This window comes from Camellia sinensis, chromosome 11, assembly GCF_055761805.1.
Source record: "Camellia sinensis isolate YWXY chromosome 11, ASM5576180v1, whole genome shotgun sequence".
Classification (NCBI taxonomy): Eukaryota; Viridiplantae; Streptophyta; class Magnoliopsida; order Ericales; family Theaceae; genus Camellia; species Camellia sinensis.
Genome location: NC_138971.1, coordinates 155,585,470 through 155,873,827, shown reverse-complemented (window position 1 = coordinate 155,873,827; position 288,358 = coordinate 155,585,470). Strand labels below are relative to the sequence as shown.

General features: G+C 36.7%; 13 protein-coding genes, 2 long non-coding RNA genes, 1 other non-coding gene and 1 pseudogene across 25 annotated transcripts; 6 read left to right on the top strand and 11 right to left on the bottom strand.

Annotated features, from left to right (window-relative positions):
* The first annotated feature begins 6,970 nt into the window (after positions 1 to 6,970).
* Positions 6,971 to 10,319, top strand: LOC114322216 (bax inhibitor 1). Its single transcript, XM_028269493.2, has 6 exons — positions 6,971 to 7,615; positions 8,292 to 8,435; positions 8,604 to 8,695; positions 9,448 to 9,634; positions 9,724 to 9,879; positions 9,990 to 10,319. The coding sequence occupies exons 1-6, from the start codon at positions 7,499 to 7,501 to the stop codon at positions 10,035 to 10,037; spliced, it is 744 nt and encodes a 247-aa protein (XP_028125294.1). The 5' UTR covers positions 6,971 to 7,498; the 3' UTR covers positions 10,038 to 10,319.
* Positions 10,320 to 17,668: 7,349 nt separating this feature from the next.
* Positions 17,669 to 23,033, top strand: LOC114322217 (uncharacterized). The gene is made up of 3 exons (XM_028269494.2): positions 17,669 to 18,019; positions 19,649 to 19,759; positions 22,576 to 23,033. The coding sequence occupies exons 1-3, from the start codon at positions 17,903 to 17,905 to the stop codon at positions 22,801 to 22,803; spliced, it is 456 nt and encodes a 151-aa protein (XP_028125295.2). The 5' UTR covers positions 17,669 to 17,902; the 3' UTR covers positions 22,804 to 23,033.
* Positions 23,034 to 25,557: 2,524 nt separating this feature from the next.
* Positions 25,558 to 26,690, bottom strand: LOC145803048 (uncharacterized). The gene is made up of 2 exons (XR_014345126.1): positions 26,457 to 26,690; positions 25,558 to 25,861 (listed from the first exon to the last, which is right to left on the bottom strand). It is a non-coding gene; the product is annotated as an uncharacterized LOC145803048 (long non-coding RNA).
* Positions 26,691 to 67,708: 41,018 nt separating this feature from the next.
* Positions 67,709 to 76,363, top strand: LOC114322218 (GATA transcription factor 26). 2 transcript variants are annotated; one of them, XM_028269495.2, is made up of 9 exons: positions 67,709 to 68,098; positions 68,230 to 68,289; positions 70,602 to 70,970; positions 71,839 to 72,271; positions 73,022 to 73,094; positions 73,588 to 73,691; positions 74,325 to 74,511; positions 74,610 to 74,730; positions 75,699 to 76,363. In XM_028269495.2, exons 2-9 carry the CDS (start codon positions 68,250 to 68,252, stop codon positions 76,013 to 76,015), a joined length of 1,644 nt encoding a protein of 547 aa, XP_028125296.2. In that variant the 5' UTR covers positions 67,709 to 68,098; positions 68,230 to 68,249; the 3' UTR covers positions 76,016 to 76,363. The 2 variants fall into 2 exon arrangements, with proteins under 2 accessions (XP_028125296.2, XP_082752400.1); XM_082896274.1 differs by lacking the exon at positions 67,709 to 68,098 and having other exon boundaries at positions 68,105 to 68,289.
* Positions 76,364 to 83,160: 6,797 nt separating this feature from the next.
* On the top strand, positions 83,161 to 85,846 carry LOC145803047 (uncharacterized protein At5g03900, chloroplastic-like). Its single transcript, XM_082896275.1, has 4 exons — positions 83,161 to 83,402; positions 84,098 to 84,163; positions 84,727 to 84,806; positions 85,669 to 85,846. Exons 1-3 carry the CDS (start codon positions 83,226 to 83,228, stop codon positions 84,775 to 84,777), a joined length of 294 nt encoding a protein of 97 aa, XP_082752401.1. The 5' UTR covers positions 83,161 to 83,225; the 3' UTR covers positions 84,778 to 84,806; positions 85,669 to 85,846.
* Positions 85,847 to 92,659: 6,813 nt separating this feature from the next.
* On the top strand, positions 92,660 to 98,880 carry LOC114322219 (uncharacterized). Of its 5 annotated transcripts, XM_082896272.1 has the most exons (5): positions 92,665 to 92,829; positions 92,961 to 93,078; positions 93,199 to 93,272; positions 94,025 to 97,632; positions 98,366 to 98,880. In XM_082896272.1, the coding sequence occupies exon 4, from the start codon at positions 94,054 to 94,056 to the stop codon at positions 97,603 to 97,605; it is 3,552 nt and encodes a 1,183-aa protein (XP_082752398.1). In that variant the 5' UTR covers positions 92,665 to 92,829; positions 92,961 to 93,078; positions 93,199 to 93,272; positions 94,025 to 94,053; the 3' UTR covers positions 97,606 to 97,632; positions 98,366 to 98,880. The 5 variants fall into 5 exon arrangements, 3 of the variants coding, with proteins under 3 accessions (XP_082752397.1, XP_082752399.1, XP_082752398.1); XR_014345124.1 differs by lacking the exon at positions 93,199 to 93,272 and having other exon boundaries at positions 92,660 to 92,829; positions 94,025 to 97,655; XM_082896271.1 differs by lacking the exon at positions 93,199 to 93,272 and having other exon boundaries at positions 92,660 to 92,829.
* A 354-nt stretch (positions 98,881 to 99,234) lies between these two features.
* LOC114304491 (expansin-like B1) lies at positions 99,235 to 101,253 on the bottom strand. The gene is made up of 4 exons (XM_028249648.2): positions 100,782 to 101,253; positions 100,543 to 100,649; positions 99,898 to 100,209; positions 99,235 to 99,742 (listed from the first exon to the last, which is right to left on the bottom strand). The coding sequence occupies exons 1-4, from the start codon at positions 100,915 to 100,917 to the stop codon at positions 99,545 to 99,547; spliced, it is 753 nt and encodes a 250-aa protein (XP_028105449.2). The 5' UTR covers positions 100,918 to 101,253; the 3' UTR covers positions 99,235 to 99,544.
* Positions 101,254 to 110,435: 9,182 nt separating this feature from the next.
* LOC145803046 (ATP-dependent Clp protease proteolytic subunit-related protein 4, chloroplastic-like) lies at positions 110,436 to 157,231 on the bottom strand (annotated as a pseudogene). The gene is made up of 9 exons (XR_014345123.1): positions 157,155 to 157,231; positions 147,695 to 147,866; positions 146,548 to 146,760; positions 129,614 to 129,669; positions 112,375 to 112,501; positions 112,111 to 112,188; positions 111,641 to 111,754; positions 111,438 to 111,550; positions 110,436 to 110,761 (listed from the first exon to the last, which is right to left on the bottom strand). The product of XR_014345123.1 is annotated as an ATP-dependent Clp protease proteolytic subunit-related protein 4, chloroplastic-like (transcript).
* On the bottom strand, positions 113,900 to 119,342 carry LOC145803266 (putative LRR receptor-like serine/threonine-protein kinase At1g63430). Its single transcript, XM_082896562.1, has 5 exons — positions 119,218 to 119,342; positions 115,668 to 115,751; positions 114,280 to 114,517; positions 114,066 to 114,198; positions 113,900 to 113,980 (listed from the first exon to the last, which is right to left on the bottom strand). The coding sequence occupies exons 1-5, from the start codon at positions 119,340 to 119,342 to the stop codon at positions 113,916 to 113,918; spliced, it is 645 nt and encodes a 214-aa protein (XP_082752688.1). The 3' UTR covers positions 113,900 to 113,915.
* Positions 157,232 to 160,285: 3,054 nt separating the features above from the next.
* Positions 160,286 to 162,934, bottom strand: LOC114302004 (expansin-like B1). Its single transcript, XM_028246966.2, has 4 exons — positions 162,617 to 162,934; positions 162,362 to 162,468; positions 161,715 to 162,026; positions 160,286 to 161,559 (listed from the first exon to the last, which is right to left on the bottom strand). The coding sequence occupies exons 1-4, from the start codon at positions 162,750 to 162,752 to the stop codon at positions 161,362 to 161,364; spliced, it is 753 nt and encodes a 250-aa protein (XP_028102767.2). The 5' UTR covers positions 162,753 to 162,934; the 3' UTR covers positions 160,286 to 161,361.
* A 2,265-nt stretch (positions 162,935 to 165,199) lies between these two features.
* On the bottom strand, positions 165,200 to 171,909 carry LOC114302001 (ATP-dependent Clp protease proteolytic subunit-related protein 4, chloroplastic). Of its 2 annotated transcripts, XM_028246962.2 has the most exons (8): positions 171,477 to 171,909; positions 170,345 to 170,548; positions 169,253 to 169,308; positions 167,227 to 167,353; positions 166,967 to 167,044; positions 166,496 to 166,609; positions 166,294 to 166,405; positions 165,200 to 165,476 (listed from the first exon to the last, which is right to left on the bottom strand). In XM_028246962.2, the coding sequence occupies exons 1-7, from the start codon at positions 171,747 to 171,749 to the stop codon at positions 166,334 to 166,336; spliced, it is 924 nt and encodes a 307-aa protein (XP_028102763.2). In that variant the 5' UTR covers positions 171,750 to 171,909; the 3' UTR covers positions 165,200 to 165,476; positions 166,294 to 166,333. The 2 variants fall into 2 exon arrangements, with proteins under 2 accessions (XP_028102763.2, XP_082752395.1); XM_082896269.1 differs by having other exon boundaries at positions 166,294 to 166,609; positions 171,477 to 171,879.
* Positions 171,910 to 178,737: 6,828 nt separating this feature from the next.
* Positions 178,738 to 181,755, bottom strand: LOC145802791 (uncharacterized). Its single transcript, XM_082895580.1, has 5 exons — positions 181,468 to 181,755; positions 180,759 to 181,029; positions 180,374 to 180,508; positions 179,868 to 180,225; positions 178,738 to 179,398 (listed from the first exon to the last, which is right to left on the bottom strand). Exons 1-5 carry the CDS (start codon positions 181,753 to 181,755, stop codon positions 178,756 to 178,758), a joined length of 1,695 nt encoding a protein of 564 aa, XP_082751706.1. The 3' UTR covers positions 178,738 to 178,755.
* Positions 181,756 to 186,452: 4,697 nt separating this feature from the next.
* Positions 186,453 to 190,848, bottom strand: LOC145803045 (uncharacterized). 2 transcript variants are annotated; one of them, XR_014345122.1, is made up of 5 exons: positions 190,729 to 190,848; positions 190,446 to 190,607; positions 189,633 to 189,808; positions 189,134 to 189,195; positions 186,453 to 187,529 (listed from the first exon to the last, which is right to left on the bottom strand). It is a non-coding gene; the product is annotated as an uncharacterized LOC145803045 (long non-coding RNA). The 2 variants fall into 2 exon arrangements; XR_014345121.1 differs by lacking the exons at positions 186,453 to 187,529; positions 189,134 to 189,195 and having other exon boundaries at positions 189,512 to 189,808.
* Positions 190,849 to 195,365: 4,517 nt separating this feature from the next.
* On the top strand, positions 195,366 to 199,146 carry LOC114302002 (light-harvesting complex-like protein 3 isotype 2, chloroplastic). Its single transcript, XM_028246963.2, has 3 exons — positions 195,366 to 195,886; positions 198,503 to 198,640; positions 198,738 to 199,146. Exons 1-3 carry the CDS (start codon positions 195,499 to 195,501, stop codon positions 198,986 to 198,988), a joined length of 777 nt encoding a protein of 258 aa, XP_028102764.1. The 5' UTR covers positions 195,366 to 195,498; the 3' UTR covers positions 198,989 to 199,146.
* A 16,629-nt stretch (positions 199,147 to 215,775) lies between these two features.
* Positions 215,776 to 217,649, bottom strand: LOC114302005 (uncharacterized). The gene has a single exon (XM_028246967.2). The coding sequence runs from the start codon at positions 217,093 to 217,095 to the stop codon at positions 215,932 to 215,934; it is 1,164 nt and encodes a 387-aa protein (XP_028102768.2). The 5' UTR covers positions 217,096 to 217,649; the 3' UTR covers positions 215,776 to 215,931.
* Positions 217,650 to 230,994: 13,345 nt separating this feature from the next.
* On the bottom strand, positions 230,995 to 231,066 carry TRNAW-CCA (transfer RNA tryptophan (anticodon CCA)). The gene has a single exon. It is a non-coding gene; the product is annotated as a tRNA-Trp (tRNA).
* A 1,703-nt stretch (positions 231,067 to 232,769) lies between these two features.
* On the bottom strand, positions 232,770 to 238,596 carry LOC114302006 (peptidyl-prolyl cis-trans isomerase). Of its 2 annotated transcripts, XM_028246968.2 has the most exons (5): positions 237,885 to 238,596; positions 237,094 to 237,192; positions 235,609 to 235,653; positions 234,452 to 234,589; positions 232,770 to 233,344 (listed from the first exon to the last, which is right to left on the bottom strand). In XM_028246968.2, the coding sequence occupies exons 1-5, from the start codon at positions 238,260 to 238,262 to the stop codon at positions 233,006 to 233,008; spliced, it is 999 nt and encodes a 332-aa protein (XP_028102769.2). In that variant the 5' UTR covers positions 238,263 to 238,596; the 3' UTR covers positions 232,770 to 233,005. The 2 variants fall into 2 exon arrangements, with proteins under 2 accessions (XP_028102769.2, XP_082752393.1); XM_082896267.1 differs by lacking the exon at positions 234,452 to 234,589 and having other exon boundaries at positions 237,885 to 238,511.
* Positions 238,597 to 288,358: the final 49,762 nt, after the last annotated feature.

Genomic DNA, 288,358 nt, shown 5'->3' with positions numbered 1-288,358 from the left:
ATTAGAGTGGGTCCCACATTCCCATTAGAATTATTAGAGCTCTAAAGCATTTTTGTATTTTAAATTATACATTTTTTTATATCTATACTAGTAGTCACCCGTGCGATGCACAGGTTTTTAGAAAGTCAATAATTATTAAAAAAAATTTACTATTTGTTTATATTTCTTAACATTTTTATTTGGTTTGTGTATATAAATCTTACTTCACATCATTAAAAATATTTAATATTTCACATTATTGAAAATTTTAAAAAACTATCATACATTAGTAAATCATCACATATATAATATCTAATTTATCTAAGAATTACTTCAGACAACCAAAAATAGAGTAATAAAGGCATATTATAATTAATCAAAATGACTAATATATTAAATTTAAGTAACACTAATTTTGCTTAATCAATAGTAGATATTACATTAATCATCTCATATAATATAATAAATTAAAATAAAATTAATTTTAATTCCCACTATATTTAGTTAGTAGTTAAAATTTTTTACATGCTATTTGTTTTTTCGTTATATTGATTCATTAAACACAAATAGGTTTGGAATAATTATAAAAAAATTTTAAAAAAAATGTTTGAAAATGCATTATACTTGAATTGACAAACATAAAGAATATAAATATTTAAATTATTCAAAAAAAAATTAACATTTTAAATATGAGATATCTTCCATTTGCTCAAACTCAGAATCTAAATAAATAAATAAATAATTTAAACAAAGAAGAAATTTGTGGTTTAGTTCTCAAAGGAAATGAGTTACTAAAAATAAATTTAATCATGAATTATTTCAATAGGATAATTAACAATAAAAAATCAACTGATAAATACATTTAAAGTATAACCCATATCCAATAAATTTTGACGTATTCTTCATTTTCAATCTAACATCTACACCAAAAAAAAAAAAAATTAAACACAAATAATCAATATGTGGGAGAGTTATAAATTAATAATTGCAATGCTTTTATAAATATAAAAAAAGAATAAAATCTCAATTAAATGACACATTATTAACAAAAAGAAAGAAATAAGGAAAAATACAGATTGTAACCAATTTTTTTTTAAAAAAAAATAATAATATTCATTTATATTAACTCACTTTCTTACAAATGCAAAAACTTGTGCAAGTACACATTTCAAATGTAAAGCAAATATTTAAGATTTTTAGGCACCGAAAAGGGATCAGAAATGGTTCAATGTTGATTGTTTTCCTCCCAATTTTCTATTCATGGTTTCTTTTGCAGGAACTTGTTTTTATATTAAAAAAATTATGCTTAAACAAAAGATATATATGGAATTCTATCATGTTTAAAATTTGTATGGATAAGTAATTGATGATTTTAAAAGATAAAATATTAAGTTCCACTTAAAGATAAACTTTAAAAAGATTAAGTTGGAATATATAAAAATTCTATAATAAACTAACAAAAGATAAATATAAATCGTTAAAAAAATTATCATCTTTTTGGGATATTTATATCCCAATCTTATTCTTTTTTTTATTTAAATATTTTGTTATCTTTTATTTGAATTTTCATTAAATAGTTATATTTTTATTTTTGTATATTTTTTCATCTATATTTATTTGTTATTCATATATACATAATTATCTTTTTATTTTAAAAATCATTTGACTCGTAATATTTTTTATTTAACTTTTTTAATTGTTCATATATAAATAGTTAACTTTTTATTTTTATAATTAATTGACTCGTAATATTTTTTATTTAGTTATTTTTTTTATCTTTTATTTGACTCTTTATATTATTTTGTAGTTGAAATTTGAATAGTTATTTTTTTATTTTTTTTTATTTTATATTTTTATCTCTACCTCTTTGTTGTTCATATTTAAATATTTATCATTTTATTTAAATATATATAATCCTTTTAGCTTTTAAGATTTAGATAATTGACAAATGATTAAAAATTAGGAAAAGTGAGAGGGGAGACTTGAGAAGTGACACGTAGGAGAGAGAATCCATAAGAATTTAGTATTAAGAGTTTGGAGAATTCTCATACTCCACTACATTTGTTTATATATATAGTATAGATGGAGACTCATTGATGGTCATTAGAATGTTTAATGGGGTAGCTTACCTAGACTAGACTTGTTCAAAAGGTGACCTACAATCAAAGGATAAAATATAACGTCAACTAGACATTAGCCGTAGTCGCACGCAATGAAGCTACCTTAGCATATATTTATAACAGTATATGCCCCTCGTAATGTTATTAGGCAAATCTTGACAAGTGATCTTTATTCATCGTTAATATTGAAAAATATATAAAAGTGGCTTAAAAATATATAAAAATATTTAAAATATATATTAATTTCAATAAAAATATATTAAAATTAATAAAAAAATGCATTATATTTTATAAATATTTTGTCTTTTACTTGTGTCTTAAGGATATTTATTATTATTATTAGTAAGACTCATATTATTACTATCTTCTCACATTTTTTTTTGTCTTACATTTTCTGCTTGTTTTTGTAAATTTTTTATTTGTTTTTAAGGATATTTATTATTATTATTAGTAAGACTCATATTATTACTATCTTCTCACATTTTTTTTTGTCTTACATTTTCTGCTTGTTTTTGTAAATTTTTTATTTGTTTTTAGTATTACTGTGGTAAAAAGTTTTGAATGAATTAAAAACACATAAATGCAAAAAATAAAATGAAATAAAATAAAATAAAGGACTGGGCTCTAATCTGTGGGCTGCAAATGTATCGAGCTGTTCATGAACAAGTTCGACTCAGCTCGTTAAGGGCTCGACTCGGCTCATTAAGCTCGAGTTCGAATATTAGGCTCATTTAGTGTAAACGAGACAAACTCGTATAAGTTCGGTTCGTTTATCTTTATTTAAATTATACAATAAATATATTATTTATATATTAAATAATATAAAAATATATATAAATAAAAATATAAATACATTATCTATATAATAAATAATATTTTTTATTTAAATAATATAAATAATATTAAAAAAAATTAATCGAGCCGAGTTCGAGTTCTATTAATGTTAACGAGTTGAGCTTAGCTTGAACCTAATTTCTTATCGAGCCGAGCTCGAACTTAATAAATGAGCTCGATAAGTAAACAAGTTGAGTTCGAGCTCTACAAAACTCGGCTTGGCTTAGCTCGTTTGCAGCCCTGTGAGTATTGTCGGAATATGTGAAATTCATCACGAGTTTTATTTTAATAATTTGAACAATTTATTTTATCGGACTCCTCGTATATCATTTATACAAAAAAATTAAATCGATATGATACCTATTCAATGTATTGTATTTGTTTCTATAAAAATGACAAAAACATGTTTTTAAAAATAATCCATCACTTTCTTTAGTGACAAATATAAATTAAATAAATTATAATTATTTCATTGATTAACTTTTTTAAATTTTTTTATTTTTATAAATAATATATACAAAAAATTCGAAATAAAAGCTATGCGATGACGCACTCTTTGCTTGGATTAGAAATTCTAAGGTAAGTCGTTACGTAGACAGACCACATGGGTGGGCCATTTGAGAATAAATGCATTATGAACAAAAACATAAATAGATAATTCTAAAAATATTCTGTTTTTTCTGATTGAAAATCTAAAATTTAAAATAGCGTTAGTGAATTACATAGAGTCTAACTTATCTCAGGTTGAGATTAATATTGAATTGTCTAGTTCAGCTAATGGATTTATTTTTGGGTCTCGTTTTGATAATCCGAACCGTTCAATATGTAGAATTTATCAAGCACTATATCCATAAAAAAAATCACGATGATCGGATAACGATAGCTATTTGATCAGATCAGAATTTTGTCAATCGTTTATTTTTTTAATACAAATATGATCCGATCAAATAGTTATCGAAATCCGATCAACGTGATTTTTTATAGGGATATAGTACTCGAGTTTTACGGATTGAACGACTCGAATTATCAAAACGAGATCCAAAAATAGATCCATAGATCGGACTAGACGGTTCCAATCTTGATTCAACATGAGACGAGCTAGACCCAATTATAAATGATTAATTATTAGAGACCTCGTCATTTTCAATAAATAGAGATCAAGGATGCCTTTTCCTTTTTTTTTTCTTTCTTATTTTATTGAGGGGTATGAATTTTTTGAGAAAAGATAAATTGATCTTAAAATATTCCTATTAATATGGCAATTTTTTGTGTGACAGTCAATCTTTTTTTTCTATACTAGAAATAATAATATTATGAAAATCACATTTTATTGTCATATTTTATTTATCAACTTATATCGTGTCATATAATGATGTTAGGTGAGGAAAAAATGTATAATTATCATAATATTATTAAATTCAAAAATAATAAATGAATTTTTTCTTAGTAAATTACACTAATTTACCATTAAGTATGAAAAATATAACGAGTTTAAACTTTTCACGTAATTAAATTTACTTTTCTTTTTATAATAAATAAATATTAACAATGTTAATTTGAATGTTAAATTACTTTTTGGTCCTTGCGTTTTTATTTATCAAATGAAAATCAATTAAAAAAATTAATCTTCCTAAAACAATTGTTAAGAATAAATAATTTATTTATTTCATCAGTTAAATCTATCCTTTTTTATAATTTTTTTTAAAACTTATTAGTATAAGAAAAATAAAATAAAATAAAAATAAAATAATGGTACTCTTTGAAAAAAATTAACATCCTTGTAATAAAATGGGGTGAAATGTTGAAATTGTGAAATGCAATTTAATTTCTTCAAGCTTTAGAATTACGCCAGTGCATTTTGTCATTTTTTTTAATGTAAATTACACTGACCTTTTTTTGAATTTTAAAAAAATTCAAGTAATTGTACATTTTAAATATAATTACACTAACTTCTTTAAATATTAATTGACATAATAACTAGATAATTTAAATATTAATTGACATAATAACTAGATAATTTTTCATCAATAATTTATTAATTATGTATCAAAAAATAAATATTGTTATATATTTAAATTATAATTTATTTATTTTAGTGTCTATTTATAATTTGTATTAAATTTAGTGATTTCAATCATATTAAAAAAATTAATTTAATTATGTCAAAAATTATGAGATTAATTATATATTTTTTAAATTGTGTAATTTATTATTATGTTTTTTAATGTGACGTGGCAAGATTTGATTGGTTGTACAACGTGGCGACTACGGGTAAACGCAGCACAGCATTCGTAGGTGACATTTTTGCTTAATATTAGTAATGATAGAGATGCTCATAAAACACCATCTCATAATTTCTAAAATAATTTAAACAACTTATGTTATTATCAAATATAATTTTAAAAAAAATTTAAATACATCAATGATCAATATATCAATAGGAATCGTGGAGGTCCTCTGGAGTTCCAAATATCTTCCGAATAATGCTTAGAAATCTATAATTTTTATCAATTTTTTTATTAAATATCTCACATAATGTAAGGTCTACATAAAATTTATATAATAGGAGTCTCATAAATATATATGAAACATTTAATAAAATTTTTAGAATTTTAAATATATATATTTTTTTTCTTAAGCATGAAGAAGCCAATGAAAAAGTAGTCAATTAAAACATATGTATCTTTTAATTTGATTTCTCTTCGAAGCCCCAGACGTTTCTAGAATCACCACTTGATTTTACATAAATACCCCCGGTATTCCCAGACTCACACCGTGGACGGATCGACCCGTCCAAAGCGGGTTATGCTCCGGCCAAAATTTACCCATCCAAATATTTAAATAGTTCTAAGTATAAATAATATTATAAAAAAATACTAGACACGCCTGAATGAATTATCAAATATTTATATGGGTGTGGAACTCATTTAAATTAATGTAATGTTAATTCTATATTCATGTGAGTATTGAGTAAAATATTTGATAATTTATTTAGAATTTCTAGCATTGCTCAGTATTTAAACAATCAAAATTGTTTGACATTTTGAAAAAAATATTGTTAGTTTCATACTTTTAATATAATTGTAGTAACCACTTTTTAAGTATGACTAAAGCAATTGAATCTAATGCAAATAATGGTAGACAGTCAAATAAATAAGATAAACACACATTTTAATTGAAAATAAATGAATTATTTTCCCATTTATGAGATTCACAAATTATTGCAAAAAAATTACCAAACTATTATGTGAATTAAAATTTAAAGGGTGACTAGTGTAATTGTATCAAAAGTGTGTGACTAATTGATTTTTTTTCTAAATTTCAAAAGAGGTGAATGTAATTTATTCTAAAAATAATTAGCAAATTTAATTATTACACATGAAACTCATTAGGACAAAGTGACAATGATATATAATTATGAGTGATAATTTAAAACGAAATCATCATAAAGGAATTTATTATTTTATAAGAAATTCCCGTCCTAAATTTTGTTTATAATATTATCTTCTTCTTCTTTTTTTTCTTTTTTTTTTTTTTTTTGTGTAAAGGTGGAGAGAGAGGAGAATGAATTAAGTCTTAAGTAATTTGAGAATCTACATAAAGAATGAATTAATCATGTATAGGCTCTTATGATTATGTTTCATTTATAATTAATAAAATCAAAATATTTTAATTCATAAAGGAGTAAATATGAATTTTGTGGAGGTGTTGAATTGATATTTAAATCAACCAAGTTTATATTAAGCAATCCCATATTTAAAAATTAATTAATAATTTAAAATTTTAAGTAAAAGTAAACTTATAAAATTTTGGAGTCACAATCAATGTACACTTTTGAGACAATTAGATAGGTGCTAAGAAATTTAAAAATTTGTGATCACATGATTTTAAATTTGTCAAAACTATGAATATGAAGAAGTTTGGTTTTTATTACAAAATTTTAAGGAAATTTCGTGACATCAACACACTTTCAACTTTTACTTCATATAATAGTGTATATATTAGGCTATTTGGAAAATTAAAAATACGTCACCTCTTTTTTCGATTTATTTTTTATTGTTAGTGATTTTTTTTTTTTTAAATTAGATCAATTTTTTTTCTCAATCCGTCTTATATAGATGAATCTAAACAATAATTTTAAAAAAATAAAAAAATTAATAAGCCAAAAAAATTCACTATTTTGGGTTTATTTTTATTCTTTTTGAAAATTTTAATATTCAATTTGTCTTGTCGGGTAGAATTTAAAAACTTTTTTTTTTTAAATTAAAAAAAAATAACTAAATACAAAAATAAAAAATGTAAACCCCAAAAATCAGGAATAGATACATGTATTTATCGGGTCAAGTCAAGTTTGGGGTGGGTTTTGGGGCTCAAATACTTGAGGATATTTTGGGAATTACAAATATCTGGCAACTTCGCGGAAGCTCACCAGAAACCCCTTCTCTCTCTCTATAATATATATCCCAAGGTCAATAGAATGTAATTCTGTGTTTTCCTGTAATTTATCTCTCATTCTCTCAAGTTTCCCTAGAAAAAGAAAACAAAGAAAGGAATCTCTCGAGAAAATGGATGCGTTCTCGTCGTTCTTCGAATCTCAATCGGCCTCTCGCAACAGCTGGACTTACGATTCTCTCAAGAACTTACGTCAGATCTCTCCGATCGTCCAAACTCATCTCAAACAGGTTTTGTTCTCTCTCTCTCTCTCTCTCCCCGCGTTTGGTTTGTGAGAAAATGAAGGAAAACAGAAGAGAGAACATCATTCTTGTTTAATTTTTGTTGATATGTTTGTGACAACGGAAAAAATTGCGTTGACCGAGTCAAATTTGTTGTGTTCTCGACGATTGAGTGGAACGTTAGGGTTTCGGTTCATGATCTCAGGAATTTTGATGTTTTGAAATATGCTTTCTTTTCGATTCGTGCCATTTTCGAGCAACAAAGCGGGAATCGAGTAATATTAGGGTTTCTGATCGATAATGTTTCGGAAATTTAAATTATGCAATTGAATTGGTTTGTCTATTGTATTGTATCGTATTGTTCCGAGATGATCTTCTTTATTGTGTCAGTTGGATTTATTTTGCCAGAATTTGAATCTGGTTCACTGGAAAACGAAGGAAACAGAGGAGGATGTGAAATTGATGACTCTCACCTTTCTATGTATGCAGTTAATGATTCTGTGAAAATTAAAAAAAAAAAAAAAAAAAAACTTGCCTTTGTTAGCTAAGTGGCTGTGTCCATCTTTTTCACCTAGAGTTTTAAGTCCTGATTGAGAGATAGAATAGATGTGATCATCTTTATTCGTCTAATTTCAATATTCTTTTTATCTATATATTTACTTAAATAAGTTGTTGATTTATGCAGGTTTATCTCTCACTATGTTGTGCTCTGATTGCTTCGGCTGTTGGAGCTTATCTGCATATCCTCTGGAATATTGGAGGCCTCCTCACGACCTTAGGTTGCTTGGGAAGCATTGTTTGGCTACTCTCAACCCCTCCACATGAAGAGGTAGGCATCGCTTTCTTTTGTGTTTTTTTGCACTATTTGTTGTCATTTATTTGTTTTGCAAACGTGATTTTAATTTTTATCTTTTCTTGGTATGCAGCAAAAGAGGTTTTTTGCTGTCATTTATTTGTTTTGCATGCATGATTTTAATTTTTATTTCTTGGTAAGCAGCAAAAGAGGGTTTCACTCTTGATGGCATCTGCACTCTTTGAAGGGGCTTCAATTGGTCCTCTGATCGAATTGGCTATTGAAATTGATCCAAGGTAAATGTTCGTTCTATCTACTCTTTTACTTCTTTAGTGGTAATTGTTTGTAATTGTGTTTCTTTCTTTTGGTTTCGTGGGTTGTGTATTTTTTTAGTATTTCATACTGTTTAGCTGTTGTTTGCATAGTTATAGCTCATGTGTCAATGAGAGTAACTTTTCTGCCTTTGTAGGCCTAAAATCTTATTTTTGTGGGTTTTTGAACTTTTAAAAATTTGTAGTGGGTTTTGTAATTTTCTGAATTTCTGTTTTTGTTATGTTGTACCCAACTTGAGAAAATAAAGAGCCAAATAAATGGGCAAATTTCTAACCAGATTGAAACAAAGGAAGCGTGAATACTAGAATTTACTGTCAAAATTAGTTTTTAAAGTCTCATTCTGGTATTTGTATTAATGAAATTGCCTATTTGTCGTGATTCGTGATCGGCCAATGGAAATATTATTCACATGAAATTTGTTGTTATTTGGTTTATAGTTGTGCAATCTGCTGTCACTAGAATGCTAACTTTTTGTCCATCTCCTTCATGACCTTGTGAGGAGGATACAGCTCTTTTTCATTTATTAGTACAATAACAGCATACCTTAAGTATCCCTTTTTTTGTTGTTTTCGGTTAAGTCAATGGATTTGTTGCATTTACATTCTTTATATTTCTATTTCCCTTGCTTTGAGACTAGTAATTTCCTTTTTTGGTTGCTTGATGGTTGTCATTTTCTGAAACACTACCTTGACACAAATCTTCTACTGTATTGTAGCATTCTGGTCAGTGCTTTTGTGGGGTGTGCTGTGGCTTTCGGTTGTTTCTCAATGGCAGCCATGTTGGCTAGGCGTAGAGAGTACCTTTACCTTGGAGGTCTTCTTTCCTCTGGGCTCTCCATCCTTTTCTGGTTGCACTTTGCCTCCTCTGTCTTTGGGGGAACTGCAGCTCTCTTCAAGTTTGAGGTATGTTTCTAGTTGCCTTGTTGCCTTTGTCCTAATTGTTAGAAATTGGTTAGTAGGGTTCTGATTTTTGCTTAATATGACTGTTGCAGTTGTATTTTGGGCTTTTGGTGTTTGTGGGCTACATCGTAGTGGATACGCAAGATATAATCGAGAAGGCACACTATGGTGATCTAGACTACGTAAAGCATGCCTTGACCCTCTTCACTGACTTTGTTGCTGTTTTTGTACGAATTCTTATAATTATGGTGAGTTAATAGATTTGCATTTGGACAACCAAAATGCTGTTAGCCATTACAAGTTTACGACGCATTTTTTGAACGAATGCAATAGTGACTTGCATATTTTTGTTGTGCAGTTGAAGAACTCCGAGAAGAGTGAGAAGAAGAAGAAGAGAAGAAATTAAATTTGACCAAGAAGCCGGGCAACAAAGGAAAGATTGTCTAACCATGGATCTGATGGATCTTTTTCAGTTGTCTATATGAACTTGGGGCTTTTTCTTAAAACTGAAATGGTGTTAATATTTGGAAGTTAATGGTTGTGTAATGGGCGTTTGTTCTGGGTTGTGCTCAGTACATATAGTTGGATTTCCTGTGGTAAACATGACATGTTTTAAATTCATTTTCATCTCTAATGTGATCTCAATGCGTTGAAGTCTGATGACAAAATAAAATCCATGCTTTGAACATTTTGGATTGTTTTGGAAAGTTAGTTTTTTGGTTTTTTTTTTAATTTTTTTTATTTAAAAGATATTAAAAAAATAAAGGGATGATGAAATTTAAAATAGGTTAAAAATTAAAAATTGGTTTTTGCGTTTGGTTGGAAACATACGTGCTATTGTGGCAAGAAAACTATGATACAAATTAAACGAAGTTCAAGAAATATTGGCTTCTCAGTAGTTAGTTGTTCGGCCTTCAACCTGATGGTTCGTTTGGTCCATTTAGAGTAAATTCCAAATCTAGTTATTACTTGTTATTTTAAAGTTGTAAACATTTTTTTATTAAAATTTGTCATTTAATAAAATTAAGTAAAAAATAATTTTTAAACTTTTTTATACGACAAATAGAATTATAAGATGATAATTGATTTTTCATCCGAATTTTTTTTCTCCGAATCGTCTGACTGCTCAAAACAACACAGAGAGAAGAAGAGGAAGCGAGAGAGAAAGAGAGAGGGAAGAGGGAATGGAGACAGAGAGAGGGGGTCGTCGTCGATCGCCATCGTTGCCCGCCTCTGCCTCCGATTTTTCAGCCAAATTTTTTTTTTTTGATCGATCATTGTGTTTTTTTTCAAATTAACCTTTTTTTTTTCTTCAGATCAATGTGTTGATGATGATGATGGTGATGTTGTTGTTGATGATGAAGATGTTCTGGATCTGAAGATGAATGGTTGATTTTTTTTTATTTTTTTTATTTTTTATCTAAATGGTTGTTAGGTGGTTCTCTCTCTCCCTGTCTGGTTTTCTCTCTCTGATTCTCTCTCTCTGCTACTCTCATCTTCTTCTTCTTCTGCGTTATTGAAAAAATCAAAAAAAAAAAAAAAAATCAAAACTACGAAACGACATCGTTTTGAATTCGGGGGATTTAGGGAAGGAAGGATTCGAGCTACGTAGCATGATTGTTATAAGAATTATTAATTAATTTAAGGGCAAATTACATATACACCCCTCCAGGTTTGGTTAAATTACAGATACCCCCCTGAGGTTTCGGAAATTACATCCCGCCCCCTGAGGTTTGTATTTTCATAACAATTTACCCCCTGAGGTTTATATTTCATAACAAATTACCCCTAATTTCTTATGCAAATATAACATTCAGGGGGAATTCGTAATTTCTCAAACCTCAGGGGTATCTGTAATTTTGTCAAACCTGGAGGGGTGTATATGTAATTTGCCCTTAATTTTTAATGATTGATTAGGCCTTTTGTTATACAGTTAGAAATTTGAAATGAGCAAGGAGTGGACAAATATCAGGCTAATACTATTTAATAAAAAAATTTGTCTGTCCAAATGTCAGGCTAATACTACTTAATAAGAAATTTTATATATGTCCAAATTCTGTCTAGTCCTAACAGTGGATCTTTATATCTGTCCAAGCCCGGATTAAAAAATAGTTATAAATTTTAAACTCACCCATTGAATTATATGTTAATAAAAATTAAAGCATTTTATAATTAAATTCAATTAGACATTATGTTTCTTAAATAAATATATTTACATCATTATAAATTGAAATATTTTGTATATAAATTGAAGAATTTTTTAAATAAATTCAATCATGCATCACCACAAATATGAGTTTTAATAAAATCAACAAAGATAAAGTGTAGATTCCAAATATATATATATATATATATATATATATTAATGTATTATAACTAAATAATTAATTAATTAGCGGGCCAGGCAGGATTGAAAGTATAAATCTCAAGCATAGTCTATTAATATTTCGAGTTAAAAATGTTAGTTCACCCCGATCGTATGGGTTAGAACAACCTTTCCAAATACTAGAAAAATAGGGCTGGGCGGATCAACCGAAAAATATAATTTTTAGAATCATAAAGGACAATTAGAAAATTTCAGGTGGTGTATTTTGTTTGGAAAGTGGGTTAGTTTTTTAGTTTTTTAGGTTTTTTGGTTATTTTAGCCTGGGGCTAAAAAGCTTGGTTTGGGAAGAACTTTAGGTTTTTTTGGCTTTTTGGATTTTTTTGTGAGAGAAAGAATGTAACGATTATGTATTGGATGTGATATTTTGTCTTATTGGATTAAAAAGCCTATTTTATTTTTTGTGGTTAAAATAGCCAAAAAAAACTCCAACTTTTGCCCATTTGGGGTTGATTTGGAAAGTGGCTTTTTAATTTTTAATTTGATTAAAATATGAGGGGGAAAAAATTAACAAAAATGTTAGAGATGTCAAAAGTACTACCAAATGACTCACATGTGTATGAAACCCATATAGAACCCACATGTTATGGATCTCGCATTCATGTGAGACATTTGATTGAAAATTTTAAATCTCTAACATTACTCAAAAATTTAAATGTTATTTTTATAAAAAAAAAATGAAAAAAACATTCGATTTTTCTACATAATTTTTTTAATTATTTTTTAATTAAAATCATAATCGCGGTGCATAACATGAAATGCTGGCAGATTTTCTCATCGTAGGCTTGGACAATCTCCAACAAGATCGAGGTAGGTGACAACAAATCCATCAAACTACGACCCATCTAATGTTGTGGGTGAGGAGGGGACGCTAACGAGGCGGTGGAGGTTTCAAACGGGAAGTGGGGTTAGTGAGGCGGCCGTCATAGGGAAGAAAAGGAGGGATGTTATCATGATTTAACATCTACATTTTAGGACAAACTGCAATATAAGCCATGATGTGTTGCAATTCTTTGGCGTGGATATTTGATCATCCGGCCATATTGGAGAGAATTCATTTTTTTAATGGAATTTTAGTGTTTGGAACAAGATTTACTAAAATAATATGTGATAGACTTGAAAATTTTAAGAAACTCAAGTCATAAATTTAATTTTAAAAATTTGATGTAATATCTTCAAATTTTAAGTTTTTAGAATCATAAGAATGATCACAAATAGGACTTAACCTAATAATACATGATAGAGTTGAATATTATACGGGACTTTAATAATAAATTTAATTTAAAAATTTTGAGGTAATAGTATTTTGTAGGGGGTATAGGGTTATCTGAACCGCATAACTCGTCCAATCCTAACCGATCAGCATATAAATGAGCAGTTTCACAAACACAATGTAGGCGGATACGGTTTGGGTTTGGAATATAATATTATTGCTAGTTACGGGTTTTATCTGCACCTACAAGAACCTACCTACATTTAGACTTTTTTTAAATAATAATAATAAAAAAAACTAGACCGTTAATTTCATTCATCATATCCTATATATTTTTGCCCAATAAACCAAACCTTCATGATGGAGTTTGCAAGTTTGCAAATGTTTTTATTTTATTTAATGGGTTTGAATTGGACGAAATTTAATAACAATTTATTATTATTTTATTATTACATTTTGGATAAATGTAAAAGTTAATAAAGAATTACTTTTAGGTAAGTTTAGGATTTTGAATAATTTTACTTTAATTGTATTATTGGATAGTGAATTATTTTGATGATTTAGTTTAAGATTTTGAAAGATGTGCTTGTGTTAGTTTATGATTTTATTGAAAAATTTAGGATTTTGAATGATTTGCTTGTGTTAGGAATTGATTTTGTTGTGTTTTTAATTTTATAAATTTAATTTATTAATTATTAACGTTGAGCATTTTAAAAAATGGGAGGGAAAGAGTCCAAAATAAATATTTACAAAACGGGACAAAAAATGGTCCCAAAATAAATTTTTAAATAAAAAAGTCCAATCCGCAAATTGCTTGCATATCCGCGAATCCTATCCGCACAAATCGCAACCTGCACTGCAGGCGGTCGTGGGTTATAGCAATCCCGATTTTAACCCGACCTTTGTTGTATTTCGAACTCGAGTTTCGTGGCTTAGTATTGCATCCATGTCTTGTTTTCCTCCTTTAATTCTTTAAATTTGAGTTTTGGGATATGTTGGGCATGTTTGGAACAGGTTGGTTGCTAGTTGGTCTAGATTGTTGCTGCCTAGGATTTGGCTTATTCGCTCGAGCGAGACTTCTTGCACTTGAGCGAGCCTTGTGTAATTTGTTTCTTCGTTCGAGCGAGGTTTCTTGCGCTCAAGCGAGTTTTGAGGGTTCTTAGGTTTCCTTCCCAAACGTAGCATTTCTGGAAAGATGAAGTTCTTCGCTCGAGCGAGGCTTCTTGCACTCGACCAAAGGTGTGCGTCTGTGAAATACCTGAAAGTATGCATTCTACGCTCGAGCGACACTTCTTGCGCTCGAGCGAGGTCATTTGTTGTGTCTGGTTGCTAGAGCGATCACTCCTTCGCTCGAGCGAAGATCGCGTATATCAGTTCGCATCAGAGCATTTTTGTATCTTTTTTCACTCAAAACCCTAATACGACATTCTCTCTCTCGAAAGTTTTCTCTCTCTATCTCTCTACAAATACTTCAAGATCCAAGCACCTCTCAACTCTAGTCCCTTTGTTAAAGAGTTAGAGCATCTTGTGGGCTTTCTCTTAATCCGAACAAAATTGAATTTGGAGCATTTTTTAAGTTCTTCATCATCTCCTTTGAGCTTCTACACTTGAGATAGGGATATTCTACACCTTGTTATGATTTTTAACCTAGGTATTTGTTGTTATATATAAATGGTGGGATTTAGGAAGGTTTTGGTGAAGTTAGGGTTTGGATCCAAAATTGAAAGATGGGTTTTTATATTGGGCTCCATGAACATATATATGGGGTATTGAATGTGAGGTTATATGGGTTGAAATGATGAAATTTGAACTTGAGGTTAATATTTGAAAAATGGAAAAAATTGCCCTAATTTGTGCTCAATAATTATTTTGTATAAATATTGAAATTGATATGGGAAATATGCAATTGGGAGGTTATATGAATGAATGGTGTAGTTGGATTTGATAAATCACTCACCTATGAAAAATTTGATAAATTATCTATTTAGAAATATTTGTTTTGAACTATCGGTGGAGGATAGCTATGATTGTTGTAGAAACTGCATATGGATTAGGTGAATTAAAACCTATCTTTTAATTTACCTCATTGAATATGATGGTATGATCATGACATTGAAAATGTGTCGTGGATAGTTCTTGTATATGATGATACTTTTAATACATTGTATATGTATCTTTCTTTGGGAGGAGATAGGGGATGTACTCCATTGTTTAGGAGGAGATAGGGGATGTACTCTATTTAAAAATTAAGTTGGCCGGAGTGTCTAGGGTGAAAGTCTCGAAATCTTATAATTATGGATGCCAATTCCCTCGAATGTGAATTCCATAAAATGGCATGTTGAAGTGTTTTAAATAATAGATGTTGTTAAAGTGTAAACCAATGGATTGTAATTTCATTTGGTGTGTGTATATGACAATGAACTTGACTCATAAATTGAATTAAAATGGATGGATGGAAATGGATTGAGATGTGAGAATCTACGTTGAATGGTCTTGGAAAGAATATACGTTGGTCATGAACATTGAATAAAATTATACTTGACATTTATATCTTAGTTAAATCTCATATATTGTGTTAATTTATCTCTTCTGGGCTTCGGCTAACCCTACTTGGAAAACTATTTTCTAGTACAGGTGACATGCCTCCTCCAAGGACGTAGCTAGGGAGGACTAGGGACTAAAGGCTTTATTTTTGTTATGATATGTTTAAATGTTTATTCAAGTCGAGGGTTTTACATGTATAAAGCTTAGGACTCTTCCTTTTTGTTGTAACCAAATGATGACTTGGAAAGATGTAAGCCCGCAGGGCATTTATTTTGTTATTGTTAATCTATTATTACATGTTATAGATTCAGGATGAACATTTATGAATGTATAATGCATGTAATACCCCTTTTGTAATATAACTCTGATGAATGATAGTATAAAATTTTCTATTATGTTTATGAATCTCATGGGTTAGATTATCTTCTTTATTTTGAAGGCGTTACAGGTTCAATTTGTCCCAAATCACACATATACAAGCAGATTCAAATCACAAATCGAAGCGTCCAAAACCAAATAACGAGCATTCCTAGTATTTTGAAAGATCATATTACTTTTACTTATTTGTTATCTATCTACTATTGCTTCTATCTGTCTGATATCACCTATATATCAAAGGATATATTTATACATTTACTTGTCCAATATCACTTATTTATCTCTTAATATACCTATATATGCTTGTCACCACTAATAGTAGTCACCGCCAGTTAGGGATGTAAATCTGGCTCGACCCATGTCGGGCCTCGCGGGCTCCAGCCAAAATTCAGGCCGGGCCGAGCCAGCCCATGGGGTAAAAAATTAAGCCCAGGCCCAGGTCCAAGCCTAGAGCCGGCCTAACCATTTTTTTTTGTTTTTAATTTTTTTTTTTACCAAAATTTTATTACTTTCAATTAAAAAATACACTGAGTCTTGGACGGATCGAGCGGGCTAGGCTTGGGGCCGGGCCCTAAGTGGGCCTTAAGCGGGCCGATGGGCTAGGCCAAACGGGCTGGGCCTATGGACTGAACTGGGCTTCAAAACAATGGCCCAGGCCCTACTCCAGGGGTTCCGGCCTAAATGGGCCCAGCCTATCTCGGGTAACGAGCAAGCTTCGGGCCATCCATGGGCCGAGAGCCATTTTTATACGAAAAATGTTTGGGGGCCCTAATTCTGTGGCTCAAATGTGGCTCAAATGGCCAAAACGACGTCGTTTTGGCCATTTTGATGTTGTTTTGTACTCAAAACGACGTCGTTTTGGCCATTTGAGCCACATTTGAGCCACAAAATTTGGGCCCTCTACCATTGCTGTTTTTATACCCCTACCGCCAGTTGTTAATGTTAGCTACCTCCAATGATTTTTTCAACCAATTTTTTTAAGACTTTTCCTTTGCCTGGTAATTAGATATGTGTTCAGATGGGGTGAGTAAAAATAAAAGAAATTAGTATTTAAAATTATAATTTATTTTTTTTATCAAACAATTTTATCTATCATGTCTTTACCATTAAAATTTTAGTTAGTACACAAATTATATTAGGTTATCACCGACTCTTACATAAATCTTTCATCAAATTTAAATTTGATAAAAAAAATCTTTAAAGGTGAGCTCTAACCTTATCATCAAAGTGATATCAAATGCAGGGAAAAACAAATATTTCATCAAATGGAGAGAGGTTTGATCTTTCATCAAATTTAAATCGTTATTATTGAGCCAAACATGCTCCCGAATGTCCAACTTTGATAATTTTTTTTTGTTCATACCTAGATAATTTTAATATTTGGCCGAATGTCCTTTCAAATAATCAAAGATATAAAAAAATCTCATAAAAATTCTAATTGAACGTTATAATAAACAGTATCAAATCAAACATTTTATCAAAATTTTAATCAAATTTAATAATTTTTTTTATTCAACATTGGAGAGGCTCTACTAGTTGGATTTGCAAATTTTTTTAATTTAAAAAGAAAGGAAGAAAGAAAGAGAGAAACAGCGACCCGACCCGGCGTATTAGTCAGTACCCAAGAGTGGATTTGCCGGCGAAAGAGCTTCAAGATTACAGTCGAAGACTCTTCAAATGCGTTGTTGTCTTGTGTTCATCCCCGTCGATTGAGAAATTGATAGATTTTGATTGATTTGGGTACTTTTACACAATGAATAAGCTACTGGAGTTTGGAAGGAAAGCAATGTTCTACGTTAGGGTTCTATCTGGGTACGAGGAGCGCAGAATCCGATCTTACAGATTACAGCTTCAAAAGCGCCTCCAACAGGTCTCTCTCTCTCTCTCTCTCTCTCCCTCTCGGGGTATCTTGAATTGGGTTTTCAATTACAACCCAATTGAAACAAAGGGTCTCTTGGTTTTTTACACTTTTTATGTTTTGGGTTTAAATTTAAAGATTTCAATTGAAATTTGAAGTTATTGAAACATTAATTTAAGGGGCATTGTAAATCAGTGGAAGAAAAGTATAGACCCCCATGTTTTTGCCATTACTTTCATTTCTTACCACTGATTTGCAATTCCCCCATAATTTAATTCTCGACTGTTTGTTAATGTTTTGATTGTTTAGACTTTGACTGCAGTTTATGCCATAGAGTTTTTAGTGTTTGAACAATTTGAGAATTACAGTGTTTATGAAGTTATGTGGGTGAATAGGTAGTAAGTAGTCGCGAAAACGACCTCTAGGCGTTTGGAAATTGGCTATTTTAGTTGAAAAGATGCGGAGAAAAGTAGAGAGTTTATTTTTAGTGGTGACTTTTTATCTTTTTAGGCCACTCCCCAAACAACCTAGTGATTGTTTGAGTTGAGATTGTCAAGGTATCAGTAGTTCACATAAAGATTGTCAAAACCAGATGCCTTATAATCACTTAAACACAGGACCATCATAGTAAAGGAGCAACTACTCTACCAACTGAACTAATTTAGTTATCTATCTATCTTTTTTTTTAATATGTGCGTAGTTTCATGTTAAAAGTTTGAATGAACAATAAATTATTAAAAGACAAAATTCAAAATTTAAGAATGCAACATACTGCACTCACTGAACTTCCATATTCATGTACTTGAAATTTCATGTAAAAAGTTTGAATGAAGTTCAAACCAAACAGCTACTTTTGAATCATTATCTTCCATCTGGTTTCTACACCTGTGGGTTCCTCTTCATGGACTCATGTGAGGTCTGCCTTTCATTTAAAAGTGGAAAAAAACTATTCTTCCATAAAATTCATACAAAATCTTCCACTAGAAGTGGCGTTGACATTTTTGCAGTTACAACAGTCATCCTGGTTGATTCTTTGTTTTGAAGTGATAGACCCACAATTCAGTCACATCATTCTGTGGCAGTTTTTTTTTTTTTTTTTGGTGGTTCTTTCACTTTCTGTTTGTATAGCTGTACACTTTAAAAGCATATCAAAATTTCATTTCACACTCCTGCTTATGCTGCAATACAAATTCCATTCACTGTGGCTTATTTTGTTCTCATTTCTCATGAATACACCCATTTGCAGAATTTCTCTCTCTCCAACTTATGGCTTCCCCTAACCTCTTTTGCAATCTCATGAACTGTGTGTTGTAGATTTTATTGTTAAAATGTCATTTACTTCTTGAACAATATGATGTACTAATATGCAAATGACAGATGCCGTACAAGTTTTTAGATGTGTGTGATGTTGACAATCATCTGATAGGCTGATTGCTTACTGAAGGAATTATCCAATGCACTTGATTTAGTCAAATTTATGTCATTTTGCTCATGTCTGTTTCTTTTCCTGTTTTTTTTTTTTTTTTTTTTTTTTTTTTTGTTCCTCCTGGTTTTGTATTTCAATTCTTTTGGAACTCCTGAGATTTTTATTTTTTCCTTTAGGATTTTTTCTTAATGTGTTCTCTCTCTCTTTCTCTCTAGGCAGAAGAAAGGAAGGCGGCCATAAAAAGGATCCCTGAACAGATTATTTTATCAGAGGTTCGCCGTATGGTTGAGGAGATGCAAGCATTAAATAGGAAGCTGGAAGAAACGGTGAGTTTGCTTTCCGTTTAATTTCTCTACATATTAGTATTCAACCCCTGGTATTGAGAGTGAAGCATATGACTACCTACTTTAACTTGCCTGAGCTTGATATCTGTATTTATTTATTTATTTTTTTGAATTTCTGGGTGAAAAAAAATGGTTGCCTTGCATTTTAATTGTGGATGAAAATGTTGGGGGAGCTTCAATCTGGCTAGAATAGTGGTGGCCTGCATAGTTGTCAAATCGGGATTCGTATCGTGAATCGAAATGATCTCGTACCGAATCGTGAATCGAATCGAATCGTGAATCGTAAAGATTCGGTCACTTTTTCTAAATTATTTAAAAACATATATTTACACATTTAGATGTTAAATATATCTTATGAATATAAAATATTTAGACTTAAATCAATAAAAATATTATTTTGAATGATAATCACGTAGTTTAATAAGTAAGAAGTTAACAAACGTTCCTATGTAAGATCACCATCTTACCTTTTTTTCTTTTTTAGATATTTCTTATCAACCATTCTTAATAAAAATAATAACCAAATAGACAAACTATCAATTTCTAAAATAATAATAATTAACAACGATATTGATATTTAGACAATAAGCATACATACTTTTCTAAGTAACAGTGAGCAAATAATAAGAAAGAATCATTTAGAATCTTTTTTTTTAAAGCCTAAAATATTTTAAAAATATAACTGACCTCATAGATGTAATATTTAATTTAATAAAATAGCAACATATAATTCATAGTGTAATTTTAATTTTAAACATCTTTAGAAGATATATTATGATTTTTTAAAGGAAAAAAAATAATGAGAAAAAAGGTTAAAAATATGTTGGATCTGACTAAATCTAATTGGATCCTATTAAAAACTTCATGATCACTAAAATAACAACAAAGCATGTATATATGCTGGTTATTTTCGTATTAAACGCTATTAGAAGTTGTATTATGTCATTTTTACTAAAAAGATAGAGGAAAAATAGAGTCAAAAATATGTCGGACACAATAATTTTTAAAATTGCATGAATCGTAAAAAGCGAATCGAATCGTGAATCGATTGTGAATCGTGCGATTCACTAGAGATTCACTTCCAAAATAGATTCACCCTTAGATTCGTATCGATTTTGTAAAAATTGTGAATCGAATCGTGAATCGAATCGCGAATCGTAAGATTCTGATAACAGAGGTGGCCTGGCTCAGGGTGAGAAATACGCAGTTGCAATATATGCCACAATACTAAGGGATAGTGGTTGGCTAATCAGTGGTCTATTCCTCAGGGTTGTGGTGAAGATTTGGAACATGATTCTAGAATTTGATGGTGTGTCATGAAGTGACATGAATCTTGTTGGAAATTAGGTACTACTTAGTTATTATTATAAAATCCTCTACTTTTAAGAGTAAAGTTTGTAGAGGATCCACTCATATTCTGTCATATGAAAGAGGTCTGTTTAGGATGCCCATCTTCAATGTTGTGACGCATGGCAAGCTCCCAGACCAAATCCAATTTTCACCCTTCATAAAATTTTGGTTTAATTTGTTCTAATGCTATTATGTTTGTAATTGTCGTTTTCTAGGAATCTGGTGACACATTTTCTTGCTTTTAATAGTTTGTCGGTTTCTAGTATCCAAATTTGAGTCCTTATTAGCAACTTTGCCTGTTAGGATTTTGTTTAGGAGGTTAATTTTTGTTTGGGTAATATGAAGCCCATAGAAGAAACATGAATAATGGCTTTGGACTAATAAATGAGATCAGGGGGAGCATTCTTTTCTTCTTCTTCTTCTTCTTTTTTTTATTTATTTTTATTTATTTATTTATTTTTTATGGAATTGTTGATGACTTAGTGGAGTGTAGGGTTTGATCCAAATTTAAGATGATGGTTTCTTTTTCTCCATTTTTGTTTGTCGAATTACCATTTCAAGGCATTTGGTGTAAATTAATCACTGGTTGTTCGCTTGTCATATCCTTCTTGCTTGATTTTGAATAAAGCTGATGACTTTTTGATTTTAGATTTTGTCAACTGGAAGATTTGGACCTCTCTCCACGGATATCCTAGAATGGTCTTTGACTTGAATGGATATCTTGCTTAACCATTTGTAGTGATTGTTGATGTAAAAAACTTTCTAAGATGGAGAAACTCTTGGACACTACTTTCTTGCAGAGACCAGTTTATGTGTTGCTCTTGTTAGCAATTATGAAAGAGGGCATTGTGCTAGGGATTCATATCACCTAACTACAATCAGTGAAACGTGAAACACAGAAACAAACGAACACACAAGAAAGATAATCACATGTACACATGAAGAATTCAAGATTTCCGTGGTTCATCCCAAACTAGGGCTATATCCATGGTTGCTGCTGTTTTCACTATAATTTGAAAAGTTACATGATACAAAGATAGTTGTCTCCTCCTCAACAATAAATGAATAGAAATAAAGGCAACAGGTCACTAGTGTGGAAATACCAAAATACCAATACTCCAAATATGGGTCGGGAGCACGCCCCCCGAACCACCTCCTTCGGTCGAGTGGTTAACGTCCAATACTTATTAGGATCCATAATACCTCAAGATGTTGCAGAATCTGAACCCTTGACCTCTCTCCATAAGGAGTTAAAATGCTTTGATTGATGCTTGGCTTTGTCAATTCAAACCTGTTATCACAGTTTCAAATTCGAACTCATCTTTATCTTCAAGGGCATGCTTCCAATAGAATATCCGTTGTATTGGTTTTGTTGATATCTTTTGTTTTTCGTTGCGGTAGTTTCTCTTGGTTTTGAATGTTTGAATAAATGGTGTGCTTGTTCCCAGGAGGTGGCTATTGAAGAGTATTTCAAGCCAATTGACAAGGAAGCTGAGATCATAATGAAAACGCAGCTTGAAGGAGAGGAGAAGACAGTGAGGGAGATGATGAAAGCAATGCAAACACAAGCTTTGCTCGAGCAAGCTGAAGCAGAAAGACTTGCAAATGTGAAAAAAACAGAGGCAAACCAACAGGAAAAAGCATCCGCGTCAACTACCCAAGCCGAAGTGAGATGATAACCTGTAAACGTTAATACATGACAGAAAAAGATTCAGAATTTATATGTAATGGTTAGTCCCTCTCTTCTTCTTCTTCTTTTTCTTCCCCCCATATTTTTGTTTTATTTTTGTTTTATGGGTGGATCTTCTTTTGGGATGCTTGTGGAAATTTGATAAGATTTTGGCAATGCCAAGGACAGAGATCCCACCTTGGCTAATTTGAATAACATGGGAAAAATTTAATGTCATATATCATGTTCATCGTAATTACATAATTTTATTGTATTTGTCTTAAAAAAATATTAATAATAAAATAGACGATAAGATCCTGTTGCTTGAATAGTTATTAATAATCTTGACTTGTTATTAATGTTTTTGAAGAACCAATTTTGTTAGTTGGTGTATAAAATAATTCCATTACTTAAAAAATACTTGTTTTTTGAGTACCATAAACTTTTGAGAAAGTCATTTTAATATTAATTATTAGAACAGGAAAATACACTAACAATTATACTTATTATATTCAAATTATTACTACTATTAATTTATTAGTGATAAATTATGGGATTAGGAGCTTCTATATAATGTAAGATTCTTATGATTGATATTCTTTTGTGATAAAAGTTCATTCATTGCCTTGAAACATAGTTGAGCGACCTTTTCATCATCAACTTAATAATTAATAGTTCTATTAATTAATAAATTTAGGGAAAATCGGTTTAAGGTCCCTATCCAACTTTTAGTAATGGATTAGGTCCACAATGTGTTCTTTTGTAGCCTAAGGTCCCTCAATGTTATTTTAGAGTGTAAAATACCTGTCTTACCCTTGTTTATAATATACGTTGTTTTCAATTTGGCAGCTAAAGATCATATTGATATTTTGTGGGAGATTACGTGAGGATGAATTTGACGATTCAGATTTTTGTGGAGATTTTCTAGGGTTTTGTAGGTGTTGAAATCCTGTTCGTTGTTTGTAGGTGTTGAAATCCTGTACGAGTTGAAATCATGTTCGTTGTTTGTAGGTGTTGATTGATCGTGTAGGAGTTGAAATCTGGTTCATTGTGTTTGATTTGATTTCATGTGGAGTTGAAATAGATAAGTTTTCAATTTTTGATTTGATTTGATCGTGTAGGTGTTGAATTAGGTTTTTGTTTTTAGTTTTGATCAATGTGAGAGAGACGAACTCAGTGTTGTTCTTTTTGATTTTTGAAGTTAATTTTTCATTATCTATTATTGATGAATTTTCGATGGAGTTGATTTTGATTTTTGGAGTTGCTTTTTCATTCTCTGTCAACATGGTTATGAGTTCCTTTTTGGTGCTCTGTTTTTCTGCGTTTTGTGCTCTGTTTTTTGTTCACTTTGCATTTTTTGTGTAGTGCAGAGAAAATTGCAGGTTTGTTACTATAATTGAACTCAAATCACAGAGAAAATTGTAAACTTGTAGTGCAGTGAAAATCACAGAGAAAATTGTAAGTAGGCAGAGAAATTTACAGACGTAGCAATAGAGCAGTAAATGTTTTGTTTTTTTTTTAAATTTTTTTTGAATTAAGTGTTTTGTGAACATAACAGATTTTCTCTGTGATTTTTTTATGTGCTTGTGTTTAATATATTTTTGTCTCTTGATGTTAATGTGTTTTTGTTTTTGTTATATTGAAAGTGAATATAAGTTCACAAATTTCTCTGGACTTTTCTTTGTAGTCCAGAGAAAATCATATGATTGTATTACAAATGATAAGTATTACAAATTTCTCTGGACTTATATGTTGTGTTTTTATATGTTTGCACTTTTCAAAGTTTTCTGATATGTTTTCTTTGCACTTTTCATTTTTTTTTTTTTTGCACTATTCATGTTTCTGGACTTTTCTTTGTAGTATAGAGAAAATCATAGGTTTGTTATTATAATCCAATGAAAATGACAGAGAAAATGTTAAGCTTGTAGTTGAGTGAAAATCACCCTTGAAGTTGGTGTCTTGATCTTGATGCTTATTGGTTCTTCAAGGTAGCAACAGAGAAAATTACAGAGAAAATTACCTTGATAGAGAAAATTACCTTGTAATCCCAGAGAAAATTACAAGGTAGTAATGATTACACAACAGAGAAAATTACAAGGTAGCAACATAAACATGACAGAGAAAATTACACGACAGAGAAATTTTGAGGAAATGGTGCATTGAACAAAATAAATATGCCATAGAAAATTAGACACAAGACATAAACATAAGTTCACAAATTTCTCTGGACTTTTCTTTGTAGTCTAGAGAAAATCATATGATTGTATTACAAATGATAAGTATTACAAATTTCTCTGGACTTATATGTTGTGTTTTTATATGTTTGCACTTTTCAAAGTTTTCTGATATGTTTTCTTTGCACTTTTCATTTTTTTTTTTTTTTGCACTATTCATGTTTCTGGACTTTTCTTTGTAGTATAGAGAAAATCATAGGTTTGTTATTATAATCCAATGAAAATGACAGAGAAAATGTTAAGCTTGTAGTTGAGTGAAAATCACCCTTGAAGTTGGTGTCTTGATCTTGATGCTTATTGGTTCTTCAAGGTAGCAACAGAGAAAATTACAGAGAAAATTACCTTGACAGAGAAAATTACCTTGTAATCCCAGAGAAAATTACAAGGTAGCATTGAACAAAATAAATATGCCATAGAAAATTAGACACAAGACATAAACATAATGTGGCCAGAGAAAATTATAAATGCTGCCAAAGAAAATTAGACACACAAGTAAGAAAAGTAATTTGGCCAGAGAAAATTATAAATGCCAGAGAAAATTAGCCACACCAATAGAGTAGTAGCAAGCCAGAGAAATTTACAAAAACAAGAACACAAGAAGCTTCAATAAGAAGCCCCAAATGTACAGAAAGCAGTTCAATTTTGACAGTTGGAAGGAAAGCAACCCATCATCAGTTGGAAGCAAAGAAATTCTGGACTTCCCAGGAATTTCTCTGGATTCAACCCAGAGAAATTTCAAATTTCTCTGGTCCAGAATTTCTCTGGAACGATAAAACTCTGATTTTATCAATTTGTCATTGGTTTTGCTGCTGCTGATTCAATCACAATTTCCTGCACAAACAAATTAATAGTTCTTCTATGAGTTTGTGATAGATTTTCTTTAAACTTAATGGTATGAATTTCTCTGGGTTGAATCCAGAGAAAATTCAAATTTCTCTGGGTTGAATCCAGAGAAAATTCAAATTTCTCTGGATTACTTTAAGCCTTCCTCTACTGCTGCCTCTTCCTCAAGCTTCTTTTTCTAATATTCTTCAAGTAGGGGTCCAAATATTGCTTTTCCAGAAAAAACTCCAATTCTACTAAACCCAAAAAATCAAAAGACGTTATATTCAACACTCAGAGAAATTTTGAACCTGAAGATGTTATATTCAACACTGGATATATATATATATATATATATGTGCTGACATTGTATATATATATGTATGTATCATATATATATATATATGTTTGCAACCATAGATAAGATAACCAAGAGTGACTGTTTGATTATGGTTGCAAATGGTCTTAATTGATTAATTATCATATATATACTAGTCAAGACAGTAAGCAACAAATTGTATATATATATATATATATATATATATGTATCATATATATATACATCTATTAAATTTTTTTGAAAAGAAAAAATAATAATGCATACATGTCGAAGAAGATCTGGAGTCGAGAATCGAAGCTCTGATCAATGACTTGAGACCAATACTCGTAAAGCTCATCTCTGCTGATCTTGTCAACATTCAACTCATTTGAAGATGAACAGACGTAGGGTATTTTGGTCCAAGAAATTGATAAAATGCGTGGGTATTTTGGTTAGGGACCTGAGGCAGTATTACATTTTTTAATGTCCTTTATGCAGAAAATTGTTATTATTAGGGAGCTTAAAAAAAAAACCCCATAAATTTATTCTCCAATAACTAAATAATTTTACTTCCAAAATTATTAAATATTAGCGGGCCTACTATATATTGAACTGGGGCCTTTCAGCCCAGCCCAGCCCAGCCCAGCTTATTCTTTTTATCCATAAGGTCATGGCCTACTCTTTTTCATCCAGCTTATTGAACTAGGTCATGGCCTACTCGAGGCACGGATGAGGTCAACTCTCTCTGTTTGTTTCCGTGGAAATTATTTTTTGTATGAATGAAAAATATTTCTTGTGACCAATGGAAAAAAGGGTTATTTAGGTGAAAAATATTCTTCACTTTCGAATATTTTCAAATTAAAATCTTACCGATGTCACTATATTATTACACCGCCGCCACCACGGCCACCAACATTGTTGCTGCCATCACTTTTTCATGTGGGTGTGGGATTCACAATGTGGGTCCCACATTCATGTGAGACGTTTGGTAAAATTTTTGATAGAATTTTTGAAATCTCTAATATTTTTGTTGATGAATGTGTGGATCACATTTAGAATGATGTGATCCATTTACCTGTCAAGTCACATACAAAAATATTATGAAAACAAATTTATTAACTCAAACATAATCATCGTAACATTGTTAAATCATTTTGGAACATAGTTGTTAGGTCTCCATTACGTCTATCCCACACATTTTTGAAAGGCAAATTCACTAAGCAACTTGTACATGTCCATACAATCTCTCTCTCTCCCTCTCTCTCTCTCTCTCTTAATGTGGAAACGCAAATTCAGCAAGCAAGTTGTACACATGTCTACTACTTGCTTTCTAAATATAACACAAATTCTCCCCAATTGTCAATCCTACAATCTGATCCATTCAAGAGAAACATGTATATATAGCCAACCCTTATCTGTTCCACCTATTTTCTATTCATATCTAAAGGAGGACTCTTCTTGTTGTGATCTGTCATAACTAAAGTTGCTCTTGTCATGCCTGCCTTACTTTCCATTCCTACTTTACCTAAATGATAGAACAATTCCTAACCCACTTTTTTTTTTTTTTTTTTTTTTTTAAGCCAATCAAATTGAAACACTATCGTCCGTTCTACTAGTGTTCGTTTGATAACTTAGTGAGATGTGAGAACTCTTAAACTGTTAAATTCTCATTTTTATCAAATCAAGAATATGCATTTAACTTGATTGCTATCTCAATATATAAGATTCACCAATAATTGGGCAAAAAAACTCAATCTAAGTAGATTTGACATGCAATAATAAAGTTTTGGTATTATAAATGAGGGAGATTAATAAGAACAACTCGAATTGTCACATCTATGTGTAAAAATAATTTGTGAGATTTGTATATAATATCCTTACTCAAAAGTAGAGCGACCCAAGTATTTTATGCTATTATCAATATTTTTCACCTCATTTTCTCATAATGTCCAATAACAACTTGACACACACATGAAGAGTAATTAAGTAAAAATTGTGAAATATAGGGTCAATTTGGTGAAAATTGATAAATAAAAAATAAAAATTGAAAACATTTATCTCCAATAATCAATTTGTTTCGGCTTATTTAAGTTAGGTTTTTTTCCATAAATTATATTATAAATAGAGATTGCACAAAACACTAACATAATTTTTTTAAATAACAATAGATAAAAAAGGTTTAAACATTATAGTCATTTGCATTTATAGTTTTTCTATAGGATGTCCAAAGTATGCGTTGTTATTAGATGAGTAACATGTTAATTTTAAAGCTGAATAGATAGCGGTGATAAAGGAGTGGAACAATTAAGTATAAATTTTTTAATGAGTTTTAAAAATTTGTTTAAGTTTGATTCATTAAATTTTTAAGTCGATCTCAAAAGAGTTTTTGTTAAGCCGTGCTCGAGTAATTATTTGATATTTTTATGTAGTTTTCAACTTTATTGAATTGAACTGAACGAATAATTGACTGTTCAATTTTGGTTTGAAAACTTTAATGAATTCCAATATGTGTTCAAGATTAACTTGTTTATGAATAGAGTTTGAACAAATTTTTAATAAATCGAACACAAGTCAAGTTCAAATTATTTAATGCGTTTATCACCCCCTATACATAGGTTAGTTTTTTTTGTTTTTTTGTTTTTTTTCAATTCAATCCTAGCGTATACTTTGGTTCTACAAAAAAACATGCGTATCATCAATTGCAATCATGATAAGAGCCCACCATCTCTTTCGGCAGTGTTTGGGGGGCATGTAATCTCTTTTTCAATCTCACATGTTTTATTTAACCAAAGACTTTATGGCTTTATGTCACCTGGCTCAGTCAGTCACCCCCCATTTAGGTTAGGCCTAATGGGTTGGTTAGATTACTACTATTGGCTCTTATCAGTTTTAACCTTATTCAGACTTGCAGGCACTATTTAGATTAATTAATTTGATATAATTTAATTTAATTTTTCTATAAAGCTCGTGATTAATTTGATATGACAAACATTTCTTTAATTAATACGATTAATACAATTGAAAACTAAGCATCAAAGTGGAATTGTGTAGTGGAGGAATGAGTGTAAATTTTTTTTGAATGAGTTAGACCATCTCCAACGGTGAACCAAACCCAGCATCAGATTTAAATTTTGATGAAAAACCCACTTTTTCACGCTCCAACGGTTTCACCAAATCGATATCAAGTCCAGAATTCAGCAAAAATGGTACCAAACTGAGTGCAGGCGAAGCATTTCAGCAAATCACTGTTCCTAACCGTTGGGATGAGACGAACAGGTCGACCATCCGGTTGACCAACCGGTTAACCAACCGGTCGCCCCGGAGAAAGTTCAGACCGTTCAAAAAAGGTTCAAACCAGTCCAAAAAAAAAAAAAAAAAAAAAAATTTTGCCTAGGTGGTCGACCACCCGGTCGACCGGCCGGTTGACCACCCGGTCGACCACCAAAAGTTCAAAAAGTTCCAAAAAAAAAGGTTCAAACGGGTAAAAAAAAAAAAAAAAAAAAATTTTTTTTGCCATTACCGGTTGACCGGCCGGTCGACCGGCCGGTCAACCAACCGGTTGCCCAGCGCAAATTTGATGAAACGGATTTGATGTTGAACCGTTGGAGCGAGGAAATGACCCATTTTTTACACAAATTTGGTGAAATATTTGGTACACCGTTGGAGATGCTCTTATGCATTTTACTCTTATATTTTATATCGTTTGCTGAATGTTTACTGTATTGGTGAAAAAAGTGTACAGACACGTGGGCTCCTTTTATCGTATGTATTGCCATACTAAATAAAATAAAATGACTTCAGATGCTTCCTTTTCCACCCATAATCCACGCAAGTGTCAATTGTGTAATTTTCGTTAATCAATTAAACAATAATCAATGAAAGATTCACATTTGACCTAAAATATAAAGAAGGACGAATTGTGCTAATGGTCTCTACAATTTGAGTCTTGTGTCATTTTTGTCCTTAACTTTTTAATTGTGATACATTTGACTCTGAATTTTAAATCTTGCTCTAAATAAAGACAATTGGAGATATTATTGTTTAATTTCAAGGATTAAGTCGTCAATGTGATAAGATATAAATTAATTTGACAAAAATAAATGTCAAAAAAATATTTTTTGAATTTTTAAAAATTATTTCTACCTACTAAAGATAAAATTATGTAAAATTGACGAATCTTTTAGATATTTATTTATTTATTTTACCAAATTAATTTTTACTATATGTTTAGATGATAATCATGTAATGGGTGGTTATTTTTATTTTTATTAAATTAGTTTTTATTTTTTCAAAAATCAAATATAGCGACAAATTTGATATTATTATTAAACCAATCCATTAAATCAAAATATCTAAAACTAAAAATATTTCATATATTAAATATATCGATTACGCATTAAAAGCTTAACAACTACACATTACATGATTATCATCCAAACACATAATAAAAATTAATTTGATAAAAAAAAATAAACGTTTAAAAGATTTATCAATTTTACATAATTTTATCGTTGGTTGGTGGGTAGAAATTATTTTTAAAAATTCAAAAATATTTGTTTGACGTTTATTTTTGTCAAATTAGTTTATATTTTATTAAATTGACGATTTTGTCCTTCAAATTGAGCAATGGTATCTTCAATTGTCCTTATTTAAAATAATATTCAAAATTTAAGATCAAATGTGTTACAATTGAAAAGTCAGGGATCAAAGTGATACAAATCCCAAGCTGTAGGGACTGTTAATGTAATTCGTCCTATAAGGAATTAATTGTCACAATTAAGAAATAATAGACCAATTGAGATTCAATGTGAAATGCAAGGGGTGTAAAGTGTATTCTAGCTAACAAAACTATGGTCTCCTAAGCTACAAGGGTTTTACCAAAAAAAATAGGTTTAAGCTTCAAGTTCAGGACTCTTAGCTCTTACCCCTTAATATATAGGGTAAATTACATATACCTCCCTTGAAGTTTGACTAAATTACAGATATTCCCTGAGATTTCGGAAATTACATCCCGCCCCTTAAAGTTTGTATTTTCATAATAATTTGCCTCTTGAGATTTAAATTTCATAACAAATTACCCCATAATTTGTTATGCAAATATAGCATTCAGGGGGGAATTTGTAATTTCTCAAACCTCAGGGGAGTATTTGTAATTTAGCCAAACCTCGAGAGGTGTATGTAATTTGCCCTAATATATATATATATATATATATTATGTTGTAAACATAAAAAAACTATGGTCTCCTAACATTATCTGTATTTAGCTTTGATCTTGATGGTATGTATATAAATATATACATCTCTACCTGTCTGCCATTACTGTTTTTTATATGTTTTCAATTGCTTTAACCTCAAAGTTTCAAGTGCTTGTGCTCATGGGTGGGTGGGTGAGTGGTTGGACATGGGCATGAACCATGATCCAACAAAGTCAGCTGAGGTGGGTGGCACCTTCTGACTCAAATGCATCTCATCTGATGGTAGAGTGGACCCCACAACATCTATGAAAACCCTCCACATGTCAGTGTCTTATTTGCGGTAGAAAGAGATTTTTGAGTGTGGTATAGGTCAAAGCACTCATGCATGAGCATGACTCCCTTTTATTTTTTTTGGGGGGACCTAAAAGGTTAATCAAGATTTGTGCAACTCATGAGCCTAATTAAATGAAAAGGTTATAAATAGACAAGGACTGGATTGAAGTAATATATAGATGAACTGAATCATGGTAACTTCATTTTTTTTTATCTAATTTGTAAAAAATAGAGGTATACAATTTTTGTTTTTGTTTGTGTTTTTTTGGGTTTCTTTTTATTAGTTTAGAGCATCTTCACATATTGATAATTTATTTAACAAGCACTAAAAGATGAATAGTTTAAATTAATGAGGTGGGTACGAAATAAATCTATAGTCATGCGAATTGGACCCAAATCCAATTGCTAGAAGGGAGGGAAGTCCCATTTTTTTTTTCCTTCTTAGTGAATAATATAGCATACCAGTTCACTATTAAAACTCAATCTACTAGTATCGACGCTATGGATTCGACCCTAAAGGATAGTCACTTTGTATATATTATGTCAATGTTAAGTATATGCCCAATTTACTCTACTTAGACTCCATCAAATTACTCTACTTAGACTCCATCAAATGAGAATTAAACTATTGTATGCATTTTTTTTAAGTAAAGAATATGGTATATATTTGTGAAAAAATGGTAAAATCCTTGAGCAATTTCTTAAGGAGGTTAGTGGTTTGAATCTCTTTTTTAGTATGTGGATATTTTTTTTTTTTAAAAGTATTTGTTTGGTGTTTGTCTATCCTAAGATTTTTTTTATATTAATTATATATTGTATTTATTTTCATTATGATTGTAATTGATTGGACTTAAACGTAATGTCATATATTAATAAATAAAAATAATACTCTATAAAGTGGTTATTTTGGGTGGGTTGTGGGTGTGTGCTTTGATAGGAAACCCCAATGAAGTCTTGATGCAACTTCGTGATGCACCCGTGTCCTTGTTCAGCCAAACTACTCACAGTCAAAGGCTCTGATGAGACGTTCCCTAAGGTTGTCTTGTTTGTGTGCCCTAGGCTATATATGGTGACATGGTGTGTACTGTTGGGCAATTTTTATTGTATTTAAATAGATTAAAACAACAACAAGAATATAAAGAAATAAAAAAAATGAGAGAATTTGTTTGATTACAAAAATTAAACTCAAAATAAAAATAAATAGATAAAAACAGATTTTATTTTGTTACAAAAATAAAATTAAAATCTGATTAATTAAACAAAAAAAAAAAAACAGAATAAAAATTAAACAACTTACTTGGTTAATTTCTTTTGAATAACTATTTGATCAAGTCAAGTGTTTAACACTGTATCCTTAAGGCTGATTCGTCCTCTCCACGGTACTTTCAGAATCTGGACGTCTATCTCCCAGGATAAAATGATCTATCAACGAATAAAAGCAGCACTACAATTTATTCGTTCGTCGAACACACTAAGTGTTTATACTCTCTGTAACAAGAACTTAATGCAAAATGAAGAATAAATTTATAGCAGAAGATGGAGTACGAAAATTGGAGTATATTTCCAAATGGGGGGGCTTAGTCTATTTATAGATGGATTGGTGGCTTTCCATTTTGAATTAAACAGGTACTGTACCTGTTCAATTTGAATTAAACAGATACAAAACTGTTAAGGCACTGTTTGGTTTGAAATTCAAACAGATTTAGAGCTGTTGGGTTCAAAAAACGGAAGGGCCCTGTTTGGATGTACAGAAAAAATTGAACCAGATTATTTCCGGTTAATTTGAATTATGAATTTTATTTTACCAAAAAATAAAAATAAATTCAAATGTTTTTGGCCCAAAAAGATTAGTATTGGGCCGAACAAGCCCAACCCAACTACACACCCGCGCCCAAGCCCAGCCCAGCCCGCCCGACTGACGGACGGACGGCGGCAGCACGCGCGTGTGTGGTGATTTTTGGGTCCAATGGGTTTAGCCTATTTTGCCCATAACCTCTCCCTCTAAAACACTTGGGTACCCCTTGGGGCACACCCCAAGTACCAAACCCATGCCTTATAAACCCTTTCAAAACTTCCCACCAAATCAATGTGGGACAAGCCATTTTACAACCTTAAGGAATTTCTACCAAAACTCCATTTCCATGTAGCACACTTTGGCTTCAATTTTCCATTCACTCGGTAATGGTTTTGAGTAACCAAATATACCACGTGAATCACAACGCGACATAGAACGCGTTACCACTTTGACCAGAGTAAATCGACGCTCGGGGCCCACCTAAAAATTAGACCAAACTTGAGAAAAAATTCTGGTTTTACCCATAATTTTTCTACCATTTCCAACAATCCCTCACATGAATGGAATTTGATGACAACGGAAATGCAACAATATGCAGACTTTAACGAAAGAGTATAAGTCGAAAATATCTTGCATCAGGATAGGTAGTTTTCGGCCTTGAACCTTCCCTAGTGATAACCTATCGGACTTACTGGCTAACCAATGGACGCGATGCCTTGAATTGTTCAGCCGTTTGTGTAAGCCAAGACAATAGATTTCACACAAAATATCTTCTGACATATCGTGGTTCTCACTGTTGTGTTCATTTTGGCCTTGAACGCACTTGGTTTTCATGAGTATTTTTAGAGAATGTAGCATTTTTCATTCTCATAGAACCGGCTCCAGTTCAACACTCATATAGGTGATTCTTATTGTGAGTATCTCCTTATACTCGTCTTGATTTTATGCCTTAATCAAGATATAAGTAATTATTAAAAGTAAAGTTTATCCTTATACCCCTGCAGACAACATATGTTGCAGATATCACTCTCACCATAGGAATGGGTAGGAATTTTAATCCTTTGGTGATTTATGGCGAGCCATACATAACTTAGTTGTCCCTTTGAACTTAGTTCTTGGGATCTCCAGTCATATAAGTAGGGTTACCATTATGACAACTCTTATGTAAGCTTTAATCCCATCCCCTTTGATGAACTATACACTAGCTCTTTTGTCAAACCTTTTGTTAACGGATCCGCAATATTCTCTTTAGATTTTATATAATCTATTGAGATTATTCCGTTTGACAACAATTGCCTTACGGTATTATGTCGACGACGAATATGTCGTGACTTACCGTTATACATATGATTCTGTGCCCTGCCTATTGCAGATTGACTATCACAATGAATGCAAATAGCTAGCACAGGTTTTGGCCACATTGGAATGTCTTCTAAGAAGTGACGAAGCCATTCTGCTTCTTCACCTGCTTTGTCTAAAGCAATGAACTCGGATTCCATTGTGGATCGTGCGATGCAAGTTTGTTTCGTGGACTTCCAAGAAACAGCAGCGCCTCCTAGAGTAAAGACATATCCACTAGTGGATTTTAAATCTTTAGTATCTGATATCCAATTGACATCACAATAACCTTCTAGTACTGCTGGATATCGAGTAAAGTTCAAACCATGATCACGAGTAAATCTTAGATATCTAAGAACCCGAATGATCGCTTTCCAATGGTCTTCTCCAGGGTTACTAGTGTACCTACTCAATTTACTGATAGCATAAGCTATATCAGGACGAGTACAATTCATTAGGTACATTAGGCTTCCAATGATTTGGGAGTATTTTAACTGAGACATTGCATCACCTTTATTTTTTGATAAATAAAGACTGATGTCGACAGGTGTTCTTGTTAAATTCAAATCATCCTTGATAAATTTATCAAGAATTTTCTCAATATAATGAGATTGAGATAATGCATATCCGTCAGATATTTTAGTAATTTTCATTCCTAATATAACATCTGCGACCCCCATAACTTTCATATCAAATCTTTTGTTAAGCATTTGCTTAGTTGATTTGATCATGTTTTGACTGCTTCCAATGATAAGCATGTCATCCACATAAAGACAAACTATGACATATCCTTGGTCAGTGTTTTTAACATAGACGCATTTGTCACATTCGTTTATCTTAAACCCATTAGTAAGCATTGCATGATCAAATTTTTCATGTCATTGCTTAGGTGCTTGTTTTAATCCATAAAGGGATTTTACAAGTCGACAAACTTTCTTTTCTTGCCCTGATACTACAAACCCTTCGGGTTGTTCCATATAGATCTCTTCATTTAGATCACCATTTAAGAAAGTTGTCTTAACATCCATTTGATGTATTTCTAAATTAAACAACGCTGCTATAGCAATAAGCATGCGAATGGATGTTATTCTTGTCACAGGAGAATATGTGTCAAAATAATCCAGACCTTCCTTTTGTCTGTAACCTTTAACTACAAGTCTTGCTTTATACTTGTCAATTGAATCATCTGCTTTCATTTTTCTCTTGAATATCTATTTATATCTGTAGACGCGCCTGCGTGAGGCCCTCGTGCTACAGTTCGGACTCGATTTGTGTCACGGTTCTTAATCTGAACCAAAGAGTCCCAATCCGGCAAATCGTTGTGAGAAACAGATTTTTTTGAAAAGAAGTGCCAAACATGGACTGCTTTGCCAGATACAGAGTCGCTACCTAAATATTTTAAAATGGGAGAATTTAGGAAACCCTGACTCGGTGCCAAAGGCCACGTGTCTGTCATCGCCAGAGTTGCCTTGGCTCGGGAGCTTGGGTACGATCGGGGAAGGTCAGCTATGAGCACCCTCTCTCGCCCGATCCGAAGATCGGCCTCTACTAACCGTGATGTCCAGTTTTGAAAACGTTATGTGTTCTTATTCCATTTATTAGCCTAGAATTACTATGTTATGCGCACAACACACAAGTATAGACTAGATTGCCTAATTTGGAAATAAGCATTGCATATCCGTTTGTCTTTGAAAAAAAAAACACTTTGAAATTTGCTACTCGCAAGTAGGCTAAAACACGGATTTCAACGAGTTTTTCCAACTCAGACAATCCAACCTTCACCCACAGGCATCCAAACAGTTTATCACATAAGCAACTAGCCACATGGTAAATATGCTGTTATGATAGCATTCACACACATGCGATATGCTAAAGCATAAATGCTTACCGAGTACTCCGAGCCAAAACAATAAACTAGTTAGCCAACATGTATGGTCCTAGTTCATGTCAAATTGACTAATGCAACACATACAGGATGCAATTAGAGTAGGCTCGGCTAACCTAAACATGGCATGTGAAATGCGATCAATTGGTGCACGTATTCGATTTGGAATTGAAATACAAATGCAGTTAGAAAGATGCGCCGAGCCCAGTGCATGCAAGGCAAATGTATGAATGCACGCATGCTAAGCATGGGGTATGCTAATTTAAATATGCCCTAGTCTACCGTCATAAGCGGGTAAATAAAAGGGAAGAAAGACGTGGGGTTGGAAGACATACACACACTCACGCACACTTATTACACAATTGCCCTCGCTCGGAGGGTCCAAATAAATATTACAGTCCGAATAATAAACACATTAATTATTACAGAATTTCTAATTACTTAACAGAATGAATGCAAAAAGAAGAAAGGTGGCCACAGCCCCTGCCTCGGGATGCGCGAATGATGCATGCTCGAACCCGTCTTGCTCGGAAAGTCCGTACCATACCACTGCCGCCTCTGTTTGCACTGCCCTGCTTCTCTGAAAATTGCCAAAGTTTTGGGACAGGTCCTCTGAACACTGTGGAACACCATCGGCTGGAGGAAATGTCCACCGGCCATTGAAAATATCCATCGACTTCTGATAAAGCTATCGGCCCAGGAAGGATTGCCGGTCGGCACTGAACACTGCCGGTCGGCAGAAAGTTCCTGCAGAATCTGGTTTTTGACAGCAACAAGGACAGACAGTGTATGGCATGGAATTTTGAGCAAGTGTATGCATGGCTACACTCCCAATCATGTAACGGACTCAAGGGGGTATGGCCCTTGACCCTCGGGCCATCAATCGTGCATTTGATGCATGATAGCCTAAGGAGCCAAGGTTGCAATTCAATGTAAAAATGCATACAACACACAAATGAGGACCAAGATCCTATCATGCCAAAGTCAAGGGCCCCGGTGACCGAGGGTTGAGGTGTGTTTTGTCACTTGAAGTACAAACACCCCTCACCCCTCACACTTGGTTTGACACCCCAAACCAAGCAATGCTATGCATGTTATACAGACATGGCTCAAAATGTAACATGATACTAAGATGCAAAACATGTCAAATGTGATGCAATCTATCATATTAAGTATGCAAAATGCTAATCATATGAGATGCAAATATGATGCAAACATGGACCAATATGCCATAAGGCTAGCATGGGACAACATGTAATGAACCAAATAAGCAACAAGCATATGATAAGCATGCAATGGTGAACTTAAACCACAAATGGCAGACCTCGACCTCGCCATAAACAGTGGCCAAAAAGATGTACAAGAGCACAAATGATGCATGCAAGCATGCACACATCAAGGTCCATCATCTAAGCATGAGAGGGGACAACTCTAAGCATACTTAAAGGCGATATAAAAGGGCATTAAACCAACATGCTAGGCTCTGAAAATGAATAGAGGATGATGCCAAAATCGAACAAATCATGCAAGTAAGGCATGCAACAATGACCACTACTTGAAGCCAATAAAGGGGGTCAAACCAAAGCTATGTCAACCAAACCTTAAAGGACCAAAATGACCTAAAACAGTCCTAAGGGACTCCAAAACAAGACTAAAGCATGCAAAGATCATGGTCAAAAACATGCCAAGGAATGAGTCCAAAACAAGGGCATTTAAAGCCACCAAAAGGGAGCATCACTCAATACTTATCCCAAGCAAATGTGGCATGAATTTTACAACCAAAACAGAATTTTAGCATGCAAAATGAGCTCCAAAATCCACTGGTATGGCAGCCCCAAAGTGACCCAAACACATAGGCATACACAATGCGCATTTCAAGGCATGAAAACACAACACTTCGAGGCATTGAAAGAGACACAAAGGACAATGTAAGGCCACATTATATGGACTGAAATATGATCTCAACTAATGCCAAATGATAATAATAGGCTAAGCTAGGCATGTTAATGATCCATATACTCAAGGTTCATGATCCAAAATGCAAAACAACTATATCAAGCATGCTAAACGAGTCCAAATCAGTGGCCAACAGACCTCATACATGACAAAATATGGCCAAGAACTTCACAAAGTAAAGTCAAAATATGAGAACATATTGATCAAAAGTCATGACGCATTTCTAGGCACAAACAAGGGAATACAAAGCAAGTATGTTAAGCATGCAAAAGACCACAAACCCGACCAAAAATAGAGACATATTATGATCAAGCGACACCTAAAAACCTCTGAAATAGGGCCAAAATCAGTCAAGCATGCATGTTGCCTTTTAAGCCAAAACAAGGATAAAAGAGAGACAAAAGGGGAAAGGGGTGTCCCTCCCCTATGCAAGACCTCAAACCATCTTCTTCACCACTGAAAATCCACTGGATTTCATTGGTGAAAAGAGCAATACACCAAAGGTCAACAAGGCTTAAAGAAAAGGCACCAAAAGAGGCCAAAAGAGGCCTAAGAGGGGGAGTTCGACCCCCAATGCCAAAACGACCTCAATGAGATGTCTTAAGCATGAAAATACAAAGCTTTTTTCAGTTATACACAAAGCCTAAAACAGAAAGCAAAATAGGTCAAAAGCCAATGCAAGATTGGGGAAACTAAAGTAAAGTGATTACCCTTGAAGAACCTTTGAAGAACAGTCGGTCCAGCCACCCTCTATTGACCAAAACCAGTCCAAAACTTCAACAAACACCCCTCAAAGTCCCTCAAAGTCGAAGTAAGGTGTGGTAGTGTGTGTTAGTGCAAAACTAAGGTAAAAATGCACTTTTAGGCCACAAAACACACACAAGGGAGGAGAGAGAGGGAAATATAGAGAGAGAGTGTGTATGTATATGTATAAGCTCTGGTTTTTCTATCAAAATTGCCAACCTAGAAGAAGGAGGAGAGCTCTCCTCTTATAGAAGTCCCCCTTGCAAAGCTTACCAAACAAGCTTGTTTAGAGGGAAATCCCTCCATACACGTGTATGGAGGGGAACAGAGTGGGTGCCAGCTATCACAGCTGGAACAAAATATCTACTAAAAGTAGATGAACAGTGATCGGCCGTTCAAAATTGCCATTTTGACAAAATGGACTACCGACCGGCAACAAAGAATGCCGACCGGCAATATACATTGCCGATGGTAACAAAACACTAGCCGGTGGCTTTAGGCCATGGCCGGTGATGTGTGGGGATGCCTCACAAGGCATTCCCTGCCCCTCCAAGGCAAAACACAAGTGTTTGGTGCAAAACCAGGCACTAAACAGTCGAGTTCGGAGATCTTGAGGCAAAGCGCGTAGCCGAGACCTCCGGGAACTCCAAACGAACACAAACATGGATGATCACCGGGGGTTCAAACGGTGACGTCCAAGTCTTGAGGACGGTCAAAAATGGGGTGTCTACAATATCCAAGAGGTTTAGAACCTGGTGGAAGATCCACCAATTCCCAAGTATGATTTTGCATAATGGATTCAATTTCATTATTAATGGCTTCTTTCCACAAAGGTGCTTCAGGACCTGTCATTGCTGCCTTAAAGTTTTGAGGTTCATTTTCTAACAAGTATGTCAGAAAATCTAGACCAAAAGATTTTGATGTTCTCGTTCTCTTACTTCGTCTTGGTTCATCATCAGTTAAATCCTGTTGGTCGAGACCATTACTAGCCTCTTGTGTTTGATTGTCATTAGTCTCTTGACTTTGTGTACAATCATAAGTTCTTTTCTGTGAACTTAATTCCTGTCCTTTCTTATAAGGAAAGACATGTTCAAAAAATACAGCATTCCTTGACTCTATAATAGTGTTCATATTTATATCAGGTATTTCTGATTTATAAGTGAGAAACCGATATGCACTACTATTCTGAGCATAACCAATAAACACACAATCTACTGTTTTTGGTCCAATCTTAGTTTTTTTAGGAACATATACTTCAACTTTTGCCAAACACCCCTACACTTTTAAGTATTTGTAGGAAGGTGGTCGACCTTTCCACAATTCATAAGGAATGCTTTTGGTTTTCTTGTGGGGTATTCTATTAAGAACATAATTTGCAGACAATATTGCTTCCCCCCACAAGTTCTGTGGTAAGCCTGAACTTAGTAACATGGCATTTATCATTTCTTTTAGGGTTCTATTCTTCCTTTCAGCAATTCCATTTTGCTGTGGAGAATAAGGGGCTGTAGTTTGGTGAATAATGCCATGTTGTACACAAAATTCATTTAATGGTGCATCATATTCACCACCTCTATCACTTCTAACCATTTTAATGGTTTTACCAAGTTGATTTTCAACTTCTGTTTTGTAGAGTTTAAACATTTCTAAGGCTTCATCTTTACTTCTAAGTAAATAAACATAACAATATCTTGTGCAATCATCAATAAATGTTATAAAATATTTTTTTGCCTCCTCTAGTTTGAATAAATTTTAGATCACATACATCAGTATGAATTAATTCTAGAGGTTCGGTTTTCCTTTCAACCGATTTAAATGGAGCCTTAGTTAGTTTCGCTTCTACACAAATTTCACATTTATGATTAGGATTAATTTCAAACTTTGGTATATGATCTAAACCAATTAATCTACGCAAAGCATCAAAATTCACATGTCCTAATCTACCATGCCATAAATTTGACTCAAGAATATAAACAAAAGATGTGTTATTCTTATTCATAGCAACTTTCGGTACAACTGTCATCACATTCAACTTAAAAAGACCATCACTCATGTATTCCTTACCAACATACATATCACTCTTTGTTGATACAAATTTATCAGACTCAGATACAAGTCTAAAACCATTTTTACTTAACAAAGACCCAGAAATTAAATTCTTCCGGATGTCAGGTACATGCAGTACGTTGTTGAGGGTTAGTTCTTTCTCTGATGTCATCTTCAAGATCACTTTCCCTTGTCCAGCCACAGTAGAAGTAGAAGAATTTCCCATAAAAAGTTGTTCACCATTTGTAGCCTCATTGTAGGTAGTAAACATTTTCTTGTCCGCACATATGTGATGAGTTGCTCCAGTGTCAACCCACCACTCTTTGGGATTTCCAACCAAGTTAGCCTCAGACACCACAGCAGAAAGGTTGATGTCATTCACTCCATCAGAGATGTAATCCAATTCTGTTACATTGGCCTGATTGGTGGTCTTCTTACTTGTACTTTCATGATCCTTCTTAGGGCGGTGGCAGTCAGAAGCTCGATGTCCAATTTTGCCACAGTTATAGCATTTTCCTTTGAACTTCTTGCTACTATCGCCTTGTTTAGGACCATCTCCAGTAAACTTCCTCTTTTTGTTATGTGGTTTATGAACTTGTTCAACCACATTAGCCTTGGACTCAATGGGATTTTTCTCATTCCTCTTTTCAGCCTTTCGGTTATCTTCCTCAATTCTTAATCTTACAATCAATTCATCCATAGTCATCTCTTTGCGTTTATGTTTTAAATAATTTTTGAAATCTTTCCAAGCCGGTGGTAACTTTTCCACTAAAGCAGCGACTTGGAATGACTCGCTAAGAGACATACCTTCTGAATGAATATCATGCAAAATTATTTAAAAACTTTGAACTTGAGATATTACCGTTTGGGAGTCTACCATAACAAAATCCAGAAATTTACCGACGACAAATTTCTTCGTGCCGGCATCTTCTGTCTTGTATTTCTTCTCCAAAGAATCCCACAATTCTTTTGCTATTTTCAGAGGACTGTATACATTATACAACATATTGTCAAGGCCATTTAGGATGTAGTTTCTGCACAGGAAATCTGAATGTTTCCAAGCATCTACAGTGGCAACAACTTGCCGATCACTTTCACCCTCTTTAAGTGCTGGAGCGTCTTCATGGAGAAATCGGGCCAAATTAAGAGTCATAAGATAGAACAGCATCTTCTGCTGCCATCTCTTAAACTCGGTACCGTTAAATTTTTCCAGTTTTTCTCCATGATTGATTGGTACATGAACTTGGTTCTGGATAGGGACCGATGTAGGTGTAACAATAGGAGTACCACTGCCAGATGCAGTTTCAGTTGTAGTAGCCATAATCTGTAATTACAAAAATCAGAAAAAATTAAAACACAAATTAATTTTCTAGTTACTAAAACCAGAAAATAAATTATAACAACAAAATAATTTTATTTTCCTTGTTACTAAAACTAGAAAAATAAAATATCACAATAATTTTCTGTAATACCAAATAATATTCTGCAATTGTTAATGACACCAGTATATTACTACTAGTTATCAAAGAAAAGAGACAGTATATTACTACTATCTGTCAAATAGCATAAATCACTATTTGTTTTTCCAACCAGAATATTACTTTGAAAACACAGAAAATTAAATACAATGAAGATACCAAAAAAGAAATCTGTCTTAAGATTGTTGGGAAATCTTCACTGTATTTAAATAGATTAAATTCTGTTGTGTACAAAACAACAACAAGAATATAAAGAAATAAAGAAAAGGAGAGAATTTGTTTGATTACAAAAATCAAACTCGAAATAAAAATAAATAAATAAAAACAGATTTTATTTTGTTACAAAAACAAAATAAAAATCTGATTAATTAAACAAAAAAAATAGAATAAAAATTAAACAACTTACTTGGTTAATTTCTTTTGAATAACTATCTGATCAAGTCCAGTGTTTAACACTGTGTCCTTAAGAAAGATTCGTCCTCTCCACGGTATTTTCAGAATCTGGACGTCTATCTCCTAGGATAAAATGATCTATCAACGAATAAAAGCAGCACTACAATTTATTCGTTCGTCGAACACACTAAGTGTTTATACTCTCTGTAACAAGAACTTAATCCAAAATGAAGAATAAATTTATAATAGAAGATGGAGTACGAAAATTGGAGTATATTTCCAAATGGGGGGGCTTAGTCTATTTATAGATGGATTGGTGGCTTTCTATTTTGAATTAAACAGGTACTGTACCTGTTCAATTTGAATTAAACAGATACAAAACTGCTTAGGCATTGTTTGGTTTGAAATTCAAACAGATTTAGAGCTGTTGGGTTCAAAAAACGGAAGGGCCCTGTTTGGATGTACAGAAAAAATCGAACAAGATTATTTCCGGTTAATTTGAATTATGGATTTTATTTTACAAAAAAATAAAAATAAATTCAAATGTTTTTGGCCCAAAAAGATTAGTATTGGGCCGAACAAGCCCAGGCCAGGCCCAGCCCGCCCGACCGGACGGACGGCGGCAGCGGCGTGCGCGCGCGTGTGGTGATTTTTGGGTCCAATGGGTCTAGCCCATTTTGCCCATAACCTCTCCCTCTAAAACACTTGGGTACCCCTTGGGGCATACCCCAAGTACCAAACCCATGCCTTATAAACCCTTTCAAAACTTCCCACCAAATCAATGTGGGACAAGCCATTTTACAACCTTAAGGAATTTCCACCAAAACTCCATTTCCATGGAGCAAACTTTGGCTTCAATTTCCCATTCACTCGGTAATGGTTTTGAGTAACCAAATATACCACGTGAATCACAACGCGGCATAGAACGCGTTACCACTTTGACTCGAGTAAATCGACGCACGGGACCCACCTAAAAATTAGACCAAACTTGAGAAAAAATTCTGGTTTTACCCAGAATTTTTCTACCATTTCCAACATGTACTTTCTCATGACCATGTGCCCATTCATCCAAACTACATACCCCAACTTGGGATTTCAGGCATTGAATCCTACACTTTTACCCTTGTGGTCCATACCAACCACCTGCTCCCCCCTTTTTGAGTTCCAAGTGTTGGAGTTGAGTAAACGTCTTCTAGAGGACCCAATCAAGGTGTGCTTGGAATAAGGTTTGTCGATCCAAGAAAAGTAGAAAAATAAAAATAAAAAATCCAGAAATTGATCATAGAACTGATTATAATCATCTCACATTTATGTGAAAAGATTGTGCGCGGTTTTGAAATCAAAGGTTTAGTGGTTGTTTTAAATGTTAGGAAGTTGTGTGATCATGAAACAATTATTCAGTATTTTGGAATAGGGAAGTGATTGAGACCCCCTCCAATCACCACCCCTACCACTCTCACACACGTGGGGGTTGGTGATTGGAGGAGAAGAAAAAAAAAAAGAAAGAAAAACTGGCCAATCAGAGAGAGGGGGGTCGTGGTGGTGCCCCTTGTGAGGGTCCAAGTCATTTTCCTTTGGAATATCAATTTAGCATTGTGAGTTATTTTATAACTTTATATTATTTAAGTTATTTTGATTATTTGTTGCTACTTTAATGTTGGAGGTATTGGATAATCATGAATTTATGATGGATGGTTTGGTTTGTGTTTGTTAATTTATTTATTTATTTTTATCTCTTGTATTTTTTTGGGCATTGAAATTTACTTAAACTTTATGGAGACAAAAATATTTAGATTTTATTTCACCCGTAGCATTTGGATTCACCCGTAGTATTTGGATGATGGAATATTGATTGGGATTTAATCCTAATTTAATATTTAATTGTCTAAATTTTAGAATGTGACACATATGGTATTGGTTAAAGACACAATCAAGTAGCTCACAAGTATGTGCGACTAGCCCCTTGACATAGCCCGCACTGGTCTTTGGCATTGCCTTGCCACTGTTAGGGCAAGGGGTTGGGGCTTGCCAACAATCTCTAACAGCCACTCGACACATCTAATGTCTACTTATGACGTTACAATGTCATAGACCAAATACAGATTTACCACGTAACCAATATCACATAATTATTAGGAGGTTACATTATAATTTTTCATATACATGATCTACGCCTAGAAAAATATAATTTATAATACATGTATTCAAGACAATACACATGGCCATGTTTGATTACGGAATTTAAAGAGCATATGGAGAAAAATAACCTAAAATAGGTGTCCCATGTTATGCTCAATCTATTGTTTGGTGTTACAAATCCTATTTCAGGATAAGCTCCTCCAGATTTCTTATTCCCTTATTTATGGAGATTAAATTGAGAATAATAATTAACAGGGTAAATTACATTGACACCTCCTGAGGTTTCTGACAAATACAGGGACCTCTCATGTGTTTTAATAATTACAGAAACCTCCCTTTACTTTAACTGACAATATCAAGATTCTCCCAATCCGTCAATTTTGCACAAACGACATTTCTTGCTTATACAAAATGACCATATTATCTTCTTATTTGAGCACAAAAAGACAAAAATACCCTTTGATATTTTTTTAGTCCTACAAAATATATATTGATCCTTCTTTCCCCGTCGTTTACTAATCTAAACCCTCTGTGAAGAAATGAATTATTTTTTTGTTCTATCACATCCGATCGAAAATGAGAGAAACAGAGAGAGAGAAGCTCCTCTTCGCCAGCACCCTTTCTTTCCACTGCCGCTATCTTTCCTTATCCTCCTTATCTTCTTCTTCCTCCACTCTCTCTTCGCCATCCATCACCCGCTTTTCTTCTCCTCCTCATTTTTTTCTTCTTCTGAAACCCTAAGTCTAGATCTATAGTTTTCAGAGTGGTGGTAGGCAATGATGGCAATTGCGTTAACCGATCTGGGTTTGTGACGACTGATTGCAATCTTGGTCACGATCGGAAGAAGAAAAAGAAGAGGAAGGGGAACGATCGGCGGAAGAAAGAAATAGAGAGGATGACATCAATTGATAAAAATGGAGCATTATCTCTTTTGGTTCATCTTTAGTGTTTGTGAATTGGGTTTCGTTGTATATTTTCTAGTTTTCTAAACTTGGAAATTCTGATTGGTTGTATGGGTGTGTAATTAAATATATTGCAAAACTTTTCATGGGATCTAAAGCCCAAAAAATAGGTTATAAATCTATTGAGCTTTATAATTTTGTACTTTGTTTTTTTTTTTTTTTTGATTTTATTAATTTGCTTTGCAAGTTTGATTCATATTTCTAAGTGCATAAATCACTTTGGTTGGATGAAATCATTTATCTGCATTACTTTTCCATGCTTTTGAGCTTGTGGAAGGATTTCTTACCGTTGACTGGGATGTGGTGGCCGCTGCCATTGTCCTCCGCTGCTTCGACGCCTTCCATTCTTAGACCTCCACCCACAATTTCTCGTCTGGGATTGGGACCAGACTTTTTCCAGATGGTGCGGCCGTCGGAGTTGCTTCAGATTCAACTTTCTTGGTTTCTTCTTCTCCCATTATTGTATGTGTATATATACATATATATCTGTGCTAAAGAGCTTAGAGGCAAAAACAGAGGGGGGAGAGAGAGAAAGAGAGAGAGACCCAAGCACTGTTGGGTTCTTTTAGATTCAAGACACTTAAGGACATTATAAGTATTTCAATATTTATTTTTGATGACATCAGCAACTTCTGTTAGTTGCATGAACAACAGTTAAAAAATGAGAGAATCTTAATATTGTCAGTTAAAGTAAGAGAGATTTCTGTAATTATTGAAACTGTAGGGGAGGTCCCTATATTTATCAAAAACCTCAGGAGAGGTGAGTGCAATTTACCCTAAATAATATTATCTCCATGGGATTGTAAGGGATTAAGTCATTCAAATTATTTTTCTCATTCATCTCACGATCAAAATTAATTTTTTATCTTTATTTTACTCACTCCACCTTAGCCAAACATAGTGCAACTAATTCCATGTATATATATATATTCAGTAGATTAGTCTAGCAAGCAAACTGTGATGGTGCAATTTATTTATATATATATATTTTTAATTTTAAAAATTTATGTTAGACTATTTGGTATAATTCCAGTTTATAATTTATTAATTAGAAATAATTTTAAAAATTAAAGAAAAAATTATCATCAAAAAGTTGGAGGGATGCTTTTAACTTCTTATTATTAATTTTCAATTTACAAAAATTTACACTAAAAACAATTGATCTCATTCATGTAAGAATTTTTTTAAATATGACTTAATGTGATTTATTATTGATTATACTAGATTCATCTCATTAAGCAAGATATATGTACATCAATTAGATGGTGACTAATCATTGATGAATGCACCTACATATACATAATGTATAGAAGACTAATGAAGATAGTGTCAATGCATTGAATGTGATAGATTCATTATGAATGAATATTAGAGATGTATTATGTATCTATTATGAATGCAGAAGATACATTAATCTATCTAATGAGTTCATTAATATAGAAGATGCATTATGTATCATAACTGTAAAAGATACATTAATCTAATTAATGAAATTTATTGAATGAATGGATTCTTTAATGGAAAGAATACTAGTATGAATAGTGTAAGGTCCCAAACCACACTCTTTATCACAAAACTCAAGTTGTCACCACAAGAAGGCTCCCATCGCCTAGAGAGAGAGAAGTGGTTTGAAAATCTTAGACAAATAAAGAACTTGAAGATCAAGGTCTTCTATTCAAGATTTCTCTTTCTCAAAAGAGATTTTCATACTATCATGAATCAAGGTGCGTATACACTTATTTTGTGTAGTTAAAATTCATATAGTTTTCATGTATAGAATTGAATCCTTATCAGTTTTTAGTTTATGTTTCGCAAAGTTTTCTATCAATTCATTCAAACAAGGATCAATCATAATGTAAATACAATTATGCTACAAATCTGAGAGGGTAATTTGTAAACAAATTGGGCCGAGCTAGGAAAAGTCTTATTTGGAAGTCAGGCCGCCCAATGGGCCGAGATAAGAGTTGATGTAGCTTGGTCTTGGGCTAAGAAGACACTAGGTCGGTCAGATATGGGTTGCTAGGGCCTGGACCTAGCTATCTGAAGGTAGTCTTTTATCGGACCGAGATGTTGTCAATGGAGAGGGCCGAGCTATGTGTAGCTCGGCATGGTGCAATTCGGTAAATCGGCTTCCGGTCACACGGCCCGAACGACAAGGGACCGAGATAAGGGAGCTCGGTTAGGAATGTGTATCCGAGCATAAGGGAGTGGCCATCTCACTTGGCTTGCAGTGATGAGGGTGCTTTAAGGATAAACATTATCTTTGGGTATGAGACTCCTAAAAGGACTTTGTTGAGTAGAGTAAAGCCCTACTAGGATTGTGCAAACCATCCCACTTGGTTGGTAGTGAATAGAGTGTTATCAAGATAGACACTCTTCACTGGGAGTGTGATTCTTAGGAGGACTTCTATAAGGAGAGTTGGAATCCTACTAGGATTGTGCCAAACAGAATCTATAAAAGCTCATAGCAGGACCTATGTACATGTATCACAATTCTTACTCTAAAATATACAGAGCTTTTATGTCTATTGTCTATTTGCTGACTTAGGCATTGGAGAGGCTTCCGACACACACTCGCCGGCTAGCTCACGTTTGTGTTTTTAGGTAGTAAAGCAACGACGTTTGGAGGAGTGCAAACTTGATCAACAGGATTATACAAGAAGATTATTTTGTGCTCGTACAATTGGCGCCGTCTATGGGAAACGCACTCACAAAGAACGAACCTCTTGATTAAGTTTTCTTTCAACTGATTTCAATGGCGCACGATGAAGACTTGCTACACTCTGCCATTGATGGGCAAACCCCGGAGGGGGGCGGAAGGCGCGAAGGCTTACCTTTTATCCCGCCCATAGCAGAGTTTTTGATCCCCAACGACGAAACTCGCGGAGGGATACCCGTGAAAGACGGGGCTCCAGTCCTCGTTGCTTCCAAAGCCCTAAAAAGCAGAGGCAAAAGTTGGATCCTCAAGTTCTAGAAGAATAGGTAAGGAAACAAGATGAATTGATACAGCGAATGGCGACAGACATGAAGACAATGAAGCGCCAGATAAAAGGCAAAAGGGTGGCAACAAAAAAGGGACGCAAAGGTAACACACGCTCTTGCCATCCAGAAGATCGGGATAGACAAGTCACACCATCACAAGTTGAAAATAGAAACCTCAGGTCGAGCGATACACAATCAAGGACTTCCAAGACGCGTTACTCAAAGTCTGAGAGAACGAGAATTGAAAGGTCTTACACGGAGGGAAGCAGTTATCGGCCCTCGCATTCGCACCAAACGACATCTAGGCACACGGAGTTTCCTAGGTTGGCGGACCTACGGACAGTGCTTGAGGAAAGGGCTCGAAGAAGAGAAGACACTCAGGCTCGCGACTCCTGCAGAGTCTCCGTACTACAACGATTGGTTCCTAGGACACATAGGAGTGTCGAGGTAGGAATGCCAGAGCCGCGCTTTGCCTATGAACTAGTGGACAAAGTGTTAGCAAGGTTGCAAAGCTCGCCGTTCATTCCGGTAATTGATAACGCACCATTACCCTTAGGCTTCCATTAGTCTAAATTCACAACTTATGAGGGGAAGTCAGACCCCTACATGTACTTGAGCCACTACCGTTAGGTCATGGCGGTGTATCAGCGAAACGAGGCTCTAATGTGTATCTTATTCCCTTCCAGCCTTGGTGAGCTGGGTCTAACATGGTTTGAAAGGTTGCTAGAAAGTAGCATAGCTTCATGGGCGTAACTAGCAGAAGTATTTGTAACCAAATTCAAAACAAACACCAAGACACCAGTGGAGATTGACCAGCTACTCTCCATAGATATGAGCGAGAATGAAGCATTGAAGTCTTACAACAATCGGTATTGGGAGACTTTTAACCAGATTGGAGATTGCCCCATAAACTTAGCTATCTCATAGTACAAACGAGGTTTTTCAGCAGGCAATAAATTAAGAGATTCAATGACAATGACGCCGCCCTTACTATGGAAACCCTGGTGAAGAGAGTGCACCAACACATCCAGGTAGAGGAAGATGGGGCTCGCATCAAGGAAGAGTCTGACACAACAGCGATACCAGACAAAAAGCCTTTGGCGAGAGTTACCACGGTCAACAAGTAGGACCGACTGCGTAAAAGTCTTTGCCCAACTGGGGGCAAAGTAGGTTGGCAGATTTGACTAACTCTTTCTAACAAATCTGTGCCCAACAGGGGGCAATGGGGGTTGGCAGGTTTGACCAACTCTTTTCAAAAAAAAAAATTTAGACTCCTTGCCCAACTGGGGGGCAAAGGCGGTTGGTAGGTTTGACCAACAAAACTTTTTTGCACCCTTTAGCCGAGATCAGGATCTAGGGTAAAGAGGGTTGGCAGGTTTGACCAACAAAAATTTTTAGACTCTTTGCCTAACTAGGGGGGCAAAGACAGTTGGCAGGTTTGACCAACAAAACTTTTTTGCATCCTTCAGCCGAGATCAGGATCTAAGCTAAAGGGAGTTGGCAAGTTTGACCAACAAAAATTTCTAGACTCCTTGCCCAACTGAGGGGCAAAAGCGGTTAGCAGGTTTGACAAACAAAACTTTTTTGCATCTTTCAGCCGAGATCAGGATCTAGGCTAAAGGCGGTTGGCAGGTTTGACCAACAAAATTTTTGTACTCTTTGACCAGGATGACAGTTACCTCGGCCAAAGTAGGTTAAGAGGTTTGACCAACAAGTTTTTTGAATTCTTCAGCCGAGATGCGTATCTCAGCCAAAGAAGGTTGGCAGGATTAGGTAAGGCCAAGCTAATTAGTTTGGCTAGACATGCAATCAGGATGATGCAAAACATTGAAAAAGAAGCACAGTAACCGCACCAAGAGATCGAAAATTTTCATTAATTAGAAGATGATTACAAAAATGTGGGATATATAGCCCAGTTACACAGAGAGAATGCCTTCTCGTACGATTGCAACCTTGAAAGATATATACGTTGAAGGCAAAAATGTGGGATTATTGAAATTTTTGGCACGACGGCTGTAGCAGGAGAACGGGGCTAATGGGGGTACGCCACGTATCTTAGGAATGACGTCGTGTTAGACATGCTAGATTAATGGAAGGACGTGCTGAGCAACTGATAAGACTATTTACTGTTTTGGCTTCCGCCATGCCCCTGTACTCTGTATTATTGTTTGACTGTTAAGCAGGCCTTCGGTAATCACGGATTACTGGCCGGTTACGGTGCTAAACCCATAGGGACGAGTTTGGGTCGTGACAGAGTGGTATCAGAGTGATACTTAAACCACGAGTTATACCGCACACACGTGTCCAAATGAGCTATAGGATGTCCTAGAAAAGTGATTAGGGCATTACATGAGCATGATAAGTGTGTGTGGCTAAGACGTGAATATAACTGTTAATGTGATAATCCGTCTAAGTATGCAACTGCCTATGTTTATAATTGTTATAACTGCCTATAGTGAGATGGACAACGCAAGAAATGTTGATGAAACTGAATCCTCTGAGGCAAGAATGGCGAGGTTTGAGAGAATGGTGGAACTACTAACTGAAAGACTAGAGCAACAAGAGAACCAACAGCCCCCACCTCCTCCAGTACAACCAGAGACACCTGTTAATGATGATATTATAGCTTTGACACAGAAATTTAGTAAGATGAAACCGCCATCCTTTCAGGGAGGCCTCGAACCGCTAAAAGTTGAAGCTTGGGTTCTTGAGACTGAAAAGTTATTTGAAGTTTTTTCATGTTCTGAAGCACACAAAGCGTTGCTAGCTACCTTCACCTTACAAGAAGAAGCTAGAAGGTGGTGGATGTTGATCCGTGATACAAATACTGTCATGACCTGGGCTCAATTTAAGGAGTCCTTCTTCGAAAAGTACTTCCCTCAGTGTGTCAGGGACAAAAAGGTGACTGAATTTGAACAGCTGAAACAAGGTACCATGTCCGTAGGAGAGTATGAAACAAAGTTCACCGAACTTGCTAGATATGCACCACACATGGTGGACACCGACTACAAGAAGGCCAGGAAGTTTGAAGGTGGCCTCAATATAGAAATACTGGATAGGATTAATGTACTGAAACTGCTCAAGTACGTAGATGTTCTTGATCGAGCCATTATGGCCGAAGCAAATATTGAAGCTTTGAAACAGATTGAAACACCCGCAACTGAGTGGCGCGGGAAGAAACGGGGTTTTAAATTCAAGAAAGGCAGAAACAACCCATTGAACAAAAAGCAAAACTCAGGGTTAACCACCAGCTCCAGTCAGGGAAGTGGTTCCATACCATCCTGTTCTGAATGTGGTAAGAAACACAAAGGGGTTTGTTATAAACTTTCAGGTGCTTGTTACAGGTGTGGCAAGGTGGGCCATATGGTCAAAGATTGCCCTTCCACTCCTCAGGACAATAGTAAAGCTGCACCAAGCACCGCAGCATCAACAGTTCCACCAAAACCCAACCCTAAAGCTACTGGGAAAGAGCCTATGAGGCAAGGCCGAGTGTTCGCACTTGTACCGGGAGACGTATAAAATACCGAGACCGTTGTGTCAGGTATCCTCTCTATTTGTACTCAAAATGCTTATGTACTGATTGATTCGGGGTCTACGTATTCATATGTATCGCATGTTTTTTCGCAAAAATTGAATAGACCATTGGAACCCATGAATTACTTGTTAGCTGTATCTTTACCTGTTGGGGGATCTGTGACTTGTGCTTAAATGTACCCTGCATGTGAAATTATTGTTGGGGATATGCATCTGTATATTGATTTACTGCCTCTAAATATTGATCATTTTGACGTGATATTGGGAATGGACTGGTTAAGAAAATATCATGCTACTATAGACTTTGTGACAAAACAAGTTGTTTTCCGTCCACCTGGCCTACCCGAATTTGTGTTTAACGGAGTAGGAGTAGTACCTCTCCCATATTTGATTTCATCTATGAAAGCATACAAATTGATTAGAAAGGGATGTAAAGGGTATCTATGTTTTGTATTGACTGTATCTATTGATGTTAAAATTGATGTGAACAGTATTCCTATAGTCAGAGAATTCCTAGATGTATTTCCAGATGATCTGCCAGGGGATTTGATTGATAGGGAGATTGAGTTCACCGTTGATGTGATTCCGGGTACACAGCCAATATCTAAGACTCCTTACCAAATGGCTCCAACTGAACTAAAAGAATTAAAGGTGCAACTGCAAGAACTGTTAGATAAGAAGTTCATCAGGCCCAGTACTTCGCCATGGGGCGCACTTGCCTTATTTGTGAAAAAGAAAGACGGCTCACTAAGACTTTGTATTGACTACCGTGAACTGAACAAGGTAACTGTGAAAAATAAATATCCATTGCCGCGTATTGATGACTTATTTGATCAGTTACAGGGTGCTCAAGTGTTCTCTAAGATTCAGATCCGGATATCATCAGCTGAAAGTTAAACCAGAGGACATTGACAAAACTGCTTTTCGAACGAGGTATGGACATTACGAATTCCTAGTTATGCCTTTCGGAGTTACCAATGCACCTGCTGCATTTATGGACCTTATGAACAGAATTTTTAAACCATTCCTCGATGACTTTATTGTTGTATTTATAGACGACATTCTGATTTATTCTAAAAGTAGAGAAGAATATGAACATCATCTGAGACTCGCCTTACAAACCCTAAGAGAACAGAAACTGTATGCGAAATTGAGTAAATGTGAATTTTGGCTTGATCATGTTATGTTTTTGGGACACGTTATTAGTAGAGATGGCATTTTAGTTGACCCACAGAAAGTTGAAGCCGTGGTAAATTGGCCTAGGCCAACAAATGTTACAGAAGTCCGAAGCTTTTTGGGGTTAGCCGGGTATTACAGAAGATTTGTCAAAGACTTCTCCAAAATTGCCTTACCACTGACACAGTTGACGCAGAAGGGGATATCATTTGACTGGACTGACCAAAGAGAATCAGCATTCCAAGAATTGAAAACTCGACTTGTGACTGCACCGGTTCTTACCCTACCTTCAGGTACGGATGGTTTTACCATTTTTAGTGATGCTTCTCATAAGGGTTTAGGATGTGTTTTAATGCAGAATGGGAGAGTTATTACCTATGCTTCCTGACAACTGAGACTGCATGAAAAGAACTACCCGACCCATGATCTAGAACTTGCTGCAGTAGTGTTTGCACTTAAAATCTGGCGTCACTACCTTTATGGGGCGACATGTGAGGTGTATACAGACCACAAGAGTTTGAAGTACTTCTTCACACAGAAAGAACTGAATATGAAGCAGCGGAGATGGTTAGAATTGATAAAAGATTATGACCTACAGATTTTGTATCATCCGGGGAAAGTTAACATCGTTGCCGATGCACTGAGTCGGAAATCGATAAGGAAACTTAGCTTGTTTACTCACCGGACAGAAAGAGTTGCTTTGTGACCTTGAAAAATCTGAAATTGAGATTGTTTTGCGAGAACAAGGTGGAATAATAGCTGCTATTTTTGCTCAACCAGCACTAATTGAAGAAATTAAAGAGAAACAGCAACAGGATGACTTCTTGAAGAAGATCGTCGAAGAACGGGAATCCAAACCGAAGCTGGATTTCAAATTTGAAAGTAATGTGTTAAAATTTCAGAGAAGATTGTGTGTACCGAATGATTCTGAATTGAAAAGAAGAATTCTGCAGGAAGGCCACAATTCTAAACTGTCTATTCATCCAGGAAATACAAAAATGTACCAAGATTTGAAACTGAATTTTTGGTGGCCGGGAATGAAGAAAGAAATTGCCGATTTTGTGTCCAAATGTCTTCATTGCCAACAAGTTAAAGCCAAACATCAACGACCCGCAGGCTTACTGCAACCCTTACCGATACCGGAGTGGAAATGAGAACATATTACCATGGATTTTATTGTTGGTTTACCTCGCTCCAGTAAAGGTATGGATTCAATTTGGGTTATTGTTGATAGATTGACTAAATCTGCTCATTTCTTACCTGTCAAAACAATTTATAATGCGGACAAATTGGCTGTACTCTATATTGATGAAATTGTGAGATTGCATGGAGTGCCTGTGTCCATTGTTTCTGATAGGGACTCGAAGTTTACATTGAGATTCTAGCAAAGTCTACAAACTGCATTGGGTACTGAACTGAGACTGAGTAGTGCCTACCATCCTCAGACAGATGGTCAATCAGAAAGAACCATCCAGACTCTGGAGGATTTACTGCGGATGTGTATTCTTGATTTCTAGGGAAATTAGGAAAGTTATCTACTCTTAGCTGAATTTGCCTACAACAACAGCTTCCATTCAAGCATTGGTATGGCGCCTTTCGAGGCATTGTATGGCAGAAAATGTCGATCTCCGATTTGCTGGGCAGAAGTTGGAGATGGGCCTTTACTTGTGCCCGAGATTGTGCAAGAAACGACTGAAAAAGTGAAACTGATACAACAGAGACTGAAAACCGCACAGAGCAGACAGAAAAGTTATGCGGATGTCCGAAGGCGAGACAGAGAATATGAAGTAGGTGATCACGTTTTTGTAAAAGTGACACCGATGAAGGGTTAGACTCGTTTTGGAGTTAAAGGCAAGTTAGCGCCAAGATATGTCGGACCGTATGAGATTATTGAGAAAATCAATCTGGTGGCGTATCAAGTAGCGCTTCCTCCTGAAATGGAGCATATGCATAATGTCTTCCACATTTCTATGTTGAGGGATTACCTCCGGGATCCTTTTCATGTGATTGAGCCTACTTGTGTAGTGCTGAGTGATGACTACACTTACGAGGAACGGCCCATTCAGATTGTGAACAGACGGATCAAGAAGTTGAGAAACAAAGAGATTCTGTTAGTGAAAGTTGACTGGTAAAACCATGGTGGCGTGTATGCCACTTGGGAAAAGGAAGATAACATGGCCAAGTGATATCCTGAATTGTTCCCACTGAATCATGTTTTCTTCCAGAATGAAGGTAATTCGAGTTTGGAGGACCAAACTCTTTATAAAGAGGGGAGACTGTGACAACCCTCACCACTGTTTACTGATAAACCACTGATCACTGTTAAACTGAGATTGATTATGATAATTGACTGAATTAACTGAAAACCACTGAACTGATTGATTAAGTGTATCCGTTTAAGTGCATACCTATCTGTTGGCTGTTAAAATTATCTGTTTATGTTGTATGCTTTAAACTGCAAATTGAAGGCCTTATCGGCGGCCGAATCTGAAATTGATTGATGATTTATGATAATTAGAATTAATGTGATTTTATGGTGTATTTATTTGAAATGTGATTAGGTATGATTAAATTAGATTAAATAATGCTAAATTGCAATAGTTTGACTTATTTACCAAACTACCACCTAGTGGCCACTTTATACAAAACACATTTGAGCCTTCTTGCATTCAAACAAAACATTTCCTCAGCCATTTCTTTAGACTCAACCGACCAAGAGTGAGAGAGAGTGAGAGAATTGAGTTCAACCTGATGGTTTGCTTGGAAATTGGAAGAATTGTTAGAGAATTTGCCAATTGAGCTTCTAGTCTTGTGATTGAGGACCCAAGGTAGGATATTCAACCTCTCATTGATGTATTTAAGTTAGTTCTTGCATGGTTCATTCTAAATTGAAGAGTTGAGCCTAGAATTGGTCCTAAAATGTTGAATTGTAGCATATATCGTGCATGCATGTTGCCATTCTTGAGTTTTGAAGTTATTGTTCATGAGATTGCTTCATGTATGTTCATCTTTTGATCATAGTTCATGATTTTACCATGTTTTAGAAGAAATTGGCTCACTAGAGCATGTAATTGAAGCTTTGAATTAGTTTAAACTCATGCATGTCATGTTTGAGTTATGTTCATGAAAATTAGTTTGAAATTGGATTTAATTGAACTACCTTTGGGCTTTGATTTCTCAAATTGACCTTTGAAACATGTTATACTATGGGTTTTGAAGTGTTTTCCAGAAAATTAGCCCAAAAGGATCGAATTTGGTACATTGAAACTTGTTTTTGAGCTTGAGGTTCAAATTTGAAAATTCCAGATTTTGGACTCACGCTCGAGCGGAGTGACTGGCGCTCGAGCATGAAATTCGTGCATCCAGCACTTTCCACTATTTTACAGTCCACTCGAGCGAGGACTTGTGTCACACACTCAAGCGGGTATCGAGCGTGATTTTCACACATCCAATACTTTTTCAATCCGCTCGAGCGGGAAAGTTTACGCTCGAGCGTACCCTTTTATTTGCATGTCCGCTCGAGCGGGTAAAACACGCTCGAGCGAGACCTCTGTTTTCTGAAAGTTCTGAAAATATTTTTAAACTGCATTTTTGCATCCTCATTCCATTCTAGGCATTCTTAGGCCTAGTTTAAGGCATTTTAATGAGGATATTGAGGTAGAACCACACCGAGTCAAGATAGGGATTAAGTTATTATTTTTCCAACTGTGTAGCTTAGTGTGTGTTCATTCTGCAACTGTGTAGGATTGGCTTTCGGAGACGCGCTCTAGCTTATCTGTAGCCCAGAACTCTATGAGTAACAATGTTGTAAAGATATGTTTGAAAATGAATATTTTCTGAATGATCAACTGAACTGTTTTCTGAACTGTTTACTGTTAATTGAATGAATGTTTGTCCTCTATTCTGAACTGTATTGTGGTATCCTTAGCAACTACTGTTACTGTTACTACTACTGTTACAGAGATCTCTGTCAGTTCCTATTTTGGAACTTCTGTTTACTGTTACGATGGCCATCATTGACTGTTCTGTCTTTCAAGACCTACTGTTTACTGTACTATTCTGCTAATGGATGTACCACATATGACTGTTATGACTGAATGACTGATACACTGAATCAATTGACTATTTTCAATACTGAAGGGACATTTATTCTTAACCTCTTTACGCATTATGTTATTCACTGGGCTTTAGCTCATTGCTCATATATATATATATATATATATATATATGTAGGTGTACAGGTACCGGACCGTTGCTAGAAGCATCAGGGTAAACTCCAGTTTTGTCAAGCCAACCTTTGTGCCTCACTTCGAGGTTCCTGATCTGTTCAAGCTGAGGCTGCTTGGGGAGTTTTAGATTTCCCTTTTTGCTTATAATCTGTATAGACTCAATGTTACTGTACTGTACTGTTCTAATAGGGATTAAGTCCCTGTCTTGAATGATTGTATATATTGTACATACTGTTTTGTTTCTGAATGTAAATCTATATGAAACGTCTTTTTGCATACAGACTGTTACAGCTCATTGAACATTGTCTATTTACTGTTTTGGCTTCCGCCATGCCCCTGTACTCTGTATTATTGTTTGACTGTTAAGCAGGCCTTCGGTAATCACGAATTACTGGCCGGTTACGGTGCTAAACCCATAGGGGCGGGTTTGGGTCGTGACATCACGTTTGTATTTTCAGGTAGTAAAGCGACGATGTTTGGAGGAATGCAAACTTGATCAACAAGATTATACGAGAAGATTATTTCGTACTCATACAAAACCTATAAATTTATGCCCAAAATTTTCAATATATGATTTAGATTATTCTACACATGAACTTCATAATACATCTGTATTTTGGGAAAAAAATGTCATACCCATTTTCTGGATTCCCAAATTAATTCATGTAGATATAAGATTAAATTAATGTAAATGAAAATAAAAAAATTATAAATTGAATGAGGCCAAAATATATTAAAATAGATACATCTAACCACCCAATATTAATGGACTTATTATTGCCATTGTCAAAAAAAACTTTGAGATACCATCAACATGGTCTCTACTGTATGTCCAATTTCGTGACATTATCCAAAAAAAAGAAAAAAAAAAAAAAAAAAAAAAATTGCAACAAAATTGTTTGATCCTTTTCTTAATCATTAATCAACCCCTTGTATTGGGCATATATGTTTTGATCTGAACCGTTAGAACTAAAACGCGTATTTATTTATTTATTTCTGTCAAGTTGTTGGCTAAGATCTTTCTATGGTCAATTTTGTCAAAAACAAGAAAGTCAAACTTAGAAGGCACGTCTACAAAATAGCGGTCCTCTTGGGCGTATAAAATCTAATCGTAGTTAAATTTTATGGAGATATTATATAGAATTATTTACATATAGATCTTTTAAATTATTGAAAAATATTATTTTGATTTCTTTAATTATAAAAATATATAAATAGATCTTTTAAATTATTGAAAAATATTACTTTATCTCTTAAATTATAAAAACATACAAATTGATTTTTTAAACTATTAACATATTTTACTTTGATCTCTTCTATTAAGGGATCCAATTGGTACTTATATATATATATATATATATATATATATATAATTTATGGGGTCTATTTGAACATTTTATGATTTAAGAGATAGAAGTGATACTCTAAATAGTTTGGGAGATCTTCGTGTAAATAATCTTATTATATACACAATTAAAAATATCTTCTTAGACATCGTATTTTTAAATTTTTTTGTTACAATTTTATCTTATCTGAATTTACCAACAAAAAAAAAAAAATACTCAACTTCAAAAATTTGAAAACTCTAATTTTTTTACCCCTACCCTTTCACTACAACCTTCATTAGTCCTCTACCATTGCTACATTTCTGCTATCACCCTCTCGCTTTCCACTGTTCACTCCTAATCCATTTCTCTCACTCTCTCACATATAGACATACAAGTGAGGCTAAGGTGGTGGTCATTAGGAGGGTATTCCACTGTTCACTCCTAATCCATTTCTCTCACTCTCTCACATATAGACATACAAGTGAGGCTAAGGTGGTGGTCATTAGGAGGGTAAGGTGGTAGTCGGAGGTGAAAGGAGTTGCAAGTGTGGTCGTATAATGGGAAGTGTTGTTAGGTGGTGTTCATGGGGTGTGAGGGGGGTAATTGCAGTGATGAAAGGAATTAGGGGTGGTGGTCAAGGGCGGAGTAGAGGTGGTGTCTATAAAGTTAGGGTTTGGAAGGTTTGTAAGGAAGTGACAAAAAAAATTAAGAATACAGAATTTTTGTAATTATGGATAGTATAATGAGGTAAAATAAAAAAAATTAATTTTAGACGAGCCTATGATTAGAAAATGAGTGGAAGGAATTATTTTTGTGGTGTAAATATGAACTTCCAAATCTTGATGGTAAAATATTGATAAATTATGTTTGCACCCTTAAAGTTTACTAATTTTATTTTGGCCTTCAAAATTTAGATTTTCAAATCAATTCCTTAACTAATGATAAATGTCAAATGGTGTCAAGACTTTTCTCATTATGGCTTTTAAAATAGAGGGCTGTTATTAGCATCTACCTCTTTATTTTGGATCTCCCACTCTTTTATTTTTATTTTTTAATTCCAATTTTGTCCAAATATGAAGTTTCATTTTTACCCTCATTCCTAACTTTTTACCCTAACCCTAATCCTCCATCACCTCTGGCCACTGTCGCCGCCCACCCTTGCCACCGGTGAACATGCTTCTCTTATCTCAGACTGGGTCTCTCTCTCTGTTTGTTCTAATGTCTCCAAGAGCCTTGCAGGTTCGTTTCTTACTCAACCCAAAATTGAAGATCATCAAAATCACACTCTTGATTCCATTACGACAGCTGATCAAACATATGGCATGCATGGATACCCTAATCTTGACCTTGGATTTTCAAAATCTAAGCACAGATACGAAGAGAGAAACATATTCAAGATCTAGGGCTTTCAAAACCCAAATCGCGACGTCATCAGTTGTTCGTTGGTAATAATGATTGCAAAAGGGGTGAGAGAATTGTGGTGCGGGTTTACACAGGGTAGGGAGATTGAGGGAAGATGGAAAAGGGTAGGGGAGAGGCGAAGGGATTAGAAGACCCACCGCCGCCGGGGATGAACTGGGTTACGGTTAGGGTTTGTGATAGGGTGAAGCAAAAAAAGTAAAGGCGGAGATAGAGAAGGGGTTTTGGGAGTGGGTGGCGACGAAGATGAGGTAACTAATGCAGAAGCCGGCTTGGAAAAGGATGATCATCGAGTCGACGGCGAGGCAACTGATAGGACCATAGACAGTGAAGCCAAGGTCGCCAAAGGAGATACTTTTATCATCATCTTCTCTATTGTAATTGATATATCTATCTATCTATCTATCTATATATATATATATATATAGAGAGAGAGAGAGAGAGGGGATGATGATGATGGGTTTTAGGGTTTGCAATTGAGGAAGGGTTTGCAATGGGGAGGTTGTCGAAAGGGAGGTCACAGACTGACAGTGAAAGGTTGCCGGAGGTAGGAAAAGGTTATCAGAAGATGAATTGGAGGTTCAAAAGAAGGGATATAGTTAGGATTAAGATGGGGGGTCAAAGAGAAAGTGGATCAATTAAGTGGGTAAGGGTTTAAAGAAGTGGAGGGTCAAAAAAAAATTAGGTAGATGCTAATAGCAGCCCTCTTAAAATATTATATTTTCTCACTTTGACTCTTCAAATATTAATCTTTTTCACTATTTTCTTTCAGTTTGATGTCATATGATTTTTTTATTAATTAATTAAAAATCAACTATTGTTACTTGGATCAAATTAACATAATTTCAAGAATTTAAATGCCAAATTTAAAAAATCTAACATTTAAGAGCATATGTAAAAATTAAGAATAATGCTATATGTATCAATTGGTATATCAATTAATGTACTAACAAATGATATTGCATAATTTTAAAAGTTTTGAGTATTTGTAATGCGTATAATGAGTGATATCAATAATAATATCATAATATATATTGGTATACTAATTGTTATACCCAAAAAATTAATCAACATTTTAAAATACAAAGTGTAATTCGCCCTATAAATTTGGATATCTTATACTATTCCTGATGACAACAACATTGTAGCATTTCCAACGTGGGGTTGTTGAAAGGATTGCATAGGAAAATCAGCACGACTTTGACAAAAGGGTATTTTGGACATTTTGTTATATCCATAAATATAAAAACAAAACAAAAAAAAATGTTCATTGGTTGTACCGGAGATTAGGTCTTTCTACCCCAATAAAGACAGCTTACTGTTTCATTTATTATCCAGATTAATTTAAAAAAAAATGATTGAGAGCTCTAATAAAGGAGTTCTAATGGAAGTTGATCTTATTGTGATGTGACATTTTAATCTTAGTTTTATTTTATTTTATTTTTTTTATTTTTCACTATATCATTAGAACTCAATTAAAAATTCAAAATTAGAAAAACGTATCATTACTCAATTTAAAATACACAGAGGTGGAAATTACTATACTCCAATAGTACACCTTTGCTCTCGGTCATACACGTAGCGTGTAAAAACTTAAAAGGGAAATTGTAGGGGAAATTTTGAAAAATTAATTAATTATAAAAACATGAAGAAGTTTATAAATTTACTTTTTTATATTTATAATATTTTAAAAATATTTTTTCAAATCATTATGGATGTGTAATTTTCTCAAACTTCAAGGGCGGAAGTAATCTTAAATTTTTTTTTTACATATTCATAAATTTTTTTTTTATAATTTTAATTATTAATATTTATAAATTTTTCACTAGTTTGTAATTATTTTTTTAAAATTTCACTAATTTAATATTTCCCGAAACTTAAATTAAATCATATGGTTATTTTGTGGAAGAGTAAAATTAAATCATAAAAATATTGGAAATGTAAACAAAAGTTTGATTGGCTACCAAAAGTATTCAGAGTATATGTTAATAAATTTTAAAAAATCATACATCCTTCGTAAAAATATACATAATTAAAAAAAATTAAAAACTTTTTGAAAAGTGCCTTAAAAGCACACCTTAACAAAATATTTATTGATTTTCTTATTATTTTTTGCTAGATCTAAATCTCATTATACTAACATATGATATATACATTCTTAATATTTTTAAGTGGTTTAATTCTATGCATTTCTATCATTATTTTTAACCATGAATAGCATTTTTCATTGAGAATGGCTTCACTCCCATCTAAGTCTAAACTAGAAAGAACAATCTAAACAATATATTTGAGTTACATTGAAAAAGAAAAATTGTAAATTAAAATTTTAAATTTAACGCAATAAATATTGGATGGGTTTTATTGCTTGGGTTTAATAGTGGATTTGTAAATAAGCGGACAAAATCTATCCCATTAATTTACAAAAAAGCCTACGTGTTTAGCATCTGATACTTGGATTGAAGTTCTAATTTGTCGAATTGGAGACAATCTCATCCCTTCTTATTTTATCAGTAATAATGTTACACTTGTCTCATTTCCATATCATATTATATACTTATCATTTTATTTGTTAACATAATATTGGTATAATATAGTCTATTAATATATATTTTCTTCTTATGTTTCGAATTGGAGACAATCTCACCCCTTCTTATTCTATCAGTAATAATGTTACACTTGTCTCATTTCCATATCATATTATATATTTATCATTTTATTTGTTAACATAATATTGGTATAATATGGTCTATTAATATATATTTTCCTCTTTTGTTTCTTCAATTTTCTGGAAAATAAGCTTGGAAGCTTGTCTTTCCATTTCTCAACCTCCTTGTGAGGTGTTGCTATACCGGAGCTGCCTTTAATCTCATCCTCTGCCTCTCTCTGGCGTCGTCACTGTCATTGCTACTAGATCTACCTTCTCTTAGCCTCCACGGTCCCATCCACTTCAGATCAACCTCCAACCTTTCTTTGCTTCTTTGCTCTATCAAATTTGTCAGGTCGTTGGTGTCGTTGTTGTCTCTCTGCGTGTTTGAGGTCTGAAAGTAGTTTCCTAATTTGTTTTGTTTTTTTGGTGTTTAGTTGCATGATTAAGTTTCTATCAGTGTTTGATTATTGCTTACCCTATGGATATAAGCTATAATTTTATCTTCGACTCGCTCTATCGTCAAATGTTTATGATCGACTCTGCTTTACAGTATGGAATTAGCGTCGTGTTTTCTCATAGCCAATCCTTTGGGCTTTCATTTGATTATTTTTTCATAATTTGTGATAAATTTTTTATTGGATGAATTCCTCTCATTTAATGAAATTTTCTATTGATAAAAGAGAAACTTCAAAGGACCTTGTCCTTGGACCCACTTGTTTTTGTAAATTATTATTGATTAAACTTAGTCTAAGCAATGGGTATGTGGTGATTGTCCACGTGGCATGATCAAACAAATCTAGACCGTTCATATACACAAAATCTAGTTTCCAAATAACTTTTAATTTTATATATTATCATTTATGTGACTAATGTACAACTTTTGTTCTTAATTCATGGAATGTAGGGAATAATTTAAGAAAAAAGGGCACGCTAATCTGAGGGCCAATAATATTTGCGTGGACCCGTTGGAAAGACTTCTTGATGGAATGGACGGTGTAGATGCAGTGATTAAGTTGACAAAAGTAGGGGTAAATCATATTTAACAGTTTGAGATTTAAAAAATATATGTAATAAATTTAAGATAATTATCTTGACTTTTTTTTTTTTTTTTTAAAAAAGAGTTATTTTAGGGATACCAAAAATTTTACCAAATATTTAATTAAATGTCTCATTGTGGGTGGACCCCGTAAGGTCCCACATGAGTGTGGGCTCCACACCCATATTAAAATTTGATCAAATATTTGGTGAAATTTTTAAAACTTCTAACATTTTTGTTTTAGAATTAAATTGACCGAAATTAATTTAAATAGGTATAGACACTTGGATAGTAAATTGTCAAATATATATTTTAATGTAAAAGAAATAAAAAAAATTAATGAAAAAATAACAAAGTGTTATGTGAGTTATTTTTTTAAAAATATAATGTAATTATTTTAAATTGAAAATTATATATATATATATATATATAAACTAAGGTTGGACCTTTATAACAAATAAATCTTGATTTTTTTAATTTTATTCATTTAAATTTTAATCTTTTGATTTGTTTTTAATCTAAACAATTTGCTTATTTCCATTGAGTAAAATCAACAAAAAACATATATTTTAGTCATTATACTCAAAAAAAGAAAAGAAAAGATATTTTATATATACCTACATTGAGTTGAATGATTAAAATATAATTTTTTCGTTAAAAAACTTAACAAAAATAAACAGATTATTTAGATTGAAAGTAAATAAAAATGCTAGGATGTCAATTTATAAAATTATAAATTTAGGGTTTATTTTGTGATAAGATTTTTTTTATTTTAAAATTATAGAATTTGATGTATTTTTTTTTTAGAGAAATATCTCATCTCCCATTTTATTATCTCCAATTGCATCTCTAATAATGCGACAAATATTATCAACTAATCAATTCTCTGCGGACTCTTCTCTCTTCTTTTAAAATTATTTACCACCTCATTAGAGACGTAATTGAGAGTGATGAAACGGAGGAGGCAGCAAAATTAATTTATTTAGAAATTTTGAAGAAAGATGGTATAGTTTAATCCATGAAGAAGTATGTGATGCGCATAAAGCACAAAATAGTTAAAGTACTGTTACTTGCAATGACTTTTTAGCCTATTAACCTGTCAATGCTCACTACTCAAAATAAATAAATAAATAAATAAATAAATAAATAACCCATCAATTAGTGAAACCCAACTAATTGATGATGCTAGTCGTCCATTTTGAAACACTTTCTCCATCATTTATGTTATTCTCTCTCTATCTTTTCCAAAATTTTTAGTTTGTTTTAATTTTGTGAGGAAAATATCATATGAATGAAAACATGAAAAGCATTCACAAATTATTCTCTTTTTAAATTCAAAACAAAAAACTATTTGGCATATTATTGTTGTTTAAAAAAAAGTGCAATTGATTATGAAATTTTCAAAAAAATTGAAAATAAAAAATATGATTTTACTCTTTTTTCTTTTTCCATCACTCAACACTTTTATTGACTACCACAAACCTCTGACACCACTAGTTATTGACGATATCCAACAAGCTCTGACAATCAGTTGGTCATCTAATTTTCGATTATCCATGGATACTCTACCATGTCCATTTACTTTTCATCGTGCCACTATCATATCCGTCTACCCCTCATTGTCATCTATCACCTTTAACAATTCATAAGACATGTTTATTTATTTTTGTTTAAAACAATTTTGTACATTAAATAACTTTTTATTTTCAATTAAAAATAATAATTACTTGTGTTATTTTTTTATAAACATAAAAACAAAAAACTTCAATGAGTGCAAATGGGAAATATGTTATTTTTACGCAATTCTCATTTGCACGACATATGTGTCTCACACTATTAATTTGCAATTATTTTTTTATTTTTCATTTATTAGATATTTATCCACACACACACACAAAAAAACTTGTTCTAAGTCTTTTTTTTAAGTATTTTATGCTGGAAAATTATATCAAAACCTGAAACTAAAATAAAAAAACTGTAAAAGATTATTTATTTATTAGCACCTTTGGTGTTTGCTTTTTAGAGTAATGATCCTTTCATGGCACCTGTTGAACCCAAATTGGTCACAGCCTATCATCATGGTTGAAATTTTACAAATCCAAGGTCAGTGCATTACACATCATTTGGGAACCACACGAAAATTATATTCTTTGAACCATATCGATGGTGAGGATGTGACTGTGACACACAGCTTTGTGACTCTAGATCAGTTAACCTCAGTAGATAAATAAATGTATTTATCCACATCATGTCACCATTTACACTTGAGGATATAAACAATTTTCTTTACTTAGAACAAAAAAAAAATTGTGTTTTTCAAAATCATACTTTTCTTTTTAAATATAATACAAAATAAGAAAAAAAAAATCACTTTCACGAAAAAATGCTTCACTTATATTTTATTAATTTATAATTAATTTTTTTATTTCTCATTTATCTCATATTCTAGCAATGTTTTTGGATAAATATTATGGATTTGTTTGGTTTTGCTTTTCAAAAAATTTAAAAAACAGAAACTAATTTGATAAAAAAATACTGAAATAATAATTTTGAATTTTAAAAAAATATATTTATACCTCCCAAAAAAATAAAACTATATGAAAATGACCAATATTTTTCATTTTTTCATTTTTTTTTATCAAATTATGATTTAGATTTAGAATTTTTTTTTTCAAAAAAAAATTCTAAAAATTAAACCAAACAAAATGTATTTGGCAGAATTATAATTTGCACTGGACACATGGTTACATTTTACTAATTTATAATTGTTTTTTTTAATTTATGTCATACTCTGTTAATTTTCTTGGATAAAATTTATATATCTTTCAGAAAAGTCTATATAGTCAAAAAGAATAGAAAAATTTCTTTACCTTCATTGTAGGTTAACAATATATTAATGTTATAAATAAAAACAAAGAATTGTAGAAATATTTCATTTACATAAAAAAGAAAAAGAACAAGAAAAAGAAAAAGAAAAAGAAGCTATTGAAAGCTGAAACATTCACTTCATATACAAATACAAGAAGAAGAGGTCATACACAGACACAACCCTCTTCCCCATTTCACCTTCCTTTCCCAACCATTTATTATAATATTCCCAAATGGTCTTTTCTTTTTCCCATTGGATTGTACAGATTACCAGCTGAATTCTTCTCAATCCCTTAATTTCTTGTTGATTTTTGCTATTTTCAGTGGTTTTTCTGAGACTTTAAGATACAAAACTCTTCTGGGTCTTCCTGGGTTTTTTTTTTGTTTTTTTTTTCTGCAGTACTTTCTCTGAGTTTCTTGCAGTAAAACTTCTCATACCCATACCCAGTAAGTAGTATATATATATTCCATAAAATTTCCTATTTTTTATTTATTTTTTCCCTGGGTTTAGGCTTTGCTTTTTTTTCTTTCTTCTATTTCCTTTCAATTTTCTCTTTAATTTTCTTGTTGAAACTGAGGAAAAGAGAGAATTAAAGACATGGGCAAACAAGGACCTTGCTATCACTGTGGTGTCACAAGTGAGTTCTTGTTTCTTCAATATTTTTTCCCCCAAAATTTTGAATATTCAAGAAAAATTGGTTCTTTTAGGCTCTTTATTTCGTGTTTTTTTCCTCAAATTTTTTTATATACTTTATATGGTTTTGTGCGCATAGATTAATTTGTTCAATGATGGAAGAGAATACCCATATACTGGTTTATTTCTAAAAGGAGTATATTACCTCTGCCAAAGAAAATAACAATAATAATAATATGTGTTATTATAATTATTATTTTTTGTTTATGTTATTGGGTTGTAACAGAACTACATGTGCCCTTGAATCTGTGAATATCAATACTGGGTTGATTTTGTGTTTGTTTGTATATGGAATTGGGTTTTTTCTTTTTTGTGTTTTTCTCAGATTTTCTGATTCCTGTTTGGCTGTTCTGAATTATCCTTTGCTCAGTCTTTCAAGGACTGAGCAATTTCAGAGTCCATATTTGGTTCTCTTTCCCTTTTCGTTGTCTTGGAGGTGTTTGTGTTGAAAATGAACCCTACCACTGGTTCAAACCATAATTTCTTTTTGTTTCTTAATTCCTAATTCTTGATGAAACTGGAAAAATGTGCTTTCTGAAACACTCTTGTTTCAATTCCTTTCCGTGTCGAATCTAGTTTTTGCTAGTCTTCCGGCAAAACTTACTGCCAAACAAGTCACTTGTGATTGTTCAAATCAAATCTCCATATTTATCAGTGCAGAATATTTGCTCTTATTATTTTCAAAAATTCATTGTGAATTGATCTTGCAACCAACATAAATTGTTCGTTTTCAACCGCATTCCTCAATCTTGGTTACCAAGATTGTTCTACAACCCTTTGCCTTTTAAACCATTCAGTTTAGTTTGTATTAGGGATTGATTTGTGTCTTGGTAGAATCTCAAATTTAGATATTAACTTTCAAGTCTTTATGCCATTGTTTTCTTCACCCCGTGGAATTTGATTTGTTGTCTTATAGCGTAGTGAGTAGTGCAGTGTCTGGAGGTCTGGAACATCTGTACTCCTCTGATCAACAATGCTTTAGATTAAACAATTGTGTTTTGGCCATCGAATTCATTTCTGCTGTAACTTGAAGTGGTTGTTAACTCCAACATTGTCTCTTGCTTGTCGATTAGCTTGTTATGGAAATGGTAGTGCAGAGTGGTCCCGATAAGTAGCCAATGGTTTGTACTTTGTACCTTCTAGTGTGCCACTCAAAAGTTAAAATGACACTACGCTTCAAGAATGCTAAATGATTTTCAAGGACAGCCTAGGCCATTTGTCCAACTTACATACTTTTGAGGACCTTCCCAATTTTGTTTAGCTCAAATGGCGCCTTCCTTCTGTCAATCTTAGGAACCATTGTGCTCATTCAATCAAAGGGCATTGACTACATCTTTGTGATTGTTAACTTCATCTAAAGATTTTGTGTACACCTTCACATTTGTCGTTCTAATTTGTTTGTATCAAAGAAGCCTGTTTCAGTAAACTTATGTTGTGTCAAGTCACTGAAAAGAATGAAATAGTACTAGCAACTAGAATCTATCAAATCCCCTCATTTTGGACTTGGAATTTCCAAACCTGTTATAGGATGTAGTTCGTTTTAGTCGTGTGTACTCAGAAGTGGATTCTGTTTTTGTTGTCACAAATGAGAGTTTTATACTCTTCCATTTCCTTTAGCTATCAAACTGTGCTTGATAAGCACATTCTTTCCGTGCTCAGTTAAACCTTCATTGTTGGTCTGTGCCATTGCTCACGCGCTGTTATGTGTTGGATTAGTTTCAAACGTCTAATTCAGTTAGAGATATATAAAGAGTTTTGCTAGTGAAGTCTCTAGGACACACAAATGCATTCTGATTGGAGAGGTTTGGTCAGTTTATGCCATCAAGTTTCTGCTATCTAGGTTTATTTTTAGATAAAGAAAGCAAAAAAGAAAAAAAAAGGAAGGTATTTACAGGCATTTCTTTCAAGTATGCTCTTTATGTACTGTAAGTTGAGTACATAAAAATTACATATTCAAATGGTTACTACAATTTCCAAAATGGCCAAGATCTTTCTATCACTTATCTGTTAGTAACTTTTTGTATGTGAAGTCTTGTCACAGTCATAATAATGACTTTGTTATGGCATGCATATATGTATTTAGTTTTGTTACTTCTCGGTAATGTTTGTATGTCTTTTTGACTGAATTTGACTAAAGTTTCAGATGAGAAGTTCCTCCTGTTTCTTTCATGTTCATCTGTCTTATTTATCCATTCTTGTCCCTTTATTGATTGATCATTCTGTGTTATTGCTGACAATGAAGTGTTACTACTACAGGCACTCCTCTTTGGCGTAATGGGCCGCCAGAGAAGCCAGTACTGTGCAACGCCTGTGGATCCCGGTGGAGAACAAAAGGAACACTTGTAAACTACACACCTCTACATGCTAGAGCAGAACCCGATGAGTTCGAGGATTACAGGGTTTCAAGAGTGAAGAGCATATCTATTAAGAACAAAGAAGCAAAGGTGCTAAAAAGAAAACAAAATAATGACTACGCAGTAGTTGGAAGGGTTGATCCCGATTATAACCAGTTTTCGCAGAAGGGTCTGGACGAAGATACCAGTAATCGATCAAGTTCTGGCTCTGCCATATCTAATTCTGAGAGCTGTATGCAGTTTGGCAGCGCAGATGCAAGTGACTTGACAGGTTGGTCGGTCACTATATCTGCATGCTTTATGTCAATAGTGTTGATACTCCCAAATGTGAACCTCTTTTTCTTCTCCAATTTGAACTTTAGAGGTCTGAGAGTTACATAACATAGCCATTTTACTGATTGTAATAGAATGGATCACATGCCAGTTCAAATGGGAAATGCCAGTCAAAATACATATGCTATGTTTTGAAAAGTGTATTATGAAAATATATCTTATGCACTCACCTTAAAATCTAGTCTGCAAAACTAGAATAGTGATTGTTCCTTAAAATTTGTATTTATCTTGTCAAAAAAGGTGGCTTGATGCTTATTTCTTCAGTTTTGTGCCACTATTTCATTAATAATCTGTCGTGCCAATGATATAGTTAAAATGACACACCTGGTCCAATGGCATTGCCGAACTTGTACTTTAATGAAATAAATGGAGCAGAAACCTGGATTTTATCTTTGATTTATCTCATTTAAAGCAATTGTTGTTTCACAAATGGGTGGTGCTTTCTTTCTTTACCAGCCCCCTCCCCCTGCTAGTGCAATTATTTTGTTCCCTCAGTGTATAATTTAAATCAAACCAAACCAAACCAAACTAAGTCTTGTATCTCAATCAAGTGGGGTCGGCTACTTAAATCTTCTTTTGCCATTCTGCTCTATGAAGGCTATATGCTCAGTTAAATTAAATAAATTTGTATCTTTTTTCACTACCACATCCCATGTTAGCCTAGTTCTTCCTCTTCCCATAGCATCTCCTTTTATGATGATCATACATATCACTTTTCCTTACTGTTGTCATGATATGCTTTACTAGTATACTTGATATGTCTTACCAGCTCCAGAAGGTTCTTTCCCCATTGATTGTCCTTTCAGGTCCAGCCCAGTCCAATGCGTGGGACACAACGGTGCCTTCAAGGAAGAGGACATGTTTCAATCGTCCAAAGCCATCTTCAGTGGAGAAGCTGGCTAAAGATTTACATACCATCTTACATGAACAACAGTCCTCACACTTCTCTGGATCTTCTGAAGAGGATTTGCTTTATGAGAGCAACACACCTATGGTCTCTGTTGAGATAGGACATGGAAGTGTTCTTATTCGACATCCGAGCTCCATAGGTAGAGAAGAGGATTCTGAAGCTAGCTCTCTTTCAGTGGATAACAAACCACATCCAGCAAGTGAGGCTTATTCCCATTTGACTGCCCTTCCTGTACATATTGATAATAAGGGTGCCAACTTTCCCAGTCTGGAGATTGAAAGAATCAAGAAACCAAATGGACAAGGGGTGCAACAAGAGCAAATTAAAAGGTATTGCCTTTCTTTTATTTTAACCATGAATAAGTCAAAATCTCCTTCAAATATGAAATTGATCGTATTATTTTTAAAGTGGGATGCCTGAATATGAAGGTCTTTCGCACAATGACTTCCACTAAATATGGAAAGTGCTACAAGTCTACAATTAAGAACACAAACTGGTTTTGTTGCCAACCCTAGAAGGTCTTCAATATACCTCCAACAAAAAGAATAGTATGTGCCAGGGACACCCCAAAACCTTTTTTTATTTTTATTTTTATGAGTTCTGGTGATTTGGTTGTTAACTGGATAGACATTGTTATCAGAGCTCTGGTTCCAGTCCTGGGTTCAATCTTCTCACTTGTGCATTTTCTGTCATTGTGTACTTTGTTCTGTCTATCTTCGTGCACCGTATTCACTCAGTCTGTTTATCTCTCCACCTGCAAGACAAGGTCACATGTGAGGGGAAGTGTTAGCTTGATATACATTGTTGAGCTCATTTCTTAATAATTTAAGATTTTGAGATGGTGATCTAGCGCTAGTGTGATATGTCAGTATGCTGGGGGTAGAGTTACCACTTTACTTGGGAAAATAATTGCATAAATAATCATATAAACTTTTGGCTAGGGGCGAAATGTAACTTACATGGGTACACCTGTCTACAGAAACTTCTATTAAGCAATTTGAGAATAAATTGGAAACACTTTGCTTCACAAGTTAAATTTATATCTGTCTATTTATTCTACTTTTTTGTTGGAATTTTAGGGACAATGCTCAGCATGAAAAACTACAGATTTCGGGAAATTATAACTCACTACTCCATTATGTAGATCTAAAAGTAAGTTCCATGTCTATTCATTTTCTCTAATATTATGCTTAGAAGCCAACTCAATCGAATATGCTGTCATCTAATTTTGCAGCGGAAGACTCCATGTGAGCTCATTTGTCAAGGTCATTGTGCCAAAGATCTTGACATTTGTAATATGATCGGCACTTGACTGTGTAAAACTTTCATATTCTTTTATTCACATCAACTTTTCATGATTAATGCAATTGTGTCCCCCAAGTCCCGACTACTTTTATATTCTTGATTTCTAGGCAAATGCTAGGCTCCTAACTCCTCTAAAATATTTTCCCAGCATCCAAGTCTGTTCTTGGATAACTTTCAGGAGAAGAAAATATTTTCTTTCCCCTGCCGTCTGTGATTTGTTTTTTGCCAATTCTTCCTTGTTCATAGTACAATGATCCTAGAATTCAAATTTGTTGCTGCTGGTAAAATATGTTCTTAAACCATTTAGAGTTATCTTGACTACTGTCCATATTTGGTGCAGGATATTTTCAACTTTCAGGAGTTTGCAAGTCACCTGACAAATGAAGAGCAAAAGCAATTGCTCAAGTATCTCCCTTCTATTGATACTGCCAGACTTCCTGATAGGTTTCTACCTTGGTCCTTAATGTTTCATTTTCTACCCGTTGTGTCTAAGCACAAAGAATCATGTCCAATTTATTTAATTACTATGGAATAAATTATAAGATTTTGTTACTAGTGATGCATGGAAATCATTTCCTCTGCGTCTCAATAATCCACTTTTTCAGCTTAGTTACGCTATTTCTACCTCATAAGCTGTAAGTAGAAGCTGCACCAAACACTGGCACAGATTTTCAAAATTAAAATTATTATAAGGAGCTTCATAAGCTGCACCAAACAGCCATTATAATCTGTACTGGAATAAATGAACTTGCCAATTTATAAATACCCAAATCAATCACACAAAATTCTTAAAATCTTGGGTGCTATGTATGCTAATATGAATTCTTTTTCAATTTCAAGTTGTTACTGATTGGGAACAAAACAATAAATTATGGTATTGACTTCCAGTTTTTCTTTTTCTTTTTCTTATTTCATTTTCATTTATCTCCATCTTCAAGGCATTGCCTTACTATCCTCTATTCCTTATGCATGGGCATATCATACTGTAAATCAAGGTTCTGAAGCTAATATGGTCCGACACTGATGATGTTTCTTTTTTCCTCTTCTTTTTTTTTTTTTTTTTGGTGGCATCTGCAGCCTTAAAAGCATGTTTGGTAGCCCTCAATTCAAGGAGAATCTATCCTCCTTTCAGAAGCTCCTTGCAGAAGGGGTTTTTGATCTTTCTTTGTCAGGGGTGAAAACTGAAGACTGTAGGACATTGAAGAAGCTTGCATTATGTAATTTCACAAAATCAAAGTGGGTGGAACAATATAATCTGCTCAAGGTTTGAACTAATTTTGAAGAGAATGAATATTTTGCCATGATTTATATTTGTAAATGACTGTACAACTGTATTAATACTAACATTCTATTCTGTTGTAGGATGTAAAAGGTAAAAGTAGTAATGGAGGGTCAGTAGTTCCGGGAGGACCTAATGCAATTGTATCTGGTAGTTCAACAAGTGTAAAGAGATCACGTGATGGCCAATTTCAAAGTTTTCCAGGTTAGACCATATGTTTCTTTGAGAGTAAATCATTAGATGGTTTAGAGTAAGTTTACACAACTTCCTGTTAAAAAAGAAATGCAGTTAAAGGTTGAACCGCAAAATGAGTTTGAAAGTTGAATAAGTAGACTTAGTTTCTGTTATTTAAATGAGCAAGTAGAACATAAAAGACAAAAGGATTATGCATAAGTTCATAATTTTTTTGTTCCAAACCGTAATCATGAATTTTTTTCGCGCTTTTCCTAAATGACAGACTAATTCAATTGTGTTGGTTGTGTAAAATGATAATTGAACGGAAATCTATCTTGACAATTATTTGCATGATTTTTCTCAGAACATCTTTTGGTACACATTGTATTTAAACTTATTTTTATTCATCTTAACAAAGTGGTTATAAGTGTATTGTTCACACCATCTCCCCCCCCCCACCCCCCCTCCCTCATGGTATGCATCAAGTACTAACAAAAAAACATCACCGCCTCTGCTAGGTTCTTTTAATTTTTAGTGTTCAAAAGCATTCTTTTCTATGGTTCTGGTGGTTTATGATGGGTTATGATGACCAGGCATACACAATCCCGACAATTTTGTATAGGCTGTGTTTGGATTCACATTTCCCTTCTCTTTTCTTTTCCCTCCACAAATCCCTACCCAAATCTAAGATCAAAACACAGCCTTAAAGTTGATTATTGGGATTATCATGACTTTTATAGTTCTCTATTTCTTTTAAACCCTAGAGACATCACATTATAGGCATATGCATTTAGCATAGTAGGAGAAATAGTACACTTTGAGTCTCAACACCGAGTCCTCTCAATGAGTACCAAAACTGTATTTGAGATTTGAGTTTAAATTTAAGAGTAAGAGATTATGTGAATTGCTAAACCCCAGAAGAAGCTATTGGAACATGTATATGTATGAGATGTGTTTTGCTATAATTATTTATATTGAAGAACCGTCCTGTCTTTCAGGATCAAAGACAACAATGAAGAGCCCAAAAAGGGTGATGAAAGGCAGCCACGAACACAAGGAACTCATGGACAACGATGGCTCTTGCTTTAGTCCCGGAAGTCAATTTGTATTGCCTCCTCCTGATAGTAGCTCCCTCATGTTAGACTCTTTCCAGTTCATGGATGAGAGTTCCGATCAAGATCTGCTTCTGGACGTGCCATCCAATAACTCGTTCCCACAGGCAGAACTCCTGCTCCCGGCTTCATCACGTTTTGGTGGTGCCACCCTAGCAAGCACTAGTCGCAGCTCCGCACACCCACAATTTGGCCGACCCTGACAGTGCTTTTTCAAAATGCCTACTTTTAACTAGGCTATTTTAAGGAACCATTTCTGTTAAATTATGTCGGGATACACATATTTTGCATGCCAAACATACACACAAGTCTATGTGAATGAGGTTTGATAGTTGCTTGTTCTTTTTCTTGGCCTGTGTTCAAACTTGGAAGTGCTAAGGGGAGATTGTGGGTGGGCTTTTTTTTGTATAGGGTTGACAGAAGATTGTAATATATAGTTTGAAATGCAGAAGAGGTGGTAAGTTTCTGAGTTTTTGTATGCAGCTTAGCTGTTGACTTGCATAATAAACTTCAGATAACCCTTCTGTTGGCTGCTTATTGTGGTCATGAAATTATACTCGTTTGGCCTCGATGAAAAGATGTTGAAGCTGGTTGGCCCAAATACTTAGGATCAAACTCTTCTTTTGAATATGAAAAAATGTGGGATCTATTCTATGTAGTAGAATCAACAGAATGGAGTTCCTTCTCTATAACTCTATAATAGAGAATTTCCTCCCGGTGTTGTGGTGCCCTTTCGAAATAGGGGCTTAATCATATTAGATTCTTCCCAAATGAAAAGGGTGGTTTGGCCCAACCTAGTAAGGCTTTCCGTTAGTATACTAGTGGTTTGGGTTCCTCCACTGAGAAAGGTTTATTCAGAGTTAAGAAAACAGCCTTTCAAGGCTATGTACAATTTGGCTACTAAATTTAAGGCGTTGATTAGATGTTTAATGAGTTTTCTAATTAAAGCTAATGTAATGCACCAATGTTTGCTTAGGATTAAATTCTAGCTTGTTTTGGCAATCATTATTTTGAGAAGATAGAATCATCATTTGTGCTTTAGTTTTGGTGCTTGGGGGCTCTTGGAGTTGTACTATGAGCCAAGATGGACTCGGTGGACTGGAGAAGAAGTCTTGCTGTAATTTCATAATATGATTTCAACTGGTTGAGAATTAGATTAGATCTGACCCGATTCATAATTCATGAAGGATTCACATGGATTATTTCTTAGACCCACGTACTCAAATAAAGAGATCTTATTTACAATAGGGTGATTGTAAATGCCTATACAACATCTTTTATGTCTAGGAGACTAATCACTATATACAGGTACAGAAAATATGTTGGATATATCAATAACGAAACACTATACAGAAAATACACAGTTGAACTCAATCAATCCTCGTACCCCTCCGGCGGCCACCATCTAGGCCGAGGGAAACTCACACGCCGCCTCTTGGCAGTCTCCAAGAAATCCACATCCTCCTCCTCGGCTCCACCACCACCCACCTCCCCTGCAACCCTTTTCAATGCATCCAAAATATCCTTAAAAATCTGGTTCTTCGCCGCCAAATTCCCCGGCCCCGCCATCTCTCCCGCATTCTTCCCTTGCCTGGTGATGGAAGGCGGCAATTCTCGCCGCCCACCAACACCAACCACCACTTCATCGCCCTTATTGAGGAGGTCTTCTCCTACCTCGGTTTCTCTTAGAGGCAATTCATCAGTAACTTTGTCCGCACCCAATAATACTTCACCAATTCCTTCAACCTCTGAATCAACAACTTCAGTGCTTCCATTTCCATGGCGGTGCCCACCAACACCAGCCACCGCTTCGTCGCCCTTATTGAGGGCTTCTCTAAACTGGGTTTCTCTCAGAGGCAATTCGTCAGTCACTTTGTCCGCACTCAATTCTTCACCAATTTCTTCAACCCGTGAATGAAGAACTTCAATGCTGCCATTTTTATGGCGGTCACGAGCTTTGTGATCGGAGGCAAATCTGGATTCTCTAGCTAAAAGCATAAGTTTCTCCAATTCCTCAAATTCCCTCTCGAAAACGTCACAATTAGCAGCAACACCTCCTCCATCAACGCCCCCACGAGAACTACCAATCACCTGCGTCGATTTCACTCCCGAAAACCCTAGATTATCCGAGTCATTACCCAAATCAACCGCTCCCTCGGCGTCCACAGTCTCGCCGACATCGACGGCTGCAGTGGGAGGTCTCTGCTCTTCGGAGCTGACGTGTAGAGAGTCCTGAAGACGGGTCTGAAAGTCTTCTCCTCTAGAGCTCTCCGGTGGAGAGACCATGATGATTCCTGTGGGTTCTACCGGAATTCCAGAGGACTCCGACGACGGTGACTGGTCGGAGAAGAGCTCTGATTCACGAGCAAACGGGCAGGTTCGAAGAACATCTTCTTGGGACGATGTGGGTTTGCAGGTTTTGATGAGCGAGGCAAAAGGGTCGTCTTCTTCCTCCATTTTCTGAAAGGGTTTTGGTTTGGTTTGAAGCTTTTTTGGGATAGTGATGGTGTGTGACTACAAATTACAATCCTGAGTTTGAAGTTTAATTATAAGAAAAAGGAAAAAATTACTAATAAGTTCTAAACGGAGAAAAGTTAAATTATTTGGTTCTAAGAATTTTTTTGTACATCAATTAGTCTTATTCTTTTGGTTTTTTTTTTTTTTTTTTTTTTTTTTTTTTAATTTTACATGTGTACCCTTGATTTTGTTTTCTTAATTGATTGATTCAGTTCCAGATGAGGATAAAAAAATGTTATCTTCGGGATTTCGTTTTTGAATTGTTTAACATTGTTCTCATTGTTTTGGGGGAAGAGTGTGTTGTTCTTTTTGTTTAGGGGTGAGAGTGTGTTATTCTTTTTGTTTAACATCGTTCTCATTGATTCCTTTTTTTGTTTTCCTAATTGGTTGATTCAAGCGTTCTTACGGTCATTATAGTGTACCAGGTAAGTAATTTAATTGTTGGTGTGTTGGGATTTATTTTTTTTATTTTGTTGAGTGGTGTGTGTGGCTGGGTGTTTTGGGTGCATTTTTTTTTTTTTTTTGAGGGGAGGGGAGGGTTGTGTTGTTTTGTGAGTGATAACTGCTGGTGTGGATGACTGTTTTGTGTGTTTTTTTTGCCGACATTAATATCACTTACGTCATGCCAATTGGTCTTTAACACTGGGGTGCACTACGAGAAAAGTGGGCTTATGAGAAGGAACTTTTTGTGACGGCACATTTGCCGTTGCAAAAAAAGATTTTTTACGACGGCACAACTTGTCGTCTCAAAAAATGTGACTTTTTGAGACGGCACAATTTGTCGTCGCAAAAAAAATAGAGTATTTGCGATGGCAGAGATTGCTGTCGCAAAAAAAAATAGAGTTCTTGCGACGGTACCAGCTGCAGTCGCAAAAAAAAAAAAGAATTTTTTGCGATTGTAATACGTACCGTTGTAAAAAAAATAAATAAATAAATATATATATTGTGGCTTTGAGATGACTTCATATATATAGTCATAAAATAGTTTAAATAAATGCAACAGTATTTTTCTGTTACAAAAAAAAATAAAAAAATAAAAAACGACGTCGTCTTACTCTTTTGAACATTTCTCTTTTCACCCATTTTTTCATCTTTCTATCTCTCTGTCTCTATCTCTGTCTCTCTTCTCTCTCACTCACACTCTTCTTTGTCTGTCTGTCTCTTTCTTTCTCTCCATGTCTCTGTCTCTCTTCTCTTTCTCTTTCTCTTTCTCTTTCTCACTCATCACTCTTCTTTGTCTGTCTGTCTCTTTTTTTCTCTCCATGTCTCTGTCTCTCTTCTCTTTCTCTTTCTCACTCATCACTCTTCTCTGTCTGTCTGTCTCTCTGTCTCTTTCTCTCTGTGTCTCTCGTCCATATTTATTCTCTTTATCTCTCTCATCTCCTTTCTCTCTCTCTTCTGTTTATCTCTTTCGCTCTGTCTCTCTCTCGTTTATCTATTTTCGCTCTTTTTTTTTCTCTCTCTCTATATCTTTTCATCTATTTTTTCATCTTCATCTCTTTCTTCTCTTTCTCTCTCTTACTCATCACTCTTCTCTTTTTGTCTGTCTGTCTATTTGTCTCTTTCTCTCTCTGTGTCTCTCACTCATCTATCTCTTCTCTCATTTCTTTTCTCTCTCTGTCTCTTTTGTTCATCTCTCTTCTCTTTATCTCTCTCACTAATCTCTCTTCTCTCTATCTCTCTCATCCCTCATCTTTCTTTGTCTTTCTCGCTCATCTCTCTTCTCTCTATCTTTCTCTCTGTCTCTCTCGTTCATCTCTTTTCTCTTTATGTCTCTCTCGCTCATCTCTTTTCTCTCTATCTCTCTGTGTCTCTCTCGTCCATCTCTCTTCTCTCTCTTTTCTGTCTCTCACTCTCTTTCTCTTTTTCTTTCTCTCTCTCTCTCTTTCTTTTCCACTATGTTTGCGTTGCTCACTCTCTCCCTCCCGTCTTCTCTATTTACTGAGCTCCCTTTCGATTTATTGATCCATTACAAGAAAATGCACTTTTAGCAACCACTTTGTCTCTCTCTCACTCATCACTTTGTCTCTCTTTCTCTTTCTCTCTCTCTCTCTCTTTTATCTGTCTCTCACTCATCTCTCTCTTTCGCCACCCATCTCCTCCTTTCGCCACCCATCTCCTCCACCACCTTCACCACTACTGTAAATGCCATTCCACTACCACCATTACTTCCACTGTCGCCACTTCACCTCTACGACTACCATGACTACTATCATTGCCACCACTCCACTACCACTACCACTACCACTACCATCACCACTACTACTACTACTATTACCTCTCATCCACCGCCGCCACTCTATCTCCTACACCACTACTACAACTTCATCACTAATCTCCTTCGCCATCACCACCACTACCACCACCTCTTATCCACCACTTTCACACTATTGTCGCTCCCTCTCCTCTACTACAAAAAATTTGTTTGGTTATGATTTTTTAATAGAGAGTTGAATTGAGTTTTGAATTGTATGTGGAATTGAATTTTGAAAGTTTGATATGACATGTGAAATAAAAAAATTTGTTTGGTGATGAGTTTTCAAAACTTAATTAAACCAATAATTGATAATCAAACACACAACTCATAACTCGATATCCGTATTTTTGATCAACAGTCATAACCAAACTATTTTTAAAGCGTTCGGATCCTCGGCCGCGTTTTCCAGCGGCCCGTCCTGCAGCGCCCCAAAACGACGTCGTTTTGGGGTGAGATTTCAATTAAAAAAAAAAAACACAGAATCAGAAATAGAGAAGAGAGAAAAGAAGAAGAAAGAAGCAGTGAGGAAGAGAGAAAGGACTGTTGCCGATCGTTGCCATTTCCCTCCGATCGTCCGTTGCCGATCGTTCGTCGTTCACTGAACTGTTGAGTCAGATCTGTTGATACCGATTGAAAGAGACCGAGATGGGAAGTAAAGATGAATTAATGGAGGCTCTCAAATAGGAAGCTGTTGATTTGGTACTGAATCTGACTCTGTTGTGATTTTTACACCCTCTGTGTTGTTTTTTATTCAGTGAAGGTGTGCTTTGATGGGTTTTGATGTTGTCTTTGTTGTAAGAAAGACAAATTTCTACCTCTTGATTTGTCTTTGTTGTTGTAGAAATTTGAGGTGTTGTGGGGGTTATAATTTTTTTTGATTTTTTGCTTCTTTGCTTGCAGGAGAATAAGATTTTGAAGTTTTTGGGGTTTATGTGGAACCCTCTTTCGTGGTTTATGGAAGCTGCAGCTATTATGGCCATTGCCCTTGCCAACGGAGGAGTAAGTGCTGGTTCTTTGTTGCCTTTTTGTTTGGTTGCTGAGAAAAGTTTAGACAGGTTTTGTATTGTTTTCTAGGAAAAAAAGTAAGAAATTGGTCGGCAAATATTTTTTGGAGAAATTTGAGATGGTGACGCCAGGGTGAAGGGAGCCTTCTTCTTCTCCTCCCTCTGTTGCTCATGTTCTGTCTTTTTTTTTTTTTTTAATTGAAATCTCGCCCCAAAACGACGTCGTTTTGGGGCGCCGCAGGATGGGCCGCTGGAAAACGCGGTCGAAGATCCGAACTCATTTTTAAAATACTCAAATAAAAAATGTTTTTTTTTCAATTAATTGTTTTTAAGTAATTTTTTTGAATATTTTTTTTTTCAAACAACTTCTATGTCAATTATTTTCTGTCAATTAATTTTTTGGGCCTGTATAAACATTAAAAATATTTAGAAAATTAAAATATTAAAAATATTCTGAAAATCAAAATATTAAAAATATTCCGAAAATCTAAACCAAACAAAACCTTTCCCCCCTTTTTTTCTCCGTCTTTCCCCCATTTTGTTTCATTTCCTTTCAGGTTTGTAGAGCCCTAAGTTTCGGAGCCCTAAGTTTCGAAACAACACTGTCTCTTTCTCTCTCTCTCTCTCTCTCTCTCTCTCTCTCTCTCTAATTAGGGTTAGTAGAGGTAGTAGCAAGAATTCGAAGAGGTCGCGCGTGGGCTGAGTAGGTACTCTTGTGCTGTCATTACCTAGCACGAGGAGTCTTCATCAAAACCACGAGGCTTGAAACAGGGTGCTTTGGTTCTTTTCTGGAAAGTGGGTTTTCTTTTCTCTGCTCTGTTCTTGTGACTTCTCTTACTTTTTTTCGTTTTAAAAATACCCAGTTTTAAACAAAAAAAAAAAGCAATTAGCAATCAAGATACTACTAGTCTTGAATTGAATGTGATTGTGGTGGATTAGCAGATCTAACATTTTTCTGTGAATACATCCACCAGGTATTCTTTTATTTACTTTTAATTTTAGATATTGATGATGATTTTGCTTTGATTTGTATTTTCTGATCTTTGTTATGTATGTGTAGATTTAGAAATTTATGTATGATCTACGAGTTTGATCACTAAACTCGTGTTATTTTGAAACAGATTTCCCTAATCCCAAGTTGTTTTGAATGTATTTCACATCCTGGGTTTGAGAAATAAGTTTAGGGTTTAGGGTAATTTGTTCGAAAATGACATGGGTTTAGTTAATAACTCCATGATCTTCAGTGCTTCCGCTACTTTTCAGTCTTTTATTTTTTGAATTAATTTTGTTTTTGAATTTTATATTTTTATGATCTGTTGTTTTATTTTGTCCTTTGGTGCTGATTGCTGATATAGATTAACCAAGGAAAATTCATTTACAGCATATATTTTTGCCTAACTTGATTGTTATAATGGACTATAATATCAAGTTCTATATTTAAATGGTATGCACAACTAGAGATGTATAGTGCATGATCTATCCTGTGATAATGTCGTGTTTGAAATGAGAATGAATGAGCATCACTTTGATCTCAATTATAATGGGTGATGGTCAATCTACTTTGGAACAGTTGCATAGGTATTGTTGCTTTTTTGTCCACATCAGCATGTCGGTTTATTTCGGCTATCCTTTTAAATGTCCTTGGGAGTTGGTTTTTTGTTAGTTTCTAAGTATAGTTCTAGTTGTAAGGTTCGTGTTACAAGCTATGTCTTCGGTAAGGGAACAATTGGAGAACACATAGCATCGAACGGTGGTGTTGTCACAGCTGAAGAACTTGCTCCATATCTTGATTTAGAGACTACGAAGGAAACGGTATTTTTATGCTCGATAATCATTAAAAAAAACTAGTTTGTTGTTTTGCTCTTGCATTTGCAATGCTTGTTTGTGATAATTCTAGCTGGCAATAATGTTTGATGGGATTCTTTAGACAACTGGAAATTATCTTTTTATCGGATTACAATTTAATGGATGAACCTCTGCAAAAGCTTAGATTATTCAATTCTAGAACAAGGAGCTATTTATTGCTGATAAAAACATAAAAAAAGGAGCTATTTATGATTGTTGTTTTAGTTTCTCAGTCCTTTGGTCACTGATATTTTTCTCTTTTCAGAGTCTTTTTTTGTTAACTCCTTTATTATTCAAGGAATGTCTTAACTTCTGAAGTTTGATTTCAAAGCTTTATAGTTATGCCTGCAATAAAGAACTGATCTTTCTTTTATCCGGATTATTTTCATTATGAATGCTTTGATGTTTTTGTGTTGTGTGCATATATTGTGTTTGTCTACTTCCCACCAATTTTCTTTCTTTCTTTTGTCTTCTTCTTCTTCTTCTTCTTCTTCTTCTTCCCATTTATTTATTTATTTTTTGTGGTAATGTAGACATATTTTTCTACATCCTTGAATAACATGCTTTCAAGAAATTAAAAATTTTCTGGCTTGTTATTTACTGTCTCCAGTTAAATTCTTATTGTGCTAACCATCCTTGTCTAAATTTCTGGTTGCTTCCAGGCTGATGACTCATACATATTACCTGTGCTCTTACGGCTTGATGGTCAGCCAGAAGTAGATGAAGAGGTGTGTTAAATTGTTGTATTTGTAAAGAACTTAATTAAGGGTTTGTGTTGTTAGATAGTTTTGTTTTAAATTGTTTCGGGACGCTCTACTCTTGCAATGAGACATACTTAAAAGTTTCAAAGAGTTTGTGAAAAATGCTACAGTAGTTTGCTATTTTTCTTAAGTTGTTTATAAACATGTAGCTCTCATTTAAGGCCCTGTTGTCCCTCCTCCATGCTACTTTCCATAGTCTTATATTCCCTATTCTGTGTTAATTTCTAAGCATTGTTTGACAAGTTTGCATAAATGACCAAAATGTTATTTTTTATGTAGTCCATATGAAGCTAGTTTTAAGGATGATATCTTTCTTATGAAACATCTTGTAGCTCTTCAATTCAATGGACTCTAATTCATAGTTGTAAGTTTAAAATCCTTGAGGGAGAAGAAGCTCAGGCTTTAAGGGCCCTTACATTCTTTCCCAAAATCTCAGTTTTCATTTTCACACCCTTCTTTGCCTTTCACTGATGAAACCACTTTTGTTTTTATATTATTTTTTTTTTACTTTTCACTTGCAATTAATACAGGGAAATATTCTTTATCGATTTCCATCACTACAATGTATAGCTTCTCCTTAGAGGAGTGAAAGGAAGGAATATCTTTTCAGGTATCAAACTCTGAATTTATTGTTCTACATATCAATTTTTCACATATTACCATATGTATATTTATATGTTCTTCATGTTGATCATGTTGAATTATTTTGTAAGCTTGTCTTAAAACCTTACAAACTAGTAGATTTTCAAATCATATTTGAATTTATGGGGTTGGTGAAATCAGATCTTCGGACATTTAACCATTTTACTGTTGCGGTATTGTTGTCCATTGCGAGAGTCTGGAAGTTCAGTGAGTGTTCAATCGGAATTTTGAAGACAACAATAACTACATCATACCGTGATTACAGTTTTTCCAAGTAAGGGTTGAAGGGTATTAAGTTCTATCTCATGTTTAAAGTTAATATAGTACAGTGGTAGTAATGTTGTATCCCAAGTTCAAATGGGTTTTTGTGGTGCTAATATGTTCCACGGAAATTAAAGCTATCCAATTTGTTGAAATATGATTTCAGTGGAATTTAATTTGAAATTCCAGACTTTGTTGAGTTGAGCTGAATCAGGTTTGTGGGATTTTTAATTGAGTTCATCACGGCATGGATGGTAATCAAATGTAGTTATCTTGAATTCCAGGAAGCATGTTTAATTGGGTTAGTTTTGTAGGATTTAATTTCATGTACTAGTGTCCAATTAGTTTGAATTGTTGTGATATCATTGCCATATTAATGTAGTGACTTTTATTTCAGACATTTGATGTTTGTCACCTGTTGCGGGATTGGTATTTAGGTGTATGATTTTGTGACTTGGAGAACTGTCGGTGTGTCTTGATAATTTAGACTAATGATGGTTTCAAGGGATGCACATTTTAATTTTAAATTTTTGTTTTAGTCTAGTTTTAACATAATCCTTATTTTTCAGGGTTTGTAATTGGCTACCGGATGACTTGAAGGAAGAATATCTGCATAGTGTGAAAGTAGTGGAGAAGGCGGTGTTAAGAGCTGTAATTTTCCCTTGTCTTTCCATTCTGTTCATTTGAAATCATCTGTGCCATGGCAGACATAAAGATATGAATAAGATATATGTGTTTATTGCTAAACTTTAGTGAAATGATGCTAGTGATGCCATTTCTTCTGTTAGCTTTATATTACTGCTTAGTTAGTCTTTCTTGTACAATGTATGACAACAAAAAGAAAAAAATGGAAGATCATTTTCATATTTTTAATTATGGATGAATTTTCATATTTTTAATTATGGATGAATTTTTATTTATATACTAGACTTTTTATATTATTATGTAATTATCAATTTTTTTAAAGTTATTTTTCATTTAATACAGGTCATTTTCATAATTTTAATAACTTTATTACATTTTTTTTTTTGGAGACGGCAGCGCACACCGTCTCAAAAAAAAAAAAAATGAACCAGGATTTTTTGCAATGGCACCTTTACTGTCGCAAAAGATAGAGAATTGGTTGAAACGTAACGCCTTTAGCGACGGTTTTATTGCCGTCGCCAATAGTCCTTTAGCAACAACTCAGGTGTTGTCTCAAATAAACCTTTAGCGACGGTATTTTTTTCCATCGCAAAAGACATTTTTAGCGACGGCAACACAGAGTCGTCTCAAAAAAACTCAGATTTCTACGCGTTATTTGTGACGGAATTTTTCCGTCGTAAAAAAGGCATTTTGCCGTCGCATAAAAAAGGCTAAAACCCTTTTGCAACCCCCTTTGTTGCGACCCCCCACTGGCCGTCGCAAAAAGCCACTTACCATCGCAAAAAACCTTTTGAGACGGCGTTTGGAGTATTTGCGACGGCGTTTTGCCGTCACAAAAAAGTAATTTTTTTTTTTGTAGTGGTGGGGCTTATTGGTTCATAAGATTAAAGTTAGGGTTAAATGAAGCAAAAGATTAAAATTTGGGATTTATTGGTGTATTTCCCTAAAAAAAATTGAGCAATTTTCTTAAATTTTAGGGTTATCAGGGCAATAACCTCCTAATTATGTATTTATTTGTCTATTTATCTGTCTATATTATCATTGCCGGTCATTACTGATCTCTAACTAATATTGCAAATGAATCAAATAATTTGTGAGGTCGACTCGAAAAAAATGTAATGAATGGATGATTAAAAGTACTTCAAGCCATCTTCTCGAGGTTTTGGAATCCCCAAATCCAGTTCCAATCTTCCATTTTATAACTTGTTAGACAATCTTTACTGGATTTGAAAAAAATAAATTATGTTTATGCACTTAATAACAAACGGAATACAGAGGAAATAAAGGAAAGAAGAGAGTTTGTTTGATTACAAAAATCAAACCAGAAAAATAAAATCAAATAAAAAAAATAGATTTTTATTTTATTACAAAAACAAAATGAAAATCTAAAACAGAAAAATAATAAAATAGAAAATAAATTAATTACTTACCAAATCAATTTCTTGAACAAATTTTTTGATCTAGTCCAGTGTTTAACACTGTGTCCTTAAGACAGATTTGTCATCTCTACAGTGCTTTCAAAATGTAGATGTCTATCTTCTAGGATAAAATGATCAACAGTAAACAGTAGCAGCACTACTAAATTATTTGTACAACGAACACACTTTGTGTTTACACTCTTTCTCACAAGAAAATAATGCAGCAAAATGTAGAGAGAAATTATAGAATATTTTGGACAAAAATTGAAGTGAAAACATCAAATGAGGGACTACCTATTTATAGATGGAGCGATAGCTGTTTAATTTGAATTAAACAGGTACAGATTTGAATGAATAGGTATGGTACCTGTTCGGTTTGAATAAACAAATACAAATCTGTTGGGTTCAAATTTTGAACAGATAAAACCTGTATTGAACATATTTGAATATGTGCGGGTGGGGAAAAAAAAACTGGAGCCAATTTTTTAAATTAATTTTCAAAATTCAAATTCCAAAAAATTAGAATTTAATTTTAGAAAATAAAATTAAATGTTTTTGGCCCAAAAAGTTAGATATTGGGACGGACAAGCCCAACCCAACCACACACTTGCACCCAAGCCTAACCCAGCTCGCCCGATGCGTGTTTATTTTGGGTCTAATGGGTCTAGCTCACTTTGTCCATAACCTTCCTCTATATAAAACATGGGTGCCCCTTGGGGCCAAACCCAAGTTCCAAACCCAAGTCTTATAAACCCACTCAAAGTTTCCCACCAAATCAATACGGGAGAAGCCTTTATTCAAACATTTAGGAAATTTCACCAAAACCACTATTTCCATGGAGCTCTTTTTGGTTTCAATTTCCCATTCACTCGATTATGGTTTTGAGCAACCAAATATACCACGTGAATTACAATGCGGCATAGAACGCGTTACCACTTAGACCCGCCAGCTTTAGCGCATGGATCCCACCTAAAAATTAGACCAAAATTAAGAAAAAATCTGATTTTTCCAAAACTTCCAAAACCATTTCTAACATAACTTTTAGTCGATTCTAATTAAAATTGTGCATGCATATAAAACGAAATAGATTTGCTCATGCGACTTAAATGGTTTGCACATGCGGATCAAGGCATGGTCAAAACTTGGTTAAAGTGATATGCTCGTGCGGAAGATGTGGCTTGTACGTGCAGATTGAGTTATGTTCACTTTTTTGTACTTTTTCGCCTCCTTTTGTGTCTTTTTTCCCAATTCTAGGGTTGCATTAGCCTAAAGAATACGAAAAACACTTTATTATATCAAGTATCATTTGCTAAAAGACTAAAAACATAAGTTAGAGAGCCAATAATTGCTTATTTTTCTCTTAATATACATATTAATTTAAGTTTTATTTTTTTAGAAGTTCGAGGTCGACTCATTTATGTAATTTAAGTCGACTCAAATTCAAATTTCTCAAATCTTTTAATGTTAGTGTATGAAAGGTAGGCCGAGAACAAGAATTGGGCTCAACATTAATTTGGGCCTAGCTCATAATCAACATGAAACAAGATTTTTTTAAAAAGTACTAAGGGACGACTTGACTAAGAGACTATTATGTGAAACAATATGGCTAGGGAATATACCTTTGACACGGTCACAAGACGACAAAAACCATTAGAATAAGTGATGTCAATAGAATGACACGTGGAGACAAAACAAGATAAGAGAAAATTACGACCACAAAAAACATTTTCACTAGCTATAAATAATTGAAAATGGTGTAGTAAAGGTAAAATGTTATGGGTATTAATCTTACAACTTTGTTATGCCAATGAATCTAATTTGATCGTTAGAGGGCCTTTGGTTAGCACCATGTGGAGACAAAAAAGAGAAGAGAAAAGCGAGACTATAAAGAACGTTCTCACCACCTATAAATACTGGAAAATAGTGCAAGAAATGTGGGAAATGTTATGATTATTAAAGTTATTAGCTCTGTTATGCTAAGAAATTTAATTTGAACATCAGAAGGCCTTTGACAAGCACCAAACTAGTATGCTTAATATTCTTTCCATTTTTTTTTTTTTTTTGGGTGTGTGTATGTGTAGGCATTGAAGCTAAAATCGATTAGGTGAAAGACGTGTTTTCGTTTAACAACCAAACTCAAATTTGATTATTTAAGCTTGGCTTGAACGCAAACCTAATTAATTTTCAACTAGTCAAGTTCACACAAAACTTAACTTGGTTTGTTTATTTGAGAAATTACCAACCATTTTTTATAGAATTTTTAAAAAGGTTACTAAAATCAAAACAATTAAAAGTATACCTAAAATAGCATTTGCAAAACAAGTGATGAATCTATAGTATCTGTGTCACGAACCCCTCAAATTTCGCATAATTTGTACTTCGCTCCTCAACCCTAGTATTAAAACAGGGCTTCAACATCGTCGTATTTAAGAAATCTCTTAACTCTTTGTTTGTTATTTCATGCCACAGTGTGGATGTAATAAACACTCAAAGTCAGTGGTATAGTTGCAAATAAACAAAGTTTATATTATTTTCATGTAAACATTTTATTCTCTCTGTGTTTTTGCATTATCTACATATGGTGCTTTTTATATTTGAAATCAATAACGTCGACGTGGATTCATATCACTCCCTCTAGTAAGGTCCTTCCAAAATCTTGTTGCATAATCATAATATTAAAATGGGACTTTAACATCATCGTATTTGAGAAATCTCCTAACTGCCACAATGGTGGATGTAATAAACCCGCAAATCGAGGATGCAGTTGCAAATAAAAAAAGTTATCTTCTTTCCATATAAACATTTTCTTTACACATACACTCTCTCTCTTTGTTTTTGCACTATCTATGTGTAGTGCTCCCCATATCTGAAATCAATAACGTTGATGTAGAATTTGAAAAACCTCCTAATTGTTTGTTTGTTATTTCGTGACACGGTATTGGATATTGATAAATACCCAAAGTTAAAGGCACAAATAAAAAAAGTTTATTTTCTTCTTATGTAAACATTTTCTTCTCTCTCTCTCTCTCTCTCTCACAGTTTTTGCATTATCTATATATAGTACTTCCCATATCTGAAATCAATAACGTCGAAGTAGAATTTAAGAAATCTCCCAATTGTTTGTTTGTTACTTCACGCCACAATAGTAAATATAATATATACGCAGAGTCAAAGTCACAGTTGCAAATGAAAAAAGTTTCTTTTCTTTTTATGTAAACATTTCTTCTCTCTCTCTTTCTCTCTCTCTCAATTTTTGCATTATCTATACATAGTGCTTCTCATATCTAAAATCAATAGTGTCGACGTAAAATTTGAGAAATCTCCCAACCGTTTGTCTGTTATTTCACACCACGGTTGTGGATATAATAAATACGCAAAGTCAAGAGCATAATTGCCATAAAAAAAAAGTTTATCTTCTTTTCATGTAAACATTTTCTTCACTCTCTCTTAGTTTTCGCACTATCTATATATAGTGCTCCCCATAACTGAAATCAATAACGTCAACATGGATTTGAGAAATTTCCAAACTATTTGGCAGTTGTTTCGCGCCATGGTGGTAGATATTAATAAATACCCAAAGTTGAAGGCACAAATAAAAAAAAATTTATTTTCTTCTTATGCAAACATTCTCTCTCTCTCTCTCTCTCTCTCTCTCTCACACACACACACACAGATATACACAGTTTTGGCACTATCTATATATAGTGCTCCCAATATCTAGAATAAAAAAAGGTCGATGTAAAATTTGAGAAATCTCCCAACTGCATGTCTGTTATTTCGCACCCCGATGGTAGATATAATAATAAATATGCAAATTCAAAGGCACAGCTGTAAATGAAAAAAGTTTATCTTCTTTTTATAGAAACATTTTCTTCACTCTCTCTCTCTCTTAGTTTTCGCACTATCTATATATAGTGCTCTTCATATCTAAAATCAATAACATTGACGTACAATTTGAGAACTCTCCCAACTGTTTGTCTGCTATTTTGCGCCACGACTGTGAATATAATAAATACGCAAAGTCAAAAACATAATTGCAAAAAAAAAAAGATCTTCTTTTTATGTAAACATTTTCTTCACTTTCTCTAAGTTTTCGTACTATCTATATATAGTGTTCCCCATAACTAAAATCAATAACATTGACATGGATTTGATAAATTTCTCAATTATTTGTCTGTTATTTCGTGCCACAGTGGTGGATATAATAAATATGCAAAATCAGAAGCACAGTTGTAAATAAAAAAAGTTTCTCTTATTTACGTGTAAACATTTTCTTCACTCTCTCTATATTTATACTATTTTTTTTTGTTACAGGAAAATCCTCCCTCCCTTTCGGCAGGTCCAAGGTAGCGCCCCTTGCAGAGATCAACAGGGTGTCCTGTTAGCCGTTTCGAGCGAGGAGACTATAACTTGAGAACTTGCCCCGACCTCCCAGACAAGCTCCGCTTAAGTTAGGACTCGCAGAGCGGAAGAGCATTGAACCCACACCAAGTGCTGATTAGACAACTTGAGGTCCAACCTCCTAACCAAGTGTTGATTAGACAACTTGAGGTTCCCCGACCTCCCAAGACAAGCTCCGCGTAAGTCAGGACTCGCACAGCGGGGGAGCATTGAACCCACACCAAGTGCTGATTAGACAACTTGAGGTCCAACCTCCTAACCAACTGTACTTCGCCCAGAAGATTGGCCCAAGGGAAGGAAATTGAACTTGTGACCTTGGGGCTTAAACCCCAAGCCTTAACCACAATGCCACCCACCCTTGGGTTTATATTTATACTATTATTAAATGTAAATACGTCACTTGATATTCATGAATTTTTTTCCTCTTTTTGCCAAATAATCTTCTCTTATTGCACAAGTGTCAATTTCTCCATTTAAGAGAAAAAAAAATAAAAAAATAAAAAATTTAAAGGGTGGTTTGAGATTATCTAAGTAAGTGTACTTTTTAACTTTTTATGAAATATAGGTTGGGTATGAATTGGGTTTGAAGTGATGTGATAGAGAGATGATGTGATTTAAATAAGATAATGTGATAGTGATTTTTTAACTTTTTAACTTTTTTAAATTGTGACAAATAAGGCTTAAATCTAAAATCATTCACTGACTAAAAATAATACTTTAATCACTTAAATAAAATAAAAAATATATTATCAATTTAAAATTAAAATTTAGGGGATGTACCAATAAATCCCAAATTAATAACTTATACACTGTTTAGTCCTAAAAGTTTTCTTATAGACTAAAAGGTCCCATTACAATGTTTCAAACATCAGATTAATGTTTCAAACATTAGATTTCGAACATCAGATTAATGTTTCGAACATTAGATTTCGAACATCAGATTAATGTTTCAAACATTAAATTGATGTGCAAATAGAATTAAATAGAGCATAAGAAAACTTTTATGAATAAATGGTTCAACTTTTCAGAAACTAGTGCTTATGGGTAAGGGTAAATTTTCCTAAAATTTATTTATATCTTAAAGACACCGATCAGGTGGGTCACACCCTAGTGTCGATAATACCTCTCTCTCTCTCTCCCTCTCCCTCTCAGTTTTCGCACAACCGTTGCAGAGGCTGTCTTCCATGAAACCCTAAATTTTCGATTTCACAACTCTGCTCAGAAACCACAAATGAATAGCTATTGAATCGTCTCTACAATCTCCAGGTACGATCGATTCAATACCTATCTGGTTATGTTAAATTCACAGATCATTCGAATCTCTTCACATTTCGCGATTTTTGTTGATGTTTCTACATAAATTTATCGACTCTCATCTTTAATTTTGTTCTCGGCAGCCAAAACGGTGATTGGCGATCTATCGTATAAATCTGTACGATTCAGATTTCGATATCGAATGCATTGAAGGATTGCGTGAATTAGCTTCGGTTGTCCTTGCTATTGATTTTTTTTAACGTAATTCACTTGATTCTCAGCACCATTTTCCTTCTTATTTACTTTCCTGTTATATATTTTCTCGTTTTATGTAGTTTTCCACAGTAACCAAACAGTCAGTTTTTCTTGCTAATTATTTAGATTGATGTTGCTGTCCAATGTCACTCGATCCAATAGTTTTGAAGTCTCCTTTGAAATCATTTTTGTTAGATCTGGTAGGTATCGTTTTATTGTTTGCCAAATTCGAAACTGTAATCGGTTTAATCTTCACATATTCTAACTTTTTATCGACTCAATTTGTATTTCTTTATATTTCTTTCAGCTGGCTTGTCAACCTAAGCAACTAGAATTTCGTTACTAATTCTCATTCATTTTATAAATCCAAGTCCATTTTTTATTTTTTACTTTTATGTTTTCTGTTATTTGAGTATGCTGTAATTGTTGATTGGTGTTCTCTGATTGTTTTGAGTTCTCTTGACAAGAATTTTAGTTTGTGATGATAGGAGGCATTCTAAGTGTTTTGTTTGATACGATTAGATTCTAATTTATTTAATTTCACATATTCGCTTACATTGATGCATAAATACATGCTTTTTTTTTTTTGTCTTTTGTGATTATGGTAGGCATTCTAAGTTTTTTGTTCGATACCATTACATTCTAATTTATTTAATTTCACATATTCACTTACATTGATGCATAAATACGTGGCATACTTTTTTTTGTCTTTTGTGATTATGATAGGCATTTAAAGTTTTTTGTTCGATATGATTAGATTCTAATTTATTTAATTTCACATATTTGCTTATGTTAATGCATAAATACATGACATGCCTTTTTTTGGGCCTCGTTTATCTTTCCTGATTATGTTTTCACATAGTTCATTAGATTCTCAGCTCTGATTGCTATTTGTATTACTTTCCTTTTACACATTCTTCTCTTTGCTGAAGTTTTCTCAACAATGTAACAGTCAGTTTGCTTGCTTAGTTTCTGAGGAGAATGGGGTCCTCATCAAATGGTAGCCTATGTGAAATAAGTTTGAACAAAAGGCCGTTGGAGAATGGTTATTGCACTTCTTCCAATATTATGCTCAAGTACAAGAAGCGGAAGGTTTCTGCTATTCGCGATTTTCCACCTGGGTGTGGACGGAATGCTCCGCGTATCAATCAGTTGCCCCATAATACTGAGGCAGCAGCATCACTTGGCGATGAAGAGAAGTTGGTGGCTGATGAAAAGATGGTGAATGTTGCAAATGGTGATTGTATTAAAACTTCTGAAATTGGGAACAAATCATTGTCTCATCAAGTGGGTGATAAAGAGAAGTTGGTGGCTGATGAGAAGGTTTCTGCTGTTCGCGATTTTCCACCTGGGTGTGGACGGAATGCTCCGCATATCAATCAGTTGCCCCATAATACTGAGGCAGCAGCATCACTTGGTGATAAAGAGAAGTTGGTGGCTGATGAAGAGATGGTGAATGTTGCAAACGGTGATTGTGTTAAAACTTCTGAAATTGGGAACGAATCATTATCTCATCAAGTGGGTGATAAAGAGAAGTTGGTGGCTGATGAAAAGATGGTAAATGTTGCAAACGGTGATTGTACTAAAACTTCTGAAATTGGGAACGAATCATTTTCTCATCAAGTGGTGAATAGTCTGGGGAAGTTGGAAATGGTTGACTCATTGGATGATTTGGTTGGGAGAGTGGTCGCTGCGGCTGGGGTTGTCAAGGTTGAATTGTCCCCTGTTAAGGAGCCTCTTGGAAGTGACTTGCCAAAAGTTTTAGTAATCAATGCACCAGAATTGCCAAAGGAATTGCATGAAGTGGAAGTCCCTGCAGTGGTGAAGAGTGATGCTGCACTGGAAAGCAAATCTGTGTTGGAGATTGGTTCTTTGGCCAATGGGATTGTTCCAGCTGGTGGTGCGAAAGTGTGGTCTCCGCCACAGTGGCCTATTAGTGATGCCAATATTTCAAAGGAGACCGCCCTGAAAAATAACTATCCTAGGAGAAGAGTTTCAGCTACTCGTGACTTCCCTCCTTTTTGTGGAAGGAATGCTCTATGCCCAACAGAGGAAGAGCGCCTGAGAATTGTTTTTGGAAACAAGACTTCACATGATCTAGATAAGGCTCCTGTGCAAGGTGGGCTGGTAAGAGAGACAGTAAGAGGTAACGGGGAATGCAGTCCAGTGACAGAGATAGCAAGGACTTGTGTTGAAGAACTGCGTGGGGCTGTTCACGTTGGAAATTCCCGAAAGAGGGAGTTGAAAGAAAATGTGCCTGAACTAAAGATCAAGTCCCGAAAAGTTTCTGTGCAAGGCGGGCCATTGGTAGAGACACCAGGGGCTGATATGGAAGGCAGTCAAGTGAGAGAGACAACAGGGGCTGTTGTTGAAGAATTGGATAGGGATGTCCCAGATGGAAATACTAAGAAAAGGAAGCTGGAAGGAAGTGTGCCTGAACCAAAGACCAAGTCCCAAAAAGTAATCAAAAAGGATTATGAGGATGTTAATGGTGTGAAAGGGGAAGTGGGGAAGGAGATTGTGGTTTACATTCATGATAAGGGTTCTAAGAGTAGCCGTCCAGATGATGCTGTTGCTTTGGGACATGGTGCAGACAGGGTGATTGTGCAAGGCCTGATGGCTGCACCAAACTGTCCATGGAGGCAGGTAAAAGGAATTGTCAACACTAGCCAGGACATTGTGAGGACTGGAAGTGAGGTGATGAGGCATGACATCAGCTACATCACAGGGCGAAAGAAATCTAAATCTGTCAGCAGGACAAAGAAATATGAAGTGGATTATTCAGGAGGAAAATCTATGAAGAAGAAGAAATTACATCCATATAGAAACGATGCATATGAAAGTAAAGGTCAACTGGTTGTCAAGGATGAGGGAGATTTTTCTATACAAGAGCAAGATGAAGACTCTCTTGTGGCTCCGAGACCCCAAAATTTTGAGGTGGCTTTGCCTCCTTTTGGTCCCAATAGTTCGAGTCATGGTAATGCACGTGTCAAAGTGAGAGAGACATTACGTCTCTTCCAAGCCATTTGTAGAAAGCTGTTGCAAGGAGAAGAGGCAAAGCCAAGGCAACAAGGATGCCCAAGCAAAAGGATTGATCTGCTGGCGTCACAGATTGTCAGAGCTAAAGGAAAAGAAGCAAACACAGGCAAAAATATAATAGGATCAGTGCCTGGAGTTGAAGTTGGTGACGAGTTTCAATATAGGGTGGAGCTTGCTCTTGTTGGCATTCATCGCCTTTATCAAGCAGGTATTGATTACATAAATCAGGGTGGAATGATCATTGCGACAAGTATTGTTGCCTCAGGGGGTTATGCAGATGATTTGGACAACCCGGATGTTTTAATATACTCTGGGCAGGGAGGAACTGCAGTAGGTCGGGATAAACAACACGAGGACCAGAAACTTGAAAGAGGGAACTTGGCTCTGAAAAATAGTATTACGGCGAATAATCCTGTTCGGGTAATCCGTGGATCTAAAGAGACAAAAGCTTCTAACTCGGAAGCAAGAGCCAAGATAGTTCTGACAACATACATTTATGATGGCTTGTATACAGTGAAGAGGTACTGGCATGATGTAGGGCCACATGGTAAGCTTGTGTTTAAGTTTGAGTTGACGAGAATTCCCGGCCAACCAGAGCTTGCTTGGAAAGAAGTGAAGAAATCAAACAAATATAAAATACGGGAGGGTCGTTGTGTCGATGACATATCAGGAGGGAAAGAGTTATTTCCCATTTGTGCTGTGAACACCATAGACAATGAGAAACCACCCACATTCAATTACATGACTCAGATGAAATATCCTGATTGGTTCTCCCCTATTCCTCCTCAGGGTTGTGATTGTATTGGTGGATGCTTGGACTCTCAGAAATGCTCATGTGTACTCAAGAATGGAGGCGAGATACCATACAACTACAACGGTGCTATCGTAGAATCAAAGACTCTGGTCTATGAGTGTGGTCCTTCTTGCAAGTGCCCTCCTTCGTGCTACAATAGAGTCAGCCAGCATGGCATCAAAATTCAGCTTGAAATCTTCAAAACAGAGTCAAGGGGTTGGGGTGTTAGATCCCTAACTTCTATTCCTTCAGGAAGTTTTATATGTGAGTATATTGGGGAGCTTCTCGAGGACGCGGAAGCTGAAAAAAGACACAATGATGAGTATTTGTTTGACATTGGACAAAATTACTGCGATTGTTCTGTTATGGATGAACTTTCTACTCTCAAGCCTGATGCACAATCAACTCCTAATGAGGTTGTGGAGGATGGTTTCACCATTGATGCTGCGGAATGTGCAAATGTGGGCAGGTTTGTTAACCACAGCTGTTCCCCTAATCTTTATGCTCAGAATGTCCTCTATGATCACGAGGACAAGAAAATGCCCCACATAATGTTCTTTGCTGCAGAGAATATTCCACCCTTACAGGAGCTGACTTACCACTATAATTATTCAGTGGATGAGATTCGTGATTCGAATGGCAATATTAAGAAGAAGAACTGCTATTGTGGTTCTGAGGAGTGCACTGGCAGAATGTATTGAGGCCGACAGAAAAATTTGGGTTCTCGGGTAGGGATTCCTTTTCTCTTAATGTAAGTTGTGTTTGACCACTTTCCTTTTTGTCTGTGTTATGGAACTTAGATTTATTATTTACCCTGTGATAGGTCCTAATGAATCTATTTCAGCATGTACTCTTGGGCTGTCTCAACAGAAACACATAGATATGAACGCTCATATACGGGCAAATATCATTTTCATGAAAAGAAACACTCATGAACACATTTCTAAGCTTTTTGACACAATGCGAATATGTATAAACGACGATTATAGGATATTAACAGATTTTAATATATACTTTCTACAGTATCTCCATGTGTCTGTTTGTACATAACGAGCTGGGTTGTACCAAGTTTCCTTTTCAGATTCACTAGGTTAAACTGTTGAGTTGCACCACTTCGCTTCAAGTGCTGCATGAGCCAAATGGTGTAGCGCATCTGGGCTAACCAAATTTCAGAGCATCGAGGCTCCAGATTTTGGAGATGATGCCAGAATTCATATGTAATTATCAATATGAGAATTGCCCAAAATCAAGTTGTCTGGTGGTTTTTTGTTTGTGATCATAGATATAGAAGTTCATCTCTCTTTGGATGAACTGTCAGCTCTCACGAATCACATTTCTTTTCATGTTTAAAGTAATATTGAAATCTGACATTTGTTTCCACATTCATGATCTGATTCATGTATGTAAATACTTCACATCTCATCCCTTAATTTTGAGAATTTTCTTATGATTCTTGTTCAGATGCAAAGCTTGATTTTGATGAAAGCAGACGAGGAGAATGATGGAAAGGTTTGGATCATATTTTGAGGTGCTGGGATCTCCAATATCAGTTTTGACAATGTTTTTCTCAATTTGTTTACTGGACAACACATTTTATGGTTAGATATGGAGTGCCTTGACACAGTGTGGTTAGTCCTGTAGACTTGGCAGTAATTTTTTCCAGACTACGAGGTGGACTACTACTCCCATCCTCTGTAGGTCAGATCACTACACCCACCATGAAATGAATTATCTGCTGTATATGCTGTTTATTGAATTATTTGTATGTTTGTTACTGAATTAGCGATTCCAGAGAAGAAATCCAAAAATGTTAAACTTGGTAACCTTCATATGGTACTGTTCTTGTCCCAAGGGAGAAAAAAATGTAATCTTCTGTGCCTTTCCCTGTAGTTTTTTTGATTTAGCATTTTTTGGAATTTGTACATATGAATCTGGTGACAAATAAGTTATGAAATAGGTGACTGGTTGTTTGTGAAGGTTTCAGATTGCAATCTTTTATGTTTCTTTTGTGGCACATATATTTTGTGTCAACACAAATAATATCATTGCTGTGTAGGACTCAGTGGTGGTGCATTTTTGCTTCGAAAACAAGTTAATGTTTATTATCTTGGCTAGTACTATTCTTTTTAAAAATTAAGTGGAGCTTTGTGTGTCCAAACATGCAGTCTTTCTTTTTCTTCTGAGACTGTTACAATCACTGCAAATATTGTTCTAAGTTCAAGATTCAGTGAGTTCTATGCATACACACACAGACGCATGCATATTCATGTGTATTACTGTTTGCTCAAGTGCTGCAATATCATTTTGCCCTTTTTGTGTCTATCCAACCATAAGGGAAAGGAAAAATATGTCATTCATAGTACACAAATACACTTCTTTATTGAAAATGGTAAAGAGCACTAGCTCCAACTCAAACATAACTTTGATGACTTTATTAAACTCCTAGATATATATATATATATATTTTGGGTGATAAATAAGCAAATATTATTAGAAAAACATTAAGGTTATGCAAAGAAAACGAAAAACAAGGCCCTAAGGGGATTAAACTCCTAGATAATAATTACTTAGCATCTCCTACTCAACATATATTTAGATATATATGTAGCAATAGGGATTGGGATTGGGATTTTATAGGGCTCAAGTAAGCTGAACTGTTGTTTCATAAGCGGCCCCAGCCTTCCATTCACTAGGAAGTACACTACTCAGCTGCACCCAATTCAGCCCTGACCTGCAACTCACTTGGACTCTGAAGTTAAGTGCACCTGTTGGTGGGCTAGACATGTCCCACACTGCACCATAGGCATTTCTCAAGCCCCTCCATTGCTGACAATCCACCTGCACCAAAGAAGGAAATATATATTATTAAAAATGATATGCATAGGCCCTTGGCCCACCATCAGAATGCTAACGGTAAGTCTTTACTGGTGGCCCAACCCGCCCTTTTTTACTTGATAATACCCAGTTCACTCAAATAGTTCAGTGGACTGTACCTGCCACACTTCAACCGCAGTGATGTCATTTTGGCCAGCTTGGTACAAGATGATAATGGCTAGGTAATCAGGAAACCTGCTGTTCTCATGGACCTTGACCATGAGATTGTAACCTGGGTACTGGCAAGAAATTCTCTGGTATTCTATGTCAACCACACCATAAGCAAACAACTCCGAGGCTACGTCAGGACGAGCCAGCCTTGCGTAGGCACGGGTGCTTAGAATGAAGTCTGTCTTGTCCCCTTCACCATAGTCTGTCACCACCACCCTCGCTCCATCCTCGGTGCAAAGTTGTGGTATCTTGCACCTAACCTATCATATTAGTAAAAACAAATAGGAAATAACCATCATTATCGGCTCAAGCAAAGGAGCCACTTTTTTTATTAGTGTTAACATTTTCATTATTTTGCATTTCTTCAATGATTAATAAAGAAGGGCTTGTACTGGATGCCAATTTCTTGCAAGCTCAAAAAGTAGAGTTTCTAATTGTTGCTTTTTACTGTTAAAAAAAAATGTTGCTTTTTATCGTAGTCCAAGACTGAATATCAATATTTGTTCATTCTATTTCGAATATCATTATTCAGATTCTTTCAATATCCTCAAGAAGGGTCAATGACTTTTTAAGTAGCTTTGAAGTTGAATTACCTGGTAGCATCCACCACACCCAGTTCCATTCCTGTACAGCCTAGAGACTCCACTCACAGAACCATCGTTGACGGTTCTTCCATAGTCACCAAACCCGCAAGCTCCAGCTAATTTTTAACCACATTAAATCCGTGTTAATCATTGTAGCTAGATTATTAATATAGAAATGTACACAAATCGATACATGTAAACCACACACACATATAGAAAGAGAGAGAGAGGCTTGGGTGTGTACATACTTGGAGTCCCCAAGCAATCAGGGCTGCCATAATAGGTTGCTCTAGAGGACACAAAAGTGTCCTGGGAGTAACAAAGTGCTGGCAAAAGCACCAGGACATAAAGAAGAGAGCAATAGCTTTTAGGTGCAAAACCCATTTCTTTAGACAAGTTGACAATCTAAGAGAGGTATAGTTTCTGAAGATGATGAATGAGGAGAAAATTTTCAGATGGAAAGTTCACAAATGAAATCCCTTATTTATAGTTGAGATCACGAGGGCAGGGTAAGAGAATTGGCAATTATTTCTTCCACTAGGGAGTCCAATTAGGGGTTAGATTAGAGATATATAAACATAGACACTTTTATTGACCCCTTAAGATTTTCATATGATACACTTGCTTATATTTTGTACATTCAATAAGCAGTGTGGCAAGTGAGCCTTGCCTAACATTTTATTTCACTATTTGCATTTTTGGGATATAGGACATGTGATTCAAGTAGTCTGCTTTCATGGTTGTATTTATGCGCCATGTTTGATTTACCAGACTAATAATAAAGGTATTAATAATCTCATTAAATTAATGTGGTATTCACTATCTAATTAGATTAGTAGGATAAATTATCCCTTTATGTTTGATTTGTATTGGATAAGAAAACATATGAATTAGGATTATAAATATATTTATCTTCTTTTTCAATCTTACCATCCATCAATATTTCTTCACAATCTTTACTTCATCAAAATTTCTTCATAAATGTGATTTTGAAAAAAAAATATAAATAAATAAATAAAAAAGCAAAATAAAAATACAAAACACAAAGGTCATGTTTGGTTTGTTTTTTAATTTTTTTTTAAAATATAAATTAATTTGATAAAATAAATATCAAAAAATATTTTAAAATTTTTAAAAATTATTTTTAGCCTTCTAAAATATAAAATTATATAAAAATAATAAGTGTTTTAATTTTTAGTCAAGGGTAAAAGAATCTTTTTATTTTATTTCCCAACTCAGGAAATATAATCACACCTATATCGCATTACTAATAATCTTATAAATTTATTAGATTAGAGGTTGTTTGGGATGTCCTAAATAAGTGCACTTTTTGGACTAAAAAGTTGAGTAAAAAAATATGATTGTTTAGGTTAGCTTTTTGACTTTTTATGAAAAAATGTGTATTAAAAAATTGTATAAATTAGTGTGTAGGGGAAAATTAGAATTGAGAGTTGTGCAGTTATAATTTTTGACTTTTGGTGAATAGTGATAACTTTTTAACTTTTGATTAACTTTTTGACTTTTTGGTCACATGTTAAACTCGGCCTAATTATCTATTAGATTAATAATCCTGAAATAAAATTTCAAAACAAACACAGGACTTTTGTCAATCAAACATACCCATAGTATACTAGTTTGTTTATGAATAAATTGCACTCATCTCTTTTCAGCTTTTTTAAAAAAAATACATTTATATTAGGAGCCCTCGTCATAATATGATTCTACCTACGTAATCATCTTTGTAGGCGCCCATTAGGAGTCTGCAGATTAATATATGTTCTGGAAATTGTATTGGCAGTGGACAGCTTTTATAACATTGAAATTTTTTGTTTTCTTATTTTCTTTTTGGCGGCCTTTATGTCCAGGTTCTATGTAACCAATGATTAACGTTATACCAAACCAAATCTGTAAGGGTATTTCTCTTTTATTGATATTGGTGTCTATCAACACAAATGAAATTTTAATCTAATCGTGCGGGAAGGTAGTATTCAAATCCATATCTTTAATCAAACATTTTACGTTGAATGTTTTTGGGTTAAAACCAAAAAAACTATGGGCTAATATTAATATTAATCGGGGGGGGGGGGGGGGGGGGGGGGGGGGGGGGGGGGGGGGGATTAACCTACCTAAAGTCGTGTTTGGTTAAAAACGCACCAAGGTGTGTGTCAAGGCCCTGCGAATCCCATGAAGGCAGTCAAAACAAGTAAGCACTAGAGTCCCCTCGATTTCCAAGTCTAGATAACATTATTATTAGGGGGAAAAGCACTCTTGGGGGTGTTTGATTCAAGGGATTAAGGGGAGACTACACTGTTTAGACTTGAATTTATTAGGAGGGATCCAACGTTTTGGTATAATTTTAGTCTGTCGAATATGAAATCTCGCCGGACTCCATATCCCTCATATGAGGGACTAAATAATTCTAAGGAGGGGGTGTCATTATTTTTAGGAGATCGGTATCTCATGGGATTAATGTGTGAAATGTCCATTTTACTCTTATATTACTTAGTAAACAATTGGAAATGGGTAAAATAGTCTTTTGAATATTTATAAATTATAAATTTAATTTAATTAAAAATATAAATTAAAAATTATGGCCTTAAAAATTAAATTTTTTTAGTGTTGTTAAATTAAATGATAAAAAATTTAAAATTTAAAATATTTATAAATTAAATTTTTTTAGTGTTGTTATTACATTTGCCCCTAGTCTTTTGAACATTTATAAATTATAAATTACAAATTACAAATTATATATTAAATAAAAAATAAAAAATATAAATTTAATTTAATCAAAAATAATAAATTAAAAATTATGGCCTTATAAAATTAAAAATTATATATTACAAATTTAAAATTATATATTATAAATTACAAGGATAAAATATTTTTTTGAACATTTATCCAGTTCATCCAATCAAACATTAGATTCAATAAAATAATTCTTTCCAGACATTTAATCTCATGAAAAAACAAACCTAGGATACAAATCCAGTTCAACTAAATAGTCCGGAGATAATGTATGTCATGACTAATAGTCCAGTGAATTATAATCTCTCCTTATTCAGTCCATTTAAACAAACACACCCTTACAATTTTGTTAACGTGGGATATATATCCTTCAAAAACTTAAAAACCACAAATAATTTTTTTTTCATTAACTACAATTTTGTTGACTTTTAGTTTTTATTATACCAAAATCTAGAATATGAGAAAAATGTTTAGAGAAATTACAAAAAAAAAAAAAAAAAACTTAGAGTTTGTCTCTTATAATAAATTAAATTATGATTTTTTAATTTTATCAATTTAAATTTTGAACTTTTGATTTGTTTTCAATCTAGACCATTTGTTTATTTTCGTTAATAAAAATCGACAAAATATCTATACATATATATATTTTAGAAAATTTTACATATACATATATTAAATTTAATGATTAAAATATTTTTTTCTATCAATTTTACTAAATAAAAATAGATAAATAATTTAGATTGAAAATAAATTAAAATATTGATATTTAAATTGACAAAATTAAAAATTAAAAATTTATTTTGAAAAAAAATTCGAACACTGGATTTTTTTTGCGTGATTGTCCCAAAATGTTGGGTGGAAACAAAGTAAGGGCATCTTTGGTAACATTTTCAAAAACAAAAACTTGTATGATATATATATATTTAAATGAAATTGATTCTAGTTTAAACTTTTTAGAAATAAATATATATATTTATTTATTTTCAAAATAAATTTTTACACCACCCACCGATAAGCTCTCACCAACTCTCGTCACCTTCTTATAAGCTTTGACGAGGCGGTCAAACGATCACCGCTCATAACCTCCAATCACATCATGTTCTGATTCTCCAACTCTTAGTTTTAATTCTCCAATCCACCACCTACCAATTTCTTCAATCATTAACTCTAGTGACCACTTTTGACCACCCCTACTGCCAATCACCGCATCCATCAATCTTTCACTTCTAACCACCACCTCCATTAACTTACTAAACATATTTCTTCATTTTTGTTTTCATTTCTTTCCAAAAATTTCATATACGCTTTTGTTTTTGCTTTTTACAAAACAAAACAAAAACTTACTATATATATTGATAAACAGAAAACCAACAATTGACAAGGTTATCAAAATGACACCTAAGCACTAAACTACCTTTTCCAGTTTTCTTCTTTATATGCATACATATATCCATTTTTCTTCTTCTTTATAAACGTACATATATATATATATATATATATATATTTTTTTTTTGATGACTCAGGTATCCCCACAGTCGAAGCATGAGACTAATCCTGAGGGCCCTGAAGTTAACGACCAGGCAAACCTCCAGTGGCCTGCACAGTAACTCGTGGGGAGTGGGATTCGAACTTGAGACCTCCAGGAGGAGCAAACTCCCAGACCCCAGTGGGATGCATACATATATGATATATCATTCACCATAGACAACTGCTACTGATTGTGGGATGTTCAATTCCTGAATTCTGTTTTATAGTATTTTGCTCTGACAAACAATTCTTCTAGTTTTTATGCATGCTTTGAAAACCAAGACATTCAGATATATATATATATATATAAATTTTTTTAAAAAAATAGCTTTGGAAATGGCAAGCTCATGTTAAAGGGGGCTTGAGCTCTTCTTGTATTTGGTTTTTTGACATTGTTGTCTTCATCATCATATATGAAAATAAAATAAAGATATACCCTACTGTTAGTATATTATTGTATATTAATATTGTATATTAGTAGTGTTAGTCATCATTGTAGTCTATCATTATGTTTATGCTTTCATAATTGTTGTTCCCTCTTTCCATTATGCTTTCGGTGCTAAGGCACCCTATGTCTCTTTTCCTCTCTATAAAAGAGAGGTGTACATCTCCTTGTAATTACACAGATATACAACAACTGAACAATTCAGTATTTCTCTCTCTCTCTCTCTATTCTCTATCACTCTCTCAAATTATTGTTTCATGGTATCAGAGCCCAGTGTTGCATTTCTGGCAATTTTCGATTTTGGTGTTTAGTCCCGTACACAGTGGCATACATCAAACCGCTCGGAATTTCCTCACGATTTCAACGGCACCAAGCCCGTCCTCAGAACACCCTCCACGCGCCCTCACGCGCCACCTTTGTCTTCGGCGCGTCACCACCTCCGCCACCACTCTCACACGCGCCCGCACGCGCCATCTGTTGCACCTTGCTTCCGCCACGCGCCTCCACGCGCCCACACAACCGCGGCTGACGTCAGCCCTACCACTCCCGTACGCCTCGCCTGCTACTGTGCGCTTTTCGTGCGCCGCTTCACTAAAGTGCACCCGCGTGCGCCAAAACGGCTACCGTGCGCCGCGCCTGCGCCTGTCCGCTATCGTGCGCTGCCGCTTCCTGCTAACGTGCTCCTTCTTGCAGCCTGCTAACGTGCGCCGCTGACATCATTGCTGACATCATCTCTGTCCAGCATACCTTTCCTGGCTATTTTCGACCTTCCGGACTCACTGGTACACTCTGTTTTACCTAATTTTGCTCCTACAGGTCTATTCCTCTTGCTTTAATCCTACTCAACTCGTATTATGGATCGTCCTGATGCCTCCCATCCCATTTCTGTTATTTTGAATGGTTCCAACTATGTTCTGTGGGCCCAAGCCATGTCTTCCTTCCTCAAAGGCAAGAAGCTCTGGCGAATTGTCACCGGGGATGTGACTAAACCGGTTAAAGACAGTGTCACTACTGAAACTACTGCTCATACTGCTACATATGAAGACCAACTTGAGGAATGGGACAGTAAAAATTACCAAATCATTACCTGGTTTCGTAATACATCTATTACCTCTATCAGTCTTCAGTTTGGTCGCTTTCAGCTTGACTCTGTAAATACTCCTGCAAAGGACATATGGAATTTTTTGAAAGAACGATACCAGACTACTGGTCTTGCCCATCAATATCAACTTCAGAACCAACTTCATCGCATGCGCCAAGAATCCACTCAGTCCATTAATGACTTCCTTTCTCAAATGTACTCTGTTTGGGATCAGCTTGCTCTTTCAGAACCAACTTGGCATAACCACGAAGATGCTGTTTTATTTACTATCTATCGCAACCAGCAAAGATTGGTGCACTTTCTCATGGCTCTTACTTCCTCCTTTGAGCCCGTACGTGCCTCTCTGCTTCATCGCCATCCATTGCCCACTCTTGAACAAGCAATTTCTGAGTTGCTCTCAGAGGAGACTCGTCTTGGTACACTTCAAACTCATCATGTGGACTCTGTTCTTGCCACGCCTCCGTCCCGGCCATCATTTACCCAGCGGCCCACTGCTTGCCTCTATTGTCAGAATCGGGGCCTTTCTTCAACCCATCTCCTGGTCAACTGCCCCGTCAGATCCTGCCGCTACTGCAACAAACTTGGTCCTGGTCATCTACAACAGGATTGTTTTCGCAATCCTTCCCGATCATCCTCCAATAGCCACTCCTCTCGCGGTGGCTCTTCCCGGGGAAACTTTCATCGTTCCGGGAATCAGTCTCATCACACTGCTGCTGCTGCTTCCGGGAATCAGTCTCATCACACTGATGCTTCTGCCTCTGCGGAGTTCTCTGAGTCACCTGCTCCGTCTACCTCTCGCTTTTCTCCGACAGATGTAGAGGCCATGCTCAAACAACTTCTCTCCTCTTCTGGTACACCTCCTCCTACTGCTTTGTCTGTAATCCCAGGTAACTCTTCTTGGTATTTTGACTCTGCCTGTTGTAATCATATGACCTCCAGTTCTACTATCTTTTCTTCCTCCTCCTCATCTCCTCCTTTTCCCTCCATTCATACTGCTGATGGTTCCCTCATGTCTGTCCGTCATGTTGGTACTGTTTCCACCTCTTCTTTATCTCTACCTCAAGTTTATCATATCCCTGCTCTCACTTTAAATCTTATTTCCATTGGTCAATTATGTGAACTTGGTCTAACTGTCACATTTTCTGCTACTGATTGTTTGGTACAGGACCCTCAGACGGGGCAGACTATTGGGATCGGCCGTAAGCGTGGACGTCTCTATGAACTCATTCACCTTCATGTTCCTACCTCTCCTCAGATCGCTGCTCCTACCTCTACTTCCTCATTATCTCCCTTTCATCTTTGGCATTGTCGCTTAGGGCATATTTCTGTTAATCGCTTAAAGTCTTTGGTTTCTAGTGGACAGTTGGGTCATGTAATTCCCGATCATTTCGATTGTATACCCTGTCAACTTGCTAAACAACCTGCTTTATCATTTAATAAAAGTACTTCTGTTTCCCTTGCACCTTTTGATCTTATACATACGGATATTTGGGGACCCTCCCCTACTCCTACTATGGGGGGATCTCGTTATTTTGTTGTCTTTATTGATGATTTTTCCCGATTTACTTGGCTTTTTCTCATGAAACATCGGTCTGAACTTAAACACATTTATTATCGCTTTGCCCAAATGGTCCACACCCAATTCTCTAAAGTCATCAAAATTTTTCGCTCTGACAATGCTATGGAATATCGGGATTCAGATTTCCTTTATTTTCTTCAGCATCATGGTACACTGCCTCATCGTTCTTGTGCTGGCACGTCCCAGCAAAATGGCCGCGCTGAACGGAAACATAGGCATATCCTTGACACTACTCGTGCTCTCCTTCTGTCTTCTTCCTGTCCTGAAAACTTTTGGGGGGAAGCTGCCCTCACTGCTGTTTACACTATCAACTGTGCTCCTACCCCTGTCATCCTTAATCAAACTCCCTTTGAACGTCTGCATGGCACTCCTCCTCCTTACGCCAATCTCCGGGTTTTTGGCTCTGCCTGCTTTGTTCTTCTTCAATCTCATGAACACACCAAACTTGAACCTCGTTCTCGTCTTTGTTGCTTTCTTGGATATGGAATTGAACATAAAGGCTTTCGCTGTTGGGATCCTCTCTCTAAACGTCTTCGTATCTCTCGCCATGTCGTTTTCTGGGAACACCAAATGTTTTCCTCGCTCTCCTCATTTCACCTACCCACACTTTCCACTTCTGTACTGTTTACTAATCCTTCCATCGATCTTTTCTCTGCTGATTTTGATACAGGGTCTTCATTCATCGAGACGCCCTTGCTCACTCCTGATGCTGTCCAGCCTGCTCCCTCTGAAGGTCTACCTCTTATTGCCATACCTCCTTCTCCACCGGTTCTTCCTCCCACCGATCCTCCTACGGGTCGACCACGCCGGGTAACTCAACCTCCTCTCCATCTTCGTGATTATATTGTTGGATCTGCTGCCTTCTCTACTTATGAACCTACCTCCTATCGTGAGGCTTGTACTAATCCTCTTTGGCAGCAAGCTATGACTGATGAACTCCAGGCCTTGGACAAAGCTCATACTTGGGATCTTGTTGATCTTCCTCCTGGCAAGACTGCAATTGGCTGCAAATGGGTTTACAAAATCAAAACACATTCTGATGGCTCTATTGAACGCTACAAAGCTCGTCTTGTTGCCAAGGGTTTCAACCAGGAATATGGTATTGATTATGAGGAGACATTCTCTCCTGTTGCTCGGCTTACCTCTGTTCGCAGTTTACTTGCCGTTGCTGCTGCTCGCCACTGGGGGCTCTTTCAGATGGATGTCAAAAATGCTTTCCTCAATGGTCATCTTCTTGAGGAGGTCTACATGCAACCTCCACCTGGGTCCACTTTTCAACCTCATCAGGTTTGCAAACTACAGCGTGCTCTCTATGGCCTCAAGCAGGCGCCTCGTGCTTGGTTTGCTACGTTCAGTTCCACCATTCATGACTTCGGGTTCACCTCTAGCTCCTATGACTCAGCTCTTTTTATACGGTCTACTTCTCATGGTACCACTCTTCTTCTTCTATATGTGGATGATATGATTATCACTGGTAATGATGAAGCTGGTATTCTCCACCTCAAACAGTTTCTCCACCGACAATTTGAAATGAAGGACCTTGGTACTCTTAACTACTTCTTAGGCCTTGAAGTCTCTCATGACTCTACTGGTTCCTATTTATCCCAGGCCAAATATACATCCGATCTTCTGGCTCGTGCTGGTCTTACTGATTGCAAAACTACCTCTACTCCAGTTGATCCTCAGATTCGTCTCACTCCTCTCGATGGGACTCTTCTCTCTGATGCTACTCTTTATCGCCAGCTCGTCGGCAGTCTTGTCTACCTCACAGTCACTCGTCCTGACATTGCCTATGCTGTTCACATTGTCAGTCAGTACATGTCGGCTCCCCGCACTCCCCACTATACTGCTCTACTCCGCATCCTTCGCTACCTCAAAGGCACTCTGTTCCATGGCCTTCACTTCTCTGCTTCCTCCTCTCTTGAACTGCGTGCCTTTTCCGATGCTGATTGGGCTGGGGATCCTACGGATCGACGCTCTACCACAGGTTTCTGCTTCTTCTTAGGGGATTCTCTTCTTGCTTGGCGTAGCAAAAAACAATCCCTCACTGCCCGCTCTAGCACCGAAGCTGAATACCGAGCTCTTGCTGATACTACTCAGGAACTTCTCTGGCTTCGCTGGCTCCTTACTGATATGGGTGTTTCTTCTTCTGGTCCTACCCCTCTCTATTGTGACAATCAGAGTGCTATTCAGATTGCTCACAATGATGTTTTTCATGATCGCACCAAACATATTGAGATTGATTGTCACTTCATTCGCCAGCATGTTACCTGTGGTACTGTTCATCTTCTCCCTATTGCTTCAGTCGATCAACCCGCTGATATCTTCACTAAAGCTCATCCTCCTGGCCGCTTCCATGATCTTGTTTCCAAACTCAACTTAGTTGATGCTTTCCCTCCTTGAGTTTGCGGGGGGATGTTAGTATATTATTGTATATTAATATTGTATATTAGTAGTGTTAGTTATCATTGTAGTCTATCATTATGTTTATGCTTTCATAATTGTTGTTCCCTCTTTCCATTATGCTTTCGGTGCTAAGGCACCCTATGTCTCGTTTCCTCTCTATAAAAGAGAGGTGTACATCTCCTTGTAATTATACAGATATACAACAACTGAACAATTCAGTATTTCTCTCTCTCTCTCTATTCTCTATCACTCTCTCAAATTATTGTTTCACCTACAATGAGGATACCCATGTGACTAAATAAAAAATAAAAATAAAAAAAACCCATAAAATACATCAAGGAAATTAGGAAACTACAATGCTAAAACACTTGCAAAAGAACCCCTCGCCGCAGGGAGCTGCTAACGTACCTTCTTGGATGCCCATCTACACAGAAGTCAGAACATGTTTTAAGCTAACTGGATCAATCAAGAGAGCAGTAACAGGTGCGATGGTGATTGCAAAGAACTCCTCATCAACTATATCCTTCACAATTAATTAACAAACAAAACGCTTTCATCTGACCAAGACCAAAAACAAAAAAAACAACTTGAGTCCCTCCCTCAAACCCAAACACACCCAGAAAAGGAGCGGGGAAGAAAGGAAAAACACACACACACACGAACACACAAGATGGTTAAGAAAAACCCTTCTCCCAAATAATATGGTCTGGCCTGGCCTAAAATAATAAACTGCACTTGTAACATTGGCATGATTTTGGAACAAATTTATTTCTCTATGGAAAAAACTATGGTACACACCCCTAGAAGGGTGTACTATATGCACCATATAATGAAAAAAGAAAATGACATAACTCCATACTTTCTAAATTATTATTAAAATAAAAAATAAAATAAAAAAAAGGTTATAACCAAACACAACATGAAACATAATCAAACATCTCAAAATAATGTCACAATTAAAGAAGAAAATTGTGTAACTAAGGGTGCATATGGTAAAGGGTGTGTATTGTAGAATTTGCCTATCTTTATATATGAAAATGAAAGCAATTAAACATAAAATAATTCCCAAGACAATGACAAACAAGCGATCATGATTTTACCTGGGTATTCCATACATTCATGTCCCAGATTTAGATACAATTAAATAAGGTTGTGCTTTTTTCAGGTCTGCAACAACTGCTCTATCTTCATGGCCCCTCTCATTGTAAAGAACCTGCAGAAAATTATGAGAATAATGTAATTTTACAGGACACCTGAAAGCCAGATATAGAAAACAAAAGAATCCTTTTGATTGGAGACATACCTTATCGATAATACCATATTCAACAGCTTCACTTGGACTGAAGTACTTCCGACGCATAATGTCTGCTTCAATCTCCTCAGGCGATTTTCCTATATGCTTTGAATAGAGTTTAACCTTCAATATGGATAAAGAATAGTTAGCATTTACAGGAGCTTCTTTCCGGATTCCTGACTCAATGCAGTCAATTAAGCATAGAGAATAGCAGCATTTTCAAATATGCAACATCCAAAAGTGTTAACGCTAAGACGGCATTGAGTCTTCACTTTTCATTTGTAATTATGCTCCTTTTGAGATATAAAACAAGACATTATTAAGCAAATCAACTGAAAGTCATTTTTACTATAGAGACATTATCGTTAACATATACCCTATAACATTGAAAAATTTAAGAAAAAACTTCTTCAAATTGGTTGGCATGCATGGACCAAAGAGAGGAGAAAATGCGCAACTTAAGTGGTTGTTAACATTACCAATTCTGCCTTCACATTCTTTACTTCCCTCCTTGCAAGGTCCACGTCTGTAGCTTGGCCTTGAAACCTTGCAATTGGCTGCATACATACCGAAAAGGAATGGATAGTTTTAAGTTATAATCTAATTAATGTCTTAGGTCCAGTAAGGTAGTATAATAACAGCAGTCCAGTAAGCCCTGCCTGCCATGCAAGAGAGTTTAAGCAAGAAAGATCCAAGGATACACAATGGCCAAGGACACCAGAGAGAAAAGACTGAAAACATACCTGCTTTATCATAATAGTTGATGGGGGCAATGCAGAACGATTTCCTTTTGCACCAGCAGCCAAAAGTAAGGCTGCTTCTTTCCAGGCATTGCCCACACAGAGTGTAAAAATAGGTGGTTTAACATACCTGCGGATGAAGAAATTCAATTTCATATAATGACAGGAAAAAAAATACTCTACTGATAAAAAAAAAATGCAGGTAATAGTGTGTATACTTCCCATACATAGCCTCTTCCACTAAGCTAAAGTCAGCATCACAAAACAGGTTACGAAAAATTAAAAAAAAAAAAAAAAAAAAAAAAGGAACAGAGGAAGTATATTACTAACCCAAAAGCAATTCATGAAAATCTGTTAAATACCTATAATGGAAAACTATGTGGGTGTTTGGGAAGTGGCTATTTTAGAGATTTTTTGGCTATTTTAGTTTTTGTGTTTGGGAAGTTGGGTTGAAATTTTTATTTGAGTTGTTGTATTGAAAAATGTGTTTGAAATGATATTTAGAAAAAAAATAACTAAATTATTCCCCAAAAGTCATGCATGACGTGATGAAGCTGTGCCCGACTTGGATTATGATTATGTTGGGATATGAAATGGCTAAAGTGCCCCCGTGGCACTACAAGAATTAACACTTTTGGCAACAAAAAAAATGGTCGCTAAAAGTCTATTTTTGGTCGGCAAAAGTTATCCGCGACCAATTTTTTTGGTCGCTACTTTGGTTGCCAATTGAGGGTCGGCAAAAGTAATTCGCGACCAAAATTTTGGTTGGTCGGCAAAAGTTGGATTTGCCGACTAAATTTTTGGTCGCTAAATATTTAATTACCGCGACTAATTTATTTTGTCGCCAAAACACTTTGGTCGCAAAAAGTGATATTTTTCCGACCAAATTTCTTAGTCGCCAATTGTCGCATTTCGCGACCAAATTTTTTGGTCGTCAATTATCACATTTCGCGACCAAAAAAATTGGTCGCCATTTGTGTCTTTTCGCGACTAAAACTTTTGGTTGGCAAAAGTGAGATTCCACGACCAAGAGCTGTTTTGGTCGGCAATACATGCATTTTTTGCGACCAAAACTCTTGGTCGGCAATTGTTATTTTTTGCGAAAAAAAATTATTTTGAAAGAATCGACTTCCAACTTTCAAAATCAACTAGCTACAGCAAAAAGTGAAGCAAATGTCCTCAATGATTAAAAACTTGTATAGGGTTCAGTACTATATCAGGATTTGAAAGGCAAAACAAAAACAGCTAGAAAGAAAGAAAATGGGTAATGGAAAATAATTACTCAGGAAACAAATGCATTACAATTCAAAAATAAAATAAAGAAATATTAGGGGAAAAAAGGTGAAAAAGAACCAATCTTCTCAATCTCAGCATGACCAGGACATTCTTTTTAAATGCATAAATAAGAGTAAAATGTTAAACACACTGCAATATTCAAGGCTTTGAGATACCTTGGGAGAAAAATCTTCTATAAGATAAACAGCACTAGAATTCAACTCGGATATAGTAAAAGGTGGGTCAAGTTGTGTGTGAAGGTATCTGAGTCACTGAGCAATGCCTATAACAATTTTCATTCGCCGTGTCCAAGATAATTGGCATCCTTCTCCATCTGCAATTATAAAGAAAGCTCAAATTGTAGCTACTGAAACATGTTGGAGTAACCAACTATTAGAAATAACAAGCTTTACTCTTACAATGGAGGTGCTCATACAACGTCCCATCTGATGCATATTCAAAAACCAACATCCTTGTAAATGGTTTACTCTCTGTGCAATAACCCAGTAATTTTCCTGTATTCTCATGATTTAATCTTGCCAAATCAGCTACCTGAATTGTGAAAATAAGTGAGATTTTAAAAGTCGTTTGTCACATATCTAATTACGTTCACCATCAATCTAATTACTTTACCTCTCTCTGGTAATAAAGCTCAAGATAGCCTGTCCAATGCTCTTCTTTAATGCAAAGCGATATTACAGCAATCTCAGGCCCACCTTTCATGGTCCCTTTGTAGACTAGACTGTCTGGAGAGGACCCAATAATGTTGCTGAAATCTTCACATGCTACTTTGAGTTCTTGTCTGCTAAATCTCAATACATCCTTCAACATCTCATAATCTGTATAGACTCCACCAAAGTCAACATGAGATCTATCATATTTAAAGAGCACAACTTTGAATCTTAGATGTAATCTTAGATGAAACCCAATAAAAATGTACAACGTTGAATCATATTTAAACACCTAAACAAGCGATGTGTAAACTTTGTATCACAGAAGTTTAATGGGTTGTTCACAAAGATGCCACACTATGAATTTATAGATTGTGTTGATCAGCTTATCAATATTCTAGCTGATGGAAGAATTATACAAGAATAGGAAGTGCAAGTATATAGTTATACATTTTTATTTTCTTCATTCAAGTTCACATGTTTACTTACCACAAAAAATTAAATTAATATTATTCACATTATTTATACAAGCAACTATTTTTAGTGAAAGCGCATCAAATCGATCCCCAAACAAATAACTACAACATTTAGAGGAATTATAGTGTAATTATATATGAATCTTTTACTTACATCCCATGCATGCTGGATGTAAAATCTGAATTGTTAGTTGCAGGAATCTTTTACTTACACTATAAAATCTGAATTATAGTGTCGGAAAGTCTCCAGAACTCAAAGAGAACCCATCCTTCTTGGAGGTTGCCACTCCCTGCGTACATAATATGTTAGGTCAAGTTGCCAAGAGATAATGCAGCAACCTCAACAGGAGTAACTACTATAAACACAAAAAGGGTTAAAAATGAAAAAAGGCAGCTCCAACTAAGAAATCTAATCATTCATATAAATAAGATTTGAGACAATGTATTGCAGCAATTTTTTTAATAACTAGAAGCAAGACAATAAATATTTTTTTAACTAAAAATTTATAACATGAATATTTAATACTGAACTTAGTTATGCCATCCTACCAATATCTCTGAGACACCAGTTGGACCCCATGCAACTGAATTATCAGATGAGGAAAGATCATAAAAAGGTGTGCATGTCTCCAAGTGCTTGCATATGCACGTGTGTGTGTGTGCGAGAGAGTGAGAGAGAGAGAGAGAGAGAGAGAGAGAGAAGAGAGAGAGTATATATCACCAAGACTGTGTATTACTCACTTGGGAACAATTTCCACACTTGGGTCCAGACCATGATTTTCTAACCTTGAAACAACATTGAACAGAATTTCAGAGAGAGAACCCCCATAATTAACATAGGAAAATGGAAATAATTAAGCAGCAAGCTAGATACCTTTGGCTGGGTAAGTTGAAAGGTTTTGGAACAGCAACTTTTCCCAAAACAGTCATGCCACCTCTTCTGGTGGAGGACGCCCACCTGCAACAATGACCGAACAACGTTAACGCATACAAAGCTGTCCACAAACTATGAAATAGCATAATTTAAAAAATAAAAAACATCATTTTTTACAATACTTGAACAGAATTACATTAGAAGATGGAGGAAACCAACACATGACTCCTCTGATAGACACTAAAATACATATATACACAATAGGTGTACTGAAATCCATCTTGCATACACTTGGAAGGCACAGGTAAAAACTCACAATTCAACAACCACATAATATAAAAAGAATCAGAACGTCATAGCCCTCAATAATATATATGCCAACTACTAGAAATTATTTAAAACAACAAAAAATACATAATTAAAATTGGAACAAGATCATGATTTTCCTTTTAATAAGTAAATTTGAAACAAGATCATGCTATTAGACATTTGCATGTAGAAACATTAACTCCCCAATTAGACATCCACAGAGGGAATGGTTTGTCCATAACCAAATGGAGGCCCAACATAACAAATCTCTTATACAGAACATATCTAGGCAGATCTTGTAGAGGAATTATAGAAAGAAAAGAAGGCAAACACAGTAACAGACACAATCTTTGATGTGCCCTAGAGAACACCACAACTAAAAAGAGTGGAAATATATTGCCACAACAAGGTTAACATGGTTCATGAAAAAGTAACCCATGTTAGAATGAGATGAGAAGATCCACCATCACGATAGATGGACAATGGTAAACTCATTACCCTCACATATGTTGGCAATATGTTGCATAATTATACATATTACCTAAATTAGTATGAAGCAAGAAAAATCAACACAAAAACAAAACTAAGAGGATTCTCGGCAATCTTAAACCACATGTGATGTAGCTAATCCATCAGGCTGCAATTCAGAATTCCTTGTGAAGGAAGACAAGAAAAATAAAATTCTAATATCTTTGATTAGGGTAAAAACAAATAAACAAAAATCATAGAGGTTACAGTAAGAAAAAGTATTGATCCATTGACATGTATACTTAATGTAGGAATTGAAAATATCCTAAGACGTCTAGGCTTCTACAATTCAATACATTCATACATTCATATTAATAATCGAACCCGAATTGAGCGAGTAAAGCTTCTTTCCCTCAGCCAAATTCTAATATTTTTTTGGTCGGCAAAAGTAGTCGCCAAATGTGTAAATTCTTGTCCCATGGGTTGGAATGCTAAGTTAGTGGGTTAGTCAAAAAGTAAAAGGGCAAAATCGTAATTTCAAATATACCCTACGCAGTCATACACTTTTGCCAAATCTGTCCACGTCATTTTTTTATTTTAAAAAATAAATAAATAAATAAAACAAAAAAAAGAACAAACAAACTCAGCTACAGTGCAATTTTTTGGCTATTTGTTTAAAATGAGGCTAAAATAGCCTTTTAGCCTCATTTTAAACAAATAGCCAAAAAATTGCACTGTAGCTGAGTTTGGCATAAACTTTTTGGGCTAAAATAGTCACAAAAAGACAAAATAGGCTAAAAAGCCAATAAGACAAAATGTCACATTTAAACCATAATGATTTTATTTTCTGTCTCACAAATGTCAAAAAAAACCAAAAAACTCATCCCAAACGAAATTTTTAACCCCAGGTTAAAATAGTCAAAAAGCCAACCCACGTCCCAAACGAAAAAGGTAGCCTTCATTTTGACTACTGAAAATACGAGGAAGCAGTGTAAGATTATTGTGATTTGGTGTTGTATCATGCATATACAAGGGATGGAGAAAGTGTCAACTACATTCTCCTTCACTATAGTGTAGCTAGAAGGATACAGAGCCTGATTTTTTTATTTTTTGGTCTTTTGAAATGAGTGACTTTGATTTATTTATTTATTTTTGGTTTTTTGAAAATTGAGTGCTTGACTTTTTATTCTCCGTTGTCTTGGCTTGTTAGGGACTAGGAGTTCCAAAGAGCAGGGAGAAGAATGTAAGAAAAGCCACACCATTATGTGTGATGCGGAATTTTTGGAAGGGGAGAAACCACTTTTGATGGTGTGGAACTTTTCGCTCATTGCTCGAAGGGAAGTCATACTAGAGCCTTTTCCTTTTTCATTCTTGTTTATGGTTTTTTTTAGCAGATTTGTACATTCCTGTTGATATTTAGACACAGGCATTTGTATTAAGGGTTGTGGCTTGCACTTGCTTGAGAAAAAAAATATTCAGAGATAAACTAGTCATGACTATTGATGATACAAAGATGATGGTAGGACGGGTTGGACTGATCCACGTTCCTCAAGCCTAATGTCCGAATGACCAAGCCCACCAGAGAACCTGCACAAGAGTTCAATGGGGAACGGGGAGTCCCCCAGCGAACCCTCCGACGAGCAAGTTAGAAAGAGAAGTAGAGTGTAGAGATGAATGAGAGATAGAAAACTTAACCTTCTTCTTGTCTTCAACGTCTGCTTATATCCTTTGGTAATCATTTCGTTGTCCCTTCCGACCTGTCACCTTGGCCAAAAGTCTATGCTGTAGCTTACCTTGTTCAGGGTGAGGGTGTGCTGTCCCGACGAAGAGGTGTTGCCGTAATAAATGCTGTGAGGGGTTGCATTAATGACGATGTGCAGTGGCAATAACTTTGCAGATCTTTGTCTGCTAATGTGGCTTGCCCTTTACCTGTCACGTGTCTGAATATCATTGGTCCTTCATGTCATGTTGACTTCCAGCCGTGTTGGGCCTTATCAGTTAGGTTATGCATTGGGTCCTAAGTAGTAGGCTTGGGTTGTTCATGGTGGGTTATGGGCTTTATGAGCCTATCCATGTCAGTAGTCCCCCATTCTGAAGTGCAGCTTTAGTCCAACGAAGGAAATAAATAGTGAAAGAAATGGCCAAGCAGAAGTGGCCGAGTGGAGGGACTGGCCGTGAGAAGGGCCGACCATGAAGGGTAGACGAGCGGGGGGACCGACCATGAGGAGGGCCGACTGCGAAGGGAAGCCGAGTGGAGGGACCGACCATGAGGAGGGCCAATCGCGAAGGGTAGCCGAGTGGAGGGATCGACCATAAGGAGGGCCGACCGCGAAGGGTAGTTGAGTGGAGGGACCGACCATGAGGAGGGCCGACTGTGAATGGTAGCCGAGTGGAGGGACCGACCATAAGGAGGGCTGACCGCGAAGGGTAGTCGAGTGGAGGGACCGACCATGAGGAGGGCCGATCGCAAAGGGTAGCCGAGTGGAGGGACCGACCATGAGGAGGACCGACCATGAGAAGGGCCGACCGCGAAAGGTAGGGCGGCGGGGCGCGGGGCTCAAGAGGCGGCGGGTTACGTGATGACTGGAAGTGGGAAGGGGGGGCAGTGAATCGAGGTCGTACACGTGGCAGCATCTGGTGGGGGGAGGTCAGACGTTGGGCCATGAGTGAAACGATAGGTCATTATAGGGTGTTGAAAAGACAGTGTTGGCCGTTTTTTGAAAATTTTTCAAACTAGCGAAATTTAATAGGGACCCTTGGAATACGGGCAAACCTTGGGCCTTTGGGATTACTCACTTTACCTACCTTTTCGTAAAACATCAAAACATTCCCAGCGTAAACTCCTTCGTTGCCAACGATACATCCTGTAACACTTCTGGAATTTTCTTGCACCCGCATCCGAAGCTATTCGAAGACATACAATAGGGATGACACAAGAGGAAGAAACCACCGCAAGGGTTGATCCCCTAGGGGACGATGATGCGGTGGACCTGGCAGAACGATATAGGAGGGAGAGGCAAGTGGAGAAATCAGGGGAGCCGGCGGGTTTAGCTCGTTCGTTGACGATGATAGCGGCTCCGAAACCAATCATCCAGGCTAAGCCAGATCACTGGCATACGAAGGCTGATAAGTCAACCATTACAGCGGAGGAGTTGGAGGGTATACGAAAAAAACACCAGGTGCCTGGAGAAATAGAGTTGATGTTACCGACAGCAACGGAGAGGCCTTCCAACGTCCGGCCGGGGGAGTTTGCCCTATACGAAGAGGCGTTGAAGGGAGGGTTGAGGTTTTCACTTCCACAGGTGGTAGTGGATATCCTTAACCGACTGGAAGTCGCGCCAGGCCAACTAATGCCCAACGCATGAAAGATTGTACTGGCCTGTGCAAGTGCATGGCCGAAGGCGAACGAGGGAGCGGCCATAACAGTGTATGAGTTTTTTACTTACTATAAGGCCTCGGGCCAGCAAGAAACCTGGGTCATTTTGCAGGCGGCGGCAGGAAGGGGTTTGGTGGCGGGGTTACCGTCATCAATTAAAGAATGGAGGCCGCGATGGTTCTACGTATCTGCGAACGGCGGAGTTGGAGTACGCACGGTGTGGAGGGTACCCACCAAGTCTATGGAGCTAAAGCTGGGGGCTACAGTGGAGGAGAAGGTGAAAAAGGTGAAGGCCTGGAGGGAGAAAGAGGGGGTCAGATGGGACGACCTCGTTCAGCCATCAGCTTTGTTTGCCGCAAGATTGGGCCCTCAGCCGACCTGTGGGGATCTGGCACCAGCAGAGCTTGAGGCGAAGAGGAAAGCGCGAGAGGCGGAGGACCGGGCCATTTTTGCCAAAGCCAATAAGTTCAAGGAAGTGCGTTAGGCCCGCCACCAAAACCGGTCGCGAGGGAAAGAATCCGACCGCGCCCCAAGCCGCTGGGGGGAAAAGACTTGGGCAGTTTCGAGCCACGATCGCCCCCCGTTGATCCAGTAAAGGAAAGGGCAAACAAGGAGAGGGAGGTCTTGAAGAAGAAGAAGAATAGAAGGGTTGCCTCTGAGGGGGCCTCAGATGCGCCTGGGTCGAAGAGGGCGAGGGCATTCCGATGGGGGAGGAAACAAGAGAGAAAGGGGTAGAGGCTACTCTAGAAGCGGTCGTCGTCCCAGAGGTGCAGGGGGAGAAGAGCCAAGGGGTCTTAGAAGAAGAAGGGCATGCGAGCGCCCTGGACCCCAAGGTGCAACTAGAAAGTGGGTCAGCTAACCCTAAGGAAGTGATGGAGCAGCAGCCCAAGGGGGGCCCTGCGCCCCAAGGAGAAGGGGCCAGGCTGACAACTGCAATCTAACACGCTCGCGCCGTGTCTGGGCGGCTGGAGGGAGAAGAAGGCCTAGCTAGGGCGGCTGTAGATCGCCTTATGGGGATTGTGGACGAGGCAACCGTGCGCTCGGTTTCCAGGTTCAATGAGGCTGAGCTGCTAAGGGGGTTGTACTTTGCCCAAATGGAGGTAACCACGTTAGCAGGGGCTCTGCTGAGAAAGGCGGCGGCTGCGAAGGTCAAGCCGGAGGAGGCTAAGGCCCAGCTTACAAGTTTCAAGAAGAAGAGTGCAAGTTGGAAGAAGGCTGTGCGAAGCACGTGTGCCAGGGGTTAGCAGGAGGCTGAGAAGGCAAAAAAGATGGAAGTATTGGCAATCGTGCAGGGCAATGTTGCCGACCGTGCCCATGCTGAGCTGCTGGCGGTCAGGTTGGAGCTACAAGGCGAACGTCGCAAGGTAGTGTTGCTCAAGTTCCAGCTGGCTGGCGAGCAGAAGAAGCTGGGGGATGCCCAAAATGCCTGCACGGTCGCCATTGAGCGGTTTGAAGAGGCAATGATCAACAATGAAGAACTGCGCGCCCAGCAGATCAAAGAGAAGGATAAAGCGAACGTAAAGATTATTGGGTTACAGAAGGAGCTGGAGGATGAGTGTGGTAGGGCGATGGAGGAGAAGGTAAGGTTGCAGAAGGAGCTGGAGGATGAAAAAACCAAGGCAGCCTCTGAAAGAGCAGCATACCCTGATCTGTGCGTTGCAGCAGTAGAGCAATTCAAAGGGTCTGCTGAATTTCAGATGGCAGTCGATGCCGCTGTCGCCAGCAACTTGGCAAGGGAGGTGTCTGGGGGGGCAGGCTCGTCGGGAACGACCGCTGGGGGCAGGACTGATGCAGAAGTTATTGAGAGCTTCCAGCGGTCGGACTTCTACAAACACGAAATGGCTGAGTTCTGGGACAGTGGCTGGAAGATGTTCAAGCGGAAGGCAGAAGAACTGTTCCCAGGCTTGGACCTTAGCGGTGTAAGGATTGATGAAGACGAGGTGGCCCAGACCTCCCTAGATGAGGGCATTGAAGAAGAAGACCTTCTTTCAAGTGAGGAAGAGTGGTTGGTGTGAACAGAACCTGTACTTAAAGTTTGTTTGTTTGTTTTTTTTTTTTTGAATGACTGTAAGAAACTTATGTACAAGTTTGTGAATAAATAAAATTTTGAGTTGTTTTCATGCTACTGCTTTTGTTTGCGCATCTGAAGTGAATTAGAAAGGCGACTTGTATAAGGCTTATGTGTAAATCATTGTGAAGTGTAAAATGTAAGGAAAACTCAATGTAAAGTGAAGTTTAATGTGTAAGAAAAATTCGATGTATAGTGAATTTGGGAAAGACTCAATGCGGAGTGAATTTTAACTTGTAAAGATTCAATGCAGAGTGAATTTTATGGATGCCGACCCAGCGAGGAACGAGACGAATTTGGAAAACGTTGGACTGGGATGTGACTAAGTATGACCACTATGCTTATGATCATGAAGGCATAATGGTGGCTTCGGCCTGGCTGGGGCTTGAAGCAACTCACTCTGGCGGGGCTCTGCATGCTCAGTCTGGCTGAGGCTTTAAGTGACTCGGTCTGGCCGAGCTCTTTATGCTCAGTCTAGCTGAGGCTTTTTGTGGTCAGTCTGGCTGAGGCTTTAAGTGATTCGGTCTGGCCAAGCTCTTCATGCTCAGTCTAGCTTAGGCTTTAAGTGACTCGGTCTGGCCGAGCTTTTCATGCTCAGTCTGGCTGAGGCTTTTTGTGCTCAGTTTGGTTGAGACTTTAAGTGACTCGGTCTGGCCTAGCTCTTTATGCTCAGTCTAGCTGAGACTTTTTGTGCTCAGTCTGGCTGAGGCTTTTTGTGACTCGGTCTGGCCGAGCTCTTCATGCTCAGTCTGGCTGAGGCTTTTTGTGCTCTATATGGCTGAGGCTTTTTGTGACTCGGTCTGGCCAAGCTCTTTATGCTCAGTCTGGCTGAGGCTTTTTGTGCTCAGGCTGGCTGAGGCTTTTTGTGACTCGGTCTGACCGAGCTCTTCATGCTCAGTCTGGCTGAGGCTTTTTGTACTCAGGCTGGTTGAGGCTTTTTATGACTCGGTCAGGCCGAGCTTTTCATGCTTAGTCTGGCTGAGGCTTTTTGTGCTCAGGCTGGCTGAGGCTACAATCAAAGCGTTATTGGAATACCACAGATAACTGAAATATAAGCTTGCTGTCATACAAAGTGTAGGCCCATGGGGTTATAAATTTACACCATATGAGGAGAAAATGAGAACATAGATTGTCAAAAAAAACATACAACATTTTGGACGATACAAAAATATAACTTTTATTGAAAATAGCGCTTCAAATGTTCAGCGTTCCAAGGATGGGGGAGGTTTCGACCTTCTATGTCCTAAAGTCGATAAGTGCCCGGACGTGGTCTGGCCTTCACAACGTAAGGTCCCTCCCATTTGGCTGCCAGTTTTTCCTCAGTCGGATTTTTGGTGGCAAGAGTTACTTCTCGCAAAACAAGGTCCCCTACGGCGAACTCCCTCGGTCGGAATCTGCGGTTGTAATGTGTTCTGATTTTCTATTGGTATGAGGCCCGTCTGACTGCAGTTGTTTCTCGGAGCTCTTCAATCAGGTCTAGGTCTGCCCGACGCAACTCTTCATTTAGTTCTGGATTCGGATGTAGAACCCTTGGGGTAGGAAGACCGATCTCCACTGGGATGACCGCCTCTGCGTTGTATGTTAAGCGAAAAGGGGTTTCCCCCATGGGAGTCCGAGCGGTAGTGCGGTAAGCCCAAAGTACATTCGGCAACTCCTCAGCCCAGAGTACCTTAGTAGCTTTCAGCTTAGTTTTGATAATCTTGAGAAGAGAACGGTTGGTGACCTCAACTTGGCCATTGGCTTGGGAATGGCCTAGGAAGGAGAAACATGGCTGGATTTGGAGCTCTGCACAGAATTTCCTGAATTTGGCATTGTCAAATTGTTTGCCGTTGTCAGAGACGACGGCTTGAGGGATGCCAAATCTGCAAACGATTGACTGCCAGATGAATCTGGTTGTGTTCCGCTCGGTAATGGTGGCAAGGGGTTCTGCTTCAACCCATTTGATAAAGTAATCGATGGTGACAATGGCGAATTTGATTTGGCCTCGTCCAGTGGATAGTGGACCAACTAGGTCAATCCCCTATTTGGCGAAGGGGTAGGGACTGCAGAGGGTAATCAATTCTGTGGGTGGGGCGTGGGGGATGTTGACAAAACGTTGGCACTTGTCACATTTGAGCACAAAATCTGTCGCGTCTTGATTGAGAGTAGGCCAGAAATAACCAGTGCGAAGTATTTTGTGGGCTAGGGACTTGCCGCCCGAATGATTGCCACATATACCCTCATGGACCTCTCACATTACGTAGGTCACTTGAGCAGGATAGAGGCATCTCAGGTATGGGCGTGAGAAGCCCCTTTTGTACAAGAGCCCGCTAACAAGAGTGTAATTAGCCGACCAAGCCCTGATTTTGGCGGCCTGCTGTTTGTCGTCTGGAAGTGCCCCTGTTGTTAGATACAGAAAGACGTCTGCGGCCTAAGGGATGGGTTCATTTTGGAGGAACTGGACTTCTTGCTGGTTGGGGCAAATGGCAGGGTGGGCTAGGTAGTTGAGGCGGACACCATGGCTAAGATTGGACTGGTCTGCAGAAGCCAACTGAGCCATCTCGTCCGCCTTAGAGTTTTCCGCTCGAGGGATGTGCTTGATGTTAAAGGTATTGAAGAGGCGAACAAGGGGGAGTGCTATGTCCCTGTAAGCCCGCATTGTGTCCTCCTTGGCATCGAATTCCCTCGTAATTTGTCCGACAATGAGCTGGGAGTCGCTGAATACCCGGATGTGGCTGACACCAATATCCCGGGCTAGGCGGAGACCTGCTATCAATGCGTCATATTCAACCTCATTGTTACTGGCCTCAAACAAGAAACGGAGAGCACATTTGAAATAACCACCCTCAGGGGCGGTGAGGATGAGACCAGCCCCATTGCCTTCCTTGCGGGATGATTTGTCGATGTTGAGAGTCTAAGAGTGAGGGTCTTCTAGGTCGGTAGGAGTTGGTGGGGGTGGAGGGGCCGTGGTTGGGGTAGGATTAGTGAATTCTAGAATGAAATCGGCGATAGCCTGCCCCTTAATCGTTGTTCGAGGTCGGTAGGAGATATCAAATCGGCTGAGTTCCACTGACCATTGCATGAGTCTGCTGAAGAGTTCTGGTTGCTGCATTACTTTCTTCAAGGGTTGGTCAGTGAGGACCACTATGGAATGGGCTTGGAAGTAAGGACGGAATCGTTTGAAGGTGGTGACCAAGGCCAAAGACAATTTTTCTAACAGTGGGTAATTCTGCTCTGCTCCCTTGAGAGCCTGACTGATATAGTAGACTGGCCGTTGGACAGGGCCATCTTCTCTGATAAGAGCGGCACTGACTACGGTGCTTGACACGGCTAAATAGAGAAAGAGGGGTTCGCCCGTGATTGCCTATGAGAGGATGGGGGTTGGCCATGCACTATTTCAACTGCTGAAAAGGCTCTTCGGATTCGGTTGTCCATTCTAAAGTTTGCCGAAGAACTTTGAAGAAGGGGAGGCATTTATCCGTTGCGCGAGAAATGAAGCGGTTGAGGGCGGCCACTCGGCCAGTGAGTCTTTGAACCTCTTTAACCATTCGGGGTGACTACATTTTAACCAAGGCCTTGATCTTTTCAGGGTTGGCTTCAATACCCTGCTGACTGACCATGAAACCCAAAAACTTCCCAGATCCTACGTCGAAGGCGCACTTCTCCAGGTTGAGCTTCATTTGGTACTTTTGCAGGGTGGCGAAGGTCTCTCGCAGGTCGATTAGATGATCAGCGAAGAGTTTGCTCTTGACTAGCATGTCGTCAACATATACTTCCACATTCTGACCTATCTGATGATGGAAGACAGCATTGACCAAACGTTGGTAGGTGGCCCCGGCATTTTTTAGTCTAAACGGCATCACACGATAATAGTAGGTACCACGGTCGGTAATGAAGGAGGTGTGTTCACGATCAGATGGGTGCATCAAAATTTGGTTGTACCCAGAGAAGGCATCCATGAAGCTAAGCATTCCATGACCGGCCGTGGCGTTGACCAGCAGATCTATGCGGGGAAGAGGATAATTGTCTTTGGGGCAAGCTCGGTTGAGGTCTGAGTAGTCGACACAAAGTCGCCATTTACCATTGTTCTTGCGGACCTGGACCACGTTTGACAACCATCTAGGGTAGTCCACGTTCTTAATGAATTGTGCCTCAAGAAGTTTGTCGACCTTTGCGGCGATGAGAGTATTACGCTCCGGATGGAAAATGCGCTGCTTCTGGCGGTAAGGTCAGAAATGGGGTTCAATGCTGAGGCGATGGGTTATGAATGAGGGGTCAATACCCTGCATGTCTGAGTGAGTCCAGGCGAATACATCGTTGTGCTCGATCAGAAGGGCAGTAAGGCCGGCCTTTGCTCAGGGGGACAGTTAGCTGCTGATTTTGGCAATTTTAGTCGGGTTGGTAGGGTCGATGGGAACCTCAACGAGCTCCTCTACAGGTTTCCCTTTGACCAGCTCGTCCTCATCCCGGATGTCAAGTCCTTCAATGATCATGGCTTCCTTCAGCTTGACTTCTTTGAGTGAGGCAACATAGCATTCCCTGGCCACGGTCTGTTCTCCCCTTACAGTCCTGACCCTCAGATCGGTGAGAAACTTAATGGCAAGATAATAAGTTGATGTGATAGCTTGAAAGGCATTTAGGGCAGTGCGGCCAAGGATGATGTTATAGGCAGATGGGCAGTCGACAACAAGAAAGGGGAACAACTTTGTAGTCTGCTGTGGGTACTCGCCGATTGTGATGGGAAGATCGATGGAGCCGATCGAGGTCACTTGGTCGCCAGTGAAACCGACCAAAGGGGTTTGGAGAGGAGACAGACTTTCCTCCCTAATTTTGAGCTGGCGAAAGCAGTTGAGAAAGATGATGTCTGAAGAACTGCCATTGTCGATGAGAACTCGTCTGACCTTGTAGTTGGAAAGGAGGGCAGAAATGACGAGAGGGTCATCATGAGGGTAGTGGATGCCTGTACAGTCGGCATCCGTAAAGGTGATAGGCTTGGTCCACTGCTTTGGCTGTTTGGAGGGTCGATCGACTGTGGTAACTGTTTTGTCTGAGCCCTGCCTTATCTTTCTGAGTTCTACCCTCTGAGCCGAGCGGGATGGTCCCCCACAAGCAAGGCCGCCTGAAATAACTCTGATTTCTCCAACAGGTGGGGTGGGGTTACCCTGTGCCCGAGGTTGCTGTGGGGGGCGATCACAGTCTTGGTTAGGTTGGGCTGGCTGCCGGGGAGGGGTGAGCCGGCGGTTATTTCTGGGGGGCTCATTTCTCTGCCTCTGCTGAGGGCGGGTGTCCATGAACCGGCTAAGATGTCCCTGACGTATGAAGGTCTCGACCTGATCTTTGAGGTTGACACACTCATCGGTGTTATGACCATGGTCTTGGTGGAAACGGTAATATTTGGACTCTTTTCGAACGGAGGGGGTTCGTGATGGTTGGGGCCATTTGAGGGGGTAATCTCGCTGGATCTGGTTGAGAACTTGCTCCATGGGGGAGTTGAGGGGTGTGTACCGCTCGAACCAACCAGGCGGTCAGGCTGGTGCCGACCGGTCAGCTCGGGGGGGTCGGTCTGTATAATGCGGTGTTTGGTTATTGTACTGGGTATTTTTGGCTTCTAGGTCTTTTCGTTTTTCTCGGGAGGTCAGGTTTTTTGTTGTAGGGTCTTGGCGAGCGGCTAGGGAATCTTCTGCGTTCATGTATTTTTGGGCTTTGGAGAGTAGGGTTGCCATGGAGGTGGTGAGGTTTTTAGAGAGGGAGAAGAGGAAATCAGACGACCGTAGTCCGGCCATGAAAGCTGTAAGGATGACCTTATCATCGTTTTTTGCCATCTGCAGGGCTTCAGTGTTGAAGCGGGTAACGAAACTGCATAGGGACTCCCCCTCGGTCTGACGGATGTTGAGGAGTTGGGTCGTCGGACGAAGTTGGCGTTGGGCTCCAATAAAATGGTTGAGGAAGGAGTCACTGAGATGCTGGAAAGTGGAGACAGAGTCTGCTGGTAACTGGCTAAACTAGAGCCGAGCTGACCCCTTCAGTGTCACAGGGAAAGCTCGACACATGATCTCGTCAGAGAATGCATGGAGGATCATGAGGGTTCTGTAGGTCTCTAGATGGTCGATTGGGTCCGTCGTACCGTCAAAAGAGTCGATGGTGAGCATTTTGAACTTGGGGGGTAGAGGTTTGTCCCGGATGGAGACGACAAATGGTAAGTTTGCTGTGGTAGAGGGTTTATGCTGGATGTTCTGCATGATCCCTTGGAGTTGGAGCTTCATGGCTTGAAGTTCTGCATCCCAGAGAGGGATGTTATTGCCACCGGAAGGCAGCGGGGGTTAGACGCTACTAGTTTCCCCCTCAGGAGTTGGTGCCAGGACCGATGGATGCGGGGGTCGGGGGGGTGGATTCATGTTAGGAGGAGGAGGGTGCAAGCCTTCCAAGTTGGGTGGATAGGGCTATGGGATAGTATGGCTCGGGGCTCGTTCTTGGTTGGGAGGAATATCTGGTGGTGGTGGAGGAGGTATAGGAAGGTTTCTTTGGAGTAGAGCATTTATCAGGGCTTGGTTTTGCTCGGCCATGCGGTTGATGCTGTTAGTAAGCTCCATGAAATACTGTGGTGGGTTATTTGGATTAGGGGGGTCGGCTTGGTGGTCAGCGGCATTTTGGTAAGAAGCCATGGATCTAGTTGTGACTATACACTTTGATGGGTATCAAGAAAGGGTTACTGGGACAAGGTCTTCGGCGACAATGAATACAACTGGCGCAAGGAGCAAAGCGTTCCCATAGACGGCGCCAACTGATGATACAAAGATGATGGTAGGACGGGTTGGACTGATCCACGTTCCTCAAGCCTAATGTCCAAATAACCAAGCCCACCAGAGAACTTGCACAAGAGTTCAATGGGGGAACGGGGAGTCCCCCAGCGAACCCTCCGACGAGCAAGTTAGAAAGAGAAGTAGAGTGTAGAGATGAATGAGAGATAGAAAGCTTAACCTTCTTCTTGTCTTCAACGTCTGCTTATATCATTTGGTAATCATTTCGTTATCCCTTCCGACCTGTCACCTTGGCTAAAAGTCTATGCTGTAGCTTACCTTGTTCAGGGTGAGGGTGTGCTGTCCCGACGGAGAGGTGTTGTTGTAATAAATGCTGTGAGGGGTTGCATTAATGGCGATCTGCAGTGGCAATAACTTTGCAGATCTTTGTCTGCTGATGTGGCTTGCCCTTTACCTGCCACGTGTTTGAATATCATTGGTCCTTCATGTTATGTTGACTTCCAGCCGTGCTGGGCCTTATTAGTTGGGTTATGCATTGGGCCCTAAGTGGTAGGCTTGGGTTGTTCATAGTGGGTTATGGGCTTTATGAGCCTATCCACGTCAACTATGTGAAAAGATGATAAAGGTTGAGACTTGTGTTAGGTGTTGGGATAGATTTCATAAAAGCAATCAGCAATGTAAATTATTATATGTTAAATTAAAGGATTGCATTAATTAAGCCAAATAACCAAAAGAAGGGCGCTTTAAATTTAGATTTTTAATTCATTTATCAAAATAGAAGAAGATTCTTAATCTCATTATAACCATTTTATCTTCAACGAGAATATTATCCTCATCTCTGCTGAAAGAGTAACACATAACAATTTCGTCCAGAAAATTATGTTCAATATCACCATTCTATGATTTAATGAATACAAGAATGACCTGTTTGATAAAAATAGGCTAAAACTTTCAGTCACACATTAAAGAAAAGGATAAAGATTTAAACCTCATGACATCATAAATTGCAAATGCCTCTATCTCATAACCTAACTTTTCACCATCCTGGAAAAATTGCAAAATTATATCAAAGTAAGATTCATAATATTTGACAATCTATTGATCTAGTTTACATAAAAGTAAATGAAAAAATTCTCCATGTAATGATATCAAGACATGGAAATGTATTCAAGTTAAAAAAATAAAAAAAATAAAAATCTCAAAGCAAAAGACAAAGATGATACCATGAGATAATTTTATCTTTTCTGCTACCATTGTCCTCTATTATGCAGCACCAATGTATAGTCATTTCTTAACTCAATTTCGCGAATGCAAATCTGGGAACAACAATTGAAACAAAAACCAAACTCTTTTTTGATATGTTTCTTCTTTTTCGTTTTTTTTTCTTAAATAACTTCTGTTTCTAAAGATTTTACAAAACAAGCCTTTAGTTTCTTGTAAATTGAATTCCTAATGATTTTTCCATATTATATGTCACTGTGATTTACAAATAATCCCACGATAAGAAAACCAATGTCACAAGTACTGGAGCAGATTGATGCTTTTATAAATTTTCAAAGCATATTTTTCTACTTCCAGTACACTTCATTAAGTTGATTGCTGTACAATACCTCTTTAATCCCTTAGGACATGTCCTTGTCCTAGGTGACCAAATTTACTCTGAAATGGAAGACTATATACTGCTCCCGATTGGCATTATGGCTACTGAGCTTAGCTGAATTTTGTTTCCTATTTCAAAAGAAAAAATTACCCTCTTAATAGTAGTTTTATAAATGTAGCAAGTTTGCAAACTGCAGGTGGATGTGAACTACTTGAGGCCTGTCCACGAGGTTTGGGAAGAGAGAACAAAACGGGGTGCAGTGGGCTCAGGTGTATTTTAAGTGAAAAAATGGGCTATCTTTCCTTACCTATTCTTGGCTACATATTTTGTACAAACCAATCACTGTTCGGCACGTGGCAAAATAAGGGTAGTACGAGAAGACAATTCAAATCTTCAATCATAATCACACACGTGGCAATCAGCATTGGTTTGTTATAGATCTGCGTAACACTGAATCAGCAAAGAGATGCAAGATGACGTGGCCTTAATGGTTACTCACATATTTAAATTCAAAATCAGGAGGGAAGCCTAACTGCATATGACATAGTGGAGCTAACTGCAAGGAAGCATAATCAGTGATCATGGAGAGATGGTTCGACAGTTAGAAGTCCATTTCGACGGTTGTCATTAAGAAGTATAAATAGCAGAGAAGGCCTAGAAAAGCGCCCAGACTCAGATCCAAAAAACCAGTTTTATTCTACTTTATTTCCTTTCCAGTTTTACATTTCTTGTTCTTTACATTTCTGTACTTCAAATTCCTGCACTGCATTTCGTTCATAAGAGTAGTTTTCAAGTAGCTTGTTACTGTAAACTTCTACGAGGCTGATTTGGATCTTTGTAAGTCTTTCATTTTGCTTAATGAAATACTACAATTGTTCTTCATTTAATCATTGTTTGCTTAATTCTCCTAAACAAAGCCACCAGTAAAAGTCCTCTTCATTGAGGCTGAAAGAACTAAAACATAATCATCTGATAATTGATTGGCAATTAATATTCTGTAAGGACTGATTGATCCTTGTTGGCACGCTCATAATTACAAAAATAACCTTCGAAAGTCAAAAAGCCAACATATAATACTACAATTGTTCTTCATTTAATCATTGTTTGCTTAATTCTCCTAAACAAAGCTACTAGTAAAAGTCCTCTTCATTGAGGCTGAAAGAACTAAAACACAATCGTCTGATAATTGGTTGGTAATTAATATTCTGTAAGGACTGATTGATCCTTGCTGGCATGCTCATAATTACAAAAATAACCTTCAAAAGTCAAAAAGTCAACATATATTTTTGGCACGCTTGGTGGGACTAATTGAAATGGCTAGACGTATGAGACAATGAGAAAATGAACGTTTGGAAGAAGGCGTGGAATGAGAGGTAGAAATGCCTAATCCAGAGGATAATGTGATAACACATCCTGTGGAAACGCCTATTTTATCAGAACCTATGGTCGAACAGACCAGCACTTCGGAACAAGTACCACATGTTCATAATATTGGACGAGGCCAAGGAATTGGACCATCCACTGTTCCATCTACTCAGCCAATGAACCCATGGGGAGGCCTAGTAGATGCTATGGGACAGCAGTTAATGAACACAATGAAAAGATGGGCAACATCCTTTTTGGATCGAATGAACACTCATTAACCAACTAACGCAAGACATATAGAGGAAAATTCAAATGTCCCTCAGCAAAGATTGGCTACAGATAAACAACCTATGCAGAGTAATGGATATACTAATGGTCAAACTAGTAACCAAAACAATGAAAGACCATCACCTCAGTCTTGGTATGAGCCTCTTTCGAGGCCTGTGGCAAATCAAAATGCCTCCTTACTCAACAGTGAAGTCATGCAAATTGGTGGATTTGGTCCAACACAGGAAAATGGCGTAAGTATGTTTCCAAATCCTATGTTTGAAGCCATACCTGGTACGAGGGGGTTCACTAATCCTTTGTTCAAATTTATACACAGGGGGGTTGGAAGGTTTTCTACAATTGGAAGAGACACAACACCTGTTCCGGCACCTTTCGCAGGTCCTTTTGTAGGACAGGCTCAAAGGGGTCATCCATACCCTCAACAACAGCCAGTACCACAGGGACAACCAGTCCCAAACATACCACCTTATGGACCAAGAGGACCCCAGGCACAAGGTTGTCTACCAAATCCTGTGTTTGTTCCTCCAGTAGTGGTTCAACAGGCACAAAATATTGTCCCTAGGGACCAAATTGCTGATATTGTTAGAGAGATGTGTGGACCAATGGCTCGGGGGGTTCAGACTTCTATGTACAGGAAGCCGTACTCAGAATGGGTAGGTAGGGTACATGAATACCCAAGAGGTTTCAGGATACCAGACTTTGCCCTTTTTTATGGGAATAGAAACCAGTCAACGGTTGAACATATTGCTAGGTTCGTGGCTTAGTGCGGTGAATTTACCAATAATGACTATATGAAGTTAAGATTATTCCCAAATTCTCTAACTGGGGGAGCCTTTGTATGGTATATTAACCTTACACCTGGCTCTATCCAAACTTGGCAACAAATGGAGGAGGCATTTCATGCCCAATTCTTCCAAACAGAGCCAGAAGTGTCTATGGCAAACTTGGCAAGATTGAGTCAAAGGCCTGATGAGAAGGCTACTCAGTTTATTTGCCAGATTCAAAAGAGCACGAAACAAATGTAGGATCATCTTACCATAGCCTGAATTTGTGAGGTTGGCTCGAAATGGTCTCGAGTTTAGGCTTCGAAAGAAGTTTGACTCAACCGAGTTTAGAGACTTGGTGGAACTAACCTATAAGGTGTCTAGGTATGAGGCATTACTAGAGGAAGAGCAAGGTCGAAGTAATGCATCATACAAGACGTATTATAGAGATCCTAATTATGAAATTGATGCGGCAGAGATTATGGGAAAAGAACCTGTGATCTGTGAAGCATTAATTCTTAAAGACACAACAATAGACCAGCAGTTCAAAAAGAAAGACTTTCATAGGAAATACCCTTTCGATTTGACAAAGGCAGATGACATTTTTGATCATTTGCTTACAGTAAACTTTTTGAAGTTACCTAAAGGAGTCAAAATTCCATCTTTAGAGGAACTTAAAGGAAAAGTGTATTGTAAATGGCATAATTCTTGGTCTCACTTAACTAAAAACTACATTATTTTTCGAGACAGGATCCCAGAGTAGATTCGAAAAGGGAGTTTAAAATTCCCAGCTAAAGCAGAAAAGGCCATGGGAATTGACACTAATCCATTCCCAGAAATTGGAGAAATGGCAGCCAATGTTATTGTACCAGACTTCTAGAACTTGTCCTTGAAAGAATTGGAAGAGGTCAATGTGCAAGTGCATATTGCCAGCCATACTACTGTCAAAACAAATGCTAGAAGTTTACCAGTTGGGCAAGACTTTGCAGGTCAAAAGGAAGACTCTGATGATGAGACACTGGATGATGATTCTTTAGAGGCGGCTGTCGTGCAAAGAATGTGTCCCAGGTGTAGGTTGAGCTACAAGTGGTTGAAAGGGCTTTCGATTGATGGGAAACAATATTACAAGGATGTGCAGAGGCGTCCTAAACCAACCAGTGTCTATAATAAGAGACCATATCCAACTGGTACTAGACAGCAGTCATTCATGATAGAGCCAGCAGCCACGAGAATGTAGTTCAAGAGCAAGAGACCTCTACACGAATTTAGATCACTCAACTATTACAGAACAGAGGGCAAACACCTTGAGAGGAGACTTGAAGTGGGTTCGAATCATGGGATCAAAGTTAGAGATTGGCCCCCTAGATCGGCCTCATACAAAAACAAAAATGGCCACCTTCATGGAAGGCTTGAACTAGGCCCAAAACAAGGGGTTAGAGCCAATCAGTGGTCCTCATAGCCAGCTTTGAAATTGGCTTCGAAGGAAGAAAGAGGTAGTTCGACAACTGGGTCGATAGGTTCATGGGTTCTTGGAGTTCTAGATTGGTTTGTCATGCAGAACAAACCTAGGGAAATGCCTACCCAAAGAAATGTTGTCCGAGATCAGGGCATGATGGTTAAACCCCCTTTGGTAGCTCCAAATAATTGGGTGCTACTAAAGCATCCAAAAACAAAGGAACCAGATATGGTTCTAGTGATCTCTAAATCCCAAAGGAGGAAGATCAAACGAAGGTATACTCAGTACCAGAAAGATCAGAAAGAAAGTGGAGAAAACTCTTTATTGGTCCAGCCAAAGGGCCAAGCAGAGGAAGGAAAAAGTTTAAAGTTAGATCATAATCCACAATCAACTCTTCAAGACAAGAGGAGTTGCAACAGAGAGCAATTGGCCAAAGTTCATTCTGAACTAAAAGCCAAAGAGAGATCCAGTTTGGCAGGACTGGAAAAGGCTTTAATGGAAAGTGATCGTGAGACAGAGGAAGAAATTGGCCTAAGCCAAAAGAAGAAGATGGTTGAAGAAGAAATGTTTGAAGCCTTCATGGCTGAACAAACATTTTTGGTTAAAAAACCAGCAGAAACAGATCATTCGAAGGAATTTACGAGTACTGAAGTGCCAGAATGCAGCATGGAAGATGCTTCTGAAATAATTGAACAAGTTGGCCAGGAAGAGAAACAGGTACAACCAGTCATCTAATTTGGCTCGTTTCCTCCAGTATCAGTGAATATGGTACATATACTACCACAAGAATTCCAAGCTGAAGATGAGAATCAAGAAAGTCAAGAAATTGACCCAATTCTAGTTTCCAATGAAGACTCACAAGTGAGTATGGTGCAAGATGAATCGGAAGTGGCCACACCTATGGAAACTGGAGATGAGAGTGAGGAAGAGGTGAGCATTAACCTCTTATACCCTTTTGAGTATCCCACAACATCCATGACACATCATGTCAAACCCTTGTATATCAAGGCCTTCTACGATGGGATACAGATAAACTGAGTGTTGGTAGATAATGGGGCAGCAGTAAACCTGCTTCCAAAATCTTCCTTAAAGAAACTAGGAAAGAGGAACCCCAGACTAATCCTAACCAGTACAACCATTACTGGTTTCGCTGGAGACAAACAGATGGCTCAAGGCATTTTGCCCATCAACCTAAGTGTGGGAACCATGGACTATATGACTGCATTCTTTGTTATTGACAGCAATGCTAAATACAATACGTTACTTGGTAGAGATTGGATTCACACCAACAAATGTGTGCCTTCCTTTTTGCATCAGAAAATAATGATGGCCTTGGGCAGTGGAGAGACAGAGGAGATCAATGCAGATCCTTAACCCTTCATAGCTTGTGCAGATTTTGCAGAGGCCAAATTGTATACTGAAGGAGTGGCACCACTCAGTGTACTGAGAAAACCTGATGGATCAGCCAAAGTGACGGCTGATGAGGAATTAGCACACCTGAAACATTTAGTTCAAGAAAGTGCTGATGAGGAGTTTGTCGCCAAAGATGACAATGATGCTTGGTTGTAGGCAAAGAGATGACACACAAGAGGCCAGATCTTTGACTTTAATTAAATTCTCAATATTGGACATAAAATCAATAGTCCAGAAGATACAAGAGCAAAAGGAAGAGGCCATGGCAATTGGCTATAAGCAGGAGCAGCAACAGGTCAAGGTGTTGGCCTTGGGAAAATACTATGCATTGGATATTGAAACAAAAGTCCAGGAGATACAAGAAGAAGAGGCCTTGTGGACAGACTTTGTCTATGAGGAGGAGGGCAAAGATATTGAAACAAAGAAGCTGGGAGCAGGACAGAGCAAGGAGATTGCTTCGAAGATAAAAGAAATCAAAACAGAAACATCAGTGAGTCCTTAGATGCAAGACTCTTTGGAAGAAGTGAACTTAGGGGAAGGTTCTATACAGTAGCCCACCTATATAAGTGCTTGGTTGAATGCTCTCGACAGGGACCAGTTGTTGGTGGTCTTGAAGAAATATAAAGATTGTTTTGCATGGTCTTATAATGAGCTACCAAGATTGGATAGATCATTAGTAGAACATAGGCTCCCTATGAGGCCTAACTTCAAGCCATACAAGCAAAAACCAAGAAGGATAAGTCCTGAAGTGATTCAGAAGGTCAATGAAGAAATCCTTAGGCTCCTCAAGGTAGGCTTTATTAGGACAGCCAGGTATGTTGAATGGCTATCCAATATTGTGCCTGTAGTCAAGAAGAATGGTAAAATGAGGGTATGCATTGATTTCAGAAATCTAAATCTAGCAACTCCGAAAGATGAGTATCCTATGCCCATAGTAGATTTATTGGTAGACAGTTCAGTAGGGCATCAATTTTTATCAATGATGGATGGACACTCTGGTTATAACCAAATCTACACTGCAGAAGAGGATATCCACAAGACAGTATTCAGATGTCCTGGGAACATTGGCACTTTCGAATGGGTTAAAATGCCATTTGGTCTGAAAACTGCTGGGGCTACATATCAAAGAGTTATGAGCACTATCTTTCATGATCTCATTGGAGGATACTTAGAATGCTACATTGATGATATTGTAGTAAAGTCGCAATCCATGGGGGAACATTTGTTTCACTTGGAAGCAGCTTTTGAAAGAATGAGAAAGTTCAAGTTGAAACTTAATCCTCTCAAATGTGCTTTTGGTGTATCAGCTGGAAACTTCTTGGGCTATGTAGAACACAAGAAGGGAATACAGATTGATCAAAACAAAGCCAAAGCTATCATCGAAGCTAGGCCTCCATCAAGTAAGAAAGAAGTACAAAAATTCCTTGGGCAGGTTAATTTTCTTCGAAGATTTATTTTTAATACTGCAGGGATCAAAACAAAGCCAAAGCTATCATCGAAGCTAGGCCTCCATCAAGTAAGAAAGAAGTACAAAAATTCCTTGGGCAGGTTAATTTTCTTCGAAGATTTATTTCTAATACTGCAGGGAAAACTAAAGTATTTTCTTCCTTATTAAGGTTGAAAGATGAAGAGGAGTTTGTGTGGACAGCAGAGCATCAAACTGCTTTCGAAGGTATCAAAGCTTACTTGGCTAAACCTCCAGTGCTGATGTAACGCCCTCAAAATAATAACATTAAACCCATTAATATAGACATGCATTGATATATAAGAGCTCCATATTCTTTTATTCATCAGAGTATTTCAATACAAAAGTATTACTCTCTTTTGTAACCAAATGTTAACTTGGAAAGTTGTAAGCCCATAGGGCATTTGCTTTTGTCGTTAACATGTAATACTTTTGTATTGAAATACTCTGATGAATAGAAGAATATGGAGCTCTTATATATCAGTACATGTCTATATTGATGGGTTTAATGTTATTATTTTGAGGGCGTTACAGCTGATGCCACCAAGGGGTGATAAGCCCTTGAAGTTGTACATAGCTGCAGCAGAAGATTCACTGAGAGTTTTCTTAGCTCAAGACAATGGAGAAAGCAAAGAGCAAACAGTTTATTACCTTAGTAGGTTTCTAAATTCTTGTGAATGTAAATAATCAGCTGTAGAAAAACTGTGCCTTGCATTGTATTTTGCTGCAATGAAATTAAGATACTATCTTTTGCCTACAACTGTCTTGGTAATTGCAACCACAGATTTGGTTAAATATATGTTATCTAGACCCATGTTGAGGGGAAGAATTGACAAATGGGTACTAGCTTTATCAGAATTTCATTTAGAATATGTCCCCCAAAAGGCAGTAAAAGGACAAGTTTTAGCTAATTTTTTGGCAGACCATCCATGTCAAACAGAGAGCCAAGAAATAATGAAACTTGGTATGGTTAGTGTTGAACCATGGCAAATGTGGTTCGATGGGTTAAAATCCAATGGTCTAATTGAAATTGGTGTAGTAATTAAGTCGCCACCAAGAGTAGAAACCACACATGGTTTCAAAGTGGATGAAATTACTTGTTCCAATAATCAAGCTGAATATGAAGCCTTAATAATGAGACTGTAAATACTTATTGGATTACAAGCTCATGCAGTTAACATATTGGAGATTCTCAATTGGTAGTTAACCAAGTGAAAGGGATTTTCAAATGTCAAAGTGTAAGCATGTTGCCATACTATGTTGTTGCATTGCATTTGCTGTCTCAATTTCAGATGGCAAATGTTACTTATGTCCCAAGATTCTTGAATAGTAAAGCTAATGATGTGGCTCAGAAAGTTTCGAATTTCAAGAGAAGAGACAACACTCAAAGGAACATAAGCCAAATAACATATCAGAAGGTAATACTACCTTTGAATAAAAGGAATATGGTCTTAGAAGTCAATCATAATGACTTACAAGAACAAGATTGGAGGCATCCAATAATGCAGTATCTCGCTGGCCCATCTTCGAAAGCTAGTAGAAAAATTAAATTGCAATCTATGTAATACATAATGTATGGTAATGCTCTCTACAAAATGGGGGTAGATGGGTTATTGTTGGAATATTTAGGTCCAAATAAAGCATTAACAGCTATGGCTGAGGTTCATAAAGGCATCTGTAGTGCTCATCAGCCTGGTGTAAAGATGAGATGGCTACTTCGAAGACACTCCTATTATTGGCCAACTATCCTTAAAGACTGCATAAAATATGCTAGAGGTTGCCAGACATGCCAAAAGCATGGCACAATAAGGCACGTGCCCATAACTGACTTGCATGCAGTTGTGAAGCCTTGGCCATTTAGAGGATGGGCCATGGATATGATGGGAAAAATACACTCACCCTCTTCGAAGCATCATTGTTTCATTTTAGTGGCCACAGATTATTTCACTAAGTGGGTTGAAGCTAAGCCATATAAGGCTGTAGACCAGATCGAAGTTATTGGATTCATTAAAGATCTGATCCACAGATTTGGCATCCCACAGACTATAACTGTTGATAATGGGACTGTATTTGATGGGAAAATGGTAAAGTCTTTTGTGGCAGAGTTTGGAATTAGCCTTGTTAATTCTACCCCCTATTATGCACAAGCCAATGATCAAGCTGAATCATCGAATAAGTTCTTGAAAAAAGGAATACAGAAAGTTGTGGAAGATAATCCTAGGGATTGGCAAAACTTGTTGTTGGATGTATTATGGACTTATAGGACTTATCCAAGGTCAAGTACAAGAATCACTCCTTATGCCTTAGTATGTGGGCATGATGCGGTGTTACATGTGGAAATTAATGTTAAGTCATTGAGGGTGAGATGCCAGGATCAATTAGATTTTGAGCAATACCATCAGAGTATGTGCTTAGAATTAGAAAGTATAGATGAAGTTAGAATTCTAACATTAAATAGCATTCTTTTCCAAAAGAAGAAAGCAGCCAAAAACTATGATAAGAAGGTCAAGTACATTAGCATTGATGAAGGTGATTTGGTATGGAAAACAATACTCCCAATAGGGATTAAAAGCCACAAGTTTAGTAAATGGTCACCTAACTGGGAAGGACCATATCAAATTCATAGAGTCTTGCTTTCGGGAGCATATCATTTGAAAAATTTGAATGGATATGTACATCCCAAGAGAATTAATGACAGATATTTGAAACCTTGTTTTCTGACCATATGGGAAACACAAGGAATAGAATAAATGCTAAGTAAAAGAACATGAAAACACTCAAATGATGAATGAGGATTTTATTTCATAATAAGTTAAGTACATGTAGCCATAGATTGGCCCAAAAGTCAGTACAGTATTTCAGTTGTTTTTTTTACAATAGATGCTCTTTTCTTGAGAGATGAGAACAATTGAATGACTGTAGTTATCTCTTGCTTTCGATCCGTCAGCTCTTGATTGGTGATCTGCAGCTTGGTGGCAGTTCGATCCAAAGCCTAATTGACTGTTGATAATTCTTCTTCAAGTTGAGCCTTCTTTTTCAACAGTTGAGCTTGAAATTGAGAGACAGAGGAATGTTGCTCTTTCAGTTCTGACACTTCGGCATGTATTTTAGAAACAAAGCTCTGATCTCTCAACAATTTCTCCTCTACAGCCTCGGCAGTATGACAGATGTTGATGTAAAAATCGATGGTGGCTGCTGCTTGAGATAAATGACTTGAAACAGTCATGCCAGATTACTCAACAATCTTACAGCACTGGAGGAAGTCATTTTTGATTATAGGCCTCTGTAAGGCTTCAAAAGGAATCCTCGCAAAGGATGTCAGCAGCTCCAGGCAGCTGTCCAAGTCTATTGGAGGCAAGGAAGTCTTACCAATGGAGAAAGAGCTCTCAAAAATTTCTAATAAAGAATCAGCTAGAATTAATGGCTCAGTCTCACTACTATCTGTTGGAGAGGAGGAAGGTATGTCAAAGAGACTAGCTATCCTAGCCTCGAAGATGTCCACCTCACCTATAGACATGGAGGGTGCAAAAAGAGCGCTGGTAGAAGGAAGAAATGACTGCATAGGAATATGAGGAGAAGATAGAGTATCCTTAGTAGTCTCTATAGTTTTGGCTACCAGCAGGTCAAGGAAAGAGGGACTGGAGCTAGGCAAAGAAAATGGACCGTGAGTTGGAGAGTTACCAGTACCATTTCTATAGGAATCAACAATCGTTAAAGATGAAGTAACAGCTGGAATTTCCTTAGGAAGGGAAGGAGAAGCAAGGTTTAAATGGAAATCAAATTGAGAAGAATTGAAAGATAAATGAATGAAGTATGGAGTTAAGCCAAAAGAAAGAGAAGCAGGAATACTTGGCCTCAAGAAGGGTATGGAAAATATAGGGCCAGGAAATGGGATAATTATATGAATGGGCTTCACATCTTGAGGTTGTTCAACTTCAACTGAAACTGAAGGAATCCTTATTGGAAGAATAGGCAAAGTAGTTGTTGCTGCAAAAGAAGAAATACAAAACAATGTCAAGCCTCAGTATTGAGAATTTGAGAAAGATAAATAGAAGTACGAAGGAGTTTACTAGTTTCAGAAGTAGTGGCTATGATTGGGAAGCTACGGAGAGTATAGTGTCCAGTAGCTTGTTGTTTTCTTGCAACCTCTTTTTGGAGAGCATCAGCGGCGGCGGCTTCATCCCTGAGCTTTTGCTGTTGCTTCCTCTTCTCAGCCCTTTGGAATACAATAAGCTCTTTGGAATGCTCTGCTTGCACTGCTTTAGCAGATGCTTCGTGGATGGGATCTCCAGTGAAATCAGCAAGAGAGACAGTCATCTTCTTTCTTCTTTTTAAGGGTATTTCTTACTCTTGTTCTGCCTCTTCTCCTTCTTCTTCTTCTTCTGCTACCTGAACCCCAGGTGCCTCATCTTCAGGGTCAAGTAAAAGCTTTCTTTTCTTTTGTTGCTGTTTGTTCCTGAGAAGATTTAAAGCTTGGACCTTATGGGGAGAATCTCCCTGTGAGACACTCGCACCACCTATACCAAAAGAAGAACTAAAAGTAAGGCTAAAAGCATTATAAAGAAGAAGAAGAGAAAAGAAACAAGGGTACATACCTTTCTTCGAGGCGGCTCGAGTAACTCTAGGAGGAGTTGAGGCAGCAGGAATAGGCTTTGTAATGGCAGGTGCAAGAATTGTGGTAGCAGGAGCAGTGGAAGAAGTAACAATTCCAGCCCCTTTCGATTTGGGTTGAGGTACGTCCAGTACCATTAACAGGTCTTGGGGAGGAATGGCCAAGTGTACCTCTATATTGGTCACCCACCAGTTCTGGCACTTTTTCAATATGTTACTTTGAAGAATGAAAGGGAGGTACTCAAAGTCAATATAGTCCTGGATGAATTTAGAAATTGCTTCTTCTAATCTGGATCTTCGAACCTTTAAGTCCCTACTGGTAAGACTTAAATTGGTCTGGCTGTAGAGAGGTATTGGGACCCCTTATGAGAGGCCAAATTGCCTAGCAAATTGAGCAGGACAATAGGGCTCAGTAATGCATTTGTAAGCTCTGGGGTTCATAGACCCAATGAATAATTCTCTAGGGATCAGAATGGAAGCCCATATATTCTTGTGTTGGGGTAAAGAGCAGAACCTATCACTCAGAAAGGTCTTCAACCAGGATGGGCCAATGTTGGTAGGTTCGAAAGGACGGAAGTTGTGGGAAGAAAGGGAGATTGGGAGTTGGTGGAAGAAGGAAAAGTAAAAAGCAAAGGTGGAAGGGTAGAGTGAAACATTGGCTAACCTCATGCCATGGGTAGTAGGGTTTGGTTCTAAAAACTTTAGGCATTTAGATTGAAGCTCAGTAAAATATGCAAAAAGCCAAAGCTAAAGTATCCAAAATAGACCTCCTTGATTGGCGTCCAAGGGTTTCTCACAGAAAAGGGAACAAACTCTATATACATGACCTAAGACATATGGAGCTAAGGCCACCTTTCTTTGCAAGACAAGGGCTTTAGCAAAAGGGACGAATTCAGGCATGATCCTCTGAAAAGAGGTGCAGAAAAAAAATTTGCAAAGCCAATATAATATGAAAGAAAAGAATTCCCTATCAGTCACAGGGCCCTCCTTTTTATTCTTAGCCTTGACAAAGTCACTATAGGATGAGTTAAGAGAGGGGAGGGAAAAAGGGGTTTGTAGGTCAGGATAATCTAGTCCAATGGGGTTCCAGTGGGGGACAATCCTAATAAATGGCAGACATCAAGAACAGTAGGGGCCATCATCCCACATTTGAATTGAAAGAAATTGTAAGCGGAATTCCAAAAGCAAAGGGCAGCAGGTATTAAGAAAAGGTTATCTGAAATAGTGAACCTGAATAATTGGAGGGCGTCAAAAAGGCAGAGCTCTTGAAGGTCCAGAGTCCTATTAGGGACAACCCGATCATACCACTCTTGCCACTCTGGTCTTACCGTGGACCAACAACGATGGGGACGGTTCATCCTCCAACTTTCCCAGTCAAGACCACCTTCGTAAAGGAGACAACGGTCTTCTAGAGGTGGATATAGAGCTAGAAGCTCAGCAGGAATCTCCTTGAAGATGGGCCCAAGCACATACTCTTACTGCTCATGACGACGAGGAATGAAGATGCGTTCGTTAATGGCGCTTTTCTTACCAGCCTTGTACTTCTCACACTCTGCGTCAATAATCATTTTTAGGGTTACAGACGGACTCACACGCTCCACGACCGGTATTTTCAAAGAAGGAGAAGCCATTGATAGAGAGTTTTCTCAGAAGACAAAGTCGGAAAAGAGAGTAGAGGAAAAGGAAGGTCAGTAGAGATGAAGGGTTAAGGCGAATTCAAAGCGCGAAATAAAAGGGTTTTAAAACTTTTGTGTCTAAAAAAATATACCCAGTCGTGTTGCATGAACGGAATTCACAAAGAAGTACTAAAGCTATGGATGCGAAAAGTTTCTTTCTATATTGATAATCATGGAGGGAAACACATCTCAAATACTAGTGTCAGCTTCGAAATAAAATATTTGGCTTCGAAGCCAAATTTTGCCGCCAAAATGAAATGACAAACGGCTTCGAATGTCGAAAGCTTACTTCGAAGCACATTCTATGCCTCATGGTGAAAGAGTGTTTGGATATTTGTTTACTTCAAAAGGATTAAGAACCTGTTTGTTGGTTTCTAAATGAGTAAAATCCTTCGAAGCAAAAATTGAAATACTTTTCAGTTGAAATTGTTTCAAACCAATAGTTGGTTTGATAGTATACAAAAGAGATTACTTTTTCCAAATAAAACGGTGCAGTACTTAGCAGAGGTTTCCATACTTTGGAAAATATAGACTGATTGTTCGAAACAAAATTGATTTGAAAGTCCTTGGTTGTGTTAACCATATGATAGGGAATTGGATATAATCAAATCAAGTTTCGAAGTGCAAAATTGGCGAATTCGGAGCTCTGATTCTAAAAGGAAACCGGAAAAAGTTGTTAATTACACTGCATAAGTTGGAAAAGCTCAAGTTGGTTTCTTCAGTATTGCCGCTGATAATGATCGAATTGAGATTCGAATGATGAAATTGTTGACTTCGAAGCCCTAAGATTGTTTGACTTTGACAAAAAGGGTAAAATCAGACCATGTCAAATAAAAAGGAAACATCTTAGCCTTATTAAAATAAGAGCAATTACATCATAGGCCTTCTTTGGCTACATATTCAAGCTCATAAAAATAGGGAACTGAATAAATAACAAGGTCATGAAATTTGCTCCAACTGTGGTTAATGAACTTCTGTTATTTCTTTGTTCTATGTCCTATTTTCTCTAGGCTGGGTTTCTGAAGTTGATATGCTCTAACTTGATGAAAAAGTTTCTCAGCCTTTATTTCGAATTCTGTTTCCTTCAACCCTTGTTCCATCTCATCCATGTCCAAGTCATCCCAGTATACAGAGTCTTTATTCTTGAAATCATTATATTCATCGATGAGGTTCTCTGCTTCATACTGGGTATGAACTCGACGGGCTGAGATTTGATCCAAGGATCGAATGGTGGCCACAGAAATGTGGTGCCAATGAAGAAGTAATAGGAACTGATCTAAAAACATTTGAAGTTCTGCTTGGGCAATAGGGTTGAGGACATGACCCCGGGTCATAACATCACAAGCCCATCGAAAGTTCTTGAGGGAAACATCGTCCTCAAGAACATTAAAGGGCAAGTGAGAGAAGGCCGCAAATAGAAGTTGGGGTTGTTGTTGCTGATGTTTGGTAGGTGGAGATGGATGATGATAAGAGGGGAGAAACTGGTCCTCAAAGAGAGTAAGTCTCAGTTCCTCCATCCAGTGAGGGTTTTGCCGAAGATGAGGCGCAAGAGCTTCCATCTCAAAAGAAGGAGGAAATTAAGGGTTGTTAACAATGTCAAGCCAGTCAGAAGAGCAAAGTTTAGCTCTTTGAGCTAAGAATGACGGGCTACATCCTTGGGCCTCTTCTGGACGAGGGGTAGCTTGAACTATCTTCGTAGGCATGGAAGACATGTACCATGCTACGAGTAAGTTATCTTCTAAACAGTGTCGGCGGTCAATGGGTACATATGGGTAAACCACTGAACTCCGAGCAAAGGGAGGGAAAGTTAGAGGATCAACGAATTCGACAAAATGATGATTGATTTGTTCCCTTAACTTAGACTCCTCAGGTTCTGGCCAGCTTCTCCAACCAGAAGCCCCAGAAAAAGAAGAAACGACAGCTTCATCCCACGCAGAAGGTTTTGGGTCAGAAGAAGAGCCTCAGATATCCATGTTTGCAAAATTTTGGGTTAAGGAATTGTGAATAATAGGTTCGTAATCCAAAGGTTGATAATTTGCAAAAGCTTCCATGACTTTAATATAAGAAGGTGGGTAAAGGTGGCTAATCGATGCATGAAGATTCTTTCGAGGACGAACAACATTATCAAACAACTCTTCGTATGCTTGATCGAGGTAGGAAAAGGTCTGCTTGGCCATAAGAGTTGAACTAGTCTTTTCGAATACTGAGATAGTGGGAGTGTTCAAGGGTTAGAAGAGAATTTAATGCAAATGTTTCATTAAGGAATGATAGTTGCATATCTGAAAAATGTAGAGCCCATGCACGTTCTAAGACGTGGGTAAAATACCTTGCTCCACTAATATCACCAAGTATTGGGTATATTAGTACGGGGGGTAATGTTGGCTACATATTTTGTACAAGCCAATCACAGTTCGGCACGTGGCAGAATAAGGGCAGTACGGAAAGACAATTCAAATCTTCAATCATAATCACACACGTGGTAGTCAGCATTGGTTTGTTATAGATCTGCGTAACACTGAATCAGCAAAGAGATGCAAGATGACGTGGCCTTAACAGTTACTCACATATTTAAATTCAAAATCAGGAGGGAAGCCTAACTGCCTATGACATAGTGGAGCTAACTGCAAGAAAGCATAATCAGTGATCATAGAGAGACGGTTCGACAGTTAGAAGTCCATTTCGACGGTTGTCATTAAGAAGTATAAATAGCAGAGAAGGCCTAGAAAAGCGCCCAGACTCAGATCCAAAAAACCAGTTTTATTCTACTTTATTTCCTTTCCAGTTTTACATTTCTTGTTCTTTACATTTCTGCACTTCAAATTCCTATTTTGCATTTCGTTCATAGGAGTAGTTTTCAAGTAGCTTATTGCTGTAAACCTCTACGAGGTTGATTTCGATCTTTGTAAGTCTTTCATTTTGCTTAATGAAATACTACAATTGTTCTTCATTTAATCATCGTTTGCTTAATTCTCCTAAACAAAGCCACCAGTAAAAGCCCTCTTCATTGAGGCTGAAAGAACTAAAACACAATCGTCTGATAATTGGTTGGCAATTAATAATCTGTAAGGACTGATTAATCCTTACTGGCACGCTTATAATTACAAAAATAACCTTCGAAAGCCAAAAAGCCAACACCTATGCTAAGGAGGCTGCACCAACATTTGATTTTAAAAGACTGTGCACCATGTTACTTGAGAGATTAAGTGATATCTCGATTTAGGGTTTGTACATTTGAAGAACTATTTATGAAGCAATCTAGATAAATAAATAAAAAAATTGTTTACCTTTGTTGTCCCAATGGAATTTATGTAAAGGTAAATTGGCTTTTCTTCATCCTCATACTGAAGGTAAAGAAATTCTGCTAATATCAACTCGGTGACAGATGGAACTAGAGACATGCCCAAGTAAACAATCCGATTCTTATACAAGTAGGATGATAAATCTGGAGGAGGCTGCTCCCATGCACTGGGAGCACTTCCCCTTGAAAAGGGAATTACCTGTTAACAGATGGCAAACAATACAAAAGAGGGTAGAAGGTAAGCAAAGATACTTCGAGGACAAAAGGTATGCTCTATGAAAGTGAGTGACATACTTATGATAACCAAACTTCATATTCATAAAATAGCAAACAACTTTGAAATGAATGTTTAGTCTTAAAAGTGCACTCTGAATTTCCCATATTCAGAGAAGAGGAAACTACAAATTGGCATCGCCAACCCAATATATGCTACTAGGGATTTTCTTCATATAAAAGGATAGCACCCAGAGAAAAACCTCTAATTAATATTATTGATCAAAGAGTTGAATTTACACCCCTTCTTCACGCATATGTTGCACTATTATAAGTCAAATTTGTAAGCATAGAATCATATCATAACAACCTAATCATCCTCGTATCAAATCTAAATTGACAAATAAAAACCTGAAGTCTACTAAAAATGATCAAACGAAATCCTAAAAATTACAAGAATATAATACAATACATACAACTAATATAATTTATTATTTTTTTTTTTAAAGTACAGATATCAAACCCTCCAGTAAAAAAAAAATTGGCCTAAAGTTTGCTTTTTGAACTTGAAATCAGGAGATATTTCAAATATAACTACTTCAAATAAATCACATTTTGTTCACACACTTGACAAAATACAAGCTTTGATTCATTTACAACAATGGAGCCCCTAATTTTAGGTAGGAACAATACACTTACTTTTTTGATGTGGAGCTCACAGTTTTGGACCAATCAAATTTTGTGTTAAATTAACTCTCCTCATTTCACCATTTTCCCACTAAATTTCCCATCAACATACAAACAGAATATGCACATATATATATATATATATATATATATATATATATATATATCAGAAAATCAAAAAACTCTAGATAACAAAGAAGGTGAAGCAAATTTGTGGGTTTTGGGAACAGTACCATGGTGACGACTCCTCTTTTGGGATGAGAGGAGGTGTAGGGGTTAAAAGAAGCGGGGCGGAGCTTCTAGCCGGAGAAATCGCCGAAGACACTGCTAGCGACGGAGGGAGTGAGGAAATTGGAAAAGAGAGAAGCTCTGGGAAAGGACCAACTTAGGGTTCAGTTGGTGGATGTACAGGGAGGAAATATTTGATGTTGTCCGTACTCCTTGTGTCCAAGCTGCGCCTTCCTTCGATCGACCTGAGAACACAACGAAGGTGAGCTACCCGGTGGTGCGTTACCGGAAAACCCCTCTGACGGTCAAGTCAACACATACTAAGAAAAAGAGAGAGAAGAGAGGGGAGACAATGTGTTTCTTTTTCTCACACCAGAAGATGTTCCATGCCTCAGTATGGGGGCGCAGTCACACTTATATACCTTCTGCTCGTGCCTCTGCGTTCATTTGCCTTATAACGCGTGGACCTGCTCTCCTATCCCACTTTCCCATGTGTCAACGCAAATACAGCTAAACACCACCTAACCAAACCGCCAAACAGCGTTGGCGTGAACGAACAGCCCGGCGCCGCGCAAACAACCAACCAGATTGACCTAGTGGATAAATCAGGAATACAGAAACAAAAACAACAATTGGGCCGGAGAATGCAATTGCATTATAAGGTCGTAATTGAATAGATCGAGCAAGTTCGAATTGACGTAACATGAAACCTATTAGCCCTCTTCCTACGACTGCACTACTTCCGAGACATGCAATGCTCTGAATCGAGCTCTGTTATAATCGAGCTCGGCCGCCCTCCGTTATGACATGCATTACTTCCACTGCGGCTCAGCCGCCCTCTGCTATGACCGAGCTCCTGTTCGATTGGATTAGTCTGCGGAGGATTTGACCCACCTAACTCAGCGAGCAAATAAAGTGAACTGGGCCCGCAATCCGAAATTACCCTGGCCTAATCGGACCAGGGCCTTGACCGTGCGCACTACCACCGGACTAGCCCAACTCAGCTTGGCCCAAACTTACGTAGCCCAATTTGCCCGGCCATTACCATGGCCCAAAGCCAGATTATGAAATCTCCCTCTCAATTGCCCCATAATTCCGTCCGCATTTGCGTGACCGGAATTACATTACAAGGTCGGGCTAGACTTTTTACTTGGTGGTTCACGTTGCTCAGTTAGAAACTTGAAAGTTGGCAGGCAAAGTCAGCTCGGTAACTTGTATCTTGGCGAGCAAAATCAGTTCGACAAGGAACTCAAAGGTCGGCGAGCAAGGTCCGCTTCGCGACTTTCTTCCTGGCAAGCAAGATCAGCTCAGCAAGGGACTCCAAGGTCGGTGAGCAAGGTCAGCTCCGCGACTTTCTTTGTGGTGAGCAAGATTAGCTCGGCAAGGAACTTTGAGGTCAGTGAGCAAGGTCAGCTCGGCAACCTGCTTCTTGGCGAGCAAGATCAACTCGGCAAGGAACTCCAAGGTCGGCGAACAAGGTCAGCTCGGCGACTTGCTTCTTGGCGAGCAAGATCAGCTCAGCAAGGAACTCCAAGGTCGGTGAGCAAGGTCAGCTTGACGACTTGTTTCTTGGCGAGCAAGATTAGCTTGGCAATGAACTCCAAGGTCCACGAGCAAGGTCAACTCGGCGACTTGCTTCTTGGAGAGCAAGATCAACTCGGCAAGGAACTCTAAGGTTAATGAGCAAGGTCCGCTCCGCGACTAGCTTCTTGGCAAGCAAGATCAACTCGGCAAGGAACTCCAAGGTCGGCGAGCAAGGTTGACTCGGCGACTTGCTTCTTAGCGAGCAAGATCAGCTCGACGAGAAACTCCAAGGTTGGCGATCAAGGTCAGCTCGGCGAGTTGTTTCTTGGCGAGCAAGATCAGTTCGGCAAGGAACTCCAAGGTCGGCAATCAAGGTCAGCTCGGTGAGTTGTTTTTTGGCGAGCAAAATCAGCTCGGCAAGGAACTCCAAGGTCGGCGAGCAAGGTCAACTCGGCGACTTGCTTCTTGGCGAGCAAGATCAACTCGACAAGGAACTCCAAGGTCAGCGAGCAAGGTCCGCTCCACGACTAGCTTCTTAGCGAGCAAGATCAGCTCGGCAAAGAACTCTAAGGTCGGCGAGCAAGGTCGGCTTGGCGACTTGTTTCTTGGCAAGCAAGATCAGCTCGGCAAGGAACTCCAAGATCGACGAGCAAGGTCAGCTCGCGACTTATTTCTTAGCGAGCAAGATTAGCTCATCAAGGAACTCCAAGGTCGGCAAGCAAGGTCAGCTCGGCGACTTGTTTCTTGGCGAGCAAGATCAGCTCGGCAAGGAACTCCAAAGTCAGCGAGCAAGGTCCGCTCCGCGACTAGCTTTTTGGCTAGCAAGATCAGCTCGGCAAGGAACTCCAAGGTCGGTGAGCAAGGTCAGCTCAGCGACTTGTTTCTTGGCGAGCAAGATTAGCTCGGCAAGGAACTCCAAGGTCAGCGAGCAAGATCAGCTTGGCAAGGAACTCCAAGGTCTGCAAGCAAGGTCCGCTTCGCGACTTGCTTCTTGGTGAGCAAGATCAGCTCGGTAAAGAACTCCAAGGTCGACGAGTAAGGTGAACTCGGCGACTTGTTTCTTGGCGAGCAAGATCAGCCCAGCAAGGAACTCCAAGGTCAGGGAGCAAGGTCCGCTCCACGACTAGCTTCTTGGCGAGCAAGATCAACTCGGCAAGGAACTCCAAGGTCGGTGAGCAAGGTCAGCTCGCGAGTTGTTTCTTGGCGAGCAAGATCAGCTCAGCAAGGAACTCCAAGGTCAGCGAGCAAGGTCCGCTCCGCGACTAGCTTCTTAGCGAGCAAGATCAGCTCGGCAAAGAACTCCAAGGTCGGCGAACGGCAAGATTAGCTCGGCGACTTGTTTCTTGGCGAGCAAGATTAGCTTGGCAAGGAACTCCAAGGTTGGCAAGCAAGGTCAGCTTGGCGACTTGTTTCTTGGCAAGCAAGATCAGCTCGACAAGGAACTCTAAGGTTGGCGAGCAAGGTCAGTGTGATAACCATGTTCCATATATGCTAATTAATCTTAATTATGATTGTGATTAAGTGTTTAATATGATTTTGGATGTCGTTTATACGATTATATGTGATTTTGAACTTCTATCTGTTCACCGTAGGAAAATCTGTTCAACTTACTGTTATGAACTTGAAATTTAAGGCCTTATCGGCCACAGAAACTGAAATTGACTACGCCATTGCGATTGGCGTAATTTTTAGAGCCTATGGTGAAATTTAATTGAAAATTGATTCGGATTAAAATAATTAGATTTAGAATGATTAAATTAGGCTTAATTACTTAGCCTTAATCAATTTGATTAGGCCAACATATATAAGTGGCTTATTTACATTTATGAGCCTTGTTTTTTAGCTCATTTCTCTTCCTTGGCTGAAATCACACATTAGAGAGAGAGAGGGCCGGTTCTAGAGAGAGAAAGAAGGAGAATTGTGTATCTTGGCCCAAAGTTTGTGAATTTGAAAGCTTAACTCCAAGAATTAGCCAGAAATTGGGAGCTTGGAACTCCAAGGTGAGTGTTTGAGCATTGGTTCATAAGTTGAGGTTGTAATTTTGAGAATTTGATGTTAGATTATAATCAAAAGTGTGAGTTGAGTTGAATATGAAGTTAGAATGCACATGCATGCATAGAATTACTATGAATTGTATAATCTAACATGTAGCTTGTTAATTATGAAAAATTGAGTGTTGGATCATACATGCAAGCATGGTTTTGATGAGTTTCATGTGTTTAAGCATCACTTGAGCCATTTGAAATGGAATTAGAGTAAAAAATTAACATGCATGCTTGATTAATGGAGATATGAAGCTTGTATGAAGTTTGAATGCATGGGTTTTGATCATGCAAAGAAATGTTGATTAATTTGGGAATGAGATTATGATTTTGAACAATTGACTTCATATTGGTTATGTTCTCATAGTATGTAATGTGTTTTATATGTTTTTATGTCCAAAAACTTGAGTTTTGAACCCTTGGACATTGAGTTTGAGCTTTAAGAACAATTCTGGAAATTTCAGAATTTGGCATGTTAGCTCGAGCGGGGAAAGGGCCGCTCAAGCGTGAAATGTTAGTTCCCAAAACTTTTGCAGACTTTGATGTACGCTTGAGCGAGGAGATTCATGCTCGAGCGCCAAGCCACGTAGTTTGACTTTCAGCTCGAGCGCCCGAAGTCACGCTCGAGCGTAAAAGTAAGGCAACCAGTACTTTTGCAGACCAAAGGGGTCTGCTCGAGCGGCAGAAGCCACGCTCGAGCGGGGAGCCCTGTTTCAAAAATTTTGTAGAGATGATTTTATGTTCTGTTTGCATTCTCTTTCACTCCTAAACACTCTTAGGCATACATTGGGCATTATAAATGGACAAAGAAGATAAGAAAGAGACCTAAGAGGAATGCATGAGTTAAGAAAGGATTGAATCATTTGTGATCCATATGTGTTGTGTATTATGTAGGGTCGAGCACAAGGACGAATCCACCGGCAGAACACTGTGAGTAATATCTTAGTCAAGATATTTTGAAGTATGTTATTTGTCCTATTGCTTATTTCTATATAAGTCTTATAAGCTTGTTAATTTGAATTGTGGACAAATATTTGTTACGCCATATGGTGGGGCCAAAGGCCGTCAGATATGAATGATTGGGCCAAAGGCCGTTTGATACGAATGATTGGGCCAAAGGCCGTCGGATATGAATGATTGGACCAAAGGCCGTTTGATAGGATTGATTGAACCAAAGGCCATCGGATACCATTGATTGAGCCAAAGGTCGTCGGACGCGAATGATTGGGCCAGAGGCCGTTTGATATGAATGAAATGGGCCAGAGGCCATCTGATATGCTCGGGTTTAAAGTCGTCTAATGTATTAGATAAAACTAAAGATGGGCCCAAGGCCGTTTGATATATGTATACCTATTTCGAACTTCATTCATGTATTTTCTTTATTTGATATTATTCACTGGGCTTTCGCTCACACTCATTCATGTGTATATAGGTGAGCCAAGAGATGCCCAAAACCAACCTCAGTGAAATATGTGAGAAACAGTCAAGGTTTTGAAGAGTCAACCCAAATATCTCACGCACGAGACTTGTCTTTGCCTCTTTTGTTCTTTTGTTATAATTTTGTTACATTGGCGAAAACGTTAGACCACTTTTGTATACAAACTTTGGGTTTGACTGACTTAGACTTGAATGATCCTGTATGTATAGAACTTTGGGTTAATTTCCTTTTGATGTGAGTTATTAACGAATATATGTGAAATGTTATAATGTGCCATGTTAGCAAAGCTTTATGGACAAAATTTTTAAGTTGCTTCCGTTTGGCCCTTTAATTCTGGTGGAGTATATTTTATTTGGTTTGAGGCAACAGGTAATCTCTTGATTACTAGCCGGTTATGACCTTAATCCATAGGGGCGGGTTCGACTCATGACAGTCAGCTGGGCGACTTGCTTCTTGGCAAGCAAGATCAGCTCAGCAAGGACCTCCAAGGTCGGCGAGCAAGGTCAGCTCGGTGACTTGTTTCTTAGCCAGCAAGATCAGCTCGGCAAGGTACTCCAAGGTTGGCGAGCAAGGTCAGCTTGGTGACTTGCTTCTTGGCGAGCAAGATCAGCTCGGCAAGAAACTCCAAGGTCGGCGAGCAAGGTCGGCTCGGCGACTTGTTTCTTGGCGAGCAAGGTTGGCTCGACGACTTGTTTCTTGGCGAGCAAGATCAGCTCGGCAAGGAACTCCAAGGTTAGCGAGCAAGGTCAACTCGGCGACTTGCTTCTTAATGAGCAAGATCAGCTGGGCAAGGAACTCCAAGGTCCGCTCCGCAACTTGCTTCTTTGCGAGCAAGATCAGCTCGGCAAGGAACTCCAAGGTCGGCGAGCAAAGTTAGCTCGACGACTTGTTTCTTGGCGAGCAAGATGAGCTTGGCAAGGAACTCCAAGGTCAGCGAGCAAGGTCCGTTTCGCGACTTGCTTCTTGGCGAGCAAGATCAGCTCGGCAATGAACTCTAAGGTCGACGGGCAAGGTCAGCTCGGCGACTTGTTTCTTGGCGAGCAAGATTAGCTCGGCAAGGAACTCTAAGGTCGGCGAGCAAAGTCTGCTCGGCGACTTGTTTCTTGGCGAGCAAGATTAGCTTGGCAAGGAACTCCAAGGTCAACGAGCAAGGTTCGCTCCGCGATTAGTTTTTGGCGAGCAAGATCAACTCGGCAAAGAGTTCCAAGGTCGGCGAGCAAGGTCAGTTCGGCGACTTGTTTCTTGGCGAGTAAGATTAGCTCAGCAAGGAACTCCAAGGTCGGCGAGCAAGGTCAACTCGGCGACTTGCTTCTTGGCAAGCAAGATCAGCTCGGCAAGGAACTCCAAGGTCGGCGAGCAAGGTCGGTGCGGTGGCTTATTTCTTGGCAAGCAAGATCAGCTTGGCAAGAAACTCCAAGGTCGGCGAGCAAGATCAGCTCGACGAATTTTTTCTTGGCGAGCAAGATTAGCTCGACAAGGTACTCCAAGGTTGGCGAGCAAGATTAGCTCGGCAAGGAACTCCAAGGTCGGCGAGCAAGGTCTGCTCGACGACTTGCTTCTTGGCGAACAAAATCAGCTCGACAAGGAACTCCAAGGTCGGCGAGCAAGGTTAGCTCAGTGACTTATTTCTTGGCGAGCAAGATAAGCTCAATAAGGAACTCTAAGGTTAGCTCGACGATTTTCTTCTTGGCGAGCAAGATCAGCTTGGCAAGGAATTTCAAGGTTGGCGAGCAAGGTCAGCTCGGCGATTAGCTTTTTTACGAGCAAGATCAGCTCGGTAAGGAACTCCAAGGTCGGCGAGCATGGTCAACTCGGTGACTTGTTTTTTGGCGAGCAAGATCAACTCGGCAAGGAACTCCAAGGTCGTCGAGCAAGGTCCGCTTCGCGACTTTCTTCTTGGCGAGCAAGATCAGCTCGGCAAGGAACTCCAAGGTCAGTAAGCAAGGTCCGCTCCGCGACTTGCTTCTTAAACAAATCAGCTTGGCAAGGAACTCTAAGGTCGGCGAGCAAGGTCCGCTCCGCGACTTTCTTCTTGGCGAGCAAGATCAGCTTAGCAAGGAATTCTAAAGTTGATTAAAACCATCAAGAAATCTCTTGCAGAGTAAAATCCATCTGACAATTAAATAGTCTACTTGTTTCATTGTGCCAGTGGCAAAAAAGGTTACAAAAATTGAACTAAGAACAAAACTTTAGATTGACAGAGTTCGATGTTCTAGAAATGAATCGGCCATTTACATTCTGCGAGTTTTATGCCCCTTTTCCTCGGCCTTCTTACAAACGTTTTCCAAAAATCGAACTCCCTATATCTCTTCCATGGTGGTTTGCATAGCCATCATCTTGTCCGACTGCATGAACCTTTCGTACTACTCTCTTGTTCTCTATTACCGGACTTGCCGTCACGGTAGCTGCGGCTGCATCGTCTTCGACTCGGATGTGCTCATTAATATGTTGCATGAGCATTTCCATGGTCGATAGTTGATTCATTGTGAGCAAGTCTCTCAGTCGATGTCCAATTGGAATAGCGCACTTATACTGAGTGATTGCAAAGTTGGTTGGGCAATCAAGGATCTCATTGAAAGTCTCTCAATACAGCGTTATACGCCTTCAAAGAGTCGTCTGGCTTCATGTTTACTCTCTAGAGATGGTCAATTTCCTTGGGCGTTTCGGCATTTGTCTTAAATCTGGTGACAAATGCCTCTGCCAACTGTCGTCACCCCCGATGCTCTCCTCCGGCAGCCTCTCGAACCATTTTAGGCCCAACTCGCCCAAACTCGATGGAAAAACAAGGCACATGAGCGCATCGTTTCGCCTGTGCCCGGCCATAACCTACCGGAAGTAGCTTACGTGAATATATGGATCAGTCTTTCCGTCATAGAGCCTGAACTTTGGTTGATGGAACCCGGGGGGGAGTGGTGTGTTCTCGATCTCTACGGAAAAAGGGATAGCACTCAGCCTTGCCAACTCTCTGTCTAGTGGCAAGCGTACCGCTAAACGTGGTTGTGGCATGGCAACCTTTTCACTGGCTTGCCCTCTAGGGACCAGCCACTGTAATGCAGGCACCCTCTGCGCCTCCTGCCGGTGAGCGTGCTCCTCCAACACATCCCTCAAGTCTTTCGAAGGTCGGAGCGGGAATATCTTGACGCCGTCGTTGAGTGTAAGGGGTGGTAACTGTTGTCCTGCGTGTGAGATATCGTTGCCGGCGCGACGTAGTCTCCAGCTCTAAAGCTTCTTGTGACGGAGAGTGAAGAGGTGAGACGTCTATTAAGATTGCCGGAATAGCGGGAATGGGCGTGCTCACTGTGGTTTCCCACTCCAGCGACTCTCTTTCCCTTCATTTAGCGTCTTATGGCCTCTATCTCCGTCGCCATTTTCGTGATAATGGTATCTTGGTCTCTCAGCTTGTCTTCTAAGTGTTGAGTGTGTGAATCTCGCCGTCGGCGACGCTCTTTTGAAATGACAAAGCGCCCAAAACTCCTTGCGCGCTTGTCTTGCGCATCCCTGGGAAGTCCTTATGCGAAGGTTTCCAAATCAGCCATCGTTGGAATGGCGAACAGGCCATCTCTGCACCGAACGAACTCTGGCGTGATGTCTTTGATGGCGAACAACGGAATGTCGTCGTGGTTCGCTATAATAGATGACCGGAGAAGCTTGGAGGACAAGGTTTTGTTTGTCGAATTCCCACAGACGGCGCCAATTGTACGGAGAGAAAATATTCGATGTTGTCCGTACTCCTTGTGTCCAAGCTGCGCCTTCCTCCGATCGACCTGAGAACACAACGAATGTGAGCTACCCGGCGGTGTGTTACTGGAAAACCCCTTGGACGGTCAAGTCAGCACACACTAAGAGAAAGAGAGAGAAGAGAGTGGAGACAATGTGTTTGTTTTTCTTTCACTAGAAGATGTTTCATGCATCAGTATGGAGGCACAATCACGCTTATATACCTTCTGCGCGTGCCTTTGCGTTCATTTTCCTTTTGATGCGTGGACCTGCTCTCCTATCTCACTTTCTCATGTGTCAGTGCAAATACAACTAAACACCACCTAACCAAATCGCTAAACGACGTTGGTGCGAATGGACAGCCCGACGCCACCTCCTCTTCTTACGACCGCACTACTTCTGAGACATGCAATGCTCTGAACCGAGCTCTGTTATAACCGAGCTCGGCCGCCCTCCGTTATGACATGCATTACTTCCACTGTGGCTTAGCCGCCCGCCGCTATGACCAAGCACCTGTTTAGTTGGATTGGTCTGCGGAGGATTTGACCCACCTAACTCAGTGAGCAAATAAAATGAACCGGGCCCGCAGTCTGAAATTACCCCGGCCAAATCGGACTTGGGCCTTGACCGTGCGCACTACCACCGGATTAGCCCAACCCAGCTCGGCCCAAACTTGCCTGGCCCAATTTGCCCGACCATTACCACTGCCCAAAGCCAGATTATGAAATCTCCCTCTCAGTGGATGAAGATAGCATGCGAGTCGCAGTAGTGAGGAAGAAGTGCGAGGCCATGGTGGCGACCTCCATTGCTGCTCTCTGTAGAGAGAGAGAGAGAGAGAAAGAGAGAGAGAGAGTGTGTGATGGTGTGAGCGGAAGAAAATGGATTCTCTGCGACTTTGGATTAGAACGGGCTTTGGAATGGGTTTGTTAAAGTTGGTCCGAGCCCCTATGACTCCACTCCAACAAGTTCATAGACTCACACAAAGACCATAACAAATACATCTCCCAAAATTTGATAAAAATACGAATTGCTCCCTGTAATTTTAAAAATTACATTCTACCCCGAAAGTTTTTAACTTCATAACAAGTTGCCCTTTTTAATAATAAATTATCAAGTTAATTAACAGTTTTTAATGATGTTAGAAACATGTTTCAATTAATAATTTAGGTAATTTTATTATTGTATTGGAAAACAATTATGAATTTCATTTTTTTAGTTAATTATGTTTTATAAAAAATACTAACAATGAGGTATTTGTAATTTTCCAAACCACAAGGGGCAACTGTACTTTAAGCAAACCTCAAAGGGTGTATTTGTAATTTACCTAAAACTAACTACATAAAATAATTTAATTTTACATATCCAAATCATCATATAAAAAATGGCAGTATTATATTCACACAATTTATTTTTTTTACAATCTTCTTGATAAGGTGGTAAGACAAAATATATAAGAATTTTGAAAAAATATTTAAATAGAGTAGGGCTACATTTTCAACACATCACACTTTCATTTTGACTTCTAATAAGGTAGAAGAGAGATAGAGAGATAAGAGAGATGAAATGTGTGAGACTCCATTCACATGGCTTATTTCATATCATTGGAAAATGGATTAGGAGTGTTCAATTGGAGCTCCAAAACATTTTTCTTTTTGAATGTAAGTTCACTTTTTAAATTTTACTTATAACATTATTAGGGGATTGTAAAGAGAAAAAAAAATTATGTGAATAAATCATTTTTCTATAAAAAAAATATAATTTCACTCATCTTAGATTCCCACAAAACATAACCTTCAAAATGATCTGAACCATTCATGTCATTGTCAAAGATAGAAAAAAAAAAATTCAAACACATCAATGGTCAATACATCAGTAGGGTCACAGGAGTCCTCCTTTGTGGGGGTCCCAAACATTTTCCTTGTCCAACAGTAATGAAAGAAATCCCTACAAAACACAACCCCCAAAATAATCTTGACCATTCATGTCATTGTCAGAGATAGAAGAAAAAAAATTCAAACACATTAATGGTCAGTACATCAGCGGGGGTCATGGGGGATCCTCCTTTGTGGAGGTTCCAAACATTTTCCTTATCCAATAGTAATGATAGAGATCTTACAAAATACAACCCCTACAACCCCAAAATGATGTAGACCATTCATGTCACTGTCATAGATAGAAGAAAAAAAAAATTAAACACATCAATGATCAATACATCAGTAGGGGTCATGGGGGTCCTCCTTTGTGGGGGTTCCAAATATTTTCCTTGTCCAACAATAATGGTAGAAATCCCCACAAAACACAACATTTAAAATGATCTAGACCATTCATACTACTATCAAAGATAGAAGAAATAAAAATTCAAATACATTAATAGTCAATATATTCGTGGGGATCACGAGAGTCCTCGTTTGTGAGAGCCCCAAATCCTTTCCCTGTCCAGTAATGATAGAGATGCCCGAAAATACAACCCCACAAAGAGTAATTGAATGTGGGTCGTTGTGTTGATGACATCAGGAGGGAACGAGTTATTTCCCATTTGTGCTGTGAACACCATAGACAATGAGAAACCACCCACATTCAATTGCATGGCTTGGATGAAATATCCTGATTGGTTATCCCCTATTCCTCCTCAGGGTTGTGATTGTATTGGTGGATGCTTGGACTCTCAGAAATGCTCATGTGTACTCAAGAATGGAGGAGAGATACCATACAACTACAACGGTGCTATCGTAGAATCAAAGACTCTGGTCTATGAGTGTGGTCCTTCTTGCAAGTGCCCTCCTTCGTGCTACAATAGAGTCAGCCAGCATGGCATCAAGTTGTCTGGTGGTTTTTTGTTTGTGATCATAGATATAGAAGTTCTTCTCTCTTTGGATGAACTGGCAGCTCTCATGAATCACATTTCTTTTCATGTTTAAAGTAATATTGAAATCTGACATTTGTTTCCACATTCATGATCTGATTCATGTATGTAAATACTTCACATCTCATCCCTTAATTTTGAGAATTTGCTTATGATTCTTGTTCATATGCAAAGCTTGATTTTGATGAAAGCAGACGAGAAGAATGATGGAAAGGTTTGGATCATATTTCGAGGTGCTGGGATCTCCAATATCAGTTTTGACAATGTTTTTCTCAATTTGTTTACTGGACAACACATTTTATGGTTAGATATGGAGTGCCTTGACACAGTGTGGTTAGTCCTGTAGACTTGGCAGTAATTTTTTTCCAGACTACATGGTGGACTACTACTCCCATCCTCTGTTGGTCAGATCACTACACCTACCATGAAATGAATTATCTGCTGTATATGTTGTTTACTGAATTATTTGTATGTTTGTTACTGAATTAGTGATTCCAGAGAAGAAATCCGAAAATGTTAAACTTGGTAGCCTTCATATGGTACTGTTCTTGTCCCAAGGAAGAAAAAAATGTAACCTTCTGTGCCTTTCCCAGTAGTTTTTTGATGGGCAAATTACATATACACCCCTCCAGGTTTGGTTAAATTACAGATACCCCCCTGAGGTTTCGGAAATTACATCCCGCCCCCTGAGGTTTGTATTTTCATAACAATTTACCCCCTGAGGTTTATATTTCATAACAAATTACCCCCTAATTTCTTATGCAAATATAACATTCAGGGGGGAATTCGTAATTTCTCAAACCTCAGGGGGGTATCTGTAATTTTGTCAAACCTGGAGGGGTGTATATGTAATTTGCCCTTTTTTGATTTAGCATTTTTTGGAATTTGTACATATGAATCTGGTGACAAATAAGTTATGAAATAGGTGACTGGTTGTTTGTGAAGGTTTCAGATTGCAATCTTTTATGTTTCTTTTGTGGCACATATATTTTGTGTCAACACAAATAATATCATTGCTGTGTAGGACTCACTGGTGGTGCATTTTTTGCTTTGAAAAAAAGTTAATGTTTATTATCTTGGCCAGTACTATTCTTTTTAAAAATTTAGTGGAGCTTTGTGTGTCCAAACATGCAGTCTTTCTTTTGCTTCTGAGATTGTTACAATCACTGTAAATATTGTTCTAAGTTCAAGATTCAGTGAGTTCTGTGCATACACACACAGACGCATGCATATTCATGTACATTACTGTTTGCTCAAGTGCTGCAATATCATTTTGCCCTTTTTGTGTCTATCCAACCATAAGGAAAAGGGAAAATATGTCATTCATAGCACACAAATACACTTCTCTATTGAAAATGGTAAAGAGCACTAGCTCTAACTCAAGCATAACTTTGATGACTTTATTAAACTCCTAGATACTATTTTTTTTTTTGGTGATAAATTTAAGCAAATATTATTGGAAAAGCATTAAGATGATGCAAATAAAACGAAAAACAAGGCCCTAATGGGGTGTTTGTTTTGAGAGATAGGGAGGGGATTAGTAATCCCTAGGTATTAGTAAGGAGGAGGAAGGAGGATTGGTAAGGAGGAGGTAAAGATGGTATTAGAAAAATAGTGAGGGGATTAGAAATTTTTTTATTTTTTATATATTGGGAATTTTTTTTAAAATATAATGTTTAATTTTTTATATTTTTTTATTTGTTTTATTATTTTATATAAAAATAATTTAACAATTCCTCACTATCAATCCCCTCACTAACAATCCCCTCACTATTAATTCCCTCACTATGAATCCCGTCCATTTTATCTCTGAAAACAAACGGGGCCATAGTAACTATTGTTGATTTCTCCCACAATGAGTTGCTTTAATCCTAAAACAAATTGTCAAAACAAACATGGGATAATTGGGCCCACGGATTAATAATTTTAATCTCATACTCTAATCCTTCCAATCAAACATGCCCCTAGCGGGATTAGACTCCTAAGGGAATTAGACTCCTATAGATAGTAATTACTTAGCATCTTCTACTCAACATATACTTAGATATATATGTAGCAATAGGCATTGGGATTGGGATTTTATAGGGCTCAAGTAAGTTGAACTGTTGTTTCATAAGCGGCCCCAGCCTTCCATTCACCAGGAAGTGCACTACGCAGCTCTGCCCACTTCAGCCCTGACCTGCCACTCACTTGGAGTCTGCAGTTTAGTGGACCTTTTGGTGGGCTAGACATGTCCCACACTGCACCATAGGCATTTCTCAATCCCCTCCATTGCTGACGATCCACCTGCACCAAAGAAGGGAATATATATTGTTAAATATGATATGCATAGGCCCTAGGCCCACCACCAGAACGCTAACGGAAAGTCTTTACTGGTGGCCCAACCCGCCCTTTTTTACTTGATAATACCCAGTTCACTCAAATAGTTCAGTGGACTGTACCTGCCACACTTCAACCGCAGTAATATCACTTTGGCCAGCTTGGTACAAGATGATAATGGCTAGGTAATCAGGAAACCTGCTGTTCTCATGGACCTTGACCATGAGGTTGTAACCTGGGTACTGGCAAGAAATTCTCCGGTATTCTATGTCAACCACACCATAAGCAAACAACTTCGAGGCTACGTTGGGACGAGCCAGCCTTGCGTAGGCACGGGTGCTTAGAATGAAGTCAGTCTTGTCCCCTTCACCGTAGTCTGTCACCACCACCCTCACTCCATCCTTGGTGCAAAGTTGCTGTATCTTGCACCTAACCTATCATATTAGTAAAAACAAATCGGAAACAACCATCATTATCGACACGAGCAAAGGAGCCACTTTTTTTATCAGTGTTTACATTTTCATTATTTTGCACTACTTCAATGATTCAAAAAGAAGGGCTTGTCCTGGATGCCAATTTCTTGCAAGCTCAAAAAGTAGTGTTTCCAATTGTTGCTTTTTACTGTTCAAAAAAAAATTGTAGCTTTTTATCATAGTCGAAGACTGAATATCAATATATATTCATTCTATTTCAAATATCATTATTCAGATTCTTCCAATATCTTCAAAAAGGGTCAATGACTTTTTCAGTAGCTTTGAAGTTGAATTACTTGGTAGCATGCACCACAACCAGTTCCATTCCTGTACAGTCTAGAGACTCCACTCACAGAACCATCATTGACGGTTCTTCCATAGTCACCAAACCCGCAAGCTCCAGCTAATTTTTAATCACATTAAATCAGTGTTAATCATTGTAGTTAGATTATTAATGTAGAAATGTACACAAATCATCAATACATGTAAACCACACACACACAACATATATATATATAGAGAGAGAGAGAGAGGATTGGGTGTATACATACTTGCAGTCCCCAAGCCATCAGGGCTGCCATAGTAGGTTGCTCTAGAGGACATAAAAGTGTCCTGGGAGTAACAAAGTGCTGGCAAAAGCACCAGGAGATAAAGAAGAGAGCAATAGCTTTTAGGTGCAAAACCCATTCCTTTAGACAAGATAACAATCTAAGAGAGGTATAGTTTCTGAAGATGATGAATGAGGAGAAGATTTTCAGATGGTAAGTTCACAAATGAAATCCCATATTTATAGTTGGATCATGAAGATTTTTTGTTTTCCTATTTTCTTTTTGGCGGCCTTTGATGTCCAGTCCCGGTTCTATGTAACCACTGATTAACTTTATACCAACCTACAAGGATATTTCTCTTTTATTGATATTGGTGTCTATCAACACAATTAAAATTTTAATCTAATCGTAAGGGAAGGTAGTATTCAAATCCATATCTTTAATCAAACATTTTAAGTTGAATGTTTTTGGGTTAAAACCAAAAAAACTGTGGGCTAATATTAATCGAAGGGGGGGGACTAAGCTACCTAAAGTCGTGTTTGGTTAAAAACACAATAAGGTGTGTGTCGAGGCTCTGTAATCCTATGGAGGCAGTCAAATCAAGTATGCACTAGAGTCCCCTAGATTTCCAAGTCTAAGAGCATCCCTAGCAGTGTTCTTAAACCCACTCCTTATCTTAACGGATTGGAAGTCCAAAATGCACCTCCATCAGCTCCCTTAAACAATTCCCAAATATAAGTATTGCTACAGTCATTTTCTATTTGTGGTGAGTCACTGTGGCTCCCTTATATCTGATTAAAGACATTTAGGGATGTCTTTCTGGGCAGACGTTATATCTGATTAAAGACGTGTAGGGATGTCTTTCCGGACGTCCCGTTGGACGTCCACCCGAATGTCCTGTAATTGCCCTATAGCTGAAGAATAAAAAATACAAAATTAACCTGACTGGTCAACTGTCTGGTCGTTTGGCCGGTCAACCGCTCTGCTTGCTTTGCTTCGCTTCTGTTTGCCTGTGCTGCTACTTTGCTTTGCCTTCATAACAATTTAAAATATTATTTTAATAAAAGTGATTCAATGCTACTGCTTTGCTTTCATAATAATTAAAAATATTATTTTAACAAAATAGCGAGAGAATAAAGAATTTGTTAGGAAAAATAAATAAAAAGGTGATTTCTAGAGAATAAAATTTTTAATAATATTTTAAGATAAAATTTAAGTAAACTGTTGGATACGCTCTAAATAACATTATTATTAGAGGCAAAAGCACTCTTACAATTTTGTTAACAGGGGATATATAACCTTCAAAAACTAAAAAATCACAAATAAATTTTTTTTCATTAATTACAATTTTGTTGACTTTCATTTTTCTACTATACCAAAATCTAGAATATGAGAAAAATGTTTAGAGAAATTACAAAAAAAAAGAAAAAAGTTTGACTTTTATAATAAATTAAATTTTGAGTTTTTAATTTTATTAATTTAAATTTTAAACTCTTGATTTGTTTTCAATCTAAACTATTTGTCTATTTTCGTTAAGTAAAATCAACAATATATATATATATATATTTTACGTATATCTATATTAAGTTTAATGATTAAAATATTTTTCCTGTCAATTTTACTAAATAAAAATAGATAAATAATTTAATTAAAAATAAATCACAACGTTAAAATTTAAATTGATAAAATTAAAAAGTCAAAATTTATTTTGTTAAAAAATTTGAACACGGGATTTTTTTTGCGTAATTGTCCCAAAATGTTGGGTGGAAACAAAGTAAGGACTTCTTTGGTACATTTTCAAAAACAAAAACTTGTACGGTATATATCTTTTTTTTTCTTAAATGAAATTGATTCTAATTTAGATTTTTTTAGAAACAAAATATATATATATATATTCAATTATTTTCAAAATAATTTTTTACTTTTTCCACTCTTGCCACCACCCACCAATAAGTTCCCACCAACTCTGGTCACCTTCCTATAGCCTTCGACAAGGCAATCAAACGATCACCGCTCGTGACCTCCAATCACATCACATTCTCATTCTCCAACTCTCCGTCCACCTATTTCTTCTAACAACAATCATCAACTCCAATGACCACCTTTGACCACCCCTATGACCAATCACCACATCCATCCACCCTTCACTTCTAACCATCACCTCCATCAACTTACTAAACATATTTCTTCATTTTTGTTTTCATTTCTTTCCAAAAATTTTATATACACTTTCGTTTATGCTTTTTACAAAACAAAACAAAAACTTACTATAGATATTGATAAATAGAAAACCAACAATTGACGAGGTCATCAAAATGACACCTAAGCGCTAAACTACCTTGCCCACTTTTTTTCTTTATATGCATGCATATATCCATTTCTCTTCTTCTATATAAACATACACACATGATATATCATTCACCACAGACAACTGCTACTGATTGTGGGATGTTCAATTCCTGAATTCTGTTTTATAGTATTTTGCTCTGACAAACGATTCTTCTAGTTTTTATGCTTGCATGCTTTGAAAGAGTGATTGAATAACCAAGACATTCACACACACACACACACACACACACACATATATAAATTAAAAAATATATATATAGCTTTGGAAATGGCAAGCTCATGTTGAAGAGGGCTTGAGCTCTTCTTGTATTTGGTTTTTTGACATTGTTGTCTTCTTCATCATATATGAAAATAAAAGAAAGACATAACCTACAATGAGGAAACCCATGCGACTAAATAAAAAATAAAATACCCATAAAATACATCAAGGAAATTAGGAAACTACAATGCTAGAACACTTGCAAAAGAACCCCTTGCCACAGAGAGCTGCTAATGTACCCTCTTGGATGCCCATCTACACAGAGACAGAAGCATGAGAAGTCAGAACATGTTTTTAGGTAATATGTTCTAACATTTGAGATAGCTACTGGGTCAATTAAGCGAGTGGTAACAGGTGCAATAGTGATTGCTAAATGGGAAAAAGGAAAATGATTGAGACCTGTGAGAACACAGAAAAAAGAGTACTACATGCAAAAGATTCAGTTCCATTGTGCAAAGAACTCCTCATCAACTATATCCTTCACAATTAATTAACAAACACAACGCTTCTGTCCAACCAAGACCAAAAACAAAAAAACGAGTTGAGTCCCTCCCTCAAACCCAAACACACCCAGAAAAGGAGTGGGGAGGAAAGGAAAAAAGGAGTGGGGAGGAAAGGAAAAACACACGCACACAAATACACAAGATGATAAAGAAAAACTCCTCCCAAATAATATGGTCTGGCCTGGCCTAAAATAATAAACTGCACTTGTAACATTGGCATGATTTTGGAACAAATTTATTTCTTTATGGAAAAGACTATGGTACATACCCCTAGAAGAGTGTACTCTATGCACCTTATAACTAAAGAAGAAAATTGCATAATTCCATACTTTCTAAATCATAACTATAAAAAAAGAAAAGAAAAAAAAAAGTCATAATCAAACACTACATGAAACATAACCAAACATCTCAAAATAATGTCATAACTAAAGAAGAAAATTGTGTAACTAATGGTGCATATGGTAAGGGGTGTGTATTGTAGAATTCTCCTATCTTTATATATGAAAATGAAAGCAATTAAACATAAATTAATTCACAAGACAAAGACAAACAAGCAATCATGATTTTACCTGGGTATTCCATACATTCATGTCCCAGATTTAGATACAATTAAATAAGTTGTGCTTTTTTCAGGTCAGCAACAACTCCTCTATCTTCATGGCCCCTCTCATTGTAAAGAACCTGCAGAAAATTAAGAGAATAATGTAATTTTACACGACACCTGAAAGCAAGATATAGAAAATAAAAAAATCCTTTTGACTGGAGACATACCTTATCGATAATACCATATTCAACAGCTTCACTTGGACTGAAGTACTTCGGACGCATAATGTCTGCTTCAATCTCCTCAGGTGATTTTCCTATATGCTTTGAATAGAGTTTAACCTTCAATATGAATAAAGAATAGTTAGCGTTTACACGAGCTTCTTTTTCGATTCCTGACTCAATGCAGTCGAATAAGCATAGTGAATTGCAGCATTTTCAAATATGCAACATCCAAAAGTGTTAACGCTAGGACAGCATTGAGTCTTCAGTTTTCATTTGTAATTATGTTCCTTTTGAGATATAAAACGAGACATTAATAGGCAAATCAACTGAAAGTCATTTTTTTCTATAGAGACATTATTGTTAACATATACCTTATAACATTGAAAAATTTAAGAAAAAACTTCTTCAAATTGGTTGGCATGCATGGACCAAAGAGAGGAGAAAATGCGCAACTTAAGTGGTTGTTAACATTACCAATTCTGCCTTCACGTTCTTTACTTCCCTCCTTGCAAGGTCCACATCTGTAGCTTGGCCTTGAAACCTTGCAATTGGCTGCATACATAGGGAAAAGGAATGGATAGTTTTAAGTGATAATCTAATCGATGTCTTAGGTCCAGCAAGTTAGTATAATAACAGCAGTCCAGTAAGCCCTGCCATGCAAGAGAGTTTAAGCAAGAAAGAGCCAAGGATACACAATGGCCAAGGACACCAGAGAGAAAAGACTGAAAACATACCTGCTTTATCATAATAGTTGATGAGGGCAATGCAGAACGATTTCCTTTTGCACCAGCAGCCAAAAGTAAGGCTGCTTCTCCCCAGGCATTGCCCACACAGAGTGTAAAAATAGGGGGTTTAACATACCTGCAGATGAAGAAATTCAATTTCATATAATGACAGGAAAAAAAAATACTCTACTGATAAAAAAATGCAGGTAAACAGAGTGTGTATACTTCCCATACATAGCCTCTTCCACTAAGCTAAAGTCAGCATCACAAAACAGATACGAAAAATTCAAAAAAAAAAAAAGAAAAAAAAGAACAGAAAAAGTATATTACTAACCCAAAAGCAATTCATGAAAATCTGTTAAATACGTATAATGGAAAACTATGTTTGGCATAAACTTTTTGAGCTAAAATAGTCATAAAAAGACAAAATAGGACAAAAAGCCAATAAGACAAAATGTCACATCCAAACCATAATCATTTCATTTTTTTCTCTCACAAAAGTCAAAAAAACCAAAAAGCCCACTCCAAACGAGGCTTCTTAGCCCCAAGTTAAAATTGCCAAAAACTCAAAAAGCCAACCCACATCCCAAACGAGGGCTGATGCTCTGTCAAAAAAGGTAGCCTTCATTTTGACTACTGAAAATATCAGGAAGCAGTGTAAGATTATTGTGATTTGGTGTTGTATCATGCATATACAAGGGATGGAGAAAGTGTCAACTACATTCTCCTTCACTATAGTGTAGCTAGAAGGATACAGAGTCTGATTTTTTATTTTTTGGTCTTTTGAAACGAGTGACTTCAATTTTTTTTTTTTTTGAAAATTGAGTGCTTGATGCCAGACTCTGTTGTTGATTTCTTGGCTTGTTGGGTACTAGGAGTTCGAACGAGTAACTATGAAGCACGGATACAGATACGAGTACTAGTACTGGTACAATACGGGTATGTCAATACGATAAAATCTAAAAAAAATATAGTACGAGTACGGCTTGGTACGTTTGTAAAAAAAATATTTTTAATTTAGAATACTGTAAAAATTGATTAAATTGTTTCATTTGTTAAGATCCAACCTACAATTAACATTTAATACCAAAAGTAAAGGTATAAATCAAAATTAAATGTCAATATATTAAATAATTTATAAACTGTGGCTTAATTTTAAAATCATATTAAGCATAAAACTAAAAATAAAAAAGAAGTATAGTTAAATGAATTTTATCTCTGTAGTAGAAGAAAATATTATTTTAAGTGAGGTACGGTACAACTTGGGTATGTACTAGGTATGTCTGGGTATGTTAAAAATTAAAAAGAAAAAATTTGGATACGTGTTTTATATACCTGGTACATATGCAGAAGTACCATACACGGGTAAATACCCGGTACAGGTACAACATGTTTTTTGAAGTACCCATGCTTCATAGACGAGCAGGGAGAAGAATGTAAGAAAAGCCACGCCATTATGTGTGATGCAGAATTTTTGGAAGGGGAGAAACCACTTTTGATGGTGTGGAACTTTTCGCTCATTGCTCAAAGGGAAGTCATACTAGAGTCTTTTCCTTTTTTATTCTCATTTATGGATTTTTTTGGCAGATTTGCACCTGCTTAAGATGCCTCTAATGAAATTCATAGATTAAAAAAATATTCAGAGATAAACTAGTCATGACTAAAAAAATGATAAAGGTTGAGACTTGTGTTAGGTGTCGGGATAGATTTCATAAAAGCAATCAGCAATTATATGTTAACTTAAAGGATTCAATAATTAATTAAGCCAAATAGCCAACAGAAGGGTGCTTTAAATTTAGATTCTTAATTCATTTATCAAAATAGAAGAAGATTCTTAATCTCATTAAAACCATTTTTATCTTCAAAGAGAATATTATCCTCATCTCTGCTGAAAGAGTAACACATAAAAATTTCATCCAGAAAATTATGTACAATATAACCATTCTATGATTTAATGAATACAAGAATGACCTGTTTGATAAAAATAGGCTAAAACTTTCAGTCACACACTAATGAACAGGATACAGATTTAAACCTCATGACATCATAAATTGCAAATGCCTCTGTCTCATAACCTAACTTTTCGCCATCCTGGAAAAAGTGCAAAATTATATCAAAGTAAGATTCATAATATTGACAATCTATTGATCTTGTTTACATAAAAGTAAATGAAAAAACTCTCCATGTAATGATATCAAGACATGGAAATGTATTCAAGTCCAACAAGAAAAGAAAGAAAGAAAGAAAAAGGACCAAAAAAAAAAAAAAAGAGCTCTCAAAGCAAAAGACGAAGATAATACCATGAGATAGTTTTATCTTTTCTACTACCATTGTCCTCTATTATGCAGCACTAATGTATAGCCATTTCTTAACTCAATTTCGTGAATGCAAATCTGGGAACAACAACTGAAACAAAAACCAAACTATTTTTTGATATGTTTCTTCTTTTTCTTTTTTTCTTAAATAACTTCTGTTTCTAAAGATTTTACAAAACAAGCCTTTAGTTTGTTGTAAATTGAATTTGTAATAATTTTTCCATATTATATGTCACTGCGATTTACAAATAATCCCACGATAAAAACCAATGTCACAAGTACTGGAGCAGATTGATGCTTTTATAAATTTCCAAAGCATATTTTTTTATTTCCAGTACACTTCATTAAGTTGATTGCTCTACAAGACCTCCTTAATCCCTTAGGACATGTCCTTGTCCTAAGTGATCAAATTTACTCCGGAAAGGAAGACTATATACTGCTCCGGATTGGCACTATGGCTACTGAGCTTAGCTGAATTTTGTTTCCTATTTCAAGAGAAAAAATTACCCTCTTAACAGTAGTTTTATAAATGCAGCAAGTTTGCAAACCGCAGGTCGATGTGAACTACTCGAGGCCTGTCCAGGAGGTTTGGGAAGAGAGAACAAAACAGGGTGCAGTGGGCTCAGGTGTATTTTAACTGAAAAAATGGGCTATCTTTCCTTACCTATGCTTAGGAGATTGCGCCAACATTTGATTTTAAAACAGCATCCACCATGTTACTTGAGAGATTAGGTGATATCTCGATTTGGGGTTTATATATTTGAAGACCTATTTATGAAGCAATCTAGATAAATAAATAAAAAATTGTTTACCTTTGTTGTCCCAGTGGAATTTATGTAAAGGTAAATTGGCTTCTCTTCATCCTCATACTGAAGATAAAGAAATTCTGCTAATATCAACTCGGTGACAGATGGAACTAGAGACATGCCCAAGTAAACAATCCGATTCTTATACAAGTACGATGCTAAATCTGGAGGAGGCTGCTCCCATGCACTTCCCCTTGAAAAGGGAATTACCTGTTAACAGATGGCAAACAATACAATAGACGGTAGAAGGTAAGCAAAGATACTTCGAGGACAAGAGGTATACTCTATGAAAAGGAGTGACATACTTATGATAACCAAACTCCATATTCACAAAATAGCAAATAACTGTGAAATGAATGTTTAGTCTTAAAAATGCACTCTGAATTTCCCATATTCCGAGAAGATGAAACTACAAATTGGCATCGCTAACCCAATATATGCTACTAGGGATTTTCTTCATATAAAAGGATAGCAACCAGAGAAAACCCTCTAATTAATATTATTGATCAAAGAGTTGAATTTGCACCCCTTCTTCACACATATGTTGCACTACTGTAAGTCAAATTCATAAGCATAGAATCATATCATAACAACCTAATCATACTCATATCAAATCTAAATGGACAAATAAAAACCTGAAGTCTACTAAAAATGATCAAACAAAATCCTAAAAATTACAAGAATATAATACAGTACATACAACTAATATATATATATATATATATATATACATACATATTTGAAGTACAGATATCAAACCCGCCACTTAAAAAAAAAAACTGGCCTAAAGTTTGCTTTTTGAACTTGAAATCAGGAGATATTTCAAATATAACTACTTCAAATTAATCCCATTTTGTTCACACACTTAACAAAATACAAGTTTTGATTCATCTAAAACAATGGAGCCCCTAATTTTAGGTAGGATCAATACACTTACTTTTTGGATGTGGAGCTCACAGTTTTGGACAAATCAAATTTTGTGTTAAATTAACTCTCCTCATCTCACCATTTTCCCACTAAATTTCCCATCAGCATACAAACATAATGAGCATATATATATATATATATATACACATAAATTGAAAAACTCTAGATAACAAAGAAGGTGAAGCAAATTTGTGGGTTCTGGGAACAGTACCATGGTGACGACGCCTCTTTTGGGACGAGAGCCGGAGTGAGAGGAGGAGTAAGGGTTGAGAGAGGCGGGGCGGAGCTTCTGGCCGGAGAAATTGCCGGAGACACTGCCGGCGACGGAGGGAGAGAGGAAATTGGAGGAGAGAGAAGCTCTGGGAGAGGACCAACTTAGGGTTCGGTTGGTGGATGAAGATAGCATGCGAGTCACGGTGGTGGTGGTGGTGGTGGTGGTGGTGGTGGTGGGGAAGAAGTGCGAGGCCATGGTGGCGACCTCCATTGCTGCTCACTGTAGAGAGAGAGTGATGGTGTGTGCGGAAGAAAATGCGACTTTGGATTAGAACGGGCTTTGGGATGGGTTCGTGAAAGTTGGTCCGAGCCCCCGTGAGTCTACTCCAACAAGTTCATAGACTCACACAAGGACCATAAATACATAAAATAATTTAATGGGCCATTTTTTGATAAGTCCTATTTATAACTGTTTTGTTCCATAAAATTCAAACTGTTTCTGAATATTCCATTAGGTCCATTAATTGTTAAAGGACGAAATAACCCTCTCCGCCTCCCCCGCGTGAAATCGATTCTGCAAAAACCCATTCCTATTCGAAATATTCAATCCACAAAATTTCCAAAACAAAAACTCAATCGACGAAACGATACTGATATTGCCTCCAGTAACCCTAGATTCCTCTTCGTCTCACCACTGCGAAGCTTCACATCGGAAGGAGGGTGCTTCGTCGTTCGAAGATTCTTGTCGCCCCATTGAGTTTATTTTATCCACTGAGTGTGATCCATACCCACCAACCATGACGAACAAAAGTAAGGAATACCATTCCTCCTTCTGCTTCTCAATCATAATGTCATCAAACATAGATGTTTTCGGAATTAATTTTGTAAAAATATATGTAAACATTCACATTGGCCTCTAACTGTTGTAGTTTTCGGGATTTGTTTTTGCACACATGAATGATGTGAACATTCACATTACTATTGATTACTAGGTAAATTTAGAGTAGTACACACTGATGTAAACACATTAATGTCAGAACACCCAAACTTCACTCAACACTGTGCTGAAGTATGATTTAAACATTGACATTGTGACATCAATGCCCAAGTTGTTTGTGTTATTGGGTGTAGTTTGGCACTGTTGGTTCCCCCCTTTGATTTTTAGAAAATTATAACATAATGTGACCACCCATGTAAGCATTCACATTGGCCAGTAAATGTTGTCGTGTTCGAAATTTATTTCTCAAACATGGATGATGTGAACATTCACATTACTATTGATTACTGGGTAAATTTAGAGTAGTGCACACTAATGTGAACATTCACATTCACATTAATGTCAGAAACCCCAAACTTCACTCAATACTGTGATGGAGTATGATGTAAACATTCACATTGTGACATCAATGCCCAAGTTGTTTGTGTTATTGCGTGTAGTTTGGCACTGTTGGTTCCCCCCTTTGATTTTTAGAACATTATAACATAATGTGATCACCCATGTAAGCATTCACATTGCCCAGTAACTGTTGTCGTGTTCGAAATTTATTTCTCAAACATGGATGATGTGAACATTCACATTACTATTGAGTATTAGGTAAATTTAGAGTAGTACACATTGATGTGAACATTCACATCATGTGAATGCTCACATTAATGCCAGAACCCCCAAACTTCACTCAATACTGTGATGGCGTATGATGTAAACATTTACATTGTGACATCAATGCCCAAGTTGTTTGTGTTATTGGGTGTAGTTTGGCGTTGTTGGTTCCCCCCTTTGATTTTTAGCAAATTATAACATAATGTGATCACCCATGTAAACATTCACATTGCCCAATAACTGTTGTCGTTTTCCGAATTTATTTTTCCAACATGGATGATGTGAACATTCACATTAGTATTGATTACTGTGTAAACTTACAGTAATAAACACTGATGTGATCATTCACATCACTGTATAATGATGTGAATGTTCCAATTACTGTCAATGCTGGTTGTTGAATGTTGTTTGGTGCTTCGGGTTCCATCCTCTGTGTTTCAACCAATTACATGTGCTCATTTGAACACACATGTCTTCCCCATAAAGTTGATGGCAAGCGAAAGCGAGGGGAATCCCGTTTCAAAACCAAGCCTGATCAAACAGCTGTTCCTGAAGAAGTGAACATGAAAAAAGTGAACTACCAGTCAAATATAACTGGATTGGTCAAACTGTTAAAGGATACGAAATTTACAAGTGGCCAATCGAAGTGCCTTAGAAAAACACCGCTCTGGCCATTATTTGATAGCTTGATCAATAACGAAATCGACCTCAACCACTGCATGAAATATGATGATGTCATTGTGCGCATAGTACAAACATTCAAGCAATCTAGTGGAAGGTTTTACATTGGGGATAAGAACATCCAGATTTTTAGAAGCGACGTATCACTGATTTTTGGGGTGGACTGCGGCACCAAGTCGATGGACCTCTCTTATGGTGCAAAACCAACAACCGGCATCATACACCGAATGTGCAAGGATGTTAGTCGGTTAAGTGCTGCCAAAATACGAGAAATTCTGAGGGAAGCATTGAAGGGCACAAAAAAACATGACAATGAGGAGGTCGCAAGATTAGTTTGCATGTATGCATGCGTCAAGCTATTCTTTTCTACATCCGGAGAAACAATTGGATGGGTTTTCTACTCATACATGGACCCATTACACAAGATGATCGAGTATGATTGGGCTGAGAGCATCCGGGCAACCTTGATGGGTTTATTGGGCCAAAACTGTGAAAAACCAGGACGAGTCACCGGATGTGTGATGTTGTTAATGGTAAATCAAATCTCATACAACTTATTCTATGTTTAATATGAACATATACGGGCTCTGAACACTCTGATGTGAATGTTCACATTTCTCAGCTTTGGTGTGGAAGTTGACAACATTGATGAAAACATTCGCATTATTGTTTCAGTAATGTACAAACACACATTAGTAGATGCTGGTGTAAACATTCACATTAACAGATGTGAACATTCACATCAGTTGTACCACTCACATTACCAGATGTGAATATTCACATCAGTAACATCACTCACCATTAGCAAAATGTGAGCATTCACATAGTAATAACACTGACATGAACAGATGTGAACATTCACATCAGTATCATCCCCCACCATTAGCAAATGTGAACATTCACATCAGTAATAGCACTGACACTAACAGTTGGGAACATTCAGGTCAGTAATATCACTCACATTAACAGTTGTGAACACTCACATCAGTAGTATCACTCAACATTAGGAAATGTGAACATTCACATCAGTAACATTACTCCACATTAGCAGATGTGAACATTCACATCAACGGATGTGAACATTCACATCAGTTTTAAGTGATGTAAACATTCACATTACTGGCCTAGTGGTGCACTATGAACATTCACATTACTGCACCAGTGGTGTAAACATTCACATCAATGTTAATTCATATCCACATTCAAATTACTGATATTTGTTATTTGTTTCAGTATTGGCTGTGTGAGCATACAACAATCTTACAACCCCGCAACCCCAATGCCATTCCACGATGCGTAAAATGGGACCTCACAGCCTTACATAGCAACATGAAGTCCATAACTCTGGCTAAGCTAGGTTTAAATGAGGTAGAAGTACAACCAAATATATTGTGCTTATTCACATAGTGAGACGAGGAACTATCTAACTAACATACTGTCTCGAAATGCAGGTATATGGCGGCGAGCTAATGGCATCACCAACTGAGGCGAAGATGTATCGTCATACAAAATTGAATGTGGAGCCAAAACCTGAGATTTTGTCAAGTGCAGGAGCAAAGAAAGATGAAAGCAATGAGGATCAAAGCAAAGACAGTCAACGCAGTGATGACAGGGATGCATTTTCTGTCGATGCAGTGGACCTGAATGATGTTGGACATTATATCAACCCCAGCTGTAGCACCCCCAATGCTGAGAAAGGAATCATCATAGCACAACCAACTGAGCCCGACATTGTGGAAGTACTCATGAAAGAAAACCAAAAAGCTTGGGCTCTTGTACGGCAATGGGAAGCGAAATACAAACAGTTGGAAGAATCATGGGAGTTGAGGGCAAGGGTGATTGCTGCCCTTGAAGCCAAACTATTTGACCAATCGGGCTCATCCAATGTAGACATGGACATGAAGACTTACATGGAGTGGAAAGATACAGAAATTCAGCGGCTGACAAAGTTGGTCATCAACTTGGAATGTGAAAAAACAATACTTCAAGACCTTTTTGATGATCAGTCCGTACACATCATCACTCAAGTTGAAGCACAAAAGGCTCATGACAGCCTTAATAACAATCCCACTGCAGCATTGGAACACATTATCAGCCCCCCATCAAGGGTAAAGCGCATAAAGCAGAAGGTAAGGAAAGAACACAGGTTAGACGAGTTTGAATACCCCAACTTGCCTGGTCAGAAGAAAGGGAAAGAGGGAGCCCAACAGAAATCACATGCAGTCCAAATTGCACAAGATTTAGACAAGCAACCACCAAAAAAGCAGCCAACAAAGTCCAAGAAGTTATCCTTGAACAACAAACTAAAGGTCTGGGCTAACATGAACAAACTCAACAAGCAAAAAGTCCAAAATTTGCACAAGAACGGCAGTGATAAGTAAGTGATCTTACATATCCCTAACTGTTTTTTTTTCCATCATGTTCAGTTCACATACATACTTAATGAATTAGACCATTTCATAAATGTGCAATGTTGACATTAACATTTTCTGTAATCACAATGCACAGGTTGCTAGTGTGGCGAGGGGACTCAAAGACTAAACATGTGTATTTTGATGACATCATACACCTCATCAAGGAAGAATCAATAACCAACAACGTATGGCAACTGTAAATGTGTACAAAACACACACACACACACACACACACACACATACACATAGAGTAAAGGCACTGTAAATAATGTACTGCCACCCCTCCGGTTCTGCAGGTGATAGATGCTTATGGTGAAATTCTACTTGAACTACAAGGGCTAGTCAACCCAAGTTTAGAAGATTCATCATCCATCTTTACAAGCACATGTTTGGTAACCACTAGACTTTAATTTTGATTATGTTTCAATACATGTGGATGTTATTCTTAGCATTACATGCTTACATTGTTAATTTAAATAATAGGCAGATGTGAATGTTAACAAAAACATAAAATGACCTTTGAGAAGATTCACATTGACAGATGTGAACATTCACATCATTCGCATTGAATATTATATGCTTATTATGTTGATAAACTTAAATGATACACACATGTGAACATTCACATCAGTAATATAACTCATAGTAACAGATGTGAACATTCACATCAGCAGTATTACTCACATTAACAGATGTGAACATTCACATCAACAGTATTTACTCACATTAACAGATGTGAACATTCACATCAGTAACATCACCCACCATTAGCAAATGGGAACATTCACATCAGTAATAGCACTGACATTAACAGATGTGAACATTCACATCAGTAGCATTACTCACACTAACAGACGTGAACATTCACATCAGTAACATCACCCACCATTAGCAAATGGGAACATTCACACCAGTAATATCACTGACATTAACAGATGTGAACATTCACATCAGTAGTTTCACTCACCATTAGGAAATGTGAACATTCACATCAGTAACATAACTCCCCATTAGCAGATGAACATTCAAATCATTAACACCAAACATCGATATAAATACTTGGTACATCATTGTATGCCCTTTGTGTGCAGAAAATCATTGAACAGTACCCCCCCACAAGAGGAATAAACTAATTGATGTACACATCAAGGAGTATCAAGGCCAGAGATTCTTAATCTTCCCAATACACGACAACTTTCACTGGACAATTGTTGTGTACGACGTGAAAGAGAATGTATGGAGGCATTATAACTCACTGCGCCCAAGAGAATGCATACATGACCCACATATTGACAAAGTACAAATACTGGTAAGTGGCTGACAAAAACAATACTTGTCGTGATGTGTAATATTTGAACTTGGACGTATGCCCTATGTTGGTTGGTGCCTAATATGAAATTTCATTGTTGGCAGAGGGACTACATCACAGCTTTGGTGCACAACATTGGACCGTCATCACCATTATGGACCAATTTATCAAGCCAAAATACTTCGAAAACAATCATATCAGTGGACATCTGTCCTCAGCAAGCATCAAATTCGTAAGCCTAAAATCGATTTCTACACATGTTCCACAACCTTTACCCACCTAAATTTCAAAATCTAACAAGAAGTTTGCATTTTCAGGGTGGATTGTGGGCCTGCAGTTTGTTACATCATGAGGGCGCATGTATATCGTGAAGACATTGTTGCCAGCCTAGATCGCTTTGAATGGTGTCAAATAAGAGACTCATTAGTACACCTTTTCCTGAACCATAGAAAGACAGTGCAATGTGAAAACCTATAGGTGGGGGGTGTCCACCTATCACTGTTACCCAAATCTGTTATCCACATTTAAGACAATTTAGTTTCACTAGCTTAATTGTAAATGAAGTCTATATCACTGCTTGTACAGATACTTTTCAGTCAATATATGTATATGCATTTTCAGGCCTATTTTGCGTTGGTCATGCACATTGAGGTTGTATTTTCTTTTTTTTTTTTTTGGATACACATGACATGATGTCAATGTTCACATCACAGAATGATCGTACACTTTCTTCTATTTTAAACCATACTACATGGATGTGAATATTGCTTAAAGTGTTCATGTAACACAATATGACAGGTGTGATTATGATATTTCTTAACACAAGTCAATATTCACATCTAACAATTTGATGATGTGAATATTCACATCATAACTTCTGATTATGCGAATGGCAACAATGATGTCATGAATATTCACATCTTATGAGTTGATGATGCGAATGGTTACATTGATGTAAACATTGTTGTTAACAGTAACAACAATGTGAACATTCCCACCACAGAAATGTTTGAAAGTTGAACAATGTGAACATTCACATAATGTGAATGTTAACAGCATGCATTCATCCAAAACACAACCAACATAAATGTCAGATTGGTACCTTAAAAAAGTAAAAATAAAACACAAATCAAACACTAATGCATTATTATGTTTGCCAACGCAACGCAATCTTATTGCAACCCAATGTTTCCCAACACAACACAATCTTATTTCAAAAATGAATATAAGAATCTAATGTAAAATACAATGTTGAAATGAAAAAAGGTACATCTTATATCGGCTCCGTGCATGATTTTCGATTATGGCTCCCCAACTTATCACATCTCCCGCACCTTATTTGCTTCAGTTTCTCACCCCTTGATGGGATCCTATTCTTCTTCGGCCTTCTGGGTGGTCTTTTCACGGTAGGCGGGTATATAGTAAAGTCCGTGGGATCAAAAGGCGGCTTCTCCACCGATGGTATAGGGAATATGGCTCCCGAATAGGCTGCACGATATGTCTCTACATGAAAGTAATGTTCTACACAATCATTGAGATTGTAGCGGCTCTTCTGAATGGCAATAACAGCATGGTCACACGGGAATCCGTTGATTTGCCATTTGAAGCATGAACATGTACGCCTCGCAACATCAACTGTAACCGATGGTATCGAATGAACTTCAAACACATCCTCGTTGGCTTTGCTAACTTGCCAAGACTTGCTGTCATTGAACGAATCCATAAGCCTTGTTTTAAATGTCGGACAAATAATCTTATTCCATTTGTTTGCTTGGTCACGCCGTGCAGACATTTGCCGCATCAACTGAGTACGAATTTTGTCCACCATTTGAGTGATAGGAAGATTACGTGCTTCTTTAATCCAGTTATTAAATGACTCCGCCGCATTGGATGTCATCTCCCCATAACGCATGCCCCTGCACAGTATATCACAAACATTGTACAATACGGAATTTAACAGGCCTGACCATTAATGTTGACAGATGTGAACGTTCACAGTACTGCCATTAGTATACACTGATGTGAACATTCACATCAGGGTATAATAATGTGAATGTTCACATCTGCTACCAGGTTTTAATAATGTGAATGTTCACATTACATGGTTATTACGTTGTCAACTTAAATGATAGACAGATGTGAATGTTAACAACAACAACAAAATATGACACGTGTCAACATTCAAATCTGTAATACATTGCATGACTATTTGACAAATTAACAGATGTGAACATGACATCAGTCATCATTAGCAGATGTGAACATTCACATCATTTACATTGAAGATGAAACACAATTCGAAGATTGTCACCATTATAAACTGAAAATTCACATCACTACCATTCTAAACTTCAAAAATGGAACACCTTAGGAATCTATTATTACCTGAAGTATGAATTTGCCCAGTGCTCAGGTGCTAAGTCCTTGAAAAAATTATGAGCTCGTTGTTTACCCTCTTCTTTTAATTTTGCAAGCTTTTCATGGAACCCTACCACAGTTGGCTCGTAGGCACAGTCACCCAAACTCCTTACTAGGTGATCCCTGAATCCATTATCAATTCCTTTCATCCGGTCTCTTAAATTGCTCTTCAAGTGTTGTAAGCAATAACCGTGATGAGCCGATGGGAACACCTTTGGCATAGCTTCTAACAGACCAAGATTACGATCCGAAATAAAAGTAATATGGCGCTTCCCATCAACAACCTTCCCAAGTTCATGCAAGAACCACGACCAATTAGCGTGGTCTCCGAATCAACAATTGCAAATGCAACAGGAAACAGACCTACAACACAACACCAATACACAACTGTTCATAATATTCCAAAGTGAATAGAAAAATAGTATAAACGAAACAGGTCATGTGAATGTTCATATGTACATTGCCCTCTTTACTATTGCTGTTTTTGGATTCAGGTTCGTGAACATGAACGATGTGAACATTCACATTAACGACCATTAATAATTCATTGTTGCTTGTTGAGTCACTGAAAATGTTAACATTCACAGTACTATTCATTAATAGATCAACTAACATTAGTATACACTGATGTCAACATTCACATAAGTCTGTAATAAGTCTGATGTGAACATTCACATCAGTCTGATGTTAACATTTCTGGCATTAGCATACAAAGGTGTGAACATTCACATCAGTGCATACTAATGTCACTGATGTGAATGTTCACATTACTTATAATTTAGCAATCACTCTTTCGTTCAGACTATGCTGCTCAGAGCGAATATTGACATGAATAGACAGGTAAAAAAAACTTCTAACCATTGTTCCCGTCTTTCGCCGTTGCCGCAAGTAGCTGACCTTTGTACTTTCCTTTGAGGAATGTTCCATCCAGGAATAATAAAGACCGACAAGCATTGAACCCAGAAATACACGCAGCGAATGACACAAAGAAGCGACAAAACTGTTGACTACTCGCATCATAGTCAATATTGACATAACTCCCCGGATTGTACCGCATCACAGCATCCGAATACCACCGCAACTGGTCAAACGATAACGAGTGATCTCCATGGATATCAGCCTTTGCTTTCTCCACACCCAACCATACGACATGGTAACTCACATCTAGCCCATAATCCCTTTTCAAAATAGTCACCACTTCACACGGCCGAGTCAACGGCTTGTCCCTCACAATTTCAGATATGGTACTCGACACCAAATCCAAACTAACTCGCGGATTCTTCGATGTTCGAACATCCGTACCACAAGTATACACATCACTAAACCTCTTGATGTAGAAAAAATCATTTGCTCGTTGTGCTCTACAATGTATAGCCCACAAACACCCCCTCTCCTCCCGCATCGCACACACAGCAGTAACTCTTGTTGTCTCGTTCTTCACGTATGTGAACTTAAACCCACATTGGATGGCATACTTACATAAAACGTCATGAAATTCTTGTGCACCTCCAACAAACCGTTGTCCTACATGCGTAATACCATTTGCCCAAGGGGCTGACAACAACACATTCTCCTTATGGTGGCAAAATCTCTGTAGTGCATCAATTTCATCCTCAACCCCCACACGCAGCAATCCCAAACTACTTGACTGACCAATATCACCCTTCAACTCAACCACAACTTCTACATGTTGTACCCCCATTGATTTAGCAAGCAGTACCATGTTCTGAAATTCTTCCTCATTGTCCAAATGACACTTATTAATCCCAGGTAGTTTACAGAACAATGAAATAGAACCACCAGACAACTCATCCCATTTCTCACACAAACACTCCACCAAACGAGAATAACACATTGCGCGGGCAACATTTATTACAGTTGTACTACAACCATATGTACACACCAATAGCATAAAGGTATCCATCTCCTGTAAAAACACAAAAACACAACAATGAACAGTAATGAAAATCGATATGAAAATTCACATTGTGCAAAAAATAGATGACTACGTGTACATTTCAACTGCTAAATCCATAATTCACAATATGAAGATGTGAACATTCACATTACTATTAACAAGATGTCAACATTAAGCAAACATCAAAGTCCAATGACAACATCAACAATCTTCACATAATATAATGATGTGAACATTCACATCAGTGTATGATGATGTGAACATTCACATCAGTTTATGATGATGTAAACATTCACATTGATATTAACAAGATGTTAACATTAAGCAAGCATCAAAGTAAAATGAGAACATTAACAATCTTCACATAATTATTAACAATCTTCACAGAGCCTCATTAAGCAAACATCAATTTAAAATGAGAACATCCACATTCTTCACATATTCCACATTCACAAAATGTGCAGATTGACATTGATATATATACTGATAATCAAATCATCCACACAGAGCCTCATTACGCATGCATCGAAGTCAAATGAGAACTACACAATCTTCACATAATACGAATGAACTCCCCTCCACATAACCACGTAAAATGCATATAATTGAAAAAACAGAGCATTCAATCCATATAAATCCAAAAACAGAGCATCTGATCCATTATACGAATGAAACCATAAACTGAACATGTATTCATAACCAAATTGATACTAACCTTGATCATGCAATCCTACAATTGTACAGAAAGTTGAAAAAAACTGATTTGAACTAGTTATAATCCGGCAAATGTAACAACCGAACACCCTCCTCTTCGTCGTCTTCACTCGCAAACCACAGAATCAGACTCCAACAGCAAGGATGAAACCCTGGCACAACCAATCCTTGCAACGAGCATGCAAAACATAAACGTAACTCTCGGAATTGGATTGATGATGAAAAGCGTAAAATAGAAACTGCCAAACTGCATGAACGAAGAAACAGGCACCTATTACGTATTAACACTGTACATATATATATACAGGGGCAAAATAGTCCAAGAAATTATATTAAATTAGAAAAATGGACTTTATGGAATATCCAGAAAAGTTTATGGGACTAATTAGGTTATAATATACTTTAGTGGACCTAATGGGTTATAACAACTCTAGAATGGATTTATCAATAAAAATCTCTAATTTAATTGTACATATAGTATTATATTCACATAATTTATTTTATTTACAATCTTCTTAATAAAGTGGTAAGACAAAATATATGTATAGAGTGTTTTGAAAAAATATTTAAATAGAGTGGTGCTACATTTTTAATACATCACCTTTATTTTCATTTCTAATGAGGTAGAAGATAGAGAGAAAAGAGAGATGAGGAGTGTGAGTCCTCGTTCACATGGTTCATTTCATATCATTAGAAATGAATTGAGGGTGATCAATTCGAGCTCCGAAATATTTTTCTATTTGAATGTAGATAAAGTTTTTAAATTATACTTCCCATGTTATTAGGTGATTGTAAAGAAGAAAAAAATTATATGAATGAATAATTTTATATAAGAAAAATATATACAATTTCATTCACCTTATTTTACCTATATTTTATAGGATCAATTATGTATCTAGACTTGCTAGTCTCTACTTTAATTCTCTCTATTATTTTTATTTCTGTACAAGCAAATTAGACTTACTTTTCCTAAATTTATTTTGCTCTATATTTTGCCTAGTTGTTAATTGTTATTTTTGCTAAGTAAATTACAATAATTTTTCTTAAAATTTGTGTTTAATATAGTTTATATATATATATACTAGTGGATGACCCGTGCCTACGGCACTCTAAGTTTGAAAAAAAAAAAAAAATTCACATTCAAGTTAATACATTTTGACCAATAAAAAATAAAAGTTAAGACAAACTATTGAATAGTTATGATCTATTCAATTCATTAATAATTTTTCATATTCAAGGTTAAACTCCATGTCACAATATATATGAAACTTTCAGTATACACATATAGACAATTACAATCATTTTTAATTCCCTTGTCCTTTTACTTTGTAATTACAATATGAAATCAGGAGAGATTTACTTAATACATATAGTTCATGAATTAATTTGAAACCAAAACATAAATAATCATACATTCTATATGTATAGCCTCAAGTGTAGTCCCACTTTAAACTTGATTCAACATCTCTATATGCATTTTGGATCTGATTATTTCTTATTGCCAATAGCACACCACCATAAATGCTTGATACTTGAAAAAGATCAAAAGATCCATTTGCAAATCCAATTGATCTTTCAAAGGGAATTACAATCTCACAAACAAATATCTTTCAAATGGAACCATTTGATCTATTCACGTTAAATAAACTCATTCTATCCATTACATTATACGCATACATATGTGTATGCATTTATAGTATTTTAAGAAGGAATGACAGTAAAAAGAAAAGACTTTTTATGTTAGATACGTATTGTCTCCCAATTGTGATCCATGTCACCCACTTATATATTTCATCACCTAATAACCTGTAATTCAAGTGATGAAAATGAACAATAGAAGAGGGAAAGGAAAAAAAAAATCAAAGAAAATTTTAAAGAGTGGAGAGTAGTATTTTAAGAAGAGCCATTTGAGGAAGTAGTGCTTACATACCGGCAAAAAGGAAAGACGAAGTGGGTGCAGTGGCTATTGGGCATGTCAACATCGTTGATTCCTCTGTATCAAACTGATAAACATCGACCCAACTTCGATTTCGAGTACATGAGAGAGAGAGAGAACTTAGCCATTCAAAAAGCACCCAAATGGTTGTTACTCCATAATTTTTCTGAAATCTTCTTGTTACTCCATAATGGCACATTAGGAACTACAAATTAAAAACTGAACTGATATTTGAACTGAACATCCTGTGTCATCGCCTAGATGTTAACAAAGAAAATTTTGGAAGAAGAAATGATAAAGTTCACAAATTACAATTTAACAATCAACTTAATGATAAAAACTTAAATTCCACAATTTAGGAAAGAGGGCAAAACTACCAGTTATGCCAAATCCACTTGGGAAAAAATAATAGTTCAAATATGATTCTGTGTTTATTTAAAATTCCAAAAAATATAATTAGCATAATTACGCTTGTATCAAAAACGTGATCTAATCAAAACCCACAAATGAAACCAAATAAGTAGTAGAAAATGCTAGAAAAGTTATGATGAAATTCAGTCAATAGTGGCAAGTACTCCAAAACCAAATTTCAGTTATGACCATAACATCTCACACCTTCAATTCAACTTAAAAAAATACAAAATTTATATTTTAAATTCCACACAAATTGAATTCAAAACCTAACCAGTATAAAAATTAAAAATTAAAAAGCAAATTGAGATTTAGTTGAGAGAGGGAGGAAGTGAATCAATAACTATTAACAACTCTATTGAAACTCTATTCAAAATCACTTAATAACAAAGGTTACATGCAAAAACAAAATTAAATGTCCCAAATGACCAATACTCAACAAAACGGCCCCATCCACAAAACTTTTTAGTTCAAACTTCCCAATTTCATTTGATTATTCAAGTAAAAATGATAAAATTTACAATGAAATCATGAAAATGTCCTATTTAACCCAAAAGACAGTATATATTCATTTTACTATTACCCAATACTATTAATTTAACTAAATTGAATCAATCTGACAAAGATATGAGCTATTGCACTATGTTTTTCTATGCATTTTGTTAGTTTCTTTTGATCAAGAATCAAACCATCTATTTCAAGCAATCAATCAAAACCACACACATATGCAGATGCCAAACTAATAATATAAAATTTAAGCTAAAGATGCACTGTTTTATGTCAATATCAATAACCTACCAATCAATAATACCAAGAACAAATAGAGATTAGATTCCACAATGAACATAGTTAAATCATTACACTATGAAAAAAAATAGAATTTGGAAATCAAATTGAAAGCAGTCTAACAAATAGAAGGTTTCTCTGTTAAACTAACTAATAATGATGAAATTCTAAACAACCAATTAGAGGATTCTATGTAAATAAGAATACTTTTGTTAATGAGATTAATCAAAAATTGAACTGGATGATATTACAAATCTAAATAATTAAGTTATGAAATTCAAAACCAATTAATTGGAAAAAAAAATTCAAATATTAATCATTAACACAACTTCTATAAGTAAATAAAAACTTGAAATTAAGTCATGAATTTGAATTTGAATAAAAACTTGAAATTAATCATTAATCATGAATTTGAAATCTTAGTAAATAAAAATTCCAACTCAACTTTTATAAGTATAAAACAAATTAAGTCATGAATTTACCTTTTATATCTATAACTCATGCCTCAACTTGAAATTGCTTCCATTGGTAAAGTTTCGAATTCCATGGAAATTGAATAGATTTGTACCAATTAAAAAAACCAAAATTGTATTTAGAAATAACTAAGATAGGGGGTGGGAGTGAGTGGGAATCATTCCATTATCTATAAATAAATAAAAACTTGAAATTAAGTCATGAATTTGAATTTGAATTTGAATAAAAACTTGAAATTAATCATTAATCATGAATTTGAAATCTTAGTAAATAAAAATTCCAACTCAACTTCTATAAGTATAAAACAAATTAAGTCATGAATTTACCTTTTATATCTATAACTCATGCCTCAACTTGAAATTGCTTCCATTGGTAAAGTTTCGAATTCCATGGAAATTGAATAGATTTGTACCAATTAAAAAAACCAAAATTGTATTTAGAAATAACTAAGATAGGGGGTGGGAGTGAGTGGGAATCATTCCATTATGAATCTTCAGCCTAAAACAAAATCCAAACACACGTGGGCTCAACTGGTGGTGTATGATGAGATTACAAATGTACATTAACTATTGGGGGGAAAAAATAAAGGTGAGAAAGGTTCAAATGAAAACCTCTTTGTACAATAATGCAATAACAACATACTAAAAACCCTAAAATCCTGTACTAATATGCCAATAAAAGCACGAAATAACAACCTATTCACATGAAAAATATATCTAAAAATCTAAGTTTGGTGCTCACTATGAAAAAGTTATTGAACCCATTAAATATAAATCTTGAGAGAGAGAGAGAGAGAGAGAAAGAGAGAGAGAGAATCACCACAAATCAACTATGTAGAGCATGTGTTGGGCTTCAAAATCAAAGAATCATGGAAAATTATTGAAATCAACTTCCAAACTGCCCATAATAACTATCGACATTGGTGGATAAAAGAAAATAATTAATTATCCAGAAAAATGAAAACCAATATAATGGCTCATAACTCTATATAAGCAAAGGAAACCAGACAAAAGCCAATGGATTTTAAGTGAAAACAAAGCAATGCCACAACAAATTATAAAACAGAAACCTCAATGGATTTTAATTGCCTTGAAAAATTAGACTTTCATTTGGGTTTAAAGTTCTATGTATGGTGGCGAGGATCATCACTTATATTTGAACAAACTTGCATATGCTCAAATCATTAGAATGTTGTTATTGCAACCAAAAATTGGAAGTTATACCTTACCTTTTGAAGAATTTATGGATAGGCACAGAAAGATATTTGAATTGTTTTCTAAGGGATGACCAACAAAAGGAAACGTTAAAATGCTTTAGTAAGAATGCAAATCAGATACTTACCACAATGTTCAGATGCGAAAGGTTCTTCCTCAAGCTCTCTAATGTGAACCTAATAAGCAAATTTAAAGAAATGATTCAAATATATAGGACCACAAACACAATGCTTCATATACAAATTACCATAAATGTAAATAAAGCAATTAATCTGGAAGTGATTTTCAACTTTGAAGCACTCTTACTGCAACTAAAACATTCTTAGATATATACCAAAAAATAACAAAAAATATACATCATCATTCAAAAGAATCGCTATAAACAAAATATATCTTTTAGAAATGAAGGAGCACCAAATCCAAAATCTGGGAGAGCACTTCTCAAAATAATAATAATAATAATAATAAAAAGTATAAGAACATTATCTCAAAACAAAACCACTGCTCACATCTGTTGTGCACCACAATTCATCATCATTCTGAAATCACCACTAAATAATGTTCTAGATAAAGCTTAAGTAAATACAAAAGTATTCAATAAATACCAAAAATAAAAAATAAGTTAACAGTCAGGTTAACCTTAATGTTCACATTAACCCATTTAATGTTAACAATCCTCAACCCATTTGACTAACATGAAATAAAAATGGGTATTAACATGAAACCAATTTCTTCCTTTAACCCCCATTTGATTTGACAGAGAGTGAGAGCTTTGTTGGTGATGGTGGGGATAATGGGATGACAAAAAACAGATTATCCAAATTTGTAGGGAAAAGATAAGTTTATTACTGATTCTATTCACAGATAAATTTAGCACTGACAATTGGAAAAGAAATTTTAAATCACAATAAGGAAAAGGAAAAGAAATTTGTACATACAATTAATTCGTCCAATTGACTTGTAACATTAAATAATAATTAAATCATACTTGAAAAATTATTGAATATTCTTCGAATGCCATAAAAGTATATACAAATGGTACTTCTGATCAATGAGATTGCAAAAATAAAAAATGAATGAAAATGACTTTATCTCTATCAATGAAAATGGTACTTTTGACAATTTTTTTTTATTGTACAAAAAGCTCAAGTTCAGGTTTGATCTGTTTTTGTATAATTTATTTTTTTTAATTCTAACCCATAATTTATTTGTTTAAGGTTTCAATCTTGTTCTTTGAATTTTTTATTTTTTTTAATGCATTCTCTTGGCTAAATATTGATTTCTCATATATTAGGGGAAATTAATAATGTCCACTCTTAAAAGGATGCAAATCATATTAATAAAGTTTGTTTATTTGTCCAAAAAAAAAAAAAAAAGATGCACATCATAAGATAGTTATGAATTTTTATGATGAAAATTACCAATGCGTGTGGTGTGTGGTGTGTTAAAGTCAATTTGTGTGTGTGTAAATTTCATTGAAACATTTTATCAAACACTTAATAAGCAAGGAAGATAGAATAGTTATCAAACATTTTTGTAACAACCAAATAATAGTAATGGCACAACAACCATTCAATAAAATAACTCAAAACAATAGTCCCACTAATTCCTACTAAATCAAAGTAAATGGGTTTCGTGGAACCCAACCAACTCTTCATATATATGTGTGTATATATATATACATAGATAATATATATGAATAAGAAAAATCAACAAAACCCATAAAAGTATACCCAAAATCCTACATGCATCTAGAAAATTAAAGAAAAACAATACTCACAGTTTGATTTTGGAAATCGTTCTTTCTTTATTCCACTAATGATCAATTGATGGTCTCTATGGCTTCAAAGAAAAAAAACAAAAAAAATTTGTAATCAATATACATACACACAATAATCTATTAAGAAAGAGATGAAAGTATTACCTTTACTTTGCAGAACAGAGCATCCAACAAACCCAACAAACCCATAATTTATTTGTTTAAGGTTTCAATCTTGTTCTTTGAATATATATATTTTTAATGCATTCTCTTGGCTAAATATTGATTTATCATGTATTGATTTCTAATATATTAGGGGAAATTAATAATGTCCACTCTTAAAAGGATGCACATCATATTAATAAAGTTTGTTTATTTGTCAAAAAAAAAAGATGCACATCATAAGACAGTTATCAATTTTTATGATGAAAATTACCAATGTGTGTGGTGTGTTAAAGTCAATTTGTGTGTGATGAGTTATTATTAAATTTGTAATGAAAACTCTCTCAACAACACTCACTCTGTGAGGTACCACAAATAGTCTGAGGCATCTCTGGTCACGTTTATTTGCTCCCATAGTCCATCCATTGCAACCGTGTCTGGATCATCGGCAGAGACAGTTTCTTCGATGTATGACTCCCAGAATGCTCCACTAATTACAGGTACCATCTTTATCTATGAACTTTGGGAGCTTATCTGTAAAAAAATTTGATTGGATGTTAAAACCCATTTTTGGGAACTTTTTGAAAGAGATGTTCATTGAACAAAAGCTAAACCTTAATTTTCTCAAAATTAAATCAAACTTGACACACTGAACAAAAGTGAGTTCTGGGAAGGGCAAGATGCATGCAGTTTTACTCCTATTTTCTAATACTTTTTATATTTACAAAATTATGACATAATGAAAGCTTTCTATAAATGAAATTAAAAGGGTGATGCTACGCATACAAAAAAAAAAAAAATCCTACAGAATGAATGATGTGTCTCATTTATATCAATTCATTGGAAATCAAAATGCTTGTCACTTTGGTTCATAATTGCAAGAATGTCATTGCCACATCATTCTTATCTTAAATCTCGCATGAAAATAATGTATGCATATCATTTTCAAAATTAAAAGTATCCAAAGTATCATTCCAAATTATGATGTTAAATATATGACTTGAGAAGACATCAAATAGCACCAAAAAAACTGAATAGACTTCAAATAAATGTGAAAAAGACAAAAAAAATTGAAACAATTAGAGGACACTATTATTTTTCTTTCCTTCTTCTTCTTCTTGATTTTTTTTTTCAAAGAATGTTTTTTAAAGGGAAAACCCTATTTCCTTACCCTTGCGGTGTTGAAAACCGCATTCTTGCAATCGGGGAGAATGCTGACGGACCAAGGAGGGAGGTCATATCACATATTTTGGAAGGTCACTATTGCTGAAGATTTTGTGTCGTAGTTTGTAAGGAATGCAGCACAACCAGACTTTGAGTTAAATACATGAACCTCGAAAATGAAAAATAATGAGAAAAGGAGCTAATATCGATGATTGTCAAAAAGATGCACATGAAGAAAATTGTAGTAGACATGCATAGCTTTCTTGTAGCCTCAGAAGAGTTAATCAAACCTGGAGATTATTGCCTGGCCAAGTCACTGTAGGATATGTAGAAACTAAAGCCGGTTCACATAGCTTGATGGCTTGATGCAAATCTCTCAAATGTCCCAATTTTGGTTCCCTTTGTAATCCTTGCATATGATAAATTACCCATCATAAAAATGCCGAAAATATCATTATTTGCATCAGAAAAGCCCTACCATATAACATACATACAGGCAGAATATCATGGGCAGAGCTAGCAAATGGCAACTGGCAAGTGTGCAAATTTCTCAAATGTCCCAACTGAACTTTTAAAAAATTCTATTTTGACATATATTTGTGAAAAAAGTTTCCAATTTTACCCTTTCAGATTTTATTTTTGCCCATGAATCTTATATTGTCCACTTTGCTTCAATGAAGTCCTTACAATTGCTTGTATGTTATTTTGCTAAGTAAGAACTTTTTCTTGAGATTATTTTTTCTTTTTTATCCTTCCCTCATTTCTCTTTTACTTCTTTGTTTTTCTCTCTATTTCCTCTCTTGTTCCCCAAATATGAGATGCTCTTGCAAAGGTGAACCATTCTTTTCATCCCATCAATGTTCAATCTCTTTCACTCTCTTGCCTGTTTAGTTTAAAAATTATATCTGGGGATTGAACGATTGAATAATACTTCTATGTGATTGGTGTTTATGTGATATTGAATTGTGTATTGTTTTTTTATTATCACTTCAAATTGTTTACTTCTTTTGATTGTCAATTATGAAAAACATCATTTATAGTCCACAAAACAAAAATCTTTATTCTGCTCCCAGGTAGAATAATTGTGCTAATGATCTCATGTGCTACATTATACGGTCCCATTCCTTCCATGCAATGTGTGTTTGCACAAATAGACTACTTGTATGCATTGGCAACAATCTTAAATCTTAATTACTTAAGTAAAGATTGTAATACAAACAAAAACCTCAGCATAATATAATCAAGTTATTTTCATGTGTATGCATACCATATTCGTCAATTGGGGCAACATAATCATAGCTAGTGGCAATGAAGAGACCAACAGTCGTCCGTCCAAAATTTGTTCCTCCATGGTACTAATGAAAGAAAAAAAAAAAGAAATATAAAAAATATACTTTACTTGATATAAGATAAACATACAATTAAGAATTAACTCACCATATAATAATTAATAAAGGAACCATTATTCTGTATAAACCTTGCCACTGAAAATGCCAAGTCTTCAATAGGTCTCTGAGGAATTGGACCACCAAACTTTGTATACCTGAGGATAAAACAGAGGAATCCAAAGACTGAATTAAGAAATTCAGAAAAAATGTAACTGCGTTCCGTTGTTTGAATGATGAAACAATTTATAATTAAAACAACAAAGAAATAGGGGGAAAAAAAAAGTTTTTAAGTTATATGGGTGACATATGTGTGACTTACTAGCCAGTCCAAGCTTCAGTCCACATTTTTGGGTTATGGCTCTTTTTTCGGTCTGAAGGCTTCGCAGTAAAAACCATTGCAAGTGTCTATCTGTAAGATGATCAAGTGAGAGAGAGAATCGATAATTTGCCATTGTACAATTCAAGAAAATGAAAATTCAATGCAAAATATTTTTGGGTAGGTACAATCCAAAATATGACTTTCAAGAAAAAAAACACATTCTCATCTTTTCATTATTTTTCTAAACCACAGATAGATAAAAATCCAAACCCATTACCCCCCTCTCCCAAAAAAAAAAGGAAAAAAAAAAAGTTGATTACATTGATTATCATCTGATGAGACATTAAAATTTGGGCCACCGATTATTCAAAAGATTCACTCAAGAAATGAACTGCCCCAGCTCCACTCAAAATAGTTAAGCAGAAATTAATGGCAGAATCATAATCATGATCATTCCCAAGAATATTTAACATTCAAAACTAATATCTCACATTTAATGTGAATCTCTGAATCTCCCATCTCTTAGTCATATAATTTCGTAACATTCAAAACAACTCTCACTTCGATCCAACAAACGCCCCATATTGGAATCATATACATCCATAATCATATATAAAATCTATATATACATCCATAATCATATATAAAATCTATATATAAAATCTACATATATATACATATACATCCATAATCATCCATAATCATATATAAAATCACATAATCATACATAATACATACAAATGCATATATATACATACATTCGGTCCCATCTCTGAATCTCCCATCTCTGAGTCATATATATAGTTGCTCCATTCGGTCGAAAGAGAGAAGATGACGATTAGGAAGAGAGAATGGAGGAAGAGAGAAGATGAAGAGACTAATAGGGGTTTTGGGTTCGGTTGCCTGCAAGGGTTGATGGGGAGAGAGAGAGAGAGAAGGTGGGTCAGATTTCAAAATTTGAAATCAGAAACAAAGAGATGAGAGTGTGTGTCTGAGAGACGGGCTGTGGGTTGAAAATGATCTTGGATCAAATAGAGTGAGACATTGTGAGCCTTTGGATTGAGTTCAATCCAATGGTTCATATTTTGACAAACAGACAGAAGTCCCATCCAAAAAAAAAAAAAAAGAGTTGTTTTGTTATATAGATATATATCTTGAAAATTAGGTAGACCTTTCATATTGGCAAAAGTATTAAATTATTGCTTTATCCGTTATTCTCTATAACTTTTTATTTTTATTTTTATTTTTATTTTATCTTTCATTACTGATGGTGAAAATTTATGTAAATTATAGTGGAGAAGCAAACCACTTTCTTAAGTAATGTGGTAGGTACTAAATTGTTTATATATATATATATATATATTGAACGACAAACTATTTTTATATTATTGTTTAATAGAAATTTATATCACAAGGCTCACAATATCAACGTTGAAACGAAGCTAGCATCGTCTCCGGAAAATTCTGGCCTTGTTTGGTTTGTGTTTCTCAAAAATTTTTAGAAAAAATTCTCTATAAATAAGTTTTTAAAAGTCATCAAACCAAATAAATTTTTCTAAAAAGAATTTTCAAAACTTGTTTGGTTTACAAGTTTTCCAAACAAATCTCTCTCTCATACACATCAAATCAATCACTTTTTCCAAAACTCTCTCTCAAAATAATTTTTCAAAACATCTTTTGAAAAAAACCAAATCAAACAACTTTTTGTACTTTTTATCTCTAAAACTCATCTCTCAAACTCAAACCAAACATACAGTATATTGTCTCTACGCACATCATTTCTCATTTCATTCACTTAATAATTTAATTTTTAGATATTTATCTTAGTCCACATACTCCATATTCCAAATATATCCATTTAAAAAAAAAAATGTGTACACACTCTTATATTCTTCATCCTCAAACTCTAATCCTAACCAACAACCATCTCATCGACGATGACACAACACCACCATTACCACCTCCGTTTCACTTTTAGTCGCCATCCCCACCTACAAACTCACCCAACGTACACACCAAATTTGAATTTCCATTTAATTGTGTTTCAAATTTTAAAATTCCGATAAACTCTTATTGAAGGACCTCCATGGAAGACCTCCATTTTAAAATTCGTCATTGGTTTTTTTTTTATTATTTCTTGCAAAAAATTAATAAACATACATTTTTCTGTTTCATTCGAAAGTACAGTATCAACCTAATATGTAAGGTTCGAAAATATATTGTCGAACTAATGTGTTCGGATGTTGAAGGTCAAACCAATATGTTTTTGTTCGGATGTTGATGATCGAACGAAATTCATTGGTTCGATAGTTAATTTCTGAATGGAAGTGATTCTTTCGATACTAGTAGTCCGAATGGTAAGAAAATGAGTCTTTTTCCCAAATCTAGGTTCCATGATGCTTGCGATGGTAGAGAAGGTTATGTAAGGGTGGTGTGATGGTGAGGCGGCGACGGAATGAAGATATTACCATATTTAGGGTTAGGGTTTAGAGGTGGTGAGTGGTGACGAACGGTGGTCGATGATGGCCATTAGTAGTAGGTAGTGGCTAGTGTTTTGATTAAAAGAGAAAGGGGTATTTTGGTAGTTTCATTTTAGAACAAAAATGTAACAAAAAAAATTCGATAAGTGTGTTGATAGAGAGTAAATGGTGTATGAAAAATCTCTCATCATCTCCACCTACATTAACAACCACCTTATACTTATTACTATTAAACATTACAACCTTAACACCACAGTCCCTATCTATTGTTAACAAGCCTTTTTTTACTTTTTATTTTTTATTATTACTAATTAGCAACCTAACGTCACAATCATTCTTAATATCTTATATTTTCAATAAGCACATTACTCATTTCTCATCTTCGACAATCACTTTTTACTCTTTATTATTACTCATTGCAATCTTAATGCCACCGTCTCCACCAATCGTTAATAACTTCTTTTAACCTTTTACTTCTCAATATTACCTATTAGCAACCTAACATCACCATCACAATTAATATTTCCTATTTTCAACAAACACATCAATCGATTCTCATCTTCAACAACCACTAAAATGTTAAAAATCATAGCATCACAAGGTCATTTTCGTCTCCCAAAATATGAACCACTACTAATTGGATCATGGTGATAAAATTCAAATAGCTGATGAATTAAATCTTAAAATATGTACTATTTTAAGGGTCAAAAATAAAATAACATTTTAAAGGGACAATGTGCAATTTACCTCTTTTTAAAATTTTAGTCGTCACTACACTAACCTAGACAACAAAGCAAAACCTTCATATTCTATGGTTGAGGATAGTCCATTCTAAGCTTCTTCTGCACTTCCATCTCCAACACAAACAACAAAATGTCCATGGCTCTATTCTCGTCACCTCCAACCCACCTCCCAACTCTACCTCCCTCCTCTTCCCCAAAAACCCAACTCACCAACAAGCCTTATCTTTCTCTCAGACCCAAGAAACACCTCTTCTTGGTCCCCACAAAAGCCACCGACAATGGGTCTGGAAATGTGGCCTCTGCTGCCATTGTAGAGGACCAGAAGGTTTCTGAAGCTCCGGCGGTCGATTCTGAGCTGAAATCGGAGTCTCACGACGGTTCTTTGGGGCCCAATGGTTCTCCGGCCGCCGTGGATGCGGTGGCGAAATTTGCGGATCCCAGATGGGTTGGAGGGACTTGGGATTTGAAACAGTTTCAGAGAGATGGGAAGACCGATTGGGACACTCTGATTGATGCTGGTAAAGCCCTTTTAAGCTCTTGTGCCATTTTTATTTTTTTTTAAATTTGGTTTTTTGGTGCTATAATCAATTTCTATTTTAGATTATCTCTTATGCAAAAGCTTGAATTTTTAATTTATTTCATCTGTTGGTGGTTTAATTTTTTTTTTTTTTCTGTCCTGAAATTTTTGCCAAATTGTTTCCTTTTGACACATTTCAAAGTTGGAGCCCTATCTAATTTTCTAGAAAATATATACATGGAAAAGAAATGGACCTTTGAGTGTTACAATAATTACTTGGCATTGGGATTTTAATTATATTATGTGTTGAACATGTGTGATATAAACTGAGAAACTCAACCACAAATTAATAAATTGATCCAAAATTACATGTGGCTGTGGTTGTTGGCAGATAGGAATGTGAATAATCTTGGCACGTAGTAATTTTTTTTTTTAAGATTTTTTTTTGCTGATGGCATTAAAGATTCTGGGTAATCTGATTTTGAGGATCCTCTTGCTATCATTGAACTGAATGATCACTATACTTTATTGTCAGAAGAGTGTTAATTGTAGTGGGTAGTCATGTTTGAATGAGAGTTTTCTGTGGAATAGGCTTGTTAGTACGCATCAAATAATTTTGTTTGGGCCGTATGGATAAATATCTACATGATTGCCGATGCTGCATGTGCAGTATTAATGTTCAGTGAAACGATTAATGCTTTATTTAGTAACGGTGAATAAGCATCTCCAAAAGAGGCATCCTATCTTTCATATTATGGGGCGGTACCGTAGTTGTGGTGGGTGGTCCCAATTGCTTTGATGAATCTAGAGGGGGGGGTGACCGCACCCCCTCAAATTTGAAAAACCCTCATATTATATTAGGAATTAGTAAGGAAATCCCAAAATTATAAGGTTTCACACCCCCAAAATTATAGAGCTTGCACCCCCAATTCACCATAATCACAAAATTTTAAAAATAATTTTCTAATTGAGTTTTATTAAACATTATTGATCATATAATACCAGCTGTATTGGCCAACATATGCCAGCAAGCCTTCCTCAAAGATGTAGAGTATTGTTGACGTATATGTCAGGTCTCTGTCAATACTTTATTGAGATTTGGAATGTGTAGAATTGCATAGGAATGTACAAGCTTGTCAATTTTATTTGGTTCAGTATATGCTTCCTGGCTCCTCTAATAGTGTGGTGTCCTCATTTTGGTACCTTTTTTAGTGAGAACCTTACTTATCCAAAACATCTTTAAAAAATAAAATAAAAAAATAAAAAATCTTGCCCAAACTACAGTAATTTATGTAAGAATTTATTAGTTTGAAATTCTTGATTTTGTAACAATTTTCTTTATCCCTTTTCATTCCAAACATAAGTTATTACAAATATGTATTTAAGCACCACTTCCTATCTTAGGTACTTTTTGTATGACTACATCCATCTCATACTCTATGTAGTATCTAGTTCCACCACTTAGGCATCGCTGATGTTATCTCTGCTTCTTGTTTTACTTTTTAAATTGATTCGTCATAATCTACATGACTAAGATAGAATAGAACAATGGCAAAAAGCGATGTGAATTGAGGTTTGCAAAGACACCATATGTAAATTATGATTTGTCAGGAATTCTATATGTTGGAATGGGGATTAATAGCCTAAATTTAGCATATCATCCTTTTGTCATTATGGTTTTCAACCATTGACGTATACATTTTGCGTAACATTGATATTGCTTATCAAGTGAAACTCGTGAGAAAATGAGTATATTGCGAACAAAGTAATGTAGCTGCTCCCTGATATTTCATGCCTTACTTAAGATTTTCCAGTTGCTCTGTGATTTTATGAAAATTTGATGTTTAGGCTGTCACCCGTGCTACTGGAATTTTTTCTAGGGATACTGATCAATGAATTGAGAGGGTTTATACTTGAGTTTAGAATTTCTTGGTGACTGTTATATTTGAGCTTTGTCACATGACAGCTAAAATAGCGTAATGTCGGGCTATCAGTCAAGTAATTGGGTAGAAGGAAATGCTGTCATTGTTGGTGCACAAGATATTGTTCGTGTATTCTGTTTTGAGTTGTAAACCATTTATAACATTTATGGAAAAGTCAACCTATCTGGATTCAAAGTTAAAAAAAGTGTGATTTTGTAAATAAGCTGCTTATCTTTTTCTAGATGCAATAATTCTTGCCTTTGCCATACACCAAAGGGCATCAGGAGCGTCATGGAAATGTAGATATTCCTTTTTGTTATTATATCATATTTGGATGGTTCATTTTAAGTGTATGTTTACGATAAGATCATCACAGAATTTCACTGAATCCTTCAAATGCCCTTATTTTTGTGTTGTATCAACTTATCATCATTTTCTAGTCATTTATTTGACTCTCTTTTTTTTGGCTGTTATATTAGTTGATCCCAGTTGCTTGCTTGGTACATATTTTGTGAATATCTGTCGCCCTATGGGATTATGACACTTCAAATATAATTTTTTTTCCCTTATCATATATTCCTTCTGGGAAACAGAGAATTCTATTGTTGTCGTTAACATATCATTTTCCTCGAATAATTCAGGGTTTACGACTTTACATGATTTCTGATGAACTTTCTTGGGTAATCCTTTTTCAGAGGTTAGGAGGAGGAAATGGCTCGAAGACAATCCAGAATCATCTAGTAATGATGACCCCATAGCTTTCGACACATCTATCATTCCCTGGTGGGCATGGATGAAGAGGTTCCATCTTCCTGAGGCTGAACTCCTCAATGGTGTGCTCAGACTTTTCTTTTTTCCCAAAGTCATCCAAAGAAATCCTGTGCTACGTTATACTGATATATGTTATGCTTTCTGGTGATTTATACACAGGCCGTGCTGCGATGATAGGGTTCTTCATGGCTTACCTGGTGGACAGCTTGACAGGGGTAGGTCTTGTGGACCAAATGGGTAACTTTTTCTGTAAAACACTCTTGTTTGTAGCTGTAGTTGGTGTGCTTGTGATTCGAAAGAACGAGGACATAGAAACCATAAAAAAGCTTGTGGAAGAAAGTACTTTTTATGACAAGCAGTGGCAAGCAACTTGGCAGGATGAGTTGCCTAGCGGTTCCAAGAAGGATTAGGCTGCAAATTGGAGGTTTCTGAGTTTCTTGTTTTAATCTATTGCAAATTTACTGAAATTTCTGTCATTGGAGAGTGATGATTCTAGTTTTTTCCTCCGATTTGTAAATTATATTTGCTTTGTTATGCATGGGAAAATCTTGGGCTCTGTTTGGTTCAATTCTGGAATCATGATTCCACCCTTATATTCCAAACCTCTGTTCGATTAAAGTTTTCAAAATATGATTCCAAATCACATTTCAAGACACATTTGAAAATTTATTTGGTAATTAGAGAGAGTTTGAATTTTTGGGTCTATCCGGTCGTTCGCTCAGTTGACCAAAACAGTGTTTTTTTTTTTTTTGTTGTTGTTGCAATTGTCACCTGTTATTTGAAAAAAAAATTATATTTGTTTTTGATATTTTTTAATTATATAAATTATTTTTTTTAGACTAAAATGATAAATTATTTGGTCATTTATTTAAAATTAAAAAAAATGTAAATAAAAATATATTTGTCACATTGATTTTAAAAAAATAAAAAATATATATTTTTAAACAAAACAATTAAAAAAAATTCTAATCGAATATACAATCAAAAGTAATTGTAAAACAATAGTTAAATATTTTTTTTAACAAAAAATAATATATATTTTTAAATATTTTAAATAAAAATATACTTTCAGAATTTTTTGAATTTTTTAAATAAAAAATTTATTTTTATCAATAATTATTTTTTTGAATTAAATTTTAAAAAAAATTTAATTATGAGTTTTGAATAAAATTTTTAATAGAGTTTTTAGTTGTGCATTTGGTTTTGAGTGATAAATTTTTGAATTGAGTTTTGAATTTTCAAAATTCATAACTAAACAATTTTTTTTATTTCAAAATTTATTTTAAAAATTCAAAAATCAATTCAAAATTCTTTTCAAAATTCATAATTAAACAGTTTTTTTTAAAAAATCATGATTTAACAATTCACAAATTAAAAATACAACTTCATTTTTAAATCATGATTTTAAAATTAAACCAAACACTACTTTTGCTTTTGTGTTGATGGAATTTTTTATTTAGAAGGAAGTTGGTTGTTAAGTTAAAATTTGGGGAAAGACTATGATGCATTTTATGGTGTTACTTATAAATTATTGTGTTTTAGTTATGAAATGCACTGGTATTTATGTTGTGGATATTTGAAAGTTACGAATCATTTTGACGAACAAAATTATGAATTATTGTGATTTTGTTTTGAGTTATTTTATGGTAAATACACACTTGCGAACTTCTTTTTACAGTGTGTATGTTCTCACAAGGTGGATGGAAAGAATGAAAGTAAGGTGAGAATTTTCGACATGACATGTAAATAGAAGATGAATTGGATACGAAATTAGAGCATCTTTAATAAGGATAGTTAAAATAACTATTTAAAATTTTACTTTATTATTTTAGTTAGTCATTTTTTTAATATACACTTTAACAAGACTATCTATTTTAGCTATCTTCTATTAAAATATTTTTATACTTTAACTACCTTCTTTCCCTTCTAAAAAAAAAAAAAAAAACTAACTTCCTTCTTTCAAATTATTATTTTTTTCATTCTTTTAAATATAATTATATTTTTATAAAAGTTACATTTTTCTACTGTCGTATTTTTCAAACGGTCATATTTTTGTAACAATTATATTTTTGTAATGGTCATATTTTTTAAACGGTCATATTTTTGCAACGGTCGTATTATTCAAACCGTCATATTTTTCCAACCGTCGTATTTTTTTACTTTTTAATTATAAGTAAGACATTCTCTCTCATTTGATCTTACCCTCAAGCCAATTTTTCTTCTTCATCCAAACTTCCATCTCTTTCTCTATGACTTCCAATTTTCTTTATGATATGCTTATAAATGACTCTGACTTCTCTAAATCTGATGATGATTTGGAGATACTCAACGCTGTTATTATGGATGAAGAACTACTAGATAGTGAGATAAGATCAAGCTCACATCATGGTTCTCTTCGAGGTTGTAAAGTCATTCATCGTGATCATATTCAAAGTCATGAAAAGCTTTTTCCCGACTATTTTGCTGAACCGCATGTATACGAGCTATTTCGAAGGAGGTTTCGGATGAAGTGTTTGTTGGAACAATCTTCTGTGTAAATAAAATAAATCGAAACAACTTCAAACAAAATAAAATAAAACTTACAGAATTTATTTTGTCGAACCAAATAAAATCAAAAGACCAAGTCGAGTGTGTGACACTCTGTCCTTAAGACAGATTCGCCTCGCTATGGTGCTTACGGTTGAATGGTGTCTATCTCCCAGGATACAATGATCTTCACAAAATTGTTGTAGCACACAAAACAAATTTGTACGGCGAACCAAACCTTGTGTTCTAATACTCTCTTTAAAATATCTCTAAAAAAACTAGAATGAGGAATAGAATGCAAAAGAGAAAAAATCTGGACAGCAGTATATAGGATGCAGACTCAATTTTTTCGGATCCTAACACATTGCTAGTATGTTGGTATATATAGGCAACAAGCTCTGACCCGAACAAATGCAATTCCGAAGTGAACAGGTGCAAAGCTATTCACAATTTGAATATAAGATTTGACCGTAGGAAAGAACAAAATTTCAAACAAATTTGAAAAGTTGTCCGTTGGTCAAACAAAGAATTGCTTGGAACTTTATTATTAATAACTATTAGGTATATATATATATATTAAACTATTTGAATAGTATAATAAATAAAGGAAGAGGTACAAATTTTAGGAAATCACTTAGGAATCCAAAATTTGAATTTAGAATTAAGTTAAATTCCCACAATTACAAACTTTAGGAAAGCATTTAGGAACCCAAAATTTGAATTTAAAATTAAATTAAATTCCCACAATAATTTTTTTTTTATTGAAAAAATTCAAATGAATTTTATCTAAAAAATTAATGATAGACCCGAAAATGACGTCAACTTTCCACTCACTCATAAATGGTTTTGACGTTCCTTCTTCACCGTGTGACTTGTCACGCGGCAAGGAACACTTCACCTCTTCGAACCCACCCCAACAGATGTTTTGGGGTCTACTCAATTTTGGGCTCAAAGTTGGCCCAAAATATGCCTATATAAATCAATTTTTCCAATAATCCCCCACATGAATGGAATTTGACGGAGAGAAAATGTGACGCCCCAAAATTTTTTTTTTTGATATCAAGGGAAATTAAATAAACAAAATGACTTAATAAACCAGAAAGTTGACATCTTAATAGGGTAATCCAGCTCTCGTACATAATCGAATGTCCAAATAACAATAGATAAAAACTTAAAATTACCCAAATACAACATCAAATGAAATTATAACGTCCTTAATAGCTATTATATCAAATAATATAATTTATTCGGCTCTACTCGAGGTTTCAGGTCAGCCAAGGCTCTACGTTAGCGTCAACTCCATTTCAGCTTCAATTATTTTCTCGCCAAGACCTGGCATAAAACGCCAGGGCAACAAAAATATATGCCATGAGTTTTGCAACACAGTAAGGAAACATAACCAACCTACCATTCTTTTTAAGAGAAAAATAATGAGATTATAAACACGAGATAATAATATAATTGTAAACATGAATTACAACCATTAAAATAATTTCCATAATTTTAATAAATTAGGCGACACTTGAAATCTCACCAAAGAGATTGAACTCACCAACCACTCAGCATGGCAATGGTTAATTTGAAACCCTCCCTTGGTCAAATATTTAAGTGTTACCAACCGTAACTACCAAGGATGCCCACGTCCGGAGTTATATACCCAAGTAGTAGCATCCGTGGTCTGCCCCAAGGAAACGGTCTGCCAGGGGTACGTAACCTCCCTGTGTGCCACCAGCACATCCACCCTTATTCCAAAACTAAATACCGAAAAGGGTTCAAATAAGTCCCGTGCCATCTTAGAGTTTCGCAACACAATTTACGTGAGAATTCTCAAAACCAGGGCTCACTCTGAACAACCGGTATTAACCGTCAATCCCTTGATTTCATACACTCTTTAAAACCAAGACTCACTCTGAAAACTGGTATTAACCGTCAATTATTAACTTTGTATATGCCTTTAATCCTTTCAGTTAATTTTGATATTAATCACAAATAATTCCAATTTTTTTTTTATCACAAATAATGTTATACCAACTCATAAAAATTCGAACATGAAATATTACACACGTCACACAATAATAAACAATTGTACAAAGTTTAAATAAACAATTCATTTAAAATCATGTTCCAATTGCCTAAATTTAGTTTTAATTCATCTTAGTAACATCAACCCACAATTCTAAAATATAAATTAGACTTCCCAACCTCTTGAAATTCCATGATGTATATAATACAAATAGATCCAATCTTACTATTAATAACAAAATCAACTTAACTCAATTCTTAACCAAATACTTGATTTATAATCATGGGTGTTCTAAAATGTATCTAAATTGAATAAAATTCTTAAATTACATCACATGCATGGATTAAATAAAAATTTAATTATAAATTCAAAACTTTAGGAGTAATTCCAAATTTCCATAAACTTGACTTTCTTAAAACATTTCCTTCATCTCTTCAAAAAGAACTTGAATGACTCAATTTCATATAAGACAAATAAATTCAAACCAAAAAGGGTTATTTTCGAATTAACTTCTATAATTTTGAATCTAATTCAATTCTACACCATTTTTCTAATTCCTTTTAATGTACATGAAATTGAAGTTATATGACCCTTAGGAAAATATTTGCATGCATGACATTAAGATTAAAAACTAATTAATTCTTCTATATTCAATGTTTAATTTTCCATAAACTTGATTTTTCTTATAAAATTTCTTCCTTCTTCTCTTCAAAACATGAAATTGTTTACCTTAAGTTCCTCAAAATCCAAAATGCATGTATAAAACATTTACCAAATCCAACCAATTTTTACATCATCAAGCTCAATTTTATAATTTGACTTCTTAATTTATATCAGAATTTAATCTCAAACTCATAAACTTTAAAATATGAATTAAATTTTAAAATCTTGAAAACTTACCATGCATGTAATGGAAAACTTCGAATATGTGAAGGATGAAGAAAATCAAACTCAAATATTTAATCTCAACATCAATTTCTTAATAATTACCTTCTAATTTATTTTCCATAAACTTGATTTTTACATGCAAACCCAAATCTTAACAATTCATAATATCTACAAAGTTTTATTTTTAATTCCTTCAAAATTCATGATGTATGTATCAATCTAGTCTAAATTCCTTTCCATAGCTTTCAAATTATAAGATTGAACTTCAACATAACTCAATCCTAGAATGCATGTAACATATAATTTCAAAATCCAACAAATTCTTGTATATATGTAAGGAATCACCTTCTTCTTAACATGCTCAAGCAAAATACATGTAACGGCCCATAAATCCAACTCTATACCATAGGATCTTCAAGTTTTGAGAGACAAATCCTTACCTAGAGTCTTCATAGACATTTAATCTTGCATAATTTTGACAAATCCAAGCCATACTTGAGTTTCTCCTTCCTTTTCTTCACCTTTCCCTTGGTTTTCCTTCAAATTTCCAGCAAAGATTTAAGGAGTTGAACTCTCCGGTTCTCTCTCTCTCACCCACGGTTGTCTCTCTCTTTCTCACGGTTTTGCAACAGCAAATTAATTACATTGCATGCAAAAACAATGAAGCTCTCTCCCTCTCTCTCTCTCTTTGGTTCTCTCTTTTCTCTTTTCTATCTATTTGAGTCTAACTTTCCAGCACATGTATTACACACACACAACTTCTTTTGAGGCACCACACTACACATGTGCACTCATCTAAGGCTCCCAACACAACACTCCCAATTATTATTATTATTATTTTTTAAAGCCATTATACTAATTAATTAATTGAGCAATACCTAGTCTTAATGAACCTTGATTGACACAAAATTAGTTAATTATAACTAATCTTAAATCTCACCTAATTTAATTAGTCTAATTGACTTCCATTAGAGTTTGATTAAATATATTATTATTATTATTATTTTTATTTTTTTTATTTTTTTTTTTATAAAAATACGGGGTTTTTTTTTTTTTTTTTAGTTTAAAAATATACAAACTGTTAAATTCAAAATATTGCGAATAATTACTTAAGAAAATTGAATATATATTATTTTTATTATATAAAAATACGGGGTTTCATAGAAAATGCAACAACATGATCTAATAACAAAGAGTACAGAAATTGAAAATATTCTACAAATGATAGGTAGCTTTTGGCTTTGAACCTTTCCTTATGAGACACTATTGGATTTACTAGCTAACCAGTGAATATGATGTCTTGAACTGTTCTACCGTTTGTGTAACTAAGACAATAGAACTCACACAGTATATCTCCAGACACAGTTTAGTTCTCACTATTGTGTTCATTTTGGCCCTAAACAACCTGGTCTTTCATGAGTGCTCTAGAGAATTGTAGCCCTTCACAAATCTCATAGAACCGGCCCAATTCACACTCATATAGGTGATTCTTATGAAGAGTGTCCTGCCATACCCCACTAGGTTTACCTAGATATAAGAATCATTAAAATTTTACTTAACCTAAAACACTGCAGACATCACTATTTTATCTTAGAAATAGGTAGGAGTTAGACTCCCCAGTGATCCTTCTAAGTTAATCACAACTCGGTTGTCCCTTTGAACCTAGATCTTAAGATCTCTAGTCAACTAGGTTGGGTTGCCGTTGTGGTAACTCTTATTTAATAGGCTTAAATCTCATTTCCCTCGATGAATTCTCAACTAACTCTCTTGCTAACCCTTTGGTTAGTGGATCCGCTATGTTGTCTTTAGACTTAACATATTCTATGGAAATAATTCCATTAGAGAGTAGTTGTCTTACGGTTTTATGTCGACGACGAATGTGTCGTGACTTACTGTTATACATATGACTCTGTGCTCTACCAATTACAAATTGACTATCACAATGTATGCATATAGCAGCTACCGGTTTTGGCCACATTGGAATATCTTCAAGGAAGTGGCGAAGCCATTCTGCCTCTTCTCCAATTTTGTCTAATGCTATGAATTCTGATTCCATAGTAGACTTAGCAATGCAAGTCTGTTTGGAAGATTTCCAAAATACAGCCGCTCCACCAAGAGTAAAGACATACTCACTGGTGGATTTTGAATCTTTAGTATCCGATATCTAATTTGCATCATAGTATCCTTCAAGTACTGCTGGATATCTTGTATAATTTAGCCCAATGTTACGAGTAAATCGGAGATATCTTAGAACCCTTATAATTGCTTTCCAGTATTCTACTCTCGGATTACTCGTATACCTACTTAATTTACTTACTGCATAAGCTATATCCGGGCGAGTGCAGTTCATCAAGTACATTAAGTTTCCAATAATTTGGGCATACTCTAATTGGGAAATACTTTCTTGTACATTCTTAAAAAGATATAAATTAACATCTACAGGTGTTCTAGCAAGATGATCATCATCTTTGCTGAATTTGTCAAGTATTTTCTCAATGTAATGAGATTGTGACAAAGCATGTCCTTCTGATGTTTTGGTAATTTTCATACCAAGAATTACATCAGCAATGCCCGTGTCCTTCATGTCAAAATGTTTATTCAACATTTTCTTGATAGTTTTAATCATGCCATTATTACTACCTATGATGAGCATATCATCTTCATAAAGACATACAATGACATAACATTTGTCTGTGTTTTTAATATAAACACATTTGTCACACTCATTAATTTTGAATCCATTTGACATCATTACCTTGTCAAATTTCTCATGCCATTGCTTTGGCACTTGTTTTAAACCATATAATGATTTAACCAATTTACACACTTTCTTTTCTTTTCCTGGAACAAAAAAGCCTTATGGTTGTTCCATGTAAATTTTTTCATTTAATTCACCATTTAAGAAAGCGATTTTTACATCCATTTGATGAATTTCTAGATTTTATAGAGATGCAATGGCAATTAGCATTCTAATAGATGTTATCCTAGTAACCGGTGAGTATATGTCAAAGTAATCAAGACCTTCTTTTTGTCTAAATCCTTTGACCATAAGTCTTGCCTTGTATTTGTCAATTGATCCATCCGCTTTCATTTTCTTTTTGAAAATCCACTTGTACCCAAGAGGTTTACAACCTGGTGGTAAGTCCACTAATTCCCAAGTGTGATTTTGTAAGATGGATTCAACTTCACTGTTGACAGCTTCTTTCAATAAAGGAGCTTTAGGACTGGACATAGCCTCTTTACAAGTAAAGACTCATTTTCTAACAAATATGTTAGAAAATCTAGACCAAAAGATTTTGAGGTTCTAGCATGTTTACTACGCCTAAGTTCTTCTTCGTCATTTTGATCTAACTCTTGTTCTTGATCATGTTCTTGATCCTGACTAGTAATAGCATCATGAAATCGCTTATTGTTACTAGTCTCTTGTCAAGTCTTATTTGGAAATACATGTTCAAAGAAATATGCATTCCGAGATTCAATAATAGTATTTACATGCATTTCAGAATGTTTGGATTTATGAATCAAAAACCGATATGCACTACTATTCTTAGCATAACCAATGAAAATGCAATCAATGGTCTTAGGACCTATCTTAGTCTTTTTAGGACTAGGAATAGCCACTTTAGCCAAACACCCCCCACACTTTTAAGTATTTGTAGGATGATACTCTTCCATGCCACAATTCATAAGGTGTTTGATTCAATTTCTTTCGGGGTATTTTATTTAAAATATAATTAGCAGAAAGTATTGCTTCCCCCCACAAGTTCTGAGGTAATCCAGAACTGATTAACATGACATTCATTATTTCTTTTAAAGTCCTATTTTTCCTTTCAGCAATTCCATTTTGCTGAGGTGAGTAGGGAGCGGTGGTTTGATGAATTATACCATGTTCTTTACAAAATTCACCAAAAGGTGATTCATATTCACCACCTCTATCATTTCTAAGTTTCTTGATTTTCTTACCAAGTTGATTTTCAACTTCATTCTTATATTGAATGAAAGTTTCCAATGCTTCAGCCTTGGTTCGAATTAAATAAACATAACTATATCTAGTACAGTTATCTATAAGAGTGATAAAATATTTTTTCCCACCTCTTGTTTGAATTGATTTAAAATCACAAATATCACTATGAATTAATTCAAGTGGTTCCGTACTTCTTTCAATTGAATGAAAAAGAGTTTTAGATAATTTTGCCTCAACACAAATTTCACATTTATGATTTGAATCAATGTCAAATTTAGGTAAACATTCCATATTAATTAATCTACGCAAAGATCCATAATTAGCATGTCCTAGTCTACCATGCCATAAATTTGAAGACTCAAGCAAGTAAGAAGAAGATGTAGTATTATTAATAACTGAGGGTACAACGGTCATTATATTTAACTTGAAAAGGCCATCAGACATGTAACTTTTTCCTACATACATCTCATTCTTAGTAAATACAAATTTATCACTCTCAAATACTAGCCTAAACCCATTCTTACTCAATAAAGATCCGGAAATAAGATTCTTGCGAATGTCCGGTACATGCAGCACATTGTTGAGAGTGAATTCCTTTCCTGATGTCATCTTGAGTACAATCTTCCCTTGTCCTTCAACTTTGGAAGTTGAGGAGTTGCCCATAAAAAGTTGTTCACCATTATCCACTGAAGAATAAGATGTGAACATCTTTTTGTCGGCACAGATATGGCGAGTAGCACCAGTGTCCACCCACCATTCTTTAGGATTTCCGACAAGATTTGCCTCGGAAACAACTGTAGAAAGATTGATATCATCTATACCATTGGAAATATTGTCCACTTCAGTCATGTGGGCTTGAGCAGGCTTTTTACTTGTTCTTCTTTTGCTTTTACCTTTGCTACGACAATCTTTGGCCCGATGTCCCTCTTTGTCACAAATGTAACATTTGCCATTAAACTTGTACTTTTTATTTTCCCCCCTTTTAGAGCCTTGTGATGAACTTTCTCCAGAAGACTTTCGTTTCTTGATTTTTGAAGCATGTTCCACTACATTTGCCTTAGACTCCACAGGATGCTTACCAGCCCGCTTTTCAGAATTCTGGTTATCCTCCTCAATCCTTAAACGCACAATTAATTCTTCCATAGAAATTTCTTTGCCCTTGTGTTTGAGGTAGTTCTTGAATTCCTTCCAGCCTTTTGGTAATTTTTCAATTAAGGCTGCAACTTGGAAGGATTCACTGAGAGACATGCCTTCTGCGTGAATGTCATGCAGAATGATTTGAAAATCTTAAACTTGGCTAATCACAGTTTTTGAATCAACCATTACAAAATCCAGGAATCTGCCAACCATAAATTTCTCTGAGCCGGCATCTTTCGTTTTGTATTTTTTCTCCAAAGACTCTCAAAGTTCCTTTGCTGTCTTGATAGGACTGTAGACGTTGTATAATGTGTTGTCAAGTCCGTTCAAGATGTAGTTCCGGTAAAGGAAATCAGCATGTTTCCAGGCATCAACCGCAACAACCACTTGCCGGTCGTTTTCATCCTCTTTCAAGATAGGAGCATCTTCACGGAGGAAACGAGTCAGGTTCAAAGTTGTAAGATAGAACAACATTTTCTGTTGCCATCTTTTAAAGTCAGTTCCTGAGAACTTCTCTGGCTTCTCTCTATGATTTATTGGTACTGTCACCACAGGAGAAGGGGTTGGTGCAATTGCAGCCACGATAGTAGTACTTGTTTGGACATTTGTTTCAGTAGGCATCCATTCTAATTTATAAACCAAAATTATAATTAGAATTTACACTACACAGAAAATTAAACCAAATTCACAGAATTAAATTCTGTAAAAATAAAAAAAAAACAGGAATGTAACTTTTATTTTCAATTAATTTGGAAATAAAATAAAATTTTATTCAACCAAATTAATTCCACACAGGAAATTAAATTCTGTAAAATAAAAGAAATAATAAAATAACTTTTATTTTTCAATTAATTTGGAAATAAAATAAAATTTTATTTAACCAAAATAATTCCACACAGAAAAGTAAATTCTGTAAAATAAAAGAAATAAGAATATAACTTTTATTATTCAATTAATTTGGAAATAAAATAAAATAAAATTTTATTTAACCAAATTAATTACACACAAGAAATTAAATTCTGTAAAATAAAAGAAATAAGAATATAATTTTTATTTTTCAATTAATTTGGAAATAAAACAAAATTTTATTTAACAAAATTAATTTCACACAGAAACTTAAATCTCTTGTAACACTCCAATAATTAAAATACTGAAACAAAATTTTAATTAATGAAAACTCAGAAAATAAATTCTAAAAACCAAAATTAATTTTCTGACAAAATTCTATAAAAATATATTCTGAATTGTTAATGACACCAGTATCGTACTACTAGTTGTCAAAGAAAATAGACAGTATATTACTACTATCTGTCAAATAGTATATAATCAATATTTGTTTTTCCAACCAAAATATTATTTTGTAAATCCACAGAAAACAATTTTCTATAAACGAAGAATGGAAAAAGGAAACAAACGAAAAATTCTGTAAACAAAATAATTCGAATCTGTCTTAAGATTGTTGGAACAATCTTCTATGTAAATAAAATAAATCGAAACAACTTCAAACAAAATAAAATAAAACTTACAGAATTTATTTTGTCGAGCTAAATAAAATCAAAAGACCAAATCGAGTGTGTGACACTCTGTCCTTAAGACAGATTCGCCCCGCTACGGTGCTTACGGTTGAGTGGCGTCTATCTCCCAGGATACAATGATCTTCACAAAATTGTTGTAGCACACAAAACAAATTTGTATGGCGAACCAAACCTTGTATTCTAATACTCTCTTTAAAATATCTCTAAAAAAACTAGAATGAGGAATAGAATGCAAAAGAGAAAAAATCTGGACAGCAGTATATAGGATGCAGACTCAATTTTTTCGGATCCTAGCACATTGCTAGTATGTTGGTATATATAGGCAACAAGCTCTGACCCGAACAGATGCAATTCCGAAGTGAACAGGTGCAAAGCTATTCACAATTTGAATATAAGATTTGACCGTAGGAAAGAACAAAATTTCAAACAAATTTGAAAAGTTGTCCGTTGGTCAAACAAAGAACTGCTTGGAACTTTATTATTAATAACTATTAGGAATATATATATATATATATATATATTAAACTATTTGAATAGTATAATAAATAAATGAAAAGGTACAAATTTTAAGAAACCACTTAGGAATCCAAAATTTGAATTTAGAATTAAGTTAAATTCCCACAATTACAAACTTTAGGAAACCACTTAGGAACCCAAAATTTGAATTTAGAATTAAATTAAATTCTCACAATAATTTTTTTTTATTGAAAAAATTTAAATGAATTTTATCTAAAAAATTAATGTTAGACCCGAAAACGACGTCAACTTCCCATTCACTCATAAATGGTTTTGACGTTCCGTCTTCACCGTGTGACTTGTCATGCGGCAAGAAACACTTCACCTCTTCGAACCCACTCCAAAAGATGTTTTGGGGTCCACTCAATTTTGGGCTCAAAGTTGGCCCAAAATATACCTATATAAACCAATTTTTCCAACAGTGTTTACTTTTTCTTCGAATTCAAGCTGCAGTAGAAGTGCACGATCCATACTTTCTCCAAAAAAGAAATTGTGCTAGAAAGCTTGGTTTGTCTTTTCTTCAAAAGATAACTGTTGCACTTAGGATGCTTGCTTATGGAGTAGCCGCTGATTTTATAGACGAATATATGAGAATTGGAGAAAGCACTGCAATAGAAAGCTTAAAATATTTTGTTAAAGCAGTTGTTGATATTTTTTCTAATGAATATTTGAGGTCACCAAACAACAATAACATTGCTAAATTGCTAGCAGTTGGTGAAAGTCGTGGATTTTCTAGAATGCTGGGGGCAATGATTGTATGCATTGAAAATGAAAAAATTGTCCAACTGCATTGAAAGGTATGTATACTGGTCACATTTATGAATCAACAATTATTTTAGAAGCTGTTGCGTCATATGATCTTTGGATTTGGCATGTATTTTTTTGATTACCTGGGTCTCATAATGATATCAACGTGCTAGAAAGGTCTATTGTATTTACCAAACTTGCTCAAGGGCGTGCTCCTCCAGTCAATTATACCATCAATGGTAATGAATATAAAATGGGATACTATCTCGCCGATGGTATATATCCATAATGGCAACATTTGTGAAAACAATTCCTTCTCGTCAAGGAAATAAGAAAAACTTTTACTGCAGCTCAAAAGGCGACAAGAAAGGATATAAAGTGTGCATTTGGAGTGCTTCAAGCATGATTTCCAATTGTGCGTCAACCGGCACGTTTTGGGAATACTAAAATGTTTAAATATATTATGAAGGCGTGCATAATTTTACATAATATGATCATTGAAGATGAGCGAGATGGCAATGGAGTAAAAGGCTTCAATTATGATCAAATCGATGACAATCCCCATGTAATGGTGTTACACGAGAGAACTACTGAACTTATGGAATTGATTCAATGTTATCATAACATTAGAGACAGGCAAAGACATTCTCATCTCCAATCGGACCTTGTCAAACACTTGTGGCAATTACACAGCGAGTCGTAAACGCTTTGAATTTGAAGTTTCATTTCATATAGTATGTTATTAGTTTTGAGTGTAATCACGATATGCTTTTGATTTATGTGTAATTTTATAATTCTATATGTCTTTTATAATTATATGGCTTTCATTTTAATTATATGCCTTTATATATATATATATATATAATTATACGGTCTATATATTTATGTTATAACTAGCAAAACCAAAAGCAATACCATATATCAAGTTTCTAGCCTACTAGACAAAAGCCAAAATATCATAAGGAGCAAAGAGAGAATGAATACTAATTCATTCTTATTTTCTTAATGATTTCCATCTGCCGAGCATAATAAAATTCTTGTTGGATTTTCGGTAAGCTACTGAGATCCATCAAAATAACTCTTTCGTCCTTTTTGAAAGTTCCATTTCATGCTTTTCAAGTTCCACCTCATGCTTTTCTTGCATGATACGAAGTTTCACTTGTTCTTGAACGTATACTTTGTCAATCATTTCAATTTTTTTGTCAATCATTTTCTTTTTCTCTTCTTTGATGTCCTCCAAAGTCTTTATAATACTCGAATGTATGCTTTCTTTGTTCTTTTGTTCATTCAATCGCTCCTTTTCAACCTTCCTACCAATTGGTCTCTCTAAGTCTACAAAAGCATTAGGTGAGACATCGTCTTCCCCTAGATTTATCGAATCTGGAGTACAAGGAAAAAGGGTTGTCCCTATTCTTGATCTTTTTGGTTGCTTTTTCTTCTCAGACTCTACCATCCATTTTGGTTGATCCCTTAACATAATCCAACAGTGTTCGAATTAGAATGTAGATTTCATGAGTTCCTTGTACATAATTTTCACCTTGCAACTCTGAGAATTAAATAAATAAATAATATTAGCAACTTCATAAATAATAATAATTGTAAATGTATAATATTCAATACCTTGTCATCCTCATTTATGCCACTTTGATGCAATGATTCAATTTGGGCATAGCACCCACAAAATTTATTCATGGCAAGCTGAATGGTTGACCATCGATTCATAAGAGAATTCTCATTTCGATTAGACTCAAATTTCTTGTGCTCATGGAAAAAATCCCACACTCTTTTCCAATAGGTAGAGCGTTTTTGCTCATTCCGTGTACCGCATCTAAACTAATATTAAGTCAAGTTGATACAAGGAGTTTATCTTTTTCTATTGTGAAGTTTCCTCCACGTTGAGGTTTCTTTGACAAAGATTCAATTTCAACAGTAAATTGAGACTCCTGGGCAAAGACTTGAGTATTTTGATTCAAATATTGAAATTCCATTAGATAATGTTCATCAATGTTGGGCCTTTCTTGTAAAAGATTGGTAAAGTAAACATCTTGTTGTGAATCCATACCTATGATTCAATAATATGTAAGAATTAAAATTTTAAAAACAGAGCTTATAGCAAGTTGCAACAATTTGAATAGTAATGGAAATCCTACAACAGCTTCTCATTGCTACTGCTGCTACTCGGCATCTTGCTGCTACTACTACTTTTGGAGCATAATTTGAAAAGGTCAATGGAATTCATTCAACGGAGCAAAAATTTAAAGTGTTCTGTCTATATGAAACTCATCTGATGAGATAAAATAATTGCATACAATTTACAATCTCTATTCTAACAGAAATTACAACAAACATATGGTGTGCAATACAAATACATAGTATTTCCTTTTTTACAAGTAGTAAAATCATGACCTATTGATTAAGAACATGGAGCCATAACTTGCTGCAACCATTTGTGAAATGAGATTAAAAATGAGGGAAGCCACAAAGCGAAGGAGTAAATATACATTCATGTGGATTTCCTTCTATAATCACAAATGACAAAACAATGTGTAATATTTTTGCCAAAATCAACAAATAATGAAACAAGAATGCAACAATCTGAACATTTGCTTTCATATTCTCTAATTTCTTATCCACTATTCATGGCATAAACAAACAGAAATGACAAAACTTATTACCTCCCTTGAGCAGAAAGTTTGACAAAAAGATAGAGATGATGAGAGAGTTTGTGAGTTTTAGAATGCCTTCTCTATGTATTTGTTTGTGGAGGTACTGATAGAACTTTTAGCACCAAAATGAGGGAAAAACTTTATCGCCAAAAATAGAACTCAGGAGGCAAAACTAAATAAAAAAAATTGAAAGACCCATGAACAGTACCTCACTTGTCCTGGCAAGGTACTGTAGCTCACAACCATTTTAGTGATACTTGAGTGAGTCTACTAGAGCAGTCTTTCACCCTTCCAAGCTCGCTTCTATGACTGAAAAGAGAAAATGACTATACTACTGGAGATGCTCTTGGTAGGTGGTATGAAAAGAATGAGAGTAAGGTGAGAATTTTCGACATGACACATCAATAAAAGATGCATTGAATAAGAAATTAGCAGGTTAAGGTTAGTGCGCATTGTAAAAAAGTTAGATTTTTTCTAATGAAAATTATGAAGGTTTCTGGCATGTTATGCCACTTTGTGATAAAGACACAAATATTGAATTAATAGTGTGCATTATAAAGTTTGAATGATGAAATTACAATACCTTTTAATTTTTGTTATGATATTTTGTGATATGGATAGTACGCTCTCCTGAAATAAATAGATATCCAGTGTCAAATTTGCATAATTTGGCCTGAATATAATAGGATTAATTACATATTTCATTGTTATTTTTATTAAAGGGTACACCATAACATGTTTGAATTGAGACTCCTAAAAGACCCTTCAAATTGAATAGCACCCATGTCATCCATGGCAGCATCAACCTTGTTCTTGCAGAGATGCTCATTATTCTGCTAAATGTGGTATAGACTGCACTAACATCAGCTTTGTTCTTCCGCTCGAGCACGCACACACACAGAACTAGGAATACAAATATACTGCTTCAGATTGTTCAACTCGTGATCCATTCCAACAAATATTATCATTTTCCATATTAAATCTAATAAAATTAATCAAACATTTCTAGTTTCCATTTCAACAATTTCCTTGCAAGTTTTGAAATTGTCTCTCATCAACACAACAATTAATCTTTGAAAAGGCGGAAACTTTTATGTAGGCACCTGATAAGGTAATCCCCAAAAAACCCCATTCTCTACAATGCCTTAGATTTGATATTTCAAGCTAAACATTGAAAACAATAGTTCATCAAGAATTTCAGAACAGAGAGAAATTCTATTAATTAAATCAAAATTATACATCCTAACCTGAAGTTCAGATCAGAGAGAACAAGAAACAAAAATAATTATTCACTAACATACAAAGATCAAATCTCACTAGTTCATCTCCATATGAAGAAACAGAGAAAAAACTAGGACTCCGGCGAAGGCGTTGTGTTCGCCTTTTTCTTCTTATTTTCCTGTAAAACAGTCACAAATGCATCCACAATCTGTCGCTGCGATTCGAGTATCAACTCGTTTCGCTTCATCTCCATCTCCATTCTCATCTTCTCAATCTCCCCAGCCATCTCCATCTTCATCTTCTCCATCTTCACAAACCCTTCTCCCAACACCTTAATGGCAGAAGCCATCTCTGCAATTTCACCCCTTTCTCTCTTAACTCCTCTACCATCACCACCAGTCTTTTTCCCTAACCCTAACCCTAATCCAAAAGTAGAAGAAAACCCATTCCCATTCACAAACCTAGAATCGAGATTAGGGCAAGAATTCCCATCAGTCTTGCCTGAACTCTTTGATCTAATTCCAGTAGGAATTGAATATCTGTCATTGAATTTCTTTGCCCTAAACCCAGGAGGTACCAAATCTTGATCCATTGGGGTTTTTATATAAAACCCACCATCTGAATCAAAATTAGGTGCAAAATTCCCATGAATCTTCTCGAATTTCTTGCTTCTAATTGGGCCTTGAAAATCAGTATCCTCTCCAACATCTTCATCAGATCCTTCATCCAAATACGATGAATGCCCATTCAAAACCGTAGAACCGCAATTAGGGTTAGAATTCGCATCAATCTTGCTACAATTCTTCGCCCTAAGCCCTAAAATCACCGAATTTCGATCGACACCGACACCGACACCGTCCTCACCTAGACCAAGATTAGAGCTTGAATTTCCATCAATCTTCTTCACTGATTCAACACCAGACTCGATCCGATTGATCACATTTTGATTAGATCCAAGGGGCAAGGACATGGAATCCATGTTATCGAAGAAGAACCAGGAGGAGAAGAATCGGCCGGGGAAGGAGAGAGATCGCTGCTTCTCGGTCCGGTACTTCTGGCGGAGCTTCTCCATTTTGTGGCGGCACTGGGCGGAGGTCTTGGAAGGGGAGGCATCGGGGCAGCGGGTGACGACGGCGGCCGCCACCGCGTCCCAGTCGGCGGTCCGGAGGTAGCCCCGCCGGAGAGCGTACCACCGCTCGCGGTAGACGTCGATCAGAGCTAGGGTTTCCTCTTGGGTCCAACACGGCGGCGGAAACTTCCGAGGAGGCTTCTTCTCCGTCGTCGTCATCGACATGGGGTTGGGGGTGGAGGATAAGGATGGACGCTTAAGGAGCGTAAATTAGCAAAGTAGCGGCGGCGTGAGCGGTGATTGGGGTTGTAATGAAGGAGGGGGGTGGAGGAAATGAAGAATGTGAAAGGGATGGGGCAAGGCGTGAGTGGGTGATGGTCGATAATGCTAGCGTGCGCAGGATGGTGCAGTGGACCACATAACAACTACTCCTCCAGTCTACTACCACCACCATATCACTCCCCCACCACCCACCCATATTGTTTTCTCTCTCTCTCTCTAGCAGGGACTTTTTTCTCTCTCTCTTGAATGTAGGTGATTGTCCCCACACTAGTTGCGGTGGTGATGCTGGTGGTGAGTGTGATGAGTTCGGATCTTCTCCAGCCATTTTCTCCTGCCCTTCGTCCGGGGGACGGATCAGATTTGGCCACGTCACTCCGCAAAAAATCTGGGGCTCAGATTAATTCAAAAACAAAATAAAATAAATCCTCCTGACACCTCTGTTTTAGACGTCCCACCAGTGTTTTCTCTCCTTCTCTCCCTCTTCTAATAAAAAATTAAAAAATCTATTTTAATCTTCTTCATCTTACTTTCATAATATATATAATTTTTAACATAAAAATTTAATTTTATAAAATTAAAATATCATTGAAAATATACTTTTAAAATGAGATTAATATTAAATATATTTAATAAAAATTTAAAATAAATAAAAAGTGATTACTATGTCTAGTTATGTTTTGAAATTATTATTTTTTAAATATAAAAATTAATTTAATAAAATAAACACACAAAAATCATATTTTTGAAATTTTCAAAAACAATCTTCATTTAAAAAAAAAATCATATGAAAATAAAAAAAACATGACTTGGTGCAAATCCAATCTGTGCATAGGTGCAAATCAAATACAGATGAGTTCTAGAAAGATAGTTAAAAGATAGTTTTTTGGTTTTTTTTTTTTTTTACTTTTTTTTGAAAAAAACGTGTAAAAAATGTGAGAGATGATGTGATCATGTTTTTTTTTTTTCATATGATTTTTTTTTGGAATGAAGATTGTTTTTGAGAATTTCAAAAATATATGATTTTTATGTGTTTATTTCATCAAATTAATTTTTATATTTAAAAAATAATAATGGATAAATTACACTAATAGTCCTTATAGTTTGGGAATCGTATCACTTTGGTCTTTGACTTTTCAATTGTGACACATTTGACCCTGAATGTTAATTTTTGTTCCAAATAAGGATAATTGAAGATACCATTGCTTAATTTCAAAGATAAAAGCGCCAATTTGATAAAATATAAACCAATTTGACAAAAATAATTGTCAAAAAATATTTTTTGAATTTTTAAAAATTATTTCTACTCACCAAAGATAAAATTATGTAAAATTAATAAATCTTTTAAATATTTATTTATTTATATATTTACTAAATTAATTTTTATTATGTATTTGGATGATAATCATGTAATGTGTAATCTATATAAATTTAAAAAATTCAAGATAGAAATAATTTTAACTTCAGGAGGAATATTTACATGATTATCATCCAAACACATAATAAATTTAATTTCAGGTGGAGTTTTTACGTGATCATCATTGAAATACATAATAAAAATTATTCTGAATAAATTTAACTCCAGGAAGAGTTTTTACATGATCATCATTTAAATACATAATAAAAATTAATTTGATAAAATAAATAAATAAATGTCTAAAAGATTTATCAATTTTACATAATTTATTTTTAGTAGGTAGAAATAATTATTAAAAATTCAAAAATATTTTTTTGACATTTATTTTTATAAAATTAATTTATATTTTATCAAATTGACAATTTTACCATTGAAATTAAGCAATGTTATCTTTAATTGTCCTTATTTGGAACAAAATTCAAAATTCAGGACCAAATGTGTCACAATTGAAAAGTCAATGACCAAAGTAAAAACCTAAACTATAGGAATCGTTAGTATAATTCACCCAATAATAATTTCAAAACATAACTAAACATAGTAATTACTTTTTATTTATTTTAATTTTTTATTAAATATATTTAATATTAGTCTCATTTTAAAGGTATATTTTCAATGATATTTTAATTTTATAAAATTAAAATTTTATATTAAAAATTATATATATTATGAAAATAAAATGAAAAAATTAAAATAGATTTTTTATTAGAAGAGACAGAGAGAGAGAGATGTCAGGAGGATTTTTTTTTTTTTTGAATTAATCTGAGCCCCAGATTTTTTGTGGGGTGATGTGGCCAAATCTGGCTCGTCCCCCAGAGGAAGGACAGGAGAAAATGGCTGGAGAGGATCCGAACTCGAGTGTGATGGTGTAGGTTAGAACGTGATCGGCTTTGTCCTTTATTCTCATCACAGGATTGGTTTTCTATGTGCCAGCATTTGGCCTGTTTGGTAAGTTGTTTTTTCAGCTTTTTTTTTTTTTAAATTAAAATAATTAATAAAATAAAATAATTATATTTAATTCATAATTTTTTTTTTCTCACAATCATTAAATTAATTACAAAAAAAAAATCAACTTTTTAAAAACAACTATTTTAATCAGGTTAAAATAGTAAAAAAAAAAAAATCAAATAACTAACTAAAATAAGGAAATTTTATTTGCATCCAAAAAATCATTAATGTTTTGTTTGGTTGAGGGATTTGAAAAGGGATTTGGAAAAGAAAATGAAAAATATGTATGAAACTATATGAAATGTAGGTATATTTTATTTACATTTCACATTCCTTTTCTATTTTTCTTTTCAAATCATTTCTCAAATCCTCTAACCAAATACAGCATAAGTATACTCAATTTTTTTATACACTCTATTAAACTATTTACAATTATAATTTACTTTCAATACACTCTATGGTCATGTTTGTTTGGGTGGACATAAGCTTGGGATTGGACTAATAGTCCAATAAAATTATTAATCCGATGTTTGGTTAAACAATTGAAGTACGGACTAATTATTTTAAACTTGACTTTTAGTTAAGATAGGATACATAATCCAACGGATTTGTAATCCCAGGATTATTAGTCATGGGAATGCTAATCCAGTCCGCCCAAACAAACATGGCCTATATTTTTTCTCAAATTACCCTTTGGTATACCTAAATAATAAACAAATTAAAAATCTTAAATTACACCACTTTGCAAAAACCTTTTCAAAAACTCTTAAACAGATTTTTCATTACAACTATCCTTTTGTTGAACAAATATACAGCAGCATTGAGGAACTAATTGAAATTTTCAAAAATCACAAAACTAAATTTTTAATCATTTGTTTATAATTTTGGTAATTTTTCTGTTGAATTGAAATTTTGTTTTGTTGTTCAATTGAAAATCTATTTTTGGCCCTTGGGATCATTTGCTTCTTGATATGCTTGATCTTCTAAAGTTGAAACATTTCAAATCTTTTGATAGGCGTTTATTTATAGGTTTGAAAGTGTAAGAGGGGCTAATTTGAGCCCACTAAATTATTTAGGCCCAATAGCCCAAGATTAGTGGGCCCGAATTTATCGCAAGTCCAAGATTGGTGGGCTTGGATTTATCGCCGTCAAACGGGCTGAATGGCTCTAAGCCTCGAAAGGGTTCGGATCCACGAACCTAGAGACTTACTCGGACCCGGACTCGAAAGGGTATTAAGCAAGCCTAGAGATCCGAGGCACTCGGACTCGAAAGGATTCGGATCCACGAATCTAGAGATCTGAAGTACTTGGCTTCGAACGGATTCAGACGCAATCTAGAAGTCGCTCCGTTAATGAGTCCCAGAACACTTGCGGGCTCGGAGCTTTCCGGGATCTACGCACCAGAACCATGGGCGTAATGGAGTTCGAACAAAGGACCCGATCCCGAGGACGGTGAGTGGAGATAAATTCACTCTTCGGTTAAACTAGCCTATACCCAGGTCGAGGTGGCACGACCCCGGGGGGTCCATGAGACTCGGCAATATTTTGCGGCAGGACGTCCTCTGGGACTACCCCTGACCCTTTGGGATGATTGGGGATCATTGGTTAGGTGTGGCTAAGAAGAAGGGTTCGCCGAGGGATTGATCTCCTCTTCGGGGTTTTCTCATCCTCGGAGAAGTCACCTCCTCGGAGAGGTCACCTCCTCGGAGAAGTCACTTCCTCGGAGAGGTCACCTCCTCGGAGAAGTCACCTCCTCGGAGAGGTCACCCCCTCGGACAAGGTGGTTAGAGAAAATATCCCCCATGTGCCTTGCACATGGGCTCCATCCTACATCATGAGGTGCCTATAAATAGCACCCACCCATAGCTTTACAAGGGATGGATTTTGGAGATTTTTAACTCTTGGGAAAGAACTAATTTCCCTTCTCCATTATCAACCTTGAGAGTGAAAGTGGGAGATCCCTGGGAGAGCCTTGCCATTATTCTATTCTCTAGCCATTTTGCCTTCTTCTTCACCCAATCTCTTATCTCCATCATCTCCGTTGTTGTTGCGTTCCTAAGTTGAGATTATTGAAGAATCTAAGCCTCTCATTATATTCTAGAGAATTCGAAGTTATTCTTCAAGGATCTTCGAAGATCTTCGAATTTTTCAACTCCTTTCTCGAACCCTCTCCTACATTTTGGCGACTCCGCTGGGGAGGCGGATTGGTTAATGGTTTCAACGAGATCTGGAATCCACACAACTCCAACAAGGATGGTGGGAGAAGATGAAGTTCACCAACAAGGATCCTCTAATGGTGGTGACGACAGGACCATGGCTCCAGATCAACCACTTTTACTTGAAGCCATTCAAGGACTTCAAAATACTCAGCAAGAGATTCTTACCACTCTTCAGAATCTCACTCACACCATGTTGGTGATGAGTTCTAACTTTGCACCGGCGCCAAACGGAAATCAAACTGGTGGTGGAGTTATTCCCCCCGGAGCGCAAAATCAAATCCAAGGAGAAGTAGGCCCCAATCAGCCTATGGCTCATGGCAACACGGCCACAGTAACACATGCTCAAACCGCAGTAGGCGGCAGCAGTTTGCCCATGCCCGGGCTCCATGGCGTGCCGAGCCAAGATCCAATGGTGACTAGGGGAGTTTCTGGTGTAATGAACGGCACTCCAACGACTGTTGGTGTCCAGGAAAACATAAGGAGCATGATGGCGCAAAAGGGAGCTATGCCCGTACCTAATCTTGTTACGCCACCAGTGAATGTTATCCAAGCACCAAGCGGGCCTCCTTTGGTGCCAACAACAAATCTGCAAGCACAACCCGGTATAGCGGCGCCGTGCGGTGGACTCTATGGGCCTCAATTCAATATCCCATCACCAACTGGCTTGTCTATAGGTGCTGATGGCCAGTATCGTCAAATGTCCTCACCAATGATGAATTCGCAGCACCAGAATGGCCAAGACGCCCCTAGCTCAGTCTTCGGGTACATAAGCCAAGTCCCGGGAATACCACCATCAAACTCTCTCCCTCAACAGTTTCTCACTCTCGCCGATGTGCAGGCCATGTTCGATCTCGAACGGGGCAAGAGGACCTTACCCTCTTTGCCTGATCCAGACGTCAAGCCGCCTTACCCCATTGAGATGCTGAGTTATCCATACCCTGAGGGGTATACAGTGCCGAAGTTCATCAAGTTCGACGGCAAACAAGGAAATGCCCGAGAACATGTTGTGCGATTCATCGAGACTCTAGGTATTCATGGTTCAAACCACGTCCTCCGACTGAGAGAATTCTCTAAGTCCCTCACCGACCGAGCATATAGTTGGTATGTTAATTTGGCCCCAAACTCTGTCCGAAGTTGGGAGGAAATGGTTAACAAATTCCACTCCAAGTTCTTTCAAGTGGCGGAGAAGGTGACCACACTTACATTGTGTAAAGAGAAGCAACAAGAAAGTGAAGACATCCTTGACTACGTCAAAAGGTTTCAGGACAAGGCCGTAGATTGTCATGAAGCAGTCGAGGAGAGTTATCTGGTTCAAATCTGTCTAGAAGGGGCATTGAGCAGATACAAAATGTTTCTAGTTAATCACAAGCTACCCACCTTCTCGGCATTAATAGAAGCAGCTCGGAACATTAGCATTCCTCATGATCAGGAGTCCGGATTTAAGGCCAGTTACAAGACTAGTTTCAAATCGTCTCGTGGACCTATTGTTGCTGCTGCCTCTGCCCCAGATACCCGAAATTCACAAGGAGGAGGTCATAGAGGCCAGAAGAGAAAGCAATATAATGGTGAAAAGGGGAATGTTTCTTATCCATGTGGAATCGAGGAAGTGAAAGCTCTAGTTAAGGAATGGGTGGCTGACGGAGAGCTAAAATTGCCTTATGTTGAAGAAATGCCATCAAAGAAAGACCGTGAGAGCCCTGAATTCTGTGTCTACCATCGTACATTGAAACATCCGACAGAGAAGTGTTGGACTCTCAGAAAAATCTTCAGAGATAAAGTCGAGGCAGACGAATTGAGGTTCAAAAAGCAAGGGACTCAAGACATCCGAGAACAACCATATCCTCAACACCGAGACAAGGGCAAGAATGTTGCTATGATAGCTTATGAAGGCCCGATGATTGAGGCTATCGCCAACCTCGATGACGATGATTGTTATTTGGACGACATCCTCGAGCCAGAGGGTGAGCAAGTTTACTATAGAAGTGCTCTCGATCCAGAGGGCAGAACATTTATGACTCATGGCGAAGATCCCTTTGATCCAGAAGGAGGAGAAGAGTACTACGGAAGAGGAGGACACCATGTTTATGTGGCATCTTATTTTGAAGAGACCGAGGAGATGGTTAACTACGAGCCTCCAAGAGTGGAAAAAGATCCGGATCACTATGCCAAAACCTTGCAAGACTGTGTAAAGTTCAAGCAGTTCTTTGACCAGCTTGGACTTTCCAAGGAGGCAAGAACAGAAATCACCAAGTCTATCATTAATATAGCCGAGGCACACCATGAGGGATGCATGTCGACTGAGGGATCTATCCCGAGGAAGGCAAAAGAGCAGTCTAGTGCCATTACTTTCTCCGAGGTTGATCGGAAGTATCTTTTTTCTCACAATCGCCCGCTTTATGTGACTGCTTTTATTAACGGGGTTAAGTTCAAAAGGGCCTTTCTAGATAGTGGAGCCTCTATCAACATTATGACTCGCGCTACTCTAGAAAAGGCCGGAATCTCTGAAGAACGCATTGTGAAGCAGCCGATAGTCATCACTGGCTTCGGTGGAGAAAGGAGAGTTACTATCGGATGCGTAACAGTTGATTTAGCCGTTGGAGAGATTCGCTCGGCCACCAAGTTCCATATTATCGATTCTGAGACAAATTATCACATCATTCTAGGGAGGACCTGGATGCATAGATATGGGGCTGTACCATCGAGTTATCATCAGTGTGTTAAGGCAAAATGGGGAAAGAAGACGGTGACAATTCAGGCTACAGAAAGGCCTTTCGAGATCCATGAAGCTCATTATTCTGATGCCATCTACTTCACCGAACTGGCTGTCGAAGAAGTTCCCACCACCTCTAAGCCTCGAGGGGTCAAAATTCCTCGTTGGGAGGATATCAAAGATGACAAGGAGCTGATGGCAGAGTCAAGTAAGCGGGCAATGTCTAGACCAGAAAGTCCGCCTATTCCTCGGAAGGTGATGAAAGTTCGAGAAGGAGGCAAGATGGTGTACTATTTATGATGGTGCATGATGGCCACAACCCGAGCAGCTGGTGAAAGCTTTCCAAATGATCTTGCAACTCTAGGGGCAAATTTCAACATTCCGTAGAAGAAGTCTATCTATGACATTTACAGTTTGCATTTACTACAGTGTCCAAGAAGTTCTATCTTTTTTATGTCATGAAGAAATTTATTTCCTCCATATTATGTATCTCCATTAGAAGTTATTTTCTCTACATTGTATATCTTCATGGTGTTATGTTGCTTGAAACAGTTTTCAATTTTTGTTGCCCCTCAAAGAAGAAAGAGAAATAGTAGACTCAGTTACCAACCTGAAGGGAGTTTTCTTGACATAATAGAAGTATACTTCCACTCGGACTTCCGAGAGATAGACTTGTCTCTGCTCGGACTTCTGAAGGAGAGCCTTCCGAGGGACAACTCTTGCTCTCATTACTGCGGGTCTGAAGGACAGCTCTTGATTTCATCAATACGAGCTCTGAGGATCTTTCTTTTCAAAGTAGAGTGGACTCTTACTCGAACTCCCGAGGGATAGCCTTTGCTTCCATTAGCTACCGAAATAGAAGTGCGCATCCACTCGGACTCCCGAGGGACAGCCTTGTTTCTGCTCGGACTTCCGAGGGACAGCCTTGTTTCTGCTCGGACTTCTGAGAGACAGTCTTTACTTCTGTTGGTAGAAGCTTGGTAGACTCGGTTATCTTCCAGAGGAATCTTTCTTGCCAAAGTAGGGTGTGTGCTACCTTCGGACGCCCGAGGGACAGTCTTGCTTTTGTTCGGACTTCCGAGGAACAGCCCTTACTCTCATTAGTGTGGGTTCCAAGGGCCCCGAGGACGTGGATTTCAATCAAGAATTTATTTGTCTGAAATAGTAAAGCCAACAAATGAGACAAACAATATCAATTTCAGATCATGATTCAGGCATTATCAGAATGGGGCAACATCAACAAATAATAATTATCTATTTAAGTTACAACAATTTTATTACTCTGAGCAAGTTCATGAAAATGCAACTATCAAGTTTTTGTCTCTCCGGGCTGGTTCCTCTCGAGCCAACGTAAAACTACAACGGTCACACAAAAATTTTGGCATCAGCTATGTATTTCCCAAGCATCCACAAGTTAAACAAACAACAATATATCATCTTTATTATTCAACGAGAGGAAGAGGGAGCCGAATTTCATACTCACAAATTTGGGCAGTTAAAGGGGTGAAGTCCGAAGCCGATGTTGGAAATATAAGCTGAAATCAGAGAGGCTTTACAGACTGTAATCAACAAGACTGGGCTAGGCTTGGCAGGACCACACACGTGGCGTTGAGTGGGCGAACGTGCGTGGTCGGCGTCGGACAAGTTGAAGCCGGAAGCAACGCTGGTACCACAGAAGAGTCAGCAACCACACACGTTGCGTTGAGAGGGCGAACGTGTGTGGTGTGCGTTGGAACCGTCGAAGTCAACAATGATTGGGGCTGGAACCAGTAAGTGTAAAGCAAGGCCAAGATCTATATATTCGGAGCTTTGAAAAATGTTGCTAAGCCAGGAGGGCACACCAACGACGAGCTGAACAGCGTTAGGCAAGACCACACACGACGCGTTGAACGGGCGACGTGTGTGGTTTGCATTGGACCGCTGAAGCCGGAGGAAGAGCTTCAGCAAAGAGAGGCCGATGGTAGGTTGGTTCGGTCTTGGCGCAAGGTATCAAGCGTGACATCATTCCTATCACATCTCCACCATTGACATCAATATTTCAATGCAAGCATCAAATATTCTATTTACGTTAGATTTGTCAACATGAATTTCAAGACTACATTTCTTATGCAAATCAAGATTCAATAGAAGCTTCCGTTATCTCAAGTTCAAAATTGGTATACAACAATGCCCACAAATCTCAAAAGCCCAAATCAAATTTCAAGCATACACTCACAAATCCAAAGCAATGAAGAGAATGAACTTTGTTGAATCAAGACCAAAACCCATCAAAATGAGGGGTTCAAAAATGGGTTTTCAACAAGTGCTTAACTCACAGATTTAGGGGCAGCATAGTGAGGAGCCGGGTTATCAATCACAAGCGGTGTAGGCCGAGAATGGCGCACGAAGCAGTAGATGAGGAAGGAAGCTAGGCAAACCGACGCCGCGTTGAGTCGGCGACGTGGTCGGCATTGATTAGTCACGGTTAGAACCAATGGTGGTGGACTTCAGTAGATGTGAAAGTAGGACCGAGATCTGTGTGTTCGGAGCTCTAAAAAAAAAAAAACATGGCTGAAATGGGACATCGACGATGAGTGGAGCTGGCATTGATACGAGCTAGCCATGGTTTGAGTCACTGCATCGGCTGTAATCGGAACTGTTGCAACCAGCGGACAGAGGTACGACGAAGGTCGAAGGTGCAGGACACGGCGGTTGCGCACCCGGAGTTGCGGCAGCCAATGGTGTGCAAGCAAGGATAGCCCGTTGTTGTTGTAGAGGCAAAACGAAACTCTGCTGCAAAAAGAGGAGTGAAGTTTAGATTATTATTTTCTTAATTTTTTTTTTTTAAAAAAAAAAAAAAAAAAATTCGTTAGTGAGGTAAGGAAGATGAAGCACAGAAAAAATAAATAAATAGAAGAGATGTCATGGATGCAAGGAGTTGGTGTCGGCCATTGCAGAAACAGAGCCTTTCTGAAAATGTTGAAATCTGGGTTGGTCTCTCGATCTAAAGAGAGAGGCGCCGCTGTGCAACAAAACAAAAAAAAAATAAAGAAAAGAGAGGCTACATTGATTAGGGTTGCTATTCTTATCTTTGATTAGAATAAAAAAAGGGGGTGTGATACATGGCATATCCCAGTTCACTGTTTTCCAATTAAAAAAAAAAAAAAAAAAAGTGGGTTTCCACTTTTGTAGAGAGAGAGAAAACACATGGGTCATCATGATATAGGACCTGTTTGTTTTCCAATGGAAAAATTATTTTTTGGGTTTGAAGTCTCTGGAGAGAGAATGTCTAAAAAAAGCAATATGTTTATATATTGTAAAAAAAGGGGGGTCAGCTTTCTGATTGGTTTATTCTCGAGAAAAAAAAAAAAAAAAAAAAAATTATTATTATTATTATTATTTTCTTTGACAATTTAGTTGTTGCTGTATGAATTACATGTCCAGGTTGGTTTGGTGGGGCATTAAACAATTCAAGTTTTGATTTTCTTTCCAAAAAAAAAAAAAAAAAAAAGTTCCAAAAAAAAAAATAATAATAATAATATTAGTTGTCAATTTTCTCCGTAATTTACAGTGAGTCCTCAGTTTTTATCCATAGATTTTATCAAGGCCAAATATTCTCGAAGACATGATGTGAAGCATGGCTGATGAGGTGAAATTATGCATGTCCGAGAAAATTACAATTTCTCATACACACAAGGGGCAAATGTAAGAGGGGCTAATTTGAGCCCACTAAATTATTTAGGCCCAATAGCCCAAGATTAGTGGGCCCGAATTTATCGCAAGTCCAAGATTGGTGGGCTTGGATTTATCGCCGTCAAACGGGCTGAATGGCTCTAAGCCTCGAAAGGGTTCGGATCCACGAACCTAGAGACTTACTCGGACCCGGACTCGAAAGGGTATTAAGCAAGCCTAGAGATCCGAGGCACTCGGACTCGAAAGGATTCGGATCCACGAATCTAGAGATCTGAAGTACTTGGCTTCGAACGGATTCAGACGCAATCTAGAAGTCGCTCCGTTAATGAGTCCCAGAACACTTGCGGGCTCGGAGCTTTCCGGGATCTACGCACCAGAACCATGGGCGTAATGGAGTTCGAACAAAGGACCCGATCCCGAGGACGGTGAGTGGAGATAAATTCACTCTTCGGTTAAACTAGCCTATACCCAGGTCGAGGTGGCACGACCCCGGGGGGTCCATGAGACTCGGCAATATTTTGCGGCAGGACGTCCTCTGGGACTACCCCTGACCCTTTGGGATGATTGGGGATCATTGGTTAGGTGTGGCTAAGAAGAAGGGTTCGCCGAGGGATTGATCTCCTCTTCGGGGTTTTCTCATCCTCGGAGAAGTCACCTCCTCGGAGAGGTCACCTCCTCGGAGAAGTCACTTCCTCGGAGAGGTCACCTCCTCGGAGAAGTCACCTCCTCGGAGAGGTCACCCCCTCGGACAAGGTGGTTAGAGAAAATATCCCCCATGTGCCTTGCACATGGGCTCCATCCTACATCATGAGGTGCCTATAAATAGCACCCACCCATAGCTTTACAAGGGATGGATTTTGGAGATTTTTAACTCTTGGGAAAGAACTAATTTCCCTTCTCCATTATCAACCTTGAGAGTGAAAGTGGGAGATCCCTGGGAGAGCCTTGCCATTATTCTATTCTCTAGCCATTTTGCCTTCTTCTTCACCCAATCTCTTATCTCCATCATCTCCGTTGTTGTTGCGTTCCTAAGTTGAGATTATTGAAGAATCTAAGCCTCTCATTATATTCTAGAGAATTCGAAGTTATTCTTCAAGGATCTTCGAAGATCTTCGAATTTTTCAACTCCTTTCTCGAACCCTCTCCTACAGAAAGTTTAAGAAATTTGGTGCTACATGTTATTCTTATAAAATTTGTCCTCGATCCACATAATTAAAAAAAATAAAAAATAAAAAAATTGTATTTATCTACTATTAAAAGAAATTATATTTATCTATAATCAAAATCATATAAGTGTCATCAAAATTATATGTTTATGCATTATTGGTAAAGGTAAGAAACAAAACAGTTGTAGAAGAAAACAGTAATGGGTGATAAATCAAAAGAGATCTTGAAATCGAAGCCATGGCCTGTTAGGTTAGAAATCATTCTAAAGGACCTCATAAAGTATGGTAGCACATAGAAACATTCTAAACCATTGGTGGGATAGATTAGAGTTTTGGAGTAAGAAAGAAGATGAAGAAAAAATAATTAAAATTTAGGGAAAAAGATGAAAAAAAGTTGAATATGAAAAATATGTATAAATGGTTTGGATGTACCATGAGGAAAAAATATATTTTATTTTAGGTTTTAGTGTATATTGTCCTTATTAAAAAATTTATATCAGGGTATAATAGGAACTAAAATTTCAAAATTTTAGTTAGGCGTACTGAATTACTATTTAACTGATAAAATCACTCCTAAAATAACTAATTTCTCAAAGAAGGCCAAAATTGAGTTGGGTTTAGAGTTTGGTAGAAAGGGCTCTTTAAAGTTTGGTAGTCTTTTTTACGCAATGCAGAGTTTAGGCCTAATTTTTTCTATTTTTATTTTTGCAGCTTTGTGTATATATAAAATATTTAAAAAGTGAGTAAAAATTTAATATAACAACTACGATGATACCTCGTCATTATTTTCAATACTTATTAGCATTACTAATATTTTATCCTTTTCCTAAAACAACATGTGGGAGGACTCCCTAAATTAAATGAAACTAATGATTCATTGGCTTTCACAACTACGTAATAGGGGAGCAGGTCCCTGCTGTGACTGTAGTGTTTCGTTTGAAGTGTATTATTGTCTTATTTTTATGATCTAAACCGTTCATATTGTAGGGTTTGTTGAGTACTTCATACCTATCAAAAATCATATTAATTGGATATCAATAACTATATGATCGAATTGCATATTGTTTATGCTATTTTTCAAAAGAAAAACTTATTATTTATTTTTTTGATTATCGATCATATAGTTGTTGATATCCGATTAATATGATTTTTGGTAGGCATGAAGTACTTAACAAACTCTACAAAATAACGGTTTGGATCATAAAAATAACATCATAATACACCTCAAACGGAGGCACCACAGTCACTGCTTTGCTTTGAGCACAGCAGTGACCCCTTTTCCATAATAGGAGTTAACTATGTCCATAGGTAAAAATGGGACATAGATAACAAATGGTTGAATTCACACGTAAATGTCACCTTTCGTCTCTCATTTATCTCTTATTTTGTAAAAAAAATAATCTTATTATAGACAATAACACACAAAAGAACACCCACCTTTTGTTTTGTCTTTTATTCTCCCGAAGTTGCATATGATATGGCAAAATTGATCTTAGACTTGAAAAATAGTTTTTTTTTTTTTTTTTTCCCCTCTTTGGAAAAAGTTGGGAGAATAGTTTCTGACTAGCACGAAATTGAGTATCTTGTCAATTAATATTAGCATAAATTCAGAATTGCAAACAAATATCACCAAAAAAAAAAAAAATTTGTGAAGCAAAAAATAAATGAAGAAAGAAAGAAATAAAATAAAATAAAAAAGGGGAGAGGCATGGGAATTGAACCCGACGTGAATCGAACACGCAACCTTCTGATCTGGAGTCAGACGCGCTACCATTGCGCCACGGATCCTCTCGTTGCAATTGGTTTCATTCTAAAATAATTTATTGTGATAAGTTAAAATGTAGTTAGTTTATGCCACACATTGTACCCAGACCACAATAGGATTTATTCATCATTTTTCAACTAACGTCTCATCAGTTTTCTTGTATTGATCCTCTATTGTCAACGTTTAGTTATCAAACATTATCCGAAGAGGGAGAGAGAGATAGTGACAGTAGTTGCAAAGCATATGTAATCTGAACCGTTCAATGTATAGAACTCGTCGAGTACTATATGTCTATAAAAAATTATATTAATCGGATATCGATAGTTATCTCATCGGATCAGATTTCTGTCAACCGTTTATTTTTTTACCATCTAACTTTTTTTTATATACAAAACTGATTTAATCACGTAGATATCGATATCCGATTAACGTGATTTTTTACAGGCATATAGTACTCGATGAGTTCTATACATTGTATAATTCATATTATCAAAACGAGATCTGTGATAAATCTTGACAAGTTTAATAATATCTTTTAATTCGATCACAGATAAGATGAAAGCCGGTCCATAACTTAATACATATACCGAAAATGAGTGGTTAATTTAATTGGTTAGAACTTTACATCTTATTAGCGCTTGGTTTGGCATAATAAAAAAAAGTCAAAAAGTCACAATTCTATTTAAGTCACATCATCTTATTTAAGTCACATCACTTCAAACCCAATCCATATTCAACCCATATTTTATAAAAAGTCAAAAAGTACACTTATTTAGAACACCTCAAATAACCCTAAGACTTAAAATGGTCAAAGATCCGTATGTGATGTGACGAGACTATCCATTCTCTCAGTTAAAATCTAAAAAGGAAAGAAAATATAGGTACTGTTTAATAGAGTTTTAGTATTGTGATTTAAAAATAGAGTTGTATTTTGAGTTTGTGAGTTTTAGAATTATAATTTGAGTGTGAAAAATTTGTTCAGTTATGAGTTTTGAAAAGAGTTTTGAATTTTTGATGTGGCATATGATATTTGATTTAAAATCTTACAACTCATAACTAAATACACAATCCAAAATTCTATTCAAAACTCATAAAAAATTTAAAAATAATTATTTAAAATATAAAAATTACAAGTGCCAAAAAATAAAAAAATAAAAAATCTGTTCCGGTCAACTAGCCGGACGTCTGGGGAACATTCAGGAGGATGACCGGATAGACATGTTTTCAAAAGTGGGTGTGGAATCAATTTTTAAAAACTCTAACCAAACACAGCGCTCAAACCAACATGTAAAATTACGATTCAAAAACTCCACCAAACACAACCTATTTTCTAGACAAAGATTTTCATCTGATTCGCTCATAAGATGTATGATTCCCGCTCACAATGGAGAGACTATTCAGGGACAATTTAAGAAGATTAGCTTTTTAATTTTTTGATTTTTTTAAGTCATATCACGTCTTTATTTTTTTATATAAAAAAAACTAAAAAAAGTTAAAAAAAACCAAAAAATTAAATTTTACCATTTTTTCAAAACACACCTCAATATCAAATGTAATGAGCCATACAAATGAATGGTGTGTATTCATCGGTCATGATGTCGATGTTACAAGTGGCATTGAATTTTTTTTTTGTTCATAATGAGCTTAGCTTAAATTCTCAATCAGTCATTAAAATTCGTGCCACAAGGGGAAAAAAATTCATTCTACATTTTCTTTTGCTCATGTATGTTGGAAAGAGAAACATAACCATTATGAAAATGAATTACAAAATTTAAGTAAACAGGTGTAATTTAAGTAAACAGGTGTATGAGAAACAACAATAAAATGGAGGCTAGTTGTACACAACCAGTAAACTCATATACAAAAAAGGCAGCATAAAAAGATAATAATAATAATAATAATAATAATAATAATAATAAAACTCAGAGTAAAAGCTGCTCCAACATTGTCATTGATATTCATTCAACTCTCCAGACTCTTCTTAATTCTCCGAATCAGCAACGGAACGGGTTTTTCCAAGACCGACACGTTAATGTTGCTCCAAACGTCTGGTTTTGTGGGAAGCTGAGCGATTTTCTCTGCAATTCCCATGTCTTCTGGAAGAACGGAACCAAAGACGGTGTATGATTTCTTCCACTCTCTGTGGTTCGCTAGGCTTATGAAGAATTCTGGACCAGAGCCAACCCAGGCAACCGAACCTCTTTTGATGGTTGGGCAGACTTCGGTGGGAATGTGCTTGAATGGGGAACCTTTGGCTTCAAGCGTTCCTTGAATCAGCGCAAATGGAGGGCCAAATGAAGCCTACAAAAGTAACAAAAAGAAACTTCAATTTAGAAACATAAAGCATTGAAGCAGCAAAAAATTGGAAACTCACACAAGGAATAGGAAGATTGAAATGATGTTATCTATACCCAAAAAAAAGCAAAAGAATAATTCAAAAAAGAAGGGCAAAAAAGCCCAAAACGGCTGTTTACACCAACTGTATAGACAAAACAAATCATTAATGAGCCTCTCAGGTGGCCCAGTGGTCAGGCCCTTATGCCCAGCTCACCGGAGTTGGGGGTAAAATCCCCAACCCTCACCCAAAGAATATGTTATGTTCCTGATGTTCCTTAAATAATAATAATAATAATGTATAAACCAAATCATCGATCTATTAATTTATGCAAGTCAACTTTGGTGTTTGTGAATGAAGATAGAAATTTGACCCATTATGCTTAAAACAGAAACAAGGAGGGGAAATGTTTTTAACCCAGAACAATCCCAAATGAGGCCCCAGTTTATAGGTGGCTAGAGAAAGACTTTTTCCTTAATTCTACATATGCATATGGTTTTTGCTTCAACTTCATCCTATCACATCCCAAAAAGCACACATATACACAATCAGATAAAGAACCTCTTAGAATGGTAAAATAAATGCTACTAGCACGAATTCGATTACCATATTTTCTGCTGCACTATATCTAGTCTAATATTTAAGCTATATGTTGGCACTTTAAGTAGAAAATGTATGTGCCTGGGAGTTGGTTCAAACACACTTGTCATCATGTGCCTATTGGATCTATAGAATGATGTGGATTTGCAAACAGTTCTACCAATTAGTGATGCTAAGATAATTTATTTGTAGCCTTCAAAAAAGGTCTCCAATGAAACTTTGATGAAATTGCAACAAATCAACAGAAAGTATATGAAAAGGAGATAAATGAAAAAAAATTGTGACTTGGATTGGAAACCAATATCTTAGATCACAAATAAAGGGTTCTAGATCTTTGAGAAAGCTATAGGGATGCCTAGAACAGTAGAAGATACCTAAACATGATTTAAGGATCAGATTCATAATGCACATTCTAATGACAGCTTATCCACATGCAGCACAGTGGGTCACTAAGAAACTTAATAAAGTCTTACATCTTTTATGTGGTTGCCCTTCGAATCCCAAATTTTCCCCCGACTTTCAGCACGATAAAATTGACAACCCGCACAGTGACGCAAACCCAACAACTCAAGAATGTAGACCACTGAATGTGGGGCACAATCAGGCAAAAGCTGCACCAAATCATATACATTGATTGTCACCAAAAGGAAAGGGTAAAATGGCGAAGAAAAAAGAGGACATGTACAGCATTAAAACAAAGATATAGATCAAGCCTATGTTGAAGATGAAATTAATGTGCAAAATTATATGCAGAAAAGAATAAAAAGAAGGAAGAATAATTAAATTGTTGCTATGTGACTTCGTCCTAGAATAGTCCTCGATTAAAAAGGAGGTATCTTTGGTGAAGAGTCTCTTTCATTTTCCAAAGCAAATTACCCTTATGGATCCCAAGTCACAATGTTCACAAAAGATCATACAAGCCATTCTGTGAACCATCAATCCATCATTGATATTTTCCAACATTTGGACTTCGACAAATCACCATAACCCTTAGATCTTAAAACAGATTCCAGTAATGAACTAAAGGAAAGAAAGAGACATGCAAAATTTATGACTAGCAATTTGACTAAAATATAACATCTAATCTCCAACAATTTTTGAGGGTTGTCAAAGGATTGGGTATTCAGAGTTAATAGCAAGAGTTAAAGTACAGAATATATGAGATTAGGGTTGAAGTTGGAGAGAAGAAGGAGAACAGAGAAGACAGGGAAGTAAACAGAAATTAGGGTTGTGTAACGTACACCTCCACCTTAATGCATATTTATAAGAGTGATAAAATAACAAGATGACAATAGTACCATCACTAATTTAATAGGGGCTTTCTAGAGTAATTGTTTACCATGTAGCCTTTAATGGTGCAAATGAAAACATAATTAAGAAATCAGTGCTAATGGCAATCTTAGGATGCTATAAGCATGTCAATAATGATGACAAGGTGCATGTATGCATGTTTATACATGTACATTCTGGAGATAACTGTGCATCGATTAAGATTCTTTCCTTTGGAGTTGGTCTCAAATACACTGAAAAACTATGCCATCGCCCAGTTACTAAAGCATATGAGGACTGCCTGTTATCAACTCCCCATTTCAGAAAGCTTATACATTTTACTAAGGATATGAGCATTTACCTTTATATGAAGCGTACCATATTCCGTTTCCAACCCAACAATGCCCTAGAAGAAAACAACAGTATTAAAGGAAGTTGTTAACTGCATAAAAAGTTCAACATGTAAAAGAAACAAAAACAACAATGCAAATTGGCCAAAGTACAAAGCATAAGAACACTGATCCAATAAATGAAACAGAGTTTGAAAATGAAAATGTCTTGGGGGTGCATTTTGTAAAATAACAAGTCAATTTCATGTTAGATTACCTATACTAGATCAAAATCCTCCACCCTTTGAGAAAAAAACTATTTTATATATGATCTGAAGTAGATGCTAAAGATGTAAACCCCGTCATGCCCAAAGGGAATGCTACAAATCTAACTTATGTTACATGAACTCTTCTAAATTTATGAAGTCCTTGTGTCGGACACTTGACACTTGGTGAGAGTATGGGATGTGTCTAAGATATCTTGTCGGGCACGCATTGCATAAATACTATTTAAACTACTGTTTTCAAAACTCCAAGTGAGCTTGTAAATACTATTTTACCCTAAACAAGTGAAAGATTTATTAATATGAAATTTAGCCATATCCTAGTGCCCCTTGGGTATGAAAATTAGATGAATCTGATATTTAGACAAATATTCACATCAGACACCCATAACAAAGTCCATGTAACATAGGACCTAACCGTTATATGCCCAGATGGAAAAGGTAGATATATCTAAAAAGGGAGAAGGTAAGATGCCCCAAGGAAGTCTACTTTTTAGACAACACAAGTCACATGGCAAAGATCCTGAGTCGTTTTAGCTATCATAAACACATTACCATGGCCTTAAATACTTGGTAACATGAGAAATTCAAATAAACCCACAAAAACAAGTTTATAAATTCTACTCACAAAAGTTAACAGTAGAACACATCCATAGATGCAGATTTTTTCATAAAAGAACAACTCATATAGGATAACTTTATCAATAAGTCAGAGTGACAATAAAATTTTGTTATACTGCATCTTCTAAATTAAGATTTTCCCTTCTCTCTCTCTCTTCCCCTTGGCAAAACATAGGTTAAATACATGGTAAAATGAATGTGTGGTATTTCCAAATATATTAGATATACCTCCAAAATTTCAATCTAGAGACTAGATTGTATCATTTCAACACATTATAATGAAATCCTCTACGCAAATTATTGACATCTCTACTTTTGCTATAGGGAAACCAATAATTGCTCGAGTTTATTTCCTTCTTTTTACTGGTGAATATCTTCTTAAATTAAATGTCCGTGCAACCAGTCCAATCAATTCCCATGCTTGTCAAAGGTATGTAAAGTTTTTTCTGTTCATTCTTTTGAAAAAAAGACACTAGTACCGAATGAGGGGAGCACTACATCAAAAACCAAATGCAATCCATATGTAGTGCAGAATGGAATATATTATCATTTATGTACAAAAAATGAAAAATGGTATGGAAACTGACAAGAAAGCTCCTCAAACTTGTATACCTCTCCTTTTCCAAAGATAAGGCCAGAAGTCCAACTGACTTTGGTTCCTGCTTGTTGCCTTTCAGGGGCTAAGGTATCCTTCTGTTTCTTCAACCAGCACTACATCACGAACATGAAAGAAATGACATTATCAATGTTTTATTAGACAAAAAATTCTGAATACTGCATTTTATGAAATCGTAAACAACTTCTTAAAATGTGCCCCAAAAGCCAATTTCTAATCAAATGAAGGTGGAACTTTACTAAACAGCATTTGGATGACTTTAAAATCCCGGTATAATGTCTGTAAATATTTTACTCCTGACCAAATCGTAACGTTCAGAGTAATACTAAATCGCACACTGTGAAAGCTTTTCAGACAACTAAATCTAGTTGAATGGCATCAAAATCTGACCAGTGCACTGCCAAATTGTATCAATTGACCATCACAAACAATTTTAACAGAATCAAAAGACAAACACAACCACCAAAAAGATAAACCAAATGATCAAATTCCATCAAATCATTAAAAACTCTGTAAAAGCAAACATCAAATTCTAAGTCACATAACCAAATTGCTGCCCACAACTAATACTAAAGCCCAAACTGTGAAATCTTCATACAACTAAATCTAGATAAATTCTCATCGAAGTCTGACTAATGCACTGCCAAATTGTATCAATTCACCATCACAAAAAATTCAGAATAAAAAACCAATTCAAACAGAATAACCACAAGAACACACCAAATGATCAAATTCAATCAAATCATTAAAAAAAATCTGTGAAAGCAAGCATCAAATTGTAACTCACCTCACCAAATTTCTTCCCACAAGCCACCCGATTCCCACAAAACACCCAAGAATCACACAAACAAGGCCCATGATTCCCAGTACACATGGCCTTACAAGCCTTACAACACTCCTCAGAAGAATTGAACTTGAATTCAGAACCCCACTTCACAGCAGCCCCCCACAGCTCCAAATTCTCGATCCCTCTACAACACTCCCCACTCTCTCCCTCCAAATCACCCCCAACAAACGCCAAAGACTCTAAATTCGAAGAAACTATAGTGGGTCTCAAAGCCATTGACGCAAACATGTAAACCACTGTACAAGAGACGAGACCCATCAAGAGGAGGATCAGAGAGGCCCAGCGAGTGGATTCGGAGTCGCTTGGCTTCCGACCCATTTGAGATTGAGACGTGAAGAGACAAACCCAGAAATTGATTTGGGTTCTGTGAATTGATCTGTGAGATTTGGTGATGGAGGCTTTGAGGATCGTTGACCGGCGAAACAGAGAACTCTGTTTTTGAAATTAAAGTCTTTTATAGTTGTTATTTTATATACTAATGATAATTACTGTTAATTGTTATCATAGAAGAGAGATTATTCATCACTCATTGAGGAAGTGAAATGGTGAATATAATAATATATACTCATACAAAGATGTATGGATGTATGTAATCTGTATATTTTGGCTGTTCTTTGGTGGCTGGGAAGGGAGACAAGGAAGGTATCACAATGGACGACGTCGTTTTACAGCATTTATGTGAAAGGGCAATAATCGTGTATATGCCTTATTTATTCATTTATTTTTTTGGTAGATTTTTAAGAGCTGTGATTGAGGCCTCGAAATTGAGGCTCGAAATTGCCTCAAATGTATTTTTTTTTTTTTTTTTTCTGGGCTAATACATTACAAAAAAAAAAATAATAAAAAATAATAATAATAATAACAAGCAAAGCATCAACCCAAAAAAAAAAAAAAAAAAAAAAGGAAAATTCGAGCCAAATTTGAGCCAAAAATTTGAGGCCTCAATCTTTTTCCTTATTTAAAACATAGATGCAGTTTTGAAAATTTTATTATATTCCTCCAAATTTATAATCGCATAATAAATTATCAATTTTATTAATAAATTATTAAATTAATTAATAATTTTTAATGATGTGAAAAATACATTTCAATTACTAACAATTTAGATAATTTTATTATTGTATAATAAAGTAGTTAGAAATTTTATTTTTTTGTTAATTTTATTAAATAAAAAATTCTAACAAGTGGTAATTATAATTTTTCAAATCATAGAAGACAATCTGTATTTTAAATAAATCTCATGAGATATATTTGTAATTTATCCTTTTTTCTTTTTTCTTTTTTCTTTTTTATCTTCGTTTTATTACAATTTTGGTAAGACAATTTATGAATGATCAGACTAAGAGGGATTTTTGGGAGCAAATGGATGAGATCTTACAAGAGATACCCGTATGAGAGAACCTGGTTATAGGTGGAGATTTTAATGGCCATGTGGGCATAGATAAACTAGGTTATGAAAGGGTACATGGTGGATACGATTTTGGTGACAGAAATGAGGCTGGAGAGAGAATCTTAGATTTTGCGTTGGCTTCTGACCTGGTGGTGACCAATACTATGTATAAGAAGAGAGAGGAGCATTTGATAACCTTTAAGAGTGGATTAGTTAAGAGTCAAATAGATTACTTCTTAGTAAGAAAAGTGGACTGCCTAAAATGCAATGATTGTAAGGTGATTCCTGGAGAGAGTCTGGTATCTCAACATAGAATTTTGGTACTAGATTTATGTTTTAGAGGGCAATACCAAGCTAGGAAGGATGGTGGGTGTCGTAGGATGAGATGGTGGGACCTGAAAGGGGATAAATTAGAAATATTTAAGAATCGAATGGATAAGGAAGGTACTTGGGACTTAGAAGGTAATGCTAACACTATGTGGAATTCGATGGCCAATTGTATGAGGAGAATCTCAATGGAAGTGCTTGGAGAGTCGAAAGGAACGGGACCCAGCTTTAAGGAAACTTGGTGGTGGAGGGAAAAGGTTCAAGCAGTAGTTAAGGAAAAAAAAAGAGTGCTTTAAAAAGTAGCAGAAGGATAGAACTGAGGAAAACCTTAAGAGCTATAGATTGGCTAATAAGGAGGTCAAGAAAGTAGTGGGAGAGACTAAGTTGAAAGCTTATGATGACTTATACACTAGACTAGATAATAAGGAGGGAGAGAAGAAGGTATACAAACTTGCTAAGATACGGGAAAGGAAAATAAGAGATTTTAATCAAGTAAAGTGCATCAAGAGTGAGGATTCTAAGGTATTGGTGAAGGATGATGAGATTAAGGAAAGATGGAAGAATTTTGAGAAACTGTTACATGAGGAACATGGAAGTACGACAATAGGGGAAGAAATAGCCAGTAATACGATAAACCAAGACTATAGGTTCTATCGCAGGATTAGAAACTTTGAAGTGGAGATTGCACTTAAGAAGATGAAATCAAATAAGACTTTAGGACCTGATGATATCCCTATTGAAGCTTGGAAGTGTTTGGGTAAAAAGGGAGTTGCTTGGTTAACTAAATTGTTTAGCAAAATTTTGTTGACTAGGAACATGCCAGATGAGTGGAGGAAGAGTATTTTAGTGCCAATCTATAAGAATAAAGGTGATGTCCAGAATTGTAACAACTATAGAGGAATCAAGCTAATGTGTCATATAATGAAAGTGTGGGAGAGGGTGATGGAACGCCGATTGCGAGACATAACAGAGGTGTCAGTGACTCAATTTGGATTTATGCCTGGTAGGTCAACAATGGAAGCGATCTATCTTTTGAGGAGAGTAATAGAAAAGTATAAAGAAAATAAAAGAGACATTCATATGGTGTTTATCGACCTTGAGAAAGCATATGACAGAGTGCCCCGAGATATAATATGGTGGGTGTTAGAGAAGAAATGGGTGACAAAAGGCTACATTGACGTGATTGGAGACATGTATGAAGGGGTGGTGACCACTATTAGATCACCAGCTGGAGAGACAAATGAATTTTCTATCACTGTAGGGTTACATCAAGGTATACCTTAAGTCCTTATCTTTTTGCTTTAGTTATGGACGAGTTGACGATAAATATTCCAGATGACGTGCCATGGTGTATACTTTTTGCAGACGATATTGTGTTAGTGGATGAGACTAGAGAAGGAGTTAACACAAAGTTGGAGATTTGGAGAAAAGCTCTTGAATCTAAAGGATTCCGGATAAGCAGAACTAAGACAGAGTACATGGAGTGCAAATTTAGTAACAGTAACAATGAAAGCAGAGGAGAAGTGAAGATTGAGAACCAAGAACTGCCTAAGAGTGAATATTTTCGTTATTTAGGGTTGATTATCACAACAGCGGGAGAGATTGATGCAGATGTGGTCCATAGGATTAAGGCGGGATGGTGTAAATGGAGAAGTGCGTCTGGGGTATCGTGCGATAAACAAATACCCACTAGACTAAAAGGTAAGTTTTATAGAACGGCTATTAGACCAACTATGTTGTATGGGACGGAGTGCTGGGCAACCAAGAAATAACATGTAAATAAGATGAGTGTGACTGAGATGAGGATGCTAAGGTGGATGTGTGGTAAGACTAGACAAAACAGGATTAGGAATGAGGGTATTCGGGAATGAGTAGGAGTAGCACCGATAGAAGATAAGTTGAGAGAGAATCGTTTGAGATGGTTTGGTCATATTCAACGGAGACCAACAGCGGCAGTAGTGAAGAGATGCGATGCTGTAACGGTAGATGGAAGTGTTAGGGGACGGGGTAGGCCTAGATTAACGTTGACTAGCGTTATAAATAGAGATATGAATCTACTTAATTTGACTAATGAAATGACTTTTGATAGGACCGCGTGGAGAAGAAGGATTCATGTAGCCGACTCCATTTGATGAGACTTAAGGCTTGGCTTGATTTGGTTTGGTATATTATAGGTATTGTCATTATTTTCTGATTTGATTCATAGTTGATATTATTTAGTGGGAAGATTCGAATAGCTAACATTCTATTGAAATATAAATGCAAGATTTCTAGCTAATTAAATTAGCCCTATTAGTTTATATTTATGAATTATAATCTGTCCACTAGCAATACGGCGTTTTAATCCAATGAATTAACCACACATCAAAAATTAAATAAATAGTGGTATATAGTCATCATAATATTATTGTATTTCATAAATATATTTTGTTAATATACACACATGTTAAAGAACTTTTTTAAATATAATATATTTTGCATAAAATTATGTGTGATAAATAATACGTAATTTTTTAAATATGTGACCAGGAGAGACAAGTTAAGTAGAACTTTCGTAAATAATGTTTGGTAAATATGTGACCAGAAGAGACAATTTAAGTAGATCTTACATAAATAATGTTTGGTAAATATGTGACCAGAAAGTAGATCTTTCATAAATAATGTTTGGTAAATATGTGACCAGAAGAGACATGTTAACCCTCACATCACACACACACTCTCTCTCTCTCTCACACAAAAAACACACACACGAATATTATTAAAAGAGCAATGATAGAGACCCTCCATTCACCACCCCACAACCCTCACAGATACGTGGCGGGTGGTGATTGGAGGAGCAGGAAAAAAAGAAAAAAGAAAAAAAAATGTAACCAATAAGAGAGAGAGAGGGGGTCAAAGGGGGTGGGGTCAAAGGGGGCATGAAACATTTTTGTTATTAAAAATAATAACTTTTTTTTTTTTCATGTTTAAGTGACAAATTATAATAGTTTATTTTATTTTTTCTAAGACAGTCACCTCAGCATGTATTTTTTTAATTACATATAATAGAGTTCTATATAAACCCAAACTTAATTTAAATTATACTAATTTTATCTATTTTATATAGACTCCATTTGACAAATTTTTTTTCCCATATATTATTTATGATAAATTGAGATAATTTACAAACCTAATACCAATTTTGCGTTTCATGTTTTTTTTCTTAATTTTTTCAACGGTATTACAATTTTTTTTAATGCTAAATTGTTTTTTTTGTTCCTTCTTATTTTTCTATGCATTATTCTAAATCCAATACCAATTTATATTATTCTACATTATAGATTTGTTGTTGAAATTTTATAGTAATTCTATATATGAAATTATATTTTATTTTCTATATTATTTTATATAATCACAACTCACAGAAATAAAAAGCTGTACAATAATGATACTCTTAGAACCTCTAAAGTTTAAATTTACTGTTTGAGTTACTTTTTTAATTATTGAACAATAAGTTCTTTTATGTTTTGACATTATATTACAGATGATTAATTATTTCACACATTGAAATGTATCTGTCGTTTGGATGTTTTTATTTTTATTTTTTTTTTGGATTTAGATATTGTTATGTGATTCTTTATTTGTTAATCGTTATTAAATTTCTTTTATATAGTTGGTATTTTAATACAATTAAAAGTGTTTATTTTACAATCTTATAATTTAATATCTATATATATATGATAATCTAACTACAACATATTTATATTTAATTTTTTTAATAAATTTTTATTTTCCAAATGAATATAAAAGAAAATTAAATAGTTAAAATTATTCTTAATTTTATGTTACTAATTCTTCTTATATTATTTTTAATATCAAAATGAATATTTATTTTGTTATTTTATAATTTAATATATATCCTACAAAATTATTATGTGATAATTACACTTTTATAATATGATAGAACTAAAATTATCAAAATACATAAATAATTTAACTAAAATTAATATATATAAGTGCAAGTAACAATTTCATAGAACAATAGCGCAAATATTATCGAAATAAATAATTAAAATTATACTTTAATTTTAATTTAAAATTAAAATTATTCTTTTATAACACAAATTATATTATCAATTTAAAAAAAAAATACGTGCACTACATGGGTCAGTTGCTAGTGTACAATTAAAATAATAAAAATTGAGATTTATAACTTAAATTTCATAATTTTATTCGTAATTATATGACAAGTTATGTATCAATTTTGATTTGTATCAAACTCGACATGTAAATCCAAACTCTCATTGTAGATAAATTGTAAATTTTTAGTATTTCTTTTAAAATAACTTGATGAAACTTTTTTTTGGATGAATAACTTGATGAAACTTTCTACCCCCTAATACGGCAAAATTTAAAATTTTAATGCTATAACAACTTTAATTGATTAAATGCTCTTAAAACACTTCTTATTAGATTATTGTAAGAGAAATGTTAGAATTATCAAAAATTTTACTAAAATTTTTATCACATGGGTGTGAGACCCACATATGGGTCCCACACCCAGTGAAACATTTGGTAAAACTTTTGGTAGAATTTTTAGAATCTTTAATATTGTTGTTATTGTAATCTGGCCAAGTTGGGTTATGAAAATGAGATTATTGTAATCTTTATTAGCTGCAAATGAAAGCTAAGTTTGGTTGTCTTTGTTTAGCATTATTTTGGAATGTGGGTTGACTTTTTGGCTATTCTAGAGCTTTGTTTGGGATAGATTTTTTGATTTTTTTAATTTTTGTGAGAGAAAAAATAAAATGATTATAATTTAGATGTGATATTTTATCTTATTAATTTTTAAATTTATTTTATCTTTTTGTGACTAAAATAATCATAAAATAAGAAGCCAATCATATATTTCATGTCAAATTGCAAGAAATTTAAGCGGGAATACTCTTCTTGGTTGCACGAGATTTTTTGTTTTTTAAATGGAAAAGTTTAGAATCTCAGATTTAGTGTAGAGATTTCATTTTGATCGGCTTTAAGACTTGGTCACTTTTTTTGAACATCCCATAATAAAAATTAAAATATGTTATTTTATAAATTTTTCAGCAGAAAAATAAAATTGAAACTTTAATTCTAAACCTCACCAATTTTGGCTAAATTATTTTATATCATTAAAATATTTTTATTTTATTAATTTGTAATATTTTATGATTTAATGTGTTTGTATATATTTTTAGCTGTTTATTAGATATTTTATAAATAAAAAAAAATAAAAAAAAGAAAGGTGGTGGTGATTGTTTGGCGTGTATGGTCAGCATGAGAATAATGTAATGTTTTTGAGGTGGTGGAAAATTACCTGCGAGAGAGGCTAAGAAAAATTTGAGTAGGAACGGTTCTTATAATCTCTCTCTCATATTAGTGAGAGTGGTTACATTCCAGCTGGGGGTGTGCTGGCTTTAGGTGGGAAAATGATTAAAAAACAAAAAATAGAAAACAATCAATGGGACATGGGCCCCCTCTCTCTCTCTCTTCAAAATGCTCGGGGGTGGGTAGGCACGAATTAGGATTCTCTCGTTGCACTTTTTTTTTTTTTTTTTTTTTAAACTTGTAATGGTAGAGATGTATTTTAAAATAATTTAACGGTTCAGATCTAATTATTTTTTTAATTTTTTTTGTATATCTCCAAATCTAGATCGTTGAATTATTTTAGAGTACATGTTTATTTTTGCAAATAGAGAAACAAAGAGAGAATGTAAGTAGAGAATCTGGACTCGGTAGGCGCAAGGGGATGAATATTTTTTTTTTGGGATGGGAGGTGATGGAGAGCAGCTGGTGTCGGGTGGTAAGCAAAATAAAAAAGAGTAAGGATCCTCTAGAGTGAAATTTTTCTAAAGTTTCCTAGAGTGCTACATTGTGTGGTTGAGATTTACTGGCAAGTCACATAAAAAATTGATGTGACTTGCCAGTAAATCTCAACCACACAATGTAGCACTCTAGGAAACTTTAGAAAAATTTCACTCTAGAGGATCCTTGGTGAATAAAAAAAGCTGCAGATACATATACAGAGGGACAAGGGATCAGTGCACTATCTCTTGCTCTCTCAGAGGGATAATAAAAAAAAGGACCCCAAAGAGACTTATCCGGGGAGCCATAATAGTAGTCATCTTCACAATCATCCCTCTCTACTACCCTTTACTGGGTACACTCTCAAGAACATTTCACAACCAACTTCTCCATATGACCCTATTGTTGATGATTCAGATTCAATAAAAACAGTCACAAATGAAAAGTGTGACATCTTCAGTGGTGAATGGGTTTCAAACCCAGATGCACCATACTACACAAACACAACATGTTGGGCAATCCATGAGCACCAAAATTGCATGAAGTATGGGAGACCAGACAATGGGTTCATGAAATGGAAGTGGAAACCAGATGGGTGTGATCTTCCCGTTTTCAACTCATTTCAGTTCTTGGACATTGTTAGAGAGATGACTCTGCAGAGCGCTGCAAAGAGGCCGAGGACGATCACGACTACTGCTGAATCCTCCATGAGGGACGCTTTCGCCAAAAAACGCAGATTGTTTCAATGAACTCGTTGTGATGATCCGATGGCAGAACTACCAGCAGTTGCGCTCAATGCAGTCCACAGCGGCTGAAAATAACTCTCTCCATGCACGACCACGACAACTCTGTCTCGGTGTGCATGGGCAGAGAGCCATTGATCTGAGCTTAACAACATACACCCACAATTCATCAACCTCTCTCTCTATAGCTCTCTTTCGGGTTAGAGCACACAGCAGCACACACACGCAGAGGGAGGATCACACAGGGGGACACAACACACACACTGCCACCTCTCTCTCTCACTGACACACAAAACACACACACACACACACACACACACACTGCCTGTTGGGATCTGGGATCCCGCCCAAGACCTTATAGAAATTATTCCATGCAGAAAAACACACCCACACTCAAGGAGACACAATATTTAACGTGGTTCGGCCTCAATGCCTACGTCCACGGGAGAGTAGCCGGTTATCACTATAACAATGGAGATATTACAGAAAGATTACAATAGAGAAGGAGCTCACACTCTCCTCACTCACCCACTCACCCGCCTCCCTCGCTCACACCGAGGGAGACGGTCTCTCCGCCTCACATATCTCACTCTCTGTGGCTTGCTCTGCTCTCTCAAACCCTCCCCTTAGCCTCCATTTATACTCAATCAGAATGGAGATGGAGAGACTGGCCTTGCATATGGCCAGTTATCTTGTGTGCTGGCTTCACATGGCCAGCTCATGTGTGTTGGCTTCCTAACATGGCCAACCTTGCAACACATGGAGGATCACCCCTCACATGGGGTGATGATATCCCACAAATCACCCCCTCAATCCATGTGAGGTGATCAACAACACACATTGCTGCTAATCTTGTCACGTCCAAATTCAACATAGTTTGCATATCCTCACTGAGACACTGCATCCCTTGAAAGCTAAAGATAATACACCAGAGATATAAGAGGAGGAGGGAATCCTACATCCTCAACTCAACTCACACCACTCTCTGATTTGGAGAGAACCGCTGCTCCTATCTCCTACAGATCTCTTCCACGCTTCCTGTCTCGGATGTCTTCAGCATAGTCTGCATCTCCTCACTGAGATGCTTGCCCCCCTGAAGCTAGAGATAATACACCAGAGACATAAGTGGAGGAGGGAATCCTACATCCTCAACTCAACTCACACCACTCTCTGATTTGGAGAGAGCCTCTGCTCCTATCTCCTACAGATCTCTTCCACGCTTCTGTCTCGGATGTCTATACCTGCTATGCTTGAACTTGCGCAACCAAGATATCCGACACCCCCTGATTGGATGTCCTGCACCCCCTGCTGGGATGCCCTTGACTGTCATGCATTACCGTGCAACTCCTTGCATGATGAACACGGGAGCAACTAGAAAACTTCAGAGTTTGACACATCAACATCCTCAATTTTCCTTGCTCGGAGCTTATTTCTGAACAACCAGCCTTTGCTTTCTGCACTTCAGAATAACTTCCCAGCGATCTCATACGCCCGTTGTCTGTGCTGCAATCCCTGATGTTCGGTTCTGTCTCACTTGTACGTCCGTACTGATGTTTGACAGTTAGCCCTTCTGCTAAGACAACTTCCACTGGTCTGTACAAGTTACCACTATGCAACTCCGTGCATAGTGCTCGCACCCATGGCTTCTAGTCTCCCTGCGTCAAGCTTGCTTGAGAGATCTGCATCAACTCTATCATCTGCTGCCATGGAACTAAAGAAACCACCATAGAGAAATAAGACTTGCCACTCCTTGGCACGCACTCCTGCGTTTTACCTGTCTCAATTTCTCTGTCTGGAAGTTTCTGTGAACTGTCAACAACCCGTTGCTGCACACTTTTCTCGCGCCTCTGTACGACACTCTAGCGTACCCTTGCACTGTTGCACGTCTGCAATCGTACTTCTGCGTTTAGTATGCTCCTCTGCAACTATTGTTCTACATGTCCACATACCATTAATACCTTCTCGTATACAGTAGCTCCAACAGCCACAGTATTTCCCTGAGCCTGTACTGGTTGCCAAATCATCTATCCGTCGATGAATGGTCTTCTCTTTTGATTGAACCAGATCCTCTAACGAACTCCGGAGATAATCATTTCTGCAATCCTCTGATCTCCCCTGACCAATCTTGATCTCCCTCGATCTGCCATTTAATCAAGCCTGATCTCTTCTGGTCTTCAATAATCTATCTCAATCTGTATCTGGTTGTCCAATCTGGTCAGAATCTGTCCATTCTAACCTATTCAGTAAATCCGCAGCGTTCCACAATATCCGGCAACCTTCCTTCGACTATTGAAGATGACAAACTCCCATGTTTTGACAATCTTTCAAAACCGTTCGAAATTTCACTATTCTGACCTCGCGGTTGCGTCCGGAGCGGTCCGTTTAGCTAGAACCAACCTTCGCTGCATTTCCGAGGACCTCACTGAAAACTATCCCCGAAAGCTGGGCCACACCACAATTTTCTGAAAATTCTGGGCCAAATTGCAATTTTCAGAAGTTCAAGGAATATTCCGTGTACCAACGAAATATTCCGTCCACTGCCCCTGACGCCGTCCGCCACTTTAATCTGCCTTCTTTTTACAGAAACTCCGTCTCCAAAATCTGACCGTACAGATGTGTCCGGAATACTCCAAATAGTCGGAAACCACTATTGGATCACCAAAAACAGACTCCAAATGGCTTCGATCTAGCCAAAACATTTTGTACGCCTCAGATCTGCGGCTGTACCTTCGCCGCAAAGCACTGGATCCTTCCTCCTGCGGCTGCACCATTGCCGCGTAGCACTGGATCTTTCTTCAGAGTGATGACGTGGCGAGGACGTGTCTGCCACGCGGCGATGACGTGTCTGCCACGTGGCGATGATTGGACGATGACGTGGCGACCACGTGGCAGCCCCATGGCTGACAACTGTGCCACGTGGTGATGACGTGGCGAGATGACGTGGTGCGCGTGTTGATGGCGCGTGTATGGCACGCGCCGTTCTCTCAGTCGTCGTCTTCCTTGTGCCGCGCGTGGGGCGCGTGGGTGAGACTGGGACCACGCGTCGGTTGTCTGAACGGCGCGTGGTGGCGCGTGGCGAGACTGGGATTCACGCGCAAACTTCTAGTGGCGCGTGAGGGCGCGTCCGGCCTCCGTTGGGTGTCTGCTTTATATTTCTGGACTCCTCTTCTCGAGCCCTTACTCCTGGTGTGCTCAAAACCTGATTTCGAGCAACTTGATTTCTGGGCAGTTTCAAACAACACGCTGTTTTTGTTCCGAAATGCCACCAACGAGGCTCTGATACCAATTGTTGGGATCTGGGATCCCGCCCAAGACCTTATAGAAATTATTCCATGCAGAAAAACACACCCACACTCAAGGAGACACAATATTTAACGTGGTTCGGCCTCAATGCCTACGTCCACGGGAGAGTAGCCGGTTATCATTATAACAATGGAGATATTACAGAAAGATTACAATAGAGAAGGAGCTCACACTCTCCTCACTCACCCACTCACCCGCCTCCCTCGCTCACACCGAGGGAGACGGTCTCTCCGCCTCACATATCTTACTCTCTGTGGCTTGCTTTGCTCTCTCAAACCCTCCCCTTAGCCTCCATTTATACTCAATCAGAATGGAGATGGAGAGGCTGGCCTTGCATATGGCCAACTATCTTGTGTGCTGGCTTCACATGGCCAGCTCATGTGTGTTGGCTTCCTAACATGGCCAATCTTGCAACACATGAAGGATCACCCCTCACATGGGGTGATGATATCCCACACTGCCACCTCTCTCTCTCGGTGCTATCACACACGACACACACACTGATAGCTTCAACACGGACACACACACACACACAGCACACACAACACACACAGCACACACGGCACAGACTGGGACATCAACACACATGCATCTACTGACTCTCTCTCTCTCGGCAGATTTTGGGAGTGAAAAAGATCAACACAGACCTCTCTCTCTCTAGCTGAAAAACACACAAAATATATCTCTCTCTGGTGAGGGATAAAAAAAAAAGGGAGGGGACAGACACATACACAGGAAGGCAGCAGCGGCTCTCTCTCTCTCTCTTGTGATGGCTGTGAGTACAGGGAACTGCAACGCAAGAATCAATGAAGTGCAACATCTCCACCCCACCCCTCTCTATTGGCGTCTGGATCCTCTAGAGTGGTCATGTGAAATGATCCTCTAGAGTGATCTTTCATGGAGCGACACGTGTCTCATTAACGGAATTAATGGCTGAGATGATGCCTAGACAAAACGACGTCGTTTTGATACAAAAAAAAAAAAAAAAATTCAGAATTTACAGATTTGCAGATTAAGAGAGAGGATGAGGAAGAAGAAAGTGGATTTGAGGAAGAAGAAAGTGGATGTTGTAAGTAGAACCCAAGATTGCTTCATATATACCTGCTTTCTTCCATGTATGGTGGTGCAGAGGAAGCAATCGATCCACCCACGTTTTCCATTTTTCAGCTGGGTATCGCTGATCCAGGAACTGGGTTTTCTTGAAATCAGAAATGGTGGGTTTGAAGGATAAAGAAAGAGAAGGAACAGCTCTAATGGAATCTACTGTGGGTTTGAGAAAATGAGCTGTTCTGGAAGTTGGGATTCCACCAATGGGTGAAACCATAAGCTCTTCTCTCTCCTCCTGGATGGTTTCATCTTGTGAGGATCTGGACGCCTCTGTAATGGGTTTGCAACAATTTCATCTATGGAAATCTATATATAACTGTGTTCTTTTTTTCATGCTGTTACTTCCCAAGAAACCTTGAAGACCCCATCAATGGCTTCTTCTTCTTCATCTTCTTTCTCGATCTACAAATCTGCAAATTCTGAATTTTTTTTTTTAATACCAAAACGACGTCGTTTTGTCTAGGCATCATCTCAGCCATTGATTCCGTTAATGAGACACGTGTCGCTACACGTAGGATCACTCTAGAGGATCACTTCACAGGATCACTCTAGAGGATCCGGACGCTCTCTTCTCTATTGGACATTCTTCACTCCATTTCTCTAATCAAAGACATCAATTTTGTTCACTGTCCATGAATGGTTGCTAAGGTGACCTTGGAGCTGCTCCTCCCATTAGAACCACTAAAACTCGCACTTTTCCTGCTGTCTTGACATCTACATTGGCCATGGACCGCATTAACTCTGCCATCTCCGACATGAAATTTCAGCAGGATAATCATAGAGCTGGGACGGTCATATACTACGGCCAGAATCATAAACCAAAGTCGGAAAATAAACCCTTAACAACCGAACCATGTGGGAGAGCTTGAGATCTTTATTTTATTTTATTGTATTTTTATTTTGAGCGTGTGAGGTTTCGTTTTATTTTATTATTCCTTCATCTCTCTCTCATTTGGACTTGTAATATATTAAAGTGGTGTAATAATTTCTCCATCCCGTTTCTTTCTATCTCATTTTTTAATTACTTTCCCTAAATGTACATATGTATATATTTGACATGCCATGCATATTCATGCTTTGCATCTATTATTCATGCCTAGATTTGGTTAAATTTGCGTCTTTGTACTTTAATTGATTCTTATTTGATTTTGTGTGCTATCACAAGTGTTGTAATGTTTCACATGACATGTTTTAGAAGTCGAATCTTTAGAAGCATTTTTGTGTATGAATTGCATTATGATTTATATATAGGATCATGCATATTTTACTTGTTCGCGGGACGTCGGTAAATATGTGAATTTTTATGCTTTAGAATCCCGTTTGTACATAATTTTCTTATTATATTTAACATCCTACCATGAGGTTTATTACTTAAATGATAAACTGTTTGAATGCCTGTAGATGAAGGTTTGTTGCTTGAATTGGAATGATTCAACGAATGTACGTTTTAAGACCACTTTGTAGTAGCAAATTCACAAACTTTAAGCTCACTTGAGGTGGCAAATTCAAACCCCTTTCGAAAAACAAACATTAAATTAAATTGTTCCAATTTGAGCAAATTAGTTTATACTTGTATGCTTCACATAATAAATTTTAAGATTTACTAAATAATCAAAATATGAACATATAAAGAAAATAAAATTTATATCATGATTTAGTAGAGGCCGATCTTTGATCGAGTGAGCAGGGGTGCTCATTATTGACCTTCCCCTCTTATACCTAAGGTTCCGAGCCAAGCATCCTTGGTTACGACGAATAGTGGCCTTGGCACGAATCACGAGTTTCCTAATTTCCCAAAATATTAGGTGGCGACTCTAAAATTTGATGACGCAATCCATTTTTGACAAAATTGCAATACAATGGATTTTCAATAAAAGTTGCCAAATTTGAACTCTCATCTACGTTTCACATTGCACTCGTGAGATTAGTTCAAAGAGATCTCGAGGGTCCGAACTGTTTAACCCGCGCAGGTATTCCCAGGCATGTTACACTTACTTATTTAGAATTTTTTAGGTGGGTAGTTATGTGATAGAAATTAAATTTGTATAATGTAGGGTTTGTGTATAAAATAAATTTGAATCACAAAATGATAATACTGAGTAATTTTTGGATAGTTAAATTTGAGTTTGTAATATTACTGTTTTAAATTTTTCTATTTTCTTGTCTTAGAACAGCCATAGGCTTGTTTTGGAAAGTAAGAAAAAAACTAACTTATTGATTATTTTTTTACTTTTTTGAAAAAATATGTCAAAAAAGATAGAGAAGTAATATGCCAATAATCATTAAATTATATCTCAAAATTTTCGTGTCTCAAGATTCTTATATAATTCAATAATTATAAGTATTTTAAAATTAAAAAACACAATAATTTAGAGATGAAAAATTCTTAAGTTTTTGGGATTAGTTATAAATAACATAATATCAAAAATCAAATTAAAAAAAGCCAATTCCCAAAGCTTATCTTGGAAGTTAGTTTTTTTAATAATTTTTTAATTTTTTATGAGAAGATGTATTTATACAAAATAATAATAATAATAATAATAATAATAATAATAATAATAATAATAATAATAATATTTTTATAGTGACTTTTTATGTAAAATAATAAATTTTCAAAATAAGTCTTCAAGTTAGGAAAATTCTATTTTCACACACTTAATTAACTCAGTGCACATCTTTTTTCAATACGCACATCTATTAATTTATTTATTGATTAATTTTCTCAATCTACACACTAAAAATTACAATTATATTATTCATTCATAACTATTGTATACACACCACTTAACCCTCATTTTTACATACTTTTGATTTACCCAATTTCTACATTTGCAGAGCCATCCATAGTGAAACCAGTAACTCCCATAGTCACAGTTACAGTCACAGACACAGTCACTGCCACTGCTATGGCTCGAGTTCTCCAAGCTTCACGGAGATCACTTCTTTCTTTCTTGCAGAACCGTAATGCCTCAGTTTCTACAACATCAATTTTCTTGCCAACCAAACAAACAAATACCCAATTTTCTCGCCCAATCCCGGACCCAAATGTCATCTGCACCCTTCAAAAATCACCCTTTGAGTCCAACATCATCAGGATACTAACGAGATCCAATGCCAGTCTGAATACGCCCCTCCCTACTTGGTAACCTTCATCTCTTTTGTTTGGTTCCTAAGAAAGTAGAATAAAAAGAGGAGAAATTTTTAGAAGATTTATGATTTTAAGGACCCATTGTTTCTTTTTCTATTTTCTAGTTTTGGGTTTCTAAATGTTCTTATTAATTTGGATTCTTTATCTAGATTTTGTTATTTTGCATAAAAATGAAGGAATTGGAAGATAATACGATGGTTTATAATGAATTGATTTTATATTCCTGGTAAACTGAATTAGCTAAGCCAATTAAATAATAAATTGAATATGTTATCGGTACGTGTTTGATGGGTTAAGAAATGAAAAGAGAAGAAGGAAATTTTGAAAAAAACAAATAGAATTTGATCTTAGATAATGCGAATTTATGTTGTAATTTAAGAATATCTTGGCTCCACTTATTCAAAGTGATGATAACAACAGAAAAATTAGGATTTATTTTTTTAACTCAAAAAGTGTACATTGAGATTTTTTTTGTTCTTAAAAGATGTATACAGAGAATTTTTTCATATAATATTATGGGTGTTGCTGGATATCTATTATGATCATTTTAATTTAGGATATAGTTATCATTAAATTAAAATTTCATTAAATATATGCCCTGAATTAATTTGATGTGTAAAAATAAAATTTCCCTTTGAGTCAAGTCAATTCAAATCTCTCATTGGATAATTGTTCTCCATTTACGTTTTAGTCAAGTCAATTCAAATTTTGAAAAAAATAAATAGAATTTGATCTTAGATAATGCGAATTTATGTTGTAATTTAATGAACATCTGGACTCCACTCATTCAAAGTGATAACAAAAGAAAAATTAGAATTTATTTTTTTTAACTCAAAAAGTGTACATTAACATTTTGTTTGTTCTTAAAAGGTGTATACATAGATTTTTTTTTTATAGAATTTCCCGACAAGTCAAGTCAATTCAAATCTCTCCTTGGGTAATTGTTCTTCATTCACGTTTTATTTTCCGGACAATGTGTTTAGTTTGAGTTTTTTGGATTAAATTTTTTGAAAATTAAATTTTTTATTTTTTGTATTTTTTTTGTTTTTAGTGAATATTTTTAAAATCTTAAGCATTTTTTTTTTACTTTTTTTAGATGCACCTTGCTTAGATGTATCTAAAAAGTAAAACAATTATGAAAAAATATTTTAAAAAACTAATAAATACATAAAAATGTGAAAAATATAATGAATTCTCATTTTTTTTTTGTATTTTTGGTATTTAATGAATTTTTAAAAGATTTTTTTCACAAAAATTATACTTTTTATGTATATTTATGTTAGGTGTGTCTAAAAATTAAAAAAATTGCTTAAAATATTAAAAAAATTCAGTTAAGAAAAAAAATACGAAAAATAAGAAAGTAAAATTTTCTAAAAAGTGTTTTTGAAAAACCAAAAACAAGTGAAGTGTCAAAAATTAATTACTAATTAATGAAAAACTTATGACTTTATATTTTAATTAATGTGAAATTTCTCACTAATTTAATTTTTTTAATATATTTACTATGAACTGATATTTTTCCTTTATTTTTCTTTATTTGAATGAGTGCATCTCCACTATATCCTACCTTTAAAAGCAACACAACTTGATTCTAATACCAATGCATCTAAGACCATCTCTAATGGTTAATCAAACCTATCATCAAATTTGAATTTGATGAAAAATTGTGCATTTTTTTGTTCCAACGGTTTCATCACATATGTATCAAATCTAGGATTTCACTTTTTTTTCATCAAACTGAGAACCAATGTATTTTTCATCAAATCATTGTTTATAACCGTTTGATTTTCACCACCGGATGTCCACCTCAAGGAAAAAATTTGCGAAAAAATTACACTGGCTTGTTGACCCCTCGGTCGTCCGCCCAATCGACTCCCCAAATGACCACCTCAAGGCTAAAATTTGTGAAAATTTTATACTGGCCGGTCAACCAGCCGAACATCTGCCTGGTAGTCCGCCCAGTCAACTAGTATTTTGATGAAAGTTCAAAAACCTCTGTTGGAACACTTGCTATCAAATAGAATTTTTACTCAAATTTGATGCACCGTTGAAGATACTTTAACAAATAGATAATTTTGATATCACCCATGTTGAAGATTGCTGGGCAAGCTACAATGACCCAGGCCTTTCTTCTTGGCTATCACTTGCAAATGGAAAATATATGGCGTTTAACTTGTAGTCTACTTGTGAGATTCAACAATGCATCCAAACAAAGGAAAGTTGCTTACTGTGGAGACATCGGCGAACAAGTGCTCCGTGGGCTCTCGTAGCAAGATGTCCTCGTTTATCCTGGGGATGAGGCCATCGAATCTCAAAATACCACCCGAGAGTGGATCATATGTGCGTGGTCGGTATGTGGCTGCGTCAAATGGCCTATCAACGAGGGGAGGCAATGCGGGAGCGTCCTCGGCCTCCATGGTTGCGCCTAGGGCAGCCCCAATACCAATGGCAGTGTTCGGGATGGGCATTTCGTCACTAGCCATGGAGAAGAGTGAAGGAAATGAAGAGAAAACAAGAAAAATGTAAGAGGCTAAACCCTTGGAGAGAGAAAATGAGATGGGAAAGTGAAAACACGAGAATGAGTACCCAAAAAAACCAAGAAAACCCGTGAGAAACAAGGCAAAAAATGAGAAATCCAAAAACTTGATCGAATCAAAATTCAATCGGTTTAAAATATAGAGAAGGGGAAGGGTTTTGAAGAAAAAATGGTGAGGGTTGTTGGGTATTGTAAGGAAAAGAGGAAATCTAGAGAGAGAGGAAAGCTAGAGAGAGAGAGAGGAAAGGATTTCAGATGGGAAGATGTGAGGAAATAGGGTTTGAGTTTGTTTTAAACAAATAAATTGCGAGGAAAGACCGAAACTGCCCCTGCCGTTATTGAAGCTCGACGGCTGTCGCAATGCCCGGCCATGCTTCACTGAGGCCCGGCCAGCTCTCAGTGTAAACCCAGTCCAGTTTTTGTTTTTCTTTGCTTTATTTTGTTTCTTGTATTTTGTAATTATAAAAAAAAAAACAAAGAGAGAAAAATAGTAAAAAAAAAATAAGAAGAAGAAGCAAACAAAAAAGTAAAGAAAATCATAAAAGAAAGAAGTAGAGAGTTCAAAAAAAAAAAAGAAAAGAAAAGAAAGCAAAAAAACAAGAAAAAAGAAAAGAGAAAAGAAAATATAAAGAGAGTGGAAAAGAAAAGAAAGGATTTTTGTTCATTTTGTTTTTATTGTGTGAATGCATTTGTTTGATTTTTGATTTATTTGTTTAAGCTTGCTTGTGTAAACTCATTTGTTCAAAACTTTTAATTTGTTTAAACTATTCCGAGTAGTTTATAATTTGCTTTGTCTAAGTCATAGTTCATTCTGTTATTATGTTCTGTTGTAACTAGACGGTATTGTATGTACGGTTCATTCAGAGGAGTTCTAGATAAATCATTCGTGTTATAGTAAAATCTTCGTCCATTTTACAACCAAATTGAAACACGGTGCACTGTGTTCATTGTTTTAACACGTAGGTAAATTGGCTTCCACTTTAGTACACCGCTTTGACTGTTTTGATTTTTACTTCTTTCTGTGTAGAATTCATGTTTATTTCTAATTCCTACTTATGTGATTCGTTTGTTCTTTTATCAATCCCTTTTCCTCCTCTTGCGTGTGACGCGTTAGGAGTGTACCTCGGTTAAAAACATCGAGTGCTCCAGTGTTCACACCACCTTTCCTCCTCTCGCGTGTGACACATTAGGATTGTACCCCAGTTAAAAACATCAGGTGCGCCTGTTTGTTCACACCACATTTCCTCTTCTCGCGTGTGATGTGTTAGGATTGTACCATAGGTTAAAAACAATGGGTGCGCCCGTTGTTCACACCACTTTTCCTCCTCTCGCATATGACGCGTTAGGATTGTACCCTCGGTTAAAAATATCAGGTGCGCCTGTTTGTTTACACCACTTTTTCTCCTATCGAGTGAGACGCGTTAGGATCTCGGTTGAGACCTCGGGTGCACTCGATGGTTACGTCGCCCTTCCCCCTTCCTACACGAGGCGTAGTTAGGTTTGCATTTTCTTACATCCTTTCTACGTGAGACGTAGGTTGGTTTGTCCTTTCTTTATCCTTTTCATGCGAGGCGTGCCTGTTTATTCACTTCGTTCTGTATGAAACACGGCGAAGTTTATTTTGCTTTGTTTTGCATTTTCATTCAAACGTTGCATTCTTGTCTAGATCGCAGCGTTGTTTCATTGCTTCATTTACATTATGTTTCATTGCATTGCTTCATTGCATGATCATAAGTTATTCACTGCATTTCATGTTGCATTTTGCCTTCAAGTTCAATCTTTTATGTCTTGATTTCTTGCCCGAGTTTTGCGGCATCATCAAATGGGTCGTCTTTGGCCGTCTTTGGGTTTTGACATTCACTTACGTCACGTTATGACTTCGAGCAATTATGGACACCCCATTTTTGACTGCCCGCAAGGCTCGAGCGCTTTGTCCGGCACACTCGATGATGAAAGTGATTTTGTGTGTGGTTTGAGGTCTCAATGAAGGAGCCTTGTTTAAGCTCCGAAACAATCCCAAATCTTCAATTTTCTCATTGATTATACCCAAGAAATCCTCCTTTACCCCTTGTACCACCCTATGTTGAGGCTGAAACAGAAAAACAGGGAAATACATTAAGGCTTGGCCGTGCCTCAGTAAGGGCCGGCTGGCCGGGCCTTGATAGCGAGAAACACTGTTTTGGGCGGGAGACCGCTAACTGTCCATTTTTGAAGATATTTTTGATATTTCTAGCTCAAATTCTATAAAAATGACCATATATCTCTATTTTGAGGGTTGAAGAATTTGAAGGAAGCCATTATACCACATTGAAAGCTTTTTGTTGTCCTTCTTTTTGTGCAAACAACACTTTAAGTTAACCTACCACCTTGAACCTATATTCATACACCAAACACGCCTTCATACCTTGGTCTAGGAACCTTGGTTGAGCCTTGAACACCACAATTCAAGCTTGAGAGAGTGTTGAAGCTTAGTTTGATCACAAACAAAAAGCTTACTTCCTTGAGAGGTATAAGCTTGTTATCTTCTTTCTTACTTTCATTTTTTTCATTTGCTACATAATTCGTATTGTTTTTTTGTTTTGATCCTATTTTAAGTGTTTAAGTTTAAGGTTTGAAGAGCTACCAAAAGGGTAGAGAAAGTTTGCTCTTTCTACACCTTTACCTATAGCTCAAACCCTTACTTTTACACTCTTTTTCTTTGTTCTCTACACTGATTTTCAAAGTTTAAAATAGGCTAAAAACCGTGCTTTGAGGTTTCAAAAGTGAAGGGGTTAGCTACCTCTCCTTGTTCTTGTTTATTAGCCTTGTTTCCTCTCTTTGTTGTTTAGCTTTTTAGGCTATTTTCGTGCATTTTTAGCCACTATTTTTCATCACTTGAAGGTTGTTTTAGGGCAATTCTAAGTTGTTTAAATAGTTTATGCATTGATTAGCTTGGTTTTTGTCTCATAAGTTTACGTACATAGCTTGTTGTCCATTGTTCTAAGCTTTTCTTCAATTTATTTCCATGTTTAAGAACCTCATTTTAATAATCAACTTACTATTCATCTTTTTCATTTGAGAGTTGTTTCAATCGGTTTATGGTTTTCAAAATGTGAACTAGAGATTTACGCTTAATGGTTCAATCTCTACGGTGGTTCATTACCAACAGTGCAATCTCTCTTTCAAGTTGAGAAACACCTCCCAATTAACATATTTCTCACTTAGTGGACGTAATCCCTAACTGACGTAACAATCTCCTTGGACTTAATGGATTAAAGGATGGCAAAGACTAATGAATTTGGCTTAAAATGAACCAATTCACATAAAGAAAATGAGTTATCTTGCTTGGGGTTTGGCCGGACTTTATGCCGAATCTGTTGTGTTAAGAGTTGTCTAACATTAATTCATGATGTTTTGATGGATCTTGAAGCGTCTCTACCTCCCTCTTTGAGTTCACTCCATGATAGGAGGGAGGGGTGGTTGTTGTTCATTTCATTTATTGATTTTTGTCCAAAATTGTGCATCGAAATCATCAAGCAATCAATTTGCTCATTAATGGTTTTGGAAACAATTCTAACATTCTCTCGAGGCTTTCTCATGATAGAGAAGTGTGAGAGGGACAAATAGAGTCCAAAACACTCTGTCTGCATAGTTTTCACTTCAGAGCACAAAACAGAATTTGGCATGAAATTGAGGCACAACTGGCCTTCTTTAGGCCCGGCCGGGCTTCATTGAGGATCGGCCAGTCCTCAATGTTTGGTCAGCAGTGTATTTTCGCAGAAAACAGAAATCAGTGGCTAAAGGTGAAACAGTATACTCTGGGCAGACAGTGCTATTCTTGGACGCTGCGCATGCGAACATTATGCATCCTTATGCAATTTTGTTTGATGATTAAATTATTAGTTATTATTGTTGTAATTAATTATCATTATCATTATCGTAATTAGTTATTGTTATTATAATTAACCTTGTTTATTTGTAATTGTTGTAGTTAATTAGCTTGAATAGCTAGTTTATTTCTCATTATTACCCTTGTTGTAATAGCATAGTTAGCTAGTTAATGCTTTAATGATTTCATTCGGTTTTGTAATAAGTAGTTTAACTCAAACTTTTGGACTTTGATTTGCACCCTCTTGCACAAGGGTAATGTTGTAATAAGTTGTATGTCTTCCAACCCCACGTCTGTCTCCCTTTTACTTACTTGCTTATGATGGTTAGAATAGGACATTACGTTTCATTAGCATTCTTATGCTTTGCATCCATTGTCTTCCATGCATCTAAGGTTCGGCTCATCACACTAACCCGATATCAAATGTTCAAATTCATTACTTGAATACATGCTTTATCGCATGTCTTGAATGGAATCACATGCCATGCTCAAACCCAAGCCTATAAAAATACATAATGTGTGAGTTGCATTAGTTATATTGCATTTAATTAGGAACATGCATATTTTCCTAATAATTTTTCTTTGTTTTGGCTTGGAGAACTAGGTGAGTAACTTTATGTTTTAGCATCTTGTATCGAATGTTTTTGTTGCCATGTTAAAGCATGAATACCATGAGGCTAATTGCTTACATAATATAATTGTTTGAATGCCTGTGGATGAAGGCTAGTTGCTTGAATTGGGATGGTGTGATTAAATGTCCATTTTAGCCCACTTTTTTTAGTGGCAAATTCACAAAACAATTTCGAAACAAAACATGAAATCAAGTATTCCAAATCTTGCAAACTAGTCTATACCTTGTGTGCGCATCACATAGTAAAAATAGCTAATAAATTGGAACAAGAGCATATAACATAAATAAGAAACACATCATGATTAGTAGAGGCCGATCTTTGATCGGGCGAGCGGGGTGCTCAATTCATGACCTTCCCCTTTCGTACCTAAGTTCCCAAGCTGAGACACTTTGGTGATGACGGACTAATGGCCTTTGGCAAAAGTCTTGGGTTTCCCAGATTTTCAAAAAAATATTTAGATGACGATTCTGAAATCTGGCAAAGCAGTCTATTTTTGACATTTGATTCAAACATCAATTTTCAAAAAAGAATTGCTAGATTTGGACTCTTTTTGTGTTTTCATTATTTCACACTGCACTTGTGAAATTAGATTCAGAACCACAGGTGGAATCCGAACTGTAGGGCTATTCGCCTTCCGAAAGGAGCGCGGAAAGTCAGGCTATAGTTTCTAGCGACTTTGTTAGGGATTTAGAGAATTTGACTTGAAACTCATGATGTGAATTTTTATTTACACTTATATGATCTTGGCATTTGCATTGGTGCGGTTAAATCACTGTGTTTGCCGACTGCTATTCTTAGACGATTTGCTGAAAAGGCTTTCCAAAAGGCTGACCGGTCATGGGCTTTGCCATGTTGGAAACACAACCCTTGGATTTGGATTACTGCTGTACCGCTTGATCCATCTTTTACTCATCAGTATTAGGTGTGAGAGGTATATTAGGTATTCTTGCTGAGGTACTATTTTGACCATTCGACCTAGTTGCATATAGTGAAGTTATAGTGCCTATTCCGACTTAGGACAGGATGCCACCCATTTGCAGGTTATTATGAAAATTCATTGTTTGAAATAGTGTAGCCTAGATCATGCCAAAAATCTAGGACAGGGTAACCCTACCCCCTCATAGGGGTGTTTTGGTTCTTTTTACATGATATGTGCTTTTACAGTGAGACTGTACAGGATGGTTTATCTCAGTGTAAAGTTTGAAAACAGAGTTCAGTGGGGATTACAGTTCAGCTATGTGTTATGACTGTTGAGAATTAGGGCCAAAGTGTTGTTTGATTTTGATTTTGATTTTGTATTTTTTCTTTCTTACTTTTTGCTAGGTAGTTTGCCATCATAGCTTCAGAAAGACCCGACATTCCCCAAGTTGTGTGGACCCGCTTCGGTAGGCTGTGTAAAGCTCAAGACCTTGTTAGTGGTTAGACCGTGTTTGTCTCATTTCCTCCAGTCACTCGACAGAGAAGGAACAGACAGTCAGTAGCATCAGTGCAAAGCACTCCACAAACATCTACTCGTTCTCACTCAATCGGTTCGTCGGCATCTAGTTCACCTACATTAGCAATGGCACAGAATACAACACAAAACGCAGAAGAATTCGCTGTTATGATGACTGTCTTCCAAAGGACTATGGACACTATAAACCAGAGCATGGCTGCACAAGATGAAGTTATTGCCGACCTACGACGTACATCTGGGGCATCAACATCAACCGTACACCCGATCCCTACTGCTCAGCCAAACCCGAATCTATTCCCACCAGTAGAAAATCTACCTGTCCCGGATCCTTAGAACATGTTTCTTCTGGCTCTAGCTTATCGACCTCTGGTTCAACCTCCTGCAGTGATTTTTTCTTTTGATATTAATGAAATTGATCCGGCTTTAGTCAAGATTTCCAGATTGGAGAAAGCATTGAAGAAATCCCAGGGTTTCAACTCCATTCCAAATATTGAAGATGGGTACACTGAGGCTTCGGTCAAATTACCGGAGAAATTTAAGATGCCCCACTTCGACATATTCGATGGGAGTGGGGATCAAATCGTGCATGTCTGGTTGCTTTCAGACATATTGAGGCCCATGGATTTGTCTCGGGCACGGAACCTTTCGTTGTTTGGGAGAACCGTGTCTGATGTGGCGGTCATCTGGTATGCTAAATTGGAGGACTCAACAAAACGAAATTGGGAGGAGCTATATGAGGCATTTGTTAATCAGTATTCATATAACACCCAGATAAAAGTAACCATTAGTGAGCTGGAGGCTACTGTTTAGAACCCCAAAGAATCATTCATTGATTTTGTTGTCCGGTGGAGAGCCATGGCAGCCCGAATGACAAATAGGCCTGCCAAAAGAGAACAAGTCTGACTAGTGGTCCAGAACCTTGAACTGGACATACTGCAGAGGATGATAATGGCGCCGTTGTCCACATTTGCTTCCTTACATGAGCTAGGGATCTAGATCGAGAGTGCATTCAAAAAGGGTATCATCCACAGAACAAGTGAACCCGCAAGAAGGCCATTCTCTCGGAATACCAATGCTAACAGTAACACTATTCCACGGCCTGTAGATATTAGCACTGTTGTTTCGACAGCCAAGATGGCTGATCCCTTTGTTACTGTCACAACTTCACAACCTTCACAAAGTACCGGTCCACCCCGGAATCGAAGAGTTTTTACTCCTTTCCATATGAGCCCAACCTAAACCCTCAAGCTATTAATGCAAAAGGGACATCTCAAGCCTTTCGATCCTCGTCCACTTCCAGACCCATTGCCACCCAAACATGACCTTACCCAGTATTGTATCTTCCACCAACAACATGGCCATCCCACGGACATGTGCTACTGTCTATGTCATGAGATCCAAGGTCTCATTGACAACAAAGTCATCGCCCCACCTTCCAAACCCAACGTAATAACCAATCCACTTTCTGTACAAAACCAAGTCCCTCTACCCAGAAATATTAACCATATCCATACACTACTGCCCACCTTCAACCCTAGCACATACATTACCCCATCCCACCTACCAAAATTGGAGGTGTGTCATGACGCAAACCCGCCCCTATAGGTTTAGCGTCGTAACCGGCCAGTAATCCTTGGATTACCGAGGGCCTCTGAACTGATTAACAAAATTAAAGGGCTAGCGGAAGCAAATACATAAATATAATCATCCAATGAGCTGTGCTGGCTTATATGAAACAGAAATATTAAAACTTCATATACATATCCAAAAGTCATTCTTACATTATACCCACACACACATTAGAGCATCTTAAGTACAGCCAACAAAAACAAACAAGTCTCATATACAGAAACAACCAGATCTTATGACACGTGACACTTTCGGAACCTCCACGTGAGGCACAATGGTTGGCTGACAACAAGACATAGATCCAGACAAAAGTCTTCAGGCCTGATCTCCAAAATGCTCACCTATACATATATATATATACACAGTGAGCTAAAGCCCAGTGACTAACATCAATGTAAAGAGTTTAGTGAACGAATTCTGAATATTTCATAATCATAAAACAGATCATAACATAATCATTCTCATATCCGAACATAATAATGGTACATCCCATATAACACATCAAGTTATCGTCTTCCGACTAGAGTAATCGGTTCCGTATACCGATTAAACACATATCACCACAAAGAAGTGGCTAACGAGATTTCGTAATTACATATATGTCATGGATCCGCATTAACATGCCGTCCCCTATGACTTGGGACTATCTATGGATGCCATAATAGATTTTAAACATAGGACATTCGTTCATGTAAACAAATATCATTTCAAAAATCATAACTTGTTAAATCACATTTGGAACATAATTCATATGAATATATCTTTATAATAACGTTACTCACAGTGGGCTTCCAGAAACGGTTGGTCAGTCTTCGAGTCTTGACCTACAAACATAAATGTACATAGCACAAAACATGTCTCATTATTACTCATTCATGTGGCCATACATGGCTTAGCTTTCTTGCTTTAACTTCCTATTCATTCCATGTCACATAGCTTGTTCATAAAGAACCACATACTCGGATTCGACACATAATTTCTAATTCACTTACGTATGTTGTTTCTTAGTTTATTAATCCTTAATGGCTCATAAATCATGCCTAAGAATGCTCGAAAAGAGATGTGAGTGAAGATATGTACTTAAAACATCTTTTGAAAACATGCTAAAAATAAGCTGGTGGCTAGAGCCAGCTTTTTGTGGCTAGGCTAAAGGCAAAAACTGAGCTCGCTCGAGCCACCACTCCTTCGCTCGAGTTAGCTTTACAAAGTTCAAAATACTAGGAGCTAGTAATGTTGGCTCAAGCCACAACTTTTTCGCTCGAGCCAGCTGTGAATTTCTGGGCACCACGCTTAACAAAAATGGCTTCCAAACAACTTTCAAAACTTGGAGTCTTGCATGATTTGATCAAACACATAAAATAGTTTTAGAAAAATTCAATACAAGACCCTTAAAACATCTTTTATCCAAAAACTCATCAATTCTTAAAAGATTTGAATCAAAACTCCTTCGTGCAAGATTTTTCAACTTTTTTCATGGTTTTTCATAACATGCAAATGGTGATCAACAAACTCATAAATTTATAAAACAATGGATATGATTTAAACTCACATGCATGCAAGGACTTTAAAACTCAAACTCAAAATGATAAAATCAAAGATGATCTACCATGAATACACATGAAAGTAATCTACATGTTCAAAGACCCATTTCTTGCACTCTCATGAAAGTAGCTTAAAGCTTGATAAAATCATGATACATGGAGGAATAGCTACAGAAATAAGACATAGAATCCTTACCTAAGGCTTTAATTTTAGAAATGTGAGATGAATTTTCCTAGTTTCCTTCTCATTCTTCAAACTTTTGAGCTCTCTCTCACTAAAGCCAAACTCTCTCTCTCTCTCTCTCTCTCTCTTTCTCCCTCTCTCTTAAGCTTGAACTCTCTCAACACAAAAAACCAAATAAGCAAAGGAATGATACAAACACTCCCTCACTCAGCTGAATATACACAACACACACTCACTTCTTGAGCACAATACACATGCACACACATGCAAAACTCTAACACACACACACACACACAAGGGTTTTAATCCTCTACACCCAACATTACAAAATGCCTCAACACATAATACACTTAATCACATCTTGGATCATGAATAGGAGTAGATTAGGCATAAATCATGCATCGTCTTAATTAAACATAAGTAACCTTCATTAATCAAGGTTAGCACATGACTCAATTAATCCAAAATAGTTCCAATTAAGGCTCAATTTAATCAGGTGCGATTATACTGAACTGAATCAATTTTTAACAAAACTTCTCATATGGTTCCAAATATTCTAGTTAGTCAATCCATGAACTCAAATTCGGTTTCTGAAAGCATTTAGGCTAACAATTTCAGATTCAAAGTAGAAATCATGACAAATAATTTTCAAATCAGATAGATATGCACAAATTACTACAAAGCACATATCACAATTAATAATAACACATAATTCCATTCTAAACACTTAGTTGGCATTCTCAATTACGAATTAGTAGTTATTTATGAATTGGGGTCGTTACAAGGTGGTCATTCCAGAAGGCACAGACATGTGCATGATGGATCTAACACCACAAACCTAACCCAGGCCTGTGGCAGTAGAAACGGAGAAAGAGAAGAATGCACTGAAGGCAGGGTCGTTTGATACCTATGTTATAGAAAAGGGGGTCTCGCTCGCAGAGGAGTACGATCCCAGTTTATACATTGTGGCCATTGGTTGACCGAAGCCAGTAGTTATGTACTACTAGACTTTCTCAGCATTAATACTATCGGGGAAGACCAAATGGCGCAAAATCAGAATGAGTGGCCCGAGCAAGGCCTGAATGACTTAGCAAATCTAGAGGAGGATCTGCCAGAATTAGAAGAGGATCTGGAGGATCTTTACTTCTTCGAGAAAGAAGATACAAGCTGTGTGCAGATGGGATGATGGGATCTGAGCCAGCCAGAAACAAGCAATGGATGGTTGAGTGAGGAAGAGTCCGATGTAGAGGAACAAACATGAAGGACTGGGATAGAAGAGAAAATTACTGTTAGTGGCAAAGCTAAAGCTGAACCTCTGACTGAGAAAAAATAGACACAAGAACAATTTCAAAGGGAAAAGATAGAGGAGATCCAAGCGAAGATAGCTTTGGAGCAGAAAAGGGGAAAGGAGAAAAAAGAGGCTGAGTCCACAACCAGCGGTGTTCAAAACGCTAAGAAAATCAAGTGGGAACCCAGTGACCGAAAGAGAATGTTAAGGAAACTCAGAAAATACCGGGATATTGAAACCTGAGTTGTAGTGGAAGAAGAATGGTATGATAATGGGGTGCGTGATGTTAATATGCTACGGATAGAACCTGATGCCAGTCCGATCATGACTTTGGGAGAGTGGTGGGAAGATAAAAAAACTCAGAAAATACTGAGATGTTGAAACCCGAGCTGTGGTAGAAGAAGAATGGTATGATGATGGGGTGTGTGATGTTAATATGCTCCAGATAGAACCTGATGCCAGTCCGGTCATGACTTCGGGAGAGTAGTGGGAAGTCAACGTCCTAAGTCATGCATACACTGACGAAGGTTGGAAAGCGGATACCTCGGATGACACTTGGTATGCCGATGAGATCAATCATATGACCCAGAGCGGTTAGTACTTTAAACCTGCAGTGGTAGACTAGCCAGCAACCTCTAGAAAAGAGGTTAAGAAAGCAAAAGAGAAGGATGTTGAGGAAAACATGGTCTTAAAACAACTCAAGAAGATTCAGGCCGACATATCCATCTGGGGACTGATAATGGCGTCTCGGGAGCATAGACAAGACCTGCTCGAAGTAATGAATCGAACCAAATTTCCCATTGACACCACTGCTGACCAATTGGTGTCGTTGGTCACCTTTGGAGACGTTATGCTAGTAATATCCTTCACGGATAAAGAATTGCCTCCCGAAGGTCCTAACCACAACCGTCCCTTGTTTGTAACCCTGGAAAGTTGAAAAAAGTGGATTCCGGTGGTGTTAGTAGATACCGGATCATCGATCAATGCGTGCCCAGTGAGAACTGTCTATGCCATCGGTTTGAGGCTGATTAACTTTACACCCACAACCCAAGCTGTCCGGGCTTATGACAATATGAGCCGAGATGTTATAGGAATGTTCAAATGCAATATCCTAATCGGCCCGTCCGAACATGAGGTGGAATTCCATGTCATGGACGTTCCGGCCACATTCGATCTACTACTGGGAAGGTCCTAGCTACATCAGATGAAGGTTGTATCATCAACAGTCCATTTGTTAGTAAAGTATCCTTTCAAAGGCGGGATTTCCATTGTGTGTGGTAACTCTGCGATCCATCCTTCCCAGGGAACCACCGCACCATTATCGGAAATTATGCATGGGGAAGAAGACGTGTTCTTTTCCGGCTTCTTTCTGGTTGAAGCCCGGATGGTCCAAACCATCATGGCAGAAGATGAAGGGAATTATGTGAGTGCGTAATCCATATATATGATGAACAAACAGGGTCATATGCCCGGGTTAGGACTAGGCCGAAGTGGTAGACATGGAGATACTATTGTTAAGAAAATAAGTCATAATCCCCACACTTTTGGGCTGGGATACAAACCTACCGCTGTAGATTGGCAAATGAAAGGGTAGGAGTTGAGAGAAAGGCTGAAGCAAAGAGGACTAGGAGGCAGTACGAGTTAGTCTAGAAACCAATAAACAGAACCTTGAACGGACATTTTGTCTGCCAAGGGGAAGACTTCCCCTTTTGTGGATTCCCTGAGCCTTGGTATGATTGGGAAACAAAAGCAAGGTATCCAGGGTTCAAGATCTTTTTCAGACACCAGCTACCAGAAGATAAGAATGAACAAGCAGACCTAAGTATTGGTATAGATCAATGCAGGACTGCAAACCTGAACATCAAAGAAGAGGAGCTGTTGGGAAGAGCGCTGGCTAACTCACTAACAAGTTCTACTGCTAGAGCTGAGACCACCAACTTGGGGGATAGTTTTACTATCTCAATGATCGGGGATAACCCAGCAGTGGATTTCTCTAATTTTATCGTGGATGCATCTGAGGCTCCATGCTTGGTTTGAAAGTTTGAGCAACGCGTCATCGACAGTTCTGAATCAGATAATGAGTTCGGATCTAATTCCACTGAGTCTGTGGGGTCGGAGTCAGATTCGAGTTCCTCTGAGTCTGGTACTTCCGAGAGTGGTAACCCCGGATACCAAAGTCTTGTCCAGGTTGTCTTTTAGCTTTTCTTTTGAGTCCACTGTAACCGAAGATCCAGACTTTTTGAATGGGAATACTGTGAATGTTGCCTACTTCTCTGTGCCTTTGGTTTGTTGTATTGGTCTTAATTTTTAAAATTTTGACATAAACAAAGAGGAAGAAATTCCTCAGGTTTTGAAAAATTTGGTTGATCATGAGGAGGATAAGCGTGTTAAGCCTTGTATAGATAAAATTGTATCAATTAACGTGCATACTGAGAAAGATCATTGCTTGGTCTAGATCGGGTCCACGCTGTCTTCGGAGGAACGCGAGCGTTTAATCGCTTTATTTAAAGATTTCAAAGATGTTTTTGCGTGGTCCTATGAAGACATGCCTGGAATCGATCTTGAGATTGTACAGCACTGGATCCCTCTTGACCTTGAGGCCCTGCCAGTTAAGCAGAAGTTGCGCAGAGTTCGCCCAGATTGGGTTTTGAAGATCAAGGAAAAAGTTACCAAACAGATTAAGGCAGAGTTCTTGCTTGTATCTGAGTATCCGACGTGGTTGGCCAATATTGTTCCAGTCCCAAAGAAGGATGGCAGAATCAGAGTCTATGTTGACTTCAGGGATCTGAATAAGGATAGTCCGAAGGATGATTTTCCACTGCCGCATATTGATGAGTTAATAGACTTCACCGTGAGCCATGCATTGCTCTCATTCATGGATGGGTTTTCCGGGTATAACCAGATTCTGATGGCACCCAAGGATAGGGAGAAGACCGCTTTCACTACTTCGTGGGGCACCTATTGCTACCGAGTCATGCCATTTGAGTTGAAGAATGCTGGGGCCACTTAGCAAAGGGCTGAAACGACCATTTTGCATGACATGATCCACAAAGAGGTTGAGGTGCATGTGGACGATATGATTGTCAAGTCCAAAGATGAAGAGAGCCACTACGTTGCCTTGGAGAAATTCTTTTAGCGGATCAGAGAGTATAGGTTGAGGTTGAACCCGTAAAAATACACTTTCGGCGTAGCAACAGGAAAAATTCTTGGATTCTTGGTTACACAGAGAGGAATTGAAGTAGATCCTTCCAAAATCAATTCCATCTTAGAAATGCCACCAGCAAGGACCAAAAAGGAGGTGCGTGACTTTCTGGGTAACGTGCAATTCATAAGGCGGTTTATTTCAAAACTAACCTTGACTTGTAAACCACTATTTAGTCTCCTGAAGAAAGGAAAGAAGTTCCAAGGGGACGATGGCTGTCAGTTTGCTTTTGAACAAGTCAAACAATACCTGCAGAATCTGCATGTGTTATCATCGCTAGAACCGGGAAAACCATTGATTTTGTACCTTTCGGTGACAAACTTAACCATGGAGTGTATGTTAGCTCAAGAGTCGGAGGCCAAGGTGGAGAAAGCCATTTATTACTTAAGCAAGAAAATGTTGGATTACGAGACCCGTTACACTCCCCTTAAGAAATCTTGTCTAGCCTTGGTATGGGTTACTCAGAAGTTAAGGCACTACCTGTTAGCTCACTCTGTAATCCTAGTTTCAAGATTAGATCCCATCAAATATCTCTTTGAGAAACTAGCGCTTACAGGTAGGCTAACCCGTTGGTTGTTTCTTATCTCCGAATTTGATATTACATATGTTACACATAAGTCGGTTAAAGGGAGAGCTGTAGTGGAATTCCTGGCAGATCACCTAGTAGAGGGAGATAAAGCGGTAGGGTACTTGTTCGCAGATGAAGATATTCTACAAATAGAGGAGAAAACGTGGACGATGTAGTTTGATAGAGCAGCCAATCAATACGGTTATGGGATCGGTGTGTTGTTGATATCACCTGATGATTCTTATATACCCTTAACCTTCAAAGTCTGGTTCAAAGTATCTAACAACGAAGCAGAATATGAAGCGTGGATGGCTGGTTTAGAAGCCGCCCTGGAACTAGGGGAAAAAAAGTTGTACGTCATCGGGGATTCGAGCTTGGTTGTGTCTCAAGCCAACGAAGATTGGCAGGTTAAAGAGGAGAAAATGCAGGTTTACCATCAGGTCTTAGATATGCCGATTCTAAGGTTTAAAAAGTTAACGTTTACCCATCTACTAAGAGAGAATAACTGATTCGCTGATGCACTAGCAACTCTATCTTTTATGGTAGATATTCCATTGGGAGTCAGGATGTGTCCGATCATTATTGAACAGAAGTACATGCTGGCCTATGAAACCATTGCCGCAATAGATGATGCTTCAGACAAGAACCCCCAGTACTATGATATTTGGAATTTCCTGGAAAAAGAGGCGTATCCACCAGGAACAAATACTAAGGACAAAAAGGGAATACGACTTCTGGCCATTCAGTTTATCATCTACGGAGGCAAGTTGTACAAAAGAGGCCATCTAGGAATACATAAACTATACGTAGAGGAAGATGAATCAAAGCGCCTTATGGAGGCCATCTACGGAGGAGAGTATGGAGCCCACATGAACGGTGTGATGCTCGCCCAGAAAATCCTTAGGCAAGGCTACTACTGGTCAACCATGGAAGAGGATTGTATTGGTTTTGTTCGGCGATGCCATAAATGCCAGATTCATGCCAATTGTATGAACATCCCACCACCGAAGCTCTACAACATGACTTTACCATGGCCATTTTCTATTTAGGGGATAGATGTTATCGGTGCAGTTACACCAAAAGGGTCAAATAGGCATGAGTTTATTTGGGTAGCAATCGACTACTTCACAAAATGGGTAGAGGCCCAGTACTACTCTGTGCTAAAAGCATCGCATGTGGCTAAGTTCATCATGAACAACATCATATGCCGGTATGGAGTGCCTAATGAGATTATCTCCGATAATGGGACGCCCTTCAAAAAAGAGGTGATAGACTTGCTTGAGAAATATAACGTGGCTTTCCATAAGTCATCGACCTACAGGCCACAGACCAATGGAGCTGTCGAAGTTGCGAACAAAAATATCAAGAGAATTCTGCAGAAGATTGTGGAAACCTACAGGGACTGGCTAGATAAATTTCCATTTGCGCTCTAGGGCTAAAGAACCTCAATCAAAACATCTACATGGGCAACCCTTTATTCTCTTGTCTACGGAATGAAAGATGTTTTGCCGATCGAAATTGAAGTGCCCTCACTACAAGTTATGGCTGAGTGTCAAATATCAAAGACATATTGGCAACAAATTAGGTTTGAAGAGTTGATGTTGTTTGATGAAAGAAGACTAAAAGCATTGTATCATGTGTAGAGCTACCAACGCCGAATTGCCAGGACTTTTAATAAGAAAGTTAAGTCCAGAAATCTTCAAGAAGGGGACATGGTACTGAAAGACAACCGAGCTCTCATCCATGACCCTAGGGGCAAGTTCAAACCCAATTGAACTGGTACTTACATCATCAAGTCAATCTGGTTAGGAGAGGCAGTTATTCTTATGGACTAGGATGGCCTGGAGTTCTCGCAACTGATTAACATGGACAAGTTGAAGAAATACTACCCGTAAGAGGCTCGCTAGGCCAAAAATCCAAAAGGGCAACCTAGGAAAAAGTTAGAGCATAAAAAATTAGAAATAAATAAAAACTGAGCTTACAAGGTTAAAAACCCTAAAAGGCGACTTTGGCAAAAGTTAGAGCGCAAAAGGAGAGAGTTAATACTCGAGTGAACCTGAACTGCACTACGTAAGGCCTGATTCCCATTTTTGGGATACGTAGGCAATTTCATCCTGAAGTTCGTTCGTAACTATCTCTGATTCAACTGTCCTATCCATTTTCTTGATCAGGTCATCCTTGTTCACATTAGTTTGGTTGCGCTCTTTATCTTGGGAAGAAAAGCTTAGTACAGTGCAGAGTAGCAGTGATATGCAATCAGGGGCAGTTATGATTTCTTTTGATTCAAGAGTGCACATCTTGAGGATCGATTATGTGCATGTCAAGTGTTGATCATTTCCGAAAATTGTTTTGAAAAGTTTTAATAAAATTGTGTTCAAAATTTTACCCTTTTACAACTTGGACCATTTTTGGGGCGGAAAGGAAAATTTTCAGTACTCACAATTTTAATTTTATTGATTTTAACACAAGTACATTCTTCAAACTCTTTGATTTAGATCAAAGTTGCTTTTTACATCTTAAAACTTGAAAAGAAAATATCAAAGCAGTAAAACTAGGGGCACAACTAAGTCAGGTGACCCTATGCCAAAGATGGCCCGACCTCTGCCTCCTCTTCAAGCTAAGCCAAACACTCATCAGACAAGGTGTAACTGAAACTAATGGCAGGGGCCAGAATCTCTCTCATCCTCTAGACCGCGAGATACTGGTGCAGGTGTGAGGCGTAAACTGAAAATGAAACAGTGTATTCCACTCCCTCATCTGGTCGTATCTGATCATGCCGAAATTGGCGTCAGAACTGGAGAGGAAAATAGAATACGCAATGTGTGAGGCCTACCAACTCTACACCCGACTATCAAGACATATTGTAGCTCATCTCTACCTAATTAAGCTAGGGGCAACGCTAAGTTATGTCAGCTGTGGACAGGCAGCACATCCAATTACACCATAAACCCTCTTAGGGAAAATCCATTAGCCGTTGACGAAAGAAGTAAGCTCGGGCAGAGTACTCAGGGCAAGAGTCCACTACTTGCAGTTTATCCATCAACCATACTTGGGGAGCAATAAAAAAATAAGAGAGATTAAAAAATAGAAAGGTGTATAATAAGAGAAAAGTAAGGAAAAGGGTTTTAAGAGAAAAACAGAGGATGGGTGTTGAGTGATGTAAGAATCATAATCATAAATTTGAAGGGTGGAAAATAATACCTGGAGAAGTAGCGGACTCCTTACCAGCCAGGTGGTCTCTCCTCGGCAGAAAGTATCTAAACCCATCAAGGTTTCGGCTAGTGCCAAACCCATGTAACTCTTACCCACTTTCAGATGTTGAGCTACTTCGATCAACCGGATGCTAGCTCTGCCGAAACTAGGGGCAATGAGGAATTGCGCGAGAAGGCATAAACAGGAAGCATGTTGCTGGCGGCTTCGCCAAAGAAGGTCACTCCTGTCTCCAATAACGAAAAATCGATGAACTAAATTGGGGATGTCAAGCTCCCCATCATATGCTAAAAACCGAGCCTCGTGTAATGATAACCCACACATTCGTCCCAAGGCTTGGGCATGGCCAAAACGGGGCTGCAGTATGATTTCTTCATCATGCCAGGACTCCATCAAAGCTTGAAATTCCTCGAGTGTCAGACACACCTCTTGTGATCCAAATTAAAAGCTTGTTATTCTACCAGAAAAATAGCATGGGAGCATTATTTATAAAGGATAAAAAAGAGCAGTGCATGATAGCTGGACAGCACTGATTGACCTTACACTGAGGCCCGGCTGGGTCGAAATGATGGCTCAAATCAGTGCAGTTGCAAGAAAAGCTGACCTTTGCCTTGACGTACCACAGTTGTATTTTGAGTCTTATTTTGTTTGTACCAAGTGTTTTTTTAGTATTTTCAAGTTGTTTTTGTTTTGTTTTCCTGTTATCGAGTTGTATTTCACATTTTGTCCAGTTGTGGGTAGTTATTCGATTCAAGAATGAATGCAAGAATAGATATTCGTTGTTTCAAGTCTTATGCGAAGTTACCATGCAAAGGTTATGCCATTCATCACATGCAAATATCATTCATCACATTGTGCAAGGAAATCATATAACAAAAACTTGTCTTTTATAATTAGCGGGTCTAACCCCGATCATTGTTTTACAGAGCAACAAAACAAAAGAAAATCCTTCAAAACAAAACAAAATGGCCTATCTGAAGCTAGTCTTTAACTACAAAGCAAAAACAAAAACAAAATCGTCGCTCTCATCAATAGCCCATCCTTGCCCTCTTCCTCCTCAATTGTGGAGGAGGTGCATTACTATCGTCGCTAGGGCTGCTGGACTATAAGTCAACCTCCTCTCCCTCGTCCTTGGGGGTCGTAGACCCATCAAAAGACTCGTTGGAAGGTGAGCGCTGCCTCATTCGGCCTCTCTCTCGATCGGCTCCTCTCTCGATCGGCTCCTCCTCAGCCCCTCATTTGACCCCGTCTCCGTCTACTCGCTGCAGGAGGTCCTGCAAGCACTGTTGGTGCTGGCTTAAGTTGAAAAGAGTACGGGTATCAATATGAACTAACAGGAATATAAACAGTATAGCAACAACAGTGAACTACAGATAGAATGCACCTCGATCCCATGAGTGACTAAGGCGGTCTGCCTCCTCCGTACCATAAGGAGCAGTCAATCGATCGATTAGAGGACGTCATCGGCATATGCCTGGGGTACTTGCAAAAGGAATACAATTTTAGAAAGGTAGACAGAGATAACAGAAAACAATGAACAGAAATAATAGAAAACAAAACAAGGCAAAGTGTAGTGAGTAGAAGCATAAAGAAATGTGTACCTGCTCGATGCCATGAGCGAACATTAGCTTGCGGTCCCTCTCCTCGATGCGCTCAAGCGGGATCTACTCGATCACTCCATCTGGACGCATGTACATGATCTCAGTGGGAATCACAAGAAATCCAAGAATGGGAGCAACAGTGAGGGCACCTCCAGCAGGCGCATCACCAGTCGTAACAGCAGCAGCAGCAACAACCTCTAGCACAGCACGAACCACACCCGGGTAAGAGGCGCCATCACCCGAGTATATAAGAAGGTAGTGAAGTCGTCAGGCTCATGATGATGATCACCATCCTCACCCAACATCAAGAGTTCGATCTAAGGACCGTCCTGCAGCTCATCAACCCCCTTCATGACTGGAGGAGGAGGATGTGAAACGTCGGGGTCAGCAACGCCCCACGTCTGGTGGATGAACCTCTCCCCCAGGTAATAAGCCCGGTCAAAGGGGCCCTCAAATAGAATCCGCATGGTAGAGGCATGCCATGCTGTAACATAGGTCATCCTCGACACCTGAGGAATGCCCGCCCAGGGATGCCAGTCAACCTGTAGAGGCAGACGCAAGAATTAGTGCAGTGTGAGAAATCAATGCAGTGTCAGAAATCAATGTAGTGTAAGAAATCAGTGTAGTATAAGAATGACAGTGTCGTATAAAAGCAACAGTATGAGAATGGTCGTGTAGTGTGGGAAACAGTGCAGTGTGCTTATGATATGTAATAGTTAAAGGTTGGTATTTCGTTACTTGGTCCGCAGTGATCGTGTCAAATAAGTGGCGAAAGTAGGGGAAATCTCGGTCTACGCGGCGACGGCGTTCAAATCGGGAGTTGTAGTACTATGAGCTGGGTACTGCTAACTTGATCGGCCTCATCGAGACCAGAACCAAAGAGGTGAAGTATATATAAACCTAGAGCTGCAAACAAAAAAAGATGGATGAAATAAATGAACAGAAAATGAAATATAAATGAATAGAAAATGTAGAAGGAACAGAATGCGCAGAAAAGATAACTATGAGGCATACCTCCTAAACCCTTCAGTAGCCGCCTAGTGAATCCGCCTTGCGGCGGGAGACGAAGCTCATGTAGTAATATAAAGTGGCCAAGCCAGCGCCACCTCAATCATACTCTGTCACCTGGGGAAGGTGCACCAGTGCCCCTAGAAGGTATAACCCCATGGTATTTTCCCTGTTCGCAAATAGGGTAGTACTGAGGAGATATATGAGGAAGCTGCGGGTGTATTGGGCGACCTCATCCAGAGTAGTGGGCTGGGACTCAGAGAAATGATCGTAGAACCAGCTGTACCTCACCATCCCGTGACTGGTGATGTCCGGGATCGCCCTAAGAAGCTGACGCTATGCGGCTCTCCACTGCGTCATGTCAGGATCACATGAAATCGGGCTGCCAACTCCAACCTGTAGGCCGGTAAGCATCGAAAAGTCATACGGGATCAGAGTCAGCTCTTTGATTAATGAGAAGTGGAATGAGTCTGTGGTGTCCCACCATCTCTCGACCAGGGCCCCGTATAACAGCGACTCGGCCCTCATTTGTATAAGCCCTGAGTAGAAGGGCCCAAAGCCGGCTACATCAACTAGTGCGCGGACCTCCGCGGGCAGTCTCTCATTCCAGCGCCGGGGCCCAAATATGGATCCGTATCTGCCAATCCTCCTGGCGATCACCTGCAAATGGGAAATATATGGCGTTTAACTAGTAGTCTACTTGTGAGATTCAACAATACATCAAAACGAAGGAAAGTTGCTTACCGTGGAGGCATCGGTGGACAAGTGCTCCGCGGGCTCTCGCAGCAAGATGTCCTTGTCTATCCCAGGGATGAGGCCATTGAATTTCAAAATACCACCCGGGGGTGGAGCATGTGTTCGTGGTCGGCATATGGCCGCGTCAAATGGCCTATCAACGAGGGGAGGCAACGTGGGAGCATCCTCGGCCTCCATGTTTGCGCCTAGGGCAGCCCCAATACCAATGGCGGGGTCCGGGATGGGCATTTCGTCACTAGCCATGGAGAAGAGTGAAGGAAATGAAGAGAAATCAAGAAAAATGTAAGGAGCTAAACCCTAGGAGAGAGAAAATGAGAGGGAAAAATGAAAACATGAGAATGAGTACCCAAAAAAACCAAGAAAACCAGTAAGAAACAAGGCAAAACAATGAGAAATCCAAAAACTTGACTGAATCAAAATCCAATTGGGTCAAAATATTGCAGAGGGGAAGGGTTTTGAAGAAAAAAATGGCGAGGGTTGTTGGGTATTGCAAGGAAAAGAGAAAATCTAAAGAGAGAAAAGCTAGAGAGAGAGAGAGAGGAAGGATTTCGAATGGAAAGATGTGAGGAAATAGGATTTGAGTTTGTTTTAAACCAATAAAACACGAGGAAAGGCCGAAACTGCCCCTGCCGCTATTGAAGCCCGGCCGGCTGTCGTGATGCTCGGCCGTGCTTCATTGAGGCCAGCCAGCTCTCAGTGTAAACCTAATCTAGTTTTTGTTTTTCTTTGCTTTATTTTGTTTCTTGTATTATGGAATTAAAAAAAAAAAAAAGCAAAGAGAGAAAAACAGTAAAAAAAAAAGAAGAAGAAGAAGAAGCAAACAAAAAAGGGGAAGAAAAAGCAAAGAAAAACAGAAAAGAAAGAAGCAGAGAGTTCAAGAGAGAGAGAGAGAGAGAGAGAGAGAGAGAGAGAGAAAAGAAAGCAAAAAAGCAAGTAAAAAGAAAAGAGAAAAGAAAATATAAAGAGAGTGGAAAAGAAAATAAAGGATTTTTGTTCATTTTGTTTTTATTATGTGAACACATTTGTTTGATTTTTGATTTATTTGTTTAAGCGTGCTTGTTTAAACTCATTTGTTCAAGTTTGCTTGTTTAAACTCATTTGTTCAAAACTTTTAATTTGTTTAAACTATTCCGAGTAGTTTATAATTTGCTTTGTTTGAGTCATAGTTCATTTTGTTATTATGTTCTGTTGTAACCAGACGGTATTATATGTACTGTTCATTCAGAGGAGTTCCAAATAAAATTATTCGTGCCATAGTAAAATCATCGTTCATTTTACAGCCAAATTGAAACACGGTGCACTGTGTTCATTGTTTTAACACGTGGGTAAATTGGCTTCCACTTTACTACACCGCTTTGTTTGTTTTGATTTTTACGTCTCTCTGTGTAGAATTCATGTTTATTTCTAATTCCTATTTATGCGATTCGTTTGTTCTTTTATCAATCCTTTTTCCTCCTCTTGCGTGTAACGTGTTAGGATTGTACCTCGGTTAAAAACATCGGGTCCGCCCGTTGTTCACATCACCTTTCCTCTTCTTGTGTGTGACGCATTAGGATTGTGCCCCGGTTAAAAACATCAGGTGCGCCTATTTGTTCACACCACCTTTCCTCCTCTCGCGTGTGACGCGTTAGGATTGTACCCCAGTTAAAAACATCGGGTGCGCCCGGTGTTCACAACACCTTTCTTCCTCTCGCGTGTGATGCGTTAGGATTGTACCCCGGTTAAAAACATCAGGTGCGCCTGTTTGTTCACTCCACCTTTCCTCCTCTCGCGTGTGACGCATTAGGATTGTACCTCGGTTAAAAACATCAGGTGCACCTGCTTGTTCACACCACCTTTCCTCCTCTCGCGTGTGATGCGTTAGGATTGTACCTCGATTAAAAACATCGAGTGCGCCCAATGTTCACACCACCTTTTCTCCTCTTGCATGTGACACGTTAAGATTGTACCTCGATTAAAAGCATTAGGTGCACCTGTTTGTTCACACCACCTTTCCTCCTCTCGCGTGTGATGCATTAGGATTGTATCCTCGGTTAAAAACAGTGGATGTGCCCGTTGTTCACACCACCTTTCCTACTCTCGCGTGTGACGCGTTAGGATTGTACCCTCAGTTAAAAATAACAGGTGCCCGAGAAACGCTGTTCAGGGCGAAAGGCCGCCAGCTGTCAATTTTTTAAGATATTTATGATATTTCTGGCTTAAATTCTATAAAAACGACCATATATCTTTGTTTTAAGGGTTGAAGAATTTGAAGAAAGCCATTATATCACCTTTAGAGCTCCTTGTCCTCCTTCTTCTTGTGCAAACAACACTTTGAGTTAACCTACCACCTTGAACTTATATTCATACACCATAAACACCTTCATACCTTGGTCTAAGAACATTGGTTGAGCCTTGAACACCATAATTCAAGCTTGAGAGTGTGTTGGAGATTAGTTTGGTCACAAACAAAAAGTTTACTCTCTTGAGAGGTATAAGCTTGATATCTTCTCTCTTACTTTCATTTTTTTCATTTGCTACATAATTCTTATTGTTTTGTGTTGTTAGATCCTATTTTAAGTGTTTAAGTTTGAGGTTTGAAGAGCTACCAAAAGGGTAGAGAGAGTTTGCTTTTTTTACACCTTTACCTATAGCTCCCTTTTACTTTTACACTCTTTTTCTTTGTTCTCTACACTGATTTTTAGAGTTTAAAAAAGGCTAAAAACCAAGCTTTGAGGTTTCAAAAGTGGAAAGGGTAGCCACCTCTCCTTGTTCTTGTTTACTAGCCTTGTTTTCTTTCTTTGTTGTTTAGCTTTTCAAGCTCTTTTCATACATTTTTAGCCACTATTTTTCATCACTTGAAGGCTGTTTTAGGGTTGTTCTAAGTTGTTTAAAAAGTTCATGCATTGATTAACTTAGTTGTTGTCTCATAAGTTTGCATACATAGCTTGTTGTCCATTGTTCTAAGTTTTTCTTCAATTCATTTTCAATTCATTTCCATGTTTAAGAACCTCATTTTAATAATCAACTTACTATTCATCCCTTTCATTTGAGAGTTGTTTCAATCGATTGATGGTCATTCAAAACGTGAACTAGAGATTTACGCTGAATGACTTAATCTCTACGAAGGTTCATTGCCAATGGTGTAATCTCTCTTTCACGTTGAGAATTACCTCCCAATTGACATATTTCTCACTTAGTGGACGTAATCCCCAACTGATATAACAATCTCCTTGGACTTAATGGATTAAAGGATGGCAAAGACTAATGAATTTGGCTTAAAATGAACCAACTCACATAAAGAAAATGAGTTATCTTGCTTGGGGTTCGGCTGGACGTTATGCCAAATCCGTTGTATCAAGAGTTATTTAACATCAATTCATGATGTTTTGATGGATCTTGAAACGTCTCTACCTCCCTGTTTGAGTTCACTCCATGATAGGAGGGAGGGGTGGTTGTTCATTTCATTTATTGATTTTTGTCCAAAATTGTGCATCGAAATCATCAAGCAATTAATTTTCTCATTGATGCTTTTGGAAACAATTCTAACTTTCTCTTGAGGCTTTTCCATGATAGAGAAGTGTAAGAGGGACAAACAGAGTCCAAAACACTCTGTCTGCACTGTTTTCACTTCAGATCACAAAACAGAATTTGGCATGAAATTGAGGCACGTCCAACCTTCTTTAGGCCCGGTCGGGCTTCATTGAGGGTCGGCCAGTCCTCAATGTTTGGTCAGCAGTGTATTTTTGCAGAAAACAGAAAGCAGTGGTTGAAGGTGAAATAGAATGCTCTGGGCAGACAGTGCTATTTTTGGAACGTATACGAACATTATGCATCCTTATGTAATTTTGTTTGATGATTAAATTATTAGTTGTTATTGTTGTAATTAATTATCATTATTGTAATTAGTTATTGTTATTATAATTAACCGTATTTATTTGCAATTGTTGTAGTTAATTAGCTTGAATAAGTAGTTTGTTTCTCATTATTACCCTTGTTGTAATGGCATAGTTAGCTAGTTAATGCTTTAATGATTTCATTCGATTTTGTAATAAGTAGTTTAATTCAAACTTTCGGACTTTGATTCGCACCCTCTTGCATGAGGGTAATGTTGTAATAAGTTATATGTCTTCTAACCCCACATCTTTCTCCCATTTACTTACTTGCTTATGATGGTTAGTATAGGATATTACGTTTCATTAGTATTCTTATGCTTTGCATCCATTGTCTTCCATGCATCCAAGGTTCGGCTCATCACACTAAGCTTATATCAAATGTTCAAATTCATTACTTGAATACATGCTTTATCGCATGTCTTGAATGGAATTATGTGCCATGCTCAAAGTCGAGCCTATAAAAATACATAATATATGCGTTGCATTAGTTATATTGCATTTAATTAGGAACATGCATATTTTCCTAATAATTTTGCTTTGTTTTGGCTTAGAGAACTAGGTGAATAATTTTATGTTTTAGTATCTTGCATCGAACATTTGTGTTGCCATGTTAAAGCATGAATACCATAAGGCTAATTGCTTAAATGATATAATTGTTTGAATGCCTGTGGATGAAGGCTAGTTGCATGAATTGAGATGGTTTGATTAAATGTCCATTTTAGCCCACTTTTTCGAGTGGCAAATTCACAAAACAATTTCAAAACAAAACATGAAATCAAGTGTTCCAAATCTTGCAAACTAATATATACCTTGTGTGCGCATCACATAGTAAAAATAGCTAATAAATTGGAACAAGAGCATATAATGTAAATAAGAAACACATCATGATTAGTAGAGGCCGATCTTTGATCGGGCGAGCGGGGTGCTCAATTCATGACCTTGCCCTCTCGTACCTAAGTTCCCGAGCCGAGACACTCTGGTTATGACAGATTAATGGCCTTTGGGACGAGTCATGGGTTTCCTAAATTTTTCAAAAATATTTAGGTGGCGACTCTGAAATCTAGCAAAGCAGTTCATTTTTGGCATTTGATTCAAACATCGATTTTTCAAAAAAAATTGCTGGATTTGGACTCTTTTTGTGTTTTTATTATTTCACACTGCACTTGTGAAATTAGATTCAGAACCACAGGCAGAGTCCGAACTGTAAGGCTATTTGCCTTCCGAAAGGAACGCAGAAAGTCGGGCTACAACTAAGTATTGGGTGGTCTAAGGGAAGTGCTTGCTTCCAAGGTAAAACTACTATTTTTCTTGAAATTATAATGATTTTTTTGTTGGGTTATGTTTGTATATATCTTTAAGGATAGTGCTATTGATATACATGATGAAATTTAAAAATCTAAGTTGGGGGTGTTTGTGCGAGTACCTGGATTTATGACATCCTTTGCTTGAATTTGGATTGTGTTTGTTTGAAGTGGACATTAGTCCACTACTAGGATAGTGTTTGTTTTATATCTACTATTGCACTTTAGAATGAATATGGTACTCAGTTTCCTGAGAAAATACGATTTTCCTTCAAATGTAAATTTGTAATGGATTCACTAAGGTTCTGTTTTGTTTAAGCATGCATAACCTACATTGAACTAACACTTCGGTTTTCCTCTTGTAAGAGGGGTTAACTTGAGCCCACTAAATTAATTGGGCCCATTCAAAACCCAATCAAAAAGCCCAAAAGTTGGTGAGCTTGGAAAAATTATTGCCAAATGGGCCCAAGTGAATTCTATTGAACGGGCCAAAAAAAAGTCAACAAATTGAGTCGAGGAGGTTAATTGTTGATTTCAGAAGAGATGAAACCCTCAGAGGAGATCTATTCTCTGAGGTATTGGCTTAGTCTTGAAAGGGTTCGGAACCACGAACCTAGAGACCTATTTGAGCTTAGACTCGAAAGGGTTCGGATCTATGAACCTAGAGATTTGAAGCGCGTGGCTTCGAACGGATTCAGACACAATCTAGAAGCCGCTCCATTAATGAGTCCCATAACACTTGCGGGCTTGGAGCTTTCCGGGATCTACACACCAGAACCGTGGGCGTAACGGAGTCCGAACAAAGAACCCGATCTTGCGGACGGTGAGTGGAGACAAATTCACTCTTCGGTTAAACTAGCCTATACCCGGGTCGAGGTGGCATGATCTAAAGGGTCCCCGAGACTCAAAAATATTTGTGGTAGGGCATTCTCCTGAACTACCCCTAACCCTTCTGCGGCAGGGCATCCTCTAGGACTACCCCTGACCCTTTGGGATGATTGGGGATCATTGGTTAGGTGTGGCTAAGAAGAAGGATTCTCTGAGATGTTAATCTCCTCTTCAGGGTTTTCTTAATCCTCAGAGAGGTCACATCCTCGGACAAGGTAGTTAGAGGGAATATTCCCCATGTGCCTTGCACATGGGCTCCATCTTACATTATGAAGTGCCTATAAGTAGCACCTACCCATAGCTTTATAAGGGAGGGATTTTGGAGAGACGACTCTTGGGAAAGAACTAATTTTTCTTCTCCATTATCTACCTTGAGAGTAAAAGTGGGAGATCCATAGGAGAGTCTTGCCATTATTCTCTCTCTAATTACTTTGTCTTCTTCTTCACCCAATCTCATATCTTCATCATCTCTTTATTATTGTGTTTCTAGTTGTGACCGTTGAAGAATCTAAGTCTCTCATCATTTCTAGAGAATTAGAGTTTTCTTTGAAGATCTTCGAATTTCTAGACCACATTCTTGAACCCTTTCATACATTTTGGCGACACTATTAGAGAGGTGGATTGGTTAATGGTCTCAACAAGATCCGGAATCTACACAACATCGGTGAAGATGGCGGGAGAAGAAGAAGTTCATCAACAAGGCTCTTCCAATGGTGGTAATGAGAGGACTCAAGTTCAAGACTCACGTCTTATCCTTGAAGCCATTCAAGGACCCCAACACACTCAACAAGAGATTCTCATGACCCTTCAAAATCTCACCCACACCATGTTGGTGATGGGTTCGCATTTCGCACCACCAGTAACAAATGGAGGTCAAGTCGGCACTGACAAACATCAACAACTTTATGATGATGTTGGGAATGGTAAAAATCATCAAGACCCACCCCAAATTCTCCTTGAAGTTGCTCAAAATGGTGTGCAAAATCAAGTGCTAGGAGGAACAAATCATGGCCAACCTGTGTCCTATGGAGCGTAAAATCATGCAATCGGAGGATCGAGTCGTGGTCCATCGGTGGTTGGAGGAGTCTCCGATGCAATGAATGGTGTTCCAGCGGTGGTGGAGGTTCAAAGAAGGCCCACGGAAATTTCTTTACCAAATGGTGCTCCACCCATGTCTAATTTTGTTCCACCAATTATAAATTCTACTCATGTACCGAATGGGTCTTTTTTGGTTCTAACGCTGAGTTTACAAGTCTAATTCGGTATAGCAGAGACGTGTAATAAACTTTATGGGACCCAATTCAATGTCCTATTATCAAATGGCTTGTCTATAACTGACGATGGCCAATATCGTCATGTGCCTTCACCGATGGTGAATTCTCAACACCCAAATGGCCAAGTCGCTCCAAGCTCGGTCTTTGGGTCTACAAGCCAAGTTCCGGGAATACCACCATCAAGTTCTCTCCCTCAACAATTTCTCACTCTCGCCGATGTGCAAGCCATGTTCGTTCTCGAAAGGGGCAAGAGGACTTTACCCTCTTTGTCTGATCCGAATGTCAAGCCACCATACCCTATCGAGATGTGGAGTTATCCATACCTGGAGGGATACCTAGTGTTGAAGTTCATCAAATTTGATGGCAAACAAGGAAATGCTCGAGAACATGTTGTTCTGTTCATCGAGACTTTGGGGATTCATGGTTCAAATCATGTCCTCCGACTAAGAGAATTCTCCAAGTCCCTCACCGACCAAGCATATAGTCGGTATGTTAACTTGAACCCAAACTCTATTCGGAGTTGGGAGGAGATGGTCAACAAATTCCATGTCAAATTCTTTCAAGTGGCTGAGAAGGTAACCACACATACCCTATGTAAGGAAAAGCAACGAGAGGGTGAAGACATTCTCGAATATGTGAAGAGGTTCCAAGACAAAGCCGTGGATTGTCATGAGGCTGTGAAGGATAGCTACTTGGTCCAAATCTGTGTTGAAGGGGCATTGAACGGGTACAAGATGCTTCTTGTTAATCACAAGATACCCACCTTCTCGGTACTAATTGAAGCATCTCAGAACACAACATACCTTAATATCAGGAGATCGGGTTTGAAGCTAGTTATAAAACCAGCTTCAAGTCATCCCGAGGACCTTCTGTCACTACGACTTTCGCATCTTCTACCCAAAAGTCGCAAGGGGAGGAATTCAGAGGTCAGAAGAGGAAAAATTGCGAAGATGACACTCCTTTTCCATGTAGTGTTGAGGAGGTGAAGGCCTTAGTTAAAGAATGGATGGCAAACGAGGAACTGAAGTTGACTCGTGTTGAAGAGCTTTTGCCGAAGAAGGACCGCAAGGGCCCTAATTATTGTGTTTTCCACCAATCACTAGGACATCCTACAGAAAAGTGTTGGACGCTTAAGAAGATCTTTAGAAAGAAAGTCAAAGCAGATGAGCTAGAGTTCAAAGAACAAGGGCCTCAGAATATCTTAGAAGACGTGGCTATGATGGCGTATGACGGCCACAACCCGAGCAGCTAGTAAAAGTTTTTCGAACGACCTTGCAACTCTAGGGGCAAATGTCAATATTCCGTAGAAAAAGTCTATCTATGACATTTACAATTTGTATTTACTGCATTGTCCAAGAGGTTTTATCTTTCTTTCTTATGTTATGAAGAAATTTATTTTCTCCACATTGTATATCTCTATTAGAAGTTTATTTTCTCCATATTGTGTATCTTCATTATGTTATGTTGCTTAAGACTGTTTTCATTTGTCACCCCTCGACGAAAAAAGAGAAGTAGTAGACTCGATTGCCCATCAGAAAGGATCTTTCTTGAAGTAGAGTGCGTGCTTCCACTCGAACTTCCTTGATTGCCCACTAGAAAGGATCTTTCTTGTTGAAGTAGAGTGTGTGCTCCCACTCGGACTTCCGAAGAGCAACTGTGACAACCCTACTCCGTGTTATGTTAATTAATCTTAATTATGCTTATAATTATATGCTTGATATGATTTGGGTGCTAATTATATGATTATATGTGTTTTTGAGTTTTTATCTATTCACTGTAGGAAAATCTGTTTGATTTTCTGTTATAAAATTTAAATTGAAGGTCGTAGAGACGACTGAAAACGAAATTGACTGTCCTATTATGATTAACGTAATTTTTAGAACCTACGGTGAAATTTAATTAAAGATTGATTCGGATCAAAATAATTAGATTAATTTGATTTAATTAAGTCCATTTGATTAGGCCTAAGCCTTGATTAGTCAATATGATTAGTAAGACCTATATATGTGCTAATTAGGGGCTTAGCTCATATTTTTGAGCTCATTTCCCACCTCTTGGCTGAGTTATACACCTTAGAGAGGGAAAACATTTGATTTAGAGAGAAAGGGACCAAATTCTTGGAGAATTGACTTCAAGGTTGAAGAATTGAGAAACCAGGCTCAAAAATTTGCTAGAGTTAGAAGGACTGAAGGCTCCAAGTGAATATTTGAACTCTAATTCATGAGTTAAAGTTCATGAATATGTGTATTCAAGAAGAATTGGTGAATTGTTGTAGAATACAAACTTAATATGAAGAATATGGTGCTAAATTACACATGCATGCATAATTTTGTTGAGCCACGTGATTTTTACCATCATTTCTACCATTTGAAATGGTATTAGAGTCTATATTACACATGCATGCATAATCCATGTAGTTATGAAGCTTGGTTACATGTGTTTTGAAGTTGTCAAGAAGATTATGAAATGATTTGAGATTTGGATCATGGTTTTGGACAATTGGTCTCAAATTACCTATGTTTTCATGCTTTATAATGTCTTTCCATGTTTTTGTACCAAAAGCACGAGCTTTGGAACTTTGAACATCAAGTTTGAGCTTCAAACACAATTCTGGAAATTCTAGAATTCAGCATGTTTGCTTGAGTGAGGAAAATGTCACTCAAGCGTAAAAATCAAGCTCCCAGAAGTTTTACAAAGAATTGCACGGTAGCTCGAGTGGAAAACCTTGCGCTCGAGCAAACCCTATTTTTATAGCTTGTTGCTCGAGCAACAGAAGTCTAGCTCGAGCGTAAAATTTATGCATCCAGTACTTTTACAGACTGCTCGAGCGACCAAAGCTTTGCTCGAGCGAGGTGCCTTGTTTCAAAATTTTTGAAAAGTTGTATTATGTTCCAATTTCCGTTCTCTTCCATTTCTGAGTATTCTTAGGCACACATTGAGCATCCTAAATGCCTTAAAGAACATGAAAGAAGCCTACGAACATTAACCAAATTAAATAACAGATTGAATTGTACTATGACCTAATGTGCTATGAATTATGTAGGGTCAAGTGCAAGGGAGAATTAAGCACCAAAACACTGTAAGTAATATCTTAGTAAAAATAATTTGTGTAGATATTATTTTCTAAGCATTACCTTTATGGTAAGTTTCTAAACTTCTGATTTGATATTGTAAATGAGTATTCTATCCGCTTGGTTCGCGCTAAAATATGTGAAGTAAATGATGTACAAATATGAGATGGGCCCAAGGCCGTTCAGTTTACTTGAAAAGGATATAAAATAGGTCTAAGGTTGTTATGTATAACTGTTGAATGGGCCAAAGGCCGTTCTGAATAAGAAAATGATTGGACCTAAGATCATTTTGAATGCGAAGGTGAATGTGAACATGATCATGGATCATGGGTGCACACTAATGTGAATCTGGATTGGTTGGACCCAAGGTCATTTAGTACATGAATTGGATCCAAGGTTGTTTTACAAATGGTGGACCCAAGGTCGTTCCGTATATGTCGGACCGAAGGTCGTTTAGTCTATGAATTGGACCTAAGGTCAATTTGCATATAATGGACCAAAGGTCGTTTTGCAAAGTACGAGTTGGACCTGGGGTCGTTCGGTATGTGAATATGGATGTGATATGAGATGGGTTGGACCTAAGGTCGTTTTGCGTTGATATTGATCATCAAGTTCAGTTTATAACTTATGATTTAACGAATCTCATTCACGAACTCCTTTACTCTGATGTTATTCACTGGCGTTCTCA

Coding starts and splice junctions, on each gene's coding strand:
- LOC114322216 (XM_028269493.2), top strand. CDS start 7,499: ATGGATGCGTTCTCGTCGTTCTTCGAATCTCAATCGGCCTCTCGCAAC. Junction 7,616..8,291: donor TCCAAACTCATCTCAAACAG/GTTTTGTTCTCT, acceptor TGATTTATGCAG/GTTTATCTCTCACTATGTTG. Junction 9,880..9,989: donor TACGAATTCTTATAATTATG/GTGAGTTAATAG, acceptor TTTGTTGTGCAG/TTGAAGAACTCCGAGAAGAG.
- LOC114322217 (XM_028269494.2), top strand. CDS start 17,903: ATGAATAAGCTACTGGAGTTTGGAAGGAAAGCAATGTTCTACGTTAGG. Junction 18,020..19,648: donor TTCAAAAGCGCCTCCAACAG/GTCTCTCTCTCT, acceptor CTTTCTCTCTAG/GCAGAAGAAAGGAAGGCGGC. Junction 19,760..22,575: donor ATAGGAAGCTGGAAGAAACG/GTGAGTTTGCTT, acceptor GCTTGTTCCCAG/GAGGTGGCTATTGAAGAGTA.
- LOC114322218 (XM_028269495.2), top strand. CDS start 68,250: ATGGGCAAACAAGGACCTTGCTATCACTGTGGTGTCACAA. Junction 74,512..74,609: donor AACAATATAATCTGCTCAAG/GTTTGAACTAAT, acceptor ATTCTGTTGTAG/GATGTAAAAGGTAAAAGTAG. Junction 74,731..75,698: donor CCAATTTCAAAGTTTTCCAG/GTTAGACCATAT, acceptor CCTGTCTTTCAG/GATCAAAGACAACAATGAAG.
- LOC145803047 (XM_082896275.1), top strand. CDS start 83,226: ATGTCCTTGGGAGTTGGTTTTTTGTTAGTTTCTAAGTATAGTTCTAGT. Junction 83,403..84,097: donor TAGAGACTACGAAGGAAACG/GTATTTTTATGC, acceptor GGTTGCTTCCAG/GCTGATGACTCATACATATT. Junction 84,164..84,726: donor AGCCAGAAGTAGATGAAGAG/GTGTGTTAAATT, acceptor CAATTAATACAG/GGAAATATTCTTTATCGATT.
- LOC114322219 (XM_082896271.1), top strand. CDS start 94,054: ATGGGGTCCTCATCAAATGGTAGCCTATGTGAAATAAGTTTGAACAAA.
- LOC114304491 (XM_028249648.2), bottom strand. CDS start 100,917: ATGGGTTTTGCACCTAAAAGCTATTGCTCTCTTCTTTATGTCCTGGTG. Junction 100,650..100,781: donor TGATTGCTTGGGGACTCCAA/GTATGTACACAC, acceptor GTTAAAAATTAG/CTGGAGCTTGCGGGTTTGGT. Junction 100,210..100,542: donor GGTGTGGTGGATGCTACCAG/GTAATTCAACTT, acceptor CTAATATGATAG/GTTAGGTGCAAGATACCACA.
- LOC145803266 (XM_082896562.1), bottom strand. CDS start 119,342: ATGCGGGTGCAAGAAAATTCCAGAAGTGTTACAGGATGTATCGTTGGC. Junction 115,752..119,217: donor AGTAATCCCAAAGGCCCAAG/GTTTGCCCGTAT, acceptor TCATTGTTGCAG/GTGGGCGTCCTCCACCAGAA. Junction 113,981..114,065: donor GTTGTATGAGCACCTCCATT/GTAAGAGTAAAG, acceptor TTATAATTGCAG/ATGGAGAAGGATGCCAATTA.
- LOC114302004 (XM_028246966.2), bottom strand. CDS start 162,752: ATGGGTTTTGCACCTAAAAGCTATTGCTCTCTTCTTTATCTCCTGGTG. Junction 162,027..162,361: donor GTTGTGGTGCATGCTACCAA/GTAATTCAACTT, acceptor CTAATATGATAG/GTTAGGTGCAAGATACAGCA. Junction 161,560..161,714: donor CTGCGGTTGAAGTGTGGCAG/GTACAGTCCACT, acceptor TCTTTGGTGCAG/GTGGATCGTCAGCAATGGAG.
- LOC114302001 (XM_082896269.1), bottom strand. CDS start 171,749: ATGGAGGTCGCCACCATGGCCTCGCACTTCTTCCCCACCACCACCACC. Junction 169,309..170,344: donor ATTCCACTGGGACAACAAAG/GTAAACAATTTT, acceptor CACTTTTTCCAG/GATGGCGAAAAGTTAGGTTA. Junction 166,610..166,966: donor AGAACGTGAAGGCAGAATTG/GTAATGTTAACA, acceptor TTCATATTGAAG/GTTAAACTCTATTCAAAGCA.
- LOC145802791 (XM_082895580.1), bottom strand. CDS start 181,755: ATGTGTTATTCTCGTTTGGTGGAGTGTTTGTGTGAGAAATGGGATGAG. Junction 181,030..181,467: donor TTTGCCACCATAAGGAGAAT/GTGTTGTTGTCA, acceptor TTGGGTGTGGAG/AAAGCAAAGGCTGATATCCA. Junction 179,399..179,867: donor TGGGCAAATTCATACTTCAG/GTAATAATAGAT, acceptor TATACTGTGCAG/GGGCATGCGTTATGGGGAGA.
- LOC114302002 (XM_028246963.2), top strand. CDS start 195,499: ATGTCCATGGCTCTATTCTCGTCACCTCCAACCCACCTCCCAACTCTA. Junction 195,887..198,502: donor GGACACTCTGATTGATGCTG/GTAAAGCCCTTT, acceptor ATCCTTTTTCAG/AGGTTAGGAGGAGGAAATGG. Junction 198,641..198,737: donor TGAGGCTGAACTCCTCAATG/GTGTGCTCAGAC, acceptor ATTTATACACAG/GCCGTGCTGCGATGATAGGG.
- LOC114302005 (XM_028246967.2), bottom strand. CDS start 217,095: ATGTCGATGACGACGACGGAGAAGAAGCCTCCTCGGAAGTTTCCGCCG.
- LOC114302006 (XM_028246968.2), bottom strand. CDS start 238,262: ATGGGTCGGAAGCCAAGCGACTCCGAATCCACTCGCTGGGCCTCTCTG. Junction 237,193..237,884: donor GTGGGAAGAAATTTGGTGAG/GTGAGTTACAAT, acceptor TTCGTGATGTAG/TGCTGGTTGAAGAAACAGAA. Junction 235,654..237,093: donor TTATCTTTGGAAAAGGAGAG/GTATACAAGTTT, acceptor GTTTTCTTCTAG/GGCATTGTTGGGTTGGAAAC.